The sequence below is a fragment of the Oryx dammah genome, unplaced genomic scaffold (assembly GCF_014754425.2).
Source record: "Oryx dammah isolate SB20612 unplaced genomic scaffold, SCBI_Odam_1.1 HiC_scaffold_11, whole genome shotgun sequence".
NCBI classification, from domain to species: Eukaryota; Metazoa; Chordata; class Mammalia; order Artiodactyla; family Bovidae; genus Oryx; species Oryx dammah.
The window spans coordinates 34029018-34305173 of NW_024070195.1; the positions used below are offsets into that span (position 1 = coordinate 34029018).

At 51.0% G+C, this 276156-nt stretch overlaps 15 protein-coding genes, 1 long non-coding RNA gene and 1 other non-coding gene across 50 annotated transcripts in view; 6 read left to right on the top strand and 11 right to left on the bottom strand.

Annotated features, from left to right (window-relative positions):
- Positions 1–28510, bottom strand: part of CUL9 (cullin 9) — a 41938-nt gene extending 13428 nt beyond the window's left edge. For 8 of the 11 annotated variants that reach the window (XR_005722715.1, XR_005722716.1, XR_005722712.1 and 5 more), the window contains exons 1-30: positions 28442–28488; positions 26105–26739; positions 25399–25553; positions 24553–25065; positions 23918–24053; positions 23574–23767; positions 20896–21301; positions 20280–20472; positions 16551–16758; positions 14571–14767; positions 13955–14172; positions 12738–12987; positions 12531–12636; positions 11778–12005; positions 11438–11528; positions 11144–11315; positions 9673–9778; positions 9301–9396; positions 8924–9099; positions 8563–8696; positions 8039–8218; positions 7746–7855; positions 7486–7668; positions 7200–7360; positions 6731–6959; positions 6446–6635; positions 1101–1246; positions 828–957; positions 477–676; positions 1–80 (exon numbers count right to left, since the gene is read on the bottom strand). The exon at positions 1–80 is cut by the window's left edge and continues 171 nt beyond it. Coding sequence is in view for 6 of the 11 variants with exons in the window: in XM_040249559.1 (XP_040105493.1) it covers positions 1–80; positions 477–676; positions 828–957; positions 1101–1246; positions 6446–6635; positions 6731–6959; positions 7200–7360; positions 7486–7668; positions 7746–7855; positions 8039–8218; positions 8563–8696; positions 8924–9099; positions 9301–9396; positions 9673–9778; positions 11144–11315; positions 11438–11528; positions 11778–12005; positions 12531–12636; positions 12738–12987; positions 13955–14172; positions 14571–14767; positions 16551–16758; positions 20280–20472; positions 20896–21301; positions 23574–23767; positions 23918–24053; positions 24553–25065; positions 25399–25553; positions 26105–26699 (5783 nt within the window). In the remaining 5 variants the exon portion in view is untranslated. Of the gene's footprint in view, positions 81–476; positions 677–827; positions 958–1100; positions 1247–6445; positions 6636–6730; positions 6960–7199; positions 7361–7485; positions 7669–7745; positions 7856–8038; positions 8219–8562; positions 8697–8923; positions 9100–9300; positions 9397–9672; positions 9779–11143; positions 11316–11437; positions 11529–11777; positions 12006–12530; positions 12637–12737; positions 12988–13954; positions 14173–14570; positions 14768–16550; positions 16759–20279; positions 20473–20895; positions 21302–23573; positions 23768–23917; positions 24054–24552; positions 25066–25398; positions 25554–26104; positions 26740–28441 lie in introns of all 11 variants that reach the window. The other 3 variants (XM_040249560.1, XM_040249558.1, XM_040249557.1) reach the window with 2 other exon arrangements.
- Positions 28511–29108: 598 nt separating this feature from the next.
- SRF (serum response factor) lies at positions 29109–38292 on the bottom strand. Its single transcript, XM_040249600.1, has 7 exons — positions 37399–38292; positions 35392–35658; positions 34088–34349; positions 33412–33531; positions 32182–32373; positions 31765–31841; positions 29109–31539 (listed from the first exon to the last, which is right to left on the bottom strand). Exons 1-7 carry the CDS (start codon positions 37912–37914, stop codon positions 31444–31446), a joined length of 1530 nt encoding a protein of 509 aa, XP_040105534.1. The 5' UTR covers positions 37915–38292; the 3' UTR covers positions 29109–31443.
- A 6705-nt stretch (positions 38293–44997) lies between these two features.
- On the bottom strand, positions 44998–108524 carry PTK7 (protein tyrosine kinase 7 (inactive)). Of its 2 annotated transcripts, none has more exons than XM_040249569.1 (20): positions 108240–108524; positions 68710–68997; positions 68216–68318; positions 67662–67852; positions 67420–67570; positions 66112–66260; positions 65594–65860; positions 63659–63792; positions 63374–63509; positions 63144–63263; positions 61707–61856; positions 61457–61607; positions 61232–61359; positions 59727–59930; positions 58500–58655; positions 57527–57759; positions 56281–56361; positions 47653–47804; positions 46688–46866; positions 44998–46009 (listed from the first exon to the last, which is right to left on the bottom strand). In XM_040249569.1, the coding sequence occupies exons 1-20, from the start codon at positions 108316–108318 to the stop codon at positions 45849–45851; spliced, it is 3213 nt and encodes a 1070-aa protein (XP_040105503.1). In that variant the 5' UTR covers positions 108319–108524; the 3' UTR covers positions 44998–45848. The 2 variants fall into 2 exon arrangements, with proteins under 2 accessions (XP_040105503.1, XP_040105502.1); XM_040249568.1 differs by lacking the exon at positions 108240–108524 and adding an exon at positions 78192–78367.
- Positions 108525–109738: 1214 nt separating this feature from the next.
- KLC4 (kinesin light chain 4) lies at positions 109739–124334 on the bottom strand. Of its 7 annotated transcripts, XM_040249581.1 has the most exons (17): positions 124245–124315; positions 123283–123361; positions 122387–122668; positions 121194–121424; positions 119577–119658; positions 118310–118520; positions 117786–117873; positions 114555–114656; positions 114133–114306; positions 113715–113814; positions 113457–113509; positions 113204–113274; positions 112918–113026; positions 112189–112329; positions 111809–111951; positions 111089–111152; positions 109739–110210 (listed from the first exon to the last, which is right to left on the bottom strand). In XM_040249581.1, exons 3-17 carry the CDS (start codon positions 122642–122644, stop codon positions 110160–110162), a joined length of 1878 nt encoding a protein of 625 aa, XP_040105515.1. In that variant the 5' UTR covers positions 122645–122668; positions 123283–123361; positions 124245–124315; the 3' UTR covers positions 109739–110159. The 7 variants fall into 7 exon arrangements, with proteins under 7 accessions (XP_040105515.1, XP_040105518.1, XP_040105513.1 ...); XM_040249584.1 differs by lacking the exon at positions 123283–123361 and having other exon boundaries at positions 111809–111924; positions 124245–124334; XM_040249579.1 differs by lacking the exon at positions 123283–123361 and having other exon boundaries at positions 124245–124334.
- On the top strand, positions 113024–116012 carry LOC120870100. The gene is made up of 3 exons (XR_005722724.1): positions 113024–113308; positions 113688–114756; positions 115974–116012. It is a non-coding gene; the product is annotated as an uncharacterized LOC120870100 (long non-coding RNA).
- MRPL2 (mitochondrial ribosomal protein L2) lies at positions 123818–129300 on the top strand. 3 transcript variants are annotated; one of them, XM_040249615.1, is made up of 7 exons: positions 123818–123836; positions 126859–127027; positions 127773–127914; positions 128024–128139; positions 128215–128325; positions 128618–128691; positions 129055–129300. In XM_040249615.1, the coding sequence occupies exons 2-7, from the start codon at positions 126898–126900 to the stop codon at positions 129265–129267; spliced, it is 786 nt and encodes a 261-aa protein (XP_040105549.1). In that variant the 5' UTR covers positions 123818–123836; positions 126859–126897; the 3' UTR covers positions 129268–129300. The 3 variants fall into 3 exon arrangements, with proteins under 3 accessions (XP_040105549.1, XP_040105550.1, XP_040105547.1); XM_040249616.1 differs by lacking the exon at positions 123818–123836 and adding an exon at positions 124114–124275; XM_040249613.1 differs by lacking the exon at positions 123818–123836 and adding an exon at positions 124480–124666.
- A 450-nt stretch (positions 129301–129750) lies between these two features.
- CUL7 (cullin 7) lies at positions 129751–145303 on the top strand. 2 transcript variants are annotated; one of them, XM_040249649.1, is made up of 26 exons: positions 129751–130018; positions 130857–131444; positions 131876–132027; positions 132161–132658; positions 133351–133492; positions 133586–133782; positions 134021–134249; positions 135037–135274; positions 135366–135471; positions 136990–137217; positions 137485–137575; positions 137680–137851; positions 138012–138117; positions 138422–138517; positions 138654–138829; positions 138938–139071; positions 139399–139581; positions 139803–139909; positions 139998–140180; positions 141354–141514; positions 141676–141892; positions 142004–142301; positions 143002–143147; positions 143270–143396; positions 143485–143790; positions 143866–145303. In XM_040249649.1, the coding sequence occupies exons 2-26, from the start codon at positions 130865–130867 to the stop codon at positions 143907–143909; spliced, it is 4917 nt and encodes a 1638-aa protein (XP_040105583.1). In that variant the 5' UTR covers positions 129751–130018; positions 130857–130864; the 3' UTR covers positions 143910–145303. The 2 variants fall into 2 exon arrangements, with proteins under 2 accessions (XP_040105583.1, XP_040105582.1); XM_040249648.1 differs by having other exon boundaries at positions 129753–130018; positions 143485–143690; positions 144016–145303.
- Positions 145304–146682: 1379 nt separating this feature from the next.
- Positions 146683–158066, bottom strand: KLHDC3 (kelch domain containing 3). 6 transcript variants are annotated; one of them, XM_040249657.1, is made up of 14 exons: positions 155400–155612; positions 155041–155217; positions 154775–154890; positions 154520–154591; positions 154198–154411; positions 154031–154117; positions 153774–153882; positions 153574–153647; positions 149243–149390; positions 149041–149107; positions 148859–148963; positions 148504–148578; positions 148302–148419; positions 146685–147856 (listed from the first exon to the last, which is right to left on the bottom strand). In XM_040249657.1, the coding sequence occupies exons 1-14, from the start codon at positions 155551–155553 to the stop codon at positions 147720–147722; spliced, it is 1653 nt and encodes a 550-aa protein (XP_040105591.1). In that variant the 5' UTR covers positions 155554–155612; the 3' UTR covers positions 146685–147719. The 6 variants fall into 6 exon arrangements, with proteins under 6 accessions (XP_040105590.1, XP_040105591.1, XP_040105585.1 ...); XM_040249651.1 differs by lacking the exons at positions 146685–147856; positions 148302–148419; positions 148504–148578; ... (1 more) ...; positions 149041–149107; positions 149243–149390 and adding exons at positions 151612–152245; positions 153372–153450; positions 157787–158066; XM_040249655.1 differs by lacking the exons at positions 146685–147856; positions 148302–148419; positions 148504–148578; ... (1 more) ...; positions 149041–149107; positions 149243–149390 and adding exons at positions 151612–152245; positions 153372–153450; positions 157549–157721.
- Positions 156071–159908, top strand: MEA1 (male-enhanced antigen 1). 5 transcript variants are annotated; one of them, XM_040249659.1, is made up of 5 exons: positions 156071–156324; positions 157972–158068; positions 158737–159016; positions 159100–159202; positions 159513–159908. In XM_040249659.1, the coding sequence occupies exons 1-5, from the start codon at positions 156261–156263 to the stop codon at positions 159662–159664; spliced, it is 696 nt and encodes a 231-aa protein (XP_040105593.1). In that variant the 5' UTR covers positions 156071–156260; the 3' UTR covers positions 159665–159908. The 5 variants fall into 5 exon arrangements, with proteins under 5 accessions (XP_040105593.1, XP_040105596.1, XP_040105594.1 ...); XM_040249662.1 differs by lacking the exon at positions 157972–158068 and having other exon boundaries at positions 156308–156324; XM_040249660.1 differs by lacking the exons at positions 156071–156324; positions 157972–158068 and adding an exon at positions 158179–158249.
- On the bottom strand, positions 159790–184463 carry PPP2R5D (protein phosphatase 2 regulatory subunit B'delta). The gene is made up of 16 exons (XM_040249650.1): positions 182836–184463; positions 177802–177879; positions 165024–165234; positions 164585–164784; positions 164385–164495; positions 164166–164258; positions 163630–163760; positions 163433–163492; positions 163211–163319; positions 162949–163002; positions 162490–162660; positions 162256–162383; positions 161507–161608; positions 161341–161413; positions 161108–161224; positions 159790–160971 (listed from the first exon to the last, which is right to left on the bottom strand). The coding sequence occupies exons 1-16, from the start codon at positions 182860–182862 to the stop codon at positions 160834–160836; spliced, it is 1803 nt and encodes a 600-aa protein (XP_040105584.1). The 5' UTR covers positions 182863–184463; the 3' UTR covers positions 159790–160833.
- Positions 184464–186841: 2378 nt separating this feature from the next.
- Positions 186842–200437, top strand: PEX6 (peroxisomal biogenesis factor 6). Its single transcript, XM_040249663.1, has 17 exons — positions 186842–187806; positions 189476–189639; positions 190099–190182; positions 194437–194539; positions 194807–194940; positions 195571–195682; positions 196464–196672; positions 197237–197432; positions 197621–197697; positions 197839–197971; positions 198053–198258; positions 198396–198457; positions 198663–198771; positions 199067–199183; positions 199286–199363; positions 199532–199671; positions 199839–200437. The coding sequence occupies exons 1-17, from the start codon at positions 186925–186927 to the stop codon at positions 199973–199975; spliced, it is 2943 nt and encodes a 980-aa protein (XP_040105597.1). The 5' UTR covers positions 186842–186924; the 3' UTR covers positions 199976–200437.
- A 104-nt stretch (positions 200438–200541) lies between these two features.
- GNMT (glycine N-methyltransferase) lies at positions 200542–204158 on the bottom strand. 2 transcript variants are annotated; one of them, XM_040249667.1, is made up of 7 exons: positions 203845–204092; positions 202260–202387; positions 201508–201624; positions 201235–201377; positions 201016–201137; positions 200777–200919; positions 200542–200745 (listed from the first exon to the last, which is right to left on the bottom strand). In XM_040249667.1, the coding sequence occupies exons 1-7, from the start codon at positions 204048–204050 to the stop codon at positions 200717–200719; spliced, it is 888 nt and encodes a 295-aa protein (XP_040105601.1). In that variant the 5' UTR covers positions 204051–204092; the 3' UTR covers positions 200542–200716. The 2 variants fall into 2 exon arrangements, with proteins under 2 accessions (XP_040105601.1, XP_040105600.1); XM_040249666.1 differs by having other exon boundaries at positions 200542–200919; positions 203845–204158.
- A 5633-nt stretch (positions 204159–209791) lies between these two features.
- On the bottom strand, positions 209792–222368 carry CNPY3 (canopy FGF signaling regulator 3). 2 transcript variants are annotated; one of them, XM_040249665.1, is made up of 6 exons: positions 219980–222368; positions 216397–216520; positions 215487–215583; positions 213161–213283; positions 212816–212933; positions 209792–212523 (listed from the first exon to the last, which is right to left on the bottom strand). In XM_040249665.1, the coding sequence occupies exons 1-6, from the start codon at positions 220146–220148 to the stop codon at positions 212306–212308; spliced, it is 849 nt and encodes a 282-aa protein (XP_040105599.1). In that variant the 5' UTR covers positions 220149–222368; the 3' UTR covers positions 209792–212305. The 2 variants fall into 2 exon arrangements, with proteins under 2 accessions (XP_040105599.1, XP_040105598.1); XM_040249664.1 differs by lacking the exon at positions 212816–212933.
- A 1060-nt stretch (positions 222369–223428) lies between these two features.
- PTCRA (pre T cell antigen receptor alpha) lies at positions 223429–228077 on the bottom strand. The gene is made up of 4 exons (XM_040249047.1): positions 228020–228077; positions 225306–225626; positions 224169–224213; positions 223429–223616 (listed from the first exon to the last, which is right to left on the bottom strand). The coding sequence occupies exons 1-4, from the start codon at positions 228075–228077 to the stop codon at positions 223429–223431; spliced, it is 612 nt and encodes a 203-aa protein (XP_040104981.1).
- A 30205-nt stretch (positions 228078–258282) lies between these two features.
- RPL7L1 (ribosomal protein L7 like 1) lies at positions 258283–264173 on the bottom strand. Of its 2 annotated transcripts, none has more exons than XM_040249670.1 (7): positions 263828–264173; positions 263120–263228; positions 261934–262097; positions 260244–260381; positions 259468–259577; positions 259123–259337; positions 258283–258715 (listed from the first exon to the last, which is right to left on the bottom strand). In XM_040249670.1, exons 1-6 carry the CDS (start codon positions 263866–263868, stop codon positions 259129–259131), a joined length of 771 nt encoding a protein of 256 aa, XP_040105604.1. In that variant the 5' UTR covers positions 263869–264173; the 3' UTR covers positions 258283–258715; positions 259123–259128. The 2 variants fall into 2 exon arrangements, with proteins under 2 accessions (XP_040105604.1, XP_040105603.1); XM_040249669.1 differs by having other exon boundaries at positions 264048–264170.
- TRNAR-CCU lies at positions 260888–260960 on the top strand. The gene has a single exon. It is a non-coding gene; the product is annotated as a tRNA-Arg (tRNA).
- Positions 264174–270181: 6008 nt separating the features above from the next.
- Positions 270182–276156, bottom strand: part of BICRAL (BRD4 interacting chromatin remodeling complex associated protein like) — a 78716-nt gene continuing 72741 nt past the window's right edge. For both annotated transcript variants that reach the window (XM_040249671.1, XM_040249672.1), the window contains exons 11-12: positions 274964–275066; positions 270182–274002 (exon numbers count right to left, since the gene is read on the bottom strand). In XM_040249671.1, coding sequence (XP_040105605.1) covers positions 273215–274002; positions 274964–275066 — 891 coding nt within the window. In that variant the 3' untranslated portion in view covers positions 270182–273214. The remainder of the gene's footprint in view (positions 274003–274963; positions 275067–276156) is intronic.

Genomic DNA, 276156 nt, shown 5'->3' on the forward strand with positions numbered 1-276156 from the left:
CTGGTACAGGCCACACCCCCGGCAATAGTGCGGCCCAGGCTTCCAGGGGGATTTGGACCCTTGTGCCAGGCCTCCAGAACCTGGATGGGAGGTGGGGAAACAGGTGGGCTGCGGTTACCCAGAGCAGCCAGCCTCCAGCTCTGCCACTTACTAGCTGCCTGACTATGGATCAGTTACTAACTCATGCCTCATTTTTCTTATCTGTTAAATGGGGATAATAATAATAGTAGAAATACCACCAACAACAATCTCATATTTCTGTGTAGATCAAATGACTTAATCGTGGAAACTCTTTAGAATAGAGCCTGGCACACAGTCGGCACTCATGTCTGGTCTCCACCTTCTAACTTCCCATCAGGAATAGAAAACCAGATGGGAATGTCACCCACCTTCCCTGTGATGACCCCTGCCTCCCACCCCACCCCCAAGCACGACTCCCTCCCCCTCCCCCCACCATCAGGGTCCCCTGTGCCTACCAGACAAACCAGCTGGTCAATGTGGAGGCCCTTCTCTCCGTGGGCTTTGAGAATACGGACAAGAAGACAGCTCAGGAGGTTCCTCTTCTGCTCTAGGGTCCGGCCTTCATCCTTCTCCACGTTCAGGTATGTCTGGGGAGGCAGCAGCCACAGGGCCTCCCCACGGGGCTGGAGCCCAGGCTCCCGGAGACGCAGCACACCTGGAACCCGCTCCCAGTCAGCACCCAAAGAGGGTAAGGGACAGACGAGTGAGGGCAAAGGGGACTCCATTCTCATCCCCTGTATCTCCCCCACCCAGAGAGCCCACCCCGGGAGCAGAGGCTCAGCCCAGCCCCACTACCTCAGACCTACCCCTAGGGGGGAAGTCTTGGCCCTCCTGCAGGGTCAAAGGGCCGCTGTCTGAGGTGAGGGGCAGGAGGGCCTGGAGCAGCAGCTCAGGGCTAAGGCCAGAGCTCTTCAGCAAAGCCTCTACTGACACCTCCTGGGCGGGAGAAACAGGGCCAGTCAGGAGCAGACAGTCAAGGCAAAGGAAAAGAAGGGACAGAAGGTGGGACAGACAGAGTTGAGGAAAACAGTGACAGACGAAGCGGAGGAGGAGACAGAGAGGCCGAGGGGCTGAGGCACCTCCGTCTGATTGAAATGCAGCAGCAGCCACATCTGCACGGTGGACACGTGCAGCGTCTGGTCCCCGAACTGCAGCTCCGCCCGGCCCAGCCACGTCCACTGCAGTCGCCGGTGTGGCCCCACGTCCAAGACCGGATGGTTCTGACCTGGGAGAGTGTCGAAGGAAGAAGTGGAGACAGCAGGGGAAGCGAGGGGTCAGGGCGGAGGCGAGCGGGTAGCATTCGCCAGGCTCCGCTAGTCTCTGTGGGGAGCAGGGCCCAGCACTCACACACAGACACACACATGCCTCATCTAGCGTCCCAAGCACAGCTCCCTCTGCGTCTGCCACAGGGGTCTGGGAGCCCACCCTGTGCCCAGCCCTGTGCTGGGTGAGCTCCACAGCGGAAACACCAGAGAGGAGAGCTGGGCTTTGCTCCCAGGGAACCTGACAGTTTTAGAGATCTGCTAGGCTGAGTCTCTGCTGCCCGCTGTGAGCCTGGGGTGTTTGCTCAGACTAGAAAGCAAGGATGCTGTCACAGGAGAGGGTATCAAAAGGAACCAGACTGGGAGGTGCTCTCTGCCCCAAGATGGGACAATGTGAACATCAAAAAAAACACACACCTGTGATGGACTGAAAAACATGAAATATTTTAAAAGCCATGAGTTCATAATGATATCTTTTATTTTTCAAAGACCTCATGGGTCATCTTTGGATGAAGCTAGAGAACCAATACATTATTTTGAAAAGTGGTTAAAAAGAGAGAGAGGAAAAGAGAATCAAGCCTTTCCTGTATAAATGGACCTTCAAGGTAACCAAAACGCTGATGAGAGAAAGGTTCCCTCTGTAGACAGAGCCTTCTGGCTAACACATGGAGAGAGGATGATGAGAGTAGAATGTCACTAGCTCCTAACCCTAATGGTAATGAGAATGAATGTCTAGCGAACAGCTGATGGGAAATTCTATATAATGTATAGATTGGACAGACAATGCTGAAATCCACTTTAACATCACACAGAAAGACAACCTCCTGAAGGAAGTACACGATACCACCTATGACATGTCCTTGCCTGAGAAAATCAACCCAGAATCTAAATAAGCTCCCACATCTGAACACCTGAATACCGGTCTTCAGGAAGGAGGCCACAGAGGACCGTGCTAGAGGACACTCGGCAGACACAGGCCAGCCTGTGGACAGCTCTGGACAACCAACCAGCCCTCCACAAACAACTCCAAGAAGGCAGGGAAACTGAGGCAGGGATCATACACCGAGGGAGACGAGAGACAGAACTCATCAAACGCAAAATGCGGGCTTCATTCGGATCCTCAATAGGCAAAAAAACCCCACAAAAAAAGCTAAAAAGCTCAAGATAATTAGGGAAACATGAATACTGACTGCATATCTGATAATATTAGGAACTACTACTAACTTCTATAAGTTTGATAATTATAGAATCCTAGCTTTTAAAAGGAGTCTTTATCTGAGGGGTGGGGAAAGTGGGTGGGGTACAGATGAAGCAAAATTGGCCATGAACTGATATGTGTTGATATACTGAAGTGTATTCTGCCTGCTTTTTGGTATGTCAAAATTTCTCACAATAAAAAGCTTTTCTAAATGAAGATGAAAATAAACCTTTCTAAAATAAAAACTGATAAAGTTTTCTAGAAATATTTCATCAATTAAGAAACTTCTAAATAATGTACTTTAGGAGGAAAACTGAATTCAGAAAGAAGGAGCAAGGCACAAAAGGAATGGTGACTTAAGCAACTGGTATGATGGTGAATCCAAACTGAATAGAACAATAACAATAATCACCAGCTGGGAGAGAAACAAAGGTACAAGATGGGGATCAGACTGGAATTAAGATTTTCTGTGGCCCTTCCATTTTTCAGGGAGATGGGAGGTGACATTAACAAGTTAAACTTACATTAAAAATATAAGCGCAATCAACTACAGAAACAGAATGCATAACTTCCAAAACTGATAGAGACAAAAAGGAATTTTAAAAAAATCCAAAATAACAGAATGCACAAAAACCCTGGGCAGAATCACATCTGTTAGTGTTCTACTGAACCTTCTTGCTTTAACTCTATGTTCTACATACTCCTGTATATATTAAATAACTAAAATTTAAAATTATAAGAAAAGTAAACCAAAAATAAAAGTCAAATGTCATTACTTATAATAACTAGACAAAAATTGATAATTCAAAAAGAGAGATTTTAGGTTGATTAGAAAACAGGTCCTAAGTATTAATATTTTAAATAAAGACACATGTCTTAAATATAAAAGGAAGTCAAAGTTAAAAGTACAATGAGGGAATTCCCTGGAGGTCCAGTGGTTAGGACTCACTGATTTCACTGCCAGGGCCCCGTTCAGTCCCTGGTTGGGGAACTGAGACCCTGCAAGCCGCAAGGGTGGCTAAAAAAAAAATCATAAAATGCTACTAGGGGAAATTCTGATGACAGTAGAATACTGGCATACTTTAAAGTACCCTGCCAACAGACTGCTTATTAACAGTAGCAAGGGAAAACATATTAATTGTACAGTGGAAAAATTAAACCACCTCTTGACCCGGCTATCAAAATTAACATTACAAACAAGGAGCAGATGGTAATCCTGTGCTTCCATGTATAATATCCTGGGAAGATATAACATCACTTAGTACCCTGGCCAGGAATGTGTAACCTGAATCCAGAAATACATAAGCTTAAAAGGAGGAATTAGGAAATTTTAAAGGATTATATCAAAATTGTGTCAATATCATAAAAGACAAAGAAAGCCTGTGGAACTGCTCCAGATTAAAGGAGACTAGACACACGACAACTAAACGCACAGGTGCTCCTGAACCAGATCCTCTCCAGGACTGAAAAAAAAAAAAAAAGACATTATGGAGTAATTGACAAAGCTGGAATATGGAAACTAGATTAAAAGTATTATATGAATGTTAAATATTTGAAAGTAATAAATGGAGTGCTGGTTTCATAAAAGAACTTTTTATTCTTAGGAAATGTATATTATTTACAGGCAAAGAGCCAACATATAACCGATGGTTCATGAAAAAAGTATACATACATATACATTTACAGACATGTATATGTACACAAAGAGCAAATTAAAAAAGCAAATGGAGCACAACGTTAACAACAGGTAAACTTGGATGAAGAGTTAATGAGGACTTCCCTGATGGTCCAGTGATTGAGAATCTGCCTGTCAATGCAGAGTACAAGGGTTCAATCCCTGGTCTGGGAAGATTCCATATGCCTTGGGGCAAACAAGCCGTAACTACTGAGCCCACGCGTGGCAACTCCTGAAGCCCTCGTGCCTAGAGCCTTTGCTTCACAATGAGAAAAGCTACCACAATGAGTAGCCTGCATACCGAAACTAGCAGCAGACCCTACTCACTGCAACTAGAGAAAGCCTGTGCACAGCAGCAAAGATCCAGTGCAGCCTAAAATAAATAAATTTAAAAAGAAGAGTTTACCAGTGTTCTTTATATTATTCTTACAATTTTTTCCATAAATTTAAAATTATTTCCAAACTAAACAATTTTCAAGTAAAAGGACAACTGAATTTTATACTTAAAATGGCTAAAATGGCCAAGTATGGTAGTCATATTTTACCACAATTAAAGAGACCTAAAATAATGATCAAGCCAAAAGAAAATAGTAAAAGGATAGAAATAGACATACTAGAAAGATACCAATCAAAGAAAGCTGGTATACCATTAATACCAGATAAAACCAGACCTTAAGAGAAAAAACTTCACTAGAAAGAAAGATGGTTATTTCATCACAATAAGGCTTAACTGACCATGAAGACTCTAAATCTACATAGTCCACTATGTGGTAGCCACTCACCACATGTGGCTATTTAACATTAAACTCTAAAGTACATAAAATTCAATACTGAGTTCCTCAGTCACACTAGTCCCATTTCAAGTGCTCAATAGATATGAATGGCTGTCATTTTTGACAGCACAGAAAAGAACTTTTCCATCATTGCAGAGAGTTCTATTATATTGCTATATAAAGTTCTATCTATTATTATCTACTGTTAAATGATTTTAACCTTGAATCTGATAACATAGTCAAAAAATATATAAAGTAAAACTGACATGACTAGAAGTTTAAAACTTCTCTATTGTAATGGTAAATTTTAGCATACTTCTCTTAAGTAGTAAATCAAGCAAACAAAAATGAGTAAGGATAGAGATTTCCACAACACAATTAACAAGGTCAATTTAGAGGAATAAATAGAATCCTATATCTATTGGTTGAAGAGTACACATTCTTCTTCATCACACACAGAACACTTATAAAATCTGATCACCTACTAGGCCATGAAATAAGTCTCACTAAATGCAAAGATTCAGAATCACAGAAATCACCTTCTTTGGCCACAGGGAATGAAGGTTAAAATCTAAACCAAAAGATGACTAGCAAAAAAAAAAAAAAAAAAAAGTTTGAAAACTTAAAAATATATAATATAATTCCAGAAAACTAATAAATCAAAGAAATAAAATGGAAATTAGAAAATTCTTAGAACTAAACAATAATCAAGTACTACATGATAAAAACTTATGTGACATCCCAAATATCCATAATTCATGCAGTGGAACGTGAATCAGCAATGCAAAAGAACAAAGTTAATGATGTAACTGGCAACCTGAAAAGCTCCCACAGACATTACGTCCAGTGAGAGAAATCAGACACTGCAGAATACATACTCTATGATTCCATCTGTATGATGTTTAAATTAAAGGCAGAAACCTATGATGACAAAAGGGAGAATAGCAATTTCTCCTGAAAGAAGATACTGACTAGAAAGGGGACATGAAGGAGGAAGCCTTCTGTTGTGCTGGAAATGTTCTATATCTTGATCGGGTAAGGGGACTGCTTACAGGAGGGCATACGGACATAAATTTTATTAAGCTATAATTAAGATTTGTGTACTTCATTGAATACTAACTCTACCTCAATTTAAAAAAAAAACAACTCTTCAAAACAAAACAAAAACCAAGAACTTACTGAATGCAGCTAAAGCAATGTCGATAGGAAATAAACAGCCTTAAATACTTTCATTTGAAAACCAGAAGTCTGAAAAGACTAAAAATTAAGCATACAACTTGACGTTAAAAAAGGAAAAACAGAGCAAGTTCATACAAAGTTGAAGAAAATCAGAGAGAAATTAATGAAGATCTAACCCACACTTCTCCACCCTTCCTTCCCTAGCGATGCTTCTATCTAGAGACCACTTTGCTTCCTATCTACGCATTCCTGTCCAAAGATCCTCTCTCCTCCTCCTCTCTGAGATGCCACCCCAAATCTCACCCCAATCTCCAACTGCCTGTCCCTATCTCCTCACTCTGGTTGTAGAAACTGGAGAAGCGGTCAAGGGCATCACAGAATTCTGTGGGAAGGCACTTTCTGGGATGGTACAGGTAGCAGAGAGGGGAGACCGGCCAGCAGCGTGGTGACAGGACCAGTACAGAAACTGTTGGACTTGGATCTTCGATAAAGAGCTCTTTCTCGGCCTCCTCTTCCTCCTCTTCCTCCTGAGAGATAGAAGGATTCCAAGGGCTCTTGGGCTCTCTTCTTTGGTCCACATTCTCCTGCTTGCCTATTCTCCCACTCTTTCCCTTGCTCTTACCTCCTCTTCTTCCAGGCCCTGTTCCTCCTCGTCCTCCTGCTCCAAGAACAGCTTGTCTAGCTGCTGGAGCTGGTATGCGTGGAACTGGCGCTGCAGCTCCTCGGAGGTGCTCAGGCTCCGCAACATCTGCTGGGGAAGGCGGTTGGGGAAACAAAGGCCGATCTGCTCCAGCACAGCCCCCTCCAGCCAGCTCGAGCCCAAGCTCAGGAGACGGTCCGCCATGTAGTGCCTGCAGCGTGCACAGCCCAGCCGAGCCTCAATGTGGGCGCTCGGCAGGGCATCCCACTCCAGAAGATAGGCCCCATGTTGCAGCCTGCCTCATCCTCCCCGTCCCCAGGGCCAGGGCCATCTCTGCATCTTAACCTCACCTCCCCACTGCACCTCCCTTGCCTTGCCTCTAAGACTCAGGTCTCCCCCCACCCTCAGACTCTAGGCCTCACACACCCTGCCTCTCCAGATTTGCACTCACTGGTAGAAGTGCTCAAAAGTCGTGGCGAGCTCCAGGCCAGAGAGGACCATGATGGGCTCCAGGTGCCACTGGAGCCGCCCCAGCACTTCCACTCCAGGGGTTCCACCCGTCAGGCCACTCTGGATCTGCTGGTCAATGTGCCGGGCAAACTGCTCACTCATCTAGGGGCAACGGAAAGGGCAGGAGCAAACCATGAAGAGGGAGCAGAGTTTCGGGGGTGGGGGGAGGAAGGAGATGAAAGGGCAGAGCAGAAGGGGCCAGGGAGGCTGCTGGGCCCAGCACTCACGTGGGCAGCAGTGAGGAAAGACTGCTGCAGCAAGGCGCCAGAGAAGCCGCTGCGCAGGGCCAGCGTGAAGGCCGCCCGGGGCCCGAAGAGCTCCAAGCCTGCCCTCTGCAGGCGCTCGTAGAGTTTACAGTAGCGGGGCACGAAGTCCGGGGCCCTCCAGGCTGCAGCCAGGAACGTGCTGACCTGCAGAGATGGGAAATCACAGCCCAGGGGCCGCCCAGCAGCCTCAGCCCTGCCCCGACCTCAGCCCCGCTGCCTACCTGCTCCTGTACCACACTCAGCCAGCACTGCGTTATGTTCCTCAGGCTGCTGCTTGGAAGAACGGGGGAAGGCCCAGGGCTCCGGTCCCGACCTTTACTGCTCTTGCTGGCTGTGGACACAGAGGGCAAAGGAACATGCTCATCTCAGTTGCTGGGTGAGTCCCAGTGTCCGGGGAACTCAGCCCCGGGAAGGCCCATGGTGAAGCAGAAAGGAAGAATAAAACCCAGGAGAGAGGAACCAGACAGCACCGCCACCCGGATTCTTCATTCAGCTGGCCACGGCTGGGACTCACGGGGCCGGGCGGGTGGCTCAGGAGAAGGTCCGGGAGGAGGCTCCACGTGCACCAGCAAGTGGCAAAGGCGACGCACACGGGAGGCAAAGGACGCGGCTCTACCCCGGGGGTTCCGGGAGCTCTCCCTCTGCTCCAAGTACTGATCCAGCAGCCACCCCAGGGAGCTCACACCTTCCGCATCTACAAGAAGACAGGTCAGGAACAGGCCTCCATGGGGGATGAAATGGAGAACCTGGGAGAAGCAAAGGGGAGAAGCAACTGCACGGAAAGGATTTGGGGGTGGCAGGGCCCTAGTCCTCCCCTCACCAAGGTCTGCTTCCGCTGGAGTCTGGGGACATGGGGTGGGGAGGATTCAAACACCAGAGTCCCAGGGAGCAGTCCCTGGGGCGGGGCAGAGAGGACACTGAGGTGACAGGCCTTCAGGGACAGAGACAGGAACCAAGAGAGCCAAGAGCATCAACTCCGATCAGCCCTGGGGAAGACTTCAAGGAGCAGGTTAGCGGGGCCGGGGTTGGGGCAGTTACCCGGGCAGGTGATGTTCTGCACCAGGGGGCTGACCAGGGCCTCCCAGCAGGTCTTGCCCAGCGCCTGGGCGGCCTCTTCATCAGGGAGGAAGCGATCTGCAAAATTCTGCTCGTGACGCAAAACCCTGTTCAGTCTGGGGACAAAGAACGTCTGGTCAAGGATTAAAGACATCCCCAGGCCTCCATCCACATGCGCTCCACTCTCAATTGCCCTGGATGAGCTGGTCCTTCACCTTGCCCCCTACCACACACTTCTGGCCTCTGCTCCGCTCCCTCCTCCGGTTGCTGCTTGATCCTTCAAACTCTGCTCCCCTTCTCCCCCTAATAACCGTATCTCCTTGGCTGCACCCTGCCCACCTACCTGGGACAGAGCTGGAGGAGGCGCTTGCGGTCCTCCGCGATGTCCTGGCTCCAGGCTTGGGCCCGAATGGTGTAGAAGAGACATGTACGGCGACACAGCTGCTCTCGGAACAGCGGCCAGAAAGTGGGCTTGGGGCCGAGGACCTCCACACCCCGAACCCGGGTGTCAATGCCGCCCTGCAAGGGACAGTTCTCACCCCCTCGGCTCCCTGGAGGCACTCCCGCCTCTCTGGAACTCAGCAGGCTCCTGGGCCACACACGGCAAGCAGACAGAGGACGACCCTTGACCTAAGCCTGGCCCCCAACACTGGAGAACCAGCCGCTAGGGAGAGCCTTTGCTTCCTCCTGGACCCCATGCCCTCATGTCCCCCAGCCCACCTGCTGGCAGCGCTTTATGCGGATCTGGATGACGGGCCAGACACGGCTCAGGTTCTCCAGGAGGACCACCCGGCTGGCGGAGGGCATCACGTTCACCTGGCGGGGTGGGGAGAAGAGGTAGAGACAGGAGTGGAGCCGGAAGACTGTTGACAGCAGCCGAGTTTGTGAGGGTGTGCGCCCCTCACCTCTCCCATCCCGCGCCTGTGGATCTATGCACCTCCACAGCCCTGACCCCACTCTCGCAGCTTATAGAGCAGTGCCTGCCTGGGAGGAAGGGATGTGGGAGCTCTGCGGGCACTGGGTCCACCTGATAAGGCCGCCGGGACCAACAGGAGGATGGCAAGGAAGGGGGCGCGGGCACGGGGTCCCCACCGTATTGAGCTCCGTGTTGATGCAGCTGGCGCTGTCACCCCCAAACACCACCACCCGGGCTGGCATGTAACTCGAGTCCTCACTGGCCACCAGAAGAGTCAGCTGCCTGGGAGAGGAGAAAGGACTGAGTCAGAACCAAGGGCCCTGATCTTGGTGCAAAACGACTTCTGCCCACTACATCCTCTTCAGAATCCTGTCCTCTGCTTAAGCGTGGGTCTTCCCTAGGCTCCCTGCTCTTCCCTTAACCTTCCCCCAAAGTGATTTCACTTAAACCCATAGTTTCAGCTGAAAGTTAACACCCGAAGCACTCCAAATCCACGTCTCTACCCTACACCGCTCTCCTGAGCTTGTATGCCGCGCATCCAACAGACAGGTCCGTGCCGCGCCCACAGGCACCTCCAGATCCACGTGCCCACACAGACTGGTCATCTGTCCGCAGAAACCTGCTCCTCTTCCCACTTTTCTCCTGCGAAAGAGAACTGGCACCCATCCAGCTATCCAACTAGGAAACGTGACGTCTCCCTCATGGTTCCCCTCATCCAGCCAGTGGGAGGTACCGCAGACCACCTCTCAAGCTCTCTTCCACCGCCTCCTCGCTGTCTATTCCCGTTCCCGCCGCCTCTCTGAACGTTCATCACTCAGTAAACCTTCCAACTCTGTCCCAGCCTGCCAGCCAAATTCACATAACTGCCAAAGTTCTCGAAATAAAAAAACCTACTTCTGTCTTTTCCCCTCTTAAAATCCTTCAGTGGCTCCTCAAATTTCAGAATAACTCAACTGATTATGCCTCCTTCTCCAGCTTCCTATCCTACCACTTCACTATACAGACCCTTCATCCCAGCCAAGCACAATTACTTCAAGTTCCCCCCAGTACATCATTGTTTCTTGCTTCCATTCTGCACAGATGCTGTCCCTGTATCTGTTGGCCTCTCTCTACCCGGTCAATTTCTACCACAAACTTAACCCATTCAGCCCCTCTGTCTGCAGCCTCCTCCAAGATCTCAGCTGGCATCAGGATCCTGTGCACCTGTCAACTATCACTTTTTTCTTACTCTCTCTTGCTGATTTTCCAGCCTGGCTCCCGAGTAAGACTGTCAGATCCCTGCAGACAGGCCCCGTATCTCACTGTTGGTGAGGCTCCAGGCCCTCGCAGGGTACCTGGCACAGAGCACACAACCAACCAGCGCCCACACGGGGAGTGGGTGAGCTGCTGCTCCACCTCCATCAGAACACAGGGCGGTGAGGTGTGTCTGGTGGAGGGAGCAGGCTCGGGGAGAGAGGGGAGGTCTACACCGTGCTCAGGGAGATCAGGCCGATGTGTGTGTTCACTTCACAAAATGGGTGTGAGGTCCCTCAGGCACAAGGCGTCTAAGTCGGGGTTGTGTGTATGTAGGTAATTCTTTCAGGACGTATGCTGGGGTGTATCAGAATATTTGTGTGCATGGACACGTGGACACGGGCGTGCTCACACCTCACAAGAACACCGCGATGCATGTGGAGGGTGATGAAGTGGGAGCCGGTGCTGCCGTTGGACTCCCAGTAGGTCTTGGGGTTGCGGTCCGTCAGCTTGCTGGCCCGGTGCGGGTTGGACGACACCTCCACCTTCTCCCAGCACTTGTCCTCCTTCACCTCCACGCTGGAGCCTGCGGGCACGCGGGAAGCCTGGTTAGTTGAGAGAGGAGGCAGGAAGGGGATGAGGGAGCAGGAAGGGAGGGGGAGGCAGAGGCTGGGGTGGCCGCAGGAGGAAGCAGATGGGGGCACGAACCCTGGCAGAGGTGCCTGAGGAACACGTCGAAGAAGGGGATGTTGATGGGGCGGTGGGTTCGTCTGTGGTCTTCGATCTGGCCCAGCACCATCTGCAGCCGGGACACGGAGTGAAAGGGTGTGGGGAGGGGTCAGGGACACGGAGATACACGTGGAGAAAGAGTCATGAGGCGACAGAGTGCTCAGCCCCTTTCTCCAGAATCCTGGCAGAACAGAACCACGTGGGGCAAGGGCTGGGGAACAAGGGCCCTAGATCCGCCACCACTTGTGCCAAAGGGGGACACCGTGAGGCCCCTTCCCTGCCTCCCGCCTCCCTCAGCCTGGACCCGCATGCTGCTCGCCTGAACGCAGCCCGCCAGGATGCTGGAGGTGAGGTTACTGTAGAGCTGGGCGTGCTTCTCACATTCCGTCACCAGGTCCCGCAGCTCACAGGCCAGCAGCAGCTGAGCCGAGTGCTTCTCCAGGACCTTGGTGAGGGCGTCTTTGGCTCCCAGGCAGCAGAGCACCACTGCGTAGTCCTTGTGTGTGGAGGCCAGGCGATACAGGAAGCACAGCAGCTCCTGAACAATCTGGCCCAGAGATGCCAAGATTAACACAGGGACGCAAAGGGCAGGCTGAGGGGTGGCCTTAGATGTGGGGGTGCGGTGGCTGAGATTTCAGAGAACTTGAGAGCAGAGTACCAAAGACAGGCTGGCACAGAAAGCTGGGGTGAGGACCCGAGGGTGAGGGGCAGAGCTTGGGCACAGCTCCCCAGGCTTCCTCCTGCCAGGACCAGCCTATCTTGGGCACCAGCTGGCAATGGCCAGCTGAGGTGCCTGAGCCTTGCCCCACGGGGCACACCCCCCTGCAAAGGTGGAGAGCAAGGACTGCACGAACTGGGGAATGTGGGCTCCTCCCAAACCCAGAATCTAAAATTCAGGCACAGAGAGGCCTCGGTTCTGGGGACCCTCAGATGACACTGGCCTCCTTCCTCCACTCCCTCCCAGTGTCCCGGCCCGTCCAGGCTGGCTGTGCTGTGCCCCTCCGGGGCCTTACCAGGCAGCTGGTGCCCCCGGGCTGCCTTGCCCTGCCCACCCTGGCCAGGGCTTGGGTACCTCAGAGTCACTGCCGGGGCCATTCAGACAGTTGAGGCAGGGCTCCAAGACCTCATGCCAGGGGAGGGCCATGGCCTCAGTGTGATCCAGCAGCTGGGTCATAACCCTGGCAAGGGGTGGCAACAAGTGAAGCCCCTACAGTTGGCCAGCTGCCCTTGCCCCTGACACACAAGTGGCCTCCCACCCCACCCCAGCCCAGCCTCTCACCTCAGCGCCGTCAGCAGCAGGGTTTTATTGGGCCCGGGGGCGTCCAGAGTCCACAGGAACAGGAGGAAGGGCTGGCTCTCCTGCTGGAGGCGCTTGAGGAGGGGCCTCACAGCGCCCCCCAGGCCGCCCTCTCGGCACAGCACGCGCTCCAAGTCCAGGAGGAGTTCTGCAGACGGGCCCCCCACCAGGGATCGGATCAGCAGCTCAGGGGACCCCTCCTGGCCCTGGGCGCTGGGGGTCTCTGGCGCTGCTGCCCAGACATGGGAGAGAAAAAAATGAGTATGAAGGAGAGTCACACGAGCTGGTCAGACTGAGATGCACAGATGCAGAAAACCACCCCCGAACTACCCCCAGCCCTGCTGTGAGGACATTTACTGTTTCTACTCGACAGTGGCGGACTTCTTTTTCTGGCCTCAAATATATGTTTGTTGTTGTTCAATCACTAAGTCATGTCCTACTCTTTGCGACCCCATGGACTGCAGTCTGCCAGGCTTCCCTGTCCTTCACCAACTCTCAGAGTTTGCTCAAACTCATGTCCATTGAGTTGGTGAACTAAATATATATCTGGCTATATCCGAAAAAAAAAAAAAATCGGTATGGCAAACGCTGTCAAGTTAAACAGCAGAGTTTTAATTCATATGGTCCCACTACTCTCTTTGATTACTAAATGAGAGCTGTGCTACTATACAAGCCAACAAATACTAGCTATTATAGTCAGGTCCCCTATACTACCGAGCACGGTGGCTTCAGAAGTACAGACTAAAAGACACAGTGCCTATTTCGATTTGCCCCCACACTTCTAGGTTTCACTTGTGCGTTGAATACAGAGTCTTTCTTCCCTACGGTATCGATATTTCACATTCTAAGTCACAAACTTCTGTACCATAAGTTACAATTCCTCTACAGAAGGCCTCTCTAGAAGTCATTTCAACCAACCCTGCAGTGACCAGGAAGAGTGGACTGCACTCAGCTCAGACAGATGGGAGCCCTTTTATGTTTATACAACGAAGACCAATCTCCCTGCACCTATTCTAAACGTCCCCTTTCCTCGTGGTCAGGAAGTCCTACTTGAGACCTAACTTGAGCACGAAAGCCCTCATTCATTTCCTGAAGGGTCATGATGTCTTTTTATCAAGGAACTAGGATGTAAACCTGAGCCCTCCTGGCCGCGGGTGGGGACCAGCTCCTCAGCACACCCACTACCTCCACGACGGTACCTGAGAGCTCGGGGCTGCCAGGCGGCTTCGAGTAGCGATTGAGAAGCATCATGAGGATGGTGCGGGTGGTGGGCATGGGTTCTGTCCCCGGTGCTATGCCCGAGTGTCTAAACAAGGTGTCTCTCAGCTCGCGGGTGATGATCTGGTCTCCCAGCGTGTGGTGGTTGCACAAAAGCAGGTTGAGCAGGAGGAGGCCGTTTCTCACCGCGGAGGAGCACCTGGGAGGAGGGAGGTGTCCCCGGAAGAAATTGAAAGAGAATGAATGTGATGGAAGCAGGGAGGTGGCACAGAGGGAGGAGCCCTGCAGCTGGGGACAGAGGGGTTCCAGGGGTCCCTCTGAGGCCAGACACCTGGCCTTTTGACCTCAGGTCACTCCTCCCAACCCCAGGAAAGAAGGACAGGGGTCTCTGATCTCTGGAACCTCCCTACCCTCAACCACTTGGCCTCTCTTCTAGCCACCTGGAGAGGGCCAGGACATTTCATCCAGAGATGGGTGGGAAGGGAGGGGACAGTGGGAAGGGAGCTTCTGCACAAGGGAGCACAAGAGCCCGGGGCAGGGGAGCGGCAGGGCATGGGGCTTAACAGGAGTCTGGCATTCGGGAGGGGAGGTCCTGACCCCTCAGTGTTCAGCATCAGGATCACAGCAGCAGGGAGAGTGAGGAGCAGGCTCTCGGAGTCCGGGCGGGTGGCTGAGTCAATGCTGGCAAAGATCTCCCTGGTCATCTGGGCGTCAAACAAAGGATGAACGGAATCTTGGCCGGTGGCAAATGTGGGGATCTCCGAGGAGCTGGCAATGGCCAGCATCTTCAGTGCCTGAGTAGGGGGTGTGGAGACAGAGTCAGGAGTGGGCACGGCCTCCGTGCAGAAGAGGAGAGAAAGCCGGGCTGCATTCTAGACCTCAAACTCTGGGGCAACTGAGCTGTTTGCAAATAGAAATGAAAGAGGCAGTGATGGGACATCAAAGGCTTAAAAAAAAAAAGGGAAGAAAAGAAAGCCAACCAGAAAACCCAAGGCTCCGGGGTAAGATGAGCCTGCAGCTTCTCTCTGCCAAGACCGAGGCTCAACGTGTGCAGGGGCGGGTGGCCACCCGTCTGCAGCGTCCCCTCTGGACAGAGCCCTTTCACAGCTTCAACGTGTATTCAAGACTTTGCTTGAAGCCGTCTTTCATCTCACTCGGCCGCTTCTCCCTTTGAAAAACCTCTCCCTCGAGTTGAGCTCTTGTCCTCCCAGTCGTCCTACCTCTCTGGAGTTCCTTTAATGCCTGATCCCAACCATGGAAGCTCTGAGTCGCCCTTCTCCTCAAACTCTGCACCCCACCCCACCCCACGCAACCTTGGCCTCTGCCCTGCTGCTGCTACCACCTCGATGCCAACACTCCCACCCCCGTCCCCGGGCTGCCAAAGCCAGTATCCAGCCTGCCTGGATGAGGCTACTTGGTTTGCCTCACAGGCAGAGTGAGGCTGGAATTACAGGAGAAAATACTTGGAATGTGGAAACATGTTGGCTGGTTCTCAGAGAACCTGAAATTAGGATGAACACTAAACCATCACAGTGGAGGTCTTGGGTGGTGAAAGGGCTGACTCTGGAGAGGAAACCTCGTCGGGATGGAGGAAAGAACTTACTCCTCAGGATGATCCCCTGGTGAGGGCTGGACCCATGAAGCAAATGCCACCTCGTAATGAGGTTTTCTCCCTTTGGCTACATTACCCTCCCCACTCCAAGCTGAACTCTGGACACCATAAGTTATAAACAAAATGATGCAATTCTGTTATAGGGCAAGAGTTTGAGTTTAGAAGCATTTGGTCTGAACAGACTGGCCTGGACTAGGAATGCTTGGCTGCTCTGGGGAGAAGCAGCAGCAGGCTGGCCCCATAAAGGAAGAGGCTGTCATACTCCCCCAGGCACAGCCTGCGTCAAGAGCACCTGCGCTCCAGTTCACTGGACTGCTGGCATCCACACTCAGAAATGCTGTGGACAAGGCCTGCCTGTCCCCTCAGGGAGCCTCAGGTTGCCTCAGGTTGAACGGAGCACACGCTGCCTGGACCTCCCCACCAGCCTGACCCTCTGTCTGTAGCGCTCAGGAAGCCGACTCTTCCTCCCAGAGCGAGGTCCGCCTCTCCCCGCTCCCTGGGCCTGGGGTTGGCAAGGCTGCAATGCAATGCTGGCTTGGCTTTACCCACATCTGGTGAGGAGGTATTTTCTGTGTTCCGAGACCACTCAGATAAAATGGCTAAAAATTACTCTGTCACATCTAAAAAATTTGCCTTTAATCAGATACTAGGTTGTTAATAAAAAGCCCTGGAAAAGTCAACATACCTAAAAATCCAACCTTTCTCTGTACATCTCTTCCTCTTTCAGAGTTCCCCACTCCATCCACCCCTGCTGCTCACCTTTAAACCTGGGAGTCATTCTCAGAAACACCTTTCTCCCTGCCTCCACAGAGGCGTTTTGTCTCCTGGACTCCCCAGCTGGATCTCCTCCATCCCAATGTCTTCTCCTTGTCCAAATGACCAGAGAACCTCCTCAAGACCAGCAGAGCCCACCCCTGAGCTGCCCACCCTGGCCATCAGTCGACTGCCGGGCCCAGCCCACTCACTGCCAGCCCCGCCTGCTGCACCAGGACGGAGGTCTTGTATTCTTGCATGCAGACCAGCACGGCGTAGATGCCACCTTCCCTGGCGAAGAGCGGGCGCCACTCGTGCTTGGTCATGAGCAGGTAAAGAAGCCGCAGAGCCAGCACCACCACCATCTTCTCTCCCACCTGGTTGGTCAGCAGCTCCACCAGCGTCTTCACCAGCTTCTCCCTGAGAGAGGAGAGACGTCAGGGTTTCCCATCCCAAGAGTCTCACCCGACTGCCTGTCCAAGCCTGTCCACGAAGATCCAGTCCATCCCCGCATCCCCTCCATCCTGCTGCCCGCTCCTCTACAGTCTGTCCGTCTCAGGCTCTTCTCCTTATCGAGCAGGCAACATAGCAAAAGGGTGATGAGCTCTGGCTCATCCTTTCAAATGAGTCTATAAATTCACCACAATGTTAAATCAAAATGCCCAAAAGGTACTATTATTTTTTTAAGGGCAGGGCTTCCCTGGTGGCTCAGTGGTAAAGAATCCCCCTGCCAACAGCAAGAGACCCAGGTTTGATCCCTGATCTGGGACGATCCCACAGGTCATGGAGCAACTAAGCCTGTGAGTCACAACTATTGAACCCATGTTCTAGAGCCTGGGAGCTGCAACTACGGAAGCCCGTGCAGCCCAAAATGTGTGCTCCACAAAGAGAAGCCTCTGCAACGAGAGTCCCACGCACAACTGGAGAGTAGTCCTGCTGGCCACAGACAAAAGTCTGCACGGCAACGAAGACCCAGCCAGCCAAAATAAACAAATAAAATGCCCTTACCAAGAGAAAAATGTTTCAACTGGTCTACAAAAGATCTTAAAGAAAAAAATGACAAGCCGACAAGTGCATAAGAGTATGGTAGCCTGCAGGATACTCTTGCCCTCAGCCTTATGCTGACAAAGACTCTGTACTGAAATATTTTTGTTTCTATTATGAATAAGCTATTTCATTATTGCTGCACGCCAGATGATGCATCCCGATGTAAAATATAACTGAAATCATGAGGAAAAAAAACTCAACAGATTTAGGCACAGAAAGAGAAAATAAAATAGGCAAGAACAGTCAAGGACTGGTTGGAAAGAAATAACTGTAGACTTCCCTACTACTTATCAAAATAAAAACTTATAATAATTAAAACTCTGGAAATACAGGGTAGCCAAACAGATGAACAGATGAGAAGAGCGATAAGGGCAGCATCTCAGACAGTAAGGACTGCAAGGACCATGCTAAACGTGAGGCAGAGACATGTGGCTATCCATCTGAAAAAAGGAAGGCTGAAGCTCTGCTTCACTCCACTTGCAAAAATAGACTGCAAACAGATTTTAAAATATATGTGAAAAGTAAAGTCACAGATATTTTTAGGAAGTATAGGAAATATTTTTATAGTCCCAGAATGGAATAGACCCTCTTTAAACCTAGGAACCATTAAAAAAATGTTGAGAAAGATAGCTGCATGAAAATCTAAAAGGTCAACATAATAAAAGATACTAACCACCAATTTAATACCCTGGGCATTTAAGCTACAGAAAGGGTCAGATGAAAACGCAGATCTGAAGGGAAGGAAGCAGTGCCTGCAGAATCCCTGGGTTACAGTGAGCGTCTCAAAAAGAAAAAAGCTGGACTAACATTTTTCTCCCTTGGACAGAGATGGTGAAGTTGGTCTGGGAACTGGGAAGGAATGGAGGACAAAAAGACAAATCCTGAGAAATAACACAAACAAAAGTACTGAGAAGGTTCTGTGTTTATTCCTGCCTTTTGTGGTGGACAACAGGGTTTGTTCTGGGGTTTCAAGGCCTGGAGGTGCAGGGATCCTGGGGCCCACAGAGCCATAACCCCACCAAGTTCTGACGGGGACCAGCGGCCAGAGCACTAATGGTCCCTCCCCATGTAGAGCTGCTTTCTGTCTTCTCCCATGGGCCTTACGATGACTACAATGTGAACCAAACGTATTTTAAATATATATCCCCCTCTCTGGAGCCCTGATTTACTGTAAACAAGTTAATGTACAGAGGTGATGCACATGGATAAGCAAAGAAATATGTAAGGATGTTGACTAAAATGTTACCAGTGACTATCTCTGCACAGAGGCTTTTCAGATGATCGTTATTCTCGTAACTTTCATTTTCTTATAGGGATCATATATATTATTTTATATTCAGAAAATAAAGTAAATATGATTATAGAAGAGACAATATTTGGAACAGCAATAATGAATTAATATCCAGAATGTCTGCAAATCAATAAAAAAAGACAAAGACCCAATAAGAAAATGGGCAAAGGATAAGAATATTTATAGCAGAATACAAGAAGCACGTGCAAATATGCCTATCTTCTCAAGAAATTAAAGACAAAAAGATACCAATCACTTTAAAATGTTGTCAATCTTATAAGATTTCTGAAAATGATAATAGCCAGTGCTGGCAGATGTGAAGAAAAATAGATCCCTTAGAACACTGTATGTGAGAGAATAGGCGTGTAGTTGCCAAATGGGGGAGGAGGGTGGGAGAGGGATGGACAGGGAGTTTGGGAGTAGCAGCTGCAAGCTATTATATATAGGATGGTTAAACAACAAAGTCCCTACTATACAGCACAGGGAACCATATTCAGTATCCTCAAATAAAAGATAATGGAAAAGAATATGAAAAAGAATATACAAACGAGTCACTATGCTGTACAGCAGAAATTCACATCACATTGTAAATCAACTATATGCTTCAAGAAAGTAAAATTTTACAAACTAAGGCTACATTTGATTTTGAGTATAATCATATTGCAGAGTCCAAGGCAGCAGTGAGAATGAGGCAGCACCACGTGGACGGACATACCGCACGCAGACACACTGCGTGCAGGCAGAAAGCTGCAGAAACAGAGTGTGAGCACATCTACTAAAACTCAAATGCACAAACACACTAACAAATATAAGCCTCTAGAAGGGCTGAAGGATACGTGCTTGGATGTGTGACCACAGCAGTAAAAAGGGACTTCGACTTTTCATTCTCCGGATCTTTTAAAAAAGGAACGCAATGGTGTACTATTTGTAACTAACAAGTATTTTTAAAAAATTTTAGGGGACTTCCCCGGTGGTCCAGTGGTTAAGAATTTGCCTTGCAATGCAGGGGACGTGGGTTCGATCCCTGGTCAGAGAACTAAGATCCCACACGCCAAGGGGCTTTAAGCCTGCAAACCACAACTAGACAGTCCATGCGCCGCACATGAAAGATCCTGCATGATGCAACGAAGACCCTGCGCGACACAACTGAGATCTGATGTGGCCAAATTAATTCATTAATTATTTCTTAATTTAATAGGAAGAAAGTAGAGAGGGAGGGAAAAAAAGTACTCAAAAGCCAAAAGGACCTCAATTTGAATCCCGATTCTATTACCTGTCATACTGGGCGAGTTACTTAAATCCTCTAAGCCTCAGTCCCTGGTCCACACAGTGGATAAGAATAGCATCAGGTTTTCCTCTGGAGATGGGAGGATTTAAAGGGAGAATGCTTATAAAACTTTAAGCACAAGGGCCTGGCACAGAACAAGTGCTCCAAGAATATTAACCATCATACAGTCCACCTTCCTGCTCAGTTACGCCTCAAGCTGGCCCTTCTTTCCCCCAGCCTTTCTAACTCTTGATCTCCTAGCTCCTTCCCTGCCTACCACTATCCTCCCTCAGCTGACAGCTTACACCGTAACCCCCACTTCCCTTCCCTTCTAACCTCAGGAATCTGTCGGGATGGACCAGAGGGTGGTCTCGCTCCGTGACCTCCTCCACGGCCTGGGAGAGAGCGCAGAGCGCTGAGAGCTGCAGGCTGGTGTCCACGCTGGAGATCTGCACAGTGGCCACGACCGCTGCCACGTACTGGTCCAGGGAGCTGCGTGGCCCAGGACCGCGCAAGGCTCTAATCATTTCTGAAAGTCGTGAGGGAAAGGCGGCGGCTTAAAAAAAAACAAACTGTGGCATCTACACCTCGGAACTCTCTAACGGTCAAGCCCAATTATCCTACTGACGTTTGAACACCCTGTTCACTGCTGTAGCTCGCATCCAGGACGTTCCCAACTGTGTGTGAGGGATTTAATAGTCAGGCGATGAAGACGATGATACTCTAGAAAACGGACTCTCCTTTTCCAGGGACGCTGAAGGAAGGCAGCAGTGACAGACTGTACATAATCAAGGTCCAAGGAAGGAAAATGGATGCAAGCTTCCAATGTACCTTCTCACGCAGAAGTGATCTCGCGCCACGGCGTGCCCTCCCCTCTGACGACCCACTTCTCTGGGGAGCACCCAGGACTTGCTTCCACCCCTCTGCCCTCCCCTCCCAGCACCTGACTCACCACTGGCTGCCTCCTTCATCCCGGCGGGGAGAGCCATCCCCTCAGTCACCAGAAGCTGGTTGAAGAGCTGCGAATCGCTCTGTGCCATGGGCGGCTCGGTTTTTCCCTTGACCGGCTCTGCCTCTGCCTTGGGGGGCTCAGCCTTCACTTTGGGGGACTCGGTCTCCTCCTCTGAGAAGGTGGCCTCTGACTTCGACTCCTCTTCAGGATCCGGGGTACTGGAGTGATTTTGTGAAGATGACGAGCCACTCAGAGCGTCGGGCTGCAGCCTGTACTTGGCGTAGATCTGGGAGTTGAGCAGGTCGCTGAGGGTGCTGCCCTCAAACCGATCCCTGAGAACCTGCAGCAGACTCTCTGCCATGGCCACGGGCACAGAGATTTCACCCAGGGCCTTCTTACCCGGGCTCTGCCAACAGAAAGGCATGTACTTCAGGAAGGAGCAGACACCAAGGGCCTGGGGACAGTAACAGGAGGTGGGCCACCTCCCACTGGGGCCTTGCACACTTCCTGCCTCCTAGACCCTCCCAGCTTCTGCCTTATCCCCAGGGAAGGATTCCTCAGCTCTCTAATCTCTAAGCTCTCTAACCTCACTCCACCCTCCCCTAGGCAGTTCAGTTCAGTTGCTTAGTTGCTCAGTTGTGTCCAGCTCTTTGCGACCCCATGAATCACAGCACGCCAGGCCTCCCTGTCCATCACCATCTCCCGGAGTTCACTCAGACTCACGTCCATCGAGTCCGTGATGCCGTCCAGCCATCTCATCCTCTGTTGTCCCCTTCTCCTCCTGCCCTCAATCCCTTCCAGCATCAGAGTCTTCTCCAATGAGTCAACTCTTCGCATGAGGTGGCCAAAGTACTGGAGTTTCAGCTTTAGCATCATTCCTTCCAAAGAAATCCCAGGGTTGATCTCCTTCAGAATGGATTGGTTGGCTCTCCTTGCAGTCCAAGGGACTTTCAAGAGTCTTCTCCAACACCACACTACAAAAGCATCAATTCTTTGGCGCTCAGCCTTCTTCACAGTCCAACTCTCACATCCATACATGACCACAGGAAAAATCATAGCCTTGACTAGACGGACCTTAGTCGGCAACGTAATGTCTCTGCTTTTGAATATACTATCTAGGTTGGTCATAACTTTTCTTCCAAAGAATAAGCATCTTTTAATTTCATGGCTGCAGTCACTATCTGCAGTGATTTTGGAGACCCAAAAAATAAAGTCTGACACTGTTTCTACTGTTTCCCCATCTATTTCCCATGAAGTGATGGGACCAGATGCCATGATCTTCGTTTTCTGAATGTTGAGCTTTAAGCCAACTTTTTCACTCTCCTCTTTCACTTTCATCAAGAGGCTTTTTAGCTCCTCTTCACTTTCTGCCATAAGGGTGGTGTCATCTGCATATCTGAGGTTATTGATATTTCTCCCGGCAATCTTGATTCCACCTTGTGTTTCTTCCAGTCCAGCATTTCTCATGATGTACTCTGCACAGAAGTTAAATAAGCAGGGTGACAATATACAGCCTTGACGTACTCCTTTTCCTATTTGGAACCAGTCTGTTGTTCCATGTCCAGTTCTAACTGTTGCTTCCTGGCCTGCATACAGATTTCTCAAGAGGCAGGTCGGTCTGGTATTCCCATCTCTTTCAGAATTTTCCACAGTTTATTGTGATCACACAGTCAAAGGCTTTGGCATAGTCAAGAAAGCAGAAATAGATGTTTTTCTGGAACTCTCTTGCTTTTTCGATGATCCAGCGGATGTTGGCAATTTAATCTCTGGTTCCTCTGCCTTTTCTAAAACCAGCTTGAACGTCAGGAAGTTCACGGTTCACGTATTGCTGAAGCCTGGCTTGGAGAATTTTGAGCATTACTTTACTAGCATGTGAGATGAGTGCAATTGTGCGGCAGTTTGAGCATTCTTTGGCATTGCCTTTCTTTGGGATTGGAATGAAAACTGACCTTTTCCAGTCCTGTGGCCACTGCTGAGTTTTCCAAGTTTGCCGGCATATTGAGTGCAGCACTTTCACAGCATCATCTTTCAGGATTTGAAATAGCTCAACTGGGATTCCATCACCTCCACTAGCTTTGTTCGTAGTGATGCTTCCTAAGGCCCACTTGACTTCACATTCCAGGATGTCTGGCTCTAGATGAGTGATCACACCATCGTGATTATCCAGGTCATGAAGATCTTTTTTGTACAGTTCTTCTGTGTATTCTTGCCACTTCTTCTTAATATCTTCTGCTTCTGTTAGGTCCATACCATTTCTGTCCTTTATCAAGCCCATCTTTGCATGAAATGTTCCCTTGGTATCTCTGATTTTCTTGTAGAGATCTCTAGTCTTTCCCATTCTGTTCTTTTCCTCTATTTCTTTGCATTGATCATTGAAGAAGGCTTTCTTATCTCTTCTTGCTATTCTTTGGAATTCTGTATTCAGATGCTTACATCTTTCCTTTTCTCCTTTGCTTTTCGCTCCTCTTCTTTTCACAGCTATTTGTAAGGCCTCCCTAGACAGCCATTTTGCTTTTTTGCATTTCTTTTCCACGGGGATGGTCTTGATCCCTGTCTCCTGTACAGTGTCACGAACCTCATTCCATAGTTCATGAGGCACTCTATCAGATCTAGGCCCTTTGAGAATCCCAACTCTAACCCCACCCCAAACCCCCCCAGGCATCTCCCGTCTGTAATACCTCATCCAGGTTCTCCCGAAGACTCTGGTAAATTGACTGCTGCTCACATACGTCCAACTTCCTGATGAAGAAGAGCAGCTCCCACCACTCAGCCTGGGTCAGGTAGCCCAGTCTCTCGTTCTTCTGAGGCTCGGGCTGGAGGTATGGCAAAGAGTAGAGCCCATCCACCGGCTTCCAGTCCCAGGAGGGGAGTGCTGGGGAGACAGGCACCGGGGGCCTCAGCCTCCGCCGGGGGACTGAATGGGTTTCTGAACGTCTGGGGCAGCTCGTGGTCCTGAGAGGGCTGCATGCTGCCTATTCCTCCTCTGTTCAGACACCGTGTCCTCGTCTCCTCCCTGGCTCACCTGTGCCTGGCACAGCAGCCCCCGCCCCCTCCTCTGTAGCCGCTGAAGCCGTGTCCTCGGCAGTCTCCTCGGGACCCAGGATCTCCAGCATGTGCCAGTGCACCCAGTATGTGCGGCCTGTCGACCTCCAGAAGACCTGGTGCGGAGGAAGGGAGGCAGAAGAGGAGAGAGGGCTCAGCCCTGAGAACCCCGAGCTGGGCAAGCTGGAGAGGACAGCCAGATCCAGACTTGGGGCATAGAGCCCTCAGGGGCACACCAGCTAGGCCTGGGAAACCTCTAGCACACAAGGGCCCCTTCCCCCACCAAGGCATGCCCGCTTCTCCTCTCCTCCTAACCTGGAAGGCCTCTGCTCCCACACTCCCTCTGTGCCCACACCACTGCTGCGGGTGGGGATATCTGGATATATCAGTTCTGCCTCCCGGTTAAGGGAGTTTCTCCTTGACCTCACAGCCTACCCACTCCTGCCAGATTCTCCCAGCCCTCCAACAGCCCCCTCTCCCTCACTGATCCTCTTGAAAACATTCCAGTTCTCTAGGGGTTTTCTCCCTGGGTGGCCTGCCAGAGCTCCCAGCATGAAGCATGAAGCCCCAGCGATGCCCCACGCAGACAGACCCCCCAGCGGTGGCCCTGCTCACCTGCACAGGGGGCACGCCATTGTTGCTCTGCCGGAACTCGCCCTCGTCACCCGCGCTGATCTCCTCGTAGTCATCCAGCATCCGCACTCGCATGCCCGGCTGCAGGGTCTGCTGCACGTACTCACCGTAGCCACTAAGGCTGGAGAATTCAGCGCGCTGGCGGAAGGCCTGCCCTTGCCTCCTTGGGGTCGCAACGATGGTGGGGAGTAAAAGGCTGGGGCCTGAAATGCTGGGCTGAAAGATGGACCGGGTCGGCCGGGGTGGCAACGTGCCCTGTTGGCTGAGGTTCTGGGCCCAGCCCATGCTCCGCACCAGCTCCGAGATAAGGTTGCCCACAGCCATACTGAACTCCAGCTCCCGCTGCCCCCGGCTCTTCTCCCGGCCCAAATCCTCCCTCGAGGTTGGGGAGCCTTGGTCTCCGGCCCCCTGCTCTGGACTGTTATTCAGCTGATCCAGCAGGGAAGTGACACACAGGTAGCGTTTCACCAGGGAGAAGAGCAGTTTTCCTGGGATCTGGAGGACACAGTTCATGGTGTAACTTCCTCTTCTCCCAGCTCCCGCCTCTCTCCTTTCCCTCGACATCAGCCTCTTCAGCAAAAGATAAAGGGCTCATCCCCACACCTGCAGTTCCCAAACTGTGACTGACATAAGAAACACCCAAGGAATGCCTTAAAACACAGACTCTTGGGTTCTCATCTCAGAGACGCTGAGTGGGGAGGATAATATGAACCTTCATTTTAGTAGGTTCCCCAGGCAGCCCTGGCGCTGGTGCAGTCCTGAACCACATTTTCAGAAATCATGCCCTGGCCCTTGTACACAGCCTTTCCCCCACAGCTGCAAGGGTACCTGAGGCAGGTGAATGCCCTCAAAGGCCATGCAATGCTCCTCGGAAGACGTGGTCTCTGCGAACAGTTCCAGCAAAGTATAGCGGCTATCAAAATCCATGTGCTGCTCTATGCCGTCTTGTTGGCTCAGTGACAGAAGGACGTGAGCCCGACTCCCTGTAATGCACACCGAATCCGGATCTTCTCCTCAATCCCCACTACGCCTCTCCACATTGCCTGTCCCCAAACTGTCTATCCGAGACCCCAGAGGCTTTCAAACTTGTGGCTGAGACTCCCAGGAAGAGATACATTTCACATAGTCACCTGACATGAAAGAACACTATGTGAAACTGAAACATACACTTCATACTACAAAACTTACACTAAGTGCTCTGAGCTGACGTTTAACATTTAAAAAAAATGTTGGCTATAACTCATGAAAGTGATTTCACAACCAACTAACAAATCTCCAACCAGAACATATAAACTTATTCCTGTTTCTTCTCTGCCTCCGCCCTGAGAACAGACAGCTAAACCAGGTGCTATCATTCTATCCTGTTTCTGCACCTGTGATGGCTTATTAATCTACATTTTCCCTTTGCAATGAAATTGATGTCTACCAAATACTAGGTGCTCTTCCAGAGCTGGGAAACCCCTCCTCTTCCTGTTCTTACTCCTGTGGCCCCATCCTCTCCAGGGGCTCCCTTCTTCCCATGGCTGTCTCTCACCAGCATCGTGGGCTGCCAAGGCCTGCAGCATCTTGCCGGCACTCCGACGGATCTGAGGCTCAGGGTTGCACAGCATGTGCATGAGTAGGTCCAGGGCGCCCGTCTCCCTGAAGACCCCGGTAAGGGGCCCGATGCTGGCATAGGCGCTGAGCACGTGGATGGTGTGGAGCACAGCGGCCGTGAGGCTCGAGGTCCCACCTTCTGCCAGCTGCCGGGCAGCCCTGCGCACCAGTGCTCGCACGTCTGCCTCCATCTCTCCCATGGCTACATCATCCAGACTGCCTGGGTCTCGGGGAAAGCTTGCTGAACCCCCAGCTGTCTCGTGCTGAGGTCCCTTAGATAACGCCCGCTCCCCTAAAAGCATGGGGCAGCTGGCATAGACCTCAGGGGCTGACAGCCACATGAGGATGTGCTCTGCCTTGCCCTCCTCCACACCCGCTCTGCCCACTTCCCCACACTTCAGGACACTCCATCGGATCAGGTATTCAGGATGCCCATCCTGTCCAGGCCGCTGTCGAAGAAGCTCTTCGGGATATGCCTGCAGCCGGGGCCCCAAGGGCACCATGAGGTCCCCAGTGCGCCGTTCTCCCACCATCCTGACTTCCTGGGACACACAGGAGAGAGACAGAGGCACTGTGGGAAAGAGAAAAACCTACGTGAAGGGGGTGGAACCTTGAGGTGCAGACAGGGTGAGGGGTGACTGGTAGGCTGCATGGAATTTGGAAGCCAAAGAGAAAAGGCCAAGGATAGGATGGAAAAAATAACCTAAACACACTTTGGGATTTGTAACAAGGAGAACGGAGTGAAAAACAGTGATAGAAGGAAATGAAAAGGTTTCCGAAATGGAAGAAATTACAAGAGAGGAAGAGAAGAATAGAAAGCAAGGTAAGAAAAAGAGCTGATGGTTAATCAGGACAATTTGGGCAGAACAGGAGGGTGGCTGAGGGGTACAGATCAGGACTTAGAAGGATGACGTGGGTGAGCAGGTAGGACAGCAGCCTGTGAGACAGTGGGGCCAGAACAAGTCAGGAAAGTCAGGATGGGGAAGGGGCAGGACAGGGAGCATAAATGACAGATTAAAGCGGGAATGTGGGTATAAAGGGGTGGGTCATGGCAGATATTAAGAAGAGAGACTAAAGGAGGCAGATGACTGGATGAGAAAAAGGTATGAGAACATTGGGAAAGGGAGAGGGGACTAGGGATCCAAATAAAATTATGGGAGGAAAAAAAGCAAGTCCCACCCTGCCCTTATGCTGTATGTATGGTAAGGGTCTAAGTTAAGTAGATCTAGATGGAGGTAATAACCATGGAGTTGAAGGGTAGGGAATGAGGTCAGGAGACAGTAGAAGTGTTAAGAGAGGCAATACAGTACAGATTCAGATAAATGGGACTCTGAATTCTGGCTCCTTCACTTCTTATATGCATACTTTTGGAAAAGTCAATCTCTAAGCCTCAGTTTTCTCCTCTGCAAGATACTAATATTTAAACCCAACTTACAAAATTGTCATAAACACTTACTAAGATCACATATATAAAGCATTCAGAACAGCCTCTAGCATACAGTGAGAGTGCTCAGTAAACAGAATCTAATACTACTATTCTTAGCGAGGGAGAAGGTAGGAGCCGTCCCCAGGTAAGTAGAACGCTAATGTGTCAGAATAAGATTATAAGCAGGTGCGCAGTGACGGCTATGTTAGTGATCAGGGAAAGATATGAAGGAGTGTGGGGTCAACAGGGAATGGTGAGGATAAGAACGGGACAGCAAACCCAGATGAAGAAATGGTGATCAGAGCAGGGGTCATGTTGGGGTCCAGGGATAGAGGATGAGAGTAGAAGAAAGGCGTGCAGGGGAGGGGAAAGACGGATGTGGCTCTCGAAGGGGGTAGGGGTCCAGATAGCATGCGGGGAGGGGTGGGGGGGAGCGCAAGACAGGGAGGTAACCAAGTGATGTGCGATGGACAACTGATGAGCGGGATGAAGTAACACAATCGGAAAGGACTAAATGGGGGGAGAGGAAGGGCTGGAGAACAGGAGCAAAAAACTGAGATGCGGAGGCGAGGTCTTGGTTGCGGGGATGAGACAGCAGGTAGGCGTCGGTGGCAAGTCAGGCCCGAGCTTGCAAGCCAGCAGGGGCGGCGCGCGAGGCCCGCACCCGCCGCGAGAACGGGCTTGGGGGGCGGAGGAGGTGGTGGGGGGGCGCGGTCGGAAGAGGCTGACCCGACCGACTGGATCACGCGAATCTCGGCAAGACCTCGCTCCTGTCGTCAGCGCCACGGAGAGTGGGCAAGGAACCGGGGAAGGGACGGAGCAGGGGCGCGGAGGGCGCGGAACTCTCCACTCACCTCCCACCTCCCGGCTCGGCCCTCGCTGGGGCCCGGCGCCGGTCCCGCAGTGCTGGCCCCGCCTCGTCCGCGGCTCCCTTCCGGGTCACGCCGCCAGTGTGCGCACGGCCGGGCGGCTACGGGTCCCACCGCGGCCCAGAGCCGAGCGCGGCGGCGGCACCGTGCGCCAGCGGAGCATGCGTAGTACCTGCGTCTGGGGGCGCGCTGCCTTGGGGTCGTGGTAGCGTGGCCCGTTTTTCCGCAGGCGTAGGCCGCCCTTTCCGTTCCAATATCGGCTTTGAAGCCCTCCTTGCCCTTTACTAGGTCTGCCTTCTTCGTCTCCCACCGAAACGCACACTCTCATCCTAGGGCTGTCCTCTTAGTTTGCTCTAGGTCACGTGGCCGTGAGTTTCCCATACCCGAGGCTTTGGATTGGTTGCGTTCTTTTCCCTAATAGTAAAATTGCTTCTCTCTGTGTTGACTAAGCACCTAGCACAGCTGGGGCTGAAGATAAAGGCCCTAACCATCACCCCTGATGTGTTCCTTAAGTCAAATCAGTAGAGTTCAACAGCCCAAAGCACCCCCTTTGCGTTTCATTAAACAAGAACGTGCTTGTTTCTCAGCACGTTTGTGTTCATACCTCCCACCCTCAATATGGTAAAACAAAGGCAAAGACCCCACAGTCTGTGCACAAAAATGATACATTTATTGAAAGAGTATTTTTTTCTTAATACAAAAGAAAGCTCTGTACATAGGACTGTGACCATGTCCACTATTCCTGGGTCAGCATCCCAGGGGAAGTAGAAACACTAACATACACACCCCGCATCCGCGCACACACATTCACTCGGGCACACGCGCGCGCGCGCACACACACACACACACACACACACACCCCAGAGCCACCGAGGAAGGGAAACATCAAGGGCCGCTGCATGTAAAAATGCCACCTCATCCTTGACGCACGCATGTTCTCCCAAGGCCACGCTCGCACGACACACATTATAAGCACTTTGCCTGATTCACTCACTGGGGCTGTCTTTTGTGGGAAGGTGAGGAGGAATTCATCAAGGTCTCCTCCCCAGCGTGAGGGAGAGGGGAGTGAGTGAGTGATGGTGGAGTGAAAACAAAGAGTAGAGAAAAGGGGCTGGGCAGTTGCAGACCTGAGTCCCAAGCTCCCCCACTCTCTGACCCCTGATTTGCCATGCCCCAATCCATAAGCCACCCATAAGTCCCCTGCTGTCTTCTGGAGAAAGCCGGAAAGATGGCTTCCATCTTGGCACCCCAAATTGGGGCAAGACAGCAAAGGGGGTTAGAGGTCCGGAGGTTCTCAAACATGTCGGCAAATCGTCCCCATGATAATTAGGCTGTATGTATAAACTTCCCCCACCCCTTCACCTAATCACAGAAGCGGGCTTGTTTCTACTCAAGGCAGACCTAAGGGGTTATAAAACTCCACCCACCCCCCACTGCCCTGTTCGGAAAAAGCTCCCTCTCTGATACAGGTGGTGAAGGTAGGCTCTGACACAGGGTAAAAGACCCTCCCCCTATGTTGGCCCACCCTCAAGATCTACCCCAAAGGGGGCAGAGGGGGTGGGGCACGGCCCCTGTACAAATTACATAAATACTGAGGTTACACTTAGAAAAATAAAGTCATTTTCTTCAAGGCTTTTTGTCTTAATTTTAAAAAGTTACAGTAGCTGCTCACTCCCTGGGAGAGCTGCCATTTCTGGCTCCCCTAACCCCACACTCAGCCCAAGAGCTGCTCCCATTTCTTCTGCCCCCCAATCCTGCCTCTTGCCCCCTCCCAGACCCCACCCTGCTCACTGCAACTTGGGCCCCAGGCAGCTGCAGGCCTGGGGGCGCACAAGGCTGCAATGTCCATGCATGTGGCACAAATGAAGTCAGTTGCCTCTGACACCCTCCCACCCCCCACCCACATTTGGTCTCCCTCTTCCCTCTCCCTAGCAACAGCTCTGAAGGGCAAAAAGAGGCCCAGAGCTGTGGGTCACCCTCCCCACCCCGTTGGGGCATGGCCTGAGGGCCCCTCCCCCGGTTTTCTCCTGGAAACAACCCAGGACCGGGCAATCTCCCCCCCACACTGGCGAGCCCCAAGCTCATGGGGTGGCTCTGTCCCCAGAGGCCCAGCCAGTTCCGGGGAGCCTCAGGGCTCCCCAGGGAAGGGGAGCTTGGGCAGGGAGGGGGACGAGAAAAACGCCATAAAAAAAAGTTAAATATTTTAAAAATATATATTTATAGATTTGTTTTCACTTCGTCTCCTCAAATAAAAAGTTCAAAATCAACTTTAAGTAAAGCAGCTGGGAGGAGAGGGGGGAAGACAGGGGAACACGGGTGGTTCCCTCCAAGCCAGCAGCCCCTGGAGTTCCGAAGGGAGCGGCAGGGCAGGGCAGGTCGCCCTGGGAATCTGCTGTGCTGGAGCACAGGCCCCGCTGCTCAGGAGCTGTAGGGGCCACAGGCCCGGCTTGAGGGAAGAAGCCCCATCTCCCCAGCTGGCTCCCTGAGGGGCAGGGGGCAGGCTCTTTTGACCCAGCCTGTGGCAGACACAGTGCTGATGTGGGGTCAGCAAGGAGACTGGGGAGAGGGCAACCCCCCCACCCCGCCCCCGCACCGGCTGCTTCCTCAGGGGGACACAGTGCCTAGTCCCACAGAGACCTGTGTGTGTGACGGTGGTGGGGGGCACGGTCCCATCGGGTAAGCTAATACTCATGGAAAACACGGAGCCAAGCTGGCAAGGGGAGTCTGAGGAGGGAGGGCAGCCCCACCGGCAACAGAAATGGGAGGTGGAGCTAGAGGAGGGGAGGGGGCGGGAGGCCGGGGTGGAGGGCAGGCTGGCCCATTTCTTTGGCTGGAGTGAGAGGGCTCAGTCCTGTGGCTGCCCACGCTCCTCCCTGCCTCCCTCCTGCGGCCCGTCAACATGTGTGTAAAGAAAACGTGAAAAGGCAACAATAAATAAGTGGTGCCGTCCCTTGGGCCATCTGTCCAGGGCGGCAGGGCGGATCAGTCACTCTTGGTGCTGTGGGCGGCATCCAGGTTCACCACCTGTAATTCGGTGAGGTTGCTGCTGCTCCCGGCCTGCTGCCCTATCACAGCCATCTGGAGGGAAGGGGGTATGTAAGGAGGGGTTCGGGGGCTGGAACTGACTGGCCAGCTCAGGCTGCCCCCTGCCTGCCTGCCCACCTGCCCACCACCCAGGCCTGACCAGGAAAACAGACAGGCCTCCCAGCTAAGGATCTGGGCTTGGACCACCCAGTAATGAAATCCCCCAAGTCAAGATAAAGAAGAGGCTGGCTGGCTGGAATGGAAGGTGCCCCCACCTACCTGGTGAAGCTGAACTGCAGAAACTGGGATCTGCACTGTCCCAGATGGTGCTGTGAGGAACACCTGGGGGACGCCACCTGCATGAGATAACCACAGGAGAGACTCAAATCACTTGCTCAAGAGAAACTTCCAGATTTTGGAGGTGTGATGATAAGTGCACAAGTTGACTGGGTGAGTCTCAGATGTAAGTGCCCAAGTGTGAGTGTCCAAATGTGTCAGGTGTGCATGTGAGTGTGGGTGTTCGAGTGCATGTGGAAGCATCTGTGTGTGTATACATAGAGGTATATGTGTGAGCATCTGGTTTGGGTATGTGTGTGTGCATGTACGTTGAGGGGAGGCATGTGAGTGTGTGTGTGCATGTCTGTGTGTGTGAGGGAGGAAATGGTCCTCCTTTCTGCAGCCCTGCCCCTGACTCACCTTGCTCCTGGACCTGGCTGTGGGACACCTGCATGGTGGATGGCGCCTGGGAGAAGGCATTGAGCACAGTGAGGCTGCCATCAGCCAGGCCCGAGGTGGGTGCATACATCACCGCATGGGGGCTGGGATACATCATGTGGCCGCCCACAGTTGTGGGCACAGATGACGTCATGATGGTGGCAGGCAACGTCACTGGCAAACACAGACACATGTCAGGGAGGTCGGCACTGGTGATGACTGAGAGCCCCCATCTCACCCCCAGGAACTCCCGGCTTCCAAAGTCCTCCTGCCATTTCCCAGGTTGAAACCTAGACAAAGCTCCTTCCTCTGTTCCCTGTCATCGACTGAGAAAAGCCTTATTTTTTTCTTGAACACAACCACACCAACCTTTCAGTGTATCCTATCACATCGTTCTATTCGATTATCTATCTGCTTTGTTCCAAGACCCCAAGGCCCTGGGAAAAACAAAGATTACAATGACTGACCCAAGCCAAGGAGACTCAGATACTCTTCTCTGAGAAAGAGCCTCCATCCCATTTCTCATCTGTTCTTACTCCTCCTCCCTCTTCCTCAACATGCGGCTAATAACCAGCTTTTAAACAAGCACTTCTCCAATGTTAATGTGCGTACAGTCACCGGGGAATCTTGTTAAAAGTGCAGACTCCGACTCAGTAGGTCTGGGGTGAGGCTTGAGGGTCTGCATTTCTATCAAGCTCCCAGATGATGCTGGTCCTCCTTCCACAGACCAAACTCTGTGTAACAGGGTTGTGATTAACAAGAACTTCAAAGTAATTTTATTTTGGAAGTGTCTCATCATTTCTAAAATGACTAGAGACATGGAGGGGACTTATGATTACTCAAAAGCTAGGATACCCTCCCACAAGGAGACAACTGCTCTGTAAATCCTTCCTGGCAATTGAGCAAATATGTGTCTCTGGGAAAGGAACTTCTTTCAGGGCCTCAGGCTTTACACCTGAGTGAGAAGGAGAGTGGCCTCAATGGTCCCCAATTTCTTCCTGAAATCCACAGCCCCACTGCAGGGCAGGATTCAAAACTAGCCATCCTCACCTGACTTTCTCATAAGGATTAGGGAAAGGGTTAACCCCAAAGCCTCAGTCTCCACATTAAGAAATTTGCTGACCTTAGTTACAGGATGGATAATCCTGGGCACCTGCTGCTAGGTCTCATGAATGAGGCAGGGCAGGGAGGTGACAGAGTTTCAAGCTATACCTGTCCCGCTGGAGGAGGTCTGCGTGAGGTCTGTGCTGCTGTCGCGAGAGGGAGACGCTTGCTGTGGGGCCTGGTGCACCTGAATGGCCTGCACTGGGACCTGCTGGGCCACTGCCCCACCTGGAAGACACAGAGATTTACTCGTGCTCTGTCCTACCCACCACCACCACCACCACCTTCACCAAGCTCCCTCAAACACCCCCAGGCCCAGGGGCTGCCATTCTATCCCCAATTCCCATCACTATCCTTCCTGAGAGCCAAAGAGGCCCTGAGGTCCAGAATCTTATCTCCAGGGGCTTCCATTCTTGCCCTTCCCGCTTTCCCCTGCCCCAGACCCTGCCTCTACACTCTTTGGTTGACACAGGAGCAGGCACCCATCCATCAAGGACACAATCTGCCTTCCAGTCAAGGCAGGGAAGTGGTAGAATGTCTCCTGTTCCTGTGGCAGTGGGGGCACAGGGCTGGGCTTGCTAGGCAAGGCCCGAGTGTATGGTGGAAATTTACTGACAAGGACAGTTCAAGTCCCAAGGGGGAGAGGCATGCCTACCAATGGGACATAAGAGGCTTCTCTCAGGCTCTGGCCCCTGTTCATCCTCCTTCTGAGTAAGAAAAGACATTCTCCTTGCACCAGCCCTAAACCCCTCTTAGAATGCTCAGTTTGCCCCTTGTGACTCACCAGGCATGAGGGTGAAGCTGGTAGGCAGCTGCATGAGGCCTCCGGAAGAAACGGGGCCACTGCCTGTACTCTTCAGCACAGTCCCGTTGGCACTGCTGACAGCGCTGGGGCTGACGCTAGCAGACACTGGTGCCAGGTAGTTGGTGATGGGAAAGGAGGGGCCACTGCTGACTTGCATGGTGGTAGAGGTGCTGGGTGCTGTCTGGATGGTGGAGGTGGTACCCGGCAGGTTGGTGACGGTAAACGCCGGCTTCAGTGTATCCTACACACCCAGAGTAAAGATGGAGTGGTGAGCCTCTCCCAGATCCTGCTTCTGAGATAGATTTCTCAGTTTTTCAGGGAACTTAGGGTTTGAGAGCAATCTTGAGGGGTCTGGCAATGAAGCACCAAAGACTTTATACATTCAGCCAAATGTCCTGGGAATAAACTAACCCTACCACTAAAATATTGGGGAGTTTAGAACGCGGACTCTCCCCTCAGGGAACCTTTGTTCTTAGAAGAAGGAGAAAGCCACGAGCTGAGAACCAAGCCCAGAGAACTGAGTGGGGCTCAGATCCTGGAGGTGGGTCAGCGCCGGACGTTGGCTAAGCAGTGGAGCTCGAAGCCTCTGATTGGCGGAGGCGTTGCTAAGGCAAACAGTGCCGCTTCCTCCGATTGGCCAGTTCGTGAAGGGCCACCCGGAAGGTGGAGCTCCAGAGAGCAGTAAGAGGAGGAAGCCCCGCCCCCTCTCCTTACCGGGAAAAGGAAGGGGGAGGCGTAACCAGGGCCGGCATCCCTAACAGCCGAGTGAATACACTCCCTAACGTGCGCAGGCCCGGACATCCTGAAGAGGCAGGCGGCTGGCTAGTAAGGTAGTCTCCAGCGTAGCCAATCAGCCGGCCTGCTGACAGTGCTGGCTTCCCAGGACCCTGGAACCCATAAGTGCTCCCTTCCTATTCCTGGGCGACCCAGTCAGCCAGGAGGGCAGGGCTAAACGACGCCCCCGCCCCCAGCAGGGAGACAGCTGGCGGGAGGAATGCAAGAGCCCTGCCAGGCAGGCGGGCTGCAGGCGGGAGGCCGGCGTGGAGCCGGAGCCGGCCTTATATGGGCACGGAGGCCGCCCGCTTATCTAGGGGGCCGGCCTTCTGTCAGGATAGCAAGGATGGACACCTGTACCCTAAGATGTGGGGCACTAACCCTGCTCCACTCCACATCAGTAGGCACCTATCCAGCTGTCCAGGCTAAGGGAGAAAGACCCCTTCTTCCCCTCTCTGCTGGTCAGGTCCCTCCCCTTCCTTCCCCTCAGACAGGAGACCCAAACACACCTTGGTCTCCCCACTGCTGTCGGACTCCGACACCTGGTAGGTGAGGTCTGTCTCTTCAAAGCCGGTGGCACTCATTCTCTGGTCTGTGGTGGGGTCTGAGCGGGGTGGAGAGTCTGGCGAGTTGAGGCAGGTCTGAATCAGTGCCTTGCCAGTCTCACTGGTGATCATGGGCTGCAGTTTGCGGGTGGCAAAGGTATACACATGGCCTGTCTCACTGGCCACCAGCAACAGCACCTGTGTCCCTGTCAGCGTGGACAGCTCATAGGCCTGGGGGTAGGGGGGAGGAGATGGGTAGAACAGCAAAATGTTTAATCGCTACCTTCCTTGGCTAGCAGGAAAGAGGGAAGTACACAGTGATCTCAAGCTCCCACTCCCATAATGACCTTCCTCTCCAGTGACTCTAAGGGGGTCCTGTCTGAAGGATATCTGAAGGTTAGCTGAAGAGTAGAAAACCCCCATGCCCCTCCTTTGAGGAACAGCCCCACTGACCAGCAGATACCCCAAGCAAATAGTCACAGCTCCCGGTGACAGAGCATATAACCTCAGCAGACACAGAGTGGCCCAGGGAGCTGCTCCTCACTACAGCTTGGTGCCAGAGCCTCAGATGGCTCCCACCACCTTCTCACCATCACAGGGACCAGGATGAAGTCGCTACTACACTGAGTGTCACATAGATGTCAGGGATAAGGAGCCACCTAAACTCTAAATGTCCCATATTTCTTTCCAGAAACTGCACAGGCACTAACCTGTTGCCATTTTGTCCTGCTCTATAGAACTCTGCTCCCCCTTTTCACTTTCTTTGTTTCGATGCAACAGTGTCTGGAGTGATGGGAGATGGCAGCTACATTAGCAACTACTACCCTACCATAATACCGACTCGATGGACATGAGTTTGAGCAAGCTCCGGGAGTTGGTGATGGACAGGGAAGCCTGGTGTGCTTCAGTCCATGGGGTCACAAAGAGTGGGACATTAACTGAGAGACTGAATTGACCCTCCCATAAAGCCAGGAAGGGGCCTTCAAGGATGGCCCCATAAGTGGCATCCTCACTCCCAATAAAGTTCCACAACCCACTGGAAGCAGCCTTGGTTTCTATATGGGATGGATATAAACACCGGCCAATGTTTCCAGAGTTCAAGCTTCTTGTTTCCCAGTTCCTCTGCTTCCATTCCTTCCCATATCTTCTATAGCCCAAAGATGACTCCTTGCCTCATTCTTTTCACTGGATAATCAGCTAGAAGAGGAGGCATTGCTAGGTACCTCTGCAAACCTTCTCCCCAAACTCCGTGCACCGATTTTTCCCTAGGGCTGGAAAGCCCACTTATCCCAAGGGCAAATGGTTCTGAGGCCTGTCCTGCAGGGAGTGTGCCAGCTTCCAGTAGATGCATGAAGACCCATGGCCATCGCAGGACTTGGTTTCTAATGCTCAGGGTAGCATCCGTTTTCCTGCCCTGCTCCCTTAACTGGGGCTCTTGAGCCCCATTTGGTCATCAGCCCTGCCTGTCCTTCCAACCAACACCACTCTAGCGATGCCCACCTTCCTCCCACACATGTTCGCTCATTGTTGTTACACAGATCTAGCCTCCTCGCCCCCATACCTTCTTATCTGTTCCCTGCTTTTCCGGCGCCTTCCCCGGAACACCAGAGAGCACTGGACCTACTGACCCCCCGGCCTCATTCACCACCTCCCCGGGAGCCCCGCAGCCTCCCATCACCACTGTTCACTCCTCCGCTCTGCAAGGGCCGGGTTCCTCTCTCGCGCCCGTCACTCCCACCTCGGCGCCTTTCCTCTCTTTTCCGGACATTCGCGGCATCTCCCCTCTCCCCACATTTCCCTGGCGGCCCCTCCCCTTTCACCCTCCCGGGGCAACAGTCAACCCCTCCCACACACCTCCTGCGGACTCGCCGCCTCTCACCTCCGCCTCGCCTCTGCCTTCCTCCCGGGTTCCCCTTACGCGTCCCCACCCTCCCGGGCTCCCGTTGGCCGGCCAGCCTCCCAGCCCGGTACCTTCTTCATGATGCCCGTCTTCCTCTTGCTGAAGGTCGTGTAGCGCCGCAGCTTGTTGTCGATGAACTCCATCTTGATCTTCACGCGGCCCCGAGTCTTCTTACCCGGCTTGGCCCCGCTCACCGCGCCGCTCACCGGCCCATAGCCCCCCGTGGCCGCCGCCGCCGCCTCTGGCCCACCGACCACCACACCGAGCTCCATCTCGCTCAGGCTCCGCTTCAGGCCGCGCCGCTCGGCGCCCAGCTCCTCCTCTTCGCCCGACTCCGAGTCACCCTCGCTGCCGCTGTAGAGGGCCCCCGCGGTGGGCGCCGGGGTGGTTGTCGCTGCTGCTGCAGCCTCCCGCTCAAGGCGGCCCGGCCCAAGCCCCGCGCCGTTCCCGGGGACCCGGCCCCCGTTAGCCCCTCGAGTCCCGCCGCCTCCACCGCCCGGCCGCCCCGTCGGCGTCCGGTTCAGGCTGCCCCCCAGGGCTGAGCCCCGGCCCAGCGCCGCCGCGGCCCCAGCTTGGCTCGGTAACATGGCGCTCAATGCAGGAGGGCGGACGGGCAGTCAGCGAGGAATCGGAGCCGCCGCCGCCGCCGCCATCGGCTTCCCGGCTCAACCCGGTGCTCCCGCTGCTGCTAATGTCGCTATCGCTGCCGCCGCTACCGCTGCGAACCCGGGGCCCCTGCACGCCCGGGCCGACCTGGGCCCTCACTTTCCTGCCCCTGTGGCCCGGGTTGCCCCAGGCCGCGCGGAGCGCCCCCTGTCCGTACGCTAGGGCGGCGCGCCCGGCGGCCGTCAGCGTCCCCCGGGGGGCAGGGGCTGCCGGCCGCGGCCGAGACGGCGGGTGGAGGGGGCCGGGACCACGCGCTGGCGGCGAGGGATCCCCCGACCCTTCCCCCCATATAAAGAGATACAATGTTTCCTTTTATGGCGAGGCCGCTCCTTATATGGTGAGCCCCTGCACCCCCGCCCCATTGGTCCGCGGTTCCGGCACCTCCGCTCCCCATTGGCCCACAGGGGGCGCTTATTTGCATAGACATACCGAACTCGCTGCTGTCATCCCGCGTCAGACGGCGACTCCAAAAGGGGAGGAGCCGACGCCTCTTAAAGGAACAGGAGAGGAGGTACGACTCCGCCCCCCTGGCCAGAGAATGGCAGAAAGAGTTGGGAGGAACCTGCAGAGAGAAAGCCTGAAGAGCACTGGAGCGCAGTCTTGCGGAGGATAGGGAGCCGCACTGGGAACTCGGCGCTGCAAGGGCTGGAAGCCAACTCTGGGATAGTCCCTGAGTGGATTGTGCGGACTGCAGTAAATTATATGCAGCCCAAATTCCCAGGGAGTACTGGGATTAGAGCACTTCCCCAAGCCTTCCTGAGGGAGTCAACGTTACTGGCCGAGCAGAGGAGGCTTGGGTCCCCGCTGTCCAGACTTGTTGCGCCGCGCGGCCTCTCGGCTCCACCAATTCCCCTCCCCCCAACCACTTCCTTTCCCTTTCCCTCTCTTTTCAAGGCGACGACACTTTCCCACCAGGACGGCTCCCCTGTCCTCATTCATCATTCTCTATACTGGTTGCGGGGGGCGGGGATCTGTGGCAGACGTACATCTGGAAAAGACCCGAGGAGACAGTCGGCCTCCCGGTCGCCAGTGGGGGCAGGGAGGAGAGATGAAGATCTGTGAAGACTTCCAGCTGCGGCTGGACTGGGGGAGGGGGTGGTCCCAGGGATAAAGCCCACCCCCAGTCAGTGCAGAGGCCTGGGAAAAAGGATAGCGGAGCAGAAAGTTTAAGCAAGCAAGTGCACACACGCGCGCCACACACACACAGACACACAGACACACACACACTCCCACCCTTCTCTTAAAAACCAAGTAAAGCCCATAGAAGGGGCGGGCGGGGGGGTGGCAGTTAGACTGGAGTACTGCAAAACCCAGGTTTACAGTCTGGGTCTGGTTCTTAGGTACAAGGCAGTGAAAGTAGCTTGAACTTCACTATTATGAAATTATTAAAATCTGAAACCTGCCTCTTCCTAGCCCTGCTCCTGGAAACAAGTGTTTGACCTCTCCAAACTCCACATGACTTCACTGTTGGTACCCATCCCTTGAAGTTCTTAATAAAGATTAGATGAGATACAGATTAAAGTGCAGTGGTGGTCCAAGTGGTGAGGTAATCACCTTATGTTTAAGGGGATGGGAGAGAGTGATGATTCCCACTTTAAATTACTGTAAAGATTAAATAAAGTAGTCGGTGGTGAATCAAGTGGTAGTGATAGGTATATTTAGTATACTGCAATTTAGTATACTACAGCAGGTAAATTATTATTAATTTAATGGGTCTCACAAAAAGAGTAAATATTATGGTGTAAAACTTCTCTTTGTATTATTTTTAGTTTGAACAATATAAAGTTGCCATTTTATAGGTCAAGGGTGGGATACTGTCAATTTCATACGGTTCAATGTGTGTGCACTAGATAACAATGTCAACTGCATATCTTACTGTGAATTGCAATCCAAGACTGAAAAATACTGAAATTAAGTATGTTCAAGATTTGTGAGATATCGTGTGTATATATACATATATACATGCACAAATATAACTAAAAACACGCTTTTCCATCAAACCCCTAAATACAGGAATTAAGAGCCCTCCTCATCCCCTTTCCTAATAGTTTTTTAAGGAGTTTTTTTCCTCCTCTTTTCCTAATTTACTCCACACAACAGGTAGTTAACCATATGGAATGTGTAAGCTCAAGAGGAAGAACAGGTCAAATAGATAAATAGGTTCCAGACGGGTTTCAAGGGCCACAGATGGTTGCTTGGGGTCTGTCTGAACCTCACAGTCTTACCACAGCCGTCGGGATCTAAATACTTTTCTCTTTGAGACGCCTAGTTTAGACACATAAAGGGTGGGCAGCCCACTCTGCAGAGAACCACAGCTGTCTGCCACATCCACAGGGAAGGGGGTCCACGATGAGCATACTCGGCTTCCCTTCACAGAGGTTTATGGTCTCCCATTTCACCCAACCCCCGCGTCAGTGGTACCACCAGTATTAGTGCCACAGCTCCTCTGCCAGCTTGCCATGGCTTCATTTTCATGACCCTTTGTAACCAGAGCTGGGGGGGACAAGGGGAAGGAGGAGGGTAGACCACCCATACCCCATTATTGCAGGTTCAGGAAACAAAACTGGTGATTGTTGGATAAAGTTAAAGTGAAAACTGGTTCAGGGACCTTCCTGGTGGTCCAGTGGCTAAGATGCCACGCTCCCCATACAGGGGGCCTGGGTTTGATCCCTGGTCAGGGAACTAGATATACCACCTGCTGCAAAGAAGATCGAATATCCTGCCTACTGCAACTGAAAACTGGTGCAGCCAAATTTAAAAAAGGCAAACACAATGATTAAAACAACAACAAAAAAAAGGTTCATAGGTGTGTATTATTTCGACCATAGAATATTTTCAAATCACGGTATTTTACATAAAAATCTGAATATACAGCCTTTCTCAAAAAATTGGAATTTTTAGCACCCCTGGACCTACGTGACCACAAGAACACAAAAGGCTGGAGGGCAGCTAAACGGTGGCCATAGAAGAAGCATTTGCTCTCAGGTTCCCCACAGACTCCGCACAGCCCACTGAACTCAGATAAGTCCCCTTCCTGGCCTCCCTGGAATGTGAGTTTGGTGCCTCTCCGATAAGGCCTCGACCGCAGTAGCCCCCTGTCCATCCAGACCACGAAGGACCTCCAGAAGGGCATCAAGATTCCAGCCAGCTCTCCTCATTCTATACCCTTCCCACCTGACCTTTCTCCCGATTTTTTATCACCCAAATAAAATCAGAACAAATTTAAGATTGCTTTTTAAAAATTGCTATCATAAAAAAAAAAAGAAAAATTGTTAACTCTCTGAAAATATTTTCACGGAACTTCCCTGGTGGCCCAGTAGCTAAGACTCCGAGCTCCCAACAGAGGGGCTCTGGCTCCATCCCTGGTCAGGGAAGTAGATTGTACAAGCCACAACTGAGCAACCAAGACCCAGCACAGCCAAATAAGTTGGGGGAAAAAAATTTTCAGACTTCCCTGGTAGTGTAGTAGATAAGAATCTGCCCGCCAATGCAGGGGACACAGGTTTGATCCCTGGTCTGGGAATATTCCATACACAGTGGAGCAAATAAGCCTGTGCACCGCAACTACTGAGCCTGCCCTCTAAAGCCTGCAAGCTGCAATGACTGAAGCCGGTGTGCTCTAGAACCTGTGCTCTGCAACAAGAGAAGCCACTACAATGAGAAAGACCGCACACTGGAAGAGCAGCCCTCACTGATGGCAATTAAAGCCTGCACAAAGCAACGAAGACCCAGTGCAGCCAATAAATAAAACTGTTTGCATGGGGGATTAACCTTTACACAGGGATTCTTAACTTCACATAGAAGAAAAGAGGTCTCAATGGCAGTGTTAGTGGGAATGAAAAGGTCATGAGTCAGTGTCCCCAGGAAAAGTCAGGACAGCCACGCTGCACACATTCATTGTGCTTACCACCAGAGAGTGGGCTCTGGGGACCAGAGGAATGTGTTTTTTGCTTTATACAAATCTGTACCACTTGACTTCTTCCATGATCATATTACTTTAAAAATTTTTTTATTTGGCTGTACCAGGTCTTAGTTGTGGCACTCGGGATCTTTTAGCTGCAGCATGTGGTATCTTTAGTTGCAGCATATGGGATCTAGTTCCCTGACCAGAGATGGAACCCAGGGCCCCTGCATTGGGAGCACAGAGTCTTAGCTACTGGACCACCAGGGAAGTCCCTGGTATTACTTTCATGCAAGAAAAAAAAAAAAACTTCCCTTAAAACTAAGCAAAGATAGAAACAGAGTAGAGGGAGAATAAATGAATCTTGGTGATGCGCTGCATGGAGAGCTCAAAGATGGCTCATGGTGGGTTGAGATTCTAAGTAAGGATGACTCCTCTATAAACCATGGTACCAACAATGGAAACACGGAACTTGGCTGGAGGAACAGGTTTGAGAGAGAGGTTAAGTTCAGTTTGGGCCCACGGAAACAGGTAGAGAGAAATGTCCTGTTAGAAAAAAGGGAGTGTGAGTCTAAAGCTTGAGGTAGAGGCTGGAATTGAAGCTAATGCTTTGGGAACTGTCCCCACTGGAGGGCAAGTTAAAGCCACATGAGCTAAGAGGAGATTCCTGAGGCTGAGAATGTAGAGAGAGGAAGGCCAAGGACAGAAACCAGGAGAACAGCCATCCCTGAAGCAGGCAGAAGAGGGAAGCCACGACCAGGGCTGTAGAAGGCCTGGTTAGAGAAAGTGTACATGGGGTACCATCACCAAGGGCAAGACAGCAGAGTTCAAAAAGACAGATGTGGGGGCTTCCTGGTGGTCCAGTGGTTAAGAATCCACCCTGCAATGCCAGGATGTGGGTTCAATCCCAGGTTGGGCAACTAAGATCCTACGTACCGTGGGGCAAATAAGCCCAAGGGTGCCATATCTCCTGAGCCCGCGCACCACAGCTAGAGAGCCCACACACCACACTGAAAGATCCTGCGTGATATGATGACCCCAAAAAGGCAGGCGTAACCAGCTGTGTTAGCGGCTGTAGAGCAGTCAAAGAAAACCAGGTGTTAGAAGAGGCTCAAATGATGAATGACCTTCTAGAGTACTGCCTTCCCAGAATTTCAACCACAGGAGATAATTTTTAACATTGCAAACTGGGGTGAATTAAATTATTGCACCCACTTTTCACACCTGTGTTGGAATGAGATATCTACATCCTTTCTGGTGCTGGTGTTGGGTTTTGACTTGTGACTTGCTTTAGCTGGTAAAATGTTAATATACTTACACATTTAAATGTGCTAGCATGGGACCTTTCCAGGGGTCCAGTGGTTGAGAATCTGCCTGCCAATGCAGGGGACCAAAGTTTGATCCCTGGTCCGGGAAGATTCCACATGTCTTGGAGCAACTAAGCCCAGGCACCACAACTATTGAGCCCACACTTAGAGCCCATGCTCTGCAACAAGAGAAGCCACCACCACGAGAGCAGTCCCCATTCGCCACAACTAGAGAAAGCCTGAGCACTGCTACGAAGACCCAGCACAGTCATAAGTAAGTAAATAATGTGCTGACATGACGTGATGGGACTTCTTGTGCCCCTGCTCCTGCATGAGAGCATGGCATGGGGCCAGGAGAGGACACCCAAGCCAGACCTACAAGCTGGTATGAAGCCTGCGTGAACGCAGCGAAGTCCAGTCAACATCAACCAAACCTCACCAACTTGCAGACTATAAGTGAGGAAAACAGACTGTTCGTGTGAGATGTGGGTTTTTTATGCAGAAGCATTACTGCAATAACTAAGACATAAGTTAACAGTCCTAAACACATACCAAATACAACACACAGAATTTGTAAAACAATACTTACCCATAAGGTATACAATGTACTCTGACAGTTTTTATTACATTTCTTTTTTTTTTTAATGCTAGGTGCAACCCACAGTTTGAAAAACACTGTTCTAGATAAATTGCCCTGGATTTTTTCACTACAACACATGAGGATGTACCACACTGTATATTCACAAGAGTGGCTCACTTATCAGTTGGGTGACCTCATGGAAACTACCTTGCCTCCCAAATGTGTGAACAGGGGACAATAATATCTGGCTAACAGAGTGGTCGAACAAATTCAATATGAGATCATGCATATTAAATGCTTAGCAAAGTGACTGGGACAAAACAAGTATTTAATAAATATTACCTATTCTCTTTAAAAATATTTTTTTATTTATTCTGATGTGCCAGGTCTTAGTTGTAGCATGTAGGATCTAATTCCCCGACCAGGGAGCGAACCTACATTGGGAGTGTGGAGTCTTAGCCACTGGACCACCAGGGAAGTCCCAGCTGTTCGTTACTGAAAAATCTGGTTAAGAGCAGCAGGAACCAGAATTCCAGAGGTCAGGGCTCATTTCTTGTGGATGGGAAACCATGCTGCAGTTCCAACCTGGGAGAGGGTGGCTGATGACGCGAGAGGTCTGGGCAATGAAGAGCCAGGAATCAAACCAGCTGAGGCTGAAAGCCCTGGAGCAGTGAGGCATTAAGTGCGTCCTTGCTCAGTCCTGTCTTGTTCACCACCTTCCTAGAGTCTTGAAGGGTCTCAGAGACCTGAAGGTATCATTAACTCCTCCTAACCCACCCTCACTAGTCCCTCCTCACACGTCTACACTCACCACCGGAATGTGAGTACGTGGCCAGCCAGCAGAGAATAATTCGTTGGCACCAGAGAGCAGCACAGGATCAGAGAAACGAGATGGCCTCGCCTCTTCTGAGCCCACATTCTCAACTGCTCCTTGAGAGAATTGGTGGTTGAGTGGTTAAGGACTCCACTTTTTCACTGCCATAGCCTGGGTTCAATTCTTTGACTCGGTAATTAAGATCCAAAAGCTGAGCAGCACGACCAAGAAAAAAAAAAGTTTCCAACTGTTCCACAAACCAGAGACCAGAGCCAGTGTCTTCCAGGTGTCCCTGCCCTGGCACTCCCACGCCAGGCTCCGAGAAGGCACACGGCTCCTTCTGATGTGCAAGGGAAGGAGGTACATCATTTATGGACAACGGGAGGGAGTGAGCATCAGAAGCAGGTTGTAAAAAAGGCTTCTTTATTGAGAGCAGCGAGTGTAAAAAAAAACAAAAACAAAAACAAACAAACAACAACATAAAGGTGTGAGGCAGGGGTGGGGGGCCACCGTCCTGTCTCCTCCAGGACCAACCCCCACCGTCCACGCCCTCCCACCCCGCGCTGCAATTACATACAAAAACCGCCCACGGTGCATACAAAAAAGGGCGGGTTATATAGTGTCAAAAGCTCCTGAAAACTCCTTCATCTGCCAGGCACTTAGGATGAGGAAAGGAGAGAAGGGTGGGAGGAGACTCAGGGCTGGGTTGGGACTGGGTCAGAGTCTATGCGTCCATGGGGGAGGACTTGCTGGCCGTGTCCTCCACAATCCAAATGCAGACCCCAAAGTGGGCCCTGGGGGGCCAGAACCACCCAGGACTTGAGTATATTAAGGAAGTCCCTTGAAGCCAGCTCACCCACAGCCCAGCACCACACACCCCCACCCCGCCAGCATGAAGTTGGCAGGTGGGTGGCAGAACTGGACCTGGACAAGGGAAGGAGACCTAGGCCAGAAATTGGGGTTACCTGAGGCACCCACACTGTCCCTGACGGGGGTAGGGGTGGCAGAGAAAGCTGCCCAGACCAAGGCCCCAGCTACCCAGTCTGGGTCCGAATCAGCCTCTCCAAAGGGCTGAAGGTGGGGAAGAGAAAGAAAGCCCAGGCCCTGCCAGTCCTCAGCAGTGCCTATGGTGCCAGGGCGGGGCCCCTGGGGCCCAGGAGGACTGGGATCTAGCCCCTCATGCTGTGGGCACCTCCCAGGAAGTCCTCCCCTGCCCACGCCATCCTGAGGCACAGCCTGCCTGGGCTCCCTCCTCACGGCTTGCTGTCCGTGGGGCTGTCTCCCAGGGTGTTAGCGATCTCGCTGAAGGAGGGCCGATCCTTGGGGCTGAAGGCCCAGCACCGCTGCATCAGCCGGTAGAGCTTGGAAGGGCAGCCCTCAGGCTGCGGGAGTCTGGCCTTCCCAGCCTGCAAGTCTGCAGAAAGAAGGGAAGAAGGGTAGTCAAAATATTTAACCACCTGTCCAATACTTGGTGGGCTTTCCAGGTGGCTCAAGAATCCACCTGCCAATGTAGGGAGACATGGGTTTGATCCCTGGGTTGGGAAGATCCCCTGGAGTAGGAAATGGCAACCCACTCCAGCATTCTTGCCTAGGAAAATTCCATGGACAGAGAAGCCTGGTGGGCTGCAGTCCACGGGGTCCCAAAGAGTTGGACGTGACTGAGCATGCATGCCAACTCTCCGGAGCCTGCAGTTCCCAAAGGCAGCCACGAGAGGGAGACTCTCGGGAGCACTGGACAGTGCCCGTGAGAAAAAGATTCAAGCAGTTCTTGGCAAGTATCTTGCAACTGAAGGAAAGGGCCTTCCCTGGTGACAGTTCCCACTGGCGGGAGGGGGCAGGGTCCACGCTGCACAAGAAGCAGCCAGTGCTCGGGGGCTAAAGTGGGGTCAATGGGCAGGGATCAGAGTGACTACAGTGACCACGCCAGGGACAAGGGTTATTTACCAAGTGGTATGAACGTGTGTCGGGAATCTCACAAGTGGAATAGCCATATCCATATACCTGCGGACACCAGCCCTGAGGGGAGGCAGGCTGAACTGGCCCCAGGACCCCAAGTAAGCTCTCCACCGAGAGAACATGGTGAACTGCCTACCTGCCAGCACCTCGTCGTCTGCCTGTCCACCATGGGGCATCTCCCCGTGGGTGAACACCTCCCACATCAGCACGCCGAAAGCCCAGACGTCAGACTTGGTGGAGAAGTCACCTTCCAGGATGGCCTCGGGGGGCATCCAGCGCAGGGGCACCCAGGCCTGGCGGAAGTGGTAGTACTCACTGTGGGACAGAAGGACACAGAGGCAGTGGGGTGGGGAGAAGGGCACGGGCTGGGACCCCAGCCTCACCCAAGAGTCTAGTCTCATACCCCGGCTGGAGCCCAGGTTTCCTGTATCAAGGCATCCTGGGGAAATTGAAACGTTTTAGCAAGGTGGGGGGGGGCATACATACACCAGATGAAATCTAGAGGCATCCGTGTGGGGTCTGATGGTTAAAAAATTCCCTTAAGAATCAGACTTTGCCGAAATATCAGTATTTTTTAAAAGCTTCTAGTCATACATACTTTATTAGTTTAAGAGTGTGAAAAATGCTTATGTTAAGTGGAAAGAAATTTGAAAGAACCTTACTGGTGATAAACCAACCATGACTAAAGCAACAGCCAGACGAACCATGGTGAGTCAGAGCTGGGATGACTCGGGGTGTTGGGGGGGGTTCCTGGAGGCACTATGTAGCGTGTATTCCAGAGTGATCTCTGGCCGTGGGTGCTGAGCTTTAAGTCTTAGGCTTAAAAAGAATAATGACTGAATTCAGGAAGTAACAGAGGAACCCCTATGGGGTTATATAGAAATTAGTTCTTCTTTTTAAAGATTTATAATTTTTTACCACTAGAGAAAAGTGTAAGGTCAGGGAGCTGAGGTCGACTGGCTGGGGTGCCTCTGCACCCTTGGGAGAGGGTGGGAGGGGTCTAGGCCCCTTCCCCCAGGCCCTTCAGCTTTGGACTAGGCCCCTCCGCCAGCCCAGCTGTGTCTGCCCTCCGCCCCTTGCCATCCCACCCACACCCCCTACCTGTTGTACACGTCCTTGCTGAGCCCCAGGGCCGACACCTTCACCTGTCTCTGAGCACTGACCAGGCAGTTGCGAGCAGCTAGGTCTTTGTGCACGAAGCGGTTGTTGGACAGGTGCTCCATGCCCAGGGCCACCTGGGTGCACAGGCCCACCTGGAACGAGGAAGGGGCTTGTCAGAGCAGCCCAGGACCTCGGGTTTCGGGGACTGCCCTTGACACAGCCCTTGGTGGGGCTCTCGGGCATTAACGCGATGCTTAGGAAGCCCCAGAGCAGAGGCCCAGTAGCCTGTTTCCTTCTCATAAAAGGACCTGCCTCCTGGGTCCTTGGAAGAACTGAATTTAATGAAATGAAGTGCTCCCCCCACGCACAGCAGGTGCTAGACTGAGTGAGTGGCAGATGGGGTGGGAAGAACACACGGTAACCAGCTGCTGAATGAAAAAAAAAAAAGTATAATATTAAAAAACAATCATGTATGTGTATAAAATTTGTGTATAAGTGAAAGTAGATACCCACATACATAAACAAACTGGTTGCCTCTGAGAAGGGGGACGGAAGGCCGGAGAGAGAAAGTAGGGAAACTCGGTTTCTATTTTTTGTTGCAAACTACATATAGAAAAGTTCACTAAATATATGTCTACTTTCATGAATAATTATAACGCCCACACTCAGGTAACAGACATCAAGTTTAAAAAAATAAAAATCAACAATGTTAAGCACCCCCCGAAAATCCCCATTGACTCCTTCCCCATCACGAATGCTCCCCTTTTCTCAAGAGGTAATCACCATCCTTCTGGGATAATAATTTCTTGGCTGTTCTTTATAGTTTTACCACTTACGCATATGTTCCTCAGCAATACAATTCAGTTTTGCCTGTTTTAGAACCAGATAAAGCTGGAAGCACACAAAACGTGTATCTCTTTTGTGCCTTGATTCTTTCACTTAACATTGGGAGAGTCACCCTTTTTTGGGATATCACTGTATGGAGTTGTTTTTCATCATAAAGATATAACTTATTCTTTTTTTAAATGTCTATTTTTAAAATATATATTTATTTTGCTGCACTGGGTCTTAGTTGCCGCACATGGGACCTTTAGTTGCAGCATACAAACTCTCAGCTGCAGCATGTGGGATCTTGCTCCCCCACCAGGGATCAAACCCTGGCCCCCTACATTATTAGGAGCTCGGAGTCTCAGCCACTGGAGCACCAGGGAAGTCCCATAATTTATTCTTTCTAGGGCCAGAGGACATTTGTGTTTCCACCCCCACCCCCACACAAATTTTGGCTATTGAGAACAGTGCTGCTACAAATGTTCTTATGAGTGTATACACGCATTTCTCTAAAATATCTCACATAGGGTCAGCAACTGTGAGTAGCTTCAGCATTAGAAAATAATGTAAACTTATCTTCCAAAGTATAGAAATAAATAAAATGTAAGAGAGTTGGGGAGATTTTTTGCTGCTACCTTTTTAAAATGTTTGAGCCATGTCCATGTAGTATATATAATACATTACGTGCTGTGTTTAGTCACTGGGTTGTATCCAACTCTTTGCGACCCTTTGGACTGTAGCCTACCAGGCTCCTCTGTCCATTCTAGGCAAGAATACTAGAGTAGGTTGCCGTTCTCCAGGGGAATCTTCCAAATCCGGGGGATCAAACCCACATTTCCTGTGTCTCCTGCATTGCAGGCAGATTCTTTACCCACTGAGCCACTGGGGAAGCCCATAATATAGTATATTAAATGTAATTATAATTAAGATACATTAACATTTTTAAAATATACATCAATGCATTGAATGCATATTAATTGAGCATCTACTGAATACCATACAACTGAGTGCTGATGGAATACAACAGGGATGGCAAGACTGGGCTCCCGGTGAGAAGGCAGTCTAGGAGGTAAGACCTGTACCTGCAGAAGGGTGCCATCACCTAGGGGGAAGGTGAGCCATGCCAAACACAGGTAAAATCAGAGCGCCAGGGAGTGCTTGTAAAGCCCAATGGCCCCTTCACCTCTGTCGCCTCATCTACACCTCGGGAGGACACCGAGGGACACAGAACACGCAGCATTTCCCTGCGTATAAAAACAAGGCAAATGGAAATGCAAAGAGGCCCCTGTGGAAGGTAACTTACTGGCCAGCTGTGTCTCTTCCAGCACAGACACACTCTGGGCATCCACAAGGGAGCAGCCATCCATCACATATGTGATCACAAAATGATGAGAAGAACGTGGCCTGGGAATTCCCTGGCAGTCCAGAGGTTATAATTCCACACTTCTACTGCAGCGGGGCACGGGTTCGATCCCTGGTAGGGGAACTAAGATCCTACATGCCGCGCAATCCGGCCAAAAGAGAAACAGAGAACATGGCCAATGACCAGCATCATCAGTGATCAAGAAAGTACTAATTAAGACTCAACAAGGTATCATTTGCCACATATCTGATTGTAAAAGGTCAAAAGTCAGCCTTCAGCTTATCTCCAATGGTTCAGAAAAATGCATAAAAATAATAATATACATAGATAGAGAAGAATAAAGCAAACTAGGCAAAATAAACAATCTGGATAAAGAGTCTACAGGAATTCCTTGAACCTTATTATTAGTCTTTAAGTTTGAAATATCAAAATGAAGTTTAATCAAACACACACACACACACACAGAGGCCAACACATAAAAAATAATACAGAAACAAAAGCAGCCTGCGTGTGGACCGAGAGTGTGTCACAGATTAACCTGGACTGTCTATGACCATACCAGGGCTTCTCCGCGGCTCACTGGTAAAGAATCTGCGATACAGGGGCAGCAGGAGGTATGGGTTTGATCTCTGGGTCAGGAAGATGCCCTGAAAGAGGAAATGGCAGCGCACTCCAGTATTCTTGCCTGGAAAATCGCATGCACAGAGGATTTTCTGTCCACCAGGCTACATGGACAGTCCATGGGGCTACAGTCCATGGGGGGGGGCTACAGTCCATGAGGTCTCAAAAGTCAGAAATGGCTAGAGCGACTGAATAGGCACGCATACACAGCCATACCCCTCTGGACACACCTGATATTGTCTGATCATGTTTAGTGTGATTCTTGGTCCCTGAAGTTCAAAAGGGAGCAAAAGTGAACGTGAGTGGTCGAGGGGCTGCTCCCACCTTACCCCAGGGCAGGAAGGAGTCAGAGAGGAGGAGTGAGGGCACTTGCTGAGCCAGGCTGGCTGCTCCCCTGCCGGCTCCCTGTGAGGTGGACTCCTCAGCTTTGCCCATCAGCTTTGCTGATGCCAAAGCCTGGCTCTTCCCTCAGCACCACAGCTGGCCCTCCCGGGCCACCTCACCAGGCAGGGGCCCCAGGAACAGTGATCTGCCATCAGTGAGGCAAACGGTGGGCTGCTGCCTGTGGACTGGCCCCTCCGCATCCCAGGCTGACCCCGAGCAGCTTCACTGGCCTGGCTCCCAGGGTCACTGTGGGGCAGACAGAGGATCTGAGTCTGAACACACTGGCAGCAGGGTCACTGTAAAATCAGACCTCAGTCTGCGTGCTCTGGCCCATGAGATCCCTGCAGGCTTCACTGCCCCCACTAGAGGTTTGCTAACTGTGGTCACAACCTATTAGAATGTCACAAAACCCACTTACTGAATTTTCATCAGCATTTTTTTGGGGGGGATTGAAAATACCAGAGAGCATCATACTCGGTAAGGGTCAGTATCATTCATGGAACCTTCATCATATATATACACGTCTATGTTGCATTGTGATGTAAAAAAAGCACTTTTTTTTTTTTGCTACTGTGGGTCTCAGTCAAGATAAGTTTAAAAAAACAATATGGACATCCCTGGTGGTGCAGTGGCTAAGACTCTGTGCTCCCAATGCAGGGGACTCAGGTTTGATCCCTGGTCAGGGAACTAAATCCCACATGCTGGAACAAAGAGTGCACGTGTCACAACTAGCAACTAAAAATCCCACATGCCACACCTGAAGATCACATGTGCTGCAGCTAGGATCCGGTCCAGTCAAATAAATAAACATTTTGACAAACAAACAAAAACGATCTATACCTCAACTGTCCAGAACAGTAGCTCCCAGCTACTTAAGTTAATAAAAACTTAGTAACATAAAAATTCAGTTCCTCAGTCTCTCTAGCCACATCCTAAGTGCTTAATAACCCCACAGGGCTGGAACATTTCTACCACCAAGAAAAGTTCCATTAAGCAGACGCGAACCACCACCAGCCCGGACACGCTAAAGATCCAATATATTGACTGACACGGCACGTGCAGACGGGCTGAACTTGGGCCACAAGCAAAAGCTCATCTTCCTGGTGCATTTTCTTTATCAAAAGGGAAGCCACAGGACTTCACTGGTGGTGCAGTGGCTAGGACTCCATACTCCCAAGGCAGGGGGCCTGAGTTCAATCCCTAGTCAGGGAACTAGATCCCACATGCCATAACTAAGAGTCTGCAGGTCACAAGTAGAGATTCCACAAGCTGTGTGCCACTAACAGCAGGTGCAGACAAATGAAAATAATCATAATTTTTGTTTAAGGTGAAGCCACAAAATCTCTGGAGAGCTTCCAAATGACTGTGCGGGCCAGTGAGGAGAGGTCAGGTCAACGGGTCCACGAGAATGACTGAGCCCTCCCTGGGTGCAGGGCCCGACAGTTTATCTCCAAGGAAAAGCAGAGACTGCTCCCCCAAGAGCTCCGCCTCCCAGGCTGTCATCCTCAGAAAGCCTCAAGTACCACTGATGGTAAAAAGGCCTCAGAAATGGACACTCCACTTCAGGTGTCAGAGCTCCAGGGCACTGTCCAGTCTTGTCTGGTTGTCGCCAAGCAGCAGACAAAGGCTTTTGTCACGAGCTCGCCTTCCTCCTCAGCCTGCCCTCTATGCTCTGGCTCACAAGCTCCTCAATCTGCTGCGAGTCATGGGAGCAGAAGAGAGAGGACTTGGCTCGGTGACTAACTTGCCATCTTTCCAGAGAGGCAGTGCTTCTGGAAATACTGGCTGAGCGAGGACAGTAAAAGGGAATGCTGTTAACCCCAGCCAATTAAGTGTTTTCTTATTGCTGGGCGAGCCGCCATCGGATGGCCACGGGATTAATCTTCAAACACTGTTACAAAGACTTGCACTTTGGTAAAGACCAGACCCACCCTTCCTTCCAACTGTTATACCCTGGGGGCTCGCCTGAGTTCTGGCCAAGCCCCTGTGACACTTCCTGGGTCTTCTCAGACAGCCGACTTCCTGGGTCTTCTCAGACAGCCGGCGCTTCCTGTCCAGCTTCTGACTGCTTAAAGCAAAAGTGGGCACCAGGTGTATTAGCCTGCTCCTGCCTGTCATTAGTCTGCAGGTGATCCATGAAGAAGTCACAGGTTACAGGGCTCAGACTTCAAAACCCTTCACCTTATCAACCACTCTAACAAGCATCACCTACAACCATGCCAATACCTAGGGCCCTCATATTTTCTTTTTAAAAATATTTTATGTATTTATTTAGGGTCTCAGTTGCAGTATGCAGGAAATTTAGTTGCAGCATATGAACTCTTAGCTTGGTTTCAGTATGTGGGATCTAGCTCCCTGACCAGGGATCAAACCTGGGCTCCCCGCACTGGGAGTGCAGAGTACTTAGCCACTGGACCACCAGGGACGTTCCCGCACATCTTTGATCTCCTCCACTGTGGACCAGGAATCCTCCTGGGACTCCCAGCAGCTCACCCACACCAAGCACGGCACTCTCATTCCAGCTCTAGCTGACCAAGGAGCAGCCTGCCTATCACTCCGCCTCCCTTTAAAATCTGATCGTGTTCTCCTTCCGTCCCCCCAGGAAGGACCCTAGAAACATAAAGTGGCACAGCGGCTCACTACATTATTAGCACAAGAAAGCATCTAACAAGGTTTGATGTGTCTTTCTTAAGGATTTTCATTTTCACGGAATCCCCCAAAGGAAGTTTTTCAAACTACCCGTCAAAACCCACATGGGAACTTCCCTGCTAGTGCTGGGCTGTGCTTAGTCGCTCAGTTGTGTCTGACTTTTAGCGACTCCACGGACCGTAGCCCCCGCCAGGCTCCTCTGTCCACGAGGATTCTCCAGGCAAGAATACCGGAGTGGGTTGCCATGCCCTCCTCCATGGGATCTTTCCAACCCAGGGATCAAACCCAGGTCTTCCACATTGCAGGTGGATCGTTTACCATCAGATGGTAAAGCCACCAGAGAAGCCCAGGAATACTGGAGTGGGTAGCCTGTCCCTTCTCCAGGGGATCTTCCCAACCCAGGAATCGAACTGGGGTCTCCTGCATTGCAGGAGGATTCTTTACCAGCTCAGCCACCCGGGAAGTGCTGCTAGGGCAGTAGATAGGAATCTGCTTGCCAATGCAGGGGACCCAGGTTCGATCCCTGCTCCGGGAAGATTCCACATGCGGTGGAGCAGTTAAGCCCATGCACTACAGCTATTGAGCCCTGGTGTCACAGTTACTGAAGCCTGCACACCTGAGAGTCAGGAAGTCTCAACTACTGAGCTCGAGTCCTACAGCTACTGAAACTGAAGAGCCCAGAGCCTGTGTTCCAGGACAAGAGAAGCCACCAGAAGGAGAAGCCACTAGATCAAGAGGCCTGTGCACCGCAAGTAGAGAGTCGTCCCCACTCTCTGCAACTAAAGAAAGCCCACGTGCAGCAACAAAGACCCAGCTTAGCCAAAAATAAATAATTTCTTTAAAAAAAGACCCGTATAGTTCTCAAAATCAATTTAGTGGGTTAAAAATAGATATAGGATAAGAAATATTAAGAGCATCAAATACAGTGTTGTGAAAGCTTAATTTTAGCTTTACGTGAGTATGTGTGTGTGGGGGGGGGATGTGCTGGGCCATGATATAAAATGCATTTCTTACAGGAGACTCTAAGCAAAACCATTTCAAGCCACTGTCCTATCCCAAAGCTCCCTAAACCTTAATTAGCTTAAGAATCAGCTGGAGAGCTTATTTGAAAACTTTCGGTCTTCAGATCCCACTCTCAAAGATTCTGCCATAAGTCTGAGGTATGGTCCAGAAATTTACAGTGTTTCATCCTTCCCCCACCATCCAATGCAGAATACTGTCCTCGGAGAGTGTGGAAACCAACTTATTGAAGTTTCCCCATCAAGTTCAAGATGCTTGGGCAACAAAGTGTGCAAGAGATCTTCAGCGAAGGTGGTGATGATTTCAGCCAGAGTCCCTCAGGTCACGTGAAGGAAATAACTGACTTCCTGTTCCTTGCCTACACCCCTGTCCCAGCCACAACATACCTAGGCTCCCCTTCTCCCACCATTCACCTACTTCTTATCCTGAAGACTTGAATTTGAGTGGCTTTCTTTGTTCAGATTGTCTGTCCACCTTAAGGACACGGACACCTTCAAGGTCTCCTGCGTCTTCTATGGCATTCTTTACGTCTCTTGTTGACTTCTCGTACCTTATCTGAAGTCTGTAAAGCATGTGCTCCACTCGCTTATCCAAGCTCTCCCCCCAGACCCTTAGTGCCCAAGGACACCCTGCAGCCTCAAGTTTGGATTCCCAAGGGCCCTGGGCACCATGACTGGCCCAATGACGATTCACTGGTTCCCTGCGTGCTCTCGTTTGTGAGCTCCGGGGTCCTGACATCCCACCCAGCTGGCAAGAGCTATCCTGTCCTGTGGTATCCCACCTCCAGCCACTGCAAACTGTCCTGTGGCTTCTCAGAGACGGAGGCAGGGGCACCACACCAGGAGGCCAGCTCACTGGCCTTGTCCAGGCCTCAGCAAATTCACCTGTGATGGGAAGAGGTCGGCCTGAAGGTCACAGAGCTGCTCCTGGAGAGAGATCGAGGGCAGCCAGGGTTCCCCCCACCCCCGTGCCTGATCAACCAGCCACACCTTGCTGTGACCCGGGTCAGCCTCCAGGCCGGGAACAGTTACCCGGAAAGGAGGCCCAGCAGTCTGCCTCCTGCCCTGAGCTTTGCTTGCTTATGTGGTGACATCACTGTCACCGTGGACACAGAGTACCTGGTCACATGGAAGCAGGGAGGGGGGAGGGGAGGGGAGGAGGCGGTGGGCAGGGAGAACTGGGCCCAGAAGGCAAGGTCCGAGGTGGACAGGGGGTCGTAGGAAGCATTCCCTTCTTCACTGTTTCAGCCCAGGTCTGTATCTCCACAGGGCCCCGGCCAGGGCTCTGTGCCAGAGGCAGGAGCAGAACCGGAAGGAAAGGCTGGGCAGCCCACAGCCTAAGTGAGAGCAAAAGCGTGAAAACCACAGGCGGTGAAACCCTGGCAGCCCATCCACACCCTCGGGGGATGAGGGAACACGCTCAGGGCCGCGCCCAGCCCCGCCGGCCTCCAGACGCCAGGGCTGCCGGCTGCCCCTTCAGCTCAGCGCCCTCCGCAGCCGTCGTGCTCCAACAGCCCGGGCCAAGGGCGGCACTTCTCCACGAAAGCAGTGGGGCCATACAGGGCGGCTCACAGGCTGCGACCGGCCACTTAGCCCGTCTCAGCCTCAGTGTCTCTACCCACCGCAGGGAAGTGACACCATCCCAGAGGATCACCGTGCTCCCCGAGTGCTCACCTCGGGGCCTGGCCCGCGGGCAGCGCTCCACCAGGGCACCTGCTAGGGGACCGCCTAGGCTCCCGATCCCCAACCCCCCACCATCCTCACCTTCTGCTTCGTGCTGAGGGGCTGCGACTTCAGCTTCTCATCCTTGCTCTTGGAAATCCTCAGGAACTGTTTAAGGTCTCCCTGAGGAAAAACCCAGCATCTCTGTCGGGTCACAGCCAAGCCGGTGTCCGCCCCCACCCCAAACCCAACCCCAGTGGGTGCTCACAGGGCGCCTGCCCCAGTGGGAGGGGTGAGGACCCCTGACCTGACTGCCCAACCCTCAGCCCAGACCCCCTCCCATGGGGAGAGTCCAGTGGCAACTAAAACTTACAGGAAGCATCTCCTAGAACAGCGGTCCCCAGGCTTTTTGGCACTAGGGACCAGTTTCGTGGAAGACAAGTTTTTCCACAGTCTGGGAGGGGATGGTTTCAGACCGATTCAAGCGCATTACATTTATCATGCACAGTTTATTTCTACCACGATTACATCAGCTCCACCTCAGGTCATCAGGCATCAGACTCCGGAGGTTGGGGACCCTGTCCTAGAGGCTCCCGGTCAGAAAGGGAGGAGGACAGTCACTGCTGCCCTCGGGGGAGCCCCCAGACAGGCAGGAGAGGAAGCCCCTGCCCCGAGAGCGCCAAGAGGAAAACACGGCCCCCGACCCTCAGTCTTCAGAGACCCCAGACAGGAAAGCCTCATCCTCTAGACCTAACACAGATGGGACCCTAGCGGCAGAAACATGCACCAAGTGCTCGGAAGCCCTTGTTCATGGAAAGACGAGGGTCACTCCTTGCCCTTCCTGCACCCGAGCTGCAGCGTCTGCCATGCAGCCATTTTCGAGGACCAAGGGGACTAGACCCATTGGGCCCGAGACTGCAGGGTGAGGGGCAGGGTCGGGCAGCACCAGCGGGGAGAGAGAAGGCCGGTGGCTAAGCAAACGCTGTCCCTCCAGTGGTACCGGCTGCAGGGAAAGGAAAGCCAGGTTCTCGTTATGTTTATTCTCAAGGGCTGACAGGCCCTGGGGAGAGTGAGAAATGACAAACCAAAGAAAACCAGAGTCAGGGAAAAGGGCCTGGAAGGCATCCCTGCCGTTGGGCTGAGGAAGAAGCTGGAAGAAAACTGGGACCAAACCCCAGACAGGGGGCCAGCAGATGGGAAAGGGGCTGAGGGTAAGGAAAGGCGGGGTCGGAGCTGGGGGGAGAAGGGCTGAACACCCCACGGTGGCAACGCAGGCTCCCAGCGGTGCCCTCCCCCCAGGTCAGGGCGCCGCCCCCGCCCGACCCCCAGCGTGCCCCCAGCAGCCTACCAAGTCCACATATTCCAGCACCATGTAGTGCGGCTCCGCCTCGCGGCACAGCCCCAGCAGCCGCACCACATTGGCATGGTTCAGCTTCCCAAACATCTCGAACTCCCTCCGGAAGTCCAGCTGCTGCTGCTCGTCCCGGCTCTGCAGGCTCTTCACGAGCACCAGGGTCTCAGGCAACCCTTCTTCCAAGCCCTGTGCCTTCGCCAGGAACACCTCCCCAAACTCGCTCTTGCCTGTGGGCATAGGACTGAGTCAGCCAGCCGAGGATGCCCCTGACTTAGGAGGCACCTGGCCGGGGTCACAGGCGGGGCGTCTCTCTGCTCCCGCCCAGCTAGACCAGGAGTGGCACCGGCTTGTGTGTGTAACTCTGAGCGAACCCCTTCCCCTTCGGCCCTGGGACTGGCAGTCTCTAACAGTGAAATAAAGGGGTCAGATTAACAGCACTTTCTAGAAGGTGGTCTGTATGAGAATTTTAGGTGATTCACTGTTAACACGTCTTCTATACTTTAACCTATACTCATAAAACACAGATCCGTAACTTCTCAGTTTTTCCTACAACAAAGCTTGTTGTTTTTGTTCAGGCACTCAGTCACGTCTGACTCTTTGCGACCCCATAGACTGCAGCATGCCAGGCTTCCCTGTCCTTCACTATCTCCCGGAGTTTGCTCAGACTCATGTCCGTCGAGTCGACAGAGCTCAATTTTTTTGAAAGGTGAGAGAAAGCCAATCTAAAGAAAACATCAAGTAAATAATACACAGGAATGACAAAAGTCTCGGGGGTGGGATGGGGACAACGGGCACTCGGGGACCCACTGGGCCCGGCCACCCTGATGCTCCGTTTCCGAGGTTCTGGGCTTCAGGGCCTCCAGAAGCACCAGCCCCTGGTGCAACTGAAGACAGACCTGGAGCCTGGAGTTAAGTAGGTGGGGGGGAGGGGGGGGCGCCGCGGGTGATGGCGGCCATGGCCACACACCCAGCGTGGTGATGGGCTGCAGGCTGGCTCGTGGGAAGTGCATCTTGTCGCTCGTGCTGTGGCGCTTGCTGGTGGCGGCGGAACCAGAGCCCAAGCTTGTCAAGGCCACCTCCTCCTGGATCTCGGCCGAGGGCTGTCCGTTCTGCAGAGGCCCGCCTGGGAAGAAGGGCCGAGGGGGAGTGAGGATGAGACTGGCCACCATGGGGACTGTAATTCTTTCCCACAATCTCCCACTCCCACCAAAGGGATCCAGTCCTAGTGATCTACACAATGTCCACACACAATCCAGTCAACGAACAGAAGGGGCTGGGGCGAGGGAGCCCAGCACCCCTTAGGGTCTGACCACTTATTGACATAGCCGATTACAATCTTTGAAAAGAGACAGCACAAGTCTCAGCTGAGTCACTGGTCCCTGGACAGCCTGGTGACATAAAGGGTTTGCTTTCATAGGGTTTCCTAGGTGCAAAGCTCTAAACAGGCACAAAGGCTCTAAAAATCACAAGGGAAACTCTAGTCCTGCTCCTGAACCCCTAAAGTGAGAGGGAAGACCCAGCCGTGTCCCTAGGGGGCTCCCAGTGGAGGAGAGGAAGGGTAGGAGGAGGGAAACAGGCAGACCGAGCCCCCCACCCCACCTCGGGAAACTCAAAGACTAGCGGAGGGAGAGACAAGATGTGCAAGGAAACGCTAATGCATGTGAGCCAGGCTGCTCAGAAGCGGAGGCCCTGGGAATCAGCCAGCTCCGGGGGCGGGTGGAGGGGTGGGGGCTGGAAGTGAAAGTCGCTCAGTCGTGTCCGACTCTTGGTGACCCCACGGACTATACAGTCTATGGAATTCTCCAGGCCAGAATACTAGTGGGTAGCCGTTCCCTTCTCCAAGGAATCTTCCCAACCCAGGGATCAAACCCAGGTCTCCCGCATTACAAGCAGATTTTTTACCAGCTGAGCCACCAGGGAAGCCCTATATTGAAATTATGCCTGTGGTTTAGAACTGCAGGGAAAAGGCAGGGAAAAACAGGAGGCTAGCCTGAGACTCCAATGAGGAAGACTTGAGCCAGGCTGCTCAGAAGCGGAGGCCCTGGCAATCAGCCAACATGGGGGCGGGGGTTGAGCGGGGAAGGGGGTGGGTGCGGCTCTCCTTTGGCTCCAACTGCTGCACTTTCCTCCATGGCCACGGGAGGGCGCTCAGCACCTGCGCGCGGCACCGCCTCCCTCTTCCAGGGCCCCTCACCGTTGAGGCACTCCATCTCTGGCTCCTCGCCCTCCGGCTGCTTCTGAAGCCGCTTGGCCTTGCAGCGCTTCTTGCAGTAGAACATGAGGCCCAGCACGGCGATGATGTAGGCCACAGCGGCGCCCACCGACAGCCCGATGGTCTGGATCATCTTGTAGGGGGGAGGGCTGCCCGGGCCCTCCGATTCCTCCAGCACCGGCTTGTCTGAGAGACACACAGACAGGTGTGGGCAGGGGCGACTAGGGCAAATGCAGCCCTACTGCTCTGCTGGCTCTCTCCACTGCACACATTCAACAGCCTCCCGGACTACTTGATGCCCTGACCAAGCCGGAGCAACCTGGGAGGGTCACCCCCATCACTGGCTTCAACAAGATCCAGTTCCTGGGGGCCCACTGAGGCCAGAGAGAGCTCTGCAGGATTTGAGTGATTTCCAGGCTGTTTCTGAACCCAGACACAAGCCCAGGACACACATCAGAAGCACACCACAGCCGGCCCCATCACAAACCCACACCATTGTTAACAAGCGTCCTTAGTGACTTGAAATCTTGAGTCAGGCCCTACAGAGCATGTGGGAACTTCTGATTTATAACCCCAACCATAGCCCAGCACAGAGCAGGTTAAAGAAACACTTTTGCAGAAGGATCTTCTAGTCTACAGGCTTTCAGTGGCCTTGGGTCCCATGGAGAAAGAGGTGCCAGGTGGGAGAAAGGCCTAAGGGGGAAGGCCGTCCAGGAGCCCCCAGTTAACACACACACCCAGTGGCTTCAACCAGAGGCCACCACGTCACTTTATCCATTTAAAGTTCCACAGAAAACCCTATCTAAAAAACCAATTCTGGGACTTCCCTGCTGGTTTAGGGGCTAAGACTCTGCACTCTCAAATGCAGGAGGCCCAGGTTCCCATCCTGGTCAGGGAACTCGGTCCCACATGCTGCAACTAAGACTCGGAACAGCCAGTGTAAATTACACATTAAAAATAAATAAATATTCAGAAAACCAGTCCTGCTGCTGAACCAAAAAAGTTTGAAAGCCTCTTGCTCAAACCACTCCCATCTTAACAGAGAGAAAAAAAGAGGAGCACAGAGCAGAGGATCAGCAGAAGTCAGGCCCAAATCCCCAGTCCCAGGCCCTACTCAGGGCCTTACACCTTTCACCCTCTGCTTATCCAGGGCAAAGGAACCACATGCTGCTGCAGCCTGGCCTCATCCTCTCCCCACCCACCCAGGACCACGAGGACAGAGCTGGGAGGAAGCAACTCAGGACAAGAGCACCCCCCACCGCCACAGGCTCACACACCCCAGCTGTGGAAGGTGTCAACGACAGCCCAGGTCAGGGCAAGGAACCTGAGACTGCCTGTGTGCTGGCCCCGAGGAGGGGACCCAGAATCCCCGCCCCCATTGCAAAAAACGGTTTCAGTGCCTTTTGTGTACAGGGCTGATGAGAACAAGGATGAGAAAGAAGTCGGGCCCCCCACTTCCGTGCAGGACAGCCCTGCGGGCCCCATACCCACGACGTAGAGGGGGGCCTCCGTGTGCTTGATGTTGCAGCTATTGCCCGCGATGCAGGTGTAGCGGCCCGAGTCCTCGGGGGCCACGTCGTGGATCACCAGGGAGCCGTTCTGGAAAATGTGCATCCTGCCGGGAGAGAAGCCCCAGCGTTGCCCACCTCGCTGGCCCCTGGGAGCCTGAGCTGCAGGGGAGGCAGCGGGGTGGGGAGGAAGAGACAGCCTACCTGGGTCCCAGCTTGGTGGGGTCCAGGATGCGATCCTTGCCCTTCCACTGAATGAGCGGCTTGGGGTCCCCCTGGGCCTCGCACCGCAGCAGGGCCGTATGGCCCTGGTACACCGTTGTGCGCTCCGGCTCCACCTTGAAGGTGATGAACACTGGATGGGAAGAGCCCAGCGAGGGGCAGGGAGCAGTGAGCAATGGGGCTGGCGGGGTGCAGGCCGCGGCCCCGGCCCCCACGCCCGGCACGGTCGCACCTGCCACAGTGAGCTGGACGTGGGCGCGGATCTGGCCCTGCAGCCCGTTGGAGGCGATGCAGGTGTAGTTGCCAGCATCGTCACGGGTCACCCGGGAGAAGTGCAAGGTCCCGGCGTTGTCTGTCACCCACTCTGGGAGGCTGCTCCCATCTGCAGGGGAAATATGGGGGAATGATGGGCTGGACCAGAGTCCCGTCACGGTCGGCAATGCCTTCAGTCACTCACCTCCACTTGAAAACGTGCCATTGCTCCAGCCTACCCACAGACAAGGTCCAAACTCCTGAACCAGGGGTCGGGTCCCTGTTACTCACTCTTTTTCTAATTTTCCAGCCTCGCCGCCTTCTATAGCCCTGTATAACTCTCCACTTCCACCAAACCGGACTTCTGGCTGGGCGTGGAACTTGCCCTGTTCTCACCATCACTGCCTGTCATTCCCTACTCCTAGCACCTAGTCCTGCTCTTTGCCACTGTCCTGCCCATTTTGAGCCTCATCCCCCACAGAACGCTCCCCCAGACACCTGAGCAGAGAGGGCCCACTTGCTTCTCACAATCGACAACCTCACTCTCTTAATGGGAACGGAAAAGCCCTTAAAAAAACTATTTGGCCATTCACATCAAGGGTTGTAAAAATGTGCCTACCCTTTTATACAAAATTATTCCATTTCTGGGAATCTTTCCCAAAGGAAATAAACCCAAATCCAGAAAAAACTTCGCCGTAAAGATGTTTACTGCGGCAATAAAAAAAAGACAAGAGAGTGAGAGAAACAGCGAGAGGTAGGGAGAAAAGAAGGGAGGATGGCTAGCAACCCACATATCAGACATTTAGGGAATGTTTAAGTAAATTACAGTGAACCCAACTATTGGAATATTATTGTAATCATCAAAAACAATGGTCCAATGTTTGTGTATAATAACATGGGGAAATGCTTGATGTTAAGTTAAAAAAAAAAGATAAAATTACATACAGTTATCTGCATCGTCCATTTCTATAGTAAGCATGACTTACTCATGGACGTATAGTAAGTGAAAATTAGATGTACAATAAAACTGCTATGTAAAAACAAAAAGATGTACATAGAAAACGGTACACACCCAGAGACAGTTGATGGTGGGATTATGCATTATTTTCTCCCACAGTTTTCTAAAGGATTACTTTTATGTTGGAAAGGATGACTGTTTTGGAAAGGGTGGACTTTAACAGCCCTGTCTGGACCAATCCAATCACTTGGTGCCTTGAACCATCCTATACATTGTGTAACACTGTAACCTGATCTCTTTTATGTCTGGCTTCCTTCTTCTAACTGGAGTATAAATCGGCCCCTACATTTCTTGTGTGTCCCGCAGTAACAGGCACTCAGCTGGTCCTGAGACAGGCACACGTCTGATCAGTGGACTGCCTGTTACCAACCCCCCACCCCACGCCCACAGGGTACTCACCTGCCCGGACCCACTTAATAGTGGGCTTCTCCCGGCCCGTGGCTGAGCAGGGCACCGTGGCCTCCTTGTCAAACTCCATGCACTGCTGTGGCCGGGGTGGTGGTGTGAACTTGAGCTTTTCTGTTTCAGGAGCAGGAAAGGGAGGGCTTGAGGCGGCAGGCCTGAAGATCCTGGGCCCTGCGGTTCCCTCCCCGGTCCTCTCCTGCCCGCCGAGCCAGGCGCCAGCTCACCCAGCACTTGGACGCGGGCCTGGGCCTCGATGCTGCCGGCGGGCGTACTGCTCACGCAGCGGTACCATGTTCCATCGTACACCTCCACGCTGTTGATGCGCAGGGTCCCGTTCTTGAAGACCTCGAACCTCGAGTCCTGCAGCACAGGAGACGTGCCCACGAGCGGGTCTCCGCCTGCCCCCCACCAGCCTCTCCCTGGGGCTGCCTCGGGGGAAAGCGCACGGGGGAGATGAGCACAGAGGACCCCGTGGCCCCCAGCCCCCCAGCAGCAACCCTCGTCCTCACCTCGGAGATGAGCATCTGGTTTCTGTACCAGACGACTGTGGGTTTGGGTGTGGCCTGGGTCAGGCAATGCAAATAGCCCGGCTTGCCCTCCTCCAGCTGGCTGTCCTGGGGCTTCTCCAGCCATGTGGGCACCGCTTAGAAGGACAAAGAGGAAACAGAAAGTTGATCAACACAACCCCCAAACCCATGGATCCAATCCTAGGAAATTCTAATTACCCACCTCCCCCAGGCTCTGAGTTTAGAAACCCTGTCTGCTTCAGTGATAACTGCGTGATAACTGCATGAAGGCCCAGGTACCAGAACCTTCCTAACATTATCTTAGTTCAGGGCCACAATAAACCCCTGAGGTATGCATTTCTATATCCATTTTACAGATAAGACAGCGGTTCAAAGAAATAATGATTTCTAATGCACAATAGAGGATTGAAAACTCTGGTCTGCATGACTCCAGAATCCTTGCTTTCTTATACCAGAACCCTCCAAGGCTCTGTCCTAGAATTTCTGTTTTGGCTAAATACTCCCTGGAACAATGGCCAGTTGATGGCCTTCAATACTATCCAAGTAGATGAGTCCCAAACCTAGAGCCTGGCTCCTGACCTCCCCCATGAACTTCAGACCTGCAAATCCTATTGGCATCTTCAGCTGGATATCTAACAGGCACTTCAGGCTTTTATATGTGCAAAAGAGAATGCTTGATTTCTCCCCAAACCTGCTCATCCTAGTTTCCTCTCAGTAAACAGCACCGCTATCCAGCCAATTGTATAGGCCAAAAACTTAGCTGACTTCTCTCTCTATGGCTTTCCCTACAACCTCACCCAATCACATTCATTCTACACAAAACCCCATCTACCTCAGCTCTAAAATGTATCCCAGGACTTCCCTGGTGGTCCAGTGGCTAAGACTCTGTGGTCCCAATGCAGGGGGCCCAGGTTCAATCCCTGATCAGGGAACTAGACCCTACATGCCACAACAAAGACTGAATATCTAGCGTGTCCCAACTACAAGCCGGTGCAGCCAAATAAATAATTTTTTTAAGAAATAAAATGTATCTGAACTTCACCACCTCTTACCTCCACCGCTGTCACCTCTGTTCAAGTCCCTTCAACATCTCCAAGATAATTACGGTCATCTATTAACTGCTTTCCTGTTTAGAGTCTTGACCCTAACAATCTAGTCTTCTCGGAACAGCCAGAGTCATCTTTTGAAAATGTTGCACTCAGGCTCAGTTCCTGGAAGGACTTCTCATCCTCTGACTTGGTGGGGCAGCCTGTGTGCCAAGATGCCTGTACACAGTCCTCCCGTCCCTTGCATCTCTTTATAATGTGATGTTGCAGGTTTCAAAGTGGAATCTGGCTGAGATTCTAGATTTCCCAGCTCCCAGGATCGCTCCATGGCACAACACTACACCTTCTCCAGGTCACAGTGTCACGCTAGTTATTTCTTTGTAGAAATTTGGCGAGTAGAACAGATACAGTAATTACTACCTATAACTTTGTCCATATCACCTTCCTAATAAGGAAAAAAAAGTCTTTTTTACCTGCTTCGCTGATCTTTCTGACCATCTTGTAGGGGAGGTCATGGGTTATCAGCTCTATTTTAATAGATGAGGAAACTGAGCCCTAGCAAAGCAGGTAACTCTCTATCGTGGTCACTTTGTGCACTGGGGACAGAGTGTGACTGGGTCTCTAGTGCCCTGTCCGCTACAGCCAGAGGACCACTTTCAGGGAGGGCTGTCACCCCAACCTCTGTGTCTGGTTCACCACCCTCCACTCCAATATCACCGTCCAGCAGAGGAATGGTTCCCATGCCAGCAGGGCTCAGAGCTGAGGGGGGACCTCAGGAGAGCTCCAGGGGTGACTCTGAGCATCATCACAGCCAGAGCCTAAGACTCCCTGGGCTCCTCCCACCCTCACCCTTCAGGGAACAGGTGCTTACTGGCCACAGTGATGTTGACATCCTGTTGCCGCTGACCGGCCAGGTTGGCCGCGTGGCAGGTGTAGACACCAGCATCGCTCTCAGCAGTGCTGGCAAACACCAGCTCGTGGCCCTGCTGGTAGACCCTGCCGTGGGCGGGCAGCCGGGCTCCTGCGTGCTCCCACCACACACTGGGCTCTGGCAGACCCTGGGGGGGCGGGCAGGCCACACGCTCCTCACTGCCGGCTGTGAACACCCGTGGCTCGAATGGTGGCATGTCTTCAATCTCTGTAGCAACGGGAGCAGACAGCTGGCTTACCACGGGGTCCGGGACACCTGCTATTCTCCGCAGCCCACTTCCCCGCTCCCAGCATGAGCCCTCCCCGGGACCCCCAGCACCTCCTCTTCTGACCCCAGGCACCTTCTTCCGCCCTCCGCCCTCCAAGCTGCTCTGAGTAGGAAACAGGAAGCTAAATCTCTACATGGCCAACAACGCTGAAGGCAGCCCCTACCTCGGCACCCCAGACCCTCAGACTTACCCGCCAGGTGGAGCGTGGCCTCCAGGATGACGGGAGGGCCCCTCTGGCCCTGGCCTATGCAGCGGTAGACCCCTGCGTTGCGCGGCCGGACCTGGGTCAACTGCAGGGACCCGTTGGCAAACACCGTGGCTCTGCGGAGGTGCGGGGGGCTGCGGAGGGGAGAGACTGATGTTGGCAAGGAGTGGCCCAGGAGCCTTGCTCCAGAAGGGAGCCAGTGGAACCCCGACCTGTGCAGGCCAGGTACGCAGGAAAGGATCGGCCAGGAACAGGGCAGAGAGAAGGAAGCCAACACGCCGTGCTGGTGCGCGCATGTGTGTGCATGTGCGTGCGTGCATTTGTTCACATGTGTGGGAGTGTGTATTTTAACTACAAGAGACGCAGCTTTGGGGCAGCCAGGCCAGCAGCAGTGTGAGTGGGAGGAATCAAGGAGTTGACGTGCACCTGTGGAGACGGGGGCCACCTTCCCAAGGAGTCGAGATAAGCCTGCTGGTAGAGCAGAAGCTCCAGCATCAGAAGCCCCACAGCTGTACCAGACAGACCACAGGTGACGTCCTCAGGGCTGCAGCTGAGTGGGATCCCCGCCCCCAGCCTGGGGAGCCACACCTCCAAGGACCACAGCTACACCTGGCACCACCAAGGTGCTCTCTGCTCTCTAGGGCCTGGATGAGGACAGAAGTGTCCCTATGGGGGGCCTGACACCTCCTAGCAATTTCTGGAAATGTTTGCTTCTTCCCAAAAAGTGTGTGTGTGTGTGTAAGGTGTCTTTACCATCTGGGACCTTCTTGTCTACAATGTGATCACCCAGGTTCCCCGTGTCCCTCCACCCCTGAGTTGCTGACCCCCAGAAGACCCATATGGGCAGAAGTGGGGGAGGACCGAGTCACCGAAGGCTCACACAGTGTGCCTGCGGGAAGTGGGAAGTGGGAAAAGATGCCCTTCATGGAGATGTGTCCCTTTGTTGGGCTCACTTTGTAACAGGAAGACATTCTACTGCCATCTGCTGGAAAGCTGAGGTAATTCCATGCATAGAGCTAGGATACCGGTGGTAAGAACCTCATTCCCTTTAAGAGGTTCTCTAACATCCTTTAAAGAACAACCTATAAAGAATCCACCTGCCAGTGCAGGAGACATAAGAGATGCAGGTTCAAACTCTGGGTTGGGAAGATCCCCTGGAGGGGAGTTCGGCAACCCACTCCAGTATTCTTGCCTGGATAGAGGAGCCTGGCGGGCTACAGTCCACCGTGTCGCAGAGTCAGACATGACTGAAGCGACTGAGCATGCGTGCACACACAACTTTTAAGACCTTACCGGCTGCGGTTAGTGATGGCGGTCTCATCTTCAAAGACCCACTGCAGGCTCGGGGGTGGCTGGGCTGAGAACTGACAGTGGAACATGGCCTCCTCATTCCTTGCCACTACCACATCCTGGGGTGCCAGGACCACCCTGGCAAAGCTCTCATCTGGGGTGGGGGAGGCACGGATACGTGAGCAGGCAAGGCGGGCAGACCCCTCCCCCGTCCCCAGCTCCCCACGCCCACCTCCCGGGCTCACCAGCAATGCTCAAGGTGAAGTTCTGGCTGCTGCAGGCCTGGCCAAAGGCATTATGGGCACAGCAGGAATAGACGCCGCTGTGCTCAGGGCCGGCTGGCCGGAGGGTCAGGTTTCGCTCCTTGCTGCTGACCGTGTGGTTGCTCTGACCGTCAGAGAGGGTGCTCCCATCTCGGTACCACTGGTAGCTGGGTCTGTGGGGGCCCAAGAGGATCAGCAGCAGGGGGGTGGGGGAGGGAGTGTTCTCAGGTGGCCGGTAGGAAGGGTGCAAAACTGGAGAGTCAGGGCTAGACCCCTCAGTTTACACACATGGGGAAACTGAGGCCTGGAGAGGGACCATGACTTGCACAGAGGCACAGCATCCCGGGGGCAGAATCTGGCAGAGATTCTAGATTTCCCAGGATCACTCCACAGCACAAGGCTGCCCCTTCTCCAGTGTCCAGAGCCCAGGGTGGAGCAGCATGCGGGCGGGTAGCGGCAGAGGCCACAGTTGGGGAAGACAGGTCTGCCGGTCAAGAACAACCACCCTTTCCCTCCTCTCCCCAAAGTCTCCTTACCGAGGGTGCCCATCAATGTGACAACGCAGTGTGACCTGGGTCAGGGGCTGTATTGCAGCTTCCGAGGCTGGATGCTTCAGGAGCACGGGACCGGTCTCGAGCCCTGGAGCGGAGGCCAAGGTTGCAGAGTGAGGGGCGCGGGGCAGAGCAAGGGAGGGAGAGCAGAGGGGAAGGAGGACAAGCAGGAAAGGCCAGAACCTAGAGGCTCGGAGGCCAAGCGACACAGGGCCACCCTGCCTCACGGCTCCTGCCATTTGCAAAACTATCCTGCAGATCATCGGGTCCAAGACTTGAAGGGGGAAAAAAATAACCCTTGGAAAAATAAAAACTGTTAACTTCCTCCTGTCCATACAAGCAGAGAGCTGACCTCAGTTGCATTCTCCCTGCCCCATTCAACTGGAGATGGGAGGAGCTGAGGCAAAGGAGGGGGTGCCCTTTGCAGGGTTCAGGAACTGAGGGTCTCATGGGGGCAGACACAGCCCCCTGGCTCTCACATTTGATGTTGAAGGAGGCATTGGCGCTGCGGGCCTCTTCTCCGGTGACTTCATCCCGAGCCACGCACTGGAAGGCTCCCGAGTCCTGCAGCCGGTCCACAGCCGCGAAGCTCAGGCTGCTGCCCTGGGTGAAGCGCCGCTCAGTGTCCTGGACGGGAGCCCCGTCCAGCAGCCAGAATACATGCACTGGGCGCGGGGCCTCAACCTCACAGCGGAGCAGCGCCCGGCGCCCCTGCAGCGCATCCTGGGAAGATGGCTCCTTGATGAAGACAATGGCCGCCTGGGCACCTGCAGGCGGGGAACACAGGAAAGACAGGGTCACGGGGAGCTAGAGCCACCGTCCTAACACGACTGCCCATCGGCCTGTACATGGGAGGTGTCCAACAAGTGCAAGTGAGAAGGATCACGACACCCCAACTGTCTACTGAGGAACGTTAACACTGTGCTGGGTACTCTGCGGGAAACAAAGGCGCAGTACCCTCCAGGAGGCTGGTCTGGAGGCGGGACAAAGGCAAAACTCGAGCTAAATGAATGATGTGGGCAGTCGGTGTCTCTAGAATGCTGAAGCGGAGAGAGTCCCAAGGGCTGGAGGAGGGAGGGGGTTAATGCCGCACAGGACTCTCCTTAGAGGAAAAAGAGTTCGCAGCTATGGGATCAGATCACAGGAGATGCTGGACCGAGGAGTGGGGAACATTAACAAGCAAGCCTCACTGCCATCTTCAGAACCCAGGTCACAGAGCAGAGCTAAAGCATGATCCAAAGAGCTTCTCGGAAGGATTACTGGCTCTCACACATCCGCTGAGGGTCCAGCATCAGAGGTAGGGGGCTCTGAATCCCACCCACAGACGCTCCGTGGTCCAGCATTCCCAGGGGCGTCTCTGGGAGAACCCGTCCCATCACAGGAGAAGCCAGTATTCTCTGGATCTGCCGTTATTCCGCACGACATGCCGAGGCCACCCCACCTCCTACTCTCCAATCCTAGGGATCCATCTGTGTCCAAGGCTGGCTCTTCCAGGCTGAGAGATGAGCTAAGTGGGCCCAGGTCTCCCCCTCCTGCATGGCTACAGTTCAGCTCTGGCCGGGGCCAGGGGGGCACCCTCATAGAAAGGGGCCCTGCAACCAAAGGTGGACCAAACAAAGTGGCGGGTGAAGGGCCTGGGAGAGCAGCAGATGGGCGGGGGAGGCAGAGGGCAGGGCCGGGCAGGTGGCACGATTGCCGCACAGGAATAACACACTGGGCTTTGTTCCTGGCCTGCGTGGGCGCCCAGCTGGGGCCCGGAGCTTCAGGGCCCGGAACACCCGCTGCGGGGGGCAGGGAAGGGTAGGTGATGGCACAGAGGGGGTTGTGCTGCCCCTCCAGGGAGGGTAAACAGACCACCTGGGGCTGCTACGTGAAGAAGCAGGCTCTGCCTCTGGCCAAACCGGGCCCACAAGGGCAGGAAGGGAGAGACTAATGGGGTCCTGCCTGCCCCTTCCCAAACCACTGGAGCCCTTTCCAAGTTCCTGGGCATGGAAGGGGGAGTGGTTCTTTAGGCCACAAGAACCAGTCTCCTCATAAAGTCAGTGTCAAGGAGACTTCCCTGGTGGTCCTTGGGACTCTGCCCTCCCAATCTGGAAGGCCTGGGGAAATGGATCCCGCCTGCCTCAGCTAAGAGCCAGAACAGCCAAATAAAAAGAAAAAAAAATTTTTTTTAATGTGAGCATCTAGGCAAGTCCAGGATCCCCCAGGGCTAGGTCCAGAGGAGGGGCTGCCCCTGATGTTGGTCCATCTCACAACATTCTAAAGGGACCAGCGTGCAAGACACACGGTGCTGAAAGGAGCCGGCCACTCCCCCATTACTTCTCAGCAGGTTCCTGCTGGCTCCCTGGATGGGGTAATTCTCCACCACGCTGGGCTATCCCATCCTGTGCCAATCAGCAAAGCTGCCCCCAGTCACCCTCACAACCCAAACACCCCCACTAGCTTCCAAACACTGCACTGGAGTGCAGTCCCTGCCCTCCCTGAGTAAGTTGGATGAGTCAACTGAGGTCCAGAGAGATGAAGGGATTTGCTCAAGTTCAAACAGCTCATTTGTGGCAGAGCCGGGACCATGACCCAAGGAGCCCGACTCCATACCCACACTACACTCTTCCCAGCCCTGCCCAAGAACTCCAAACCAGTCCTGGAAATATCTGAGCCCAGAACAGGTCTCACTCCCTGCAGCCAGGTACAGAGAGAGACACACCTCCCACAGATAACACCAAGCTCACAAAGGTGCTCAGTGAATACCGGCTGAATGGAGGTAACCTCAAAGGAGTGCGGGGCGAGAGCTGGCAGGCACAGAAGCATCCGTAACACTTCCTGACACCTACTCCTGACACAGATAGGCAGCCTCGGGCGGAGGCCCCAGCGGGCCTCTGTGCACGTGACTCATTCAAATCTGGGGACCTGCAACCCAGAACTACAGCTGCTCATCAAAGACGGAGAGAGTTTATCTGTCTCCAAGTGTAGAAGACCCCCACTTTCCCGCTCAGCCTCTCCAGACACAGTGGGGACCAGGAGGCTCGCCCACCCACAGGAGGTTAGTTGTAAGGGTTTGCTGTCAGATCCGACTCAATCCTGACAGCCACATTCGGTGCGCCTGACCTTGTGCAAGGAACACAGTGGGAACCCCAGCTTTCTCTCACCCTCTCGTGACTCGCAAGTGCAGTAATTTCTTGTGCAATGCCTTGGATGAGCCCACTCAGCAGGCAGCTATCGTCATCCTAACCATCATCACGCTTCCTGCCCAAAGATGCAAGTTCTAGGGATATTATAAAGCTCCCCCCATGCAAGGCCCAATGCCCTCCCAGACCCCAGATGGGAAGCAGCTGCCACTGCGGGCAAGTTCTGAACAGATCATCAGGTCGGGGGGTGAGGTGGAGGGAAAAGGGCTGCGAGGGTGCAGGAAGCACAGACCCCTTGCCACAGAAACCCGAGTTGGGAGAGGAGATGGCATGACTCAGAGGGACCCCAGCTCAGCCTCCATCCAGCATCCCGTCCCCCCCTTGCACTGGCGGAGCTGTGGTGAGATACTGCATTCCCAGACTGCCACTCAGAGCCCCCCGCGCCCCCTCGACAGGGCCTGGGGAACATCAAAGCTGGCCCCGAGGGGCCCTGTGTCCTGACGTCAGCTCACAGCAGGTCCTGGTTACTGCTTGGCGGGGGCAGGCTTCAGATGTTACAGAAGGCAGGGAGGGCAGCCACCAGGCCTCCTCTAAGACCCTGGCCCCTGCTCTGAGCTCACATCCTGGCCACTGGGCTCCCCACACCAGAGACCGGCCTGGAGCCTCAACACCCACTTCACTGAAAAGACATTGCGAGGGGCGCCCAGTCCGGCCATCTCACCGTCTGCAGGACAGGCTGGTCTGATCTTTTGTCGGGGGAAACGGGCAGACCGAGAAGGGTTCTGGGAAGTAGGAGCTCTTTGAAAGCTTCAGCTGAACAATGGAAGAGGAGGGGGAAGGCTTTGGGGGGATCGAGGTGGTACAGTCCCCAGCACAACTCTGACTTTAAGATGTTCCAGCGCTGCGGTCTGGAGAAAGTCTGTGAGGACAGTGCACCAGTCCTGGGCCTCTCAAAGCTGCCCCCCTTTCACAGCCTGGCCCTCCGTGCACCCCACCTTCTACACTGGCCCATGTGACCCTTGAGGTGGCCGCTGAGCAGAGCAGCTTCGACTCCCTAGCAACGCCACCTCCACTGGCCTCCCTGGACCTTCTCCCTTGCCATGAAACAAGAACCCCGCTCCTAGCACTCAGGATGCATGAGACTAAGTGGGTTCATAAATGAAAAGCCCACAGCATGGCCCAGAGGGCACAGGGCGGGCTCAAGAACACCGCCCACCACCAAAACCGGCAGACAGAGCCATCTGCCCACACCAGGCACGACCCCAACGAAGCTGGAGCTGCAAATACCCAATAAGGACATTTTCCAAGCCATTTCCTTGGCTCCCCAACAGCCATCTATATGCAGACACTCACTCTGCCTGGGCCCTGGCCCCAGCCCCTCGAGAAAGGGCTGGGTGGGCAGTGGCCCAACTCCTGCTCCCCACCCCCCAGCAAGCGTCTGGTTTGGTGCCTGCCCTCCTCACTGCTCTCTGGGCCCCAGGCCCAGTCAACCCATGTGTGTATACGTGTGCATGAGTGCGCACACATATATGTAAACATGATTTTATGGAGAGCAGAGAGCAGCAGGAAGTTTTTCTGCTCTGAAGTAATTTCAGCTACTTCGGTCCAAGGATCCATCTGGACCACTCAATGACCCATCTCCCAGGGGCTAGTCTTCCTGGTCTCGAAAAGACAGCCCTGGGCTCTAGAGGTCCTGTGAGTGCGTGCGTGCTCAGTTGCTTCAGTCATGTCCAACTCTGTGCGACCCTAAGGACTGCAGCCTGCCAGGCTCCTCTCTCCATGGGATTCTCCAGGCAAGAATACTGGAGTGGGTTGCCGTGCCCTCCCCCAGGGGATCTTCCTGACCCAGGGATCCAACCTGGGTCTTCTGCACTGCAGGCAAATTCTGTACTGTCTGAGCCACTAGGGAAACCCTAGAACCCACCAAACCTGACGCCAGGGGATTCCATCTACCTTCTCTCCCTCCTAGTAAGAAGTGCCATCCTTCACACAGCTGTCTTGGGGCCAGGCAGAGGCACCAACATGACCCTGGCTGGCCCCGGGCCAGGCATCTTGCATGGGGGGTACGTGTGATCATGACTGTGACCTCTCTCACACACGAGGCTGACCCTTCCACACCTAAGACTCAGTCCCTGGCTCCAGGCCCCACATCCCTGTGGGACACCCTCCCAGGGGGGCCTAGACAGCCCTAACCAAGGAAGCTCATATTGTGCCATATGGACCCAAGGGAGATGTCTGCCAACTTCCTGTGCCCCACCTGGGGCGACAGCATCAGGACACAGGCCAGGAGAGGGAGCCCTCAACCCAAGGGGCACAAGGGCTCCGTGCCGGGAAAGATAGCAGCCCCCAGGCCCCCTCACCCACAGGAGGACAGCCCTGTTCACAGGTCCCCTCCGTCCAGAAACCCTAAGGGCACCAAGGGAGAGGCCCCAGGGGTACCAAGGTCTCTACCCAAGGGGCCAATGCACCCAGACCCTTGGATTTGAGGGGTCTCACTGATGCACTTTCAGCTGCTCCAGGCTACCCTCAGGGCCCATGGTTCATAGGCATGAGTCATTGGGGGGTGGGGGGAGGGGCGCAGAGGGGGTTTACAAATCAGTCTCTGCAGGCAACAGTTATTTGCAGCTGCCCACTCGTCTTCCCAGCTCCCCCGGGGCCTGCAGGAACACACAACACCGCAGTGGGGTTTGTGAATCTGGGGGGTCTGGAGTGTCCCCCTCCACCACCACCAATACCCACACATGGTTTTAGCACCAGCAACCCCGTTTAAGGACACGCCCTAGAACCTCAGAGTTCAGAGGGTCGCTGAGGATCCACCTCGGCTGACTCCAAGACCCAGAGGCAGAGCACAGGGCTCCAGCCCCGTCCCATCTCCCCAGAGTCTACAAAAGGCCCGAGGTTCGCCAGCAGCCCCGCAGCCCTCCACAGGCCATCACAGCCCTAGCTCGGAGCCATGAGGGAGGGAGGAGAGCCAGGGAACCAGCTGAGTTTTCCTGTCCTGGGATTTAACTGTAAATATCTGGAGAGGCTCCCACATCCGGATTAGAGAAATGGAGCAAAATCACCAGGGATTAGGGCAGAAACAACCCAGCGGGCCAGCGCTTCTACCTTAGATGAAAACCACACCTCAGTCCTCCCCTGCCTGTTCCTCTGAGGCCCTGGAGCGGAAAGATGAATCTCTAACAGCACAAGTAGGTCTCCGTGTCCAGTATCCCGTGCATCTGAACCGAGAGGGGCAGATACAGCAGTTGGGAGATGTGGTTTGAGAAGCTTCCCAGGGACTTCCCTGGTGGTTCAGGGACTAAGACTCCAGACTCCCAGTGCAGGGGCCCCTGATTTGATCCTTGGTCAGGGAATCAGATCCCACATATCAAAACTAAGATCTGGCGTGGCTAAATTTATCTTGAAAAGGAAAAAGCAGCAGCAGTCCCCCAGCCGAAAGCCACACCAAGCGACCCTGGCACCAAACTCCTCTTCTGCTGGGGCCGAGGGGACCATATCTAGGATGTATCTCTCACCCTTAGGAACCCTTCAATGGCTATGTGTCTCCAAGGAAGCAGCAATGAATTAAAAACCCAGCCAGAGTGAGGCAGTGTGATCAGGCAGAAGGAACATAGGCTGGAGAGACCTGGGTTCTAGTCTCAATACAACCCCTGACAAGTAGAATGACACTGGCTAGTGGCCACCCCCACACCAGGTAGTTCTATTACCTGTAAATATTAGAGAACTGCGAGGATGTGACTGGACAGTCTCCAAGACCTAGCCCTGGATTCGCTGAGCCCGAGAGAGGCAGTCACAGGAACAAAGCGCTGGCTGGCCAGAGTCCCCTTCCTGCCCCCTCCCTGGCCTCCAGCTGCATAGCCAGCCCCCAAAGCCCACGCACCACATGTAGGGCCAGCCCCGGGAGGGTTAAGAGTGATGCTATAAATGGCAGGTGTTAGGTCAGAGGCAGCTGGGAGCTGCAAACCTGGGACCAGCATCACTGCTAACAAGCTGCTGCCATTCCCGGGGCTCGGCTTGCAATCTGCCTCCCCAGGAGATCTGGCCTCTGCCTCGGCCATGCCCTTGCACTGAGAGCTCACTGCCTGTGATACCCCTGAGACACCCGCCTGTGCTGTGACCGAGAGCTGTATTTCCCAAGCTAGATTGCAAGCTTGCGGAGTCAGGGGGAGACATCCGTGCCCAATACGGTACCCTGTGCCCCTCCAGAGAGCCTGGGCCACACAGCAAATACCATACACGCATTTACGGGGGATGAAGACACTTAAGAGTCTATCTATCTGGGGACTTCCTTGGGTCCAGTGGCTAAGACTTTGTGTTTCCAATACAGAGCACCCGGATTCAATCCCCAGTCAGGGAACTAGATCCCACATGCCACAACGAAAAGTTCACAGGGGACAACCAAAGATCCCAATGCAGACTAAGAAATAAATAATGAAATTTTTATAATAAATAAAAATAAACTAGAAAAAAAAGAGTTACCTGACCTGAAATCTTGCTCTGCATCTACCGTGATCCACTCCTGGCCAAGTTAATTATCCTTTCTGGGCCTCAGTTTCCTCATCCAGTTTTCGTGATTCTTTCTGACCCCAAGGATATTCAAATGAAAACCGTATTAGGTACAGACCCACAAAAGGCTGCATATTCCTCAGAGAAGTAAGAAATCTCAGAGGTTCTAGGGAACTATGGAATCCAGATTAAACTCCCTTGGGCAAGGTGATCTCTGGAGAGTCCAAAGGCCTGGTGAGCAATGGGGGCTTGAGATGGGGACAGAACCGCCAGGGGGAACCAGGGGTCCTCTGCACCCTCCATGTTTATCCTCAGCCTCAAGAAGAGACTGCAGCCAGCCATCTCCTGAAGACACCAGAGAGGGGACTGTGGAAATGATAGACACTGCAGGCAGGCAAGGGAGCTGCTGGACCAAGAGCCTGGGAGAGGAGGCAGGAAGACCTCAGGGATGCTCAGCCGGTGTGCTCAGGAACCCCGAAGGGGACAAAGGGTCCAGTGCTCATCCTCCAGAGAAGATGGAAAAGGACTCAGTGCAGGCTTGACAGCCATTCATTAGGGTGGGGGGTGGGGTTCAGACCCAGGCCCCAAGCAGGTCTACCTCCCAGGTGTAGCGGGGAGGGGCCCAGGGACACCACAGTGAGAACAGTGCCAGGGTGGGACTGGGCGTGAGCTTCCCAGAGCCTTTCCTGTCGAAGCAGAGGGCAAAGCAGAGGACAGCCTGGGAACCACTACTATGGGACCAGCTGGACCTGACTTCATCTATTTATTTTCAAGACAATTTCGGAAAATGCTGGGAGATTCAGTTTTCTGAGCTCTTTTTACCCATCTCTAAGTCGCATACACCCCAAATTCCCCATCATGAGTCCTTGTCCTTTAGGTGGAGTGATCTCAACTCCACTAATGAGGGAAAATCTTCCCTGGCTCTCTTGTTTTTTTTGTTTTGTATTGTTTTGTTTTTTATTTGTTTAATTTGGCTGTGCCAGGTCTTAGTTATGGCATGTGGGATCTAGTTCCCCAACCAGGACTCAAACCTGGGCCCCCCTGCATTGGGAGCTCGCAGTCTTAGCCACCGGACCACCAGGGAAGTCCCTTCCCTACCTCTTAAAGAAATTAAAACATCCCTTTGACCTGTTCTAGCCAATATGGCCAGAGAAGGCAATGGCACCCCACTCCAGTACTCTTGCTGGAAAATCCCATGGATGGAGGAGCCTGGAAGGCTGCAGTCCATGGGGTCGCTGAGGGTCGGACACGACTGAGTGACTTCACTTTCATGCACTGGAGAAGGAAATGGCAACCCACTCCAGTGTTCTTGCCTGGAGAATCCCAGGACGGGGGAGCCTGGTTGACTGCCGTCTATGGGGTCGCACAGAGTCGGACACGACTGAAGTGACTTAGCAGCAGCAGCAGCAGCCGCCAATATGGCAGCCACTAGCCACATGCAGCTATTCAAATGTAACTTAATTAAAATGAAATGAAACTGAGAGCTCATTTCCTCCACCACACCAGTCACACTCTAAGTGCTCAGGAGCTGCGTGTGGCTAGCGGCCACTGTACTGATCAGCACAGACGTCAGACTTCTGTCTCTCCAAAACGTTCCATTGGTCAGTGCAGCCTTAGCTACTCTGTCTGCTCTGGTCGGCCCTTATTTCACAGACACATTATTTCTCATCCAAAGAACCCTCCACTGAGACCAGCCTCATTTCACAGAGGCGGACGCCGGGGTCAAGGCTATCCCAGTGACCGTGGGGCGGGGGGCGGGGGAACCGTCCCTAGATCTGACTCCCACATCTGTGTGCTTTTTTTTTTTTGGATGTGGACCATTTTTTTAAAGTCTCAATTGAATTTATTACACTATCGTCTCTGTTGTTTTATGTTCCAGCTTTCTGGCCAGGAGACACGTGGGATCTTAGCTCCCCAACCACACCTTGTGCGCTGGAAGGTGACGTCTTCACCACTGGACCACCAGGAACGACCCTGTGTTTTTTCCACGTTGCCACTCTGGCTGCTCTTCATTTCTCTCACTTTATTCCCTTTTACCCAAGGCCACCTCCAACAACTGCTCTGTCCTGTTTAATGTAAATCCTCTCTTTGCAGGAGCTCTGGTCAGAGGCGATTGTTGTTTTGCCTGTGGCTATTTTTAACCTATATAAATGCATTATCTCCCTCTGCTTCTCACTTTATCCCCTTCAGCACTATGTTCTGAAGTGCTTTCCCTGTGGCCATTGCCTATATCCGGCTGTTTTTTCCCAGGAGAGTAACATACTGTTGGGTATAGGGAAGGAAGAGGAAAATGAAAAATTTTAAAACAAGTAAGTGGCTGAACCTACCTGCCCACAGTTTCAAAGTCAGTCCTTGAGCCTCCACCCTCCTCTCCGTGTGCCCCTCCAGCACCGCAACCAGGCCCATGCAGCTCCCCCCACGCATCTGGGGACCAGCAAAGCCCGGGAAGACACGCATGCAGGCACACACACTCCCCCAGCTTCTCCCTTCCCCTCCATCCTCCTCCCCCCAAACCCAAAATGTGACTAAAGAGGTTGGCCTTCAGCTGGTTTCAAAGGGATAAGAGAGGGAGGCAGTCTCATACTTTTATATTTAGAAGTGCTCTGCAAACCACTTCCCGGAGCAGACAAGAGTGGGGAATGTGAGGAAATCACTCTGCTATGTGTGATGTGGAAAGCACGAGCCGCGCAGGGCCTGCGGCGACGGGCTGCACTTGCCACACAGCCGCTGACGCGCGGCGATGCCAAACACATGTGCCGGGGACCAAGGCGGCCCGATACCGTCCTCTAAGTGCCCTTCCCCCAGCCTTCCTTTCTTTCCTTCTCCACCTGTCTGGCCAACAGCTGCTTCTGGAAACCCACCCAGAAAAAGAGATGCTCCAGGCTTTAAGCCTCAACCTGAAACACAAAGAGAAGAACCCAGAAAAACAGAGGTGGCTTGCGAGAGCCACTGGCTTCAAGGGGCAACGGTGCAGACTTCCCTGGTGGTCCAGTGGTTAAAAACATCCGCCTGCCAATGCAGAAGACATGGGTTCGATCTCCGGTCCGGAAAGATCCCACACAAGGAGCAATTAAGCCCGTGCCCCATAGCTATTGAGCCTGTGCTCTAGAGTCCAAGAACCGCAACTACTGAGGCCTGCGTGCCTAGAGCCTGTGCTCCACAACGAGAGAAGGTACCACAATGAGAAGGCCTTGCACTGCAGCTAGAGAGCAGCCCCTGCTCACCACAACGAGAAAAAGCCCTTGAGCAGCAACGAAGGCCCAGCGCAGCCAGATATAAAAATAAGTTAAAAAAAATTTTTTTTAAGTTCAGGAAAATTTTAAAAAAGAGGTGAGGGTGCCCTCCAGGCCTCTAGGCTGCCTTGGAGGGTATAGGGGTGGGATTTCACAGAGGCCCCTGCTGCCTTCTGCGGACAGATTTGCTGCGGCCATCCAAAGCTCTTCCTTCAACCCCTCAGCTACCACGTGTGGCCGAGGAAATGTCGGCGGGGAAAGCTATCTTATGGCGAGGATCAACTACTGCAGCTGGGGTCACAGCTCCAGCATCACTCAGTTGAGTCTTGCCCAGCTGGGGGAGGGTGGAGATCAAGGGACAGAGCGGGAGGGGGAAGGCAGGCCAGCTACTTAATTAGAATCAAAGCAACAGACACTTCCTTGACTCTTTATAAACTTCACTTTATGGCTTAAAATCTAAACTCTCTAATAAGGTAAAACCCAATTTTATTCTTTTCTTTCTTAACTGTATCACTGATGATTTGCTTCTTTTTTTTTTTAATGACAATAACCAAAAAAAACGTCGTTTTTGAAAAATCAGCTGTTTGAAAAAAGCATTCTGGCTAAAGATGGCAGAAGATTTTTTTTTTCTACGAAGATGTATTTTAATCTCCAAATCAGTAACAACAGATGAGGAAAATATAATCTGAAGAATAAGGGACAGAAACCATTCCTTGTAAGTTATTTTTAAAAGCACCAAAAACTTGCAACTCATTACCAGATGCTTAAAGCCTGGGGATAACTGACTTTCAGGGGCGGGGATGTTATAAAGCATAAAGTATACACAAATAGCTAGAAGAAGGGGAAAAAAAAGCCCCTAAGAGTGGCTGATGCAATAACTGGATAGCCAAAAAAATGACAAAGACCTAAAGTTTATTTTATGCCTACTCTGTCGATCTTTAAGTCAGGGTCTGGAAGGCACCAAGATCTGGCTTCACTTAAGTCTGGAACTGGCTGTCCCTCCATCCCAGGAGGTGCCTCTCCCAGGCCTCTACAGTCACGCAAAGAGAGAGGGAGAGAAGCAGACACTGATGGAGAAAAGAGGAAGACAGGAAGAAGAGGAAAAGAGGGGCTGGAGGTAGACAGAGCAAGGGAGGAAGGGAGAGCTGGTAGAGGGGGGAAGAGAGTGGGGAGGGAGGGCAGCAGGGAAGAGAGAGACACACAGAGAGACCCAGACCAACAGGCAGAGACAAACGGAGAACAGAGTAACACAGTCCTAGAGAGACCCAGAGAGAGAGACAAGAAAAAGATACGGAGCATGTATATATGCACGCACGCATGTAAGCACACAAAGGATTCTCCACGCCTGCAGAGCAGCCTCCAGCCCCACCGACCCCAGCCTCCTCCGGCCAAGGGAAACCCCTCACAGGGCATCTCTAGTAGGGACGTCTTCCCCAGCCCCTCCTGCCAGCCAACCCAGAAGCCACGGGGACTCCACACTCGAAGTCTCTGGCGACAGGTCACAGGACTGCCTAGTATAACACTAGACACGGAAGGTTACAGCTAACCTGTACTTGGAAGGGGTGGGGGAGTGGGATTCTAGATACTCCCAATCCAGACCACTTAAAATGCAGAGCCTCAAATTAGAGGCTCCTGGTAAATAATTCACCAGGAAAAGTACAGTACCTTCCCTGGGCTCTTCCATTATTCATCAAGATAAATGTACCATATTGTTATACTTCCTGACATCTAAAAATGGTCCGAGCCATTAGGCCAGGAGCAAGAAGAAAGAGGGGCACTTCCCACCTGACTTTTCCAGAACTCCTGACCCAGCTGTCCTGCTCCTCTTGGAACTCAGCTGGCTGCTCCTCACGCAAGGGCAAAGAAGTCAACTTCCAGAAATGGCCAGCCCAGGCTCAGACCATGAGACCTCAAGAGCAGCACCCACCGTGGTCCTCAAGAGCCCAGGAAAGTCCTGAATAAGACTCCCCTGTTCACCAAACCCAGAGATGTGGGCCCTCTCAAAGGGAAGAGACAGCCGCTCTTTGTACAATACCTGTCTAAGGGCAATTCTTTTCCCAGGAGGTTCAAGAAGTTTGACTTGGATGCCAAATGAGTGAGCCTACAGAAGCCCTGCATCTGACTTGCACAGGCAGCTCTGAGCAAGTCACTCTGTTCTTCAGGCCTCAGTTTCCCCATCTGTAAAGCCAGCTGTTCCTTATCCTGCAGGGACAAAATGCCCTCTGGGAAGTCTGAAGAGCTGCAAGACTTTAAGACCCCTGGCCCACTGAGTACAGGCAGGATGGAGATGCGACAAGAGCTCAGAGTCTGGAGTCAGACTGTCTGACTTGAGTTCTCCTCCCCCACTTACTGAGTGTATGACCTTGGGCAAGCTGTTTATCCTCTCGGTGTTTCCATTTCTGCAGCTATAAAATGGTGCTAATAACAGTATCTACCTCCTAGGCTTGTGAAAAGTAAATTCACATGTTAACCAATGTAGCGTGTTTGGAACAGTGCCTGGCACATATTAACTTAAGTATCATGTGAGTTTGGGCTCTTAGCCATTATTGCTTGCGATTATTATGCTCAAGATCTTTGAGGGACTGCATTCCATGACAACCGTCTCTTACCCAGGGTAAGCCTTGGTTGGCATCTCTCTCATGCAGACCATGTGGAGCTGCTAAGTGCTACCCACTCAGTCTCTGCCATCTGGGTAAGAGGTTTCTGAACAGACTCTGAGGTCTGAAGCTTTGTCCCACAGCTGCCCGAAGGAGCCGGTCATTTGAGCGGGGCTCCACGGGGCGGGCAGCAGTCAAGTGCTGGGACCACACTATGGCCAGCTGCCCCGGGAACCTCCAGGTAGTGCTCGAATTAGCAGCTGCTCATCATTTCAGTCACTTCCACCTTCACAGGAAGGACAGTCAGAACATGTCTGTCGCAGTGAAAATGGATCCAGACCGTGCTGGAATGAGGCAGGCCTCTGGCCTCATGGGACCCGACTGAAGTTAGGTGAGGATAGCACAGTGAATGTTTAGACGCCAACGAATGCCTGGAGGTAAACTCTTAGGGTTCAGCTTTCTGATCCCATTAGGCCCCAGTGAGGGGGGACTGGAAAATTCTTTGCTTTATGAAGGAAAATATCTGACTCCATAAAATAGAGGTTGTAAACAACTTTCAATGGCAAACGACCAATTAGGAAAACGGTTTCTAGCAATGGACAGAAGCGGGGTTGCTAGCCTTGATGTGCAGTTACAAATCAATTGCAACAACCACTAAAATTCTAATAGTGACGTGGTCAAAATAGCATGTTTTCTCAAAACAGATATAAATGATTAATAAATATAAGACGTTCTAATGCACCAGTAACCTAATGAATGCAAATTAGAAACATAAATGCAAATAAATGCTAATCATACTGCTAGTAAAGTAACGCTCAAAATTCTCCAAGCTAGGCTTCAGCAATACGTGAACCGTGAACTTCCAGATGTTCAAGCTGGTTTAGAAAAGGCAAAGGAACCAGAGATCAAATTGCCAACATCCGCTGGATCATCGAAAAAGCAAGAGAGTTCCAGAAAAACATCCATTTCTGCTTTCTTGACTATGCCAAAGCCTTTGACTGTGTGATCACAATAAACTGTGGAAAATTCTGAAAGAGATGGGAATACCAGACCACCTGACCTGCCTCTTGAGAAACCTATATGCAGGTCAGGAAGCAACAGTTAGAACTGGACATGGAACAACAGACTGGTTCCAAATAGGAAAAGGAGTACGTCAAGGCTATATATTGTCACCCTACTTATTTAACTTATATGCAGAGTACATCATGAGAAACGCTGGGCTGGAAGAAGCACAAGCTGCAATCAAGATTGCCGGGAGAAATATCAATAACCTCAGATATGCAGATGATACCTCCCTTATGGCAGAAAGTGTAGAGGAACTAAAAAGCCTCTTGATGAAAGTGAAAGAGGAGAGCGAAAAAGTTGGCTTAAAGCTCAACATTCAGAAAACGAAGATCACGGCATCTGGTCCCATCACTTCATGGGAAATAGATGGGGAAACAGTGGAAACAGTGTCAGACTTTATTTTGGGGGGCTCCAAAATCACAGCAGATGGTGATTGCAGCCATGAAATTAAAAGACGATTACTCCTTGGAAGGAAAGTTATGACCAACCTAGACAGCATATTCAAAAGCAGAGACGTTACTTTGCCAACAAAGGTCCGTCTGGTCAAGGCTATGGTTTTTCCAGTGGTCATGTATGGATGTGAGAGTTGGACTGTGAAGAAAGCTGAGCGCTGAAGAATTGATGCTTTTGCACTGTGAGGAGAAGACTCTTGAGAGTCCCTTGGACTGCAAGGAGATCCAACCAGTCCATTCTAAAGGAGATCAGTCCTGGGTGTTCTTTGGAAGGACTGATGCTAAAGCTGAAACTCCAATACTTTGGCCACCTCATGCGAAGAGTTGACTCATTGGGAAAGACTCTGATGCTGGGAGGGATTGGGGGCAGGAGGAGAAGGGGACAGAGGATGAGATGGCTGGATGGCATCACCAACTCGATGGAGGTGAGTTTGAGTGAACTCCGGGAGTTGGTGATGGACAGGGAAGCCTGGCGTGCTGCAATTCATGGGGTCGCAAAGAGTCGGACACGACTGAGTGACTGAACTGAACTGAAGGGTTAAAAACCACACGGCCTTAACACATTGTGGGTGATGTGTGTGTTAGTCAGTCGTGTCCAAGTTTTGGGGGTCTCATGGACTATAGCCCGCCAGGTTCCTCTGTCCGTGAAATTCTCCAGGCAAGAATGTTGGAGTGGGTTGCCATTCCCTTCTCCAGGGGATCTTCCAGACCCAGGGATTGAACCTGAGTCTCCTGCATTGCAGGCAGATTCTTTACTGTCTGAGTCACCAGGGAAATCCCTTAACACATCGGATGAGTTTAAAATCTATGAATTCATAATGATGTTAAAAAAAAAAAAAGAGCCCAAGGGGAGAGAGAAACTGGGAAACTGTGACTGACATATACACACTGCTGCTGCTGCTGCTAAGTCGCTTCAGTCGTGTCTGACTCTGTGCAACCCCAAGGACGGCAGCCCACTAGGTTCCCCCGTCCCTGGGATTCTCCAGGCAAGAACACTAGAGTGGGTTGCCATCTCCTTCTCCAATGCATGAAAGTGAAAAGTGAAAGTGAAGCCGCTCAGTTGTGTCTGACTCTTAGCGACCCATGGACTGCAGCCTACCAGGCTCCTCCATCCATGGGATTTTCCAGGCAAGAGTACTGGAGTGGGGTGCCATTGCCTTCTCCGCATATATACACTACTATATATAAAATAGATAATTAAGAACTTCCTGTATAGCCCAGGGAAATCTACTCAATACTCTGTAATGACCTATATGGGAAAAGAATCTTAAAAAGAGGGGATATATGTATAACTCACTTTGCTGTACTTCTGAAACACAACATTGTAAATCAACTATACTCCAATAAAAAAGTTTTAAAAACCCCAGTAAGGCCAAATCGTAAAATAAAAAAAAATTTTTTTTCTTCAGAGCCCAAAATGACACCTTTGAAGGATGCTAGAAAATCAACTTGTTATTTTAAAAACTGGTCAAGAAGCATTTACTTTCCCTTTCTTGAACAGCTATGTCTCTCAGTAACCAAACAGTTAATGAGGGGCAACTGATCTTCAAAAAAGTCTCCAACTGATAAATAGGATATCACTATTTTATAGCCCCCCCCCCCAATGAAATAATGGATCTGGCAGTGATTACTGATAGCGGCTAATTCCAGAGAGACAACCAAATGTTATGTGCTTACTGAGGAAAGGATAACTGGAAAAAAAAAAAAATCTAAATCTGATGAAGCCTCCAGGTCTACATTTCACTATTAAAAAGAAACTCTACAAGGAATCTGGACAACAAGGACTGACACAGTGAAGTCTGAATCCACATTCTTCTGTTGCGCCCACAAATGGTTATTAAGACCTAAAGCTGTTAACATTTCATAAGCTTCACCTGCTTTCCCACTAGGCTGTCAGCTCCCTGAGGTCAGGAACTAATCGTCCACTCTTCCACCACCTCCACATGATTGCCTTGCCCACTGGAGACGCTCAGGAAACACCCGCTGATCCGAGGAGGGTTCACTAGCCCCTGCGTAATGTGGAACCAGCAGAGTGGAGGTCAAAGCCCAACCTGGGATCCCGGTCGGCAATTACATTAATTACCATTATTAATTCAACAAACACTTATTTAGCACCTATCATGTGCCAAGTACTCTGCAAAACACTGGGGACAGAGAGAGAAAAACACAATTACTGCCTTTAAATCTCTCTGCTTAGTGGGGGAGTCAGACAAGTAAACGTATAATTACAATAATAGCGAGGGCTCACTGACCACTTGCGACGTGCCAGGCACTGTTCCAAGAGCTTTAACCAGTGTTAATGCTTACGACCACCCAGTGAGGTAGGTACTATGATCCCCATTCTGCAGATGAGGCAACCAAGGCACAGAAAGGTAAAGTCAACATCCTCAAGGTCACACAGCACATTGATGACAAACACAAGATTCAAATCTCTTGTTGCCTGGCTCAAAGGAAAAACCCATCCTAACCACTAGGCTTAACCATGCTATCACACAGTGTGATGGGCAGGTGCACAAGGCAAGCTTTTAACTCAGAGTGAGAGTAAAAGGGGGATGCAGAGGAGCATCTTGGAAGAAGGCGCCTCCAAACAAGATTTTAAGGGATTTCCCTGGTGGTCCAGTGGTTAAGACTCTGAGCTTCCATCCCAGGGGCCGAAGGTTCAGTCCCTGGTCAGGGAACCAAGATCCCACATGGCTCTGTACAATAACAACAAGGTTTTAAGAAGGAAGGGGGCCTTGGCAAATAGAAAAAGACAGAGGCACAAAGACAAAGCATGAACTTGAGGCAACTGAGGATGCTCAGAGTTTAAGGGATGATGGGGTCAGAGGGGCATAGCTAAAGGCCGCTAGGACACTGGTTTGTGAGGGGTGGAGCAGACAAAGGAGATGAAATACAAATTTATCTGGCTCAGGCTGTCCCCGGACAGAAAAAAAACAAAAAAAAAATCACCAACACAGTGAGTCCCTCCCTGTTTCCGAGGAGGTGGTTGTTAGGGTAGAAAACGGACTGAAGAAGCTCTTTGTCACAGAGAGAGCAGCAGGCACGGTCACAGGAGGCGTTACGGGATAATGCCATACCTGTTCTGTTAGCTTCCCAGGACTGCTATAACAAATTACCACAGCTGGGTGGCTTAAAACAATGGAAGCTTATTCTCCCTCAGTTCTGGAGGCCAGAAGTGTGAAATCAAGGTGTTGGCAAGCTTGGTTCCTTCTGGAGGTTCTCGGAAGAGTCTGTTCCATGCCTCTCTCCCAGCTTCTGGTGGGTACAGGCAATCCTTGGAATTGCTTGGCTTAGTGATCTCTCTCCGCTCACTCAGTCATGTCCAACTCTTTGCGACCCCATGGACTGTATCTCGCCAGGCACCTCTGTCCACGGGATTTTTCAGGCAAGAATACTGGAGTGAGTTGTCATTTCCTCCTCCCAGGGATCTTCCCAACCCAGGGATCGAACCTATGTCTCCGGCATGGCAGGCAGATTCTTAACCCGCTGAGCCATCAGGGAAGCCCGGGTGTGGAGCCGCACCACTCCACTTCCTGCCTCCACCATTAGGCAGCCATCTGCCCTCTGTGCATGTCTGCATCACTTCCCTTCTTGTAAGAATGTCACCAGTGACTCAGGATCAGAGCCCACCTGAATGACATCTCTTAACTTAAGCACATCTGCAAAGACCCTATTTCCAAATAAGGCCACGATCACAGGGGCCAGGGGGTAGGACTTGAACATATCCTTTGAGGACACACCATTCAACCCACAACACCTGCTATTCTGCAAACTGCTTTTTTTGCTCTACAATTAACCACAGGTATCTTTCCATGTCTGTTCACATGATTCTAGTCCATTCATTTCAACCATGTGTATCATTATTCAGCCAGTGACCCATAATCTCTTTGTCTAACACCCTAATCTAATCGTGGACATTCAGATAGCTATAATTTTTTGCCATTATAAACAACACCCCCACCGAACCTCCCTGCACAGGTACCTGTGCAGTTTGGTAATGAGAATGTTTCTAGAAACAGAACTGCCCCTGGACCACAGAGAACACAATGTCAGGTTTTTGATAAATGACAAATTGCTCTTTAAAAAGGTTGTGCCCATCTGTGCTTCCTTACCAACACTGATACTTTATTCTTTGCCAATTTGAGAGTACTAAAATAATACCTTGCTTTATTTTGCAAGTCACTTAAGACATTTAGTCCATCCTTAACAACACAAAACAATCTTGTTTACTGGTTAGCCGAATTTTCTACTGTGCTTCCTTGTCTACCTTTTTCCTTATTTATTTTTATTGCTATCTTCTTCTTATTAATTGAAATCAATAAAATCATTAATATGAGGCCTTTTCTGCATTACCTGTCACACTTTCCCCCTCTGAGAATGGTCATTAGGTTACTGAGTACCTACTAAGCGCCAGACATTGTTCCAAGTGTTAGAGAATACTACAGTGGACAGAGCAGTGAAGGTTCTTGTTCTTTAACTTTTCAGAAGGAGATGCATTTGTGCGTGATTTGGGCTGGAAAATAGATAGCAAGTGAATTTTCTTAGGTGCAGAGGCTGCCTTGGAATTCATTTAAATACTGTCCTGTTTTAATTCATTTGAGAGCCTTTGGGGAAAACCCACTCTGTTCTCCAGGTGTTCTGGGAGCATCCCTGAAGCAGCAGCGTGGTTAGTGAAGGTAGAAGCAGGAAGAGCTGACAGCTGTGCCTTTCCCTCAGAAGGAAGAGCCACATTCCAGGCACCCACACTCCCAGGTGACCAGGGGCTTCAAAAGTTAAACCCGGGTGAGTTCAGAGAGCAAAGGGAGTTTTGAGGAGGAATAACCCCTCCCCATTTCAGTGGAGGGGGTACCACCGCAGCCTCATCCCACCTTCTCTCACAGGTCCCAGGGAGGGGTGATGTCTCAGCGTGTTTGGCTGAGATCCTCTCTCTCCCATCCCCTTAGGGTGGGGCGTGGGGAACAGACCCGCCACAGACAGGACACATTTTATACATGTAGCCTACACACACACACACCACCCACCAACCCACCACCCCCCTAATTCAGGCATGAACCAGACAATTCTCTTCAGATTAAAACCTTGTTCCTCAAGCTCACTGTTATCTGTAATAAAGGTGATGCACGGACTACACACACACACACACACACACACACACACCCCCACACCCACACCCAATTCAGGGATGAACCAGACAATCCTCTTCAGGTTAAAACCTTGTTCCTCAAGCTCACTTTTATCTGTAATAAAGGTGATGCACGGACTTCCCTCTCTCCAGTTCCTCTCTGTCTTTTCTTCCTCCCTGCATCCACTGGTTTCCAATTCAGAGAAGGGTGATATTTACTGACTCCTTCAACATACAGTTTCCATTCTATTGGTTTAGGCCTGTTTATTTTTTCTTCTTGAAAAAGCCGCACAGCTTGTAAGCTCTTAGGTCCCTCACCAAGGATCAAACCCGTGCCCCCTGCAGCAGAAGCACAGAGTCCTAACCACTGGACCGCCAGGGAAGTCCCTATGCCTGAGTCTCTTAGGGGTTTTCTTGTTGCTGATTTTGTGAATGGGGTAAATGTTTTCATTGTATTTTGTAAAAGGTTACTCGCTGATAAGCAGTGAAACTTCTGAGTTTTGCCAAATGACTCAATTCTCTTACTATTCTGATGGTTTTCAGTTGATAATTGGGTTTCACATGTAAGAAACTGGCACCATCAGCAAAAGACATGAACTTTATTCTGCCTTCTGTTTTATTTATTTATGGCTACATCGGGTCTTCCTTACTGCACAAGAGCTTCTCTAGTTATGGCGAGCAGGGGCTGCACCCTAGCCCCGGCATGTGGAATCTTCCCTGAGCAGGGATCGAACCTGTGTCCCCTGCATTGGCAGGTGGATTCTTAACCACTGGACCACCAGAGAAGTCCAACTTTTGTTTTCTTACAGCATTATTTCAGCTACAGTTTCCAGAATAATGTTAAATGGTAGAGACTTTACCATTTTAACTCAGTGACTTTAAAAGAGAACAGGATTATAATCTCATTTTTAAATATGCTATCTATGGCTTGAAATTTTAAAAAACAAGAACAGATGTTAATTTATATCTAATGTTATTTTTGCATCTAGCTCTCCATACAGCCAAAGATGGAAATAAGTGTGTGAGTCTTCTGACTTCTTATTTTGATGAATTACATGAGATTAAACCAGCCATGAATTTTGGGAGTAAAGCCTAATTGTTTATGACACATTATTTTTAAAAGAGTGTTAGATTTAATTTGCCAGTATTTTTTTTTTTTAGACTTTTGCAGCAATATTTCTAAGTAGTGCATTTTCCTCTTCTGTGCTGTTAGCCAGCATTTAGGAGCAAGGTCATAGCAACTTTGTGACATGCATGGAATGGCTCTCCATCTGTTCCTTGGCTCTGTGACAGCCTACAAAGCACTATAAGGCTCTATTTTCCTCTGTGTTTTTTGAAATTTCCCCTCAAGACTGTCTGATACACTTGGTGGAAGGTTTTTGTTTTCTATTTTTCGATTATTTTTTAAAATTCTTATTGGAGTATAATTGATTTACAATGTTGTTAGTTTCTGCTATACAGCAAAGTGAATCACTTACACATAGATCCACTCGTTTTTTTAGATTCTTCTCCCATATAGGCCATTAAGGTCCTTATTAGTTATCTATTTTATAAATAGTAGTATCAGTTGTTTTTCATAGTTACTGTCTAGTCAATCATCCTAATGACTCTAGAATACATTTCAATAACTTTTATTTTCCCAGCATCGATTCCTCAGCATAGCACTGAACTCGACAACTTAAAAAAAATCTTTTACATGGCAATTATCCCAACTGCAATTATTAGTACACGTTTTAGCGAGTCCTCCCCACTGAACAGTAAGCTCCATCTCATTATCTGCTCTAAGTCTCCAAAATCTACCAAGTACCTGGTATGTACTCAAGAAATTATTTGAGGTTAAGGCTTCTTTTTCTTTTCTTGCTTTGCTTATTGACCTTTCCTTTTCTTGACTGGATTTGCCTAAGTTTGTTTCTTTGCTTTTTTTCTAAAGCAATGGAACTTACCAATTCTATATTTTTTTCTTTCAAATTTATTCATTTCAAAGCTGTACTCAGAAGAAATAGCCTTAAATTATTTCCTAAATAATAAATGAAATAAATTAAGCTACTGGCCTCAAGTTAAAATAAAATGAACTCTGTCCACATTTTAGGTTTGTCTCATGTAAAGAACATGAAACCTTCCTAACTCAATCTTGTCTTATCTCTGTAGGAGACATATTTCACTGAAATTTATCATACTAACTGATATATTTGTCTTTGCTTCAATCTGGCTTATGTTTTAATACTAGAATTCTTCCTTTGTTGTATGTATCGTGTCTTATTTACCTCTTAGGATATACTTTTTAATTCTACTTGTATCTCTTTTGTTTTGGGCTTCCCAGGTGACTCAGTGGTAAAGAATCCACCTGTCAATGCAGGAGACACAGGTTTGATCCCTGGATCAGGAAGATCCCCTGGCAACCCACTCTGATACTCTTGCCTGGGAAGTCACATGGACAGAGGAGCCTGCTGGGCTGTAGGCCATGGGGTCACAAAGAGTCAGATGCAACTGAGTAGAACTTTTATCCTTTATTACTTTTTGAAATCTTGACTCTATTTACCTAGTTATCACATTTTTTTCATCACTTTCATCTCACTGTCCATTTTCCTCTGATTCTGAGAGCATCTCAACGGCATGACACTGATTAGATTAACTACTGCTGATTCAGCTCCTTAAAGTGTATAATGGAAACTGCACTGTGCCATTGCATTTTTTTTTTCTCAGTGACCTGAGGGGTTTTTTTAATTCGTTTTTTAATTACTGGAATATAACTGCCTTACAATGTTGTGTTAGTTTCTTCTGTACCACAATGTGACTCAGTTTATGGATACATATATTCCCTCCCTCATGAGCCTCCCCCCACCCCATCCCACCCAGAGGTCATCACAGAGCACTGAGCTGAGCTCCCTGTGCTATTTAGCAGTTTCCTCCTCGCTATGTATTTTACACACGGTCGTGTAAATGCTATTGCGTGTTTTGTCTCCTCTTACTCCTTCCTTATCTCAGCCAGTCTTCTTTTTACTTCTTCACCCTTCTCATTCAGCTTCCTTTTTATCTCAGTCTGGTGCGTCTCATCGGATGTTTCCATCTCAAGGTTCACAGAGTGCATGTCTTTTTGCTATTTTTGAGGAGGAAAAAAAAAAAGATCCTGCCATCGAAAATTCACTTTGCCAGCAGTATTCCAAGGAAGGAATGGCAAGACCTTAATAACGAAGTCATGGACAATGTGATATAAGGGGAGGGAACAGATACAAGGGCAATTAAAGGGATGGTGATAACTGGAGAAATGGGGAAAAAAAAAACAAATCTAGACAGCTGGCAGTGTTCAATACATCAATAAAGTATACGTCAATAAAGAGGGACAACATGTGTCAACGTGCCTGCCCCTGAAGCTTGCCTCCCAGGGATAAAGGCTACATCTCAATGTCTCTACTAAACAAACTTTCCTTCGTTAACCCCTTGTCATAGCTTCCCAGGTGATGCTAGTGGTAAAGAACCCACCTGCCAATGCAGGGGACAGAAGAGAGATGGGTTCAATCCCTGAATCGGGAAGATCCCCTGGAGGAGGGCAAGGCAACCCACTCCAATGTTCTTGTCTTGAGAAACCCATGGACAGAAGAGCCTGACGGGCTACGATCCATGGGGTTGCAAAGAGCTGGACATGACTGAAGCAACTTAGCACGCACGGCTCTATGAGGTGGATATTATCACTTTCATCCTGTAGATTAGGAACACTGCTTCCAGGGCTCAAATTGTGGTTTTGGGGAATCCAAGAATAACTTGAACAACCACTGAGCATCTGGGAAAACAAAGGAACTGGATCTATCTTACCAAGCTCAGCATTTTGTTTGGGAGAAACAAAAGCTGATAGAATGGAAAATAAAAAGGAGCAGGTCATTCAGAGCGCCACGGTGTAGAGGAGAGGACATCCCAGGGATCAGGGAAAAAGATCCTGGGGGGCGCTGGGCTACGATCCTCCCAAGTTACCTGGAACAACCCTGGCTTCTGAGGGCTGTCTGGGCATAATCATGAATAATGTCCCAGGTTGGATGATAAAGTCTTCAGTCACCCTAGCAATGCCTCACTTTTGAATCACATTTGCCAGTTTTCACATGTTAACCTGTGTGATTTTCCCCAGCCAGTGATTCAGAAGTTTGATGAGAACTATAAACTTCCTCCCCAGAAAAATAACATACATGCAGAATGGTGTACCCAACTTTGATATAGTTCTAATCCTTTGACAGAGCAGCTCCACTTCTGGGAATTTATCCTTCAGGTATATAAATGTAAGGGCATAGATACAAGGATATTTATGGTAGCCTGGTTTACCAGAGCAAACCCTCAGAGACAGCCTATAGTCCATTAGGAGGGGACAGGGGCGGGTGGGGTAAATGCAGACAGCACTTGCTTTAGGCCAGGCTTCCCCTGAAAATCTATAGGAGCATTCCCGGCCCCGCTTGTGCCCCCAGCTAAGCCAGGTCCCAGGGGAGGAAGAGACACGAGCAAACTCGAAGGAGGCTAAATAATGAATTGTAACTGTGTGTTGTCTTTGGCCGGGGCAGTCTGGCCAGGCTCTGGGGGCTTCTGGGCAAACATTTTTCATATTTTAGCAGCTGGCCTCTGCCCAGGCAGTCAGAAGTTAAGTAAGCTTTGAATGAGCAGCGCCCATCCTCCCCCTGGCCCCAAGAATTCTTAACGAGGCTCGAAGGCAGCAGCCTCCAGCAAACCCATCGCCCGTTGCCTTAAATATCACTCACCCTTCACTACATTTAATGAATGCAAATGATTCAGCAACAAAACACTTAGCCTGAAGTGAAATCCACCTTTGGGTGGCTGGTTTCTCCAACTTAGAGCCCAGCTCAGGCAGGGCCCTACCAGGGCAGGCGGCCGGTCCTGCAGACCCCGAGGTGCCCAGGCTAGCCCAGGCAGACCCCTGAACATGCCAGGCCTGGGAGCAGGATCCAGGAAGTGTTCAGCAGAAGGGAAGACCGCCCCTCCCCACCACCTGCCCCGCCTCCCCACTGCCGCCTCCCCCCTGCCCCCCCCACCCCCCATCCCCGACCCCGCACCTCACCCACCATCCCAACCACCAGATGCAGACCCTCACAACTCCGCCTCTTTACGACTCTGGCTCCAGGGCAGAGGAAAGTGTGAGCGGAAAAACAAAAGGTATTTCTTTGATCTAACGAAAGGGGCTGGTCGCAGGCACCTCAAAGGCCTGTCCGGTCACCACACTTCCTGCATTCAAGGGCACTTCACCCCCCCCCTCCACGCCCACCCCCTTTTCACCTGATGCCAGGTACCAGAAGAACCTGGAAAGCTCCCTTGGACCAGCGCCCTCCTCCGCGGACTTCATGGAAGCAACAAAAACAGAGACAGTGTAAATAACCCAATTTACACCCTGTTTTCAGAGTTCTCTTTTGGCAGCAAAAACTGAAAGCAATTTGTCCGGAGCCTAAGAGCAACGTTTAACTAATTTACTTCCAACCTGGGGCTCAGGGGGATTTGCTGCCCCGTCAGCCTGATCAACACCTCTCTCCATGGCTGAGGCAGTGGCCTGGCCCAGAACAGGCAGCTGTTAATTCAGCTGCCACAGCCATCACTCCCAAGGCCAGCAGCTGGCAGGAGCCCCATGGAGGTCCACGCAAGCCCTCTTGAGGCTTCTCAAACTGGACAACTGGTTACACTCAGGACAATACCTGAAGGTATTGGTCTGGGTGACTCAGATGCAAAAAGGGCTTCAAAGAATCTGTTGACCTGGTTTGAAAAGAACCACTGCCTCCCCTGAAGAAAACTCACGTTGACTCAGAGTTTTATAAAAATGTTTTTTTATCATCAAAAATGCCCTGAAAGAGAGCACTGTAATTGTCTTAACCTCAATGCCCTTTTGACTATTCAAGGCACAGATGATGTGCTCAGACAGACTTCCCAGGTGGTGCAGTGGTTAAGAATTTGCCTGCCAATGCAGGGGACTGGATCCCTAGTCTGGGAAGATCCCACAGGCCGACGAGCAACTAAGCCCGTGCACCACAACTACTGAGGCCCACGTGCCTAGCTCCCGTGCTCCGCAACAAGAGAAGCCACAGCAGTGAGAAGCCCGCCCACCACAACTAGAGTAGCCCCCGCTCGCAGCAACTAGGACCCAGGACAGCCGATAAATAAATAACATTTCCAAAAGAAGAAGAGCCCTCACTCCATGGAGAGGCTGGGTCTCTAGACCCTGGAACTTTTTGAGTTCTCCTCTTCCAGGCAAGTCTTTCATCAGCGCCTTTCCCAACTGGGCACACCCACCAAGGGTTACATTTCTGAGCGACCACACAGAAAGAACACGTTCTGAAACCCCTATAAGGTGGAGTACCTAAAACACATATCTATGCAGCAATCTATTTTTAAAAAAAAAGGAAAAAAGCTTTGCTCTAGACATCCACTAACACATACAAAAGGGACCTATCTTATTCTTTTCCTGTGCCATCCAAACCCCAACTCGACAGCCAATCCATCCCACCACCAGATGAACCAGAATCCAGCAAAGAAAGAACTCCCAGCCTTCAGGCCACTTGTGTCCTGAGCGGGAATGGCACACACACCCCTCCCCCCATGCTTGGGTAGCACAAAGCAGAATGATGAGCGCCAGCTGTCTCCACAAAGCTTCGATCAACGCAGTGCAGCTGTGCTGCTGGGTGGGGAAGCCCACGCTACCACCCCCTGTGGGTCCCTCGCCTGCCCCACTCAGGTCCCCATCCTCTGTGCTAGCGGTTTAGTCGTGTCTGACCTTGTGTATCCCTAGGGACCGTGGCCCACCCAGCTCCTCTGTCCATGAGGATTCTCCAGGCCAGAATACTGGACTGGGGTTGCCGTGCCCTCCTCCAGGGGATCTTCCCCACCCAGAGACTGAACCCGGGTCTCCCACGTTGCAGGCAGATTCTTTACCATCTGAGCCACCAGGGAAGCCCTCCCCATCCTCCGAGCACCTGGTATTTACTGGGTCCCCCCTCTCTGGTGCTTCTCCATGTCCTTGGCTTGTTCATTACCCTCTTCTCATTCTATCTTAGTTTGCCTACCAGACAATCCATTCCTGGAGTGAGTCTCCACCCAGGAATAGCTCAGCATTTTCATGCCTTTTTTTTTTTTTTTTTTAATACCACTCAACTTGTGGGATCTTAGTTCCCGGACCAGGGATCGAACCCAGGCTCTAGCTGTGAGAGCGCAGAGTCCCAACCACTGGACAGCTAGGGAATTCCCGATTCAGTCTTTTTCAATGGAGATTCTAAGAAAATTACCTGGTGGTCCAGGGGTTGCGACTCCGTGCTTTCACTTCCCTGGGGCTGGGCTTGATCCCTGGTTTGGGAACTGGGATCTCTGTTTGCCATGTCATGCGGCTAAATAAGTAAATGGAAACTCAACCATCAGAGAGGTATTTTCTTTCCACAATAGACTGTCTGTCCTCTTAGGGATGGCTACCTCCTCTTCTGGATCTCTTTTGCTTTTTAAAGGATTTAGAAGTCCCCCAACCACTCCCTCCCACATTACCTAGCATGCGGCCTTCTGCCTTAAGCAGTCCTAGTTATTTATGAGCCAGGCTAAAAAGAAAACAGTTTCTATTTAAAGTTACTAATAGAGAGGAAGCAAAAGCAGGTCTATAACTAAATCACCCCTATCCCATTCTAACTACCTTTTATCAAGTATCTACTATGGGACAAAGTCCTTCCCATACACGGAACTTCAAAGATGTCACTGATTTTGAGATGCACCATTATTTATGTTCCGCCAAAAGGGAACATTACATAATAATTATCTTACCACCCAATCTGAAAGAAGCAAAACTGGGGAGAGTGAGGGAGAGCATCTCAAAGTTCATGAAATTCAATACTATCTCACTTAACTCTCACGAGAACTCGAATGGGATCAGTATTACCATCCCCATCTTCCAAAAGAAGAACCTGAGGGCTCAGAGAGGTGATGTGAACTCTCTAAGGTCTCTCAGGGAGCAAGCTATGAAGCCAGAACTCAATGCCTGAACACATTTCTGAATTTCCCTGGGAGTTGGGGTGTGCAGGGGTGTGGGGGAGACAGCCAGGCTTCAGACAGATCAGCCTTGGTCAAGCTGCCCATCAAAGGCAAACAACACTTGCTTGGCTGACTCCTAAAAATCAGGGTTTTTTGCAATTGCATCTTCGCAGATTCTACTTCCAGAAACAACAAAAGGAAAACAGGTTTCCCTAGCTCCTTCCTCACAAAACTGGCTGGAAATGGAGGGGGGGCGGCGGGGGAGCCCTCAGCCAACTTGTTATACATAAAGCACATTTAATGAGCCTTTCAAGCTCTGGGAGTAGGAGAAGGAGAGGTTCATTGGAAATCTGATACTTTGGCAGCCAAGTGAGAGGGGCAAGGCCCTGCGCATCAGCCCTGGGGGATAAACACTATCCCCAGCCCCTTTGTCTGTCAGAGGAGATACTTCCTGGGGGGCAGGAGGCAGCAATGCTTTTTATGGTGAAGCCCACCTAACAACAACCCTCCACCGGAGACCTGGTTGGGGCCTCTGGACGACCCACCTAACCATAAACCCTCTGTCCTCTCCCAAACCTGCTGGGGTCCCTCTTCCCACAAATACCTGTGACCGTCATAAACGCCCTTCAACAACCCCCGTTTACTGCCCAGCCTGCCTGCTGCTAAATGAGGGCATTTGTTTCAAATTTGCAAATACCCAGAGCGCTGGAAACCTAAGTCCACTCCTAAAATGAAATGTTCTGCATTCCTCCCAGCCCGAAGCCCCGCGCTTCAAAAGCTGCAAGAGGCCCTGGCTGTTTACTCACTGGTGGGGCTATTGGGAGAGGCATTTCCCTGCTCCCCGAGGAGGCGGCTTTGATCCCGGCTGGGTGGGAAGGGGACGGAGGGAGGTGCCATCCTAGCCTGGGCCAGGCCCAGGCTCTCCTGCTGCCTTTCTAGGTCGCCCCTGGCAGACTGGGGGGTGGGGTGGGGTGGGGTGGGGGTGGCGGGGGAGGTGCGGGTGGGAAAGTGAGTCTCAGGGGGAGGCTCAAGTGGAGGCTCGAAGGAGACAGAGCAGGCTGGCTCAGCAGGACCTCGGAACCCATTTTCAAAAGGTCCTCGAAACAAAGGTAAAGAGTACAGAGGCTGAGAAGCACCCCAGCCTCTCACACAGAAATAAAGGGGCGAACTCCCCATCCAGGACACCAAGCCACTCAGGACACTACATCAGGGGCTGGGTGCGGTGTGCGTGTTTACTAAATAAAGGCCTTTTGTTTTAAGGAGTTTTCAGAAAGTGGGTGGCGGTAAAGAGAAGACAAGAGATCCTCCTCCAGCCCCCCAGGGCTGTTCCAGGGCACAGCATTCCCCCCTCCTCCCCAAGCTCCTCCTGCACCAGGCCTGAACCCCGAGGGTGGAGGAGGAGCCCGGATTGCAGAAGGCAAAGCTGCGGGCAAGTTGGGCATTTTTTAAATTGGTCACTTCAACAATCGGTTTAATCCGCTAAATTAACAGATAGAATGATTTTGCTCTTTGTAGCTGGAGCTCTGAGACCAACAGCAAGCATTTCCTGACCGCCCCCCCCACCCCACCTCCGACCCCCAAGACTGTAAGACAATCATTTTCTTTGTCCGTGATGTGTTTTGTTATTCAGGTGGCTGGAAGTGAACTTGGGATCACAAATGCCATCCAGGCTCATCACCTTTCTATGGAACCGCCGGCTTGAAGGAGACTCTCTCTTCTCCCAGCCAGGAGACAGCTCAGCCTTGTGGGTTTTTTGCTTTTTTTAAATAGATGAGCTGTAACAGAATCAGAACACCGAAGTGTCCTTTGCACCCTCCATGATAGCACGTAAGCTGAGGACTTCAGAAGCAGAAGAACAAACTCAGCAAGATGGCTGAGCACGGTCAACAGTTCAGACAAAGCAAGATACACCTGGCTCCAAAGGACTTATGTCTCCCAGGGTATCAGAGGTCATTGTCCAACCTCTTCTGAAACCTCTCAAGAATTCAAAGACTTGCCTCCAACGTCAGAAACGGAGGGGAAATCTACATCAATCATTTCCCTACCATGTGCAGGGCACAGGCACATCTTTCCATATAAAAGACATTAGAGGCGGTAAACTCAGAGCAGAGATGATTGTTACCACCTACGTGGCCTCCGCCGCAGCATAACCCAGTGTGCAACTCTCAGCAGGCATACCAGTCTGGAATGTGGCAGCACAGCTGCAAGCCAGGGCCTGTAACTGCCTGTGACCTTCCAGAAGCACCAGGCGGAAGCGACTCAGGACTCCTGGGTTCATGAGAAAAGCTTGAATCCTGGGGATGCAGGCACACCGTTCTGGACTTCCAGAATACATACAGTCTGATCATGACTCTAAAAACTTTAAGGGGTATACAAATCTCTGAATGGGCCACTGAAAACTTTAACCTGGGGCTTTCCCTGGTGGTCCAGTGGTTAAGAATCCGCCTTGCAATGCAGGGGACACAGGTTTGATCCCTGGTCCAGGAAAATCCCACACGCCATGGGGCAACTAAGCCCCTGCACCATGACTACTGAGCCTGTGCTCTGGAGTCTTACAGCCACAGCTACTGAGCCCACACACTGCAACTATTGAAGCCTACGCTCCCCAGAGCCCAGGCTCCACCACAAGAGAAGTCACTGCGATGAGAAGCCTGTGCACTGAAACTAGAGAGTAGTCCCGGATCTCTGTAACTAGAGAAAACCTGCATGCAGCATCAGAGACCTAGCGCAGCCAAAACTAAATAATTTTTTTTTTAAAAGAACACTTTAACCTGGCTGTTTTGTAATCAAAAAGGGGGCGGGGTGGGGGGCGGGGAGACTAGCAATCCTGAATGCTGTGGCCCAACAGCTCTCACTGTTCAGCAAGGGCTTCTCAAGTTGAGGCCAGAGAGGTAGGTGGGATGAGCCCAAGGTCACACGAGCAATCTGGGGCAAATGTGGAGCAGGATCCACACCTCCCAGGTGCCACCCTGGGGCTCCTAACAAGTGTCTCAGCCTAGGCGGTGGGGGGGAACACCCCCAGGCACGCAGAACTAGGTTTACGTTATCGACACACTCCCTCTGATTCTAGCAGGACTGTCTCCAAACCCACCCAAAGAGTTATCCTGGCTGCAAAATCCACTCCCCAACATTTACCTGGTTCCAAGGCACATGCGCAGCGTTTCATAGCCTCCAGTGACGAGGTTCACACGAGGACATACAAGAGCCTGGGAACAGCTCTATTACTTATCAGCTCTGCAGTCCTGAACAGATTACATTTTGTGCCTCAGTTTCTTTACTTGTCAAATGCCTCTCACCTCCATGCTTTCAGAAACAAACAAAAACCCAATCACCCTCATCCTGGCTCTGAGCCTTCTTGATAGGAGGGACTGTCAGTACGGGTGAAAGCATTCTGTAAACCGCAGAACTGGGTCAGCCGTTGGTTATTATACACGGGGGCTCTCCCAAAGCACACCCTACCCCTCTTCCCAGCTCGAAGCCTCCCTCCAGGAGCCACCCCTTCTGTGCTAAAGGAAAGAGGCTCCTCACCCGGACACTTGTTCCTCAAATACTGAGACAACCAGGTAAGGACTGCTGCCTTCCCATACTCAGATTAAAAACTCTCACTTTTTTTTTTCTCTCATAAGAACTCCCTCCCCAAACCTCTCATTCCCTTTGGCACCCAGGCAATTACACCCTAATTCCAGTCGATCGAGTCTAGACACATCGGTGCCCACGCACTAGACACTCCTGAATAAAACGCAACCCTCGGATGAAAGCGCCCTCCCAATACCAAGGGCGAGGAGAACAATTCTACACTGTGCAGCAGAAGCACAAGGAGTGGTGGATGGCAAGGCTGTGCTGGCCTCAAAGGTCACCACGGCAAGGTCCAGCAAGGGCTTGTCAAGTGGAGGCCAGAGAGGTAGGTGGGATGTGCCCAAGGTCACACGAGCAATCCGGGGCAAATGTGGAGCAAGGTCCATACCTCCTAGCTGCCACCCTGGTGTTCCTAACAAGTGTCGCAGCCTAGGAGAGGGGAACACCCCCAGGGAACCAGAACTAAAGCCCAGCAAGACCTAGGGTCCATCTTTGCAAATAAAGTGATATCACTTCTACTGCAGGAATTCCTCTCAATCAGGAATGCCCACACACTTTACCTGGGGCTGTGGGAGGCCCCGGGGTTCCCCAGGACAGAGGACAGGAAAAGAAAGGTAAGCATGGAGCTCCTTAATGAAACGAGAAATCAACTCAGCAGCGTTTCTTCCCCGAAGACAACCAGCCTTCTACATCAACTACCACATCAGACTAGAAGCCTGCAAGGCAGCAAAATCCTCCAGTGGGGAAAGGAGCCCAGAAACAGGCTGAGACCTCAGCAACCACAAACATATACTGCAGAGTGGGCACCCCACTGCAGGCTCAGCCTCCCAGGCTTCTCCTACTGTATGTTCTGAGCAGCAGTGCCCCACCCCATCACCACAGGAGGTGGGAGAACAGCGATGAAAAGGGCTCATCTGAAACATATTGTTAGAATAGAGGTCACCAAAATCATCTTGGCCCACCAACTGGGAAGCAAAGAAGGACTTGTGGCGAGGCTCTTTCTTCACTGGGACAGTCATGTTACAGGTTGCACACTGCTCAAATGCCTACTCAAGGGCGTTAATACTGAAATACTGCCTGTACTCCACATGCCAAAGCCCTGCATCCTGGGGATCCTTGGAGGAGGGCGTCTATTTCTAATCTGCACAAAGGCACCTTATGAGCTAGCTGCTAGGTCACCCCAGCAGTCCCAAGAGCAGACAAGCATTCTCTTCACTGCCCCCCTAAACCACCACCAACCCAAGGAGGGGACAAAAGAGAGCTAGTGTGTCTCCAGAAGCAGAGGCTGTGCCCACTGTAACCTCCCCACACAGGGAGACCACACCACACCTCAGGAACCGCCCGCATGGTTCTCACAGAAGTTCCCACAAGTTAGACAGAGTAACTGCCTGGGGAAACCCCAACACCATCCTGCGATGATAAAAGCCCTCCCCTGGGTATTGTAAAAGTCTGGCTCGTCCACAGCAGCACAGTTTACTCCCTGGAAGGAATTCAGCAGGCCAAGGGAGATGGTGTAGTCTAAAGTAGACCAGCACTGGCCACCCTGGAGAGAATTCCACTACCGGAATACGGGGAGGAAGAATTCCCACCAGGAAACACAAAGGGGCTGTGCCCACATTTCTGACCTGTTGCTGGAATATGGAGACCCACAGACCAAATCTGCTCAAGAATGAGAAAACTATTTCTAGGGCTGTCATTCAAGAGTGACTAGGTTGAGCCCTCGCAGGCTGCTCTAGAGACAGGGACTGGAAGGAAAGACTGACACCTTAAAGGCAGACAAAAGGTTAGGACCGTCTCTGGGAAGAGACAGCAGGGATGACCAGAGGAGCTGCTTCCCCGAGTCAACCACCTTCACAGCCGGGAGCGCTTCCCCCTAACTTCCAGGCAGGCAAGGCAGGTGTCAGCATCACTTGCACTTTGCACCTGAGTTAACTAAAGCTTGGGAAGGTTAAATAACCAGCTCACGGTCATGTGTGTGCTATGCTCAGTTGCTCAGCTGTTTCTGACTCTGTGAGACCCCACAGACTGTAGCCCGCCAGGCTCCACTGTCCATGGGATTCTCCAGGCAAGAATACTGGAGTGGGTTGCCATTTCCTTCTCCAGGGGATCTTTCCAACCCAGGGATTGCACCTGAGTCTCTTATGTCTCCTGCATTGGCAGGCAGCAATGAGCCATGGATGTCACTTCTCTTCCTTTACCATGTGTGATATTAGCAGAGAAGCACCCACGTTTTCAGACGCCTGATCCAATCAATGTCTCCCCATCACTCTGATCAGTCACAGCAGACTACGGCTACCAGCAAAGTCAATCCTCTCTCCTCTCTGAAGCCCTCCCACTCCCCCATTTGCTTCTGCATGGTGAACGCACCTTCCTACACACTCTGCAACGTTCTTCCGTCTATTGAGCACTTGACCAAGTGTTGTCTCTCATACTTCATCTGATTTTCATCATCTTGTCTCCTTCCTGCCTCCTACCCCACCTGAGACAGCGCCATAGAAGACACCCTGAAACTGAATTGAGCCCATCCTAAGCCCCTCAGCATTAATACCAACCTCTTTTTTATCACCACACCACTTTATTTTGTTTTTAATGTTTATTTATTTGAATGCGCCAGGTCTTAGCTGCGTGATCTTTAGTTGTGGCATTCAAACTCTAGGTTGCAGCATGTGGGATCTAGTTCCCTAACCAGGGTCCCCAGCATCAGGAGTGCAGAGTCTTAGCCACTGGACCACCACCAGGGAAGTCCCCCCACCTCCACTGTAGACTGACAAATTCTCCTCGTGGCTATGCACTGGTTCTCAAACTTGAGTTTAGGTAAAAATCTCCTGGAAAGCTCTTTTAAAACGCAATTTCCTTTTGAGACTTGAGCTATGTGTCTGGACTGGTCATTCAAAAAATACAATATAGGGGACATCCCTGTTCCCTGAAGGTCCAGTGGCTAAGACCCTGCAGTTCCAATGCAGGGGGGGCATGGGTTCGATCCCTGGTCAGGGAACTAGGATCCCATATGTTGCTAAGTGTGGCCAGAAGATTTTTTTTAATGTAATCTAACAAATGAGAAAATAAACTACACGTTCTGGCTCCCCCACCACAACGATTCTGATGGGCAAACCTGCAGTAAGGCTCAGGCAACTCAAATTTTAACCAGTACCTCTGGTTACCTGCCCTCCCACTATATTCCCCGATGGTCTCTGGACTGCATCTTTGAGAAACACACACAAACGCCCATCTTCTTAACATGTGATTCCCAATCACTACCCCCATGACTCAGGACCCAGTTATCAGAAGTTACGTGCACACCTAAGCCAGCAGGTGCATGTCCGGTGCATTGGGGTCTAAGCTTCTGGCAGGAGACCTGGAGCCTGCAAGTTGCAGACCTGGGACCTGGCGGACTGCGTCCCACTCACCTGTGCATTCACTCAGACTTAACGCACACCGGGACACAAGAGCTCAGGGACTCCAAACCAAGCTGCAGAGGGGAGAAGGCGCCCGCATAGGTCAGCCCTTTGGACGCGGCTTCCTCCCTGCCCCACAGCTGCCCCACAGTGTAGCATTACTGGGAGGGAAATGGCCTGAACTCCAAGAAGAAAAGAGGATGGAAAAAGTGACATACTACAGAGGGCTTCCTCAAACCACTGATTAGCTGGAGCAGCTCCTGCGCCAGCCAGCTCCACCAAAGTGCCAGGGGGCTCAGCGGGGCTGACTGTGCATTGAGCAGTGAACTCAAGAGAACCCCAAGGCAGGACCTGCCCCCAGCCACCATGGCAGAAGCCCCACACCCTCGGGACAAAGGACCAGACAGCTGGGGGGCGGGGGCATGGCACAGGACTCAAGGAGGGAGAGAGACAAACAGGCAGCTTGTGGGCAAGGCCAGCGCCCGCGCCCGCGGCCCCACCACGTGGCTCCACCAGGGCCACAGAGCAGCGAGGTATGTACTGAGGTTAGGGAGAGCCGAGGGAGGCTCAGGGACGCAGGCCAAGGATACCCAACCCGGTTTAATGACCCTTTCTTCCATCAGGGACTCACCAAAGACTGAAGCCCTGGTCCCACACTCCTCTTGGCTCAAATATTAGAGTCTGAACTGGCCACTCTCCTTCACAGAAGCTGCCACTGGCTTAAACACACACACACAACCCACCCAAACCCGCCTCACTCCAAAATATGAAATCCTCCAAAACTTTTAACAACTACAACTGTCATAGCCTAGCAGAGACACTGCCTCCCTTTGTGAACCAAACATGTTCCTGAAAAGTCCTCTACGGGCCAAACTCCTGACGAACAAATCCGATTTCTCCACCGGCTCTCACTGTAAAATGTTACACAGGCTCCTCTAGGAAAAGTTGAGGCTCCCCGAGGAACTGAACTTCACACTTAGTGTTGCAAACCCTCTGGAGTCACACCTTTAATGGACAAATGTCCTGGCAAAACCTAATTCAAACTCAACCCAAAGGGAGGTCATTCTTAAGTGTACACACCGTGCTGGAGAGTGTTCACATGAACTAAAAGTTACTTAAGGTCAGTCTTTAAATACTGTGCAAGATCTGGGGCCCGTGCTTTGTACTGTTGCAACAGGAAGGCTCTGTCCCTTGAGTTTCTATGCAAGGAGGGATGCTGAGGGTAGACTCCTAGAACCCTTGGTGCGGTCACCCGGGAGCTTGTTAAAATGCAGACTGAGGGGCTTCCCTGTGGTCCAGTGGCTAAGACTCCGTGCTCCCAATGCAGGGGGCCCGGGTTCCATCCCTGGGCAGGGAATGAGATCCCACATGCTGCAACTAAGGGTTGGCTTGCTGCAAATGAAAGGCCCCACATATCACAATGAAAGTCGAAGAGTAGCCACAACTGACAGCTTGTGAATATAAAATAAATTTTTTAAAAAATGCACCTTGGGACTCCAATTCACGCCCCCAGAGAACGCTAATGCCACTTCTCTGTGGACCTTGTTTCAAGTGGCAAAGGTGTAGATAACCCAAGCCCCCACCGAGCTCACAGTGGTTGAGTTGTGGCCTTTCTAAGGCAGGTCAGTTTCCTACGTAGAGGTGGATGCCCAAACCCAGAACTCCTGGAGGAAAATCCTGCCATCAAAACTCATAAAACTGCCACAAAGAACAGACAGCTCAGGGACAGGGAAAGAAGATCTATCAGGTGTCTTAGCTGGGTCACAGTAGAGCAGGCAACTCCTCTCCAGGGAAGCGGGGAAAGGGTACAAAGACTGCCCCCCAACACACAGCCTAGCAGGAAAAGGGGCTGCTTACCTCTGCCAATGGTCACTCTGCCCTGTACCCAAAAGCTTCATTCACTTTTTAATAAACCTAGATAAGGATCTATTATAAATAAGATACAGTAATGAATTCTACAGTAAGGAAATCCCTTCAGTAAGTTAAAAACCCAAGGGGGGCAAAAATATGGAAGATGGCTTATGGGTCCAGAGGTTCTCCAAGCATCCACCTTCTAGCAGGAGAGATGGGGGGGACAGCTTCGGGGAGGAAGTGGAGGTGGGGATGGGCACATACCAGATGGGCCAGAGAGGAGAGCAAGGTCTGAGAAGCCCCGGGTGTTTTTAGGGATGGCAAAGAGACTAGCTGGGTTGGAACGGAGAGCTCCGGTAAGTGGAAAATGCTTATTGTTGGGGGTGACTGTAAAGCTGGAAAGGTATGCTGGCAGCACACCACAGGAGAGGGAAGCACAAGAAAGGGGCCCTTTATATACTTCATTACATTTAATCCTCAGCACAACTCCAGGAAGTAAGTCCCTTCAGAGAGGAGGCAAACTGTGAGGTCAAGAAGCCTGCCAGGGCCACAGGGCCTGTTAAAGGATCCGAGCTGCCGTACTGCCAAACACTTCATCCCCACGGCCTGGGCCCTCTCCACCACTCAACCCTGCTCTAAATGCCAGGAGCCTGACTAGATCCTTTGGCAAGTGATGGGCAGAGATTACCCGTGCCCGCCCGCCATACATCCCAACATCTAAGAAAAGCCTGTCACTGATAAATGGCCTGAATTACAGGCTGCATATTCTCAGGACAGAACAACTCAATCTCTCCAAAGAAACAAGAGCCTGGAGGAAAGAACCCAGAGACCAGGGTGGGAACAGAGATGGGTAATGACCGCAACCGACCATTCCAATGGTGGGGAGAAGCCCAGGTTTCAAACATCAAGCCCTTTCCTCCTCCTCCTCCACCATATTTATCACAATGGGGACCTCAGAGTTCAGAAAGTTCCTCAGCCCTTTACAGCATAATTACCCAAACTTCAAAATGGCCTAATCCACAAACCTAGCCAACCTAGGTCCCTTACTCTTACTTTATTAACAGTGGGGTCTCACTACCTCTCCAGCTAATTACACAATTTAACAATGAGATGGAAAAACCTACTGGAATCTTTTTTTTTTTAATTGTTGCCCCCTGAAGTCATGCTGTCCAGGGGTAGGTTGAGCCCCCTGGGTTTCACCAGAAGACAGACAACAGGCGCCTCAGCCTCGGCCGAAACTGTTTACAGCACACGGGCAGGTTCCACACCAAGACACATTTGGTGGAACTGATTTAAGGCTCTCATTAAAATGTTCCTTTGTTGAGCACAAGACATCTCCCCACCCCCAGAGGAGATTCCAGACCTCCAGTCCCCAGCCCGCAGCCTGCCCTAACTACCCCCAGACCAGGACCCCTCCCTCCGCTAAACACCCGTCACCGGATTAACATTGATTAAATCAGGGTTGTCTTCTCACGGAAGGAATTTAGCATTCGTTGAACGTGAGCCCTGTCTCCACCAGAATCTCCCCCAGAACTCTAGAAACTTCAGCAGTGGAGGCAGCCCTATCCGGCACCACACACACCAAAACCCCAACAGCCTAGAAGACCTAGGAAGCCTGTGAGCTCCGGCTGCCAGCCCATATGGCTGGGCAGCCCCCCTCCCATCCTGGCTGTGCAAAAACTTCCCTACTTCCTCTGGGAGCAGATGTGGGTTCTGTCATGAGCAAGACCACCCCACACCGCAGAAGGAACACAGCGCAGCAGAAGGAACACAGGGCGGCTCAGGGAACACCTCCTACTAACTCAGGGGACTTGTTCTTACCTCTCCTTTTACAACCCGGGGTAGGGGAGATGTTAAGTCCATCAACACTAAACCTCCTCAACAGCTGGCAGGCCAGGGAGACCTCAGAAAAGGCAATTCTTTACCCACCCACCCCCCAGCTCCAGCCTCCCAGTGGCCACTCTTCAAAGGAGGAGGAAAGTGATAACCTAGGACCAAGTCTCCTGGGCACAGTCTCCCCAGAGAGGGCTGCTGGGAGGATCATCGCCAAGGATTGGGGGTTTTGTAAGGGGGGACGGGACGGGGCGGGGAGGCATACTTCCCGTCCAGAGTGTTTGGGGGTGTGCGGGTAGCTTGGCGCTTTGCTCCGAAGCACTTCAACACCTCAGTGACGACTCTCAGGTGTGACCAAGTCAGGAAATAAAGGCGGGGGTGGGGACGAGGGAGAAGCGGGTCGGGTCCAGTCGGCCCTAGAGATAGGGGCCACACCCTCATCAAAGCCTGAGGCCCTACAAGAAGCCAGAATGAACTCTTTTTTGCCTTTCTGTCTGTAGAAAGAAAGTTTCCTTCCTTGCTGGGTAGAGAGAATGAGAATTCAGGGAGACAGAACCAACCCCGTCCGCACCTTTGCAGGCCGGCCATGCCCGATTTTGGCAGCGGCCTTCACACATTAGTCACCGCGACAGCCCGGGACTCTCAGCTCCTGGATCCGACTCCAGTCGGGAGTGGGCTCAGGGTTCAGGCCCGGGAGCCGGAGATGGGACGGCCCCTCACTCTTCCCTTCTTCCGCCCTCACCATCGGGGCGGTCCGGGATCCAGCCTCGCCCAGGAACTTGGAGGAGGGAAGCCGGGCCGGCGTAGGTAACAAAGCTCCGTGAGCCCCGTGCACCGCAGGTCGGTCCCGCATCCGACCCCGGGCCGGCCTCCCTCACCTAGGCTCAGCCTGCCGGGGAGACCCCGCCTCCCCCACCGCCAGCCACCGCGCTGCACCCCCTAACTTGGAGGTAGTCGTTTCTCTCCCGCAGAGAAACGCGACACTGGAGCCCGGGAGTCGGCAACTCCCGGCAGTTCCCGAGCAAACTCTCGGCTCAGGCCGGGAAAACTCTGGGGAGGCTAGAGACGCGTCCTCGCGGGCGCGGGGCAAGAGGGGCCCCGGCCGAGTGCGCGGGGGCTTCGCCACCTCCCGGCGGCCAGGACCTCGCCCCCCTACCCCAGCGAGACCCTGACCCACGCACGGTGTCTGCCCCGCCCCAGCCCACCTCCCCGGTGCCCTCTCGGCCCTCGGGGCTCCCGCGCTCCCCCAGCTCGCCGGGACTCACCGCCCAGCAGCGGCAGCAGCAAGACGCTGAGCAGAGGCAGCCGGCAGGGGTTGCTCGGGGCTCCGCGCGCGGTTCCCATCGCGGTGGGCTCGGAGAAGGGAGCGCGCGGGAGCACGGCGGGCTCGCGGTCAGCGATCCCCGGCGGGCCCAGGAGGCCGAGCGCACCGGAGCGCGGGCGCCGCTGCAGCAGCCGCAGCTGGAGCCCGAGCCCGAGCCCGAGGCGTCCTGAGCTAGAGCCGCGCGCGCCCCGTACCTCCGAGTCCTAGCGCGCCGCCGCCGCCGCCAAGCCCCGCCCCACGACGCCCCCTCCCCGCCTGGGCGCCGCGCGGCGCCCCGCCCCCTCGACGCCCCCTCGACGCCCCCTCCCCGCCGTGGTGGGGAGGAGCTCGTAGTTGGGGGAGGGGTCTGGAGATGGAGAATGGATGGAGACGAGGAGCCCCGGGGAGTGTGGGGACCTGAACGAGGTCTGGGAGCGGATGCTGCGCCTACCACCTCGTGTGCAGGGACTCAGGGGACCTAAAGGGACTTTTGTGATTCTGTGGCTCCTGGGGAAGATGGTTGGTTCTAGGCTTTCCTGAGGGCTGTGGCCAATAGTTCCCCCAAATTCTCTGGTGGGAGGGGAAAGGGTAGGCTCTGGCTCACTTTGCAGCAACCTGATATCTGGAGGAAGCTCTAGAACAGAATGGTGTCCTTGGTGTCCCCAAGCAAGGTAGCCTGGAGCTACCGTGGAGCCCAGGAGAGAGGTAGCCTGGGGTCCAGTGCCTGGCGAGGGTCTGGTTTGGCTCTGGACCAGTCGGAACCCAAAGGTAGAGAGAGACTGGGCTCTCTGAACGGCGGACTGAAGGCTGTTAAACTGACAAATTCATCCCAAGTCCATCTCCAGCGGTCTGGGCCGTGTCAGGGCATGGCCAAGTCTCCAGCTGTGGGGAGGCCCAGTACCGCCCTTGTTCCAGGCACCCCCCACCCCCCAGCGCCACCACCCCCACATTCTTTCTTTGTTGTGAAAGCAGCAAGGGGTGTAGGAGGCGGGTCAGGAGGAGTCAAGCTTTAGAAGATGGGCCCCAGCTGCTGCTGGGCCTCCAGGATCTGCTGAGAGGGGATGGATAGTAAGTGCCTCATCCCCCTCTGGCTCCGGAGGGCCCCCCAGGCCTTCTTAGACCTCCCTTCCCCCAAGCAGCTGGGAGGAGGAGGGGCCGCCACAGAGGGCCTCACAGGCCGGGAGCAGTGGCGCCAGGACTCCAGGGTCCTGCCACATGGCCGCCACATGTCCCTGACAAGCCAGTCCACAGCACCTTCTCCTTGGGTTGTGGGCCTCCCCCTTCCCCCAGATGCCTTCCTGCAGGCCCTGCTGGAGAGGATACAAACAGGGGAAGGAAGAGAGGAGAGACCCAAGAAGCAACATTCCTCCTGCTGCCCCATCCATCACTACCCTGCGCCCTTCTGTAAAGGGCCCCGACGCAACCCTTGCTTCCTGCCCTCTCCATCAGGACTCAAGTGGCTCAGTGGTTACCTGATTCTTTTATTTAAGAAAAGTGAAATACATGGACCTGAAGTGAGGCAGCAGAGGGAACAAGAGAGGCCAGGGCAAGGCAGGTGGGCTGGCCAGCCCCAAGCCCTCTGACAGAAAAGCCAGCAGTAGGCTGCATCTCTGAGGTGCGTACCTGCTTCTTACCCACTTTGGGGGCCCCCAGTAGTAGAGCTAGCTACTCTAGAGGACCACAGGATTGGGGGAGGATGTCCTGAGGGTCCTTCCTGAAGGGGATTCCTGAGGAGGGGGCTGAGACCCTAAGGGCAGCAGCAATCTTCTGGTTAACTGCTCCCCCTTCACTGTCCCACTTTGGGGCTGGAAGAGCCAGGAGCAACAGGGAATGCTGTGAGGGCTGTGGGGGGACCCAGCAGACGTGGGGCGTGAGTTGAATGTCAGCTGCTTGAAGAGAGGTCCATACTGCTCGCACTGAGGCCCCGGGAGACCTGAAACAGACACCACCAAGCCATCAGCCCACAGACCCCAGGTTCCCAAAGACTGTCCCCTGGAGTCTGTCCATCTCACAGCTACGGTCTCTCTCAGGACCTAGGGTGGAATCTGGAACCTCAACCTCAAGCTCTAGGGCTTGTGCTGCCTTTGCTAGGACTTCCCAGAAGGCCAAGATTTGGTGGAGAATATACCTAGAAGAACCACATGAATACAGGGATATACTTTGAATGTGCTGATACAGGTGGTCATCTCCCATTAAAATATCATTGCTGTGTTTTCTCAAATGGAGATGAGGTAATACTTCTTTTCCCCCCTTTTCCCTTCTCATCTACTGCTGACTCTGCAAGATGAGGAGTATGGTGGCTATAGGGGTAGAGCTGTTAGTATTCCCGAATCATTCCGTGTGTGTGCTTGCTCAGTCGTTCAGTTGTGTCTGACTCTTTGCAACCCCCTGGACTGTAGCCTACCAGGGCTCCTCTGTCCATGGAATTTTCCAGGCAAGAATACTGGAGTGGGTTGCCATTTCCTCCTCCAGGGGATCTTCCTGACCCAGGGATCGAACCCACATTTCCTGTGGCTCCAGAATTGCAGGTGGATTCTTTACCACTGAAGCCCCAAATCATTCATTAATTATTCATAATTCTAAAGTACCTGTTAAGAGAACAGCAATTCCTGTTCCCCTCCTGATTAATTTATTTCTATCTGTGGCCCAAAAGTGTCCCTTGGGGGTCACCACCCCCAAGTTGTCTGCCTGATTCCTCTCTGCCCACCTCCAATTCCCTGACAGCGTCTTCATCCCAGGTGACTCTCCCCTCTTCCCACTGGGGTTGTCCTTTTTCTCACCCACAATGCACTGAATGAGCACTGCTCTCACCTGGAGGGGCGCTGCATTGGGTTGGTTCAGATAGTTCAAGGAGGCTGCCCGCTTCATGTTGCTGCTACAAAGGAAAAGAAAAAACTGAGGCCTCTTCTCTTCCCATGGGTGGCCCTGAAGCTTGGGACACTTGGCCACCACCACACATACTCATGTCACTGTCTCCTCACCATCTGACCTACACACACACTTACACACACACACACACCTCCTCACCATCTGACCTACACACACACTCACACACACCTCCTCACCATCTGACCTACACACACACACACATATACACACACCTCCTCACCATCTGACCTACACACACACACACACACCTCCTCACCATCTGACCTACACACACACTCACACACACACACACACCTCCTCACCATCTGACCTACACACACACACATACACACACCTCCTCACCATCTGACCTACACACACACTCACACACACACACACACCTCCTCACCATCTGACCTACACACACACACACACACACACACACACCTCCTCACCATCTGACCTACACACACACACACACACACAGTCTTCCTCAATCACTAGCACACACACACACGTCTTCCTCAGTCACCAGCATCTGCTTAGGTATTATTTTTCCCACCCTCTCTCCATGGCCATCCTACTGACCTCCTCCCTGTTTCTCTCCCGAGACACTTCTCCAGAGCCCTGCGTACTGTGCCGTATCTCACTCTCAGTGCGTACCTGGAAGGCCGGGGCTCGGACCCCTGGAGCTTCCTCACCAGGAGTTCGCTGCTTCTACGAAGCACATCTCGGATCTTGCCCAGAGAGCCGCTCCTCTGCAGCGCCCCACTGCCGTCCTGGCAGAGAGGGATGGGGAACAGAGGCTAAGGGATCCCAGGGAGATTGAGCTCTGAGTCTATTCCTGCCTTTGATTCCGGACACCTGCCCCTTCCCCAGAAGCCCAGCCTGGTCAACAGCTGGCTTGCAGAGAGTCCCCCGAGAGAGACAGGCTAACTGGACTGGAATGAGGACAAGGTGCCCTCCTAGCCGGTGGGCTCAGAGCCTCTCGTCACCACCAGAAGGAGAAGCGGGAGAGTTCAAGGTGCGATGATCAGACTTACCCCTGACCACTCCACTGCCACCGAGGCATCTTCACCTCCCTCAAATTTCACGCTGCCCCCCAGGCCCTCCTGGGAGGTCCTTCCACTATCACCCTCCCCAAGCAGCTCGGCCACCTTGGTCTGGCTGATTGGGTCAGTGCCCTGGAAGGAAAAGAAGGAACAGGGACTTCCCACTTCTGAACTCTTCAGGGTGGGACTTTAAACTTTTTCTCACTACCAGCCACAACAAAGGAAAGAGTGTCCCTTGTGACTTTGGACTACACACATACTGGAAAGGAGACACTCACCTTTTCTATTTGCAATGTGTTAGAGATCCACATCTATCTTTAGCCAAGGCCCACCATGAATTGATTTCAGGACCCAGTGAGTCAAGACTCATGATTTGAGAAACTCTTGACTCAGAGCTTCCCTCACCTGCAGCCTGTTCACCCACAGCGCCCATGCCCCTCCTCACAAGATTCTTCACATTGTCGAAAGGCGGTCTTTCCCTGTTAATAGTGCCATTTAGTGAAGTGAACCTTGAACTTGGAGTCCTAACTGCAAAGGGCAGGTGAGGGGTAAGAACATACTTAAAAACAACCACAACCACAAGACTGTCTCACCAGCCTCTCCCTTCTTCCTCCTCAGCCTCTCCTCTTACTCTTCAGAGACTCACAAGCAGCCTCAGTGGGCCCCGCTCCTGTCTCCAGGGCCCTACCTCTGGACCTCCTTCCCCTCCTGGTCCCTGACCTGTTTCCGGGAGCGCAGGGCACATTCCTCCAGGGTCTCAGCTGCCTCCAGCTTTCCCTGGCGCCTGTACAGAGCTCCGAGGTTTCTCAAGGTCGTGTTCACTGTAGGGCTGCGGCAGAGGGATACCAGGGAAGGAAGAGAAAATGGACTCAGGAAACAAGCAGGAGAGAGAGGAAGCAGAGCCAAGGCTAAGGGAAAGTCCCCGGGAAGCAGGGGAAGGGCCAGGAGGGGGGATCTGGGGTTGATGGAGGGCGTCTGAGCCCACACGCCCATGCCAGCTTCTCACCTGCTCACTTTGCAGGCCTTGTACCAGCCTCCATACTCAGCATAGGGTGTGCTGCCCTCTCGGTGCCGGCTCTGCAGGAGGACAGAGCAGGAAGGAAAGCCAGAGGTGAATGTACAGAGATTCTGCGGTACAAGCTGGCACAGGGCTGGGGTGCAGGCTGGGTCTGGGAAGGCGCCATGCAGCTAGGGCTGGTGCAGGAATAAGTCAGAGGCCCCAAAAGTCCCTGGCTCCCCAGGCTGGGCCCCTAACTCACTTTGCTCATTTCCTCCCGCTCCTCTGCATGCATCCAGATGGGCTTGTGGTCATCTGGGGGTGATACACGGGATGGGGTGGAGAGGTTAGAGAACAGAGCTGGACACTAAGTGGGGAGCCAGGACCCAGAGGCCAATAGCGCTGGACTACAGGGGTCTGGCTCCCCATGGAACCACTGTGATCAACCCTCCCCCCACCAACCTTTGGTCTGCATTTCGCTTCCTCCCTGCAGCGCCCCACCCAGGCCCTCACCACTCACCATCCACAGAGCCAAACTCCTGCACGTGGGCACGCGTCAGGATCTCCTTGTAGAGAGTCTCAGCTTCAGCATACTTGCCTTGTTTCAGGTAACAGGAAGCCTGGGGGCGGGAAGGCAAAAACATGGGAACAAAAGGTGGAGACGAAGTCTCAGCCAGGCCTGGCATTTCCACTTCTTGGTCTCTTTATGACTTTCCGCAGAGATCTTCCTCACCCCCTCCTTGTCCAGCTGCAGGATCCAGGGTGTTCCCACTCCACTCCTGAGAGGCCACGGAACTTCTGCCTTCCCACAGGAAGGGACCAGACCCCTCAATACCCAGAGGCAGCCCTCGAGCTGGGCACAAAGGCGATGAGGCCATGTACCAGACTACGGTGCACCCCCTCCCCTCCTCCCACTGTGTCTGCCCTCCCTCCCTTACCAGGTTGTTCTTGGTCCGGGCCACGTTAGGGTTGTCCGGCCCCAGCTGCCCCTCATAGATGGCCAGTGCCCGCCGGTAATAGCGTTCCACAGCCTCATACTTGCCCTGGTTTTGGCACAACAGGGCCAGGTTGTTTAGCTGCTTTGCCACATCTGGGTGGTTGGTACCCAGGACCTGGAGTGGTGCAAAGGAGACACAGATGGCTGTGACTATGCGTGTGTGTGTGTGTGTGTGTGTGTGTGTGTATACGCACACGCACGCGCACGTGCCCACACAGGGAGCAGCGGGTAGGGAATGAAGGAACAGGGAATAGGGAGAGACGGAGGGTGAGTCAAAAAGTGAAGGGAAAAGGGTAGATCAGAAGAGAGACGGGGGAGAAGGGGTCACCGCAACAGGGAAGAACAGGCGAAGGGCACGGGCACCTTTTCTCGAATCTCCAGTGCCCGCTGGCACAGCGGCTCTGCCTCCTTGTATTTGCCCCTCTTCCCATAGAGCACAGCCAGGTTGTTGAGTGTGGCCGCCACCTAGGAAGACAGGCCTGTCCCCATCAGACAAAGGACCTGGAACAGCAAGGCCCCATGCTGCCCAACTCCCAGACAAATGGATCTCCCACCCGAGCCACAGGTGAGTTGGGGAAGGGGAAAGTGCTGACCCCCCAAGGCTCTGAGATTCCCCACGGGGGTGGTCTCACCCTCTAAGGAGATTTTTAGACATTTCTGAAGGCGGGGTTTCCTTTGGTTGCCATAAAGACTGTGGGCACTAATACCTTTGGGGGAGCAAGTGTGCTACAGATGTGGTACCTGTATGGGACAGCTCAGGCAACTTTTGATTGCCCTGCCAGACACTCAAACACTAAATATAAGCTTTGATACTTGGTGGGATATCAAGACAGGAGTTATGCTTCCTGAGACACATCATCCTTCCCTATCACATGTCATAACACAGGGAATTCTTTTCCAGCCAGCTCATTTTGAAAAATACCTTATTTCTCATCTTCTTCCCTTTGACACACCTAGCATTTGTTTTATATGCTGACCCTATTTAAAGTTATTTCTCTTTCTCTTATCACAAAGAAACCTGATCTATTACTACTTAATCTAACACTAGATTTTAATCTTATATATGCCAACATTTCTGCTCTGTCATTTTTAACTTTAAAAATTTATTTACTATTGTTGATACTACTATTATTACTACTTTGGCTGCACCATGCAGCTTGTGTGATCTTAGTTCCCTGAACAAGGATTGAACCCAGGCCCTTGGCAGTGAAAGCATGGAGTCCTAACCACTGGACTACCAGGGAACTCCTGCTCTGTCCTTTTCCTAGTACATCAGCTCAGTTCAGTTCAGTTGCTCAGTCATGTCCGATTCTTTGTGACCCCATAGACTGCAACACGCCTGACTTCCTTGTCCATCACCAACTCCCAGAGCTTGCTCAAACTCACATCCATCGAGGTGGTGATGCCATCCAACCATCTCATCCTCTGTCATTCCCTTCTCCTCCTGCCTTCAATCTTTCCCAGCATCAGGGTCTTTTCCAATGAGTCAGTTCTTCTCATCACGTGGCCAAAGTATTAGAGTTTCAGCTTCAGCATCAGTCCTTCCAATTAATATTCAGGACTGATTTCCTTTAGGATTGACTGGTTGGATCTCCTTGCAGTCCATAGGACTCTCAAGAGTCTCCTCCAACTCCACAGTTCAAAAGCATCAATTCCTCAGCACTCAGTTTTCTTTATATTCCAACTCTCACATCCATACATGACCACTGGAAAAACCATAGCTTTGACTAGATGGACCTTTGTTGGCAAAGTAATATCTCTATTTTTTAACGTGCTGTCTAGGTTGGTCATAGCTTTTCTTCCAAGGAGCAAGCATCTTTTAATGTCACGGCTGCAGTCACCATCTTCAGTGATTTTGCAGTCCAAGGAAATAAAGTCTCTCACTGTTTCCATTGTTTCCCTATCTATTTGCCATGAAGTGATGGGACCAGATGCCATGATCATCGTTTTTTGAATGTTGAATTTTAAGCCAGCTTTTTCACTCTCCTTTTTCACTTTCAAGAGGCTCTTTAGTTCTTCTTTGCTTTCTGCCATAAGGGTGGTGTCATCTGATATCTGAGGTTATTGATATTTCTCCCGGCAATCTTTTGATTTCAACTTGTGCTTCATCCAGCCCAGCATTTTGCATGATGTACTCTGCATAGAAGTTAAATAAGCAGGGTGACAATATACAGCCTTGATGTACTCCTTCCCAATTTGGAACCAGTCCGTTGTTCCATGTCTGGTTCTAACTGTTGTTTCTTGACCTCCATAAAGATTTCTCAGGAGGCAGGTAAGGTGGTCTGGTTTTCCCATCTCTTGAAGAATTTTCCACAGTTTGTTGTGATCCACACAGTCAAAAGCTTTGGCATAGTTAATAAAGCAGAAGTAGATGTTTTTCTGGAACTCTCTTGCTTTTTCTATGATCCAGCGGATGTTGGTAATTTGATTTCTGGTTCCTCTACCTTTTCTAAATCCAGCTTGAACATCGGGAATTTCTCAGTTCAGGTACTGTTGAAGCCTGGCTTGGAGAATTTTGAGCATTACTTTGCTACTGTGTGAGATGAGAGCAATTATGCAGTACTCTGAACATTCTTTGACATTGCTTTTCTTTGGGATTGGAATGAAAACTGACCTTTTCCAGTCCTGCGGCCACTGCTGAGTTTTCCAAATTTGCTGGCATATTGAGTGCAGCACTTTAACAGCATCTTCTTTTAGAATTTGAAACAGCTCAACTGGAATTCCATCACCTCCACTAGCTTTGTTCACAGTGATGCTTCCTAAGGCCCACTTGACTTTGCATTCCTAGTACATACTTTTACATGAAAGATTTACTAGTTTTACTTCTTCTACATCTAAAGGGCTTCCCCTGTGGCTCTGCTGGTAAAGAATCACCCTGCAATGCGGGAGAACTGGGTTCGATCTCTGGGTTGGGAAGATCGCCTGGAGAAGGGAAAGGCTACCCACTCCAGCATTCTGGCCTGGAGAATCCCATGGACTGCATAGGCCATGGGGTCACAAAGAGTCAGATACTACTGAGCGACTTTCACATCTAAAGTTTTTCATTCATTGTATATCAGACTACTATGTCTTCTAACATTGCTGTACTCAACACAACTGTTACTGTATTTTCGCTTTACTGTAAAGTATTATATCTCTTATTATAAATTACTTTCCTTGTTTCTCTCTTACATTAATAGAGTATCATTCAACTTTTGAGGAAATTATATAGGTAGGTATACACTATATGAGTTAAATTTCAGGAAAATATTCATTATAAGAGGGAGTCATCACAGGGAACTCAGCTGTATATTCTGTGATGACCTAAAGGGGTGGGAAGGAGGCTCAAGAGGGAGGGGGATATATGTATACACATGGCTGATTCATGCCTTTGTACAGCAGAAACTAACAACACTGGAAAGCAGTTATTTTGCTATTAAAAAATTTTTTTAAAAGAAGATATTGGGTCTGAGAGAGCTGAGAACCACTGCGATGAGTGCACAGTAGGAAAAAGGAGTCCCCACGCCTCACTCCTGAGACCCCTGGGGAGTGGGCTGAGAGCAGCAGACGGACAAGCGGAGGAAGCACAGGGCAAGGAGGACAAGGAGTACTGACAGCAGGGTGGTCCCGGCCCAGGGTGCTCTCCCGGATGCTGAGGGCATCATTGAGCAGGAGCGCAGCTTCCTTGTACTTATTCTGGTCCCTGTAAGAGGACAAAAGCGACAAGGGGTTAGCCCAAACTCTGCCGCTGAGCATCTCCTTACTTCCTTCCCTTCTGGACAGCTAAGGTACATTTAGGGGCTGCGCCCCGCCATGAGGAGACAGGAAGCCTGGTGGGAGCAGTGAGAGGGGTTCACCGCCACCCCCAGAGCGTGGCCATGCCCGGAGGAGGCCAAAGGCACAGGATGCAAGAGACAGGAACAGAGAAAAAGACCCTCCCCAGAGGAGAGACAGGAGAAGCCAAAAGCCTGATGGCTGAGGATTCTGAGGTCAAGGGCTCAGGTGTAAAAGCATGAGACAAGGAAGCCCCCTGGTGGGGGGGAGAAGAGGTGCCCTGTGGAGAGGAGGAATGAGAGCCAGAGGTGGGTCAAGGTGGGACCACGCCTGGAGGCAGGCTCCTGAGAGGACACAGCACTCACCGATACACCAGAGCCAGGATGTTGAGCATGGTGGCCACGTCGGGGTGGCCGCGGCCGGATGTGCGCTCCAGGTCCTCCAGCGCCTGCTTGCAGAGTGGCACGGCCACCTCATAGCGACCCTGGGCTGCGTACTGGATCACCAGATTGTGCAGTGTGCGCAACCTCGCCGGGATCTCATAGCCGCTGTGCTGGGCGCCCTGGCCACGGGACACTACCCCGACGCAGAAGACAACAGAGACTCCCTCAGATGACACCAGCTCTCCCTCCGCTGTCCGCCCACCCCTCCCCACTCAGGTCTTTTTCCCTGCCTGTGACCAACCCCCACGAGGCTCCCTGCCTGCCGAGAGACCTGCCTCAACTTGCTACTCTTATTTTCTTAAAATTGTATTGGCTGCACCACAGCTTGCAGGATCTTAGTTCCCCAGCCAGGGATCAAACCTGGGCCCACAGCAGTGAAAGCTCGGAGTCCTAGCCACTGGACCACTAGGGAAGTCCCTCAACTGCTACTCCTCTGCTCACCTCTTTGCCTCTGTGCCCATCACAATCCCATTTGTTCACTCGGTCATTCATTCATTCAACAAACTACTCGATGGACTTCCCTGGTGGTACAGTGTATGAGAATCTGGCTGCCACTGCAGGGGACACGTGTTCAGTCCCTGGTTGGGGGAGATTCCACATGCCACAGGGAAACTAAGTCCACGCCCCACAACAACTGGGCCCTCCCTCTAAAGCCTGAGTGCTGCAACCACTGAAGACCATGTGCCTAAAGCCTGTGCTCCGCAGCAAGAGCAGCCACTGCAATGAGAAGTCCAAGCACCGCAACGAAGAGCAGCCCCGACTGGCCACAACTAGGGAAAGCCGGCGCACAATGACAAAGACCCAGTGCAACTGAAAAAAAAACAACTACTCAGAAATCCTGAGCAAGGGCCTGCACCAGGGATACAAAGATAAGAAAGACCTGGTCCTTTCCCTTGAGGAGCTCATGCTCTTCACTCCAGGGGCACTCTCCCAGTCTCGAGTGAGCTCCTTACCGGCAAGAATCACAACCTTCTCATCTTGGAATCCCTGGTGCCCGGCACAGTGCCTGGCATGGGGTATGTGTTTAATAAATGTTGATGAATAAGGGGGAAGCTGAGGGACTCAAAGTACTGGTCCCTAGCACATCTCCAGAGGCAGTGGAGAACCCATTCCTGGACGGTGAGCATCCTGTGTTCACCAGCCCCCTTGCTGCCCCCACTTCACCCTCCAACTCCAGAGGCAGACTCACAGCCATTGCTGGGGTCCTCTTCCTCCTCGTTGGGGAAGAGGTCATCCAGGGAATCCTTGGAGGCATCACCTTCCTTCTCCTCCTGGAAGGGAAGCAGCAGCATGTCTTAGATGAGATAGCCCTGGCAGCCTCTTCAAGCCCCCTCTAAACCGTGACATCATTGACAGGTGGGGTATAGGACAAATTCCCTGTCGCTGTCCTTGCCCCTGGGAAGGCCAGCATCTGTCCTGCCAAGCCTAGGCCTCTCTTGTTCGTAGAAAAACAAAGATGGGCGTTTCTCTAATAGTCCAGTGGTTAAGACTCTGAGTTTCCGCTGGAGGGGGCGCAGGTTGATCCCCGGTTGGGGAACTAAAATCCTCCAAGCCATGCAGTGCAACCAAGAACAAAACAACAACAAAAAAACACCCCAAACAAACAAGAGATGCTTCAGCCAAAATCTCATGACTTTCCGTTCCTTCATATCCAGAGTTTCCTTCCTAAGTACCCTTACCCGCCATCTCTCTCTCCCTCGACTCTGGTAATTATAGTCCCGCGTTGATCCCATGTGTTTACACTGATTACATGTCTGTCCGGTCTCCCCTGAAGGCAGGGGTGTGTCCTATCTTATTAACATGCACCCAGAGTGTCTAGCTCTGCCTGGTGTCCATCATCTGCCCCCGCTTGTTCTGGACGTAATGCCCAGTTCTGTCAACCTACTTTCATACCAGGCAAAAATGCTTCACCCCAACAAGCACTGTAGCCTTGTACAAACACTTCCAATTCTCCTGCCCAACTTCACCAGGGTGACCCACTGTCAAATCATCCCACTGTCCCTGGGTCAGGCCACCTTTCCAGCCCTGGTGCCTTATCACACACAGACACACACACATCTGGTCTAGAGAGCTCCCCCTTCTCCCTCATAGACCATCAAAATCCACCTCAATTCCTAATCCAGTTAAATAAAATAATCCAACCTAAATCTTACCCATCCCTGTACCCTGCCCTCCTCTGTGAATCTTTCAGTCCATCCCAGCCCCTACGAACCTATCTCCTTGGGACTCCTCCCACACTGCCTGAACCTCTCCTTCAGCACGGGGCACTGGCTGCTTTGTGTTGTCGCATACATGTTCTCACACGTAAGCCTTGTTCCTACAGCTACATTATAAGCTCGAGAAGGCAGGAACTCTTGTTTTGTAGCTTCTCAGATCTACCTGACACACATCTTGCCTTGCCTAAGGCACAGAGAAATATAAATGACTGTTGCATTAAGGTTAAATTCCACACATTTCGAAAGCAAATTTTAGAAGGACTTGCCCGACTGGGCTGTTTTCCCTACCTACAGCGCTTAGGATTCTGAATTGGAACAGTCCAAATGCCAAAAATCTATTATTATGGGAGCAGGAACTCTGTCTGTTCACTGTTGCAACCCCAGCAGAGTGCGCCTGACACACAGCAGTCATGTAATCAAATGCTGACTGAACGAGTGACTGGCTTCTCCCTTGCTGTCCTCTGGAGCTGGTGTCAGGACATGAATTCTGCCAGGTCAGGGCAGGTTGGGCAGGGTTGCTGGTCCTCGAGAGGATGACGCAGCCACGCCCTGTGCGTGTGGTGACGCCCAGCTGTCCTGCGCATGCTCACCGCAGCGTGCCCGTCCTCGTCGTACTGCCGCAGCTGCCCCAGGAACTCCAGGTGCTTCTTCTCCTCCTCCAGCTGAGCCACGGCCTGTTCGCTGCGCTGGAGCCGCTGCTGGGTGCCGGCCAGCTCGTCCCGGAGCCACTGGTTCTCCTGGCAGAGCCGCCGGACCTGTGCCCGCAGCTTCTGTTTCTCCGACTCCACTGTGCTCAGGTGGTTGGCCAAAGCCAGCATCACCTAGGTGGGCACATCCTGTGAGCGCTGGGCTCCGGCTAGGAGAGTTGAGGGGTAGGCGGGAGGGGAGCCAGCAAGACTCGGAGGTAGGGTGGGGTAGTGATGAGTCTACCTTCCAAATATACCCTGAATCAAATTTCTCACCACTTCCAGGGCCAGCCTGGGCCAAGCCACTATCAATTCCCACCTGGATTACGGTAATTGCCTCCTCACTGGTCTCCTTGTTTCTTCCCCTGTCCCCCTAGAGTCTGTTCTCAACCCTGCAGCCAGATGACAGTCTTTTCAAAATGTTAGACCACATCACTCCTCCGGTCAACACATTCCAATAGCTTCCATCTCACTCACAGTAAAAGCCGAGTCCTTATGATGGCCTACAGTTCCACGTGATCTGCCCCCACCCCAACTGCCTCTTCATTTTCTATTTTGCTTCCCCATATTCACAGTCCAGCAGCCACGCGGGCCTTTCACTGAACTCACCAGAAAGGCTCCAGATCGGGGCCTTTGCACGGTGCTTCAGATGTTCTTCCCCCATTTATTGTATGACTTTTTCCTTCGTCTTCAACTCTTTGCTCAAATGACACCTTTCCAGTGAGGCTTCTATTGGCCACCCTATCTAAAATTGCATCCTCTCCCCGTACACCCTAACCCCCTTCCTTGCTTGATTTTTATCCTTTTGTCCTTAACGATTATCACTCTGGCATACTGAGTCATTTATTTATTTGTCTAAAGCCTGCCTCTCCCAGCTAGAATATAAGCTCCAAGATGGCCAAGATTTATGGTTGTTCTTGTTCAGTGATGTGTCTGGAGAGTAGTGTCTGGCATGTGGTAGAGACTTAATACATATTTATTGGGTGAATGAATCCAAGCTGCTAGGACAAGAGGATCCCAAATGACCCCCAAGCTCCAATCAGACAACTGCTCCTCCATCTACCCGGGGCCACTTGGCACCACCTCCTCCTGCTCACCTGGGCCTCACTCAGCCCCAGCTCTATGTTTTCCATGGAACGGCGCAGCTGCCGAGCCTTCTCATGAACCAGGCCTTCTTCATGGCCACCCTGCTGCAGACACTCGATGGTCTGGGAGAGGCTTTGCAGCACAGCCTGGTGTTCACTGTGGAGAGCTTCTAGCCCCTGGCTCACCAGACGGGTGCTCCCCAGGATCTCCTCTTGGCTGAGCCGGTGCCCTGCAGGCTCATCCCGCTGTCCCAACACCAGGCCTGACATCCTGGCCAGGGGACCTTGCCTGGGCTACAGAGAAACAACAGAGCTCAGCTGGGGTAAAGATTAGGAAAGAGTGGCTGTGCGCCTTGATTAGAGGGCGGTAGGGATCCAAGTGAAGGGACAAGAGACCATAGCAGGGGTGGGGGTAGGGGGACCCTAAAGTTTAATTGAAGGGAGAGTGGCCAGTGAGCAGACTGCCTATAACAACACTAGACACAAAGCTAAGGCTGTGGGAAAGACAGAGAGAAAGGAATTGACTTGAAAGAAGAAAAACTGTAGAAAGAACAAAGGTGCAGAGAAGTAGCAGGGATTTAGAATTAACACAATTTTTTAAAAAAGGACCTGGAGAAGAGAGTTTGGGTTAGGAAAAGGAATCAGGAAAGGAGAGACAGCACCATAGAGAACACAGCAGGTGTCTGATAGAGCTGCAAAGGGAATGGAGTTAAACCAGGCAGAAAGTATACAGAAAATACTGCAGTGTTTTCCAAAAAGGGGAAGGAATAAGTTTCAAAGTTAAATCAAGACAGAGAGGGAGACGAAAAAGAGAGGGGCTTTCATCGCAGCACCCAGATGAGAGGGGCCTAGAGGCTCAAGGTGTTCAGGCTGAGTCACCCGCGGGGCTAAGCCCAGCATCTCCATGCCTGGTCAGCTCTGTTTCTTCCAGGCTGTCTTCCTACTTCCTCAAAAGGGCCTTGCTTCTCATCTTTGAAGTCTTCTTACCTGTATAGAGCCCTTGGTTGTGGCGTTCAGGCAGGAGCCCGGAAGAAACTCTGTTCAAGCAGCCAGGGACTCAGAAGGATCTGCCCTGCCCAAAGTCCAGAAGTCCAGCGTTCCCACCCCTTCCCTCACCACTTCACAGCCACCCAGAGGACCTGGCATGGAGCCCCACCCAGGACAAACGCCCTCCCTCCCTTGCCTACAGGTCTTCAAAGACGACCAACGGCCCTCCTCCTTCCCCAAGCCAACCTCCCACTCCAAGCCTGGGGAGCTATTTTCTCCCAAGAAGGGAGTGAGATTTAATCTGAGACCTGCGGCAAGGGGCGTGTCTGGGAACGGGTGAGAAGGAAGACCTGGTCATTCCTAGCCCAGTCACTTCTATGGCTTTGTGTCTATTATGACCACATACTAACAGAGTCTGAGAGGAGTCACCTTAGGGTGCCTCCCAGAAGCCCGATGATGCAGGGAAAAATGGCAGGTCCGTGAGCGGCTGCGGGATCGCGCTGGGAGTCGATCTCCCGGGCCTGGGACTGCGGTGGAGAAGTGTCCCAAGCTGTCGACCTGCCCTGAGGCCCAGGGTGGGGATAGAGAGAAATGGGCCGGCAGAAGATGCGGGTGGGCGACCGAGGTCCACGCCGCGGGCAAAGACCTGGGGCCTGACAATCCCGAGGTTACTGAGTCAGTCGGTAGCACAGGGGGCGGGGCAGGCCGTCTGTCCGTCTGTCTGGATGCCGAGGGGCGGGAAGAATCGTGGGGGGGCGGAGTTTTTGAGTCTGGAGTTCTGTGAGTTCAGTCGGAGGGGTTCATTTGTTCATCTCTCCGGGAGTGCAGCAAAGAGGTAGCGGGACCTCAACTCTCAGCCCCAGAGGTACCCTCAAAGACTCACCCGCAGTCTGGTCTGGCTGCCGCTCCTGCCGGTACTGCCCCTTTAAATCTATCATGGCTGCCGCTCGAGGCAATTGTTTTGACGGCTCCGAGGGGCGGGACCTGTTCCCTAGTCACGCGACCCAAGAGTTGCTCCGGGATTGGCTATACTATGCTCAGGAAGGAAAGAAGATGTGTGTCTAGCTTTGGGTCGGGTTCTCGGCCCGCCTCTTTTTACGTCATGTTGGAGCGACGGCACGGGAACCTGTTACCGTCATCCGGCAGCGCCAGGCGGCCAGGCTAAAGGTGATGGTGGAGTCCTGAGCACGCCCGAGTCTGGCCAAACTCATGGCCCTGCGGGCAGTGACCCGCGCTCTTGGCTCACTGAGCCTGACCCCCCGGATTGCCGCCGTCCCCGGCCCACGCCTGCTCCCTGCCGCCCAGGTAATCCATCTTACCCGGGAATGTAGTTGTTTCCACTCCGGCTGCTGGAGAGGGGCCTCCAGGAGAGTCGAGGTGGGAGATGAGAGTCTGATTTGGAGTCACATAGGCCCGTGACCTTTAATAAGTCACGCTCAGCCTCAGCTTTCTCCTTTCTAAGTGTTTCTATCTCACAGGGTCACTGGAGTCCTCAAACGAGATACTGGAGGTGAAGTGATTTGTAGACAAAAGTACAAGTTTCAGTAACACCTTTATTGTCTTCTTATAAGCCAAGCATAATAAACGTTTTAAATAAGTGAATTCCTTTTAACCATTTGCAGTTATTATCAGTTCCAGTTTACATACGAGAATACATCAGTAGTCAAGGTCATACACCAACCATTGGAGCTAGGCAGTCTGGCTTCAAAGCCCGGACTCTTAACCATTAAGGCTGAGTTACTACTGAGATTATGGAATTAAGGTCAAGATAACCGAGAATTGGAAACTAACATGAAGATATCACGAAGTTCCTAAGGGTGTCGACTTTAAAAAAGCATGGCATGAGAGTTTTTATTTGGGGACATGTGAGGACTGCAGCCCAGGAGATAGCACCTCAGATAGCTCTGAGAAACTGCTCCAGAGAGGTAGAAGGGAAGGACAGTATGTATGTGATTTTGGTAAAGGGGGAGTGGGCTGCAATCAAGCACAGTTTTTTAAAAAATGTTTCTGCTGGTTTCATGAAGCTTCTGCTAGTCACGAGAAACAGTTGTCACCATGAAGAATTTTAGTGTTTTTCTTGATAAGAAGAGATAAAAGAATTGGGCTCATAAAAATCAGCTCCTGAGAATATCTATCTGAAGATCTGTCATGCCAGGTTTTTGGGAACACAGGTGCCTCATTTCTGCTCTCCATCCTGAGCTCCATCAGAGGGTGTTGGAGGTCAGCAACTGCTGCAGCACATGATTTAATCCTTGTAGAGGTAGATGGCAGGCACCCATGGCAAGTGCCAATTTGTTGACATGGGTAACTAGTGATACAGAAAAGTTAGTCTTACCATCTCTGGACCTTTCAGACTGATGGTAGAGTTTGGCAGATGTGTACTTCAAATTCAAAACCAAACCAACCTACTGTGTAAATGCTAAGAAAACAGTAGGGAACAAGACATAAATGATCTCTCCCCTCCATTCATATTTGGAAAATTCTCAGAAACATGCAGCAAAATGGGCAGAAGGCATTGGTGCTGATGGTGGTACATAGATATATAGGAATTAACCAGCGCTGGTCCAAAATCACTGCAGATGGTGATTGCAGCCATGAAATTAAAATACGCTTACTCCTTGGAAGAAAAGTTATGACCAACCTAGATAGCATATTCAAAGGCAGAGACATTACTTTGCCGACTAAGGTCCGTCTAGTCGAGGCTATGGTTTTTCCTGTGGTCATGTATGGATGTGAGAGTTGGACTGTGAAGAAGGCTGAGCACCAAAGAATTGATGCTTTTGAAGTGTGGTGTTGGAGAAAACTCTTGAGAGTCCCTTGGACTGCAAGGAGATCCAACCAGTCCATTCTGAAGGAGATCAGCCCTGGGATTTCTTTGGAAGGAATGATGCTAAAGCTGAAACTCCAGTACTTTGGTCACCTCATGCGAAGAGGTGACTCATTGGAAAAGACTGATGCTGGGAGGGATTGGGGGCAGGAGGAGAAGGGGACGACAGAGGATGAGATGGCGGGGTGGCATCACCGACTCGATGGATGTGAATTTGATTGAACTCTGGGAATTGGTGATGGACAAGGAGGCCTGGCATGCTGCGATTCATGGGGTCGCAAAGAGTCGGACACAACTGAGCAACTGAACTGAACTGGAGAAGGTAGTTGTTTAAGGAAGGAAAAGTTTCTTAGAGGAGAGTTTTGAGGCAAATTTGGAAGAAGATGCACCAAGGGGAGAATATTCCATTAAAGAATATCTGTGTACCACCATCAGCACTTCAGAGGTGAGAGGATCAGATGAAGAGAGGTGATCAACACACATGCACCTAGATAAGCATTCTGAACTGGTATTTGTGCAGGCTATGAAGGGTAGAGTTTTGGGGTAGCTGGTCTGGGACGCTTCCAGGAGGAAGGAAGCCACAAGCTAAACTTTGTGCCCTCTCCCTTGGCTCTCTGAGGCTTCTCCTTCAATTAGCTTTCAAGTGAAAAAGATTTCTGTTTATTTCTAGGTGACAAACAATGTCCTCCTTCAGCTGCCCTCTGCGTCGATGTTGCTTCCCTGCCGCCCAGTCCTTACCTCTGTGGCCCTTAGTGCTAAGTTTGTGTCCTGGAAGAGTCGTACGAAGTATACCACTATGCCAGTAAAGATGAGGAAGTCTGGGGGCCGAAACCACACAGGTAATAACGAGGGCAAGAAGATTTCAGCAGTAAAGAGCAAAAACATGGTAGGACCCTTGGCCTGTATTTTGATATAGGCACAGGAATCTAATTAAAAAGCATTTATTGGACGACTCCTGCATGTAGTATGTAAGAGTGAGAGAACAGAATATAAAACAACATAAATAGGCTGTGCTTCTAAAGATAGGTAATGGAAGAAAACTGGACATACTCAGGAAGTTCCATGATATTTTCCTGCACACCCTTCAAAAATTATTTTTGGCTGTACTGGATCTTTGTTGCTGCTCAGGATTTTTCTCTACTTGTGGCAAGCTGGGGCTACGTGGCTTTTCTTGTGGAGCACGGGCTCTAGGGCGCTCATGCTTCAGTAGTTGAAGCATGTGGGCTCAGTAGTTGCAGTTCCCAGACACTAGAGCACAGTCTCAATAGTGTGGCCCACGGGCTTAGTTGCCCCATAGCATGTGGCATCTTCCCAGACCAGGGATCAAACCTCTGTCTCCTGCATTGTCAGGCAGCTTCTTTACCACTGAGCCAGCAGGGAAGCACCCCCTGTTAATTGTGTTTTTACCAAGTTCCACATGGGTGTTCACTCCCATTTACCTCATTGTGCTATGCAAATTTTAATCATTTTCTGCTTGTGTCATAATGTTGGGAAAGCACAGCCCTCTGCCTAGGATGTGTCTGTTCCCAGTGCTGGGAACTGACTCATCTGACCTGGTCATGATCCTTGCTATCCTGACCACAGGCCGTATCCAGGTGCATGGTATTGGTGGGGGCCACAAGCAGCGTTATCGAATGATTGACTTTCTGCGGTTCCGGCCCGAGCAGGAATCCAAGCCAGGACCCTTTGAGGAGAAGGTCATATTTGTCCGCTATGATCCCTGTAGGCAAGTTTGGGATGTGAAGTGGTTGTGTGGCTGGATGACTGCTCTGTGGCTTTTCAGGAGATGCGAGGCTACCTAGGTGGTTTGCTTACCTGTCCCTCACTCTGCACAGGTCAGCAGACATAGCTCTGGTTGCTGGGGGCAACCGGAAACGCTGGATCATTGCCACAGAAAACATGAAGGCTGGAGATACAATCCTGAACTCTGACCACATAGGCCGAATGGCAGGTGAGTGATGGCCACCAGATGTGTGTGGGCTGAGAGGCTCAAGGGTGCTGGTGCTGACGAAATTCTGTCTTTTAGTTGCTGCTCGGGAAGGGGACGCCCATCCTCTTGGGGCCTTGCCAGTGGGGACCCTCATCAACAATGTGGAGAGTGAGCCAGGCCGCGGGGCCCAGTATATCCGAGCCGCAGGTATGAAGAAAGGAACTTGTTGGGATCTTACAGTTTGAAAGGCCAGGGAGTACTTGAGGTTGCAGCTCTCTGAACCCATGGGCCCACATCTTGTCCACTGGCAGAGAAAAAGAGGGAAGAACAAGGCTGAAGAGGTGGTTGTGTTTTTGATCGAAAACCACACATGCCTCCTGCTTCACTGTCTCTACTCCTCAAAGGGAAAGCAAGGGCAGTGTGTGGGGTGGTGGCCCTGGAAAATCTGCTCCCACCTCCTGCTCTGTGGAGGGTCGCAGCTGTTTCTTCCCTTCCCCAGGGACCTGTGGCGTGCTGCTGCGGAAGGTGAACGGGACAGCCATTATCCAGCTGCCCTCTAAGCGACAGATGCAGGTTCGAGGTGGGGGTGGGTGGGTGGGGAGTGCAGGTGAGGGGGGGGTCAGTACAGGAGGAATTTTTGGAATGTACCTTACTTGTCCAGGATAGCTCCCAGGTGTTTTATGTTGGGAAGTGCCTGGAGCTAGATCTGTCCTTTTCTGCCATGTGACCAGGTGTGTCTTGTCAGGCTGGCAGTAAGGAGCAGTGCCTTTCATTCTCAACTACTGTAGGACCTGCATTCGGGTTCCCTTATGTTGTATTTTCCCCGTATTTTCTCTTTCTCTCCTGAGTTTGAGAAGTTCCCCAGAGTCCCTGCCCTCAACGTGTCAGGCTCTTTCCTCGCATGGTGCATTCCCCTCCATTTGCTCTCTCCATCAGCTTCTGGAGACGTGCATAGCCACAGTGGGCCGAGTCTCCAACGTTGACCACAACAAACGGGTCATCGGCAAGGCTGGGCGGAATCGCTGGCTGGGAAAGAGGCCGAACAGTGGGCGATGGCACCGCAAGGGGGGCTGGGCAGGCCGAAAGATCCGGCCGCTGCCCCCCATGAAGAGTTACGTGAAGCTGCCCTCAGCTGCTGCCCAAAGCTGATATTCCTGGACTCTAATAAAATGGCCCCCATTTAAAAAAAAATCTGTTTCTGGTTTTTCTGGGGAGGATGGTACATTACTGGACAGGTGTTGGAGGGGACGGAAGTAAACAACCGTTGGGGGAGGAGAAAGGAAAATATAGGGCGACGACTGGGGCCCGCATGCCGTCTCACTTCTAGCCGCCGCCTGGCCTCGATCCCTCTATACGTCACGGAGAGGGAGTAAGTGACCTCCAAAGTCGTCTGCAGGTCTGACTTTGGTTAGAGGGGCAGGTACTTCCGGTGGCAGGAGGAGGGGGACCAAAAGGAAGAGGAAAGGGCGGCGCCGGAAAGGAGGCGCCGTGCGTCGCCGAGGTGGCACCCGCGGCTCCGCCCCGGCGCTCCCCCAGGGCCCCCAGTGTTCCGCCCAGCTAGGCGGAAATGAGCGGCGGCTCGGGGCAGGCGGGCGGCGGGGCTCCCAGAGGCGGGCGGGTGGGGGGCGGGCCCCGCCCTTTCGGGCCCGGGAGGCCGCGGACCTGCGCGCGGGCGGGGCGCTGACGGCCGCCAGGCGCCCCGGGCGCTGGGGCCCGCGCGCCACGCCCCCTGCGGCCTCCAGGCCTGCGGAGACACGCCCCCTCCCGCCTCTCCGCCTCGACCCCTTCGGGGGGCCCAGGCGGAGCCCAAATCTCCGCCAGCGCCGCCGCCATCGTCTGTGCCGCGTTCCTAGCTCGGCGAAGGACAGGCCTCGCTCTGGGACCCCCATCGGCTTCTGAGGTGGCCCGAGCCCCGCCGCGGCCCCCCGCCCCGAGCCCGGGTTTTCTTCCGCCCACTCACCCCAGCCCCCCACCCCTGGTCTTCGAGTCCCCTATCCCGCTGCGCCTTGGGATTCTGGTTTCTTTGGCCTAGCCCCCTCCCCAGCCCCGTACCTTGCCGCGCGCCCTTGGCTTCTTCAGCCTTCCATCCTGGTCTCCCCAAACCGCGCGCCCCTCACCCACCAGGTCTCCTGTGCACACTGTTCGGCTCCTCACGTCGCCCCCACCGACCCTGATGCTCCAGTGGCTCCAGCCTTGGGTGCCTTCAGCCCACCAGCCCCTCCTCCCAGCCCGTCAGGCCCTGTGCCCTCGCTCCATCACCAGAGCTCTTGTTCCTGCAGACTCTCCGTGCTTCAGCCATTAGAGCTACTACCACGCTTTGCATACACACTCTGTTCTCGATCCTCAACACCCCAAAACACACATCCCTCTGGGCATCACATACCCCCTTCCCAGGTCCGCTGCCGCCTGTCCAGGGCCCTGGGATTCATTTTAATTCCAAGGCTTCCCTGCCTCCACTGTCCCCTCCCCACTGCTCCAGAGGAGCTCCCTCCATACTGCACGCCGGGCCTTGGACTCGCCTTTTAGCCCGCCAATTTTGAGTTCTTTCAGAACAAACTCCCCGGTATTCCTCTGCTTAGGCCTGGCCCCACCCAGCCTAGAGCAGGCAACTCCTGGACCCTGCTTCACCCCACCCAGCCTGACAGCTGTTGCCACATTTGCTGTCCCAACTCCTGGATGTCTTTGATTTTCTGACTTCTCACTCTGGCTTGCCTGTTCTCTTTCCCTTGTGTTGCCAGGTGCCAAGATGGTGGGGGAACTCCGTTACAGGGAATTCAGAGTGCCCCTGGGGCCTGGCTTGCACGCTTATCCGGACGAGCTGATCCGCCAGCGAGTGGGCCATGATGGACATCCTGAGTACCAGATCCGGTGGCTCATCCTCTGGCGTGGGGATGACGGGGAAGGGGGCTCCAACCACGTGGATTGCAAGGCTGAGCACATCCTGCTATGGATGTCCAATGACGAAATCTATGCCAACTGCCACAAGATGCTGGGCGAAGATGGCCAGGTCATCGGGCCCTCCCAGGAGACAGCAGGGGAGGCTGGAGCACTGGACAAATCTGTGCTGGGGGAGATGGAAACCGACGTGAAGTCTCTGATTCAGAGGGCGCTTCGGCAGCTGGAGGAATGTGTGGGCACCATTCCTCCCGCTCCTCTGCTCCACACTGTCCACGTGCTGAGTGCCTACGCCAGCATTGAGCCCCTCACTGGGGTCTTCAAAGACCCAAGGGTCCTGGACCTGCTCATGCACATGCTTAGCAGTCCCGATTATCAGATTCGCTGGAGTGCGGGCCGGATGATTCAAGCCCTGGCCTCCCATGATGCTGGTGAGGGGCAGCGTGGGGAGGAAAGGGGAGCTGGAGAGGGGCTGGGTCAGCTTAACATCTCACAGGGCCCTATGATAGGCACCTCTGATCTCAGGAGCATGTAAATGATTCTGTGACCCTTCTCTTCGCATTGGAGAGAGGGAGGTGGGAAGGTGAGTGTGGGCATCTCTGCAGAAAGGGAAGACTGAATCTTCAGGAACCTCCTATTAACTGTTTTCCTAGGCAGAGGAAGAGTTTAGACTTAAATTTTTGCAGATGAGGCAATAATAAGGTAGAATAATATAGTAACTAGCTTTGGCTTTTGGAGCAAATCAGCAAATTATGTTATTCTGTGTGTCAGCAAAAGGCGTGAACTAAGAGTAGAGGGTCCACAAGAGGGGTCTGGGAAGGATGAGGTTAGGAGCTGTTACTGATTGGAATGTGGGTTCCAGGGACCCGGACCCAGATCCTTTTCTCACTAAGCCAGCAAGAGGCCATTGAGAAACACCTGGATTTTGACAGCCGCTGTGCTCTGCTGGCACTGTTTGCACAGGCCACGCTCTCTGAACACCCGATGTCTTTTGAGGGCATTCAGCTGCCACAGGTATTCTGTGGGGAGTGTTGGGAGGGAGCTGTGGACAAAACCTGAGGGCCAGGCCTTTGCACCTGCCCTCAGAGAACAGTGTGGAGAGAAAGCTGGAACAAGGTAAGTGTAGACCAAAGTTTGTGTCCTGCAGGTCCCAGGAAGGCTGCTCTTCTCCCTGGTGAAGCGCTATTTGCATGTCACCTTTCTCCTGGATCAGTTGAATGACACTGCTGCAGAAGCAGGAGCCCCGAACTCCACTGCTGAGGAGCTGAGTGGGGAGAGGGGTCGCCTGGAGCTGGAGTTCAGCATGGCTATGGGCACACTGATCTCAGAGCTGGTGCAGGCCATGCGCTGGGACCAGGCCTGGAGCAGACAGGGGCCCTCGGGACAGCCCTCCGGTTCCATCTTCCAGCCCCAGCTGGTGGATGAGGGCCCAGGGCTCCCACCTGCCCAGGCCTTGCCTTCCCGCAGGAGGTCAAGGAGGTTTCGACCTCGCTCTGAGTTTGCAAGTGGCAATACCTATGCCTTGTACGTGCGGGATGCGCTGCAGCCGGGCATGCGAGTGCGGATGCTGGATGACTACGAGGAGATCAGCGCGGGTGATGAGGGCGAGTTCCGGCAGAGCAACAATGGCGTGCCCCCTGTGCAGGTGAGCAGGGCCACCGCTGGGGGTCTGTCTGCGTGGGGTATCGCTGGGGCTTCATGCTTCATGCTGGTGCTACTCTAAGCTTGGGAGGGTAAAGTGGGGGTTAGTGATTGAGAGAGGAACCATTTGGAGGGCTGAGAAAATTTGTCTGTAGAAGACTCTGAGGTCAGGGAGGCTCACTCCCACGAAGAACCTGGTAACAATGAGACCATTCCAAAGGTCAAATTTAGCAAGACAGTATGGTTAAGGCCAGGAGGAAGTATAAGGGCATAAGCCACCAAGAATAGGGACTTCCCTGGTGGTCCAGTGATTAAGACTCCACGTTCCCAATGCAGGGGGCCCCAATTCGATCCCTGGTCTGGGAATTAGATCCCATACTCTGCAACTAAGATCCCACATGCTCCAGTGAAGATCGAAGATCTCACGTACCGAAACTAAGACCCGGGGCAGCCAAATAAATAAATACTAAAGAAAAAAAGCCACCAAGGATAGGAGACAGGAAAGATGTTCCTGTTTAGAGAAGGCATCCTTTACGTGCTCATGTGGCTTCCATGTGTTCTGCTTTTTGGAGGTTTCTCCAAACCTGGCCAGGTGGTCACCCTGAGGGCTGTGTGTCCACATCCATCATCAGGTCATAGCCAGTTACTAAGTAAGCTCTTGGCCCCTCCCCTCTCTATTTTTCCCATTTCCCCCAGGTGCTGTGGGAGTCAACAGGCCGCACCTATTGGGTGCACTGGCACATGCTGGAGATTCTGGGCTTTGAGGAAGACATTGAGAACATGGTTGAGGCTGCTGATGAGTACCAGGGGGCAGCGGTCAGTGCAGCCGTGGGTACAGGTGAGCCCAGAGAGGAAGCCGGGATCAGCTCAGAGCAGTGGTCCGGCGGAGGCGGGCAGTGACATCTCTGCACCCTGTGGCCCATTTCCACAGCCCTGCCGTCCTGGCGCTGGAAGCCTATGACCGAGCTCTATGCTGTGCCCTACGTGTTGCCTGAGGACGAGGACACTGAGGAGAGTGAACATCTGACCCAGGCCGAGTGGTGGGAGCTCCTCTTCTTCATCAAGAGGCTGGGTGGCCCTGACCATCAGGAGGTTCTCCAGATCCTTCAGGAGAACCTGGACGGGGAGGTAGAGCAGGACTGTGTTCGGGGGTGTGGAAGGCTCGGGATGGGAAGCAGAGGCCGACAGCATAAGAGGCTACAGGGGAGGGGTCTAGGATGTTTGGGGTTGGCTACCTGTTTAGGGGGAGCCGCCTGCCATGAGAGGTTCGGGGTGGAGAAGGCGCACGCAGAGAACCCTTCCCCTGGCAAGCGCCTCTGCAGGCGGGTAGAGCCACCTGCAGCAAGAGCGTCTCCCCCGATGGCAGGTTCTGGATGACGAGCTCCTGGCTGAACTGGCTGTGCCCACGGAGTTGGCCCAGGACCTGCTGCTGGCTCTGCCACAGCGACTCGACGACAGCGCCCTCAGGGACCTGCTCAACTGCCGCGTCTACAGGAAGTACGGGCCCGAGGCCCTGGCAGGGCAGCCGGCCCACCTGTCCCTGTTGGAAGCCCAGGCCCAGCCTCAGGATTCAGCTGATGCACCCAGAGTGGAAGGTGGGGTGCCACACAGACAGCAGCTCTGCGTAGTGGCCTCTCCAAGGGTGTTAGGCCAGGAGAGACGTCTGTGCTGGGTTTGTGCAATCCTGTCTTGAGACCATGGCACTTTAGGAAGAGTCTGAAACGTTGAGATTAGCAGTGAATGGAGAAGGAGATGGGCTCCCTCCAAAGAATGAAGGAGGATGTAAGGTTAAAACGTTGGGGCAGTTCCCTGGCGGTCCAGTGGTTAAGACTTGGCACTTCCACTACAGTGGCCTGGATTTAACCCCTGGTCGGGGAACTAAGATCCTGCAAGGTGAGAGGCACAGCTAAACAGAACAAACATCGCAAGAGATTTGACACCCTGAAAGCCCTCACGTTTAATTTTTTCTGCTGGAGGGAAAAACAGATTATTGCATGCTTCTGGAAAATGCTCTTCTGCTTGTGGATGGGAAGTTCTTCTGCTCTATTTTGGAGGGGGGCCCTCACCTCGCAACCTTTGAGATCTTAGCTCCCCATCCAGAGACCGAACCCAGCCCTCTACAGTGGAAGCACAGAGCTAGACTGCCAGGGAAGTCCCTCACTTGCTATTTTAAGAAAACAAAATAAAAAGTTTGTCATGAAGCTGTCTTACAAGTACAGTAAGAGCTCTGAGACCCCCCAGAACCTAACTTTTAGGGGGAAAAAAAAATCAAAAACATTTTTAGGAGAAGAGAGGAAACAAGAGTTACGAATGTGTCTCTCCTTTTCCGACCCTTCCTGTCACTAACAGTGGCCAATTCTTGTGACTTCCCCTCTCCTATAGCAAAAGAAGCTCCGACTCAGGGCTCCAACACGCCGCTGCAGCATCTGGCAGAGGGTTTCGGTCCGGCTGGGAAAATCTTCCTGGATCTGGAGGGAGCGTTCCGCTCAGAGGGGCCCCAGCAGGGAGAGGCCAAGCCCCTCCTTCTGCAGCTGCAGCGGCAGCCCCAGCCCTTCCTCATGCTCATGCGGAGCCTTGACACTCCTGCCGCCAACAAGCCCCTGCACCTGGCCGTTCTGAGGTGAGGGGGTGTGGTGGGGCGGGCGGGGCAGAGGGGTCTCTGAGCCTGATTGCGCATCTCTCTCCTCCCGCCTCGCTCCCACGCTCCACAGAATCCTGATGCAGCTGGTGGATTTCCCTGAGGCACTGCTGCTCCCCTGGCATGAAGCCATGGACGCCTGCATGGCCTGCCTGCGGTCCCCAAACACTGACCGAGAGGTACCCCTACCCCGCCCTGGGGAGATGCTGAGGGGGGAGGAAGCCAGGCAGCTTCTGGCAAGGCAGACCGCCCCCCCAACCCTGGGTGGGGCTTAGAAGGGCACCATGGAGCCTTTGTGCTCTTGCTTTGGGTTTTGTGTTTGAAACTGAATTATATATGCATTTTAAAAAGGTCATACTGTTCACAGAGTTCACAAATAAGAGCAGTGTAACAAGGTATAAACTGCAAATTCTCATTCCCACCTGAGTCCCCTGTTTTCCCAATGCCCCCCACTGTGCCTCTTTTGGGTAACCACTTGTATTCATTTATGTATTTTTCCTGTGTTTCCTTAGATAAACAAGCCCATGAAGTGATCTTACTTGCCATCTTTTTTTGTTACATAAAAGGTTATATTTATGTTACATTAAGAGCCTCAGTGGAGACTTCCTCAGGTGGTGCTTCCCCTACAAGGGGCACTGGTTGGATCTCTGGTTAGGGAACTAAGATCCCCTATGCTGGGGCATGGCCAAAAAAAAAAAAAAAAGATAAAAATGAGTGCCCCCAAAACTCCAACAACAAAGAAGAGCCTCAGAGGCTCCTGTTTGGCTGAGCCTGTGGAGGACAGGGGAGTGAACGAGGCAGGGGGGGGGACCATCACAGCCATCTGCTCTGGAGCGCTCCTGGGTACTGAAGGCTTGGGAAGAGGTCAGATAACTAGAGTCATGGCGGCAGTGCATGTTTGCAACACACACCTTTGGCTGCTCCCCAGGTTTTAGCGCTATGGTGGGCTTACTTACACACATCTGCTCCCTCTTGGCTCCCTCCTTGCCCTCAGGTCTCTCTCCTTGGGGCCTGAGCATCTCAAAACCCAGCCCCACAGCTGGTCCTTGGGACAGCTGGGCCTGAGAAGAAACAACCAGAGATGCCCCCGGCACCTGTTGCCAGCGTAGTCAGTGGTCCACAACCCCAGGTCCAGGGCACCTCTTGGCTTTCCCACTGCAGTTTGTTTGGTTCTCCAACTTCACCAAGCCCTCACACCTCCCCATCCCTGTCTCTCTCTTTTTTTTAATGCTGAGTTTTCAAGCTGCTTATTTTCTTCTTATTAATTTGTGTATTACTTATGACCACACTGGGTCTTTGTTGCTGCACATGGGCTCTCTCTAGTTGTGCCAAGCGAGAGCTGCTCTTCGTTGTGGTGCATGGGGTTCTCATTGCAGTGACTTCTCTTGTTGTGCAACACAAGCTCTAGGTGCGTGCACTTCGGTAGTTGCAGCTCACGGGTTCTAGAGCTTGGCCTCAGTAGTTGTGGCGCGTGGGCTTAGCTGTCCCGAGGCATGGGGGATCTTCCCGGACCAGGGGTTGAACTTGTGTCCCCTGAGTTGGCGGGCGGATTCTTTGGGAAGCCCCATCCCTGTCTCTTCACTTCCTCACTCTGTGTTCACTGCAGTAGCCCCGGCACATAGTAGGTGTGTGGTCAGCACTGCTGAAGACACCTTGTGGTCCATCCCCTTTATTCATCGCCCAAATGCCCATCCCAGGTGCTCCAGGAGCTGATCCTCTTCCTGCACCGCCTGGCCTCTGTGAGCAGGGACTATGCCGTGGTGCTCAATCAGCTGGGAGCCCGGGATGCCATCTCCAAGGCCCTAGAAAAGCACCTGGGAAAGCTGGAGCTGGCTCAGGAGCTGCGGGACATGGTGTTCAAGTGCGAGAAGCACGCCCACCTCTACCGGAAGCTCACCACCAACATCCTGGGAGGCTGTATCCAGGTCAGGGGGAAGGTCGGGGTGGGTTCACAGCTGGGTGAGAGTGTGAAACCCTAGTGGTGGCAGAGGAAAGGGTGTGTGTTTCTGAAGTTGGAAGGCAGGTGAGTCTAGTGAACCTGAGGGTCACTGGTTCTCGGCCTCTCTTGGCTCACTGACCCTGCTCTGCCAGTGGCGTGGAAGTGGTCCCACAGCTGCTGGGTTTTTCCTCCGCCTGTGTCTCCATGTCCCTGCCCCCTCCCCACACCCTTTCTCTCCATGTCCTGGCTGCAGATGGTGCTGGGCCAGATCGAAGACCACAGACGAACCCACCGCCCCATCAACATCCCCTTCTTCGATGTGTTCCTCAGATACCTGTGCCAGGGTTCGTGCGTGTACCCTCACCACCCCGAGTCTCCACACCTCTGAGTGTTTTCCCCCCCCGCATCTGCCAGGCTGTGACCACCACCCCTTCCCGTGTGCCCGCAGGCTCCAGCATGGAGGTGAAGGAGGACAAGTGCTGGGAGAAGGTGGAGGTGTCATCGAACCCCCACCGGGCCAGCAAGCTGACGGACCGCAACCCCAAGACCTACTGGGAGTCCAACGGCAGCGCCGGCTCCCACCGTATCACCCTGCACATGCAGCAGGGCATCCTCATCAGGTAGCCCGCCCCGGGCCTGCGCCTGGCACACACCCTCGCCTTCTCGCGACTTCCCTGCTGTTGTTCCCCCTGAACATGACCAGAAGGTCCCCTTGGCCGTGTCTGCGGGGACCCAACTGGATCTGGCGCTGACTGGTCCCTCTGCCCTCGCCCCTCCCAGGCAGCTGGCTCTGCTGGTGGCTAGCGAGGACTTGAGCTACATGCCGGCCAGGGTGGTGGTGTTCGGGGGCGACAGTGCCACCTCCCTTAACACGGAACTCAACTCGGTAGGGCCCCTTGTACCGTTTGGCCACCCCTCATGGGATCCGCCCTCCTGCCCAGATCCCTAAAGGCCCATGTTCCTCCATCTTGAGCCCCATAGAAGGTGAAGTCCGTCCCTGTGCCCCTGTGATGGCATCAGGCCCCGAGCAGTGAGGATGGCATTGGGACCCCCTCCTTCAGGACCCCATGCACCCCAGGGCTGGGGGAAGGAGGGACAGCAGGGGACAGAAGCAGACGAGGGTGCCTTCAGCACTCCCATCCACACACCGGGCAGTGACCGTGCTCTCTGCTTGCCCCCCACCCCTCCAGGTGAATGTGATGCCCTCTGCCAGCCGGGTGGTCCTCCTGGAGAACCTGAGCCGCGTCTGGCCCGTCATCCAGATCCGCATAAAGCGCTGCCAGCAGGTGGGGCTAGGGGACATGGGGTGGGGGGCGTGGGCCCCACACTCTGCACCCTGTGACTTGCAGTTCTTGGACCAGCACTCCAGCCCATCCTGAGGAGTGTGTGGGGCCGGTGGAAACAGGCCTGTGTGCGTTGCAGGGCGGCATTGACACGCGCATTCGGGGGTTGGAGGTCCTGGGCCCCAAGCCCACGTTCTGGCCGGTGTTCCGGGAGCAGCTGTGCCGCCACACGCGCCTCTTCTACATGGTCCGGGCACAGGCTTGGAGCCAGGACATCGCGGAGGACCGCAGGGGCCTCCTGCACCTGAGCTCCAGGTGTGCGAGCACGTACGCGTCTGTGTGCCTGAGGGGTAGCCTGCAGTTTCAGGCTGGTGGACTTGGGCTTGCAGCCCCCAACACCTTCCCACCCCCTCCCCTCCCCAGACTCAACGGGGCCCTACGCCACGAGCAGAACTTTGCCAGTCACTTCCTCCCTGACGAAGAGGCCGCCCAGGCGCTGGGCAAGACCTGCTGGGAGGCCTTGGTCAGCCCCCTGGTGCAGAACATCACCTGCCCTGGTAACCGCGCCTGCCCCGGCCCATTCACCATCCCAGTGCTCAGTACCACTCTCCAGTCCCTGCTTGCTCTTCCCTGGGTGATGCCTCTGGCCCATTTGGCACCTGCACTCATTCAGCCTCCCCAAGCCCCCGGCTTCTCACAGCCCAGGGGCGCCTCCTTTGCATGTGTCCCAGGGTGTCAGCTGACCCCACGCAGTCAGGAGGGGCCTTGCTCCCTCCTCTCCTATGGCAGTCCACTGCTCTTCCTCTGCACGCCCATCCAGGCCAGCCTCCTCGGCAGCCTCTGCACACTCACCCTGCCTTAGCTTGTTCTTCCCCCGCCTCCAGATGAAGAAGGCGTCAGCCCCCTGGGCTGGCTGTTGGACCAGTACCTGGAGTGTCGAGAGGCTGCCCACAACCCGCAGAGCCGCGCAGCAGCGTTCTCCTCCCGGGTGCGCCGCCTCACCCACCTGCTGGTGCACGTGGAGCCCTGTGAAGCGCCCCCCGCGGTGGCGGCCTCGCCTCGGCCCAGTGAGTGCCGGGAGCTGGCTGGGGGGCATCTCCTTCCTCACTGTCCCCTCCCTGCACGCTCAGCCTGCTGCTCGCCTCCTGGTTTGTGTCACCCCCCTTGGGGAGCATCATTTCGGTGGGCAGCACGTCCAGAATTACCCCCTGGGCTCAGCCCTGGATGGGGGACCCAGGCGCTGAGGGCTGCCCCTGCCCTTCCGCTGCCCCTCCCGCTGTGTCCACAGAGGGCAGAAACAGAAGCCACGACTGGAGCTCCCTGGCCACCCGGGGGCTTCCCAGCAGCATCATGAGAAACCTGACCCGCTGCTGGCGGGCGGTAGTGGAGCAACAGGTGGGCCGGGCAGCCGGGCGGCCGGGCGGGCAGGGCTGTGCCCCCGGCGAGCTGGGTTGCCTTCATGCTGCCAACTTCCACCCTCCAGGTGCACAGCTTTCTGACCTCACGCTGGCGGGACGGTGACTTTGTGCCCCGCTACTGCGAACACTTCAGTAATCTGCAGAAGGCGAGCTCCGAGCTGTTTGGGCCACGGGCAGCCTTTTTGCTGGCGCTGCAGAATGGCTGTGCCGGTGCCCTGCTGAAGCTGCCTTTCCTCAGAGCTGCCCACGTAAGCCTCCTGTGTCCCCTGCCCTGGGACCTCTCTCCTCAAACTCTCTCTTCCCCTCCTCAGAGTTGCCCACCCCCTACATTCCCACTCAGTAAGAAACATGTATTGGTATAGACCATGTTATCAAAAACCTAAAAGAAAAAAAGGGAATTCCCTGGTGGCCCAGTGGTTAGGACCCTGTACTTTCACTGCTGTGGGCCCAAATTTGATCCCTGGGCAAGGAACTAAGATCTCACACACACACACACAAAGATAAAAGTAAAAAATGACTTGCCTTGTGCTATTCTAATATATCTCTGCATACCTTCTTCTACTTGCATGCTTGATTTCACTTAGTTTTACCCACAAGTAGCTAAATGCTTTATCCTGTTTTCTTTTGACCCTTACATTAAAAGTCATTTTCATGTTGCTATTTGTCCTCCCATTTTTGCATAGAGCCCATCAAATGGATGTACTATAATTTCCTCCACCATTCCTATTATTCCAAAAATATTTAACAAGTGCTTAACCCACTCCAGTATTACTGCCTGCTGAATCCCATGGACAGGGGAACCTAGTGGGCTACAGTCCATGGGGTAACAAAGACTTGGGACATGACTGACCAACTAACATTTTTAACACTTAATACGTGTCAGGCACTATGATAAGAGCTGAAGATAGATGAAGACCTTTCCCTCCAAGTTCACAAATCAGAAAATTTATGTGACTCACCTTATCTCAGTGGCCTTGTGTGCTTGTCTCCTTGTGTTATCATTGTTGGATTTTAGACATGCTAAATGTGAAAATCATGTTTATCATTGTTAGTATTTTTTTAATGTTATTTTACTGAATTTATTTGGGGGTGTCATGTCTTAGTTGTGGCACGCGGGACAAACTCGGGCCCGCAGCATCATAGCATAGAGTCTTAACCATTGCACCATCAGGGAAGTCCCAGTATTGTTAATGTACACAGTTGTTAATGATTTTTGGAATTTTATAAAGTGTTGTTTATAATTGTTGACCAGTTGATAAAGCTGCTGGCCATTCATACTTCCTTCCTCAGACCCTCCTCCTCCCTGTGCTCCCACTCACAAGCTTCATTCTCTCCTTCAGTTTCTGACTACGATCATACCACCCTGAACACACCCGATCTTGCCTCCTTCACAGTTTTCCTGTGCTCTCCCCACTGCCCAGGTGAGCGAGCAGTTTGCCCGACACATCGACCAGCGGATCCAGGGCAGCCGGATCGGTGGGGCCCGGGGAATGGAGATGCTGGCCCAACTGCAACGATGCCTGGAAACCGTCCTCATCTTCTCTGGCCTGGAGATAGCCACCACTTTCGAGCATTACTACCAGTGAGTGTGGACCGAGGAAGTGGGAGGTGGGAGGAGGCAGGATGATGGGCAAGGCAAGCCCTCAGGGTCTGGGGGGCTGGGGTCTGGGTAGGCTGGAGTCTTGGAGTGGGAGGCCCTGCCAGGCAGCCTCACCAAGACAGCCTGGGCTGTGCACGCTGCAGGCACTACATGGCGGACCGTCTCCTGGGCGTGGGCTCGAGTTGGCTGGAGGGGGCTGTGCTGGAGCAGATCGGCCCCTGCTTCCCCAACCGCCTCCCCCAGGAGATGTTGCGGAGCCTGAGCACCTCCGAGGAGCTGCAGCGCCAGTTCCACGTATACCAGCTCCAGCGGCTTGATCAGGAGCTCCTGAAGCTGGAGGACACAGAGAAGAAGATACAGGTGGGAGCGGGGGCGGGAACTAAACTAGCAAGAAGAGAGGAAGGCAGAGAGAGGCTTGGGACAGACCCGAGGAGCCGGCTGGCTTAGGGGCACCCTGTGTTCCATCTTCAGGTGAGCCGTGACGCCAGCGCCAGTGGCAGGGGCCATGAGAGAGGGACCGGGGAGGAAGCTGAGCTGGAAGCTGGGGCTGTGGCGGCAGCAGCAGCTGCCGACGTGGCAGGGGAGGAGGAGGAGGAGGACGAGAGCGAGGATCTCTACTATGAAGGGGCGATGCCAGAAGTGTCTGTGCTCGTCCTGTCACCACGCTGCTGGCCCACCGCCTCCATCTGCCACACGCTCAACCCCAGAACCTGCCTGCCTGCCTACCTGAGGGGCACGCTGAACCGATACTCCAACTTCTACAACAGGCGTGAGCAGCTGGGCTGAGGGGACTGGGGACCTGGGAAGAGGATGGGATGCTGGGAAAGAACCTGGGCTTGGCGGTGGCCCCTGGGCCTGGCAGCCTGTAGATTTGAGAAAAAAAGACTGGAACTTAGGTTTGGAGTAGGGGTGGGGTGAAAGGGCACCAGATCCCGGGACTGTTGCTGTTTCTATTCTTCAAATAATGACCTGGGACTCCCTTTATGGTGGGGAGGGTGGAGGCAGGAAGCACCTGAGGTCCACAGAAGGTGGTGGGTGTCTGGCTCCTGGTCAGTCACCGTAACCTCAGCTCCCCACTGGAGGCTGATCCTAGGCTAGGCAGTGAAAAGGAGGTGGGTGATACTGAGACCTTGCCCTCAGGGAGCTTCTCCACCAGCTTCAAGACACTGTTTCCAGTTTGATGAGAGCCCCAGTCCTTTCTCACTTCGTGACTTTGTCTCCCTTGAAAAAATGGAGAACCCCTCGGAGGCACTGATCACGGGCTGCCTGGCACAGGGTGGGCTCCCAGATACCTGAGGCTGACCCAGGAGGCAGACTCAAGGAAGGCTAAGCTCTGGAAGCTCAGACCAAGAGCCAGTGTCCAGACACACTGGACCCCAGGCTCTGCAGAGGTTAGTGAGGACAAAACTCCAGCAATGGCATGTCCTCGCCAGCCCCCCGACTCCTGCCACCTCCCTGACCCTCCTCAGGTCAGAGCTACCCTGCCCTGGAGCGGGCCCCGCAAAGGCGACTGCAGTGGACGTGGCTGGGCCGGGCGGAGCTGCAGTTCGGGGACCAGACACTGCACGTGTCCACCGTGCAGATGTGGCTGCTGCTGCATTTCAACGAGCTGAAGGTGGCCCAGCTCCCCCGTGCCTCCCTGCTCTCGCGACCTGTCCATCCTCTTTCTTCTCTCCACCCTCTCTCTTCCCTGCCCCCCACCCTGGGAGGCCCTGATGCTTCCCTCTTCTTCCCCAGGCGGTCTCTGTGGAGAGTCTGCTGGCACTCTCGGGGCTCCCTCCAGATGTGCTGAATCAGGCAATTGGGCCTCTGACTTCCTCAAGGGGCCCCCTGGACCTTGATGAGACAAAGGACACCCCAGCAGGTCTGTACTTAGGGCACTGGGGCCTGTGTCCTCAGCCAGGGCCAGTGTCCTCGGGGGACCCCTGCCAAGTGACCAGCACTTATTTCAGGGTTGCTCAAGATTCGAGACAGCAGCGAGGAACCCAGGCCTCGGAGGGGCAACGTGTGGCTCATCCCAGCTCAGACATACCTGAAAGCTGAGGATGAAGAGGGCCGGAACTTGGAGAAGAGACGGAACCTTCTCAACTGCCTCATCGTCCGAATCCTCAAAGCCCATGGGGATGAGGGGCTGCACATTGACCAGCTTGTCTGCCTGGTAGGCGGCGGTCGGTGGTGGTTGAGGGGGCTTTGCCAGTTGGAGGGCAGTCTCCAGGAGGTGGGGGCCCTGTGGGGTGGGGGGCAGTCTCCAGGAGGAGGTGGGGGCCCTGTGGGGTGGGGGCAGTCTCCAGGAGGTGGGGGCCCTGTGGGGTGGGGGCAGTCTCCAGGAGGAGGTGGATCCCCATGCGAAGTCTTGGGTTCACTGTGGACCCTGTAGGTGAGTGAGAAGTGAGGTTGGGGCTCGCTGTCCTTGGACTGGGGGCTAGAGGTGAGGTAAGCTGGGCATCCCTAACCTCTGTTTCCCCTTCGGCCCACCACACCAGGTGCTGGAGGCTTGGCAGAAGGGCCCGTGTCCTCCCAGGGGCCTGGTCAGCAGCCTTGGCAGGGGGTCCACCTGCGGCAGTGCTGACGTTCTCTCCTGCATCCTGCACCTGCTGGGCAAGGGCACTGTGAGACGCCAGGACGACCGGCCCCAGATGCTGTCTTATGCGGTTCCCATGACTGTCATGGAGCCTCACACTGAGTCCCTGAACCCAGGCTCCTTGGGCCCCAACCCACCCCTCACCTTCCACACCCTGCAGATCCGCTCCCGGGGCGTGCCCTACGCCTCCTGCACAAGCACCCAGAGCTTCTCTACCTTCCGGTAGCCCTGGAGACAAGGTCAGGGTTAGGTAGGGCCGGGGCTTTCCACAGAATAAAATGCAGGAGTTTGATTACTTGGCCTGTGTCGTAACTGCCAAGGATCTGCCAAGGGTGGGGACTTTCCTGGCTGAAAGGAGACAGGAGCCCTCAGCTCCGAGGCTGAATCACGTCATGCCAGGGTCCTTTGGGTGAGGATGGCAGGCTGTGTGTGACTGAGCACCCTCCTCTCAGCTAGGGGAATTAAGGGGACTCTAGGGGTGGGCCTTCTTGGAGGGTATGTGGTTAGAAGAGCTTTCACCTGGCAGGCTGGAGAGTCAAGCCCATCTCGCCACGAGCTGGATGGCTTGCAACTTCAGCAGATCATCAAGCAGGGATCTATTTTCCTTGTTTGTGGAACTGATTGGACACTGTGCCTTCTGGAGCTAAGGCTGACAGGGAAGGTGAGAAAGGACCCTTGTGGCCACTGCAGGCCCCCAGGACCATGTTCCACCTGGAAGCTCTAGGATCTGGGTTAGAAGGAACTGCAGCTCCCATGGCTCTTCCTTGCCCCTGTGCACTCCCGCACACCAGTAGCCTTCCCTGCCCATGGACTGTCTCTGCAGGGCAAACATTCCCAGGCTGTGACTTTTGCTTCCCTGATCTTTATAACCCTAGAGCTGGTGTGCACACCAAGGACCACATAATGATCCCATTTATAGTCGTGTCCCCCAGTCAGCCAGTCCAGAGACAGAATGTGGTTTAGTGGTTGCTTGCCTATAGTTGGGGGGATTGGGAAAAACTGAGGAGTAACTGCCACAAGGTATGGCATTTCTTTTGGGGGTGTTGAAAATGTTAAAAAATTGTGGTGATGGTTAATTCTGTCAGTGTATTAAAAATCACTGAACTGTTAACACTTTAAATGGGTAAAGTATATGCTACGTGAATTGTATCTCAACAAAGCTGTTAATAAAAACCAAAACCAACCAAACCAACCCAAACTGGAGCTCAGAGCTTTCCTACATCTCCTCTGCCTCCTCCTTAAGGGGGAAAGTAGCAGTTTGAAAGTTTGGGGGCCAATACAGCCTTGTGGTGGACATGTATCAGTTTTCAACCAGTCTTCACCTGAACCCGCTTCTCATGCTTAGAAACACTCTACCACAAACCTAGGAAGAAGGTAGAGCTCACCTCCCACCACGTGGAAGACCAGACACTTGCTTTCCCAGCATCCCCCTTGCAGGCTGGTGACTAGAGGCCTCAGCTGGGAACATCTCAATCTAGAGCAGAGGGAAGTGGAGTGAACCTTTGGTGGTGGTCCTGACATCTTCAGTGACTCTGGCTCTGAAGTAGGACCTGGAGTGCTTCTCACTGCTTTGACTTTATCCCTCACTCCTTTTTGGAGCTTCTCTCCAGCCTTCTTAGTGTTTCTGTGAGCCAAGTAGTTCAGTAGTCTTTTTCTGCCTTTATCAGCCATAATCACTGTTTTGGCATTAAACTAGGACTGATTCACATGACAGCTGGGACTCTACAGTGCTCCCTCACTCTCTCTGGGCCAGGCCAACCATCCTGGTAGCTACAGCCTCCATCTACCAACCACTGGAGAAGCACGTTTTATGCATTTCTTCCCTCAGAACTGCATCATCTCCCCCCAACCAGGAAGCATCAAGCAATGACAGTCTTAGTCTCTAACTCCACCTCTTCCTTCCAGGCTGCTTTTTGCTATTTTTTTTGCCCGCCCAGCAGCACAGGGGATCCTAGTTCCCAGTCCAGGGATGGAACTCATGCCCCCCCGAGTTGGAGTCGCTGTGTCCCTAAACACTGGACCATCAGAAAGTTCCTACAGCTGCTGCTTAGATGTCAGTCCTTCCCATGTCCTGTAGTTTGTGTGATTTATCTAGGTTCCCAACCGCCACTGTCTGTGATTAACTGATCTTCCTGATTCTTAGGATTTATAGATTATCAACTATAGAAAATTACCCACTCTTCTTCTGGAACTCTCGATTTGTGTCACATCTCCTCACTCTATCCTCCAACTTCTTTGATGTCTTTTCCCTAGTTTCCATTTCTCTGTCCCTGGGCTCCATCTGTGTAGCTTCTTCACATCTACTTCCATTTCATCTTCCTTTCTAGGTGTGCCTAATCTGCTGCTAAACCATGAAGTTTCTAATGTCAAGTGTATTTTTCATTAAAAAATTTTAATCAAACCAATTTTGTCCTTTTTGATACATTTTTTTCATCAGTCATAGCTCTTCTTTAAACATAAATAAGACATTTTATATTTCTGTATTTTACATTTCCAACATCTCAGACTTTGCTGGTCTGATTCTGTTGCCTGTTGTTCCTAATGACTCCTGCTTATGCGTCCCCCCCGCCCTTTGTGCTTGTTTTCACTATAAGCTCATATGCCTTGAAATTTTATCTGAAGGAATTCCTTGAAGCCTGGGTTTAAAGTACAATCCTCAAGAGAGAAATGCATTTTGGGAATTCCCTGGTAATCCAGGGGCTAAGACTCCACTCTCCCAAGTTCAACCTGACCGGGAAACGATTCTGCATATTGCAACTAAGAATCTGCACGCTGAAACAAAGATCCTGTGAACCGCAACTAAGACCCAGCACAACCAAAATAGGTATTTTTTAAAAAGAGAGGAATGCATTTGCTTCTGCCAGGTATACCTGGAGGTACTCCCAACCAGAGACCACTTTAAACTGAATTGTAGCATGAAGATACTCCAGTCCACAGGCAGTACGAATTCTCCACCCAAACACTACTGAGAATCAGCTGCGCTTACCTATCACCAGGGACACTTTCTGTCCCCACCTCCTACCTCCCCTTGCATCTAAAACCAAAGCTAAGAAGATGAGTTGTGGGATTGGGTCCCTCTTTGAATGATGGTGTCATCTGTTGGGCTGAAGGAGGAAGGGGCTCTGATCTGACTTCCCACTTTGTAGGAGGCTTAGGTTTACTGTCTACCCACATATGGCCCCTGAAACAGTAGTTCTAGGCCACCTACAAAAGCAGCAGGATAAAAAGATGAGAGACGGGAGTGTTTATGAACTGGCTCCGGCATGAAGTCGCAGTCCTGGGAGCCACTCAGACTTGGCCTTCAACCAGCCTCAAGGTTCTTTTCCTTCTATATGAGAATCATTAAGGCAAGGATGGGAGGAGGACACGAGGACAATGACCCAGATCCAAGCAGACAAAGTGCGGCATGGCAGAAGGCTCAGCTGCTCTTCCTTTTCAGCCCTTAGGCAGTCCAAGAGGCTTCGAGTCTTCTCTGGGCCAGGCGTGTTCCAAGGCAGCTGTGACCTTACCATTGAATGGGAAAGAACCAGAACAGGCCAAGCCGAAAGGTGTCCCCACAGATGCACTTCTCACTGGGGCAGCAGCAGAGCTGAGCACGGATCCTTACTACTCTTTGCTCAAAGGGAGATGTCGTCTGTCCTTGCCTGCATTTCGGCGCCTCTTTCGACTCAAGAAGCTCTCTAGCTTCTTGCTTCGTTTCAGCTCCTTAAACTTCTCAGCCAGGACCAACTGGCGCTGCTCAGCTAGAGGACAAGGAGAAAGAAAATCAGTAAGCAAAGGATGAAGTCTCCCTGCGTCCCCTTGCCCCAGGTCAGTAACTCTTAACCACTACGCAGGGATATGTGACTCATCAGGGGTTCACTGGTGTGTAAAAGCAAACTGACTTCCACAACTCCACTCTTTCTCAATTCAACCAACCATGAGCTCCTTCTCTGTGCCCAACCCAACACATGAGGGGGCGTGACAAAGATAAGTGACACTCCCTGCCCACAGTCTCATTAGGGATATAAGAATGGTTACAAACAACGACTCCCTACTACTACTATTTCTACTTTCCTCTAAGTTACCATGGGATCCAGCCTTCATGCCTCCCTTAGGCAGCTCCAGAACCCCCAACACAGCATCCAGTCACTATGGCTACCCAATCTCTGTCCCTGAGTCTCTGGGTCGTAGCTGTGCCCCACTCACATTTCTTCAGGAAGTACGGCCGATGGCCCTGCTGGGCCTGAGCCCGCTGCTCCTGCTTCAGGGCCAGGCGCAGCTCCTGCTGCCTCTTTCGTTCCTTCTGGGCCATTTCTTGCTGCTCCTGAAGAGCCGAGATGAGAGAAGTGAGACAGGTGAACGGCAGGGACTATGAATCACCTCCCGCCCCATACTCTGACCTTCTCACCATTCGCTGAAGCAGGTGCTGTAGTTTCTCATGCTCCTCCCCTGAACGGCGCTTCTTCAGCTGCTTTTTCACCAGCTCCATATTGGAAAATGAGTATGATGGTTAATGTTCTGTAAATGTTAGCTGAAACTTTGTGCCAAGCATCATTCTAAGAGGTTCACATACATTAACTCACAGTAACACTATGAAATAGAACTATAGCTTTTTGTGATAAGGAAACTGAATTGAAAAGAGGTTAGGTATCTTGCCAATGATCACACAACTAGCAATCTGATTCACCCTGTTCCCCTCTGCCTCTCTAACCTGTGCTCTAGTCCCTCCTGGAATCCCCACAAACCAGCCTCATGCTACTCACCTCTTTCTCTCTGGCTCGGATGTCATCTAGGAATTGATATGTTTTATCAAACACCTCAGGATTATACTCCCCTGACAGATCATCAAAGCGGGGGTCCCGGGCTACCTTTGGAGAGAACAGGGAATATAAGAGAACCGTTCTGTCTCCTTTCCCTGAGAAAATGCTCACTGCCTCCGCCTCACCTTCTTACTGATGGGGACAACCTGACGCAAAAATGGCACCCGGACCTTGGCTGACATTTCCAGAGGCCTATGCAAAAAGCGAAGCACAGGTCAAGGGAACGCCAGTCTCGTTAAAAGCCTCCCACCTGCCACCCAAGAAAGCAGACACCTACTCAAGTAGGTGTCTTTCCCTCCAACTCCCGGAAAAGGCCTTGCTCCTCACCTGTGCTTATCTGCAACACACGCTTTTTGGACAGGTGGTCTACAACTCTGCTTCTTAGTGCTGCTTCCTGTTACCAGTTGTTTGTAGGCTTTAGTCCCCACTTGGCTCTGCAATTCCAACAGCTCCTCGAATGACATGTGAGATGTGTCTGTAAAAGGGCGGGGGGGGACTGCAACTCAGCTCAGCATCTGCTCAGGATCGCCCCATCCTCTTTCCTTAGGTAAGTGACCCTTTAGACCGATCGCTGCAGGCTCCAGGCAACACAGATTGTAATGGTGCTCCACTGACACCTAACGTCCCAACTATTCCAGCTATCTGGGGCCTCACCTTGCTAAGGAAGCTATACATGTAAGGCTGGAGATGGACTAACCCACAGTCTCTTCGTTTTCCCCTTCTCTTTTAAATTTCTCTTTCACAGGTTTTCCCACCAAGACCTCTGTCTCCGTTCGTTGCTCAGCTACCCTTATTCTGGTTCAGTTTACGCTCAGCATCTCACCTCACTTAGTGCTCTAGCCTCCTTACTGCTTGCCCAACCACCAGTCTCACTGCTTTCAAAGCTCTCTCTCAACTTCAGCCTCCAGTTGTTGGTGTTCAGCCGCCAAGTTGTGTCTGACTCTTTACAACCCCATGGGTTGCAGCATGCCAGGCCTCCCTGTCTCTGTTTCTCAGAGTTTGCCCAAGTTCATGTTCACTGAATGTGGGAGAGATGCCTAAAAGGCAAATCTGGAATTAGGGGGTAAATTGGCAGACTGGGATTGACATATACACACTATTATATAGAAAAGAGATAACGAATAAGGACCAATTGTATAGCACAGGGGAACTCTTGTCAATACTCTGTAATGACCCATACAGAAAAGAATCCAAAAAAGTGGATATACGTGTAACTGATTCACTTTGCCTTACCCCTAAAACTAACAGAGTATTGTAAATCAACTATACTCCAATAAAAACTGTTTTTTAAAAAAGGAAGGAAACTACTAGAGACATGAAGTTTTCACTTTAACTTCTTTAAAGTCGCTTTCTCTTTCCAAAAAAAGAGGCAAATTGATCTTCACTCCCACCTCATTTCCACATATATATTTTTTAGATCACTTACTCCAGACTCCGTACTCCCCAATGGCTTCCATCTTACTCAAGAGTAAAAGCTTTGGGTTTGTAATAGCCTGAAGATCCCATGTGACCTATTCCATTTTGTCTCTGATCTCTTCTTCTACTATCTCTTTCCTATTCCTCTCCAGTCAACTGGCCTCCAAGCAGTTTCTAAGCAGGCAGGTATATTCCCATCTCAGTTCCTCTGCACCTGACTTGGCCTCTGCCTGTAACACTTTCACCAGCTGTATTGCTTGCTCCCTTACCTCCTTCGCAGGGTTTCTCAAATGCCACCACCTATTCAGTGAGGCCTTCTGTGATTACTTAACACCATAACCCCTCCCGTTTTCTCTTCAAAGCTCTTATCACCTTTCTCAAAACTGTAGTATAATTCACATACCATAAAACTTATCCTTTAAAAATATGCAATTCCTTAGGTCTCCGTGCCTTTTTTTTAAACCCCCAAAAAGTAAGCTTCATGAGAGCAGTTTTGAGCTGCTTTATTCACTGCTGTATCTTCAGCATCTGTACTTGCGTACAACAGATATTCAATAATGGCGAAATTTGTTGAATCTTCACCTAAGCCTTCCCCAATAATCAATGCCCTTCTGACTCTGCTTTGGAACGTGTTTTCTACCTGCGAAAAACCCTTTGCCCTTTAAAAAACTGCTCAGGGTGTCCTAACTCAGTAAGTATCCTCTCACTCCCCACTTTCTAGGGCGTTGGGGGGCGCTCCCGGTGTCTGCGTCTTTCAGACAACTTGGCAGTCTCGGGGTGAGCCCGCACCAGACGCGGAGCCCCTCTCCCGGCCCTCAGCGCTTCCCCTCGTCCCGGCACCGTGCCCTCACCATTCTGCAGGCTCCCGTCATCCTGAGCCCTGCTGGGAGGCCCTGCAACCGCCCCGCCACGGGAGCTTGCTCTCGGCATGGCTTCAGCGGCGTATCGAAGACTAATGGCGTTACTTCCGCCATGCAGGTTTCCGCCCCGCCCCTTCCGGAAGGCTTGGCGTCAGCAGCGCAGATCCCGCCCACCCCTGGGCGGGGCCGAGCGGGTTGCTGGTGGGCGGCCGGGGTACCTGGGCGGAAAGCTGCCGCCCGTCGACAGAACGTCGCCACGTTTTTGTCGCAAGGCGCTACACTCCACACCGGAGAAACTCCGGCCAGGTCGTGATGGTACTTGGTTTCCTAATGCTTTTGCCTGAGAAGCCAGAGCCTCAGCACCCTGCCCCCACTGTAAACTCCTGCCATCTCTGTCGTATTCCACAAAAAAAGAGACCACACGTTTGGAGATTTTTAATTCATTTGTATAAAATTTGAGCTGGCTGAGAGTGTCAGGGTACAGCAACAGCTCAAGGAAGGATGGGATTATCTGCTGGTCCTCGCCTCCCCAGGTCAGGGAGAAGGAGATTTCATGCCAACAGCTGCAACTCCTCTCAGCTCGCAATCAATGCCCATGGCTCAAGCAGAGGGGAACAGGTGGAAAAGGGAGTGGGGAGGGGAAGCTCCTGAGGCTCACACACTGCTTGCTTCGCCCTCCTTCCCATTCCCGTCACTTCCCAGAAGCCTGTGGCTGACCTGGGGCAGAGCAGAACCCAGGAGCAGTTGGAGGGAGGTGAATGGGACAGAGCACCAAGGGGAAGGGGCCCTCGGCCCAAGGAGGAAGGGACCTAACCCTTCCTGCTACAGCTCCCCACTAAGTTCACAGCACAGAAAACACCTCTAGTCCAACAACTCCACGCGGAGGTATACCAAGTCCAAGGTCCAAAGGGGCAGGCGGGGGAAGAGATAGGCAGGGGCAGTGAAGACAACAGCAGGCTCAGGAAGGAAGGTGGCAGAGACATCCTCCTACCCATGGGAGGAGACGATGGGGCGACTGATATTGCTGTTGGTGGTCATGGCATTCAGCTCCCACCTGGAAGGCCAAAATTGACAGGCAGAAAGGAGAGAAGGGGGAGCCTCCGCCCCCAAATCCAGAATTGCTCAAACAGAGCAATGAACACACCAGTCCCTTCAGCTCTCTAAAGCTCAGCCACCCACAGCCACCTCTTCCTTACAGCCCTGTTAGGTTGAACAATCAGGTCCCATGCACCACCAAATCCACCACCACCCACTCATCCACCTGCAAGCTCCTGTGGACTTCCTGTTTTTGTTTATATATCAATAATCTTATGCCCAACACCTGGAGAAAACCATCTGTGTATACATCTCGATGAAACTTCCCAACCTACCTTTCCTCCTCTACTCAGATCCAACCAGGAAGCCCCTCCTCCCACCAGGAATGCCGGGTTTTGTTCTCAACTCCCATCCTCTTAAAGCCCCCACCCACCCACCCCACCATATTAAAATTCAGTTCCTCTCTTTTTGACAATGGTCATTCTACAAAATTTCATGAAGTACCTCCTTATACCAAGGCTGCAGTCTACTTGGTATTAAGCACTTGAGACATGTGTCACTCCTGGGTCAACCTGGGACCCACCTGTTCAGCCTGTATCCTCTATCACCTGAGTATCAATACTGAATACTGAACACACAGAACCTCAGCAAGAGGAATTAAGCTGAACTGATACAAGGAGAGCAAAGTGTCACAGAATGATCCAGAAGAGTGCAATTATATACAAAGTAGCTTCTGGCGCTTAATTTTAGACCTAAGAATTCAGACCTAGGAATTCAAAGGGAAGTGGCTAGAAAAAACCGCCCTTATTTCTGGAATTAATGTGATCCAGAAACTCCTAACTTGTCTTTTTTCTTCGGTTCTAAGATTTAATCAAACTTTCTCAGCACATTAACAGAAATAATTGTATAAGCTCAGGTCTTAGGAAGTGCTGTTTCTGAGCTTGGTTTGAAGAGTGGATTTTTTTTTCCCGCTATCATGTATCCAGCTGACAGTTTTTATTATATTTCCTTCCAGCACCCTCTCCACAAGTAGACTACGGAACAAAATCTTCTCTCTCCTCCACACTTAGACTGAGTCAATCAGGTCATGTCTGTGCTGCCCACTCATCCTCAACTAATCCCTCCCTTCCAACCATTCACTGTACCTGATGTCATGGGGCAAACAGGACTGGTCCAAGTTGTACTGAATCACAGCCAGTTTGCACAGAGTCTTCAGACTAGGGCCTTTAAAGGAGGAGTTATGGGAGAGGGAGATGGTCAAAGCCAAGGAAAGGGTCCCGTCCTGGATATCACCATCCAAAGACAGGGACCCTGATGGCAGAAGCACTTTGGGAATAGTGTACTTACTAAAGTCCAAAATGTGTAAGTCAGAATGATCTATGAGGTCGAATTCATCTCCTAGGCCTTCCTCTGGAGACGGACTGTAGGATGAAACAGAGAAATGATGGGCGGAGCAAAGGCTGCCCACGAAACTCTCTTGCTCAAATGTCTCCCGTGGGAGTCATTTGACTCCCAAGGGCTCCAGCCCTCCCTTCTCTCCTCCTGACCTGGTGCCCCCAAAGAGGACAATCTTGTCACCAACAATACAGCAGCACTGGCGCCGGCGGGGACATGGCCCCTTCCCCTTCGGTTCAATCTTCTTCCAAGTAAACGACACTGAAGAGAAGTTTAAATGGAGGTTCAGTACCTGCTCGTCCAGATATCCTCTCCACTGCACCCCTCACCTACTCAGAATTATGCTTTTCTTTTACATCCCACCTCCATGGCACCCTGTTCCTTCCCCCTTAAAGGCAGTGCTCTTTACCAGGGTTAAACTTCCAGAGGTCATGGAAGTGCCGGTTCAGCCTTGCGTTATAGCCACCAAAAATGTACAGCTCCCCGTTGTAGCCAACTGGAAGGAGAGAGGTATGTCCATAGTGTGGGAATGATGCGGGGGAACAGGGACTCAGCAGGGACCTAACAGACACTCACAGGCTGAGTGGCTCCGGCGCCCCTCGGGTAGCACTGGGGTGGGTGGACAGTCCAGCCAGGCCTCAGTCCTCGTGTCAAAGACACGGATGCGGTTGCAGTAAATCTCATTGTTGGAATGGAATGGCCCAAAACGGTCGGCCCGGCCCCCAAAGACATACATGTGACTGCCCAGCATTGTGGCCGAGTGGAAGTCCCTCCAGCGTGCAGGGTTGCCCTGGGCAGGAGCAAAGATGGCACGGAGAGAGGGTCAGCTTTCAGTCTGAGCTCCCTATGGTTTCTTAAATTGAGGATGGGTGTCTAGAAGAGAGGAAAATGGGCAGACCTTTGTACAGATCAGGGTCCATGTCATGGTGCTGGTATCCAGTTTGTGGATGTCATTGGAAAAGCAGTCGGCCTGACAGGGACGAAAAAGGAAGTGAAGGAAAGAATAAAAGAGAGGGGCAGGGGTCACTCCCCAACCCTCCAAGCCCCTCACCTCAGAACCTGCAAGCAAACCAAAGCCTCCCATTCCACCACCTTCAATTCCCCTTCTTCCTCCTCATTCCCACCCTAAACCTCTGGTTGCTTCCAGACCTACCAGCTGCTCGTAGCCCCCAAAAATGTACATGGTCTTGCCCAGGACACAAGCCGAATGTCCATCCCGGGCCCCAGGAACCGTTCCTGACACTCGGGGTGTTGACCACTTGTGAGTATCTGAAGAGGGCAGAGGGCGGGCCCGGTAAGCAAGCTGACACTCCCTCCTAGACTCCGGGGCACCTTACTCCCAGCCCCCTCAGTACACACCCTTCCCAGGCCCCCCAAGGCACCATCTGGCAGAACACAGCCACCGAGACCCATACTCACTGACGTCAAAGGCATAGAGCACATTGCAGGCCCCTTCGGTGTCATTCCGCCCGCCCCAAAGGAAGACTGTGTCATCGATGAGGACGGTTGAGTGTCCATACCGCATGTAGGGTACCACGGGAGCCTGCCCGCGGGCGGCGGGCCTCACCGGGGGCAGCTTTGTCCAACGTAAGGACACTGTGGGCACAGCTCTGCTCAGCCCTGGGCACCTCCCTTCAGGCTGTCCACCTTTTCCCCAACCACGTGGTTTCCCCCACCCTCTTTGGCCGTGGGGACCACCATCAAACCTCACTCAGCCACCCACTGCCCACTGCCCTCCCTGATGCGGGTACCCAGGGACAGTCCCCGAATTCGCTTACCTGCGTTGAAAATGTGCACATCAATCTGACGCAGCGTCTCATAGTCTTCGCCTGAGCAGTAACCCCCGAAGGAGTACACCCGGTGCCCCACGGCCACTGCAGCATGGTTCACCCTGCGGGGCCCGCCCTCCAGGTGCACTGTCCACCGTAACATCCCCTGGGCCTCTGGTTACAGCAACATGCCCCCCCGGCACGGCCTGCTGCCTCTGCTACCTGCACACAAGTTGGAGCCACGGGCTCCTCAGGTGGGGCCTTTGCCTGGCTCACCGTGACTCTGTCCTGGACTAGCCCCTGCCTGTAAGTGTCACCCTGGTGGCCCTCCCACACCACCCCTCTGCAGCTCAGGTGGCTGGCTCTGCCCCAGGGGAGCTGCCGAGGTCAGGGAGCTAGCCCTGGCCCTGTGTTCTCCAAGAGCAAAGGGTGGGGCCACTCTGACCTGCCTACCAGTTCAGACTGCTGAACTAGGGCTCAGTATGGTCACCCCTCCCCACAGAGGCTGTACCCTGTCCCTGGCCTGGCCCAAGCTCCAAGCCCCCTTCCCAGGTCAGTGAGTTCTCTTGTCTCTCTGGCCCTGCTCTGCTTACTGCCACCTCTCTAAGAATCTCTGTGCTCTCTGAGGTGGGGAGAGAGATCTCAAAATACTCAGAGTTATTAATAGCCCAGCCAGCCCCAGACTGTCCATTGAAAGCTGGCACGAGTGCCTCCACGCAGAAAAGCTTTTAGGCTTTTAGAGTGGAACGGTACCTCGATCCAGGATGGGGTGGGATCGATCCAGGACAGGGACCTCCATGGCTGGCTAGCCCCTCTTTGGAGGCGCTTGTCAAGCTAAGCAGTTGTCATCGGGGTCACCCGGGGCCCCTCATGGGCACGAGGAGTCCCTTTGACAGCTGTACCTGGTATCCTGCCAAGAACTTAAGCCAGAAAGGTATGTGTCTGCTGGGGACTGAGGCGTGGGGGTGGGGAGGAGGCATTTTCTCCTCTTGCCATTTGCCCAACCTGCCCACTGTGATAGAGAACAAGCTGTTTTCCAGCAGTTCTTCTCCTACCCGGGTCCCTGAAAGGGGAGAGGGGTAGGGGTGTGCAATGGAAAGGGAAAGGAAAGCAAAAATGCCCTTGGCCAGGACAAGAAAAAGACCCAGGCATGAGAGGTCATGGTCTCTTAAAGACAACCCGCCAACCTAGTGATAATGGGTATATTTGAAGGCTCTATCAGGCAGGTCTCCTATAGCCAATACTGCCTTCACTGCAGGCACCTAATAGGTTTGGGTGGACCATCTCTCCCTGTTCAAGAAGCCCTGGCAGAGGGAAGTGCCAGGCAGAACCTCAGGCACACAAAAAGCTCAAGTATGGCGGCCCCTCGTAAGAAAGACATATGGGCTTCAGCTGGCTTGCCAGTCCTCCACCCTTACCCAACCTCCCTCAAACCTCAACCCCATGCTTTAAATAGCTACTCTGCCAAACCTGAAATAGCCCCAGCAGGAAACCACGGTCACTTCATTACTCCTGTCCTCAATCCAAAAGCTCTTGGATCTGAGCTTACAGGGACAGATCGGAAGGAGGTTGACGGGCTTAAGAATGGAAGACCTTCATCTTCCCTCACACACTCCACCTTCCCCTTCAGCTAGATCAAGGTAGAGCATTCAAAGGGCAAGAGAGAAGCAATTCTGTGCAAAGGTGGAGGTTTTTTCCCATGGCTTCTCCTCCAAAAAAACAACTCAAGCTCAGGGAGAACAAGCCCCCAGGGTCTCAGAGGCTCCTCTTCCTCTTATTCCCGGTCTCTCCCATCCTCCATCACTGCCGCATTCTCAAGCATCTTCAATCGCCTCATGAACCTGCCCCCTTCCTATTCTCGTGCAATTTTCATTCCCAGTTTCTGGCCCTTCTTGATCGCCTGAGAGCTCTGCATGTTTCCCCTTCTTCCTTCCCCCACAACTACAAGCTCCACCGTGACAGCCCTTCATTTTTGCTCTTCCACTAAGGGGGGTAAAAAAGCTAATATTCACTGACCCCTTTCCGCCTGAGATATTCCTCCCTGTATATGACGCTATCCCTGTCGCCTTCCAGTCATCCCAACCTCCCCTCCCCCACAACGCCAGACACCCCCGCCCTTTTCTTCCATTATCCTCAGCCTCCCTGTTCCCTTCATAACCCGATCTTCTTCCCAATTTCCTTCAGGGCCTCTTCCAGCTACCAGGTATCCCCCTCCGGTTCCTCACCACCCTCCCCGAGCCCTTCTCTCCCCATTAACACTTTACTTTCCCGTCATCCCCCAGCTCGCTCCCAGCCCCCACCGCAGCACTCAGGCCCCTCCCCCAAGACCCCAGGGCTAGACAGGGGCGTCTCCAGCCCCTACAAATTTCTTTGTCCCTCAGCCCACCCCGGGCTACCTGCCAGGCCGGGCCGGGGCGGGGCCGCGGGTCCTCGCGCTGCCTGCAGCCTAGAACCCGTTGCGCGCCAACCGACGACTCCGTCCCCAACGAGATAAACACAGCCAGGCTGTGTCCTTCCGGCGGGCAGCTGGATGCGCACGTGCAGTCCGAGCTCAGTGCTCGAAGCGTACCGGGACTTGTAGTCCACGGGATTCCTGTGGGCCTGGAGCTGCCGAAGAGTGGGCAGGGGCCGGAGGCGATGGTGCGCAGATACGTGTCAAAGATCCCGGGCTTTACTGGGTAATGTAGTCCTGGGTCTGGGAGAAGGTGGTGGAGGCGGGGCAAGGGGCGGGCTCTTCGTCCAAGCTCCCGTCAATCACGAGCGTGGGGCGGGGCTGGAGGTATGGGCACCCGCCCCCCCCCCCGCACGTCCTGCCCCGCCGGAAGTGAAGGTGCGGGTTGGGTCGCGGGCTCTGAGCGGGTAAGGCGCGCGGAAACACCACTGCGGAGAATCGGTGGGGCGGGTGGGGAACTCCGCAACTCGGGCCATTTGAAGGGAGCCCCAGGGGCCCGAAGGGCGTTTGTCAGGCGGTACAGGGGGGAAGCCCTTGGAGGGGAGAGAAGGGGGCGGGTATCCCTAGTCCGAGGTATCTTGTTTGGCGACCCGGAGTTCCTAAGTGGATTGGGGGGAGGGAGCGTTCTCGAAGGGCTGTCTTTTGAGAGGTGGCATGGCCTCCGGTTGGGCTGCTGTTTAAGAATTGGCAGAGAAAGGCAGGTGGGCCTCGATTAGGAATGAGTGGTTTTAAGAGGTGAGGGGCCAGGACAGGTTGGGTGGTATGGAGTGCAGGAAACTCGAGGCGTTTAAATGTTTGTGGACTTTAGCAGGAGACCACCAGGAGCTGGTTGAGAGGCTGAAGGTGGATTTAATTTCATCCGATCCGTGTTCTCCTGCCTCCCTGTTCTTGCAGCCCCTGCCCGATGGCAGCAGTAGTTCTAGGGGGCGACACCATGGGTCCTGAACGTATCTTCCCCAATCAGACTGAGGAACTCGGGCCACATCAGGGCCCCACGGAAGGCACTGGAGATTGGAGCAGTGAGGAACCGGAGGAAGAACAAGAGGAAACAGGCGCAGGACCAGCTGGCTACTCCTACCAGCCTCTGAACCAAGATCCTGAACAAGAGGAGGTGGAACTGGCACCAGTGGGGGATGGAGAAGATGTAGTTGCTGATATCCAGGATCGGATCCAGGTATGTGGAGGAGGCAGTTTCTGAGCAGGTGGAGCAGGAGTCCCTGAAGAACTGACCCTGAACTGTCTTCTCGGATTCTACAGGCCCTGGGGCTTCATTTGCCGGACCCGCCACTAGAAAGTGAGGACGAAGATGAGCAGGGAGCTACAGCATTGAACAACCACAGCTCTATTCCCATGGACCCAGGTAAGAGAGATCATTCTATTACTCTGGCATAATTATGGAAGAAGGGGACTGGTTAATGCCAATAGAGGGAAGCCCCAGAGGAACATCCTGTTCCTAAAAGAATAGTTTGTAATCTAAGATTTTGCAGACTGCAGAATCCAGGTGAAATGCTATTCTTTTTAGACTGGCAGGATGGGCAGGCTTCCTTAGGAATAACTGGACAGATTCAGTGACCTTACTAGTCCAGAATCTCTGAGTTAATTCAACGAATGGGGAGGGGAGCTGGTCCCATCGTTCCTACCCACTAACGGGTCTCTACCTGTGATTTCAGAACATGTAGAGCTGGTGAAAAGGACGATGGCTGGCATAAGCCTGCCTGCGCCAGGGGTTCCTGCCTGGGCTCACGAGATATCAGATGCCCAGTGGGAAGACGTGGTACAGAAGGCCCTCCAAGCCCGGCAGGCCGCCCCTGCCTGGAAGTGACCACCCTGAGAGCTACTGTAACTCCCTGCATTCCAGGCCAGAACCAGCACAAGACTGAACATATCCTGGTTGTCACATCCATCTCCATCCTCCCCAGCCCTCCTCCACATCAAGGCAAATCAGACTTCTTCTCAGAGACCCACTTTATTCAGTTCTGTACATATGGGGACATTGGCCCAAGCCCAACCCACCTTAGCATGTATCATTCTGTGGAGAATAAAGCACCCTATGTACACAGCCAAAAGCTGCACTGCCTGTGCCCTCGGAACCTGGGTCTGGCCCTCCCCAGCCCCTCACCCCTCCAAGGTACCTGAAAGGGACAGATGAGGACCTGCCCAGCATCAACATAAACAAGGAAATAAATAGGTGCTGGGGGGAGCCATGCTTGGAGCACTGCTCCCTGCTTCCTTCTTCTTGGCTTTGGGGACCAACAGCACAGGAAAGCAGTCAGCCCCGGGGTGGTCCCTTCCATGTCAGTGATCCCAGGGTTGCTGCTCACCAGAGAGGGGGCATAGGGTTGGGCGTCTGTTCATCCCCTTCTCTCGGTCCCTTTGGGCCCTCTATTCATCAGCTGTGGTCCAGAGCCTATGCTTTTCTCCTTTTGCCCTCCCATGTTGTCTTGGTCAGGCAAGGGGTAAGAGGAAATAATGCAGCCCCATCAGCCTGCACACCTCTGGGACTGGGGGCCTATTTGGGCCGTTGGGGGTTGGCTCCCCTCTGGCTAATTCACTCCAGGGGCCAGTGGGACTTGACAGAACTTTGGTGAGAATGGTCTCCTGCTGCCCCCTACAGGCTTGCAGGGGAGGGAGACGAGGAGGGGGCACCTGGGGCTGAAGAGGAGCGTATTGTTTCTGTGTATTTCTCAGAGCAGCCTCAGGGAGCTGTGGGGTGAGGAGCAGGAGGGGGCCAGGCATCCCCACGTCACTGTCAGACGAGCACCGCCGTGCCCGGCCTGTCTGTACTAGGCGCGGGGAAGCATGGACACCTTTGGGGGAGAAGAGGGGCCACTCTCTGGGTGCCCCTGCTTATAGGGCCGCACCCCCCCCTCCCCAGAGCAGAGAGGCCCTGCCTTGCCCCAAGTCAGCCAGTGGCGAGCAGAGGGTGGAGGAGGGCTGGGGCAGTGTCCCAGGGCTGAGTGGGCCATTGCCCTGCAGCGGGAGGCGAGGAGGTCAGAGGGCCTCCTGGCTGGCAGTTAGGAACTCTTCCGCCCGCTTGTGTGCCTCCAGCGCCTTGATGGTGTACACATCCTGGGGCAGCTCGGACTTCCGCCGGAGCAGCACTTTCTCCTTCTTGATGTCCTTCAGCATCTGTGTGTGCATGTGCAGAGGGCAGGGGGTGACGACCGAGTCCCCCCCCCGTCTTCCTCCCCTTAGTCCCCAGCTCTGCAGCTCCGGCCTCCTCTCCCTCCCAGGGCTGTCTTGTCCTTGTGCTCCCCACTGCTACCTGCACGGCCTCTGTCTCCACCGTCCTCTTCAGAAGCTGGATGTCCTCTGCCGTGGGGGTCTCGGTCTCCATCGAGTACACGGGAGGCAGAGGGGGAGGTGCTCGGAACATGGGATACTGGGAGGAAAGGAGGTGGACAAGTGGCCAGAGCCACCCGGGTGGTGTGTGGCCCTGTCCCTCCCCCACCCCCAGCGGGGACCTCTCGGTGCAGGGCGATGGCAGAACCAGCTCACCTGGGGATTAAGTCGGGCCAGCTCCTCAATCTTTTGCCACATCTCTTCTCTCTCCTTCATGCGAAACCTGCCCCTAGGGAGGGAGCAAAGACAGGATTTGGATGGGCTTGAGAGAGAAGCACGGGGGCTGATGTGGAAGATGAATACCCCCCAAGGAGAGACTCACTTCTGCTTCTCAGCCTTGTACTGTTGTGTACAGTCATCAAACAGCTTCTGATTCATCTCCATAAACAGCTTCAGGGCATTGTAGATCAGCCCGTGGATTGTCCTGCGGCCAGGAAGAAAGATGAGGTAGATTAGAGAAGGCACTACCATTACCGTGCCAGGGCCTCAGTTCATTCTCGCACGAGGCATCTCTGCTGGGAGCTTTCCAGCAGACTCCTCCCATCCCATCAGCCTCTGCAGCTATAAGCTCACTGCTCTGGACAGATCATGTGACTTGAGAGTGGCATTCAGGCCCTTTACAAATATGGGTCTGCCTGTCCATCCTTGCCGGAACCCTGCACTCCAAGAGCCCACTCTTTCCCATTACTTCTCATTCTTCCACCCAGCACTAATGGCCTCCCAGCACACTTGGTTTTAGCAGGAAAGCTTTTTTACGATGCTGGGATTTAATACATTCTAAGAGGATCACATCAGCTTCTCACAACATGGAATTAACTCTCCAAAGCTGCAGAATATCTGACCTCAAGAACAGATGTGATAGGGGCCACTAATGTGGTGCTGGGTGGCACAGATCTCCCATGTGGGCATCTTTTCTCCCCAGTCAGTCCCTCAAGGCCCTGTTAACATACAGTGGGCGCCAGCCCCGGCTTGCTGAGGGACCAGGTGAGACCACTGGCTCTTGAGTCCATCCCCACCCTCCCATATTCCAAAACCAGATCCTCACTGCCCAGCACCACCCCAGTTCCCTACTTGTTCCAGTGGCTCTTGGAGTTCCTGTAGAGTGCAGGGAACATGATGGGGAGGACTCGGGCGGCGTTGTCACTTATGAGGCTCATGATGTATTCATTGTTCCAGTAATAGAGGGCACGCTCCGCCACCTGGTGGGGACCGGTGGGACTCAGTGGGGACATGGCTCACTAGGCTGAAGCCCTGCCTCCGTTTTCTGGGAGGCCGGGGCTGGGATTTTCTGGGCCTGGGTCTCACCTGGAAATGGGGGCTGGAGACACATTTGGCAAGCTGGCGGAAGAGAGGCTCCATCACTTTGCTGAACTCTGAAGGCTCAATGACGTCCAGGATCTCCTCTAGCTCATTCAGAAACATCACTTCCTTGGGGCTGTGGGTCTTGGGCCAGAACTTGAGGAGGCCTACAATCACCTGCGAGGAGAGGAGGACCTGGAATAAAACTCTCCCTCAACCCCTGCCTGCTTCTCCAGGAAGCCTTCCTGCCCTCTCCCCGCCAACCCTGGTGGGCGCAGCTTAGGTGGCCTTGGCTGAGTGCTGGCATTTCTCCAGCTTGGATCTGGGTGCTCCTTCAGAGAGGAAACCATGTCACCTGTTGGGTTACACCCCTCCTGGGAACCTGCTTCTGGTGCTGCTCAAAAGGTACCCACTGGCAAGGACTGATGACGGGGAGAGGAAGACCCTGGGCTTGGGGGTAGTTACCGGCTCAGTGAGGCTGCTTTCCTTCTCTAGGAACTGCACCACGCAGTATGCCAGCTGTGGGAGGTTGAGGGAGAAAGGAGGTGACGTCAGGGCTCAGGAGGTCACAGAGGTTGGTAACAGAGACCAGACCTCAGGACAGAAGGGGAGGCAGAGAGGAATCCTGCCCTCATTTCCTCTGCTGCTGCATCGCAGCCAGAATGCTTCCCCCTCCCTCTTTTCTCTGCCCCCAGGGCCAGCAAACCCCAGGAGGAAGGCAGCTTACCTGAGGGTGGTAGACACTCAGGGACTTGACCTTGTGAAGGGGAAGAAGGACCCGGATCAGGAACATTTTGTGCTCTTCCTTCAGGGGCAAGGCAAAGCCATTGATGATGCTGGGAGGGAAAGGAGGGTTGTTAGGACCAAAGGGCCATGTCCAAGCTCAAGGCACCTGTTACCCCTGCCCGACCTTGTCCAGACCTGTGTGTGCCCCCGCCCCACCTCTCACCTGCCCAGAATCTCCAGGAGCTCGGCAATCCCATTGTGATGCTCCGTCTCGTAGATGAACCTGAGGGAGGAACAGAGGCTCTCTTGATAACCCCCGATACCCCTCCGCCCTTCTGCAAGTCCCGCCTACCGCCCTTCTCCCACTTCCACTTTAGTGAGGGGCTTGCTTTGCTCCTGAGCCCCGGCTCCTGGCCTCACCTGTAGAAGATGTGGTTGATCTGCCTACGGATATAAGCCCGGAGCCCCAAAAACTTGCCATAGATGCGATGCAAGATGGTCTTGAGGAAGTCCCGCTCTCGAGGGTCCTCACTGTCAAACAGGTCCAGGAGCTGCGAGCAGGCAGGAGAGACGACAGTGAGGCCGGAGTTAGGGGACGGCTGGGGCTGGGGTGACCTGGGTCCTGGCCAGGGGAAGCCCAGAGGTTCTCTGAGGTCAAAGAGGGCACATGGGGCCAAGCTCCCCCCGTGATGTCTGGGTATGCACCCTGCATACCCCATTGGGGGATGGGGGAGGGGGGCGGTGAACAGTAACTCTGCTGCTTTTGTATTTTCTTCCATTATGCTGGAAGCTTCTATGAACACAGGTTTGTTTAGACCCCCGAGTCAGTTTGCAGTAGACACAGCTGAACCCCAATACAGTACCGATATTCAGCAGGAGCAGCTGGGATGAGTCGGGATGAGGGGCTAGAGTTCATGGACTGGAGGGAGGGGAAGGCAGGAACCTCAAGGACTCACAGCAAGGACAAACTTTTGGTCAATGTATTTCTTGGCTATGTTTGGCTGGAAGTCAGGAGACTCGAGGAAACGTAAGAAAAACTCATAGACGAGCTGCGGGGGTGGGAAAGGAATATCACTTAGGGGCATTCCCCCAGGACTGGGAGCGCCCCCTTGCTGTGGGGCTCAGAGCACCCCACTGCCCACAGGTAGGCCCTGGCCCCCTCCTTGCCCTGGTACCTGGAGATGCGGCCAGGCGGCCTCCAGGGTGGGCTCATCTTCCTCAGGGTCAAACTCGGCCCCAGTGGGATTCGATGAAGGTGGCAGCGTCCGAAAGAGGTTCACTGAAAACTGAGGGGTAGGGAGGGCCCAGGTGAGAGCTCCGTCTGCGCTCCTCCGGGGCCCCTGCCCCGCCCGCCTTCCTCTTCCCCAGCGCCCACCATGGTGACGGCCTCAGGGTAAATGGCCTCAGTGACGACATCGCGGCTGTGGGTGATGTACTCCACCATTTCGTTCAGTCCCGCCCGCTTCACCTCCTTGAATTTGAGGTCACTGAGTGGGTCTGACACGAAGTCGAAGAGGACACAGCATTGGCGCAGCTTCTGGATAAACAGCTCCTCCCGCTCCTGGGTGGGCGAGTCTGCGGCGGGGAGGGGGGCCACGGTCAGGTCTCCTCCGTGGTCCTTCACTGCCCTGCCCTGCTCGCCTCGCAGGGCCTTCCCCTCCCTCTTCCTGCTGCCACCCTGCTCCCCTGGCACCCCAGCGCAACCCCCCTCACATTCTCTAGAATGTCCACCCCCAGATACCCACAAACTGCCATTCTGCCGACGCCCATGTCCCCTGGGCCTGATCCCCAGCCCCCCGGCCTTCCCTGAGCACCTTTCAGGGCAGGAAGCTTCTGCAGCTCCCGGTTCTTGCTGAGGTTGAAGCGGGAGGAGCTCTGCCGTCGCTCCTTCTTGACAATCTGGGGGCCCCCTGAGTACTTGATCTTGCTGAGCTGCGTCGGGGGTGGCGTGCTGTTGCTGGGACGCTTGTTGGATGATGGCGGCTGGGGTTGTGGCTGGGGCTGGGGCTGCGGCTGCGGCTGGGCCTGGACAAACAAGCATTTCACTGAAGTCCACTCGCCAAGCTCTGCTTCCCGCCCCTGGCCTGGTCCATTGCTCCACCTCCACCCACCTCTACAATAAACCCCCCGGCCCCAGGTCCATTTATGCCTCTACAGGCCTGAGCAACAAACAGCTGCCTGCTGCCCCAAAGGAGCCAAGGCCAGAGCCACAGGTAACTTTGGATTGTGGCCCTGGAAGGGAGTGAGGGGCCCAGAAGCCATGTCACCCAAAGTAATGCCCACTGCCTGTGCACGAAGAGCCTTCAGAACACTCATTCGTGTTCTTCAAGAGCCAGAGCTAACTGACGGACTGATGGTGACAGAAGTGAGACCCGTGGCTCTCCTGCCAGGGCGGAGATGCCAGTGGTGTGTGTGCACCGGAGAGGGGAGGGAGACGCAGGAAGTGACTGAGAAGGTGCATGAGGAACCTTTTGACTAATGGAAACATTCTGTATCTTGACTGGATCAGGGAGGTGGTTCATAGCACAAACATAGGTAAAAATTCATCAAGCAGTATGCTGGAAATTACTGTATTTTATCATTTACCAAATGTGTGATATTCTCTAGTTAAAAGTTAAAAGAAAGAAATTCCTTCTCATGTCTCAGCAGTTTAACTTCTAGAAATGCAGTTTAAGAAAAATTCTAAATAGAGACTTCCCTGGTGGTCCAGTGGCTAAGACTACACACTCCTAATGCAGGGGGCCCAGGTTCTATCCCTGGTCAGGGAACTAGATCCCACAAGGCACAACTAAGCGCAGCCACATAAATAAAAAAAATTTTTTTTAAGGGCATGGAAATTTTAAAAAGTGAAAAATCCTAAATATAAAAAAAGGTTTAGTGTGAAAATACTTTTTATGGTCATATAATGGCAAATACATAAATGAATACTTGGAAATCATAGAGTTAAAATTATGTTTATGAAAACTATGTACTCAGTGTAAGCATACGTGATTCAGCTGTGAAAAATATTTACACAGTCATAGTAATTTACCCAAAATGGATGGTAAGTATTTTGAGAGGAGGGGAAAATTGGGCACAGAGGTATTAGACCCTTGGGCCTTAATTTTCCACATTAGGAAGTCAAGAGATATCTGAACCTTGAAAACTTTTTTTAAAAAGCAGTAAAAAAGTTATTTGGAGTAGAAAAGTCAACCTCCAAGGAAAGAGTGAGGAGTTGAATGTGGCTGTCACAACAGGATAAGAAGGACCAGGGACAGGGCTGCCCTGCTCATTATAAGCCCAAGAGCGCTATCTGGGACTTCTTGGCAGTCCAGTGGTTAAGACACTGGGCTTCCAATGCAGGGGGTGCAAGTTCAAACCCTGGTCAGGGAACTAAGATCCCACATGCCACGCAACGTGGCCAGAAAAACTTTTTTAATTAAAAATATACATACATATATAAAGAGTACACTATCTGGCTTTCTGAACTATTACCATATTGATAAAAATTAAAAATAAAACAAAAAGCCTAAAACTATAGAATGAGAGAAAACTGCTCCCTACTGCTCCCTATGCTAAATAAGCAGAATGCAAATCTGTATATACAAAATGAGCTCACCTACTTTAGAACACATGTACAGAACCCAAAACCCAGTTAAGAAAAAGAACAAGTGCACTGTGTTCATGACTATCTCCTGTGATGGCAGAATTAGAGATGACTTTTTCCTACTCTTTTTTTTTTTTTTTTACAGGCTGACACTGCTTTTATAAGACAGCTAATTTCCTAAAGCTATTTCTTTACTTCCTCCTGGACACGGGAATCAGAGCCCCATGAAGCCCATTTTCAGAAGCACACACCCAGGTGGTCTACGGGGCTGTTCACCCACAGGTGAACCCCCTGCTGGGAGAGGGGAGACTCAGCCACAGGACAGCCCCTGCCCCCACCCGAGAAGAGACTGTGGGGGGACCATGGGAGTGAGGTCACGCCCGGTTGGGGACCCACTCCACAGGAAAGCTGTGCTCCTGTCCCACACCTGCCATCCCTGCCTCCTCTGCAGCCCCCTCCACAAATTCGCACTTCATTAAATAAGAATGGGGGGAATTCCCTGGTGGTCCGGTGGTCAGGACTCCAAGCTTCCTGCCCTTCCACTGCAGGGGCCACGGGTTCGATCCCTGGTTGGGGAACTAAGATCCCACATGTAGCACAGCCAAAAAACAAATGAACAAAAAAAATTTGTTTTGAATTATACTTAAAAAAAAAAAAACAGGAGAATATGAAATTCTCTGCAATAAGGGGCAAGGAGGAAGACACACGCTATGCTTTGTGTGCTCTTGAATTTTTTATAAAAACAATTATCTCAAGCTTGTGATCTATCTCAGGATCAGAGGCAGAAGATGAGCGCTGGGTCCAGCCTGGGGCAGGCAGTTAGTCCAGTGTAGCTCACAACCACTTCAGCCATCTGGCCCTCTCCTCCACCTGAAATGAACCCCAGGCACCAATCTGACCAGGGGAACCCAAAGAAGTGGGGCAAGAGTGGCCACCAAATACCTCGCTTGCCAGGACTACACCGAGCCAGCATGATTTTGGTTAGAGAGTGCAAGGCACCCTGAAGTCTGAGGTCTCTCTTCCTGTGCGTGGAGGACAGATCACACCTCGGTGGAGGATGAGGGAGAGAGGCAGAAGGTCAGTGGGGCCAGAGCCTGGTATGCCTCGGACTTTCCCCGCTTTAGGCCTCCGTTTCTCTGTTGCAGGAACATCCAAATCCTTATCTGCGGAGCTTGACGGTCAAGAGCACAGACTTGGGTCTGACCCCTGACTGTACTGTTTATTAGCTGGGTAATTTTCAGGACCATCACAGACGGTCAATACTGAAATCAGACTGATTATATTCTTTGTAGCTGAAGGTGGAGAAGCTCTGCTGCTGCTACTGCTAAGTCGCTTCAGTTGTGTCCGACTCTGTGCGACCCCATAGACGGCAGCCCACCAGGCTCCCCCGTCTCTGGGATTCTCCAGGCAAGAACACTGGAGTAGGTTGCCATTTCCTGGAGAAGCTCTATACAGTCAGCAAAAACAAGACCTGCAGCTGACTGTGGCTCAGATCATGAACTCCGAATTGCAAAATTCAGGCTTAAATTGAAGAAAGTAAGGGAAACAAGTAGACCATTCAGATATGACCTAAATCAAATCCCTTACAATTATACAGTGGAGGTGAGGAATAGACTCAGTGGATGATATCTGGTAGACAGAGTGCCTGAAAAACTATGGATGGAGGTTTGTAACACGGTACAGGAGGTGGTGACCAAACCATCTCAAGAAAAAGAAATGCAAGCAGGCAAAGTGGCTGTCTGAGGAGGCCTTAAAAATAGCTGAGAAAAGAAGAGAAGCCAAAGGCAAAGGAGAAAGGGAAAGATACACCCAACTGAGTGCAGAGTTCCAGAGAACAGCGAGGAGAAATAAGAAAACCTTCTTAAGTGAATAATGCAAAGAAATAGAGGTTTTAACAAGAGGATGGGAAAGACTAGAGATATCGTCAGGAAAACTGGAGATACCAAGGGAACATTTCATGCAAAGATGAGCACAATAAAGGACAGAACTGTAAGGACTGAACAGAAGCAGAAGAGATTGAGAAGAAGTGGCAAGAATACATAGAAGAACTATATGAAAAAGGTCTTAATGACCCAGATAACCAAGATGGTGTGGCCACTCACTTAGAGCTGGACATCCTGGAGTGTGAAGTCAAGTGGGCCTTAGGAAGCGTTAGTACAAACAAAGCAAGTGGAGGTGACGGAATTCCAGCTGATGTATTGCAAATCCTAAAAGATGATGCTGTGAAAGTACTGCAGTCAATATGCCAGTAAATTTGGAAAACTCAGCAGTGGCCACAGGACTGGAAAAGGTCAGTTTTCATTCCAAGCTCAAAGAAAGGCAATGTAAAGAATGCTCAAACTACTGCACAATTACACTCATTTCACATGCTAGGAAGGTTAATGCTCAAAATACTTCAAGCTGGGATTCAACAGTACATGAACCGAGAACTTCCAGATGTTCAAGCTGGATTTAGAAAAGGCAGGGGAACCAGGGATCAAATTGCCAACATTTATTGGATCATATAAAAAGCAAGGGAATTCAAAACACAATATCTACTTCTGCTTCATTGACTACACTAAAGCCTTTGACTGTGTGCATGCATACACGCTCAGTCACGTCTGACTCTTTAAGACCCTATGGATTGTAGCCCACCAGCCTCCTCAGTCCACAGGATTCTCCAGGCAAGAATACTAGTTTGGGTTGCCATGCCCTTTTCCAGGGGATCTTTCTGACCAGGGATAGAACCCATGTCTCAGTACTGCAGGTGGATTCTTTACCGACTGAAGCACCAAGGAAGCCCTTGACTGTGTGGATCACAACAAACTGTGGAAAATTCTTAAAGAGATGGGAGGGACTTTCCTGGCAGTCCAGTGGCTAAAGACTCCATGTTCCCAGCACAGGGGGCCTGGGTTCAATCCCTGGTCAGGGAACTTGATCCCACATGCCGCAACTAAGAGTTCAAATGTCAAAACTTGCAGGGCAGCCAAATAAATAAATACACTTTAAAAAAATAATAATAATAAAATAAAGAGATGGGAATACCAGATCACCTTACTTGCCTCCTGAGACACCTGTATGGAGGTCAAGAAGCAACAGTTAGAACTGGACATGGAACAACGGACTGGTTCCAAATTGGGAAAGGAGTACATCAGGGCTCTATATTGTCACCTTGCTTATTTAACTTATATGCAGAGTACACCATGTGAAATGCCTGGCTAGATGACTCACAAGCTGGAATCAAGACTGCCAGGAGAAATATCAACAATCTCAGACATGCAGACGATACCACTCTAATGACAGAAAGCAAGGAGGAACTCAAGAACCTCTCGATGTTGGTGAAAGATGAAAGTAAAAAAGCTGGTTTAAAACTCAGCATTCAAAAAACTAATTTCATGGCATCTGGTCCCACCACTTCATGGCAAATAGATGAGGAAACAGTGGAAACAGTGACAGATTTTATTTTCTTGGGCTCCAAAATCACTGCGGATGGATTGCAGCCATGAAATTAAAAGACGTTTACTCCTTGGAAGAAAAGCTATGACAAACCTAGACAGCCCATTAAAAAGCAGAGACATCATTTTGCTGACAAAGGTCCATCTAGCCCGAGCTATGGTTTTCCCAGTAGTCATGTATGGATGTGAGAGTTGGATCATAAAGAAGGCTGAACACCGACGAACTCATGCTTTCAAACTGTTGTCCTGGAGAAGACTCTTGAGAGTCCCCTGGACTGCAAGGAGATCAAACCAGTCAATCCTAAAGGAAATCAGCCCTGAATATTCATTGGAAGGACTGATGTTGAAGCTGAAGCTCTAATACTTTGGCCACCTGATGCAAAGAGCTGACTCACTGGAAAAGATCCTGATGCTGGGAAAGATTGAGGGCAGGAGGAGAAGGGGATGACAGAGAATGAGATGGTTGGATGGCATCACTGACACAATGGACATGAATTTGGGCAAACTCTGGGAGGTGGTGAAGGACAGGGAAGCCTAGCGTGCTGCAGGGGCTCTCAGAGAGTTGAACATGACTTAATAACTGCACAATAATACCACCTCCAAGAGCTCACAGCCTCTCTGTGCCTCATTTGTAAAGCGGGGATAGTGACAGGACTGACCTCACAGGGCTGTAATGAATAGTACAAGGCACATGGAAGTGTCCTATAAGTAGTATCTTCTCTGTTAATACTCTTATCATTTCCCATCCTTGGAAATCTCTGAGACGAGCACCTCAAATGTTCCTTAGAGGGACTTCCCTGTTGGTCCAGTGGCTAAGACTCCATGTTCTCAATGCAGGGGGCCACGGTTCAATCCTTGGCCAAGGGACTAGATTCCACATGCCACAACTAAAGATCCCGAGAGCTGCAACTAAGACCTGGCGCAGCCAAATAAATATCTGAAAAGACCCACCTTCTTCCAAAAAGCCTTCCCCAATCACTCCAGGCCTTGCTTGTCCCCGCTCCGCCCCCGACCTCCTGACACTGCTTGCCTGTTCCACTGGCTCTGTGATCATCCCCAGTGACACCCCTTGCTCACTCTGTATATATGTCATCCCCTCACTAGAAAGCAAGCCCCTTTAAAGCCAGGACCCTGGTTTGTACGCCTCTGGATCTCCTCAGCACTGGCACCTAGCAGGCATTCAGCAGATGACTGGTTGTTTGATAGGTGGAGGGGCCAAGCCCAGGCCCATCTCCACAGGCCCCTCTTGTGTCCACTGGGGACTCTCCAAACAAAGCCCTGCACAGTGGTCGGGGCACAGCAGGAGGGAGAAACACTGAGGAGATGACAGTGATGGGCTCGGCGGCAGCTGAGGAGTGAGACTCAGGAATAAGACGTCTCTCTCCGTCCGCCCAGGTAAGATGCAGAAACCCGCATCTGCATGAACTTCTGACTCAGGGGACATCCAGAGAAAGGAGGCATTCTTCCCAAAAAGGGAAAAGCAAGACCTCAATTTTCTGTGCTAACGAGCAGGGGGTTGGACTAGATCAGTAGTTTGCCAAACATTCTCCAAGTAAGGTTTTAAGAAAACAGACATTGCATGACTGAAAATCATAGTTTTAAAAAACCACCCAATGAGTTGATGCCTAAGGTCCCTTCCCCAGCAGGGACTGAAGGCTGGGGTGGCCAGAGAGCCGCTGAGCCAGCTTGGCCTGCCCTGCCCTGTCCCCACCCCACTGGGCCACCCTGGTTTTATAAGGACCATTGGCTCCCAGGCCCCAGATACAAGAAGCAGCTGAGAGACAGCTGGTCTGGCCAGCAAAGTCCTGGTCTAGGAAACATACTTGTCAGAGGGAGTATGGGTGTGTGCCAGGAATTCATTAATGTTCAACCTTTTCTCCTTAAGGCTCTATCTAGCATCCAATGTCTCTTTCACTGACCTGGGCTGGAGATGAGAGGCAGGGGCGTCTCCAGGAGAGCCTTCTGCAGACATCAAAGTATGGGTGGACACTGCCCAAGGGCAAGCTGGTGACCTGCCCACTACCCTCTCCTGTGTCCTGCCTGCTCCCACTTCTGAGGCTCCGTAGTGACTGTCACCTCTGCCTGACGAGCCTTCCTTTCCATTTCTTTTCTTTTCTTTTTAATATTTATTTATTTCACAGCATCGGATCTTGTTGCAGGTCACGGACTCTTGTCGTGGCACATGGGCGGGGAGCAGGCTTAACTGTCCCACGGCATGTGGGATCTTAGTTCCCCTACCAGGGTCCAACCCGTGGCCCCTCCATCACAAGGCGGATTCATAACCAGTAGATCACCTGGTGGCTTAGACAGTAAAGCCTCTGCCTATAATGCAGGAGACCCGGGTTGATCCCTGGGTTGGGAAGATCCCCTGGAAAAGGCAATGGCAACCCACTCCAGTACTCTTGTCTGGAAAATTCCATGGATGGAAGAGCCTGGTAGGCTACAGTCCATGGGGTTGTAAAGAATCGGACACAACTGAGCAACTTCACTGGTCTGTAGCCCACCAGGGAAGTCCCCTCCTCTCACTTCTAAACTCACAACAGGATTCAAGCTCCAAGAAGCCTTCCTGGATGCAAGCCTCCAGCAATCCAGTGGGGAACGTGAATTGACGCATCATACCCACACTCAGGAGAGACTACAACCATACTTGCCCACTCTGAACCAATCTCACTTCAAGCTGATCCTAACGCAGGCACCAGTAATCATTAAACCCATATATTTAAACATAAACTGGCACACAGAGATATAATTTAAGCACTATAGAAGGTATTACAGGAAAAAGAGGAAAGATAAAATTATCAGTGAAAAATGAAAGATTAATGTTATAACTTTTGCAGATGAATTAACTGGCTGAATGAAGATCATTGTAGTTTAAAACTCTGGAAATCAGGAAGGCATTCTCTCCTGTACTGACACCAACAGCTAGCTCTACCCACCTATGCTTAACGCAGTCCTTCCTTCATTCATTCACAAATCACACTACGCATTAGAGATGAAAAGGTGAATAAAGTAGGGCCCTTGCCCTCAAAGTGCTCACAGTTCAGTTGGCAAGACAGACATGAAAGCAATCATTAGTACATGGGCAATACAAAACCAGAGAGTGGCAAAAGATTTGGGAACACAGAGGGCTGAGTGACAAACACTGCCTAAAGAACTAGGGAAGCCATCCCTGAAGAGGTGACTTTTGCTTTGGCTCTTAACGGATAAACACAGGTTTAGGCAGAGAATGAAAGGAAAGGGGACTTTCCTGGTGGTCCAGTGGCTAAGGCTCTGCACTCCCAATGAGGGTGTCTGGGTTTGATCCCTGGTCAGGGTACTAGATCCTGCAAGCCACAATTAAGACCCAGCGCAGTCAAATAAATAAATAAAATAAAAAAATTTTAAATAAAAAGAATGAAAGGAGAGGGAAAGAAAAAAAAGAAAACAGTCCAGGCTAATGTGCATGTTAGTTGCTCGGTCGTGTCCAACTCTTGGCAACCCCATGGACTGTAGCCCACCAGGCTCCTCTGTCCATGGAATTCTCTAGGTAAGAATACTGGCGTGGACAGCCATGCCCTCCTCCAGGGGATCTTCCCCACCCAGGGACTGAACCCAGGTCTCCAGCATTGCATTGCGGGCAGATTCCTTACCATCTGAGCCACCAGGGAAGCCCCCAGACTAACGGGATGGCATCAAAAAGAGCCACGAGCCATTAAAGGCTCATAGGATTGAAAGGTGGGAGGTCTAGTGGGGTTGGAAGACAGGGCAGGGCCAGCCCACGAGGGCTGAGGGTGGGAATTTGAATTTGTGAGCAATGAGATGACAGCAGGAGTTTTTCAGTAAAAGGCCTGATAGGACCAAAAATGTTTTTAGGGTAACAACTCTGTCTACAGGGGTGTCAGGCTGAAGTGGAGGAGACTCAGATTACTTCCTCCTCCCTTTGTCTCTGCTCCCAGAACTCAAGACAGGGCACAGCGCGTAGAAGAGTCCACAGCAACGAACTACTCTCTCCAAAGACAGACAAGGAAAGACCCCTGGCTTGCAGCAGGTCTGACCTGATCTCTCAAGACTCCTTTCCATTCTAAGATTCTTCACCAGCCTATCAGGTCATTAAGAACACGGGAGGCCTGGCTCCCAAGCCACACAGGCCTGGGTTGCATTCCAGCTCTGCTGTTTTATTGCAGAGTACAAGCTACTTAATATCACTCAGCCTCAGTTTTGTCTGTAAAATGGAGCTTAGGATGATAGCAGATGCCCTAAGGGGAGTGCTGTAAAGATTAAATGAGAAGATTATAAGATCAAGAGCATGCAAAGTAATTAGCACCCTGCCTGGGTCAGAGTGTGCTGGGTCCCCCCAAAATTCACATCAACATCTGTGAATGTGACCTTATTTGGCAACAGGATCTTTGCAGATGTAATCAAGTTAAAATGAGGTCACACTGGATTACGGTGGGCCCTAAATCCAACATGACTGGTGTCCTATTAAAAGGGAAATTTGGACACAGACAGAAGCACAAGGAGCTTCCCTGGTGGTTCAGTGGTAACAACCTGCCTGCCAATGCAGGAGACGCGGGCTCAATCCCTGGGTCGGGAAGATCCACTGGAGAAGGAAATGGCAATCCACTCCAATATTCTTGCCCGGGAAATCCCATGGACAGAGGAGCCCGGTAGGCTACAGTCCATGGGGTCAAAAAGAGTCAGACGTGACTTAGTGACTCAACAGAGGCACAGGGGAGAACGCTGAGTGAAGGCCGAGTCAGAGAGTGATGCACCTGCAAGCCAAGGGCTTCCCAGGTGCCTCAGTGGTAATGAATCTGCCTCCAATGCAGGAGATGCAAGAGCTGCAGGTTCGATCCCCGGGTCGGGAAGATCCCCTGGAGGAGGACATGGCAACCCACCCCAGGATTCTTGTCTGGGAAATCCCATGGACAGAGGAGCCTGATGGGCTACAGCTCCTGGGAGAGAGCAAAGAGTCAGACACGACTGAGTACATGAGCTGAGGAACACCACGGACGGAAGGAAGCCACCAAAAGCTAGGAGAGAAGCACGCAAGAGAGTCTTCCCTAGACCCTCAGAGGAGCGTGGCCTGCTGACACCTTGATTCCAGACTTCGGCCTCCAGAGCTGTGAGACGGTAAACGTCTGTTCGTTTAAGCCACCCAGTTGGTGGTAACTAGTTATGGCTGCCCTAGGAAGCTAACAAGTACCTGCTCAACACAATACACATTGGCCGCTAGAACTATTATTAGGGTTAACTTGGAAAGACTGGCAAATGTTGGACACAGGGTAAGTTTGACTGTAAGAGCCCAAAGTTCAGGATTAGAAAAAGGGCAAGAGGAGGACTGTGCCTGGCAACTCCCATGGTGGTCCAGTGGTTAGGATTCTGCTCTCTCACTGCTGAGGGCCTGGGTTCAATCCCTGGTTGGTGAACTAAAATCTCATAAGCTGGGCAGCACAGCCAGAAAAAAAAAGAGAGAGAGAAGGACTATGTCAAACAGCTTCTGATGTCCTGGGCCTCATGGCCTGGTCCCCAACCATTCCACTATCCCTTCCCCTAGGGCTACCCTTGTGCATTTCTGCAAATTCACAAAGCAGAATTCCTGCAGCTGCCTCAGACACGTGAGGCTCCGTTTCACAAAATAGTGGCGGAGGTAAGGCAACACTCTCCTTTTCCAGAGGGCGGCAGAGGAATCACAGCAGCTAGTCTCAGCTCTTTTCTTAACTTCCTTGGACCTTCATTTGCCTACCTATGAAAGAAGACGGTTAGCCTCTCAGGCTCCTTCCAGGTCTAACTTGAATCTGGTTTGCTTGCTCACTCACCCATGAATGTGTTCAAATGCTGGTGCCCCTCGTGTGCCAGGCCCTTCAGCATGAACAAGAGCCTCTCGGAGCTCACAGGCTAACACAGGAGACAACTGATACACAATGAATTCCCAGGAACTGTTTCAAGCGCTGCCATGGGGTGATATAGAAGCCCTGATGCCCTGGGCATGGGGATGGGGACGGGTGGTCCAGGAGGGCTGCTTCCAGAAAATGATGGCCAATCTGTCCAGTAACTGAACGAGCAGGAGTGGGTCAGGCAGAAGGTGGGAGCTGCCCCTGAGCTACTCCATTCTGTCCCTTTAAATCCTGTTTCTGGGACTTCCCTGTAGTCCAGTGACTAAGACTCCTTGCTCTCAAAGCAGGGGGCCTGGGTTCCATCCCTAGTCAGGGAATTAGATCCTGCATGCTGCAACTAAGAGTTCACATGTTGCCACTAAAGATTCTGCATGCTGCAACTAAGACCCAGTGCAGCCAAATAAACATGTATTTTAATCCTGTTTCTAAGTCTCTCATGCCGTTTTGGAACCAGTTGCTGGCTCTGACCACCTTCCCTGCAGGTCCCACAGGTCATGGCTCCTGAAGGGGAGACTGAGCCTGGAGAGGGCGCCCCCCCGCAGAAGCATCTTCAGGTGACCTCCTGTGAACCGAGGGCACCAGCACACAGAGGAGGAAGCCAGCTGCTTTCATAGTGTGGTGGGGGAAACATATCTGGGGACAAGCCACTGCTTGTCCAGCACTGGCTGACAGGGAAAAGCCGAGACACGTGTCCAGACGCCAGGGTAAGTGCAGAGGAAGGAGAATTCCTCCTCTGTGGTCCTCAACTCCCACCTCTGTAAGGTGGGGCAAACCTCCCCAGCTGCTTCCCGCCACTCTAGTGAAGCGAAAAATGATGGTCGCAGGTGTAAAAATTGCTTGGCCCTCTGGAAATGACAGGGACCAGGAGTATCCAGAAGAATCAAGGGCCACAGTTAACCCCAACCAAACACTTTTTAGTCCATCTCCTCTCCACCCGCCACCCCAGCCCCTAAGACCTGCCTGGAATTAGGGAGTTTCATTTCCTTTTCATCTCCATCCTCTGAACAGCTTAGCACAGGAGGTGGGAAGCATAGTAACAAGGATCGGTAGCTTCTGGGTAACACAGACACCTGCTGAGGATGCTCCCAGGACCGTTCAACATCTGAGCATCCCACTGAGCACACTTCCCAAACTTCCATGGACACACTCCAGACTTCCTTAAGTCCCTCCCCCGTTCTGTGCACGCACAGCTTGCCATTTATTACTTTATGGCCCTAGATTACCAGGCTGCGCTGACCTCTGCTCATGACTGTCCTTCAGCAGCTCCCATCTGATCTGCATCAAGGGCAGCAGGCCCAGCCCTGCCCAACTCAGGGACACTAGCCACTCCCCACCCCGGTCCCACCCAGGGCCACACTGAAGTCACTTGCCACCCCACTGAGCACCTGTGCACTTTCCCCTCCTCCCCAGGACCCAAGATCCTCCCAGCTTTTTGCCCTAAAAGAAAAGGAATTCTCAACCCTTTGGTAGACAGAGAACTGACTTTCACAGGAATGGCTGGGGAGTCAGGAAAACTGGAGGGCGTCTTTGGTCCATAGCAGCCAAACGAAATGCTGCCTGAAGACGGTCTGGCCAGCCCCTCCTTCCCTTCTGCCCAATAACCTCCATCCCCTCCAGGGACCCCTCATCCCACTGGCCATCACACAGCTGGAGCTGCTGCCTGCAGCATAACTAGGGCAGTGCCCACGTTCATTACCTCCTCCGTGCTCTCGCCTCCACCATCCTTGCTCGAGCTGCTGGGCTTGGCCGTGCCTTTGGCAAGCTTGGGGGGTTCCTGAGAGGAGGATATGGAGAGTTAGCAGTTGATGAGGCAGGGGGAGGCCCTATCCACATCCCTTCGGTCTTATCCAATTACCCAACTGAATCAATCAGTCAGGACCCCTGAGCACATACCTTAAACCTGGGGAAGTAGGGGGGGGTTTGGGGTACACCAAGGGAGATCGGTCCCTCAAGGGCACCAATGAGTTTAGAATCTGGTTAGAAAGACAACTCCAGCACACAATAATACAGCATGGTCATGCTTCTCCACCTCACAGGACTGGCGTATGAGTCAGGGCCTCTGTCAAGCAAGAACCAGGGCGAGGAGGCTCAAGGGAAACGCATCCTGGATTAAGCTGCTCAGGCTGGCTTCTGGCTAAAGTGGGCAGAGCAGGCCTAAGGCTCTCAGGCTAGAGGGAAGGGTCATCACTCTACTCCCGAGGCTATCTGGGAAGACCGGGAAGCATTTTCTGGATATCACAAATAGCACCCAGACTAGTAACTGCTACTGGCATAATCAGTGGGGCCCAAGGATGCTGACAGGTATAGGGATTGTCCCAAGAAGGCCTTGGTGGACAAGCACAAGGACAGGGATTGGGGTAAGGCCCTGAAGGGCTACGAAGAGCGAGCACTAGTCTGAAGTCTCCCTGGGGAACCTAGCTGTGGGCTCAGAGCCCTGGCCTGCCCAGCATCTCTTCCTACGCTTCAGGCCAAAAAAACCAACTGCCCAGGGAACAGGATGGGAAAAATGGGAAAAAGACCTGAGGATTTCGGTCCGACTGCAAGCTCAGCACAAATCATCCATGTGCTGTGGCTGCCACGGCAGCGCATGTGACCTGCCGTCTGATTAGCAGACCTGTGCGGCGTGCCTATCCTTGGCACTGATGGAGGCTCTAGTTCAATCGGGAGCCTCAGACTTTGGGAGGGACAAAGACAAATGCTAGGTTTTGTTCAGGAGGGAAATACAACCCATACTGGGAGTATATTCAAAAGCATGTCCTGAGAGCAACAGCTGCAGGAACTGGGATAGTTAACAATGGGAGGGAGGAGCCCTGGCGGGTGGGGGAGCTAGAGGGATCCTTACAAATAAATGAAGGGCTGCCATGTGGACTAAAGATGCAACTTGTTCTACGTGGATCCAGAAGCCCTATGAGCCACGGGCTAAAGTGGCAGGAAGACAGGCTGAGACTACAAACGAGGAAGACTTTTCTCCTGGAGCAGCTGCACAGAAACCTGCTGCCTAGGGAGGCGGCAGCTCCCCACCGGACAGCACTCGGGCGGAGGTGCACTGAGGCCTCTCCCAGGCACGACGCAAAAGGGGCCCGAGCCTTAAAGGCAGGTGGGTTTGGGGGACCTTGGAAATCACTTCCAGCTCTGAGATCCTGCGACTCCTGAGCACCTGAGCCCCTTCAGGGAGAAGTGTTAAACCCAGTGATTATGCTGATGGGGGCTAAAGGATTTCAGGGAGAAGCGAGTGCTGCGTGGGCTGGAGCAGGGGGAAGGCTTCCTGGGGGCGGGGAGGCAGGGAGCTGTTTCTAGGCGTGGAGCAGCTCCAGTCATGAAGGAGCCATGCGTGTGCTCTAGCCAGCTGAACGCCTTCCCCGTGGCCCCTGACCAGGCTGGGCACCCTCACCCCTTGCCAAGGGGCCAGGAAGGGGCACAGAGCATGGGGCGGAGAGGAAAAGGATCAGGGGCATGCCTGCAGGATGCAACACTGGGGTGACCATCTGCACACACCCCAGTCGTGGGCTTCTGGGACACAGCTGGCCCATGTGCACACACGTCTCACTTCTCTCCTTGACCATGGGCTCCTCGTTCCTTTCTGTACCCCTCCACCCACCCTGCAGCGCTCAGACATCTTTCTCAGGGAATGTGCCAAAGAGAGACCCCAGCTGCTTGTGGGGGTGTGTGCTGAAGGGTGGTGGGCAGTGGGAACCAGACCTCCACCCTTGCTCCCTAGCTCTTGCAGGACAACAGGCGAAGTGCCCATGCTTCAGCCCAGCCCAGCCGTCCAGGGCCACATGGCACTGTGGTTTATAGCCAACCGTGTGTTCCAGCCCAGCTCTTTCTAGCTACACAATCATGGGCTAGTTAACTAACCTCGCTGAGCCTGTTTCCTCATCTATTCAGTGCCGACAATCAAAGTACCTGATTCCTTCTGCTTATTTAATGTTTTTAACTCTTTAATTTTTTGGCTGCACCACACGGCATGCAGGATCTTAGTTCCCGGACCAGGGATTGAACCCACACCCCCTGCAGTGGAAGCCTGCAGTCTTAACCACCGGTCCACCAGGAAGTCCCCCTAGTTCCCTTTAGCCCAGTGTCTGGCACATGAAAAACGAAATGTTAGTCAATGTTATTACTATTATTATGAACAAGAAAGTGGGAGGGAGCGGGGACACCTCCACCCAGCAACCAAAAAGACAGAAGTCCTAGATCAGAATGTGAGGGAAGAGGAGGGATGCAAACTCCCCAAGGGTTGACTCACCGCTCATACATTGAGCGCCTAAGGTATACAAGGGAGACACCAAACCAAAATGGAGCTTAGTTATTTTCTCAGGGGGAAGAAAAGACATGTCCACAGTTCCAGTCCAAGGGAACACAAAAAAGCCCTAAGTAACCTACCAAGTGTTCTGCAAATCTAGGGGAGGAGGGCTCACCCCCAACTAAGGGTTTGCAATGGGCTTTAGGAAAGAGGCCATGAGGTTTGGCCAAGAACGGGACCAGCAGAGATAAAGGAGAAAGGGGAGAAACCACAGATGAGCAATAGAGATCCTCCATCCCCCCCACTCCTCTCCATCCCACCCCACTTCGGCAAACCCCAGTCACACTGTCAGGACTTGTCAACCATAGAAGGAGGCCAAATGCAACTGGAAATCAAAAGTAGAAAGTGCCTACTTTCAGAGGTGCCTGGCCCCATGCACCCCAATCCTTCTCATACTCTTTCCCAACCAAACACTTAGACCTGTGGTCCTAGAAAGTCTTAAGAAATTTTCTTCTCAGTCCTCTAGTAGATAAAGGCTTTCTGTGGATGAGACAGTATCTCTTCCATCAGACTAAAAACTACAAATCAGGGATGTCTCTGGCAGGCCAGTGGTTAACACTCCATGCTTTCAGTGCAAAAGGCTCAGGTTTGATCCCTGATAGAATAACTAAGATCCCACAGGCTGGGCAGTATGACTAAAAAGTAAAAATTAAAAAAACAAAAGAACAAACTACAGATCGGCAAGGAACTCATCAGCTTCCTCTGAATTTCATCCCTCTCCACACTCCTCATAGAAGCCCTTCAGCCACTGGTGTGGCTGACTTGTGTGTGTATCACCTACAGCTAAGCTGCCCAAACCACCTCAGCATGCCCGCTTCCCAAGGGCACGGGGCCTGGGTGGGGCACCCAAACCTGCTCAGCTCAGCTCCCAAGGAGGTACAGTGCCTTCTATACCATTACTAACCCAACGTTCAGAATCTCAGGCCCTGAGAGGTTACGGGGACAATCCAGAATCAGAGCCGCCTGGCAAATCTCCATCAGCCCCAGAATAAGGAGTCTAATTGATAAGGTCAGAGATGGCACAAGCAGCAACCCAGCCAATCAGAGGACAAAGGAAAACAAGACACCTCTGGGGTCATAAAGTGGGTAAAGAGAACACCAGGCCAGAGCTGGCACCCACCGCGAGGGGCCAGCCCCGGGGAATAGAAGAAGCTGGGGGAGGCTGTAACTGGTATCCTAGCATCCTCTGTGTGAGTCTGTACCTCAAAGGAACCACACCTCTGAGTCAGACCTCAGCAACAGCAGGAAATAGAGGGTACAAAAAGACAGGAATGAAGATGGGAAGGCAGTTCGGAGGTAGAGGAGGAAGGTGAAAGAAGGTAACATCAAGAAATGGCCTGTCAGGACACCAGACAAAAAGCAAGGGTGTCCAGGGGTGGCTCGCCTGTGGGTTAAGAAGAAAAGCTATATCTATCTGTGAGGGCAGATTCCCAGTTTGAGGATAGTATGGCCCTGGAAACACAGAAACCCAACACTGGTACGAAAAGGAAAAATGCAAAGGTTATTCTCAATTAGGAATAAGGGGAGGGGCCTGCCCAGATGATGAAAGGTGACTGTTTTAGGACGAACCTGGGAGTGGGGTGATGCCTGTTAGCAAGGCTTTGGTACAGAGGAGGCCTTTAAGTCAGGAGACCTGATATTACAGATGGGCCTCCAGGAGGCCATGTGACCTTGGCCCAGTCCCTTCCCCTGCCCCCCGGATCGAGGCCTCAGTCTCCTCATCTATATCATGGGGGATTGCACTGAATGCGCTCAGACACCTTGACTTCCAAGGTTCCATCAGCAGAAGGAAGGGTTCGGTCCTGGTTTACAAGTTTGTGTGTGAAGGAAGAACTAGAGGGAGGGGCCTAGGCCAGATTCGGTGGAGGAGAGAGAAAAGCAGAGAGAGCTGTTCTAGGTCAAGGAGCTTGGCGGGGAGGGAGAAGGTTGCTGTAAGGGACGGTGGAGAAGGCAGGCCCAGGCCCAGGCCCAGGCCCAGACGGGTGAGAAGAGGAGGGTAGAGAAGGGGCTGCGCGGGGCTGAAGAGGGGGGGCTAGTTCTGGAGGGAGGTGCTGTCTCAAATAAGCGCCTGTCCCAAACGGCAAACGGGTGGGGGATGGGGAGGTGATGGGGGTAGAAAAAGCAGGAGAGTGACCTGGGAGCGAAGCAGGATCTGGAGGGAGGAGGTTACCCTGGGCCGGGGGTCGGTGGAGAGGAAGGGAGGTGCATGCGGGGCCGACTCTATCCCGGACAAGGGTGGGAGCTTTCTCAGCTGCGGCAAAGGCTGGGGGTGCGACGAGCAGCGGGGATGGAGGGCTGGCCCCGGGGAGTCCTGCGGGGGCCGGACGGGAGGGTCTGTCTGGGGCTGTCCCGGGCCTGGCTCGGGCCCCTCCCAGAGTTCCGCGCAGGCCCCCGAGGCGAAGGTGCGGGGAAAAGGACCACGCTCACCTTCTCCTTCTTCAGTTTATAGGGCATCTCGGCCCTTCCGGACCCTGCCCGGCTCCTGCGGCCCCGCTCCGACTCCGGCTTTGCTCGGCCGCACTCGGCCCGCTCGGCGTCTCTTCGCCACCGCCTGCGCGCTGCGCCCGGGTCGAGCGATGTCTGTGTTCCAATTGGCCCGAACTCTTACAAACCTGCCTGACAACCAGGCGCCGCCTCCTCCGATTGGTCGCTGGAAGCAAGCGGCTTCTTTTTTTTTCTCATTGGAAAGGAAGAGTACAAACCGCCAGGGTTCGACTCTCAGAATTGGCTGAAGTGGGAGGTCCCGCCCTAAAGGGGGTCGAGCTTAGCGTGAGAGGCGGGGGTCAAGGGAAGCCCGGGCTTTGCACCGAGTGCCGCACTTCGGCGTCTGGTGTGCGTTGTCTTCGGCCATTCTTCGCAGCTCGTTCCGCTCTAAAGTGGCTCTCACTCTTTCCCCACTGCGACTCCGCCCAGTCCGAATTGGAGGAAAGAAGCCTTAATATGAAGGGTACCTTTCTTCATCAGGGTAACGTGACACTGATTGCCTACGTAAAATTGTAGAGAGCTCCCAGGAGTCCTCGAGGGCCTGTTTCCTAGAGGAGGCTTGAGGAGGATCAAAGGGGAAGCCTGGCAGGAAGGGACCGGGGTGAAATGAGATGAGAATCCAGGATTTGTTCCAGCTTTGGGGATAGGATCCCCATTCCTACTGCAGCTGTCCTAGGGTTGGGGAACCAGCTAGACACGAGCATTTGGGAACGCAGTGGACATGCTACCTCATTCTTGAGCGTCTCGGGAAATATATCCCTTACTCCGGTTAAGCCAGTGTCCTAAAGGATAAGATCAGTTCCTGCCCCCAAGGAGTTCACAGTATGATGAAGTTCACATAAACCTATGATTAAGATACAATGTAATAAATTACACCAAACTAGAAGTGGCTAGAGGAACGTTTCAGAAAGTCAACTTCCAGCAGCAAGTTGACTACATGAAGACACTGAGGAAGGCTCAAGAATAAGCCTGTGGTCCTTGCCCAGGAGAGCAGTGTTATAAGGCAGTATAGGCATGGAGAAGAAATGACAACATTGGGAAACATGTAGAACTAACAGGATTTGGTGAGTAATCCGATTGCAAACAGAGTGGTAAAGGAAAAGGAAGAGCTCAGGATGACTTCTGAAAGCCATCGAAGATGTGAGAAGAAACTGTGTGTCATAGTGACAAAGGAAGTATAAGAGGATTGGTCAGTAATGTCAAATTCTAGAGAAAAGTTGCTCAAGATCGAACAGCATAAAAAAAAAAAAGATCGAATAGCATCAGGGCTTCTCTGTGGTTAACAATCCACCTGCCAATGTAGGGGACACAAGTGCAATCCCTGGTCTGAGAAGATTCGACATGCCACGGGGCAACTAAGCCCACAACTACTGAGCCCACACTCTTAACGCCGGTGAGCTGCAACTACTGAAACCCACACCCTAGACCCCATGCTCCACAGCTCACAGCAAGAGAAGCCACCTCAATAAGCCTGCACACTCTCAACCAGCGAGTAGCCCCTACTTGCCTCAACTAGAGAAGACACACACAGCAACAACCAGCACAGCCAAAGATAAATAAAATTATTTTTAAAAAGGTTACAGATTATCTTTGCAGGAAAGTTTCAGAAGAATGGAAGGAAGGTTATAGTGGGTTAATGAGTGAGCAAGAGGTATAGAAGTAAAGGCAACAAATCTAGGCTGCTCACTGTGTTACAGAAGTAATTATTTGACTTTCATTGACTAATGATGATTTCAAGATAATGCAGAGTGGACGACATGTTAACCATTATTTGCTCAAGGAAAAACCTACGAGAAAAGCACGTTTATCTGTGAATAGATATTTACATATATATGGATGCCAACCCAGGCAGGGTACCAGATATATTTACCCATTTGCAAGACCTCAAGGATCACCATAGCTTGCCTTATTCTGTGTAAAGGAGGCATATTCTCTTTGGAATCACTCCACCATCCTCTCAGTCCTTGGATCTCTGTCTTGGGGACAGAGCCACGTAACAGTTTCAAAGTGAAGTCGCTCAATTGTGTCTGACTCTTTGCGACCCCATGGACTGTAGCCTGCCAGGCTCCACCAGTCCATGGGATTTTCCAGGCAAGAATACTGGAGTGGGTTGCCATTTCCTTTCTCCAGGGAATCTTCCTGATCCAGGGATCAAACCTGGGTCTCCCGCATTACAGGGAATCTTTACTGTCTGAGCTACCAGGAAAACCGCTAAGAAAGTGTGAAAGTGTTAGTCACTCAGTCATGTCTGACTATGCAACCCCATGAACTGTAGACTGCCAGGCTCCTCTGTCCGTGAAATGGGAACGTTCATCCTTGTGAATTCAGGTACCTAGTACATTCTTGAAAGTGAAAGTGAAAGTCGCTTAGTTTAGTCCGAATATTTGCGGCCCCATACTCTAAACAGTCCATGGAATTCTCCAGACCAGAATACTGGAGTGGGCAGCCTTTCCCTTCTCCAGGGGATTTCCCCAACTCAGGGATCGAACCCAGGTCTCCCACATTGCAGGTGGATTCTTTACCAGCTGAGCCACAAGGGAAGCCCAAGAATACTGAGTGAGTAGCCTGTCCCTTCTCCAGCGGATCTTCCCGACCCAGGAATCAAACTGGGGTCTTCTGCATTGCAGGTGGATTCTTTACCAACTGAGCTATCAGGGAAGCATGCTGTTACAACTTAGCAATTTCAGGTTTAGGACTAGAGGTACCTCTAGTCCTATATCAAACATTAAATTTTTTTTCTTGTCTTTCTAGGAATAGAAATACCTTACAATATGTAAATCTTATAGTAACCTCCCAGATTTTCAGGAAATTTTCAGGAATGCAAAATGTACAAAGTAGAGGACTGCCTCAAGATGAAGGAAAGGAGAAAGTTGGGCAGAGAAGGCAAGAAAGAATGCAAGGTCCAGAAAGAGGATATTGCCACCAACCAATCCATTGATTCTTTTTAGTTTTCGGTCACACTGAGCAGCATGTGTGATCTTAGTTTCCTGGCCAGGGATCAAACCTGTGACCCCTGCAATGGAAGCACTCAGTCCTAACCCCTGGACTGCCAGGGAATCCCCCAAGCCATTGATTCTAAATGCAAGTATACTGTTAGTAACTGGGAGTGTGGCCAGCTAGTGTTCAGGTGTCTATACAGAGCAGTGGAGGTGGGGACAAGGAAGGACTGTTAAGTAACAGCCCAGATGAGAAACAAGCTGTTGGTCTGATACTCAATGACTGAAGCCTTGAATCTCTCTCTCCTGCCTGATCTGCTGTTCATTCCTCTCTACGGTGGAAATGGGAATGGATCTCCAGTCTACAAGGAATGGGGAGAGGGAACATCTAGTTTTGGAGAGATGAGAAAGGGAAGCTGCTTTGTCTTTGTTTCAAGTTTGGTGGGAATAGAATGAACAGGACAATAAGCAGGACAAGAAACACTGGAACGTGGGTTTTGTGTAGAATGTGTTGGAACAGGTGTGGCAGCACCAAGCACTACAGGGCTACATGAATCATTTGCAGTAATTCAGCCAGCAGCCGCTCCACATCCAAATGCCTGTCTGAGACATAACCCTACCACTCCCTCCTGCAACCTTCCCACAAACCTCCAAACCTCAATGCCTATAGTTCCACGAGTGGACACCTTCCTAAACACTATACCCACAGCTCCCAGCAGTCGGCCAAGTTTGGTCCAGGGCACAATGATCGTTCACTGATCATTCAATAAATTGTTGAGGACATGCCCGTGGGGAGGTTAGTTGACAGACGTTACTCCCCAGGCAGGCGCGGAAGGTAAATCCCTGTACACACGTCTCACAGGCGGTGTGCATGGACTACCCGACCACAGTGACTGTGACTGCCACCGAGGCACCTTTCGGATCGATCCAAGGCGCAGCTCACCCTCCTGGAGCACGCCTTTGCACCCGCCGCCCCGCCCACTTCCCTAGGGCCGCCCCTGCCGGAAGCGGAAGCGGCGTGTGAGCCTCCTGGAAGTCTAGCTCTCAGGCTCAGGAAGGCGCCCTTCTTCGCTGTGCTCTTTGGTCTCCTGTCACCATGGCGTTGGCAGTCTTGCGAGTCCTGGAGCCCTTCCCGACCGAGACACCCCCTTTGGCGGTGCTGCTGCCGCCCGGGGGCCCGTGGCCTGCGGCAGGGCTGGGCCTAGTGCTGGCGCTGAGGCCTGCAGCGGAGAGCCCGGCAGGGCCGGCGCTGCTGGTGGCCGCCCTGGAGGGACCTGGCACGGACACCGAAGAGCAGGGCCCGGGGCCCCCGCAGCTGCTGGTTAGCCGCGCGCTGCTGCAGCTCCTGGCTCTGGGCTCCGGGGCGTGGGTGCGGGCGCGGCCGGTGCGGCGGCCCCCGTCGCTGGGTTGGGCGCTGCTTGGCACTTCATCTGGGTCCGGACTCGGACCGAGAGTCGGGCCGTTGCTGGTGAGGCGCGGAGAGACCCTGCCCGTGCCCGGACCGCGGGTGCTGGAGACGCGGCCGGCGTTGCAAGGGTTGCTGGGTCCAGGGACGCGGCTAGCTGTGACTGAGCTCCGTGGGCGGGCCAAACTGGGTCCAGAGGCTGAGAACAGCAGCCGGCTCCCTCTCCCGCCGGTGGTGTCCTCCTTCGCGGCCTCTGGCACAGTCCGGCGACTAAGGGGCGTTCTGGGAGGGACTGGAGATGCACTAGGGGTGAGCCGGAGCTGTCTCCGCAGCCTCGGCCTCTTCCAGGGCGAATGGGTGTGGGTTACCCGGGCTGGAGAGTCATCGAACACTTCTCAGCCACATCTGGCCACAGTCCAAGTCCTAGAGCCTCGCTGGAACCTCTCTGAAAGACTGGGACCCGGCTCTGGGCAGCCGGGAGAGCCTCTCGCTGACGGACTGGCCCTTGTGCCTGCCACTCTGGCTTTTAATCTCGGCTGTGATCCCCTGGACGTGGGAGAGCTCAAAATCCAGGTAGGATACAGGACTGAGATCAGGAATGCTTCCTCCTCTTTTTCTCTTCTTTGCCTTAACTGAATTGGAAGATGAGAGCTGTAAAATTTAGATCCTTTACTCCTTAGAGCTTGGACTTTTCTCTTAACACCTCTTAGCCTTATTTATCCATTCTCTACAATTAAAACATGTTGGTTCATGGGAAGGGCTTTCACTATTCAGGTGAAAGGTAAGAATTACAGCCAAATTACTGTATGTCTTAATCTACTAAATCTAGTCAGTTATTTGTTAAATAGTTGCAATGTATCCAGTATTGTGGGCTTCCCAAGTAGGCGGAAATCCACCTGCCAATGCAGGAGGCGTGAGTTTGATCCCTGGGTCAGGAAGATCCCTTGGAGGAGGAAATGTCTACCCACTCCAGTATTCTTGCTTGTAAAATCCAATGGACAGAGGAGCCTGGTGGAAGTTGGACATGACTGAGAAGGCGCACACACACATCCAGTATTGTATTGGGTAGTATGGAAAATCATACCCCCATCTTTTGCTCATGCTGTCCTTGACTTCAAGTTCCTTTCTATTCTGCTAACCTCCTCCTCCTTCAAGGCCCTTCTACAGATGCCACCTGCTTCTTAAAGCCTTGCAAAATCTCACACCACAAATTTAACATTACTTTTTCCTATAGCATTTCGTACCTTTCCAAGAGCTTTTATTTTATATTTTTGTTATGATCACATACTCTAATTCTCAATTGTATATTTGTCCTTGAAGGGATGGGCTTTTTATTATCCTTAGTGCTTGGTGTTTAATTTTAATATAGATTAAATACATCCAAGAGGAGTTTTTGCTTTCTACCTTTAAGGAACTTACTTCCAGAAGATAATTGTGTTCAAGGGGACAAATATAGTCTACTGTTTAATTAAGCACCTGGATGTATGATTTAGGCCTACACTGACCAGTACAAAAGCTGCTAGCCCCTGGGTGGTTCTTTAAATCAACTGAAAGTAAGTAAAGTAAAAAATTCAGTTATTTGATTGCTTTAGTCACGTGTTGAGTGTTCAGTAGCCACATGTAAATATAGAATTTTTCTATCACTGTAGAAAGTTATATTAGGTAATGCTGGCATAGCCAGTTAGTGCTGTGGAATGTCAAGAAGAGATAAAAGATGTGCATGAATGGGAGTCAGGTGTGGCTTTCCTTCTAAATGGAGGAAAAATACTGGAGCACTCAGACAGGAGCTCGTTCACCTGACCCCACCCTTTCGGCTTCAGTGTGATCATGTCCTTTACCTGGAGCCTGAATTCAGTGTCCTCACTAATGTCCAATTAATGTTCCCAGTGGCTGCCTGGTGTCACTCAAATGACTTGTGGGAGTTAAATGTCTTTACCATTTCACTGGCTCTGGGCCAGTATAAAGGTATCACAGAATGGTTATCATCACTGGTGAACTCTTTGGAGCTAGAGTCAGGAAAATCAGAGTCAGAAGTCTCTTCCGGGTGCCCATTAGAAGGAGAGTTTCTGTTTTCTAAGGAAGATATAGGTCTTCAGCTCTACTCTCTTAGGTCTCCCGTCTCACAACCCTTGTGGTTATGGGAAGGATAAAGGATGAAAGTAGAAGTGTTGGTTGCTAAGAGACTGGGCAGAGCCTGAGTCCTTGGGAGAAGGTTCTAAGGTGGTGGTTATTTCTCTCATAGAGGTATTTGGAGGGCTCCAGCACCCCTGAAGACAAAGGAAGCTGCTCAGTGCTGCCTGGGCCTCCGTTTGCCAAAGAGTTACACATCGAAATTGTGTCGTCTCCTCACTACAGCACTAATGGAAACTATGACCATGTCCTTTACCGGCACTTTCAGACACCCAGGTTAGCCACTTCCCCCTTGCAGGAGGGTAGCACACCACCCTCAATGAACTCCTCCTATCCCAGACCTGAGATTCAGATACCAGAAAGCCTCTGATTTTAAAAAGCCACAGTTTAAGGCAATACGTGGCTAGAAGCCTCCTGGTGTGTCAGATAGACAAGAGAAATCTGGGCCAGGAGGGTAAATCCAGACATTCTAGATTGAGAAACCACTTTGATTTGAGGAGGCCCCCCAAAAAGCCAGGATCCTGCTTTGCCCCTCTCTCTGCTCTCTGATCCCCTCTCTGCCGTATCCCAAAGCTCTTTCTAGGTCAGGCTTGTTCTCTGGACAACTGCTTGGGATCTCTGGGTGGGCAGTAGGCCCCCAAGAAGCAGTCTGCAGGTTGAGGGCATGTGGGGATATGTCAGGCGCCTGCTATTAACTCCCATTGTGAGCTGACCAGGGCTACCGCTGTGTTACAGGGCAGTCCAGGAAGGGGATGTCCTGTGTGTGCCAACAGTTGGGCAAGTAGAGATCCTGGAAGGAAGCCCAGAGAAACTGCCCAGGTATGGAGCTGCCTCCTCTCCTGCAGCTGGGATTCTTAACCTGCGAGCAGGAGTCCTCAAGTCGAATGGAATAATTCTGTGCATAAGAACATTTTGTTGTTGTCATGCATGATTTTGGGGAGAGAAGGTACCTACTCTCATGTTCTCAAATAGGCATGTGACTGAAAAGAGAATTAAGAGCCACTGCCTGCTGGCTTTGGGAGGTGTTTATCCTCAAGTTGATTGGTGGTCCTACGTATAGTAAAGCACTAAGAATGGTTCAGTGGCCTAGTCCAAGGTGGGATTCCTCACTTTCTTTTTTTGTTTTTTGGCTACACCTCGTGGCATGAGGAACTCCCCCAACCAGGAATTGAACTCACAGCCCCTGCAGTGGAAGCTCAGTTTTAACCACTGAATCTCCGGGGAAGTCCCCCCTGCTTTCCATTCTTTTTAAAATAATTTTTTGTTTGTGTATTTATTTTTTGGCTGTGCTAGGTCTTCATTACTGTGTGGACTTTTCTCGAGTTGCAGAAAGCGGGGGCCACTCTCAAGTGGTGCACTAACTTCTCATTACAGTGGCCTCTCTTGTTGGAGAGTACACGCTCTGGGGCATGTAGACTTCAGTAGTTGTGGCTCCCCAGCTCTGGAGCACGGGCTCAATAGTTGTGGCACACGGGCTTAGTTGCTCCACGGCATATGGGATCTTCCCTCACCAGGGATCAGATGTGTGTCTCCTGCATTGGCAGGTGGATTGTTTACTGCTGAGCCATCAGGGAAGCCCTGCTTTCCATTCTCAACCAGTGCTGTTTGGGTCACACCTCTCGTACACTGAGCCAGAGGAGCCCCAGTACCATCATGATTTCTGCTCTAATGGATGGAATGTGGACATGCTGCTTTGCAGTGTTGTCTCCCAAGACAGGAGAGGAAGGGATTTGCCCTTGAGAAACCTGCTGTCTTTCCTTATCCTCAACAGAGAGTGAGAAAGAGAGCGTAACTGAGCCAGGGACCTAAAACAAGGAGGCCAACCTTTCTCCTCCTCCTGTTGATTCTTACTGCAGAGACTGCATATGAAATGGTAAGGCAAGGACTTCCCGTGGTTAAGACTGCACTCCCGATGCAGGGGGAGAAGGTTCAATCCCTGATGGGGGAACTAAGATCCCACATACCACATGGCGCAGCCAAAAAAAATTCAGAATTCAGAGACTGCTTGGCTTTATGTGAAGGGGGAAAATGTATAGCTTCCTACCCCCTGATGGATTTCCTATAAGGATTTATTAGAAGAAGAAGACACTAACCCAACTTTCCAGGAAATCCCAGTGAAGTGGTGGGACCACCCTGCAGAAACTTGGGCACAAGAGCCATCATGCCCAGGGTCTCAGGCCGAGCCAGCCTGGGTCCTCTACTAAGAGAGCAGTGGCTTGTTTGGAGTACCTAATTCAGCTTTGGTCAACATTCAGAGCTTGGTTCTGGCCAGTGCTCAATCTCTCCAGTTTCAGGGCTGTGGTACCCAGAGGAGGGGCCTGTGATGCCATGTGTAATTCCATTTGGTGCTCCAGGGTGCTTCTTTGAGCTTTCCCATCAGATTTACAACTGGAGCCTGGTGGAGAATGCCCAGCTGCTCTCCATCACTTCCAACTTCTGTTGTCCATCTTGTGTGTGTGTGTGCTCAGTCGTGTCTGGCTCTTGGTGACCCGTGGACTGTAGCCCACCAGGCTCCTTTGTCCATGGAATTTTCCAGGCAAGAATACTGGAGTAGGTTGCCATTTCCTGCTCCAGTGGATTTCCTGACCCAAAGATTGAACCCGTGTCCCTTGTATCTCCTGCATTGGCAGGCGAATTCTTTACCACTCTGCCACCTGGGAAGTCCATCTTAAATAGAGCAACTGTCTGTGAGCTAGCTCTCTGCAGGAAAGCTGCAGAATGCCCACTTTTTGTACTTTGAAAGGAAAACAGGCACTCGACCCTCCTGAGACAGACCAGTAAGCCAGTCCTGTTCCTGGACCTCCACCATACCAGCACCTTGGAGGCCTGCCTCCCTCCTCTGGGTGCTGAGCATGTAGTTCTGAAACCTCTGGGTGGGTTTGGAAAAGTAGAGCCAGGTGGGCAGACGGGTCCAAGGACAGAGATGAGTGCTGTACCCCCTACTCCTTGGACTTGGTAAGAGGCTCCCTGGATGGAGGTTCGCCTGATCCCTGGCACGGAAGTCCACTGGCGGTGGTGCAGCTGGTCCACCTCCCACACCAGGCCAGGAGCAGGGATCGAGCTCCACTGTCTGCTGTCTGGCTCTCAGGAACGCAACCCCGTGTTCCCCAGCAGTGTCCAGATATGTTCCAGAGGTCTGGCCAACCTCAAAGAGGTGGCCCCATCCACTTTCCGTGGATGAAGAGTCGGGGCGGAGAGGAGCAGGGATTGTGAGGGGGAGAGGTGGGCGTGTCTCCCTGCCCCCTCCCTGCCCCAGGGCTCTTCCTCCTTGGATTCCCTTGGCTGCTAGATGCATCTGACTGAGGTGGTTCAGCTTGATCCAGAGTCTAGGTTGTAGACTCACCCATCACTTATTTATGGGCTTCCGTGGTGGCTCAAACAGTAAAGAATCTGCCTGCAATGTGGGAAAACTGGGTTCGATTCCTGGGTTGGGAAGATCCCTTGGAGATGGGAATGGCAACCCACTGCAGTATTGCTGCCTGGAGAATCCCATGGACAGAGGAGCCTGGCAAGATACAGTCCATGGGGTCCCAATGAGTCGGACATGCCTGAGCAACTAACACAACACTTATTTATAATGAATAGCAGTAGGACAGGGAATTACCTGGCAGTCCAGTGGTACAGACTCAGTGTTTTCATTGCCAGGGCTGGGTTCAATCCTTGGTTGGGGAACTAAAACGCCACCAACCGCACAGTGCAGCCGACCAAACAAACAGAAAAACCAGTGGGACAGCTTTCCTTATGTTCCAGCTCTTTCACAGCCTCTGGTGGTAGTCCCTAACCTAGTATGCCTCCCCTTCCACCTGAAGGCGTTCCCACCCCCACCCCTCTCTGCTGCCAGAGGGAGCAGCTGTGTGACTGTGGGATACTAAGCAAAGGAATTTGTACCCCAATTAGACCTGAAAGAGGTCCGGGCTCTGCCATTGCCGTGCTGCCTGAGGATTAAAGAGTAGTTCGTCTCTGTATCTGGAAAACTGGGCTAGTAATTGCTGTCTGCTACCCTCACCCCGCTGGTAGGCTGAGTAAGCCTAACTCACTCTTAGACTAGCCAGTGACTGCACAGCCCTGGTTATGGCTGGGAGCTTTTGAAAAATAAAAATGCCTGAGCCCCACCCCAGACCTATTAGAGCAGAATCAGGGTTAGGCTAGAGCCTCTGCAGTCTTTTTATTTTTTTCGCAAAGGAAGGAAAATGTTAATTGTAAAATTCAGATATGGAGAAGGCAGTGGCACCCCACTCCAGTACTTTTGCCTGGAAAATCCCATGGATGGAGGATATAATTCACATACCATAAAATTCACACTTTTAGAGTATATTAGTCAGTGGCTTTTAGTATATTCACAACGTTGTGCCATCAACATCACTAATTCCAAAACATTTTCCTCAGCCCAGAAAGAAACCCCCACCCACCAGCAGTCACTCCCGTTCCCTCCCTCCCTCAGCTTCTGGCAACCACTCCTCTACTGAATGGAATCACAGAATGTGAGAGATGGGTTTTTTTTGTATTTTTTTTTTTTTAAGTTTCACAGATAATTCTAATGTACAGCCAAAATAGAGAAACATTAATCACTAAATGTCATTATGAAGGAATCTGCTTGCAGTTAGATCTTGTGGGTGACTGAGGAAGAGCTGAAGGACTCTCTTTTGAGGTTTTAGGTGGCCTTGGCGGGTACATTTTTTTTCTGGTGGGTGCGTATTTGAGGGAGAGTCTGTGTTCTCAAGCTAATGAAGACGGTCCTGGTCACTGCTTGGTGCAGCAGTGGCTTCTCCCATCGGAGTGAGTAGGCAGGAGAAACACACCCCCAGGTGATGGTATGAGGGGTGCCAAGGACAGGCACAGCTCCTGGTCTTAAAACGTGTATGATCCTGTCAGAGAGAGAAGGAAAACCACCTGCTCTCCTTTACCGCCACGTCCCCCGCTTCCTCCGCACCTCTGCCACATCTGGGGGCATTTCTTTTCGCTGCTCTTCCGTTTGTCCCTGCATCGGACCTCTAATTGAGACAGCGCCTTGCCCTGAAGGAGGAGTGGATGTGAGCTCTGGATCTGGGGTTCATTGGGCCTCTTTCCCTGCAGGTGGCAAGAGATGTTTTTCAAAGTGAAGAAAACAGTTGGGGAGGCTCCAGACGGGCAAGCCAGAGCCTACTTAGCCGACACCGCCCATACCTCCTTGTACTTGGTGAGGCCCTGGCGGTGGGGGTTGACCTGGGGAAAGGAGCAGAAAGAACTTCTATAGAACAGACTGGTGGCTGCCAAGGGGGAAGGAGTTGGGGAAGGCATGGAGTGGGAGTTCCGGATTAGTAGATTGCAGACTTTTATATCCGTGTTTAACTGAATCACTATGCCTTATGGTGGAAAATAACACCACATTGTAAATCAACCATACTTCAATAAAGTAAATTAAAAAGAACTTCTAGAAACTAAAGCTTCCTCCCACCTTTCACAGGTGGGTTCTACCCTGAGCCTGGTTCCAAGGCTTCCTTCAGGGGACTCCACTCCGTGGAGCAGCTTGTCTCCTCCAGGCCTGGAGGCCTTGGTGACCGAGCTCTGTGCCGTCCTGAAGCCTCACCTCCAGCCAGGGTGAGTGAGGAGGCTGCAGCCTTGGTGTGAGAGAAGGCTGCCTGGAGCATCCCTGGAGGAGCAGCAGGCCAGACAAGCAGTGCCTGATGCCCTGGCCGTGGTGGGATTGGGTGGGCCTTCCTCCAACCATCGGGCCCAGGCCCCTAGCCCATGTCCCATCCGTAAGCAAATTCCCAGACTTCTTTTCGGGAGTAACCTCTGCCCTCCAAGGTCAGCTGTGAAGGGAGACTCTCCTCCGGGGTCATTTGTCTCTGAGGCTGCCCTTCCCTTGGGGAGCCCGCTAGTCATTCCAACCTTCACCACCTGGGCCCTTAGAGACAAGGTCCTCGTACCACTGGCCCGTGTGTAGCCACAGACCCCTCCCTAATTCCCTCCAAACAATCCAAACCAGACAGAACACCCAAGGTTTCACTGATGACAAAAAGAAGTTAATCCCCTGGATATGCCCCAGGGCCCTGCCAGAATTCCACTGATAGTATGGGAAATACGGCCTCACTGTGTGGTGGTGACCCTGGCAGGGAGGGGTGCCTCAAGGAGAGTGTCTGCTTTCTGGATCTGAGGGGGCCTGTGTCACTGGGAACTCCCTTCTGGGCAAGATAGAGAAAGCAAATGTCTGTTCTCTGGTTGCAGGGGTGCCCTGCTGACAGGGACTGGCAGTGTCCTTCTACGGGGCCCCCCGGGTAGTGGGAAGACCACCGCAGTTGCCGCCGCCTGCAGCCGCCTTGGGCTCCACTTATTGAAGGTGAGGGTCCCTGGAGAGCAGACCCCCAACTCCATCTCCTCCGCGGCCCAGATTCTCCCTCTCCGCTCTGACCACCGGGCCCACTGGGCCAGTGGATCAGGCATAGTCCCGTGATGCTGAGCTACCGAGAGATGTTCTCAAGAAGGAAGACACTCCAGGACTTCCTTGGTGGTCCAGTGGTTAAGAATCTGTCTGCCAGTGAAGGGGACACAGGTTTGATCCCCGATCCAGGAAGATCCCACGTGCTGCAGAGCAACTAAGCCCATGCACCACACTACCTAAACCCACATACCCTAGAGCCCATGCTCTGCAACAGAAGAAGCCACCACAATGAGTAGCCCCCACTCAGTGCAAAGAAAGCCCATACACAGCAAGGAAGATCCAGTGCAGCCAAAAATAAAATTAATTATTTTAAAAAGAGGATACTGGGACTTCCCTGGTGGTCCAGTGGCTAAGACTCAGCTCCCAATGCAGAGGGGCCTGGGTTCAATCCCTGGTCAGGAAACTAGATCCCACATGCTGTGACTAAAACCTGGCACAGTCAAATAAATAAATTTATAAATAAATAAAAAGAGGATACTGCCAAGGTTTTGGTGGGCAGTCCAGGGAATGTGGTTAGGGAAAAGAAGAGTTAGGGCTTGGCCAGTGTTCCCTTCCTCTCCCATCCCCACCCTCCAAAAAGACGGCTTGCCCCTTCTGAGCCCTCCCCTGCCCCGCTCTCCTGCCCTGGTTGTGCCTGCCCCTTCCCTTACTCACAGGCCCGTCGGGACCCCCTCGCCAGGTGCCCTGCTCCAGCCTCTGTGCAGACAGTAGCGCCGCTGTGGAGACAAAGCTGCAGGCCGCTTTCTCCCGGGCCCAGCGCTGCCGGCCTGTGGTTCTTTTGCTGACGGCCGTGGACCTGCTGGGCCGGGACCGTGATGGACTGGGCGAGGACTCCCGGGTGGTGGCCACGCTGCGGCACCTCCTCCTGGATGAAGACCCGCTCGCCAGGTAGCATCCAGTGCTGAGCGGGGAAAGTAGTGGGGCCAGCCCTCTCTCCCCCACCCCCTCAGTGGCTTTCAGACATCCCACCTGGCTACTCTCCAGGCAGCCCTGAGCTGAGGGGGTGGGGGTGCCCACAGGGAGGAGGGTGCGGGCCCTATTTCTTGTATGTGCTTAGTCGCTCAATCGTGTCCAACTCCGCGACCCCATAGACTGTAGCCCACCAGGCTCCTCTGTCTGTGGGATTTGCCAGGCAAGAATACTGGAGTGGGTTGCCATTCCCTTCTCCAGGGGATCTTCCCAACCCAGGGACTGCACCTGGGTCTCTTGCATTGTAGGCAGATTCTTTACTGACTGAGCCATGGGCCGTTTCTTGGGGAATGCTAAAGCACAGCCTCTGCCCTCACTGAGCTCCCTGTGTATGGAGGGATGCCCCATCTGGGAAGCTTTGGGGCTCCTATCTCCCTCTCCCATCCCGGCCCCGCAGCTACCCTCCTGCACCAGCCTCAGGACGAGCCTGCACTCGGGCTGCTTGCCACCTTCCCACCCTCAGTACCCCCGCCCCGTCCACAGCTGCCCTCCCCTGATGGTCGTGGCCACCACCAGCCGGGCCCAGGACCTGCCCACGGACGTGCAGACGGCATTTCCTCACGAGCTGGAGGTGCCCGTGCTGGCGGAGGCGCAGCGGCTCAGCGTCCTCCGGGCTCTCACTGCCCACCTCCCCCTGGGCCAAGAGGTGAACTTGGCGCAGCTGGCACGGCGGTGTGCGGTGAGTGCCCAGCAGGGCGCCAGCCTCCTCGCATGCTCTGGTGGGGGGCAGTCTTGCTGCACAGTGAGGGTGGAGAACCCGAGGCCTCAGTGCTGGGCCTGTGCACCAGCCAGGGGACTGCCCCTCCCTCCCCGCACAGGGGCCTGCCTGCTGTGCCTGCTCACGTGTCCTCTCCTGTGCTTCCCCAGGGCTTTGTGGTGGGGGATCTCTACGCCCTTTTGACCCACAGCAGCCGGGCAGCCTGCACCAGGATCAAGAACTCAGGGTAAGGAAGCTGGGCGTGGGAGGGGCAAGAGGCAGTCTGGGCGGGCAGGGGGTGGAGAGGAAGGGAGGAAGGTGAGGGCCCCAGTGGGAGGGAGGCCTCAGGGCTGGTCCTCCACAGGCCTCCCTGGGTTTCTCTTTGCAGCTGGGCCGGCGGCTTGAGTGAGGAGGATGAGGGGGAGCTGTGTGCGGCGGGCTTCCCTCTCCTGGCTGAGGACTTCGGGCAGGCCCTGGAGCAGCTGCAGGCTGCTCACTCCCAAGCCATCGGAGCCCCCAGGGTAGACACTCGAGGCCCATGGGGGTGGGACTGGAGCGCCCTGCACCAGCCGGTGTCCACTCACACCCTTCCCGTCTCGTAGATCCCCTCAGTGTCCTGGCACGACGTGGGCGGGCTGCAGGAGGTGAAGAAGGAGATTCTGGAGACGATTCAGCTTCCTCTGGAGCACCCTGAGCTGCTCAGCCTAGGCCTGAGGCGCTCCGGCCTTCTGCTTCACGGGCCCCCTGGCACGGGCAAGACCCTCCTGGCCAAGGCGGTGGCCACGGAGTGCAGCCTCACCTTCCTCAGGTCGTGACCGGGCCTGGCCGGGAGGGCAGGTGGACTGGAGGCTGCGGCTGGCTGGGGAGCAGGAGGGGGTGGCCAGGAGGTCAGCTGTGTGTTTCTGTGTCTTGAGGAGTCTGACCCTCTCCTATCACCTCCCTCAGCGTGAAAGGGCCCGAGCTCATCAACATGTACGTGGGCCAAAGCGAGGAGAATGTACGAGAAGGTGAGTGAGTGGAGGCGGAGGGAGAGCCCTCAGGCTGCTGGCCGTCACCGCTAGTCTTCCTCTCCCCAGGTCAGGTTCCTGCCTGGAGGGGCCTTTACCTGAAGTGCTAGTGATCAGCTGTCAACCTGGGTTGCCCTCCCCATCTCCTGACATCTAACCCCCACCCTGCCGGGCTTCCCCGTCCTACGGGCCCCTCTCTCCTCAGTGTTTGCCCGGGCCAGGGCAGCAGCCCCCTGCATCATCTTCTTTGATGAACTGGACTCCTTGGCCCCAAATCGGGGGCGAAGTGGAGACTCTGGAGGTGTGATGGACAGGTGAGGGTCTGAGCCAAGATTCTGGGGTCCAAGACGGAGGGGTGTGAGACGGGTTGTACTAGTCTTTGCTGCCCAAAGGGTTCCTGCCCTTCTGGTTCTGTGATCATGTAGCAGAAGCTAAAAGGGGCCATGGAATTGGGTGTGGGGCTTTGAAGAGACGGGAGCCATGGTGGGAGGGTCCACAGGGCATGACCAGCCAGGGGGCCCTGCGGAGACAGCACGCAGAGGGGCACCCCGTGGAGGCGAGAGAGTGAGGATGCACCGCGCACTCTCATTTTCATTCCCTCCTTCGCAGGGTGGTGTCTCAGCTCCTGGCTGAGCTAGACGGGCTTCACAGCACCCAGGATGTGTTTGTGATCGGAGCCACCAACAGACCAGACCTGCTGGACCCTGCCCTCCTGCGGCCCGGCAGGTGTACACCCCGTCCCTCTCACCTCCACCACGCCCCTCAACTCTTATCTGTGCCTCTCCACCCTCATGCTGAGCTCCCTGACACCCACCTATCTCCCTAAAGGTTTGACAAGCTGGTGTTTGTGGGGGTGAATGAGGACCGTGCCTCCCAGCTCCGTGTTCTGAGTGCCATCACACGCAAGTACGCCCCATTAGAGGGAGGACCCCCCCCGCACCGCCCTCGCCCCAGGGGCTTGGGCCTTGGGATGGCTAGGAGATGAGTGCAAAGTCCACAATAAGCTGGTCAGGAATGCCTTCCAATGGAGTCGGGGAAGCTAGTAAGACTCTCTTTCCTGTGCCCCTACAACAGGTTCAGGCTGGAGCCCTCTGTGAGCCTGGTGGACGTCCTAGACCACTGCCCACCCCAGCTGACGGGCGCAGACCTCTACTCCCTGTGCTCCGATGCCATGACGGCTGCCCTCAAACGCCGAGTTCGGGACCTGGAGGAAGGTGAGCCGCTCCCCTGGCCCAGAGGTCCACCAGAAACTAGTGGGCACCAGGCCTGGTTCTGGACTTCAGAGGAGGGTCTGTTGACCCCCTGGGGGCCTCCAGGCAAGAAGGTGCCTACCCGGGGCGCTGCTCAGGCAGACACCACAGCCTCCTCTTGTCACCCCTAGGCCTGGAGCCCGGGAGCTCGGCCCTGCTGCTCACCATGGAGGACCTGCTGCAGGCCGCGGCCCGGCTGCAGCCTTCGGTCAGCGAGCATGAGCTGCTCCGGTACAAGCGCATCCAACGCAAGTTTGCTGCCTGCTAGGAGCCCCCTGCTGTCTGGGACCTGCCCACAGGGGCTCACGGAGACCTGAGAGACCAAAAGCCACTGTCCGCCCACCTCCGGGCAACCCCCTGGGTGCTAAGTGCCATCAGGAGCCCCAGGAGAGCTCAGGACACACCCTCTTTGGACCTGTCCGCCTTCCAGGCCAGCTCCAGCCCTCAGGCCCCTCTGCTCAGGAGGAGGGGTCTGGTCCGGTGGGAAGCATGGAAGTCACTCAGTTGTGTCTGACTCTGCGACCCCATGGACTGTAGCCTGCTGGGCTCCTCTGTGCATTTAATTCTCCAGGCAAGAATACTGGAGTGGGTAGCCGTTCCCTCCTCCAGGGGATCTTCCCAACCCAGGGATCAAAACCCAAATCTCCCGCATTGTAGGCGGATTCTTCACCATCTGAGCCATCAGGGAAGCCCCGTCTGGGGCTGAAAATAAAGTGTATGCTGCCCCCTGCTGGAGTTGCGGTCTGAAAGGTTGGTGTAGGGACGAGCAGGGCTGCGGAGGCGCAAACCCCCAGAGCCTCATCCTTCTGACATGAATACAAGGGAAACAGGACCTGAAAAGGCACAGACTGTATTTTCAGCCTTCCGTCCTCCTGAGCGCAGCGGAAGGCTGCCCCTCCCCACACTCCCAGGATCCGCACTGAGGGGCCGCACTGTGGAGCCACCGGTCCCCTCCTCCCCAGGCGGAGCCTGGCAGCGCTGGGGCAGAGGGTGGGAGCCAAGGCCTCGCTCAGGCCATCTTCTTGAGCACGTGGATGAGCTCAGGCTGTCTTCTTGAGCACGTGGATGAAATAGCAAGGAACGTAGGCCTGGCCCGGCTTGTAAGGTTTGAAGTCGCCCAGGACGCTGTGCTGGCACTTGCCCCCGAAGGCTGTTTGAAGCAACTCCGTAAAGGATGCCAGGCAGTGAGGGTAGTAGGAGAGCCGGAACTTACTGCAGCAGAGCCCCGGACCCGCCGTGAGGACTAGTGGTCTTGGCACCCTCCCCCACGCCCAGCCCAGCCCAGCCCCCGCCTCGCCAAGTCAGTACCTCAAGCCAGGAGAGCCGCTCTGGCCAGCCCCCGGCACCTGCACCGTGTAATCCAGAGTCACCATGTGGGCCTTGTTGTTCACGGTCAGCACGGACGTGGTGATGTCCTTGGTCAGGTCACTCTGCAGGCAGGGTGTGTCAACCTCTGCAACTACCATGAGGCCAGGACCCCAGGACCACTGCTCCCGCCCTGGGCCTGCCCTCCCCAGAGGGACCCACCTTGTAGTAGATGTTTTTTCCTGGGGGAGCGCACCCCGTGTGGAGGATGTGGTCGTAGTTGCGATGATCAATGACCAGCACACCCCCCGACCGCACCATGCTTGCGATGTTCCTCAGGGCCAGCCGGTGCTCACTCTGGTCTCCTGAACCAGGCCGGGACAGAGAGGCTGCGTCTGCTCAGGGCCCCCAGCGCCAGTCTCCGTCCCGTCTTTCTCCTCTGGAAAGGGTATAGTTCAAGGCAGGTTCCACTCCCCAGGCCACACCCTCTCTCACCTTTGCAGTCTGGCAAGTGGGCAAAACTGTTTCCAAGGCAGATGACAGCATCAAAGCCACCCCCTGGTGGTTGGGGCACGTCTTTGTCCAGAGTCATCCAGTTAGCTTCTTCAATGACTGGGGGCCAGGGAGGGGAAGAGGGATCAGGGTGGCACCCACCTCCATCAAGGGCAGTCCTGCCTCAGTTTCCCCTTCAAGACACACATAGGGACTCCCCATCCAGTCAGGGGAGGGCATCATTATGGACATGGAGGGTGAAGGGGACCAGGGGCCCGGGGAGGAGGAAACCATGGTTGGGAAGGAGGGCTCTGTGTTTATGGGTTTTTATTTGGGGGCACAGGACACTGCCCACCGACCAGGACAAGCCCCCTGTCTAAGATGGGCTTCCCTGGTGGCTCAGTCAGTAAAAAAATCTGCCAGCAATGTGGGAGCCCTGGGTCCGATCCCAGGGTTGGCAAGATCCCCTGGAGAAGGGAACGGCTACCCACTCCAGTATTCCGGCCTGGAGAATTCCATGAACTGTATAGTCCGTGGGGTCGCAAACAGTCAAACACGACTGAGTGACTTTCACAGGACAGTGTAAACATAATTAAAACCAGCTCCTCATTCTCAGTCCCTCATTCTGGGGTGGAAGCCTCCCTTTTCAGGGAAATGACAGTGATCTCCTCCTTTGAGGAAAACAGCTCCCCACCACAACTGATAAAGGAGCCCAGGGTAGAGAGAACTGAGGGCACCTGGCCAGACCCACGCACCCCACTTGTCAAAGGCAGGGTCGTGCCTCCGGTTCCAGCGCTCCTTGAGAGCATACTTCAGCATCTTGTCACTGGCATCCACGCTTGTCACGTTGAAACCCTCTTCCACCAGCATGATGGAGTCCACCCTGGCAGGACCAGGAATGACAGTCAGAGAGGGGCAGTCAGGGAGGCCTGGAGAGGCAAAGAGGAGGCCCTGTGCTTGAACACTCCTGTCTCCTCCACTCTTCAGAGTCCATCCCTCTGGTTCCTGTCCCCAGGCTCTCTCCGATGACCTCAAGTGACCTGGCAAATCTGTTTCTTATCACCCGGTGGTAATTTTTCTATTTTGTTTCTCAGCACCAAGTCAGGTATTGTACAAATGGGCGTTAATCCTTATGGCAAGCCAGGGACTTCCCTGGTGCTTCAGTGGCTAAGACTCTGCACTCCCAATGCAGGGGGCCCAGGTTGGATCCCTGGTAGGGAAACTAAGATCCCACATACTGCAGCAAAAGAAGTCTGTGCCCCACAATAAAGACTCGGTACAGCAAAAATAAGTAATTAAAACTCACGGCAATCCAGTAAGGTAGGTGGTGGTATCCCTATTTGAGAGGTGGGGCAAACTGAAGCTCCTGCAAGTCAAGTAACTTGAGCACAGGAGGTAGTGTGGCATAGTGGGTTTTTTTCTTTTTGTTTTTGGCAGTCCCATGAGGCTTGCAGGATCTCAGTTCTCCCACCAGGTATTGAACCTGGGGCCGTGGGCAGTGAAACCTCAGAATCCTAACCACTAGACCACCAGGGAACTGCCAGATGGTGGTTCAGAGCACAAGCCAGACCTTAACCAACCTGGGTCCACATCTCTGTTCCACCTTTACCTCTCTAAGGCCAAATTTCTGCAACCATAAATAGCCATCACTACTCTTGCAGCTCAGTCGGTAAAGAATCTGCCTGCAGTGCAGGAGACCTGGGTTCATTCCCTGAGCTGGGAAGATTCCCTGGAGAAGGAAATGGCAACCCACTTCAGCATCCTTGGCCTGGAAAATCTCATGGACAGAGGAGCCTGGTGGGCTGCAGTCCATGGGGTCGCAAAGAGTCGGGCACGACTGAGCGACTAACACACACACACACTTACCTCATGAGGTTTTGTAAGGATTTTAAAACCTGGTGTGTCAGAAACACCTGGCACAATGCTTTGGCAGAGGCACATCACGCTGAACAAGTGTTAAGTGTGAACGCTGCCGCTGGAGCGGGATTCGATCTTATGTGAGGCTAGCCCCAAAACCCGGGCCTTGGGCCGCCGCCCTGGCGAACCCGCCCTCCCCATCCGCTGTGCCCACACCCTCGCTCTCATCCTGGGTCTCCTCGGCCCCGTCCTGCCCGTTCTGCCTGGGCAAACACACATTCCCCGCCCTGGCGTCGCGCCCCAGCCCCGGCTCCCGGGTCGGCGGAGGAGGCTGCCCCGACGTGCCCGCCCGTGGTCCACAGCCCGGCTGCCCGGGCCAAGCCGACCCCATCCGCTCGGTGCCCTGGTCTCCGGCTCACCCGGGTCCCCTGCTCGCCCCCAGCTCGTGCTCACTGCTTTCCCCGGGCCCCCTCCCGCGCTCACCCGGTGCCGCAGGCCACGTCGAGCACCCGCTGGCAGCCGTGCTGGCGCAGCAGCCCCAGCAGCCAGGCCTTGTACTCCGCGGTGCGGCTGCTGGTGTCCCCGATGTAGAGCTGCCACACGCGCGCCGCCTCTCCGTCCGCGTACTGGTCCGGGAGCCCTTCAGCCGCCACCCCCAGGGAGCGGGTCCGGTACACGTTATCCACCATCCTACGACGCGCCTGGCCCCGCCGCCGCGGCCCCCCGGCTCCGGCTCCGCATTTATAATGCAGCCCCTGCCAGAGCGCCGGCCGCCCTACCTGCCCAATGGCAGGTGAGCGCGCGGGCACGCCCCTGCCGGCTCCCGGCCCGGGGCCGCCGGGAGGGCGCGGCCTGGCAATCCTGGACTGGCCCTACCTGCCTGCCAGAAGATCCGGCCCTCCGGACCATCCCTCGGCGGGAAAGGACCCTCCCAAGGCCCCGGCCCACTCAACCCAAGTCGCTGGAGGGCCAGGGAAGCGGGGCAGGAGAAGGGCAGCAGTGAGAATGCCCGCTCCACCCCCGCCCCAGGCTGGAAAGAAATTTGAGTCCGCAGAGATGAGCGCCCAGGGCTGAACCGTTCGTAGCAGGGCGGGAGAAAGGTATTAGCATATCTAAAGAAGGACTGTCCAGCTGAATGAGGGCCTAGTCAGCTAGGGAAGGAAGGAAGGGGGATAATGCTGGCTCGGCCATTCCAGTCCAGGAGCGGTTCTGGCTCAGTTCCACCCAGCTGGGGGCAGGTGCTCCTCTATCCTGTAGCTGAGGCATCAAGCCTTTTTAAAGGCCTCAGATGCAGTTTGGTTCAAATTCCGCTCCAACCACGCGCCCTTCTAAAGACCAACTACTTTCCACAGAGGTGCCCACAGAGTGGGAAGTCCAGGGTCAAGGCTGGGAGTGTCCAGTGCTCTTGCTATCACATTGTTCACTGTCATTTCATAAATTGGTCTTTTGCCTTGATTAGTGTACATCCACCCTTCCTTCCCAAAGCAGGTCTCTTCCAGACCCTGCACTGAGATGGATGGTGCCCAGAAAAATGATGCTACCCAGGGAACCCAAGACAGCAAGAACAGCCTTCCCTACCCGTCTTTGTTCTTCTGGCTTCAGAAAGAGCCAGGGTGGGGCTTCTAACTCTAGTGATTAAGAATCTACTTTGCAATGCAAGGGACACTGGTTCAATCTCTGATCTGGGAAGACCCCACATGCCTCAGGGCAAATAAGCCCCTGGGCCATATTGTAGCCATCTGTTCTGCATTCCCGGAAACAAACTCACTCAGAAGGACAACGCAGAGAGTGGAGTGCAGTTTATTACACCAGCGGGGCCAAGGCAGAGTCTCCTCTTAGTCAAGGACCCCGACTAGTTTTTGTGAAAACCTTATATACCCTAAGTGTACCATGCCCAAACCCACCTCCCCAAAATTCCCTGAAACTAGTCTAAACAAAGGAAAAAGAAAGAATCAAAGTTAACCTGCGATTCATAAGCCTTGAGCCTAGGTAGTTAACAATGGACAATTATCAATAGGCTTGTGGTCATACCCCAATAAGCATAATAGAATATATGATTCTATTCTGTTACACAGATAATTAGGGTATTCTTTTAGGCTATGGAGAGCCCTGGGACTTTTCCTTCTGGGGGCCTGGTTTTCCAGTTGGTATGTCGTTTCCATAGATACTGGGCATATAGCTCAAAGTCCACAGTCTGGCCCAAGATGGAGTCCTGCTTTCAAGATGGAGCCTGTTCTGTTTCCTCCTTCAGCCATAACTACTGAGCCCACTTACCTAGAGCCTGTGCTCTGCAGTAAGGGAAGCTGCCACAATGAGAAGCTCGCACACCGCAACTAGAGAGCAGCCAACACACAGCAAGGAAATAAAGAGCCAAGATAAAGAATTTAGAACAGAGGATCCTCCACTCCCCTCTCACTTTTACCATCTATAGAATCCTGGAGCTGGAGGAACCCCAAAGATTTGTAATCATTCTTACCTTTCAATAGAATGTATTAGCTCACAAAGGACCTCAAATGGGCCTGCCCACTCGCAGGCAGTGGACTCTTGTGTTCACACCGCTACAGATGGATCTTTGGCCACATGCTTAGAAAGACATTGTACTGGAGAGTTTATAATAGGATTTAAAAAAAAATAATATGAATGCTGATAGTAAATTTGGATTTTAAAAAAATATAGTTTCTTTTTTTATTAAAAATTATAGTTTCTAAATATACTTTTCATTTCAAAGACAAGATTTTTGTTCTGAAGTTAGTAATTATTTGATTTCTTTCTCATTCAGAGGCAGTAAAAAAAAAGTCAAGATCAGAGTACATATAAAATTTCATGGACCTTTTTTCTTTCTTTTTACTTTTAACTATCAAAACATACTTTCTTCTCTTGACCATAAATTACTTGGCCTTGAGCATCATTTCTGGCTACACTGAGAGGATATGCTGTGACTTGTTCAATCACTCCCCATGTTCTGAACATTTAAAATGCGCCCATAATTTTTCAAAAGAGTGAACATGTAGATGGTTATGATGGAATCATTTTCCAAATGGAATTTTTCTATTAATTGATACTGTCACCCAAAACAAATGTTTGTTTCAATGCTTCTCTACATGAAGATATTATTCATGGATATCTCACTGGGTAGAAAATTATATCTAATTGTTGTAATCTTCTTTAATTACCACCAAAATGTACCAAGTAACTGCAGTCCTTCATTGCTAAATTATTTGTCCATGTCCTCTGCCCACCGAAATATATCAAAACTGCCTTTTATTTTACTTGGTTAGTCGCTGTGAGTTTTAGATAACCCAAATCTGAGGCCCTGGGCCGAGGAAGGGAAAGTCATGGAATATAAATCAATTTATAGTTTGACTCAGCTGAAAATAAGAATGGGATTCTCCAGGCAAGAATACTAGAGTGGGTTGCCATTTCCTCCTCCAGAGATCTTCCCGACCCAGGGATCAAACCTGCGCCTCTTGAGGCTCCTGCGTTGACAGGTGAATTCTTTACCATTGAGCCACCTGGGAATCCCCCCAAAATGTATAATATGTTTAAAAAGAGATTCTAGGTTGGGAATATGGCTGCAACGGAATAAACTCTAAGACTATACCTATTTAAGGACACATTAAAATCTTAGAATTGGAATTATACACAGTAACTACGAATGGAAGACATTCTGGATGTCTTTGTTTTGATTCAGAATAGGTAGAAATTCATTGTTCAGAGGAGGGATACCAATTTCCAAACTCTAGTTCAAGCTGCTGAAAAAAAATCTCTGCTGACTACTTGAAGAGCCAGGGTGGGGCTTCAAATCTCTTGACCACTGTGATGCCCACATGAAATCTAATGGATTTTTATCACAGTGGATCCTTTCTTAGCCTTTTCGATATATGATGTAAGACTCAATCTGCTTTAATAAAGTCCCATCAAGTAAGTGTAAAATTGGTCCCTATATCAGTGGGTGTTAATGCTAATTGATGGCGGCTACATTACTATTAAGCTTAGTGCATCTATGAGTATTTCATCAATGTGCTAACCTCCAGTAAAATCTCTTGTGAATATATTGACCTCACTGATCTGGGTTTTTTTTTTTTTTAATTATTATTATTTCTTTATTTGTTTATTTCATTGTTTAGTTTTTTGCAGCTTGGGACCTTAGTTCCCCAACCAGGGATTGAACCCGGGCCCTAGGCAGTGACAGCTCAGAGTCCTAACTATGGACCACCAGGGAATTCACTGAGCTGTTCTCTCGTGTAAAAATGACACAGCGTTTGAGCCCTGGTAACATACTGCTCACTGAAACAGGTGACTTGGCACATGCTGTCACATGTTGATGAAAGGAATAATAAAACACCAAGACCAACTTTGGCGAGCAATTCTAACAAAATAACACCTGGCGACTTCTCTGGGGGCCCAGTGGTTGAGAATCTGCCTGCCAATTCATGGGATATGGGTTCGATCCCTGGTCCAGGAATAGTCCACATGCTGCTGGGCAGTTAAGCCAGTGCACCACAACTACTGAAGCCTACACACCTTAGAGCCCATGCTCTGAAACGAGAAACCACCACAGTGTTCTAGAAGCCTGAGCACTGCACCTAGAGAAGGCCCGCATGCAGCAACGAAGACCCAGTGCAGCCAGAAACAAATAAATAAGTTTAAAAACTAACACCTGGCTTTTGAGTGTCTTGCTTTGCTTTTTTCGGACAGAGAACCTTTTCTACTTTAGAAAAGTGATGATGTTAGGAGATGTTACCACCCTTGGAGCTGGTGATACAGTTGGTCAACTTCTCCCATCTCCAGGTGTACCTACACCTCCCAGTAGAGAATCACAACCATTTTAGTGGAAGTTTAATAGGTGGAAAATATACTTTTAAAGAAAGAATGAGTAAAATTGGATTCCTTTTAAAGAAATTGTAAGAAGCCAGCCCTTAAGGGCAGCGATAAGTGTCAAGCTGCCTTTTAAAAAAAACAATATTTACTTTTGGCTGCACTGGCTCTTTGTTGCTGGCTTTTCTCCAGTTGCAGTGCAGGGGGTTCTCACTGCAGTGGTTTCTCTTGTTCTGGAGCACTGACTCTAGGGGACTCAGGCTTCAGCAGTTGCATTATGAGGGCTCAGTAGTTGCAGCTCCTGAGCTCTAGAGCACAGGCTCAATAGCTGTGGTGCACAGGCTTAGCTGCTCCACAGCATGTGGGATCTTCCCGGATCAGAAATCAACCTGTCTCCCCAGCATATGCAGGGGGATTCTTTACCACTGAGCCACCAGAGAAGCCCCCAAGCTGTCTTTAAGCTATACACACAACTAAATTTTGAACAGGGAGAAAGACTTGAAGGTTAATTCAAGTCTTTTAACTGCATGTCCAGCCTTAAACTCTGAAGACGTAAATAGACTACTGGACAGCAACTGGTCTACCTTCTGGAGAACCAGGTAAGGGGAGGAGGGTGGACAAGCCAACCAGCTGTGGCTGCAAAGCTCTATGTCAGAGGCTGTGCCACAGGACACTGAAGCCATTCTTTCTGGGTTCATAACCTGGTTGGCTCACTTCCTAAATGTGTGGTCTTGGCAAGTTATTCGACCTTTCTGTGCTCCACCTTTCAACAGATATTTATTAAGTAGCTACTCTGGGAATTCCCCAGTGGTCCAGTGGTTAGGACTCTGAGCTTTCACTGCTGTAGGGCTTGGGTTCGATCCCTGGTGGAGGAACTAAGATCCCATGAGCCCTGCAGTGCGGCAGGGAGCTGGGGGCAAGCAGCTACTCTGTGCCAGCAGCTGTATTAATCACTGGGGATCGAGCAGTGAACAAAGTAGACCAAATCCCTGTTCTTTTTGTAGAATGTGTGGAGTGGGGGTAGTGGTAATAGTGTTTTGTGATCTTCATGCTGGTTGATTTTGGTATTCAGTTCATAAAAATTCATTGAACTGTACATTTATGACACATGTACTTTGTGTATTTTATTACTCAATAATGTGTTTAAAACTTCATGTCCTTGCGTAGATCACAGCTGTATTAAATGAGTTAATTATGTAAAAGCATGTAGAGCAGTGCTTGCCACAATAACATGCATTCAAAAACCAGTGGCTACTATATTATTGTTCCAGTGAAATTCCTTAATAGCACAAACTAGGCCATCGGGGGATGGTCAAGAGGGATTCTGCTGGCTCTGCCGCTAGGATTAGTACACAGAGTCCTTCTTTAAACCAGTTAGGCATGGACTGTGCATCTGTCAGGAAAAAAAAGATGTGCTTTTCTTTCAGGATCAAAGCATAAGAAGAGGAATTTTGTTTGTACTTGTGAACTAAAGTGATTTAGGGCTGCTCTGACATGTGGACAAGCTGTGAACTGCACAAAGTTTCCACATTTAAGGGGTTTCCAGTCAAACTCCAAGCCTCAGGCGCTTGTCTATTTATCATTTTCTGGCAGGAATTCTGGCGGTCAAGTGTCTAACAAAACTTTTTATTAAAACAACTGTCTAACAGAGGGGAGTCAAAGGTGTGAAAAGCACCACTAAGTTGCAAAAAGATGTTGCAGGGAACCACCACCCAGGAACTTGGAAATAAAGAGAGGAGCCTGCCTCCTAGTAGCTGTGCCTTCAAACAAATACACAGAGGCCCTGATGCAGCCACTTCTGAGCCTACAGAGCCCCAACCCCTGAGACCTGACTGTCGCTGAACTTCAACAAACTGGACTTATGGCTAGTCCATTAGCCTTTGAGGTTCTGGATGACGAAAGTCTTCAACAGAGACACATCCTCTCTGAGGTGCTGACAATTCACGTTTCTGAGGACAAGACTTCCTTCCAGTGTGGCTTCATTGAGGTCCCAGCCCCTCGTAACACAACATCCAAATTTCTCCCGGTGAAGTGGGTTCCAGCCGACCTCCTCCTAAGAGCCAGGCCGACTCCTAGATCCCCAGACTGGCAAGTCTGAGCGGCACCCAGACATCTGTCTGGCTGACAAGCATCCAAGTGACTCGGGTCCACGTGAGGGTGGAAGACACCATTCTGATTGGGTTTCTACTGAGGGGACCGAGATCAGGTTCACTTGAGCTCAGCCAGACCCCTCACCTAGGAGAGAAGGGGTGTGGGAAAGCGGGAGGATATAATCAAGCTCAGAAAGGCTGGTATGCGCAGTGGGGAGAGGGGAAGGAAAAGCTGGGAAGTGGATCCTGCTCTTTCCTAGGCCAGGCCAGGGAGAAGCTGCCTGCCAGGGTGGGTGGGTGGAGAGCTAGAGTGTGCAACATGCCTGGCCTTGTGGGGACCGGGGGGGTGGGGTGCGGGGTGTGGGGTGCGGGTGAGGGCGCTCATCCTCCAGCAGCCACAGGTCAAAGAGCAGAGCAGAGCAGTCACCGCGCTGCCCTCCCTCCGGTGCACGCCTAGGCCTGGGATTGGGCTCCTGGTTTTTGTCTCATCCTATTCACAGGACAACGAAGCTCTGGGGACAGAATTAAGCCAAGCACTGAAGAGCTGTGGAACAGTGACAGGAAGAGAGAGTCAGAGACTGGCCACCAAACTGTAGACAGTCCAGGGGGCTGCAAATGGTTCCCTAGCCCTGAGTTCCAATGCCTGACCCCTCCCCAGTCATCTCCTACGCTCAGAACAGAGTCCAGGCTGGGACCAGAGTCGAGAATGGCTTCTCCGCCCACAGACCCTCCAACATGCAGACAGTCTCTGCACTGCAGTCAGTGAGCGGGGCAGTAGACCACAAAGAATCACCCTCTCAGGGCCTGCTCCAAGCCTCCTGACTCACGGCGGCAGCAGCTTCTAGTCTGCTCCACTCTCTGTGGCCTCTGTCCCCAGCCCTGGGGAGGGGACCCCAAGAGCATTTTTGCCAGAAGCTGTGGAGTCTGGGGCACCTGTAGGGTTAAAGCATGGACTACCCACAGCCGTCACCACTATTGCTTCTGACGCCACCACCGATCTCTGCCCTCAGGACGGCCCGGGAGGTGCCTCCCACCCCTTCTCCTCAGAGGGCAGCCTTGTTGTTCGTCCCCTGCTCCCAGAGAACACGGTGTAACCAGTGTTGTTGGGGGCTTGGCTGTCCTCCCCTGTGGGTTCCTGGCACAAGAGCTAGGGAGCAGAGAGTGGTCAGGTGTGGTCATCAGGGAACAAGGGTCAAGACCAAGAGGCCAGAAGCCAAGAGACAGGACGTGGAGAGGAGGGGCTGGGGCTGGTGGGGTCACCGTGCACACTTTACACAACCAACGGGAAGGACTTGGTGGGGAGTGGGGAGGCGGGAGGCCGGGAAGGAGTGAGGATGGCTCTCCCGGCCTGAGCAGCTCAGGGAGACCACAGGCAGCTGAGGAGCAGGGCCGGAGCTCTATGCCCACCCCATACCCAAGGCCCAGCCCTCACCCCAAAGCCCCAGGGCCCTCCCGGCGCCTGCTTTCCCCACAGCGGGCAGGTTTACAGGAACAGCCTCCCATCCTCAGCCCCCAAGGCGGGAACAGTGGGGCAGGAAAGAGTGGCAGGGGGCTCCGGCCCCTCTAAGGAGCTGAAGGGGACTCAGAAATCTGAATGAAAAAGGCGGAAAGGTTTTACTCTGTGAGCCCCAGGGGAGGGCCGGGCAGAGCACAAGGTGTCCACAGGAAGAGGGGGTACGGAGAGGAGGAGCTGGTGCTGGAGGAGCGAGGGGGTGGGGGGCTCTGGAGCCCCAGTCCTGGGTCCAGCTCAACACCTGCCCACTGGAGTTCACACTGGAGTCCTGGGCAGTCCTGAGATCACGGGGCCCGCCTGAAGTCTGGGTCGGGAGAGGAATGCTGGGAAGAGGGAAGAGGCCAGCCTGGGCTGCCCGCAGCTGATTTGAGTTCTCCCGGGGCTGGAGTTTCCGCGGCAGGAGGCGGCACCGGTCAGGCAGGCACCACTGAGGCCCTGCGCTGCTCCATCTGCGGGAGTCAGGAGCCCAGACCCTTGGGCTCCCAGCTCAGGCTCTCGGTCAGCAGGAGCTGCTGGGTTAGGCTCAGAGCTCGTCAGGGGGGCTGTGTGTGAGTGGGGAAGCCTTCTGGATGCCCTCGTCCTCCTCGGGGCTGGGGTCTCCGTCGAGGTCGCCCAGCTCCTTCCTCTGTTTGCTGCCACTGCTGCCCAAGGCCTTGGCCCGGCCACTCTTCTTCTTGGATTTCTTGCCTCCCAGGGCGGCTGTGTCCCCCTTCTTGCCAGACCACTGCTCTGCCAGGCAGCCTGCAGGGAGGAGAGACACCCTCAACAGGCTGTCTGGCTGGGTGAGGAGCTCAGGCTGCAGAGCCACCGGGGGTGGTGACGGGATCTGGCCCCAGCTCTGCTTTGCTGGGGCCCTCCCGGCCCATCTGGGGGGCATCTGAGGCACCAGGCCCTGACCCTGCCCTGTAACATCCAGCTCCTTGAGGATGGAGGCTCCAACGCCACCATTTCTTCTTTCTTTTGCATCCTCTCCTCACCCACCTCCCCTGAGTGGGGAGCATGCAGGGCCCACCCCTGCTGCCCTGGGACTCACTGGCGTCCTTGCCCTTCAGCACGTGGTTGGCGCAGAGGAACTGAGTCAGGTCCTCCTCCTGGTGGTTCCTGTACCAGTCCTCGATCACCTCCTCGAACTCCTCCACCAGGACGTCGCACTGTTAACCACAAGGCCTCACGTTGGCAATGCCCAGGCCTGACCTCTCCCAGAGGAGCCGGGCGAGCCTGAGCCTCGTCTCGCCACCCACCGGGCTGGTGGCTGTGAATCCCCCAAGGAGGCCACAGCCAGAGGCGGGGTGAGATGGCTTGACCACAGTCCCCCGGCTCCCGGTGGCCCTCGTCAACTGAGGACCTGCCCTCACTGAGCCTGGAGCGGGGCCCCTACCTGCTTCTTGAGGTCAGCCACCTCTGCCGAGGTCTCGTTCCACAGCTCGTACGGGATGTCCATCACCACCTTGACCCCTTTGTGCACCAGGTTGTGCAGCGTCTCAAAGGTCTCTGACATGCCCTGGAAGACGCGACGGGATGTGAGAGGCAGAGACCCTTCCCCTCCCTGCCCTGCTCCCCTCCCGGTGTGGCTGGAGATCCAGGGACCCTGCCAAGGTCAAGACCCTCTCCGGCTTCTCATGCTCATCCTCACCTTCTCCTCCCCTCTTTGAGGCCTGTGTCCCACAGCCCCTCCCCACACCTCCTCCTTTCGGAAAGGTTGCTCTCGGGACCCTTTGAGCAAATACTCCTTTCCGGGATAATAAACTGGTCCTGTCTCTTTCCCCTCACTGTGGCCTCCCCCATGGCCAGCCTACTCCCTGCTTCTGGTTCTTCCTACAACTTGTATCTTTCCTTGCTGGGAAGCAGCACAGGCAAGGCAGGGAAGACTCTTGGTTCTGTAGGAAATTATTTCTGCCAGCCACCTAGGTCTTCTCCAGAGACAACACACTACCTGTTTCTTCTGCCTCCCAGAGACCATGCATGCGGCTACAACCCACTACACACACAAAAATAGCCTCTCCTCCACCCCCGCTTCACCTCCGTACAAGCAGCTGTATGTATGTATCATACACAACATTCTGCACCATGCATTTTTTTACTTAATAATATCCTTTAGAGAGGGCTTCCTGGGTGGCTCAGTGGTAAAGAATCTGCCTGCCAATGTAGGAAACTCAGGTTCCATCCCTGGGTCAGGAAGATCCCCTGGAGAAGGAAATGGCTACCCACTCCACTATTCTTGCCTGGGAAATCTCATGGACAGAGGAGGAGCCTGGAGGGCTATAGTCCATAGGGTGGCACAAGAGTTGGACAGAACTTAGTGACTAAACAACTATACTCTGGAGGTGATTTTAGTTCAACTCATAAAGAACTACCTCATTCTTCATTGTACAGTTTGTCTAAGAGTCCAATGAATGGCCAATTTACTTAACCACTCCCCTACTAGTGAATGGTCAGGCTGCTTCTAGTTTTTTCACTATAGAAAATAAAATTAAACATTGTTACATTAAACATGGGTTTATTACCAAGCACAATGTTAATACAAATTATAAAGATAAAACCTAGGACTTCTGTGGCTTAGAAGTATTCCTCTAAGTTTCCCAAGGGTTTCTGAAGGATCTCCTTTGCTAGAAGGGTACTTTGGAGGAGAAATGTGGGAGAAAGCTCTTCTACCAGGCATAGAAGATGCAGAGATAAAGAGGCACATGAGCCTCCAGACCCCGCCCCCAACCCCCTCTGGATCCTTTTGGAAAGACACATGGCAACAGGTATATGGGGAGGGGTATGGAGATAGCTGGGTAGGATGACATCTTATCAATGTCCAGGAGCCCTGGCATCATTCAGCCACAGAAGAGTTTATTGTCAGTTTATTGTCAAGCCACTCCCTGGAATTGTGTGGCTGGTAGATTCTGTGTATGAGAGTGGTGAGCTCACAAACATGTACTGACTTCTGAGCCACTGCATCCGTGTGACACAGTCTTCAAGCAGAATGTGTGAGATGAGGCAAGAGCAAAAGAAGAGGAAAGGGCAGACATCCAGTTTTTGATGGGACTTTAAAACCCTGGGCCAGAGCAAGATTGCTGTTGTACAGATCTGTTTTCCCATCACACATCTCATTCTGGATCAGAACTTAAACTGATTCACTTTATTTATTTTTTCACACACTCATACACCTTTCTTTTGTGGATAGAAAAATAAATAGCACAAGGGAAAATTTTAAAAAAAGGAGACATGGGCCTTGCTGCAAGGAAGCTCATTCTCCAGTGAAAGAAGCATTCATGTACATGGTGAGTGCAATAAATGTCATAAAGGCATCATGAGCAAGATCCAGGTAGGGCCCCATGGGCCCAGAGAAGGGACATGGCAGTCATCACGCCCTCCCCAAGAGTTTTCTGACATCTCTAAACTCCCACAGTTCTGCGCATACTGAGTTCTCCCCGCACAAAGTACTCTGGCCCCCAGGGAGCTGCCACCTAGGAGCATTTCTGTCCTAGGCTGAGGCAGGACCCCAGGGGGCAGGCCCAGACATCAGGAATGTGCCCACCTGCACTGAAAAGTCAGGCCGCTCAGGACGGGAGGAATGCAAATGGCAATGGATAAAGAACAGGAAGCTGCTGAGGAGGGAAGCTCCCAGGGCATGATCTTCTGATGGCACCCAGACCAGGCGACACACTGAGACCCGAAGCCCGGCCCCAGTGGGGAGGAAGGGCATATACAAAGCCAACCTTAGCAAATCGGTTGCTGCCGGTCCTCTCCTTGTGCAGGCTGTAGTCCAGGAGCCGCTTGCAAATGGTCTCCGTGACTTCAATTAACCTTAAGTCCCTGCCGAGACAGCAGCACAAGACAGTCCCTGCCTGAGCTCCCCTCCTCGACCCTGCGGGTTAGGGGTCCAGCCCTCCAGCCCTGCTACCCCAGCACCTGCACGGCTCACCAACGGGAAGGCAGAGCTGGGAGGGAGATAGGTCATCGGGGGGGCTCTGAAATGCTGGAACACAGACCAAAGAGACACAATTTTAACAGTTCTATGGGAAGAAAGTTGTTGCTGTTGTCTTAAATATAAAGTTAAATGATTAGCTAGATTTAAAAAAAATAAAGCAAAATGTATGGATATTTGATGTCGAGATAGTGTTTCATTTGGAAAGGATGATCATATTTGATGGAAATGCTTTTTGGTTTGTTTTCAATATTTATACCTGGCAAGATTAAAAGCTGGTGAGCCTGTTTTTTCTGGCTGCACTGAGCAGCTTGCAGGATCTTAGTTCCCTGACCAGGGATTGAACCTGGGCCATGGCAGTGAAAAATGTCCAGTCCTAACCACTGGACCACCAGGGAATTTCCCAACAACCCTATATTTTTAAAGATTGGTCCATAAATTCCAATCACTGGGAGTCACTGGTGAGGTCCAATAGTCTTGCTTTTACAGATGAAGGATGTGAAGCCCAGAGGCACTTGGGGATTTAGGAAGGCCATACAATCAGTTCAGGGTAGAATCAGTGGGCAAACCTGGGTCTCAGTTAGAGCTGCCTCCTTTTGGTGGGTCTGCCTAGCGGGAAGGGAGAAGAGAACTTCAAGATGCTGATGCCTCAAGGAACAAAGCAGGGCAGGCTGGTGCCCCTCTCCCTCCCCTCTACTTACGACTTGGTATATTTGACCCCTGAGGCCTTCCGGTCCAGGATGCCATAGCCTGTGTCGATCACCTCCTTGGTCTTGCCAGTTTCCTCAAAGGCTGACTTCAGCTCCACAGCGACATATTTACACACTGGGGAAAGAAGACACAGCACCACCTACTGAGTTCATATGAGTCTCTGCTGGGAGCCGGCTGCCAGCAAAATAGACCCAAGCCGACACCTCTCCGGGACTGGGTTGAGTTGATGCTTGGGCCAGAGAAAGGAGTCAGCACCAGACCAGCAGTACAGTTCAGTGGGCAGACCAGCAATAGAGTTCAGTGGGTGAAAGTAGGCTCCAAGATCCACTGGCCCCTGTCCTCTCTGGGCCCTTATCCTACTGCCTCCATTTCTCCCAGCTCCTTCCTGTCCCCTACCCCCACAATCATTTATGTCACTGAAAAGAATTTCAAACATACAGAAAAGCTGAAAGAGTACAATGAATAACCATATACCTTATACTCACAGTCAAGAATTGTTAGTAAAAAATAAAATAAATTAAAAAAGAAAGAAAAAAGAACAAAAAGAGCTGTAAGTGAAAAAAAAAAAAACCACAACAGTGATTTACCACTATTTCCGATTTATAATATAAAGCAATGTGATAATAATAGATGTCAAAATATATGCAGTTTTTGCTAAACCATTTTGAAAATAAGCTGCAAGGCATCATGATCTTTGCTCCTAAACAAGTCATTGAGCACTTCCTGAGAACAAGGACCTTCCCCTACTAATCATAAAACAACCACCATGCTTGCAAGATTTAACAACAATTCCTATCTCATCTAATACTCAGTCCATGTTCAAATTCCCCAATTGTTCCCAAGATGTCTTTTATGGCTGTTTTATTTCTTGATTTCATGTTATTTCAACACCACTTCTCTACTCCTACCAAGTTAATTTGCTCCTTTTCCCCCACAGGCCTGTTTCTACTGTTTTTGTACATTTATTTTCTCATTTCCTCTTATTCTTCTTCAAATAGTTATTAAGCAACTCCTATGTGTCAGGCACTGCCTGGGGATACAGAGAGGAAAACAAGGTCTCTCCCTCCCAGATACTCAGTCTAATGGAGCAGAAAGAAGTGTAAACAAATAATTACCTTTGCATAAACGACTGAAAGTGTGCAGTGCTTGGGGCCTTAGGGAAGTGCGTGATGCCCTCTAGGGCTTCAGGGCTTGTCTGTCCTTTCTCTCCACCTCATCTTAAAAGCCTGCTCCCCCAGGAAGCCCTTCTGGATGAGTCCCACCTGCTCTTGATTTCATCCTGAGATGCTGTAGGACCCATGCTCTCACCAAGGGCCTTGATCATCTCATGTGACTCTCCAATTAGACTACAAGGGCACTCGAAGTGAGGCTCATGGGCTGGATTTCTTCCTTATTCCTCTATTTTGGGACTTGGTATGTGCTGGATACTTGATAAATACTGCCTGGAGAGACTGTGCTCCTGATCAAGCAGCTTCTGATGTCTCTGAATGGAATATGATCTGCAGGCTAAATGTCAACAGCATTGTTTTAACAACATCAGCAGAGTTGGATAAAAAACCAATTTACCACCGAAACAAACAAATCCCCTGTGGGCCTGCTTGGTGAAATTTTATAACATATGCATTAATAGATGGCTTGGAGAACTTGGAACACATGAAGATTGCAAAACGTCAGCCACTGGTCTGAGAGTCCAGGATGAACTGAGGGTGTCTCACCTCCCTGGCTCTCCATCCAGGGCCACCGAGGCTCCCGCCCTCTTCTGTCCTGTACTCTGCGTGAGCTTATCATTTTTCTGACTCCTGTGCTCCCCCCTCCCAGGTGCTCAATATGTAGTATGCCAGGCCCGGGGGTTGGAACCCATCAATCCATTTCTCTTATATCCATCAAGTACAACCTTGCCTCTCAACTCTCCCAAACCTTATCTCTTCAAGACCCCCTCTGGGGATCCCATCCAGAACCAGACTTGGAGGAGACTCATGGCATAGACCCTACGTCCCCGTGAACATCCACCCACTTCTTTCTGGGCAGGTTCTCTTTCCTCTGTGCCAAGGCCTCTTCTACTCAGGCTACTAAGCCAGAGGCAGGCTTTGTGGGCCAGACAGTCAGCACTTAATAACTAAGGTGTCACAGTGATAAATAAAAGTAAATATACACTTAGGTTAAGCCATCCTATGACTGAAAATCCCTTTTATTCTTTACCAATTACCTACAAAATCAGGTTGGATTAGAATGATCTAAAGATTTTTCCCAGCGCTATGCTTTTATGAGTCTCCTATGGAAAAGAAGTGTGAGCTTCTTAGGCTGCGAGAACAATAAGAGAAACCCATAAGGGCTCTTTGGCATCAGAATAAGATAGAAAATGAGAAGGGGAAGTGAAATCCCCAAAGGATCTTAGCTGTGGCCAAAAGAGTGAAAGGAAGGCATTATAACCCTGTGACTGTCTGTTCACAAGAGTGAGGGAGAAAGTACAGGCTAGAACCCATACTGGAAGGCTGACCAGTGAGGTCAGCTCATCTCTGAAGCAACTCACCTTTAATCTCTCAAATGAAAGGATTATGCCTCCCAAACCACCCACACTTCCCAGTGCTCAGGAAATATCTGGCTGGCTACAGGCTTTGAATTAGGATGCAACCGGTTTGTAGCCAGCTTTCAGGGGTGAGGGACTGGGGTTAGAGAGGTGAGAGCGTAGGAGTGTGTGTAAAAGTCTGAGGACAAAACTGAGAAATGGAGAGGAGGGGAAAAAAGGTAGGCCTTTGGCTGCTGTGTGTGCTGGCAGGCTTCTCTCTCTCCCTCTCTCTCTCCCTCCCTATCTCTGTTTCTCTCTCACACACACAAGTGCCACACTTCCACCTCTCTGTCTTTGGGATTCACTCTCTTCCCATATCCCTAAAATCTCCCTCTCTCACCAAGTTCCCTCAGGTTCTATTTTTCTCCTAAAGTGACCCCTTAGGTCTCAGACCCTCTTCCTTTCTCCACACACACCCACAGCACCCCAGCTTCACCCACGTTCACTCATGCCTGTATGTGAACACCTAGACAAGGGCCCTTGCCCTGGAGGAGCTCTCGGCTAGTGGAGGAGACGGCCGGTGACACACAGCCGGTTGTGGTCAGGGCACAAGGGGAGCGTCTCAAGTTCTTCCCCCAAGACCGGTCATGTGAATCTTTTCAGTTCCTCAAATTTGCCCTTTGCCTGTAGGCCTCTCCATCTGTGACTTCGCTTCTCTTCACTCGACTAACTCCTAACCGCTCAGGGCTTCCAGGAGGAAGCCTTTCCCCGCATTTGCGGTCTAGATTTAGATGCTCCTCACCCAGCCCCCAAAGCCTGGCGCCTCCTCTCTCGTGGCATCTACCACCCCCATTGTAACTGCTTGTTTTCACCGATTTCTGAGCTCCAGGTGCACCGAGACCCGACCTCTTGGCCGCCCCTGCGTTCCCAGCGTCTGGCACAGTGCCAGGCACAGAGTAGGTTCCAGGAACGGAGACCCGCTCAGAGCCCGGGACGGTCCCTCCCCCAACCCTCTCCGCAAGCCCCGCCCCCCAGCAGGATACTCCCCACGGGCCCCGCCCCCTCACCTTCGCATTTGCTGGGCAGTCGAACCCAGTCGGTGTCCTCGGCTCGGGCCTGCCTGGGGCCCAGCTCCGGGGCCGGCAGTAGCAGCAGCAGCAGCAATAGCAGGGAAAGAAGCATAAGACGGTGGGGCCTGGGTCGGGGCCCGGACGCGGGCTCGGGTAACGGCTCCATGGCCCAGCCGGACCCGACCCGAGCGGACCGGGGCTGTGCTTCCTCCGGCTGCGCGCGCTGGGCAGCTTCCCGGAGCCGCTTCCGGGACTGCACACGTGCCTCGGCGTAACCAGGGCAACGGCGAGCCCCCCCCCACCCGCAACACACCCGCTCCCCCTCCAGCTACCTCGGCCCGCCCCCAGAACGACGGAGGCCCGCGGACTCGGCAGCCAATGGGCTTTTCGGGGTTTGCCTTCTAGCGAATGGGAGGACGTTCTTTTTTAGGCTTCGGCCAATGAGAGAACGGATGGTGTCCTCAGTGACCTATGGCAACATCTTTTCCCACCTCCTAACGGAGGCCCTGGGAGGGACTCGAGGACCAGAATTAGGGGAGAGGGAGCAACGCTCCGGTCCTGAAAGGTATGGGAAAGACAGTTTTCACTGCCTTCTCCGCCTTCTTGCACGCCACTTACCCGTGGGATCATAGGGCAGCCAGCCCTATGTCTTTTTATTATTATTATTGCTTTTGTTGTTACTGTCACTCGAGTAGGCGCTGTGGATGAGATTTGGACGATTCAGAGTCCCCTGCCTTCAAGCAGCTTTCTTTGTGCCCAGTAACCCTAGGCTTCCCCGACAGCTCAAACGGTGAAGAATCCGCCTGCAATGCAGGAGGCACAGGAGACACAGATTCGATCCCTGGGTGGGGAAGATACCCTTGAGGAGGAAATAGCAACCCACTCCACTACTCTTTCCTGCAGAGTCCCTTGAACAGAGGGGACCTGGCAGGCTAAACCCTATAGGGTCACTGACACAGCTGAGTACGCACACGCCTGTCGCATAAAGCCCTAAGCTTATCCCGCTGGTAACTAGAATAAATCGTTTCCTCTCTGAGCCTCAGTTTTTATCTGATGACAAAGTGATCCTCCTAGCTGCTGTTCAAGGCTTACCTGTTCCTGGGAAGTTCAAATGGGTTAATAGAATTAAAAGTTATCGAGAGGATTGTAAAAAGTTAATGCATTAACTTTCATATTAGTGTGTGAACTCAGATCCTTTTCTGGCCTATTGTTTGTATCTTTGGATTCTGAGCTCCCACAGGCAGGGACTTGACTAATGAACGATTGATTTCCCATCCACATCCCCGGCATCAGGGCGCTTGGCCCAAGGAGGTACTCAGTGAAACCTCCTTATGCTGTGTCATCGGGAAGAGGACTCTCTGGGTTTTGGGGGATGGCTTCATTCTGCCCCTGAGCTCAGTGGTCTATGGACACACAGAGTAAGGCTGCTTCTCTGGGAGATTGCCTGCAAATTCCATTTTTTGCCCATAAATCCCTGTTTCCAGTGCCTCCTGTTTCCTTCCTGGAGGTTGGATATTTATGGTATTTTATAAAGACTTTAAAGGACTGACGCTCAAGTCTATTGAGTTGTCATTTCCTGATCTTAGCTTCTTGCTCCCAACAATTCCGTGGCTGACAAGGCACCCTTGGATAGGCAGGAGCTGTGGTGTGTAGAATTCCACAGTGTAGAGGATCAGATCACTGTCCTGAGGTCCTCCATGCTCTCTAGGCTTCAGAAGACTTGGGGAGGCTCAAAGTCTGGCCAGGAGCCCTCCTGGGAAATGATGTGAAGCCAGCCACAGTGGGGATTCAGAGTCTGGGGCAGGGCAGGATTGGGGGAAGGCGGGCAAGACGGAGAGAAGCACTGAAGCTCAGGGAGGTTTGCTTCCAGAATAAACAAAAGGGCCTCTGAGAGCACACTTACTGAGACATAAATTAGTTTGGTGGGAGCTCTGGGTTCAACGTGTGGGCTGAGAGCTGGGAAGGGACAGTGACTGTAGAAAGTCTGCGTTCGCCCCTGCCCCCACCCAGCCGCCCCTCCCTCAGGCTGTGTGGTCGGGAAGGAGAAGGCCCTGTGGGGGCTGGTGGACAGATTGACCCCCAGAAGCTGTGTCCTCTGCCTCAGAGACTCCAAAACAGAGGTGGGAGAACCTCCTGACAGGCTAGTGAGAGAGGACCTGTGAGGAGAGGTGAGGGTTTTCATGGAACAGCAGCTCAGAGGGCTTAGAGGCTCTGGGAAGCTGGGAGTGTCATTGACACCTTGTGTGTGGGCGGGCGGGGAGTGTTAGAACAGAGTGCGCCACTGCCTCTTTGGGAGAAGGAAAACTACAGTAGGGCCCGTGATCCAGGGAACTGTCCTGTGCTGCCCTGGGGGGACATCTGGATTCACATGTAAGCATCCAGATTCTTGGGGTGATGACTGGAGAGAAAACCCTGGGTTTCCTGCCAGCGCTGGATAAACAGGGGGCACACAGGTCACACTCCATTGTGGGAACCTCATTCTATCAGTGCAAGAGCGCTGCTGAGGAAACAAAACAAAAACCTCGCTAGTGCCTGGCTCAGAGTTGATGCTCAGTGACCATTTGTGAAGTGAATAATGATCTTATTTGATTAATGACGTATACTTTGGAGTTATGTCTGTGCTCTTGCCCTTGGATATGATCCTATTACTCTGGAATCCTGGCCCTGTCCTTTTCCCTCCGGTCTAAACTAGCCTTCACGGCAGGTCCAGCACGCTCTCTTCCTGGGTTCCCAGGCCCCTGCCCCTGACCTCTCAGAAAGTTTGGGCAAGTGTGAGGAGACAGAGAGGGGGCCTACCCAGTGCCTGATGATGGGGAAAGGAGACAGAGTTGGGCCTGTATCCTCCCCAGCCCCACTCCCCAGGCTGTCACCCTCCGGAAGCCTTCCCAGATTTCTGCCTCCTCCAAATGTGCCAAATACCCTTCTCCCAGAGCAGACATGAATTAAAATACTTTTTGTTTGCTTATGTTACGTATAAGTTCTCCTTTAATTGTTGTCAACTATCTGCACCTCAGATGTCCTGGTGCCTGGGTGGATCACCACCCTCAAGGGGCTTCCAATCTAATGGGAGAGACAAAGCTTTTTTTTTTTTTAGCTCAGAAAGAACCTCAGTCTGAGGGGGAGACCGAGCCTAGCCCCCGGGGAAGCTCGGGTCAGCTGGAGGAGGCAGATTACAGAGAAATGCTCCAAGGCTTGAAGTGGGAAGCCTGAAGGAGGGTCCCGAGCTCCAGGCCCTGAGCACCGGCGGTCCCTCCTCCCAGACTGGGTTTCTGGGATCCCGACACGGACCGCGGGTGTGAACCCTGCGGCGGCGGTCCCGGGGCTGCAGCGGCGGCGAGGCGGGCACGCTGAGACCTCGTCCTGTGGTGCCCCTGTGATTGCGGCGAATCCGGTCGGCGGGGCCTGCGGACGATCCTCGGGGCGGCGCGGGCAGCGGGAGGAGGTGGCTATCCGCCCGGAGGACCTCGGGGGGGCGCGGGGAGACCGGCGGCCCCAGAGCCAGGCGCCCCGGCCGGATGCCCCTGCGCGGCAGGCAGGAAGCGGAGGCGGCTGCAGGTCAGCAGCACGTCCAAGAGCAGCAGCTTGAAAAGCAGCAGCCGGAGCGCCCCGAGCCGCAGCACCAGGGCCCGCGTCCCTGCGGGAGAGGAGGCGCCGGTGAGCGGCCTGGAGGCTGGCGCGGCTCCACCCGCGACGGAACGTTCCCCAGAGGAGGGGAACCAGGGGACGGCCTTCCTGGTGTCTAACCTCAGCTCTGACTGCTGGGAATAACAGACACCTTCCTAGCCTTCATGTTATTTCACCCCCCAACAACCAAGGAGATGTAGGCCAGGCAGGAAGCAGAGCCTGGCTGTGAACACCACTCTATGTACAGCAGATGCCCGGTCTCCTGAGGCTCCCTAGACTCCCAAGAGTCTCCCAAGACCCTCATGCTGGGGCCAACCTTCTGGGCTGCCCAAGGACCCTTCTGCTAGCTCTCACCTGCGCTTCTCAACCTGGTGTCCAGAAAGGATGCTGGGGTCAGAGGATCTACCTCCTTATGACCCAGGAGTAGACAGAAGCCCAGGCTAGCCAGTGCCCCAACCCAGGGAGGCAACCTCTTCAGGGGATACCCACCAACTTGCACTGCCCAGGGAGTACATTAGCCCAGAGTCAGGTGGGGGCTGAGGTCCTGGGTCCCAGTACTCACCCCGGAGAGGCTCCCAGAGGCAGGTCCTGGCCGAGGAAGCGGCTCCTGGCAGCCAAGGAAAAGGGAGTGAGTCCTTGGGATGGGCTGTGCTCTCCACCCCAGTGCTATGCCCCAGCCCTGCTCAGGGCAGCTCTTCATGGTGTGTTGGATAAATGGACAAATGAACCAGCAGTGGGAACCCTGAGCCCATCTGTGGCAAGTCCTGTCAGGGGCCCAGATCTCCTTGTCTCCTGACTGTTCCCTGTTGTCTGCCCCTAGAGATGCTTCAGCACGTTTAGACAAGGAATCAGTTTTCTTAGCAGTCTTCTTTGGAAGGCAGGACATTTATTCAACAAATGTTCCCATTCGGAGGATGAGAAAACTAACATAATCCAAAAAAAAAAAACCGAAGTAAGTCATCTGGTCAGTAATAATAATAGCTGGCTTTGGACATGTTACTTGACCTCTCTGTGCCTATAAAATAAGAAGACTAGCATGACCTACTTATAATACAGTAATATGACCTAAATGTAAAGCATTTACAACAGTCCCTGGCACAGAGCAAATAATAAGTAAGTGATAGCAATTTACTATTTAACTATTGTTTGGTTCTAATAGGTAGGGTGTCACAGTTAGGGTGATATAGATATTAACCCTGGGTTTACATAGAGAGGGGCTTTCCTGGTGGCTCAGGAAAGTAAAGAAAAGTCCGCCTGCAATGTGGGAGACCTGGGTTCGATCCCTGGGTTGAGAAGATCCCCTAGAGGAGGGCATGGCAACCTACTCCAGTATTCTTGCCTGGAGAATCCCATGGACAGAGGAGCGTGGCAGGCTGCAGTCCATGGGGTTGCAAAGAGTCGGACACAACTGAGCGACTAAGCACAGCACAGCACAGCATACATAGAAAGGTATTGACCTCAGGATGGAGGAGCCATTATTACCTCTCAGAAGTCACATATCAGAGCTTGGATCTGAATGAGATATCACAGTTGCAAATCCCAGGACCCAGGGGCCCTGAGGCCACCCTGCTCTGAGCCCAGGCATCACCTCACCTAGATGTTTGGTCTGTAGCATGCACTCCCTCCCACCACATCCTGATTCCAGAGTATGTGAAAGGGGGCAGGGAGCAACCCCCGGGGGCCCAGGCCCTGTCCCCACCTGACAGCTGTAGGGGCTGTGTGCTCTGGCTGTGGTCCCCAGCCCCAGGCCCGGTGTGGCAGACCAAGGTGTCCCAGGCTGCCAGCTCCTCGGAGTGCAGGGAGAGCTGAGCCAAGCGAGTCCAGGTGCCATCCTCCGCTGGGGAAGGGCCATAGGTGAAGGCATCCAGTGAGCTGCCATTGCCAGCTGAGAACCAGATGGGACTCTCAAAGCCAGGGGGTGCAACGTCAAGGACCAGGCAGACCACCAGCGTCTGCTGCTTCCCGTCCACCAGCAGTGTGATTGGTGGGGCCAGAGAGGGGAAGGGTGTCCTGCCCACACCTGCAAGAGAGCACACACTTGTAGGGGGCCTAGAACCGTCCATGCCCTCCCAGGTCTGCGTCTCATATCCTTCCATCTGGGTTTCTCTTCCATCAGTCCTTCCACCAACCATCAATCTATCCTACCCAGGCATCCATCCTTCTCTCCTTGCATTTACCTACCTAACCACCTTCCTTCCCTCCATCCTTTTTACTATCATCTGTCTTCTCTACATCTCTTCTTTCTACTTTCAATCTCTATATATCCATCCATCCATTTATCCATCTTCCCTTCCTTCATTCATCCATCCATCCATCCTTCTGTCACCTATCTGTCACATCTGAATCTCTCTGTGCCAGGCACTGGGGATACAACATCAATTAAAATATTGTCCCTGCTCTCAGTGATTTCAATCCCATGAGAAAGGCCACAGATGCAAACAAATACTTATAGTACCTTGTTGTGCCGGGCTCAGGAGAGTGGTTACCTCTGGGGAGGAAAGGAAGAAGGTAGGATATGGAATGAGATCAAAGAGACCTCAAAGGCTCTGCACCTTTTTGTTTCTTTTTAAAAAATATTAGATTCAAATGTGGCAACATTTTAACCATTTGCTAATCTGAGTAGCCTATGCTTGGGTGCTTGTTGTATTAGTCTCAGGGTTTTGTTTTGTTTGTTTGTTTTCTGTTAAGTCTGTAGCATTTTTAACAGCTTTGTTTAGATTTAATTTACATACCACACAATTTACCTGTTTAAAGTGTATGTCTGTATTATTTTATAATTTTTAAAAAGCAAAAATAAGTCATGTAAGTACTGCAAATATTTGTCCTGTATTTTTCAGAATAGTCTTGATTTTCCACAAACTTATTCTTTGCAATAAAGATGACTCATTTAATATATAACAAAATGCTATTTTTGAATGTCTTTTCATATAAACAGAATCTCAAAAGTTAAAACCTACAAATAAATTCACACCATGAGTTAAGCGCAGCCAAGCTAAAGAAATGCCCCAGGATTCAGGGAAGGCACTAGAGAATCTTGTGGGGACCTAGGGGGTGCTCACAAAAGTTTTTTTTTTGGCTGTACCATGTAGCATGTGGGATCTTAGTTCTCTGGCCAAGGATCGAAACTGTGCCCCCTGGGGGTGTGCATTCTCAACCACTGGACCGCCAGGAAAGTCCACAAAAGATTTCTTGAAGGTCAAATAACTGACCTAGAAGCAGGCAGATGGTAAGTAGTCACTCAGGATTTGGATTCAGACCTCTGTGACTCCCAGTTTCACAGGCCAACCCACTTGGAAAGATGACCAAGATTTTCCTACATATCACAGAGGACCAAGCCTGGGACATGGCCTCAGACAGAGTTTGTTTGACTTTTGACTCATCCACTGAATTTACTGAGTCTTAATTGTCCCATCAATACAATGGGGTTAATAACACCAACCCAGGGAAACTGTAGTGGATAATAAAGATCATGAACACAGAACACCTGGCAGATGAGGATTCGTATCATCAATACTGCTATTAATAAGGCATCAGGAACAAAGGGAGGAGAAAAGGCTGAGAATGGGTTCCAGGAGCCTCAGCCTCCTGAGCCTTTCCAGCTGTACATAGAGAAACACTCCTCAAGTTGAGTTCAGCATCTGCCTCCTCCACGAAGCCTCCCAGAATTGCTCCTTCTCACCCTGGCTGCTTCCTTCTCAGAGCTCAGGTCTCTTACCACGGGTCTTCCTGCTCCACGTGGGTGTGATTTATCTCCCTAGCAAGGGAGTGCTGGTGACATACTGGGGGGCAGCTTTAGAACAAGGAGATGTCCTGATTCAAAGGTCAAGGAACTTTCCCCACCACAAACATACGAACATGCACGTGCTACTAGATGAACCTGGAATTCTCAAAAGTTCAGTACTATATCTCCAGCCCCCATCTTTGTAGGGGCAGGGGCAGGGGTCAATACACCTGGAAAGTCACTGAGGCCTTGAGACTTCTACACACCTATTGGTAGGGGGAGTTGGGAGCGAACATGAGATACCCTGAGCCCTGAGGGCAGGAGACTGGACAGGAAGGAGCAGGGGACTCACCATGTTGCCCGTATCCTGTGGCCCTGTATAGCCCACCACAGCCAGGCTACCCCACCCCCACCCATCACACCTGTCCAGCTCACTCCACGAGGTGAGCACCCTCCCTCCCAACATGGTGGACTCCAGGGGAGCAGGACTTGGGGGCCCCAGAGCAAGGTAGCTGGGAGGTGGAGTACAATGGGGAAGGGGATGATGGGCTTCTGGCAAGACCCTCCTCAGGGGACCCCAAATATCTCTGTCCTGCCTCCCTGCATCCCTCCCACACCAGGGATGCCCAGAGTGAGGGTGTGGGCGTGGGCCCACTAGAGGGGCACAGAGAAGGGTGCAGGGGTTTGCTCACCTGTGGGCAGGGCTGGACATCCGAGGGCCAGGAGAAGCAGCAACCAAGACTCAGCCATGGCCCACCTGAGAGGAGGCAGGACCCAGCTGCAGACCTGCGTGTGGGCTGGGGGAGGAGGCAGCCACAAGACGGCCTCGCAGGCCACAGGCACAGCTGCATCTCAGCTGCTCCACCACGGAGCCGTTTCCCCCGGTGAGGAGCCTCCCACCCCCACCCTGGCCCCCAAACCCAGCCTTCTCTCACCGGTCCAGGGAACTCAGAGCACCACACCCCCTCCCATCTGAAGAGCACTCCACAGCGTGCAAGGCCTTTTCCCAGCCACTGCCCCTGTCACTTACAAGATCTAGAGCGCTTGACGGTACATCAGGGGCTTAACATCCAACACTTCATTCCATCACCCTACTGCTGTGAGTTCCATTTCACAGGCGAGGCAACTGAGGCTCAGAGAGATTGAGTGACCTGCCCAAGGCCACCCAGCTGGCCAGTCAGTGGCAGAGCCAGGGTTTGAACTGTTTTCTGATGGCTAGCCTTACTATAGCCCAAAAGCCCAATAAGCTTATTTGCATGTAGTTAAATATAGTCCTTTTAAATAGAATTTGTTTTCTAGATCAGTTTCAGGTTAATAGCAAAAGTGATTTCCCATATACTCCCTGCCCCATTGCATCAAGCTACCTCCCCAGCTTTTAAAAAAATTATCTTTGGCTGTGCTGGGTCTATGTTGCTGTGGGGGGAGCTGTGGCAAGCGGGGGCTACTCTTGGTTGGTGCTTGGGCTTCTCACTGCAGTGTCTTACTGTTGTGGAGCACAGGCTCTAGAGCGAGTAGTCTTCAGTATTTGTAGCGTATAGGCTCAGTAGTTTTGGCTCATGGCCTCAGTAGTTGCAATGCACGGGCTTAGTTGCTCTGTAGCTTGTGGAGTCATCCCTGACCAGAGATGGAACCCACGTCTCCTGCATTAGCAGGCAGATTCTTATCCACGGTACCACTAGGAAAGTCCTCAAGCCCCCTTTTAAAAGTAGACTTTTAAAAATGCCATTTTCAGTGACTCCCCTAAATTTTAGCTGTAACTACCAATTTGACCCTGATACTTCACATCCAGATATATATCCTGATGGAATAAGAGATTCAATCATTGTAAGACAAAGATTTGTGCACAAAAATGTTCTTTCAAGTATTAGAAACCAAGAGAGGGAATTCCCTGGTGGCCCCATGGTTAGGACTTCGTACTATCCCTGGTGGGGGAATTAAGATCCTGCAAGCCGCAATGTGCAGCCAAAAAACCCCCCCAAACAACAACAAAATCAAACCAAGAGAAATAACTACCTATGTTCAATGCTTGGAGAAGAGTTGAATGAACTAATGCTTGGTGTATTTATGTTAGTAAATGTTATGCAGCAGCTTTCTTTTTCTTTTCTTTTTTTTTTTTTTTGGCCATGCCTGGCCACTTGGGGGAATCTTAGTTCCTGATCAGGGATGGCAGTGATGAGTGATGAGAAAGTGATGAGTCCCAACCACTGGACCACCAGGGAATTCTTGTATGCAGTACCTTTTAAAATCATGTTTTAAAAGAATATTTAATGACTTGGGATATAGACTAGAGTTTGGTTCAGTGTGTGGGCTGTGAAGCCAGAACACCTGACTTTCAATCCTGACTATATCATTCAGAAGTTGTGTGATTTCACCAAATTACTTACTTCCCTAAATCTCAATTTCCTCATCTGTACAATGGGAATGATTATACCTCAGCTTAAACAGATCACCCATGAAGTGGGTCTAGCATTATTCTTTCTATATAGTAAGAAGTCAATAAATGTTCTCTTTCTGTATATATGTGTATACTAAATTACATACACAGAAAACTGAAACAAACAGGATTCAAATTTAAAAGGAAAATATACACCCAATTTTGCATAAGAAATATACGATTATTCCTAGAAGGAAGCAGACCAAATGTTAACAGTGGCTATCTCTGCATGTGAGGATATTAATAGTTTTTCTTTTCATGTTTATAATTGTTTATTTCTTCAATTTTCTATGATAAACCTGTAAAAATCAGGATAATAAACATTATTAAAACATAAAACTACAGACATACTAGAGCTTATTTAGCCATTCCTTTACTTGTAGATATTTGGGTTTTCCAGTTTGGGGCAACAGTTATCTTTATTCATAAAGTATTTTCCAAATTCATACTTACTTCCTTAAGATTAGTTTAAAGGCCTCAATGATTTTGAGGGCTTCTGTTTAAGTTAAAAGTTTTTTAAATTGTAGTAAAGTGGTGGTGGTGGTGGTTTAGTCGTTAAGTGGTCTCTGACTCTTGCGATCCCCTGGACTGTAGCCCACCAGACTCCTCTGTCCATGGGATTCTCCAGGCAAGAATACTGAAATGAGTTGCCATGTCATTCTCTAGGGATCTTCCCAACCCAGGGATCGAACCCAGGTCTCCTGCACTGACGGTGGATTCTTTACCACACAGTAAAGTACACATAACATAAAATCTACCATTTTAAGATCAGTGATATTAAGTACATTCACATTATTGTACATCTCTCACTGGATATCCCTCAATGTTTGCTTCTCTGTTATAACTATCATAAACATGGGTGTACAAACCTCTCTTCAAGACCTTACTTTTAGTTCTTTTGTGTGTATACCAGAAGTGGAATTGCTGTATCATACAGTAATTTAATTCTAACTTTAATTTTGATAGTGGCCATTGGAATGGGTGTGAAGTGTTATCTTATGGTGGTTTCAATTTGCATTTCCCTAATGACTAGTGAAATTAAAAGACGCTTACTCCTTGGAAGAAAAGTTATGACCAACCTAGATAGCATATTCAAAAGCAGAGACATTACTTTGCCGACTAAGGTCCGTCTAGTCGAGGCTATGGTTTTTCCAGTGGTCATGTATGGATGCGAGAGTTGGACTGTGAAGAAGGCTGAGCGCCGAAGAATTGATGCTTTTGAACTGTGGTGTTGGAGAAGACTCTTGAGAGTCCTTTGGACTGCAAGGAGATCCAACCAGTCCATTCAGAAGGAGATCAGCCCTGGGATTTCTTTGGAAGGAATGATGCTAAAGCTGAAACTCCAGTACTTTGGCCACCTCATGTGAAGAGTTGACTCATTGGAAAAGACTCTGATGCTGGGAGGGATTGGGGGCAGGAGGAGAAGGGGACGACAGAGGATGAGATGGCTGGATGGCATCACTGACTCGATGGACGTGAGTTTGAGTGAACTCTGGGATTTGGTGATGGACAGGGAGGCCTAGTGTGCTGCGATTCATGGGGTCTCAAAGAGTCGGACACGACTGAGTGACTGAACTGAACTGAATGATTAGTGATGTTGCGCATCTGAGGCCTCTGTGTTTTAAGTCTCCCTGATACACCTGTTAGACTAATTTTGTGCTTGTGGTCAGTCACTCAGTCATGCCCCACTCTTTTTGATCCCATTAACTGTAGCCCTCCAGGCTCCTCTGTCCATGGGATTTTCCAGGCAAGAATAATGGAGCAGGTTGCCATTTCCTTTTCCAGGGGATCTTCCCAACCAAGGGATCAAACTCATGTCTCTGTGTCTCCTGCATTGGCAGGCAAATTCTTTACCGCTGCACCACCTGGGAAGCCCTTTATGATTTGTGTTGGTATAAAACCACCACAATGTATGAAAGGCCCACATCATTCCTACCAGAGCTTTGTTGCTGTTGTTCAGTTGCTCGGTTGTGTCCAACTCTTTGCAACCCCGTGGACGACAGCACTCCAGGCTTCTGTGCCCTTCGCCATCTCCCAGAGCTTGGTCAAACTCATGTCCATTGAGTCAGTGATGCCATCCAACCATCTCGTCTCTTGTCATCCCCTTCTCCTCCTGCCTTCAATCTTTGGCATTTCATTAAAAAATAAAGTAAAAAATTAAAAAAATCCTACTTTAATCAGTTAATGGCATCTCATTTCTCTGATGACATTATTTTCCCATTTTAGTTGTTTTCTTTACTGTGCTGTCTATAGTCCTCTTTTAGTCCTAGTGTCTAATTAATTTTGTAAGGGCTTTAACATATTAAAGATATCAACTCTTTGTATAACGCACTTTCGTCATTGTTGTTTCAGTCGATAAGTTGTGTCTGACTCTTTGTGACCCCATGGACTACGACCAGCCAGGCTCCTTTGTCCATGTTTTTCCCAGACAAGAATACTGGAGAAGGTTGCCATTTCCTTCTCCAGGGCATCTTCCTGAGCCAGAGATGAAATCTGAGTCTCCTCATTGCAGGCGGACTCTTTAGCACTTAGCCACCTGGGAAGGTCTATAATGCACTTGGCTGGAGCCTTTTCCCAATTCACTGACTACTTCTAATTTCACTTTTTTAAAAAAACCTGCAGTTGTTTGTTTTGTATGAACCAACATATCCATCTTCCCTATTGGGATTTATCTCATACCTTTAAAGCCTAGAAAATCCTCTCCCCTCTAAAGGATGGATACATTCCCACTTGTCTTTTTGTGCAAGTGTTGTTTAATCCCCCACCTCCAATTTAACGCCATCGGGAACTAAATTAATTTCGGTATGTTGTAGAAGATGTGCCTCTAAATTTCATTTTTTACCCCCAAAGAACAAATCAATTATCCCAGGATTATTCATAGATAATCCTTCCTGTCCTCACTATTTGCGAAATGTTCTTTATTACATGTTAATATCTTTTACATTGGCGGGTTTATTTCTTCCTGGCTCCCTGATTTCTTTATCCTGGTACCATCTTCACTCATTTCCGCCTGGATGGTTATTTTAATAATCTCATCAATGGCACTCTCCAGTGACCTGAGGGACCCCCCCCGAAGCCCAGGTTGAGTTCCCACCCCTTTCCCATGGGGCCGCCTGGCGGCTTCGGGTGCCACGTGTTCCCAGGCGCCACCCTGGCCCAGGTGCTCGCAGTCTTGCAGTCTCAGTGGGTTCCCGCCGGGAGGGGGAGGGAGAGAGGCAGGTGTCCTTAACGACTCTCCTGCCTTCCAGCCGGTGGAGGTGCTGGCTTGGGCTCAGTTACCACAATACAGATGGGGAAGAGCCCTTTGGCTTGCTTTGTTTTTGAGTTTCAAGATCTTCCCAGAATAAGAAGGCTGAAGACCTCCACCCCCATCCGTGCCATCAGCAGCCTGCTTCACCTGCTGTCTGGTTGGGCCACTTCGAGTTGGGACAGCTATCCTTCTACTGGTCCATTCCCAGCTCCCTGACACAGGTTGGCCTGGAAGATTTCTTTGCCTGCTCTTACATTGGTTCCCTCCTTCCACCAGTCCCAGGAATCTCCCCCAACCCCGACTTCACAGCCTGGCAGTTTCTAAAGATGCCCTCCCCCAGGATGGTGAGGATGCTGGTTTTAGATCCCAGAACTGAATCCCTGCTCTGAGCTCCTCACTTGGGACAGAACCTGCCATTTGCAGATCCACAGCTTAGAGCCAGAGTGTGTTAACAGACATCTCATTTAATCCTCAGTTCAACCTCTCAGATCACGTGATATCCCAATTTTGCAGTCGAGGAAACTGAGGCTCTGAAAAACGCAGTTACATAGCAGAGGATTCTCTGGTAGGCACGTGAAGTTGGCCATTCATTCCAGGTATGTGTTCATAGGTCTGTCTCTCTCCAAAGCTTTTTTCACAAGGTTGTGGGGAGAATTCAACTTAATACGAGGACCCACCTGACTGCTGGGTGCACAGCGGATTATCCTTCTCCCCTCTGTTTTCACAGGTAGATAACCCAGGGCTGTTGTTTAACTGAGATGAGCCACATAGAATGTGAAAAAGAAAGTTTAGGAAAAGTAGCAATGCTTATTAGAGAAGATTGCTGATGCTACCAATAATTACGGAGTGTGAATCTGACCTACCTGATTCAACCGTAACCAGAGGGGCAAACAGGGAGTCAGCGTGTGTGTGTCTACTGAAATATTGAGTAGAAGTTTCTTTCAGTAATACCGATGGGAGACTTCCCTGATGGTCCAGTGGCTAAGACTCTGAGCTCCCAATGCAGGGGGCCCTAGTCCCATCCCTGGTCAGGAAACTAGATCCCACATTCTGCAAACTAAGACCCAGTGCAGCCTTAAAAAAGTACTGACAGGGATACCTGTTCCATTGATCAACTTAAAATCCTACAGTAATTTTTATTTATTTATTTATTTTTGGCCACACCCAGCAACATTCAGGATCTTTGTTCCCCAACCAGGGATCAAACCTGCACACCCACAGTAGAAGGGTGGAGTCTTAACCACTGGGCCACCAAGGATATCCCCCCTACAATAATATTTAAAATGAAAAATTAAAATCACCTCAATGTTCAATATTAAGGTAATAACTGAATAAACTAGGATAATCTACATGATGAAATATTATGCAGGCCTTAAAATGTCCTTTCATTCAGACCCATTTATTGGTCTGTTTTATGCCAAAGATTGGGGCTGGACATAACAAGACAAAAAGAGAAACTCCTTGTGGTCATGGAAGGAGACGGGCTCATAAACAGATCAGGGACTTGGAGTATGACATGTCTGTGTATGTGTGTATGTTTAGGGGTAGAGAATGGGGCACTAGAAGAGGGAAATTATTCTTCTAGAGCTGGAGTGAGAATCAGGAAAATTCTTTAGAAGATGATGCTTGGGCCAAGTCTTGATTCTTTCTAAAAAGCTTGTAATGCCATGGATGTGAACTTGGGCAAACTTCAGGAGATAGTAAGGGACAGAGTGGACTAGCAGGCTGCAGCCCATGGGGTTGCCAAGAGTCGGACGTGACTGGGCGACTGAACAATGACAAATGTCATGGAAAACTTTTATTGTGATGTTCAAGGATTAAAAAAAAGAATATGTAGTATGGTCTGATGTTCATGGAGACACCACACCAGCGTGGGTTGCTTAACACCAAGTTTAATTTACATAAGAAAGACGTAAATTTTAGTCTGTGTACACTATTGTTATTTTAGGGTTTCTGTTGCTCATTGCCAAACTAATCCTAATTAAAATACATGTTGTATGTGCCAGGGTCCTAGCAGAAACACTGATGGGTAATTTGAAGAGAGTTTAATGAAGGGATTGTTTGTAAAGGTGTGGGCAGGGTATAAGGAAATCGCTAAGGCTGTTGCAGCACCCCATGACTAGTAATAGTGGGGTGTCAGCCCCTGAGGCCAGAAGAGGGGAAGGGAGCCGTTACAGGAACCCAGAGCCAGAGACAGCTATGTGGAGAGGGTCCTTGACAACAGCTGTGACCTCCCAATAATGGAGGTGCTGCTGATCTGGCAGGGAGGGAAGCAGGAGAATAAAGGACCTGACTTTGCCATCTTCCCACCCTTAGACCTCTGGCTGGTCCCCCACTGACAAGTAGCAGGTATAGGAGTCCTCTGAGACTTTCCAGGGCACAGGGCTGGTGGGATGGGAAGTGGGAGGAAGAATCTGGAAGGTCACAGAGAAGCTCCTCTTAATCTTTGTGCAGATGAAAAATCCATGTCCCCAGCACAGAAAACACGCAGGGACCCATCAACTACTGTATCATCAGGAAGTGATGTCGTATGTCAACTGAAACCTAAAATATTGGCTCCCATCAGTGTTGTTCACATAAGGTAGCAGCGGACAATGGGGTTAGGAGAACTAAGTTCATATTCACAGCTGCCTCCTTTGCCCTTCAATGATGTATTCTTTTTATCCTTTGCCAGCACCTTCGTTGGACTGTGTTCTTTACCTGGTGGTGACTCAGACCTTTATTCCTATGGGGTCTGAGTCCTTGAGAATCTTGACATAGTGGGTTGCTGAAATTTTCTGTTAACCAGGACAACTGAGCAGAGAATTCTTTTTTAGGGAACTGATTCTTTTTTAAAAAAAACATTTATTTATTTGACTGCACTGGGTCTTAGTTGCGGCATTGAGCAGTGAATTAAGAGGCACTTAGTAAATCCCCAGGGTTCCAGATCTAGCGCCTACCTCTAGAGTGTGGTAGCAAGCAAAATTTTCTCTGGTAATTGAGATTAGTCAACCCAGATATTACACTAACCTCTTTCTCTGCTTGCTGGTTCAGTAGCATGAGAAACCAAAATGGCCAGGGGTCATCTCAGCTTTTCTAAATAATCAGTACTAGGATCATTCCACAGTGCAAGTGTTTCTCCCTTGAATGTTGGGAATGCCACACTCCCTGAGGTCAAGGTTATGGGGATGGGTAGCAAAAGCTTTTCCAGTAGATCCTAAACTTTACCTATAATAGGGAAAAGCCTGCAGCTACCCCACCTCTTGGCTGTATATATGTGTGCAGGCTCAGTTGCTTTGGTTGTGTCCAACTCTTTGCGACCCTATGGACTATAGCCTGCAGACTCCGCTGTCCATGGGGAGTCTCCAGGCAAGAATGGAGTGGGTTGCCATTTCCTCCTCCAGGGGATCTTCCCAACCCAGGAATCAAACTCACGTCTCCAGCATCTCCTGCATTATAGGCAGATTCTTTACTCACTGAGCCACCAGGGAAGTCCCAGTATATTGGGACACACAATTCTCTTTTGGGCTTAAAGAATACACTGTATCCTACAGGATAGAACGTCCACCTTGTAGGCTGTAGTTTCTCTGCTCTAACTGAGCCTAGAGCTGGCCCGTCCTCCATTCTATCAAGCCAGCTGCCCCTGGGTCATGGGGCACCTGTTAAGACCAGTGAATGCCTTGGGTATGAGCTCATCTCTATGCATTCTTGGCGATAATACATGCGCCCATGTTGCAGGCGATGTTATGCGGCATGCCATGGTGATGGATAAGGTATTCTTTAAGTCCATAAATAGTGGTGACGGCACACGCACTGGAGGCAACAGTGAATTCATACCTGGAACACGTGTCCTCTTGAAGACAAAGCACAGCCCATCCTCTCTAGGGGGGCCAAATCAAGTCAAAATGAGAATGGTGCTCTGTCAGGCCATAAGTAGGGTGGTCACTCCACACTGGCCACAGCCAGACTAGCCTCAGGGACCATGGAAAGTCCTCAGGGAAGACCATGTTATTAAGCCAAAGCTATAGCTTCCATGCCTGCTACCATGGGTCCACCGAACAAGCCCTGGAGTGCCTGGGGAAAAGGCTGACCGTGGTCCACAGCCTGTCATTTTTGCCCACTTGCTGACCATTCTTTCCCATGCTTTATTCTGGGTCATTCTTTGGTTGTTAAGCATCACCACCTGATGTTTACCCCACTAGGATATCATTATTCTCATCAAGATCAGGGAATTAAGTTTCACTATCTGGTATCCCTCATTAGCATCTCCAGCCTACAGAGGATGGCCATCAGAGCTAGTCTAGGAGCTGGTGGCCCTCACCCAGGCATTTTTTTAATTTTTAGATTTTATTTATTTACTTATTTTTGGCTATGCTGGGTCTTTGTTGCTGAGTGTGGGCTTTCTCTAGTTGTGGCAAGCGGTGGCTACTCTCTAGTTGTGGTGTGGGGGCGTCTCATTGTTGCAAATCACAGGCTCTAGAGCTTGCAGGCTTCAGTATTGTGGCACACGGGCTCTAGAGTGAGCTCACAGCTCAATGACTCCAAAGCGCCAGCTCAGCAGTTTTGCTGCACGGGCTGCCCTGTTGCATGTAGAATCTTCCCAGACCATGGATCAAACCCATGTCCCCTACACCGACAGGGGATTCTTAACCACTAGACCACGAGGAAAGTCCACCAATGCATTTCTTAATCCTTTGGTGAAAGACAGTGTTTTCCAGACTGCCTTAAAATACATGGCTAGGAATAGTTAAGCAGATTGCACATAATAAATCCAATCCAGCATTCCCATCTCTCTGAGATTTTGGATTCCTTTCTCTATAGCATGCCAGGGAAATTCTGGCATTTCAAGTTTATTAACTCTAGGCTACCATTAAGTCCAGGCTTTAATTAAGCATCTTAGCAGACTATTAATTCCTCTCCCAGGTGCTTGAGCCAACACATAAAATCCCAAATCCTGTATGAGCATCCATGGCCATGAGTTTGGCCAAACTGTATCTTATCTTGGCCAAACTGTATTCACCCTCCCAGGTGTATTTCCCTTAGAACTTCTCCCACACATGCTCCCATGGCTCCTGCCAAGGCAGTCTGGCAAGGGCCTGTGGCTCTGTCTGGGCATCCTTTTCTCAGCGTGGGCCTGTGTTCCTCCACCCAGGCTGTGCTGAGATCTAACTCATGAAGGGCCTGGGGTCAGAAGGGATGGAGGGGGAGGGGTTCTGAGACTGGCCTCCTAGGAGACAGAATCAGGACAAGAGGAGGTTGTCTCTACAGACAAGACACTTCAAGAGAATCTGGGAATTCAAATTCTTAGTCTTGTCCATGTCTGCCCAAATGTCCCCATCTCAAGGTCCACCCTTTCCCATCAATGCCCTCATCTTAGCATAAGAGACTTAGAGGGGTGAGGTTTTTTTTTTTTTTTGGCTACGGCTTGCTGGATCTTAGTTTCCAAATTGTCAGTTAAAGCTCAGAGTTACAACCACTGAATGGCCAGGGAATTCCCTAGAGGGCATTTAATAAGCCACATAAGCCCTCTCTAGGAGATGCGGGTTCAATCCCTGGGTCAGGAAGATCACCTGGAGAAGGAAATGGCAACCCACTCCAATATTCTTGGCTAGAGAAGTCCATGGACAGAGGAGGCTGGCAGGCTACAGTCCATGGGGTCACAAAGAGTTGGACAGGACTTAGCGATTAAACAACAATGAACTCTCTATCTGTAGAAGGTGAGGGACTCCTTCAAGGTCCCATCAAGGAGTCCACATTGCTCACTCACTTTCCTCATCAGGCCCTGGTAACTCCCAGATCTCCTTTCCCCTGTAAGTGTTCCCCGAGGCCACCAGAAGGTCACCCTTGATGACTGAAACTGATATAGGCCACAGAGAGAAGGTGAGTTCTCCCTTCATCCAGTTCAGTTCAGTTCAGTCGCTCAGTCGTGTCCGACTCTTTGTGACCCCATGAATCGCAGCACGCCAGGCCTCCCTGTCCATCACCATCTCCTGGAGTCCACTCAGACTCACGTCCATCAAGTCTCTTCATCCAGTGTTCGGTTAAATACCCCAACTGGATTACCATGTAGTCTAGTGCTAAGTGCCTGTATTTAGCAGAGATCCATCAAGTTCAAGAGCACAGTCCCCAACAAGACTGCGCTTAGTTCAGATGCCAACTGCAAATTCAGAGTCTTGGGCCACAGGCCCTTTTGACTCATTGGGTACAAATTTGGGAGATGCCGCAACCCCTCGAGTTCAATAATTCTCTAGACAACTCACAGAACTCAGGAAAGTTCTATTCTTGGGATTACCGTTTTGTTAGTATGTGTGAGTGTGTGTGTGTGCATGTGCACACACCCTCTCAGTAGTGTCCCACTCTTTGCGGCCCCATGGACTATAGTCCGCCAGGCTCCTCTGTCCATGTGATTCTCCAGGCAAGAATACTGGAATGGGTTGCCATTTCCATCTCCTAGGAATCTTCCCAACCAAGGGATCGAACCCACATCTCTTGTATCTCCTGCATTCGCAAGTGGTTCTTTACCAGCTGAGCCACCTTTTGTTAGAGAGGATATCAACCAGTGAAAGTGTGTGTATTAGTCACTCTTGTGTCCAATTCTTTGTGACCCCAGGGACAGTAGCCAGCCAGCAGCCTGCCAGGCTCCTCTGTCCTTGGAATTCTCCAGGCAAGAATACTGGAGTGGGTTGCAATTTCTGCCTCCAGGGGATCTTCCCAGACCAGAGATCAAACCCAGGTCTCCTGCATTGCTGGTGGATTTTTTACAGTCTGAGCCACAGGGAATCAGAAGGACCAGTTAGATGAAGAGGCGCCTAGGGCAAGGTCTGAAGATGGCCTGCATTCAGGGCTTCTGTGTCATCTCGTGGAGCCAGGGTATGCCACCCTCCCAACACACTGATGAGTTCATCAATCAGGAAGCTCCACTGAGCTTTGTGTCCAGAGTTATTATAGAGGGTTCATTCTATAGGCACTGCTGATTAAATCATCGACTGGAGGCTGAACTCAGTCCCAATTCCTGGACCCCCCATGGCTCAAAGCCCCAACCCTCTAATCATATGACTGGTCATTCCCAGTCCTGAAACCCCTAAATGGGGCCACCACGAATCACTTTCTTGGCATAAACGATCAGGGCCCACCATGAATATCACTTGTAATATTTGGAACTTCCCAGGATTTAGTCTCCTTGTGAGGAACCAGGGACAAAGGCCAAATTCTTTATTATAGGACACTAGTGTGGTCCGTTTCCTCCAGACTGATTTCTATAGCTCACCCTTTCCAACTTTTTGACAAATTTCAAACTGTTTAGATTCACCAGTTCTTAGTTTTGCCACATAAACCTTTTCTCTCTCATCATGACATTCACCCATAAGTACCTCAGCATGTATCTCCTATTCCCCAATAAGGAAAACACAGTTACTGCGCTTAATTTAACACTGATATAATATTGTCATCTAATACATAGAGCATATTCAAGTTTTCCCAAGGGTAAAATGTCCTGTGTAACTGATTTCCCCCTCATCTTCCTCCAATCCAGGATGAACACTTTGCATGTTCCACACCCCCTTTAGTCTGACACAGACCTTCAGTCTTGTCCTTTTCTTTCTTTGTGTTTTATGACCTCAATATCTATAAAGCGTCCAAGTCAGTCATTTTTCAGAATGTCTGCTACTGTGTCTATTCATTCCTCCAGTTTAGATTCAGAGCGAACGTTCTTGGCAGGAACGCTGCAGAGATGTAGTGTTTCTAAACCTGTAGTGTGCTTCCATCACTTCAGGAGACAGATGAAGCTAGTTTGTCCAATTAGTAGTAATTAAGTTTTGCTCTCTTGATTAAGGCGGTGTACGCCAGATCAGGCTAGCTTTCGATAAACACAGAAACCTGGGTTTTATTGGCATTGATTTCCCAAGCAGCCCTCCTGGCCTGCCTTCATCTTCACTCCTCCACTCTGTGAAAGCCAGGAACAGTCTCCACCGCAGGACCTGGGGGGAGAGTGGCGAGGCTCTGCAGGGGCGTCGCTTGTTCCCAGCTCTCCTGAGGCCAGCGGAGACATCGCCTCCGTTATTTTCTGTCTGGCACTGTTGGGCCGGGGATGGAGGTTATCCCCGTACCCCACCACGCGCCACATGTCTACGCAGTAGTCTCAGCCCGTGCGTGAAAGCAGGTGAGTTGCCATGGCCCGGGCATCTGTGCAAACTCGAGTCTTTTTGCTTGTATCGGCGTGTGCGCATGTAGTTCCGTTCTGTGCAAGCCTTCCCGGCTTCTAAAGCATTCTATGTCAGGGGCTCTGGGTCCAGCTAAGGGCTCTCTGTGTGGTAAAGCGTTTCGGCGCGGAGCTGGCCCCCCGCTCTCTGGGCCGCTTGGTACGGTCTGCGTCCCCCTTCACTTCCTCCGGCCGTGGTTGCGCCCATCCAACCGGGAAGCGCCCAGGCTCCGCGCCCGCCATGGAGTCTCTTGGCTGTCGGAGCGAGTCCCGCCCGGCTCCCTCGCCCGCCGAGTCAACCCCGGCCTCGGTGACACTTGCGCAGCTCCTGCAGCTGGTCCAGCAGGGCCAGGAGCTCCCCGGCCTGGAGAGGCGCCAGGTCGCAGCGACCCTTGACGAACCCACGGCGTCCCGACTCCCGCGGAGACCCAAGCCCTGGGAGGCCGCGCGCTCCGCGGAGCACCCAGCGCCACAGTTCCAGACTGGGGATCGCAGGCTCGCCGACCCTCCGAGTGGGCAGAGGAGCCGCCTGGAGGAGCCTGGCTCGGCCGTTTCTGAGGCTCGATGTCCTTTGCAGCTGTGAATGAAAAATTTTGCTGCCCTGTCGGCAAAGGACACTGCAGCCCCAAGGGACACCCCCAGAATGGAGGAAGGCCTGACTACTACGGAGCCCTCAGCCACTGCAGACAGTCCCAACCGTGCACCCTGAGGTGCCTCCAGATGGGATAGAATAAGATACTGGCCTTGGATAGCTAAGGTTCATAGCAAAGGAATGATTTTAGTGAGCCCGGACTCTTATATGACTTCCTATGCATGAGAAAAGCTAAATTCTTTAACGTGAGCTGTCTGGTTTTCTTTAACAGTAATCTTTTGATGGTCTGACTACCCGGTTTTGTTGCAAAACTCTTGTATATCCTACGCAGCAGTCCCTCAGAGCTATGTGAGGCTGCCTCCTGGGCTTGAGTTCTCAGTCTGCCAAATAAAACTATTCTCCACTTTTAGGTTTTGCTTTTTTTCCCCCCCTAGTCCACAGTTTTGATGACCACTGAGGGAACCGAGAGCAGACTTCTTTCCTTCGCTTGAACTCTACGGGGAAATGGAGCCTTGGTACTAGCAGAGTCCTCTTGTGCCCGTCCACCTCGTAGAGTTCAGACGAATTTGGGTGAGTCTCCTTGTTTTCGGATCTCCTGATTTTTGATGGAGTATTCTAAGCTTTGCTTGGCAGTGTCTAACAGGTACCTGGCTTCGCAATTGAAAGATATTGGGAAGGGACCTTCCTAGTTGACAAGATACTAGAGGAGCTCTGTTGAAAGACACCGGAAGAAAGTACCCTCTAGCTGAAAGATACAGAGGGAGCCTGGTTGAAGGACACTGGGATTTGCCCAGTAGAAAAGATAAGGAGAAGTCTGGGCTGCCTGTTTCAGTAAGAGGCTCACCTGAGGCCTTCCTCAGATTGGATACCTTAAAAAGAATTCATCGGGATAAAAGATTTAAAAGTAACCCTTATCCCCAAGAAATTCATCTTTAAAATGGGAAGTAGATTCTCTCAAACAAAAATGAGGGACATCAGAAAACCCACCTCAGACTAACAACACTCCAGCCAGATTTGTGAATGTATAGAGTTCATACTTGCAAGTACCTACTTAATTGGGAATTAAAGGAAATCCCACCCTGAAAATGACTTAAGTTGGGGCTCTCTTATTGACTATGCGGTTAAGTTAGAAAAAGCCAGCTTGATAAAAAACATCTGAATTCTGACCTTAAACAAAAACAAAAGCCCTTGTAGGGGGAGCTTGCATTTTTTCTGTGTGTTTGCGATGTAAATATCCTACCTCATCTTTTTCAGGCCTTTTGCGTTAGGCCTTTTTGAGAACTTGGTCTCTGCCATCCGGAAGGGGCACATATGATGTACACTTGGCAGACAGTCATATAGGCTGGGATTCTGAGCAGCCTTTTGTCTGAATACCAATTCTGATGGGCTTTTTGCCACACATGTGTACTTTTTAATTGGGGAGTAGAGGAGCTGCCTTGCAGTACTGTGTTGGTCTCTGCCATACATCAACATGAGTCGGCCACGGGTATGCGTATGTCCACGCCCTCTGGAGCCTCCCTCCCATCTCCCGCCCTTGCAGGTTGTCACAGAGCACTGGGTTGAACTCCCTGTATCACACAAGAAAGTCTCACTTGGTGTCTAGTTTACATACGGTACTGTGTATGTTCCATACTATTCTCTCAATTCATCCCACCCTCTCCTCTACTGTGTCCACATGTCTGCGCGCTCTCTCTGCTGCTCCATTAGTGAAAGAGAAAGTGAAGTCCCTCAGTCATGTCCGCCTCTTCGAGACCCCATGGACTGCAGCCCACCAGGCTCCTCCGTCCATGTGATTTTCCAGGCAGGAGTACTGGAGTGGGGTGCCATCTCCTCCGCTGCTGCTCCATTGCTGCCCTGTAAATAGGTTTATCAGTACCATCTTTCTGGATTCCATATGCATGTGTTAATATACAATATTTCTCTTTCTCTTTCTGACTTCACTCTGTATAATATGCTCTAGGTTCACCCACCTCATTAGGACTGACTCGATTGTGTTCCTTTTTATAGCTAACTAATATTCCACTGTGTATATGTGCCACAATTTCTGTATCCATTCATGTGTTGATGGACATTAGTTTGCTTCCATGTCCTAGCTATTGTAAAAAGTGCTACCATGAATATTGGGGTATAGGTGTTTCAATAATGGTTTTCTCAGAATAGTATATGCCCAGTGGTGGGGTTGTTGAGTCATATGGTAGTTCTATTTCCAGTTTTTTTAAGAAATCTTCATACTGTTGTCTGTAGTGGCTGTGTCAATTTCCATTCCCAAAAACAGTGCAAGAGGGTTCCCTTTTCTCTACATCCTCTCCAGCATTTGCTGTTTGTAGATTTTTTTAACGATGGCCATTCTTACCGGTGTGAGGCGACTGTAGCTTTGACTTGTGTTTCTCTAATAATGAGCAATGTTGAGCATCTTTTCGTGTGTTTGTTAGCCATCTTTATGTGTTCTTTGGGGAAATGTCTCTTTAGGTTTTGCGTCCATTTTTTTTTTGGTTTTCTGGTATTGAGCTGCATGAGCTGCTTGTATATTTTGGAAACTGACCCTTTGTCAGTTGTTTTGTTTGCAATTTTTTCTCCCATTCTGAGGGTTGTCTTTTAATCTTGTTTATTGTTTCCTTTGCTGTGCAGAAACTTTTTAAGTCGAATTTGTTTACTTTTGTTTTTATTTCCACTACTCTAGGAGGTGAGTCAAAGAGGATCTTGCTGTGATGTATGTCGATGTATGTCAAAGAGTGTATCTCCCATGTTTTCCTCTGAGGCTTTTTGCCATCTTAACTTTGGTGGTGGCAGCCTGTACCACAAAGGCCTTTTTTCTTAAGACTATTTTTGGGGAATAAACTTTCTGGGTCTTGTTTAGGTGGCATCTTCACACACTCTTGTGGGGAATGCCTCTTGCATCTTACTGGTTTGAGTCACTATTAAGATACCTCTCATTAATGGCCAGATGATGGATCCTTTAAATTGGAGAAACTCTAAATTGGTAAAATTTTAGAGAGCTCTCATTATAAACAGCTGTTTTATCGGTATCTGTGAGGAGAAAGGAAGGTGGGAAAAAAATACGATGGTTAACTTAAGAACTCCCTTAGTTTAAAACAAACAAGGTTTGGGAAGCCTTATTGTGGTCTCTTCTTCCCCTCAGTGGGTCTTATAGATGATAATAAAAACATTGGAATAATTAATTAGGCTAACAGGAAAACAAAAAACTGAAGGGAAAGTCTACAGACTTCCCCCCAACAAGGTGGAGATTTTAAGGTGACTGGTCTCAAATGGATAAAGAAATCCTTAGATGGTTACTTGAAAGTGGGATAAATAAAACACAGGTTAATAGGATTAAATCAAAGGTTTGATAAAACACTACCTAAGGTTGGATGGGCCAAAGGGACCCCCTAGTGGTCTCCAACTTTAAAGGGTACCAAACAAATCCACTCTACCCCAGTTAAAACATATATTTAAAGGGCTGAAAAAAAAAGTACACCGAGATACTTGACCAACAATTATTTGGGGCAACAGGCTAATTAATCAAGTTAAAAGATTGACAAAAGGGCCTGAATCCCTTAGCTCGACTGCGGACTCCAGAGCCCCAGTATAAAAATACAAAGTTGGTAAAATGGTTGGGGGAAATAAAGAGTTCTAGAATTCCTTGTAAGACCAAAACTTGTTCATTGGGTCCTAATGAAAACTAAAGTTAAAGGTATAAAAGTTGATACCTTTCATGAGATAAAAGTTAATAAAAATTATTTATTTAAATAGGCCTTATATTCAATAGTTACATCTCTTGCTTAATTATATTGTGGAATAGACATGTTTTGCTGGGGAATGCTTCTCTTGCTTGATATTATAAGAATGGGCATATATATCTACCCCTCAGGAAATATTAAACATACTAAAGGAAATCTTGGGATTATCTGAGCCCATACCATATAAAGTAAGAACCTGAGAATTCATATTCAGGAGCTAATAAGAGATTTTGCTCTGGGCCTAACCTGTGCACTCAAAAAGAGAGCCTTTTTTAAATGCCTTCTGCAAGTTTTTGTTATTTTACTTGCTATGTTAAGTCCAACTCTTTGCAACCCCATGGGCTGTAGCCCACTAGGCTCCTCTGTCCATGGGATTTACCAGGCAGTGGGTTGCTGTTTTCTTCTCCAGGGGATCTTCCCCACCCAGGGATGGAAACCTTCCTTCTCCAGGGGATCTTCCCCAGCCAGGGATGGAACCCATGTCTCTTGTATTTGCAGGTGGATTCTCTGAGCCACCAGAGAAGTTTCTGAAGGCATGATAAATTAAACCCTAAACTTTTAGAACACAGGACTCTGACATTTAGAAATCTTTTCAAATCAACCTTTTAATATAATTTAGGTGACTAAAAAGTTCTTGGAAATTTAAAAGTTTTTGTCTCACAAGTCTTGATAAACCAAAAATGTAAATACAACCCACAAGAACCTGAAACAGCCTAATTGACTCAGAACCTGAAACCAAGGAAGAAAAAAGGAAAAGGCGGCCTTTTAAAACTTAAACAGGTGGAAAGGCACCCTCCACCAAAATCTAATTCATAGCCTCCTTAAGGGTTTATTAAGATCAAATACAAATCTTAAGTCTTTTCCACAAGTAATAAAGCCTTCGTCATCTTAGCAAGCAAATTTATTCCAACTTACTTATGAACTAGTAAGCTTATATTGTAATAACTGATTCATAACTAAGTTTTAAAGTGAAGCTATGAGATCTCTAGTTTTGTCTATTTGTATCCATGTGTACATTAATAAGAGACATTATTATGAGATGTCTACCTCTAGGAAATATTAAAATTAAATTTTAAAAAGAGCTCTATATAATTGACTTAAAAGTAAGATGTTACAAACTAAATATTTCTAAATAGGAAAGAAACTGGCCAGAATGAATCTCAGGTTTACATGATCTAAGAAATATTCAATATTAATGTCTCATTAAAAAATGTTTTTATTGACATATCATTACTTATACTGTTAGTTTCAGGTGTTAGTGCAGCACAGCAGTTCAGCTTATATACATATATATACACACATACAAATATATATATATCTTTTCTTTCTCAGACTTTTCCTATAAGGGAAAAGAAAATATTGAGTATAGTTCTCTGTGCTATACAGTAGGTCCTTGTTGGTTATCTATTTTATATATAGTATAAAATCTGGTATTAAAAGTAGCTTAAGCTTGCTAGCTTAATCAATACAGACATGTCTTTATTGTACCTAGGTTTACTGAAGGTCAGTAGATTCATGCTGTTTCTGTTACGGTTTGCCATCAGCACATTTATTTGGTATGGCAGAATTTTTATAAGTTGTAAAACAAAGGTAACTATGATGAGAGTTTCAGGTGAACTCTTAGAAGTAATTATATCTTGGGTATGTCTATCTAAAAGTTTCTCCAGAGTTTCGGTAACTTGAGTTTTGCTGAGTTAAGTTAAATGAGGAGAGTGTACTGAATGTCTACATTATTTCAAATAAGAAAATGCTGATACATTAATTGCTAAACAGGTCTACATTTAACCACTTTTCTTAGGAGAAGAAAACTAAGTGTTTATTAGAAACATATCTTGTAGCACATTGAGGAAAGAAATCATGGTATATGTTTCTAGAGGTTTTGGAATAATTCCAGTCATGGAAGGCTGATGTGACAGTTTATAATTACTTGTTGCTTGTTGGTTTTTGCTAGAGATTAAGAGTGGGTTTTTAAAAATATTTATTTATTATTTATTTGGATCCCCCAGGTCTTTGTTGGGATGTGTGGGATCTAGTTCCCTGACCAGGGATCAAACTCTGGTGGGTGAGTCTTAGCCACTGGACCACCAGGGAAATCCCGAGATTAAGGTTTATAATGGTTAAAATTGTATGTAATTAGAACTACTAAAGATAATAAAGGAACTATTTCAGTATGCAAGGGAAGTAGGATGTGTGTTTTCAGCAAAAGAAGGTGTGCAGAATGGAAATACATTTTATTAAGGGGAAAGAATGATTCCCTAGAGCTGGTTATTTCTGGATTTAAAAAATGGACAAATAATATGGATACAAAAAGTTGCAGAAGATCTGTTAAAAAAAAAAAAAGCCATGAAAAACTTTTGTACATGGCCAGGCTCAGATTCAGTTCAGTTCAGTCGCTCAGTCGTGTCCGACTCTTTGCGACCCCATGAATCGCAGCACACCAGGCCTCCTTGTCCATCACCATCTCCCGGAGTTCACTCAGACTCACGTCCATCGAGTCAGTGATGTCATCCAGCCATCTCATCCTCGGTCGTCCCCTTCTCCTCCTGCCCCCAATCCCTCCAGCATCAGAGTCTTTTCCAATGAGTCAACTCTTCGAATGAGGTGGCCAAAGTACTGGAGTTTCAGCTTTAGCATCATTCCTTCCAAAGAAATCCCAGGGTTGATTTCCTTCAGAATGGACTGGTTGGGTCTCCTTGCAGTCCAAAGGACTCTCAAGAGTCTTCTCCAACACCACAGTTCAAAAACATCAATTCTTTGGCGCTCAGCCTTCATAGTCCAACTCTCACATCCATACATGACCACAGGAAAAACCATAGCCTTGACTAGATGGACCTTAGTCGGCAACGTAATGTCTCTGCTTTTGAATATACTATCTAGGTTGGTCATAACTTTTCTTCCAAGGAGTAAGCGTCTTTTAATTTCATGGCTGCAGTCACCATCTGCAGTGATTTTGGAGCCCCCAAAAATAAAGTCTGACACTGTTTCTACTGTTTTCCCATCTATTTCCCATGAAGTGATGGGACCAGATGCCATGATCTTCGTTTTCTGAATGTTGAGCTTTAAGCCAACTTTTTCGCTCTCCTCTTTCACTTTCATCAAGAGGCTTTTTAGCTCCTCTTCACTCTCTGCCATAAGGGTGGTGTCATCTGCATATCTGAGGTTATTGATATTTCTCCTGGCAATCTTGATTCCAGCTTGTGTTTCTTCCAGTCCAGCGTTTCTCATGATGTACTCTGCACAGAAGTTAAATAAGCAGGGTGACAATATACAGCCTTGACGTACTCCTTTTCCTATTTGGAACCAGTCTGTTGTTCCAAGTCCAGTTCTAACTGTTGCTTCCTGACCTGCATACAGATTTCTCAAGAGGCAGGTCAGGTGGTCTGGTATTCCCGGCTCTTTCAGAATTTTCCACAGTTTATTGTGATCCACACAGTCAAAGGCTTTGGCATAGTCAATAAAGCAGAAATAGATGTTTTTCTGGAACTCTCTTGCTTTTTCCATGATCCAGTGGATGTTGGCAATTTGATCTCTGGTTCCTCTGCCTTTTCTAAAACCAGCTTGAACATCAGGGAGTTCACGGTTCACATATTGTTGAAGCCTGGCTTGGAGAATTTTGAGCATTACTTTACTAGCATGTGAGATGAGTGCAATTGTGCAGCAGTTTGAGCATTCTTTGGCATTGCCTTTCTTTGGGATTGGAATGAAAACTGACCTTTTCCAGTCCTGTGGTCACTGCTGAGTTTTCCAAATTTGCTGGCATATTGAGTGCAGCACTTTCACAGCCTCATCTTTCAGGATTTGAAACAGCTCAACTGGAATTCCATCACCTCCACTAGCTTTGTTCGTAGTGATGCTTTCTAAGGCCCACTTGACTTCACATTCCAAGATGTCTGGCTCTACATTAGTGATCACATAATCATGATTATCTGGGTCGTGAAGATCTTTTTTGTACAGTTCTTTCGTGTATTCTTCTGCTTCTGTTAGGTCCATACCATTTCTGTCCTTTTTCAAGCCCATCTTTGCATGAAATGTTCCCTTGGTATCTCTAATTTTCTTGAAGAGATCTCTAGTCTTTCCCATTCTGTTGTTTTCCTCTCTTTCTTTGCATTGATCATTGAAGGCTTTCTTATCTCTTCTTGCTATTCTTTGGAACTCTGCATTCAGATGCTTATATCTTTCCTTTTCTCCTTTGCTTTTCACCTCTCTTCTTTTCACAGCTATTTGTAAGGCTTCCCCAGACAGCCATTTTGCTTTTTCGCATTTCTTTTCCATGGGGACGGTCTTGATCCCTGTCTCCTCAGATTAGATAAATTTAATTAAGTAAATGGATAATGTTATTAAAAGTAGGCTGGTGCAAGCTTGGATTTGATTTAGTCTGTTAAGAGAATGAAATTTTCTCGATATACTGCTTTTGGTAACAGATTGTGTGAAGTTTTTTTAAGTGATCTGTTTTTTGTTGCTTTTTAAAAATTTTGTCACTTTGGTTAAGCGAGTATTGTTTTACAGTGACCTGTGATCCTATTTGAAATGGTTAGTTGCTCAGTCGTGTTTGATTCTTTGCAACCCTGTGGACGGTAGCCCTCCAGGCTCCTCTGTCCATGGGATTCTCCAGGCCAGAATACTGGAGGGGTAGACATTCCCTTCTCCAGGGGATTCTTAATCCAGGGATCGAACCTGGGTCTCCTGCATTGGCAGGCAGATTCTTTACTGTCTGAGGCACCAGGGAAGGCTGTAATCGTATTTGACCAAGTGTTAATATTTTTGACAAATTTCTCAGATATCAAACTTTAAGTTTCATTTGACCTGCAGTTAAGTCTGGGATATTTCAGATGACCTGTAAGGCATCTTAATTAGCCTATTAGGCTAATTAGGCTTATTTGATATGTTCAATTACTTGAGAAACATTGTCAAATGATTGGAGATGAACCCTAGGTTATATTATAAGATAAATGTTATAGATATTCTAAATTTTATATGAAATTTCTAAAATTCTGATATGCTTTGGTATAATGTTATTAGTCATAATTCTAGTTATTATCTTAAAATGTTATATGTCACAGAAATATCCAGATTTCTTGCCAGCTGCATTGCAATCAGATCTGTAACCATGCCATTTAAGTCTTATCATTTGTTGACAGTCAGTTTTACTCTGATGCTTCTATAAAATGAAAATCTTTAAAAATTCATAAAAAGGAATTTTGACAAATGTTAAGTTCTGATAACTTTTAGATCATACCACTGAACTGGGTAAGAAATTATAAAACTCTAATGGAAAACCTGAGTACTTCATCCAGATCATCAGAAATTAGTTACATAGGGCTGAATGAACTGGTAAATAAATGTTATTTATAATTTTATGACTTTTTCTGCAAAATACTGGCTTTAAATCTTTATTTTCCAGAAAAACCTTTCCTCCGATGTTGATAAAATATACCTTTATAAAAATTAAACATTTATCTTTTTCTCTGTACCTAATGCTCTCAGAATTTGGCTTCTCCAGCTAGGTCTCCTATGGACTTGATGGCTTATTACAACCAAATTACAAGCAGTTATAGGCTTCCCTGGTGGCTCAGATGGTAAAGAATCTGCTTGCAACGCAGGAGACCTAGGTTCAGGCTCTGGGTCAGGAAGATCCCCTGGAGAAAGGAATGGCTACCCACTCCAGTATTCTTGCCTGGACAGTTCCATGGACAAAGGAGCCTGGTGGACAACACTTCATGGGTCACAATAGGTCGGACATGACTGAGTGACTAACATGTTCACTTTCATACTAATCATTGTTTTAATTTGTTCTTTGTTTTCAGTTTGTTTATGGTTTGTGTCTCTCTATGTTGTACTATGATCTTATTAATGTTACTAGCTCTATTACTTATCCCAGCTAGTTTATAAGATTCTCTCTTGCATTGCTCAATGTGTAACCAGGTCTCTAACAAAATTAATGATGGCTAAACATCTGGATGAGATGGCTGGATGGCATCAATGATTCGATGGACGTGAGTCTGAGTGAACTCCGGGAGTTGGTGATGGACAGGGAGGCCTGGCGTGCTGCGATTCATGGGGTCGCAAAGAGTTGGACACGACTGAGCGACTAAAGTGAACTGAAACATCTCAGGGAAATAGATCAATGATTGTAATAGTATGATTCTAGATATGGGAAGAAGCAACAATGAAAAACCTTTCCTCGATCATAATAGACTAGTAAGACAAGGATCCAGAGAATTTTAGATTATCAACAGGCCCTGCTCCAAGAAAACTTCTCAATACATTGAGTAGCTTATCAACAGAACCTTTGCCTGAGATAGGAATGAGCCTTCCTAGCACCATGGGACCATATTGGTCGTGAAACATCTCCCAAATGTTGGTCTAATTTTATTACTAAGTGGAAGCACTGTGGATGAAAAATGTTGCCTGCCATATCAACAAACAAAAGGAGCTGTGCCATCAAACCATCAGCTGCTACAACTGCCCCTGATGGTGAGCCCTGAGGGAACTCAGGAGAGACAGGCGGGCTGCCTGCTGCCAGGCCCTCACCTGGGTAGCCACCTGGGTGCACCCTGAGGGAACTCAGGATGGGAAAGAACAGGATGCTGGTCCTGGATAGGTCAAGTGCATATCAAAGGAATGGTTTCAGTAAGCCCAGACTCTTGCATCTTCCCATACATAGGAAAGTATTAAATTCGTTAAATTGAGATGTTTGGATTTTCTAACTAATCTTTTGATGTTCTGACTACCTGATTTTTATTGACAAACTCCTGAATATCCTGGCTCCTTCCTTTCCTCTTTGGAGCAGTCCCTTGGAGCTGTCTGAAAAGCTGCTTCCCAGGCTTGATTGCTCAAAACGTTCACCAAATAAAACATAATTCTCCAATTTAAAGTTGTGTGTTTTTCTGAGATCTGGAGGGAATGACCATGTCCCACATGGACTCAGACCTTGGACACTGGCCACTCTGCTCTTCCTTGTGCTTTCACCTCTGCCTATCAGCTGGACTTAAGCCTCCTGGGAGCATCACTGCAGTGGTTTTGCAGTTGTATCTCTGGACTGGGAGCCTCAGTTTAAAAGATTATCTTTTTAGATTCTGTTTTAGTCCTTATATAAATTGAAACAAATCTCATAACTTTACTACTTGCAGTGCATAGATATGTTTTCATTTTTAAATGCTACTTAGGAAACACTAAATGGTTCTGACCCACTGGGAATGATTTCTTAGGAGTTTAGACATCAGTGTTTATCTCCCAGTTTAGTTTATACTGGTGGTTGTGGAAGTGAACTTGGGATCCAAGTGGCATTTTGATTTCAGATAACCATTCTCCAGATAGGCAGTGAAAAAAAAAGTCTGATGAGAAAACTTGGCCCTGGAATGACAATGAAATCTCAAAGCATAAAAAGAGCCAGTCAATAACAACCCCTAGAATCCTAGGCTCTGAGAACCAGCTGGGTCAGGCAAGGGGCTAGAGGGTCTAGAGCTGAGGAAAAGCTTTAACTACCTTTTAAAGTCAGTCTCTTTAAATCAGCTACTTAGCTCACTGTACCTACTCTTGCTTCCTGAAAGTAGGTTTTTTTGTTCTGCCTACACCTAGAACATATTCGGTTCATGATTCACGAACCCATATTAGCACACATTAAAAGGACTAGCTTTTCCCAGAAATAAGTATAGTCCCACAATTTGTTCAGGGAATGGTATATATTATGGTATACAATACAGAAGAGCATACATTTTTATACCTCCTTTATAATAATACTCAACTATGAGAGGCAGACAGGCAAGACTATATTAGTTCCATTTTACAGGCAAAAGTAGGAACATTCCTGTATTTAGTATAAGATCTGGGCTATAAACCCTGGGCTTCCACACTCACAACTGCTCTTTTCTCATGACTTTGATACATCATTTTAAATAAATCTGACTTCACGGTGCTTTACGGTATGAGTAACATCTATTCCTGGCAGGTTAACTCTTGAGCCAATTAACTATGAAATAAAATTCATATTTTATGGCTAAGAGAAGAAAAATTTTAACAAAAAATCTCTGCCCTTTCACCTCCTCTCTCCCTCACTGGGCACTGTGTACCGGCATTTTGCATCAGTTGAAACCTTCCCCATCAGTCAAAACTGCCACTCAACAGTAAAGAGCAACATTCTCCTAAAACAACTCCTTAAAGGTAATATTCCTTCCTAAGAGGTTACATGGTGCTCAGATCTGCATTATGCAAATTGGCAACAATATGTCATTTAATGTACAGCCCTGTGTCTCAAAAAACTTATATAACTTGACTTCTTATGGGCATGATAGTTCTCAGAGCTTTCTGAGATGCTCTTCCTGGATTATAATTCTCAAATTTGGCTCAAATAAAAGCTTAAGTTTCTTTTTTAGATTTATTTTTCATTTCATTAATATATGCTTGCTGTAGGCTATTAGAGATTCCTGCCAGAGGCTACCTGGGGTCTACTCAGAACCAGTGCTTGGTACTGGCATGGGCCCATTGAGCCCCACCAGCTTCTCAACACTCCTCAGTTCTTGGTTAAGTTCTCCTGATACTTAGATCTCATTGTTTGGGTGTTGATCCTAAAACTTTTATTTGAGCTGGTTTTAAGACTTGCTGTCTTTAGGGCACTGGTGCATTTCCTAGACACCTAGGGGGTCTGGACAAGAGGACCAGGGAAACGTGTGGCTGGGTTTTTGTCAAATTTGGCTTAAATTGAAAAAAAAAAAAAAAGAGTTGATATATGGTCTGAACAAAATATTACTAGTGAAATCAGAGACTGAATTTTTCATCTCCAAAGAATAAAGGGACATTTTGCTCCTTCCAGTTACAAGATACTCTTAGATGACAGAGGATCTCCCAGAAGTGTCATAGGATCAGTTTTCATGACCTGTAGCAGTCCCATAAGGAAACCCCACTGTGGTCATTAAGTACTGCTTATCTGGGGGCATGACGGAGGCTGATTGCCTAGTGCTTCAAGCACTCATGATGGTGTCATGGAGAGAAACTGAGCCACCTAAAAGAACTCAAACCAGGGAATTCCCTGATGGTCCAGTGGTTAGGACTTGGCACTTTCACTAAGCTCCAGCAAACTGTGTGGTGAGGCAAAAAAATAAAATAGTATCTCCAGATCTTAGTAACTAGAAATTAAACCAAATTATGAGAATTCATTTGCTATCCAGGTCATTTCAAATAGGATGAAATACCAGAACATTAATTGTTGGGGAGGTCTGTTCTTAAGAGAGGAAAACTAACACCTAAGTTTGTCAGTCAGGAAATGCTGATATCACAGCAGTTTACAATTACTGTTTGGTTTTCACTAGAGATTGTGTGTGTGTGTGTGTGTGGCCATCACATGCATGTCAGGTGGATCTTAGTTCTCTGACTAGTAATCAAACCTGAGCCTCCTGCAGTGGAAGCTCAGAGTCAACCACTGGACCACCAGGGAAATCCCGAAATTTTAAGGTTTTTAGGTTAAGAATTATAAAGGAGACATTTCAGAATGCAAGGAAGGTAGGAAGTGTGTTTTCAACAAAGAAAAGTATAAGGAATGAAAATGCATTTTGTTAAAAGGAAAAAAAAGGTGGTGTCCTAGAGCTGGTTGTTTCTTTACAGATAGAGAAATTTATCGAGGTTTGTGAAAAAGGACACTGTAAGAGTTTTGTGCATGGTCAAGACTGGCTAAGACTGAACTTAAGAAAAAGTTTTAAAGTGGTACAAAACCTGAATTTGGCCTTCTAAGAAGACAAATTTTTCTTAAAATATTGAGCTGCTTTTGTTAATAGATTATGAGTTCGTGTTTCCGTGACCTGACTCTGCCATTGAGATCTTTCACTGGCACTTTGGTTAGGTGAATGGGAATTGTTTCAGTGACCTGTGATTCTATTTGACCAAGTGTTTTAAAACTTTTTGATACTTCTGACAATCTTTCCAATGATCAAATTCTAAGTGAAGTTTATTTGATCTGTCTAGCTAACTCTGAGGTTTTCCTAATTGCCCCGGAACACCTCACAATACTTGTTTTCTTCCCATCTCAGAGGAATATTAAACTGATTAGACTTATTTGGTATGTTAAATGAGAAGCATTGTTAAGTGGTGATAAAACTTCTTAGGTTGTGTCATATGGGTAAACATTTTAAATAGATATATACTAGAAATTATAAGGAACTCCTAAAATTCTGGTATGACCTGGTGATATCAGTCATAGGTTTAGTGTATGTCACAGCAGTCAGTAATCAAATTGCTTTTCAATTGCAATGTAATCAAAGTCTTTAACCTTGACTTTGAAAGTTTTTGTCATATATAGCTAACAATATGGTCAGTTAACCACTTATTTGGTAGAAATGAGGGTAATTTTAGAAAGAAAAAGATTGTTTCAGTGAACATTCTAGTTTTGTTAATTGAAGTATGTTTACTGATTAAGACTCACTTCCCAGATAGCTCCTTGTAAGTTATTAAAGGACACTGTTTCTAAAGTCTATCACAATAATCTAACTTTGGGGTTTTTTGTGTTTGTGTGTTTATTTGGGGCATAGTTGCTTTACAACAGTAATCCAACCTTGGATGAAGATTGGATTCACCATCACCTGCAACCAGGATATTATTCATACTGGAAAAGACATGGGATAAAGAATTCCTTAAAGCCATGTTAGAAGGCCTTTCCTGAATGAACTGAAACTTGTTTTGACACCTGATTTTAAGACCAGCACTACCAGACCATGGTAAGACACCTGAAATAAGACAGCTGACCCAAGATTCTGGACCAGGCTTGTATACTATTTTGACAATTGCTCTTAGTTTTGCTTAGGAACCAAATGTATTTCTTGGGCTCAAACACATGCAAGTTTCAAAAAGCAATTATTTTAAGACAGTCTAGCACTGTGCAAGCTGTTACACTGCCAGTATCACTGAGACCCTTTCACCAGCCAATCAATGATGCCTCTTCTGCCACGCCGTTTAGTCACTAAGTTGTGTCCACCTCTGCGACCACGTGGACTGTAGCTCGCCAGGCTCCTCTGTCCAGGCGATTTTTCAGGCAAGAATACTGGAGTGGGTTGCCATTTCCTTCTCCAGGGAGGATGCGTTGGCAGGCAGACTCTTTACTGCTGAGCCACCAGGGAAGCCCGAACATTGTGGCATATAGGCTTAGCTGCTCCATGGCATGTGGGATCTTCCCAGACCAGGGATTGAATCCACGTCTCCTGCAATGGCAGGTGGGTTCTTTCTGCAATATCTAATCCTTTATATTAGTGGCTGGTACTACCTACTAGGACCCAGTAAGTTTTTGGTACACTTTGTGACCTCAGCTCTCCCCAGGTTGGTTAGGGGGATGCACAATCACGTTTCCCCTGGGCTGAAGGATACTCACAGGAAGCCCGAGGACAGTCCCTGGCAAGCTGTCAGTCTGCCTTCAGTGCAGGACACTGGTTTCTGTTTTCCAGTGATAGGACCATTTGGCCATAGTATTTGTTTCCTCATCTTAAGACCCATGAAAAGGCAAATTTCTGAAGTTCAGATGTTTGAATAACTTAAAACTAGATCACATCTATAGTTTTCTATAAAATAATGTACATACACAATGTACATGCAAGGAAAATTAGCTCAAGTCCCTTATTGGACAATCTAGAATTGACTGTCAGTCCCTGACAAACATTCTGCTAGCATAACCCCCAAAGAGAGAACCGGGCTATCAGGACCTGGCATCTAGCAGCCTGATGGCCCTGAAGCAGGCAAGCACCCATCCCTGCTTTGAGGGACCAAACACTTGGTTACCTAACACTTTCTGTCAAAAGATTAAAGATCAACAGGGGGAAACGGTGAAGTACGTACCTTATGGCAAGACTCTTAAGTGTCTTATTTGGTTGAGCCAGGTCTTCTACATGAGATCTTCCATCTTTGCAGCATGCAAGCAAACTTAAGACATTTGGGATCTAGTTCCCTGACTAGGGATTGAACCCTGGCCCCCTGCATTGACAGCAGAGTTTCAGCCACTGGACTAAGGAAATCTCCAAAACAAGAAATCATCTCTTTGGCCTTCTCTCTCCTGCCACTGTGCATTGTGTATCTAGCTGCATTATGCATTGACCAAACTTTCCTCATTGGCAGAAATTTCCCCTCAACCATAGAGAGCAATATTCTCCTAAGACAAGCCCTTAGAGGTAACATTCCATTTGATAAGGGGTCCCATGGCACTCAGGTCTGGACTGTATCAGCTGTCAATGTTATTTGACGTACAGCCCTCCTCTCTCAAAAAATTTATGTAACTGTGTCTTCACTTCTAACGGGCAGAACAGTTCTTAGAGCTTTCTGAGATATGATTCTTAAATTTGGCTTGGATAAAGTTTTCCACTTCCTTTTTAGATCGACAGATTAATGGCACAGGGGCTCAGCATTCTACCATATTGTAGGAAACATCCACTTGGCTTGAAAGGGAAAAAAAAAACTCTGGTAAGCTTTGGTCTTCCAACAGGGCACAGAACCAGAGGAGGCTGCAAGATCAGAGCCTGTGTGACCAATCCTGATAGCACAGGACTTCTTCACATAAGGTCCCTGGGTCCCTGAGAAGGATCTACAAATACCCTAAACTTCCAAGAAAAAACTGGAGTGTATGTTTTTCTGGGAAAGGGCCCTTCTCACAGATCCAGGAGTAGGTTAAAGTCCTGAGCTAGAGAAAAGCACTAAGCCAGCTGCAATGATAAGACACTGGATATACCTAGAGCCAGCCTGAGAGCTTGCCAAGCTGTCGCTGAAGTTAGAACATGAACTCACGGGAGAGACAACCAAGTACTGTTTTTGTGTGCTTTCAATTTTAATTTCAAGTTCTAACTTAATTCTAACTTCAAGTTCTTCCAAAAACAAGGCCCCAGGAAACCCCAGGTTCAACATGCTCCTGGGCTTGGTCCGCTGCTATCTTGTACTCATAGGTAAGTGTTCAGTCACCAACAGTACAGCCCAGGAGAGATGTGATAGAAGAGGACTTCCTCCTCCGTGGCATGAGCCTTTGCTGGTTTCAGAGGTGGACGGTGGTCATCACAGGAACTCTTCCTTGGAACTGAGGTGGGATGCAGTGCCTGCTGGGAACATCACCGTGTTTCCCCTGGCCCTTTCCTCCAGTTTCTGAAGATATATTCTAGCAGAAAACAATCTTCCCTGAAGATACTGAGCGGCAAGTCCATAACACAAAAACACACGCTTCCAGTGCACTGTTTTCAGGTACACTGAGGAAGAAAAAACAACTCCATTAATACAGATGTACCGTAACCCTAACCTAAGCGTAACAATGAAAGCTTTCCAGAATTAAGATTCCTTCAACAGAGGAGGGAAGGAATATCCTTTTTGAAATTAGTTTTTTATTCTCTCTCCATCTCCAGCTAAAATGAACACAGCAACAGAGACGGTTTTTGGTCACTCAAGTGTTTTCTATCCTGTAACTCTTGAGATACACACAGCCCCATGTCCTAACCAGGCATTCACTGTTTCAAGTATCTCCATCCACTAAATTTGTGAGTACCAGCCACCTCCCACCCAAAGTTATTCTCATACACTTAAATACAAGATGACCTTTTAGGGGGCGAGGCCTGGCCCATTGAGAGTCCACCAAAGGGCAGTTTCAGCCCCACCTCACCTGGGTTTAGTTCAGCTGTCGGATGAGCTGATTGATGCGTTCACCCCGATAGCCTGGTGAGCCCACTTCCTTGAGGAAGCCCACTCTATTCTTGGTAGCATGACGGGCCACTGAGAGTTGGAAAGGGCGTAGGAACCTTGAGATTGCCAGGAAATTCTTCCCCGGGAAGGCAATTTCATGAATGAGGTCTTCCAAGCAAATGACATCAAACTTTCCTAAGAAACATAAGGTTCAGATTTCTGTATTTAGCACTTTCCCAGCACATACTGCGAGACTCTGATATGCCAGCGCTCAGCACTCTGGCAAGTTCTGGGGGCCCTTTCTGCTGACTCCTCAGACACTCACCCAGGTGCTCCTCAATAACTGTGTTGTCTGTCAGAGGGATGACCTTGTTCTTGACCTTCGCTTGTCCACGTTTCAAGATGAGTTCCCGAACAGACTTCAGATTTGGAAATCTATGTGAGGCAGAACGAAGCTCAATCACAGCGCCGCCCCCCGGTGGCAGCGCAGTCCTGTAGCCTGGCTAAGGAGTCTCCCAACCCCCTTCCCCACGAGTGTCAACACACTGCAGCTGGGACACTTGGGAAGCATACAACCAAAGGAGGTGGAAAAACCCCACACAGCCCCAACTATGTAATTAGAAATGCAATTACAGATGCAAATGCTCACCAGGTAAAGATGTTTACTTCCCAGCAAAAATAAAGTCATGGGTTATAATCTAGGACTTTGGCCTTATGTGACCCTATTCAAGAGTTTGAAAAAGTTTGAAATGAAATCCAAGTCTTTTTTGGGGTTTTAATGTTTGAAGGAATACCACCCTAGCTCTGCTTCAAGATTCCAACAATTAATCTCTTATCTTACTCAGCCTTAACCCACAGCTGACCAAGCCCTACCACAGCCCTGTTCAAACTGTTATGAGCTGTACCAATAACCCCTGCTCTACCCGCTCCATGTTCCAAGATTCTTAAGGCTAGCAGTTGACCCCTGATGACTGTGGACGTGGCAGAATGTTCCCCCGACTCAGCAACAAAAGTGCTGGAGAACAGTACCCTGTGCATGCCAATGTTCTCAACATTCTGCAGTATCATGTAATGTGAATTCACACAAAAAACCATACTCACCCCCAGGTCACATAAGGTTCTACGATACGAAGCGTCTTTATGGTTTCAGGGGTCACTTTCACAAAGACACCACTGAAAATCTTATTCAGGCGAAGTCTGGCAATGGTCCTTTGCACCAGTGAACTCACCCCATTAATCCTAAAATGAACAGCAAAGTCAGGCTCTGCCCAGCAAGCACCATAAAGTGTGTGCCACTAATGCGCACCCAGAGGGCAGGTTCAACTGAGTGGGAAGCAGCCATGTAAACAGATCACTTGCCACGCTATGTGGAGCAAAGCCCGAGGTGCTACAGGGATAGGAATGGTCCCTGGACTTGTAATGGGGAGGGCTGTATGTGTCAAGCTAAGGACAATGGACTTGTGTCTGTGGGTGTTAAAAGCTAGAGAAGATTTTAAGTAAAGGAGACGTAACCAGATTTGACAATCACCAAAGAGAGCATATAAAAGAGAAACAAGAAAAGTGACACCCAAGTCTGGGAAGTTTAGCTAGACAGCTGATATGATAGGCCAGGAAAGAGATCATGGGCAATGAAAGCCAACTACACTCTAATTTAAAAAATACAAATAAAAGGTAAAAAAGAGATTATGGGCAAGGGCAAGGATAGGAGGCTCACACATACTTAAAACCCACAGGTTTCTGGGACTTCCCTGGTGGTCCAGTGGCTAAGACTCTGTGCTCCTGATGCTAGAGGCCCAGGTTCAATCCCTGGTCAGGGAACTAGATCTCACATGCCACTTAAAATAGTGAAGATCGAAGATCCTGTGTGCTGAAACTGAGACCTGTTGCAGCCAAATAAAAACAAAACCCCACGTTTCTGACTTGGATGACTGGGTATGAAAGGGAGAGCTAATGCTGTATGTGCCGGTAGGAATGGGTAAGGTTATCGCTGAATGTGAAAAAGCTCTCCCCAGCACTGACTATGCACCATCTGCTGAACCCTGGTTCCGTTCCTAAGAAACCACCCTGATCCTACACTTGAACTTCCTGCATCTCTGCCTGGAAAGCTGCCCTCCAAACTTTTCTTGTGGGCAGGCCACAGCTTCCTGCTTCAAGTGTCCTAAACCACTACAGATCACACTGTGGCCCCCGTGTCCTAACATCCAGCACTTTTTGTCTTCACAGCAATTAGTGTATCGTCATGTTTGTTTGCTTAATGTCAGTCTCCCTAATATATTAATATATTTTTTGGCTGCACCTTGTGGCACGTGGGATTCTTGGTTCCCTCACCAGGGATCAAACCTATCCTCCTGGAATGGAAATGCAGAGTCATAACCACTGGACCACCAGGAAAGTCCCAATCTCCCGAATCTTCTTTTTTTCATGTGGCTAACTTTAGTAGACGTCTTTATTGAATTTGTTACAGTATTGCTTGTTTTGTTTTTTTTTTTTTTTTGGCTACAAAGTCAGGTGGGATCTTAGTTCCACTGATCAAACCCACACCCCCTGCATTGGAAGGTTAAGTGTTTTTTTTTTTTTTTTTTTTTAAACTTATTTTTGGAAGGTTAAGTCTTAACCACTGGACCTCCAGGGAAGTCCTCCAGTCTCCCTAATTTTGAAGACAAAATCTGTTTTGCTTAGCCCAGAATTCCTAGCACAACTTGCCTTTAGGGCTTAAATCTCATCTCCCTAAAAAGGGTCTAAAGCGAACCAACAGTTTCCCTAGCCTCATGGAATCCACCAAGTTCCCTACCTTTCAATGCGTACAACAAAGGCCAAGGAATGTTTGTCTGGCACTTCCAAGCCATGCGGTTTCACTTCTAGCCGTCTGAGTCGCACTCTGTCCCGTAGTTGCCGCCAGGAATCATGTACAAACCATTCTAGTCGCTTAAACTTGACTTGTTTTCCTTTCCTCTGCTACAGAGAAGGCAGACCATCATCACCATTTTTTTTTGCCTCTGTAAGCATCTTTTTCTTTCACAAGAGTAATTCACTAGTCACTATTCATAGAGCTTATTTCCCCTATGGTCTGGAAAGGGGCACAAACAAACATCCTCTATTTTTACTTTTTTAAATTTATTTTTACTTATTTTCACCTCATTTCAGCATGCAGGATCTTAGTTCCCTGACCAAGGATTGAACCCATGCCCCCTGGGATAGAAGCAAGGATTCTTAGCCACTGGGATGCTAGGGACGGCCCCTCTATTCTTATATAATAAAAAAACAAGATCGACAAGAAAGAAGTGAAGCTGAGAAAACTTGGGAACTATTGGGAAAAGTCCCTGATAAACAAACGAAAAAACCAATGTACATGCTGTCAGTCCATGAACGGAGAAGCCTGGTAGGCTGCAGTCCTTGGGGTAGCTAAGAGTCGGACACGACTGAGCGACTTCACTTTCACTTTTCACTTTCAAGCACTGGAGAAGGAAATGGCAACCCACTCCAGTGTTCTTGCCTGGAGAATACCAGGGACCGTGGAGCCTGGTGGGCTGCCATCTATGGGGTCGCACAGAGTCGAACAGGACTGAAGGGACTTAGCAGCAGCAGCAACGTTTACCATCAAGTAATACATCAAGTGTTTAGGGATCCTAACACTGTGTTAGGCATCATAAACTGCCTCCAAAATCATGTAGCAAATAGCAAAAACTGTACAAAACTGGTACATTAAAAATTTTCCTCCAGGTACAAATTCTGGTCTCTCAAATCATTTGGTATGAATCCGGAACTCTGCAATTACTTTCTTCCTTAACAACTCAAATCCAGTACTTTGCCCGTGGAAAGTGTTTGATACATTTTTTGCTAAACAAAGACAAGAAATCAATATCGAGGATAACGTAACCGATGGGGGAAGTGGCCATCGGTACCAAGTCTAGTTCAACACGTGCTGGATACAACTCAAACACAAACTCTAATTCCCTCCACCTGGTTCCCACCATTACCTCCTTCCTTTGCAAAAGCGCTTGTTTTGCCTGGGTGGCTTTGAGGGCCTGATAAGCCTTCCTCTTTTTCAAGAGATTCTCTGGAACCAAAGGGATCTTTCTTCTTGGTCTGATAGAGAAAATGGAGACCAGCGACAGTACTTAAGAAACAAATATGCACCAAATTTCCAAAAGATATCCTAGGGAAACACTATCTTCAAATTCCTAAGGGCTGTGGCCCTTCCGAAATCTGTGGTTTCTAACACTAGCCCTCAAAATGGACCCCTCACATTTCCTAGGACCCAAAGACTTAATAAGTCACGAACCCCACAGCCACTGGTCCTCATACACGTCAACGGAGCTTCTACTGCCACAGCTTTATAGACTCTACCAGCAAGGAGATTCCGCCCCGTGGAGTTGGGTCGCGTGCAGACCCAGCTACAGGGGTAACACTTAAGCGCAGCTGGGGGAACCCCGCCTGCTCTCAGCCCGCTGCCCGAAAGTCAATCCTCGCCCCCTGGAGATGACCCGAGCTCCGCGGCGGCCCCCTTCGCCCACCCACACCAACCCGTACGGCGCCTCACTCCTCTTTCTGTAATCTGGAGCCTTTCCTATTCTCTTCTTTCAGTCCACAAGTACCCTTATTTTCCGCCAGCGAGAAATAAACACTGTGGATGGCACCGGATGCTCAAGAAGCCACACCAGAGATACACATGCCCAAACACTTACTCTTCCTCCGCCATTTTTCCAACGCTGCAGCTACTACTCATGCGCAGTTCCACCCCCCAGGGCCGAGAGACGCCTCTCTATGTTTACTCGACCATAGAGACGTCTACTCTAGCTCAAGGCGGGGCGGACGGGGCGGCCCGGGCCGTCTTAGCAGTAGTAAACTGCTGAGGTTTTGCTAGCCTTGATTCCCGCCAAAAGTTACACAAAGCTTCCTTCGCACTTCTTGGAAGCTTTTCGGAGCCGTGTCATCTTCAGAATCCAGTCCTTTCCATTCCAAGTGTACTCGCTTTAGCGCTGGAGGCGGGGATGTAAATAAACATCGAGACGCTTCCCACAATGCACTGACTTCCGGTGGAGTGTGGGCGCTGGGCCTCCGGCTTCCGCTCGTTGCGCTACGCGTCTGCGTGGCTGGGTGGGGAGAGTTGGCACTACGGCTTTGGCGCTCTCTTGTGGGTAAAGGTGAATAAGAACCACTTAGGATGGTGGGAAAACGCAGCTGTGATTCCATCGGCCTGGCTCGTCAGTGGATCCCTGAGCAAATTCTTTGACCCCTGTGTCCCTGAGTTTCTTTTTCCCCATAGATAGACATAATGGATCTTGCCTTATTACTAGCCTCAGGCGAGTTATATGAACTATTCCATCTAAAGCTCTTAGCACAAAGTCTGGCGCTAAGCGAACTTTAACACTATGTTAATTGTTACTGGTGCTGAACCGAAAACTAGAAGTTCCAACTTACTATCTCAGGACCTTCCCTCATACAGCTCTCACCGTCTGGAACATGCTTCCTTCTTTCCTGGTCTTCATAAAATAATGAAAACTCAAGTCTTGTCTTTTCCGGAAAACTTAGGAGCAGCGTGTCTCAGGCATTAATGTGCATAGGAGTTACCTGAGGATGTTGTTAAAATGCATGCTTTTTATTCAGGAAGGGGTAGGGATCAATACATTTTAAATATGCTTCAAAGTGATACGGATGCTTCAGGTCTGAAAACTACACTTTGACAAGCAAGGTTCTTGAGTAGTCTCTATCTTGAATTCTATCAAGAAAGGTTCTTGAGTAGTCTCTGTCTTGAATTCTGTCAGGAAGCTATTATATTTTTAACATCTCTTCCTCATGATACTAGGAGAGCAGAAATCATACCTGGTTTGCTCATCACTGATCTAAGGGTCGTAAGCACAGGTTTTTCAGTCTCAGCACTACTGGCATTTGGGGCCAGAAAATTCTTTGACAGGACAGGGACGGCTGTCCTGTGCATTACAGGATGTCTAGCATCCTCAGTTGTGACAAAAAAGAAAAAAAAAATGCTCCAGGCATTGCCACATGTCTAGCATAGTACATATATTTATCTTTCAAATATATATTATTTAAGTTGTGGCAAGAAAAAATAATGCTCCAGGCACTGCCACGTGTCTAGCGCATAGTACATATATTTATCTTTTAAATATACATATTTATATATTTATCTTAAGGTCTAAAACAATGTCATTATTTGACAGTTAGTACTTACAGGAATGGGGCTTCCCAGGGAGCACTGGTGGTAGAGAACCGCCTGCCAATGCAGGAGACATAAAAGACACGGGTTTGATCCCTGGTTGGGAAAGATCCCCCGGAGGAAGGCATAGCAACCCATTTCAGTATTCTTGCCTGGAGAACCCCTATGGACAGAGGAGCCTGGGGGGCTGAAGTCCGTAGGGTTGTACAGAGCCAGATAGGACTAAAGCGAGTTAGCAGGCCTGCATGAACACGCTTGCAGGCACATCCACAGATACTATCCTGTATTGCTTGGCTTATTGTTTCCCTGACTAGACTGGGTTCTCTGAAGGCTGAGAACTTGTCACATACTTCTCTGAATCTTCTACAGCACCTCTCGAAACAATGGACACCTGCAGGGACTTATTAACCATCTAAGCTCAAAACATCCTTTTGGTTAAGTGCTATGTAACTATTAATAGTTCAACCATGAAGTACCATGCACAGAGCTCAGTACCTGAGGAATAAATGTCGAAACAACAGTCTTCAGAATCACAGACTGTGGTGTGAGGCTCATTTTCACTCGCTCTTTCAGCACCTCACCATGTGTCTTACTTTGTGGAAAGGCAAAAACAGAAAGGCCAGCAAACTATGAAACATCCATTACATAGTAAACAAGAAACAAAGTAAATGTTTGGTAAGTTCCCCTCTACACATACAAGATAGGTTCTGTGGTACTAGAAGTTCTTTCAGAGGTGTTAGTAATATGTAACGCTCCTGGCTGAGACTTGGAGGCCAGCAGTCAGGAGAGGCTCTCCAGGGCCAGCAGGTGGCGCTAGCAGAACACGTATTCTCAGGCCCAAAGCCGTCATTCCACCAGACTGATCCAGAGAGAGAGAGAGAGATGGAGTACTTCTCAAGGCCCAGATGATCACTAACTACATGTTTATACTGAAGTGAATATATGCCCTGAGCTCTGGGCAAGATAGATTTTTTACTTGAAACAGGTTCCTGAATGAGAATGGCGCATGGCCATATACGGCCTCTAGAATCTGATTCTTTATAGCCAGACCGCATAGGCCTCAGTTCTCTTTTTTCTTGACCATTTCAGTTATCCATCATTAGGGAATGGTTAGAACAATTTATGGAAGACTATGCAATTATTGATATATGCAGTGAGGTAGGTCTTTATGTCCTGAAATCTCAGTGGTATTTTTTCTGTTTTGGCCTACTGACCTCCGTCCCCTTTTCTCTTGTGGGCTGAGTGAGCTCTCCTTCATTGTGTACAGTCTTTGGAGGGTGGGGCGTCAAATCAAAACACACTTGACCTCCCAATACATCCGTTGAAGGGGTCTCTGGAACATCTTTTCAACTCTCACCTGCCCATAAGACCCTAAACCTTCTCTCCTCCAGATTTTGAATCTTCAACGGAGTGACAGTGGAAGAAACAGAATTAGTCCAGGGCAAGACTTCTAAGGATTTCTACCTCCTAAGGCCTCCTGGAGTTTTCTTATTCCTGTCTTTCTCAAGTCTTCAAGTTCTTTGTTTTCGGAATTTGATCCCCCAATACTTTAATTTTTTGCTGATTAAGTTTAGAATTTTAATTTTTATTTATTTATTGGCCATGCTGTTTGGTTTGAGATATTTTAGTTCCCTGACCAGGGATCAAACCCATGGCCCCTGCAATGGAAGCACAGGGAACTAACTACTGGATTAGCAGAAAATTCCCTTAAGTCTTCAAGCTCTTCAATCTTCCCTTTCATCTTTATCCTTCCTCTAAAACTTCTTTATGGCGTTAACTGACCAGATGGGTTTCTGTTATGTAAAACCAAAGAATCCTAACTATAAAACACCCAGACATTTGGCTACATTTGAAAAATCAAGATACAGAATAGAGTCCAAAGGATATATAGCAAAGTGTGAGCTGCCCTGGTGGCTCAGACAGTAAAGAATCTGCCTACAATGCGGGAGACCTGGGTTGGGAAGATGCCCTGGAGGGGGCACGTGGCAACCTTGCTCCAGTATTCTGGCCTGGAGAATCCCCTGGACAGAGGAGCCTGGCGGGCTACAGTTCATGGGGTCGCAGCGTTGGACACGACTGAGCACCTAACACACAACTAACACACACATGGGAAAGTGCCGACGGAGGATATCCTGGGGAAATGGGAGTAGGGCCTGGGGTAGGAGAAAGACTTACACTTTGTGGTGTGCCCTTTATCACTTAAGAAAGCACTCTCTTCAGTTCTTGTGATTTGCCTGTTTTAGAAACCACTTGACTATGTTTGTTTGTTTTTTAGGACTCCTTTCAAGGGACTTCCTTGGTGGTCCCGTGGTTAAGACGCCAATGCAGGGGCACTGATTAGATCCCCGATGGGGGAACTAGGATCCATGATAAAAAAAAATTCAGAGCCAACGTTCTGTGGTTCTCTGAATTGGCTCCGGGATTCCTTTCCTAACATATATCTGCATTTTGGAATTATTTGGAATCCATGCCTTCTCAGTAAGGCAAAAGCATCACACCCCACATACCCAAAAGTGGGCCCAACTTGCAATTTCCCGTCCGCCCCAAACCTCTTTCTTGAATTAGGACCCTCCTTGCAGTCGACTTTGTTTCAGGATTTCCTGGTTGCCTCCTCAGAGAGTGCCATGGGGCCTCCAGGTGGCTGGTGGGAGAGAGTAACCAGGTGAGCCTCGAGTTGGGAAAGACAACATGGACAGCAGCTTTAGGTCCTGATAAACGAGCAAAGGGAGCAAAAGTGAAAGGGGAAAAGGAGAGAGCTGGTGGAGGGCGGCAGCCTCCTGAGGGTCGAGGGCAGACACAGGAGAGCTGAGGGGGTGGGCAGAGAGCATGCTGTAGGCAAGACCAAATGCAAAACAGAACCACCCATACCTCTGGTGAATTATTTAGGGGATAATGGAACTTTAGCTTTTCCTACCTTCCACATTCCTTTAAGACTTCATTTTACACCTTAAAAAGTGGAGAATCAGGACAAGTCTTCCCAGTTGATAGGCAAGGAAGCAAAGGATGAGAGTAACTTGCACGAAGCTGTCTGATGAGAGTTTAGGTGAAGTCCTGGGGCCTGTTCCCAGGTTCTGCTGCTAAAGACACTTTCCGTGCCCACCCGCTCCCACCTCCCATTGTACCGCTTTCCTTGACCTTCACACGTGATTTGCTCCAGCACATGCCTACAATGAATATAGATCAGGGACTCATGAAGGCCTTTTAACCTGCAGTAGTGTAGATACATAGAGGCTATTCACTTCAGCCTGTATGTATCCTTCAGAATCCACTTGATACTGCAAAGGCGCTCCTGCAGTTTGTGTGTCTGCTGCACCAGATTTCTCCATATAGTTAACACTATAAAACTCCTCTATCTTCATTCATGCAAAAAGTATCATACTTATTTTTTTTCAAACGTACCTCAGGAAATTGCACTAAGAACCATGGAAATAAGAGGGGCATGGGAATATAGATCGTGGCTCTCTACCAAGTGGAGATCTGGAAAAATTTTAGCCCCAAGTTTCTTTTCTCTTGGAATGTAGCTATTTATGGACTTGTTTCCTCTCTAGACTGAGCTCCTTGAGCATAGACATCACACCCGAGTGACCTGTAGATGCCCAGGGTTTAGCACACTGCCTGTAAACTGCTCTATAGTTTGATACTTAATGCCAGATGCCTGGGAGTCCGCCCTCTGTCTCTGAAGCAGAGCCAGAGCTCAGATCCAGTGCCACAGATATCCTGCCTGAGCGATGCTGCTGCTGTGCCCCAAGATGGTAGTTTCTTTCCTTTCCCTTCCCTTTTCCCCTAGTAACTCCCTGGCTACTCTCCCTACATCAGGTAGTGCTAGGACCCCTCTCCTGGGACAGGGCCTCTCGTACACAGGGCTCAGGGCTCTAACCATCCTAAGACGTTTTTCCTCTGTGCATGCTCCCGCGCAACACACAGACTTCACTCCTAACCAAGTAGCCAGATGATCCTTCTCTTTATTCACGGGGCACACCCACTGTAAATGAGCAGAGGGGCAAGAGTGTCATGTTGGACACATATCTGTCCTTAGCAAGGGGAGAAGCTCGACAGCAGGACACCACTGCAAAAGACATTAAGGGATCCGTCCACTGATGTCATTATTCTAACTTCTGTTAAGATATAGGAGAATGACTTCCTCTTTATATATTGATTACTGAAGAATCTTGATATCCCAACTGCTTCCACCTAATGGTGGGGGTGGGGAAGGGAGCCATTAAACCATAAAATAAGGAAGCTAAGTATAAATTCTAGGCCCCAAAGGAAAAGGTAAGGAGTCTTAGACCTTTACTCCACGAAGTTTCCAATCTGGAAGTTTTCCTGACCATTTTGGTAAAGTTACACTTGGGAGGGAATATAGAAATTCAGAAGTGCCCCTGGGGCTGACTTTATAGACATAACAGGGGTTATTTCTCAATATAATTTGGTCAAATGTGTGAATCCAAAGGGAAATGTGTTCATTCTGGAACAAGCCTCATGTCAGACAGTTCTTAATCTTTTTCATTTTTAACCTATCCCTTAGCCTTCTTGTCCCTGCAGAAACAAAATAAATATAATGACTAAAGGAAATTTCTTGCAGATTGAGACCTTTAAATGACCTCATTTTTCCTTCCTTAGTTAAGGGCCCATGTGGCAGGAGTCCCGGGAGGGAAGCCTGACATGTACATGACTAAACTTTCTCACTGACCAACTTTAATTGGCAACTGTTTGGAAAGGCTGATCAATTAAAATCCTACCCCTTCACCGGCAGAGCTAGTTTTGGGTAACAGGATTTAATAACAGAAAGCCCTCTGGACACTTACTTACCCTTTTCTTCTGGGAAAAACAGCCATTCTTCTTTGCAAAATCAAGACAATCACAGTTGCACATTTTCCCAAATCTTTGGCTGTATTGCAATGGTTGTTTCATTTTGTAATCTCCAACTAAACATTTCCTAACCATGGATTAACAATATAGTTACTGACTGGTTTCTTTTAACAGTATTTATCCAACATAACAAAATAAACTGCAATTTGTTATACTTTTTTTTACAAAACATTTTATAAATATTTTTACAAAATGTATACAAAGCAATTTCAAGTGAGACATACTATACAAATGAAGGTATTTAAGCAAATAAAGCCCACACCACACTGACAGTGAGTGACGCGTCCTCTTTAAGTCAAGTCAGTCTGTAAGGCCTCCCTAATCTAACAAAGTCTACTAAATTCTTCAGCGCTAAAATAGTTCTTTTTCGTAATTGCCAGTTTAAAATTTGCTTTATCTTTAGGCAGTACTTAAGGACACAGAAAATCAAATGCTTAATAACAAATTCACACTCTTCCACAACAACAACAGGAAAAAAAAAAAAGAAAGAAAAGAAAATGATTTTTGTTACTGAGCACGAGTAGCTCTAAAACTTAACTTTGACTAATGAACCTTAACAACTGGATGCTGGCCATCCGAGGCTGAGCTCTCGCCCTCCACCAGAGGGGCCTCGACATGCGAGTTATGACCTAATCACAGGAGTAAAATGTATTTCGTAATCGTCATTTGTCATTATCTAGAATCTTTCCTCCGTTAAAAGTGAACTTACATACAAGGACACAAAAATTTACAAGTTTCATTTTGGTAAATTAGGCTCTCTGTTTTCAAGACAAGTGTCAAGTCTTTACAGAACCCTTTACGATGGTAGATTGAAAAGCTGGGACTGGGGTAGCGGGGCAGGGTAGGGAAGGAGAGCGGTGACAAATGTACATGAATCTACCTTGTCTCTTAAGAATTCCACTGATTCGGTAATTAACGTAACTCATCAGTAGCCTCCATGAAGGCTTCCAGGTATAAATTTCCACAATGAGAAGAATTTGATCAGGAGGAACCACCTTAAAGTCTTGCTAGTAATGAGGGAAGCATGAGCTCTAAGAGAAGAAGAGCCTGTGACATCATGGGGTTCAGAGCAGGGTGTTATCCCAGGGCTGCCCAAACAGAAAGTTCCAACTGGCAACACCAACTTATCTTTCTAATATGCTACAATACGGGAGAAAAGGGGAAATCTGCAACCTGGACATTGGCACACATAAGGAAAACATGGCAACTGTGAAATGGCCCAGACTTCCCGGGTTTCTATTGGCTCAGGGGTGGGAGTGGGGACTGGCAGTCTCCCAGGATTTCTCTGTCTGTGTGTGGGGGGAGGGCACTAAGGGGCAGGCAGAGTCTAGGTCTTCTCTTGTAGTTTCTAGGAATCAGAAGCCCTCCTTTCCACTGCAGGCCAATCTGGAAAAGAAATGCCCAACATGATGACAGGGGGTTGTCCTCATGTTGGGGAAGGCCAGAAGTAGATCTTGGCAACGTGGTCGAGTGAAGACCAGCGGGAATTCCTCTAAAGCCAGAAGATGGACAGAAGAGATGAGAGCCTGTCCACATAAGAGGGAGGGTGACTGTACACTCTGTAGCCAAAATAGCCTCTGTGCCTGAACAGCCCAGACACACGCACACATGTCAGACAGTATGCACGGAATGCCACGTGTAGCGTTCCCAGTGCTAGGGGACACTGATGGTTGCAGGGACCTTGAGAATGAAAGTGACAACAGAAATGGGAGGACCTGGGGCAGGCATACAGAAAGGAAAACGGGGAAAGCTCCCCGAAAAGAAGTATCAATAAATAAAGCAGTAAGTCACACCCATGAATATGAACATGGGCCAAACACGAACCATGACAGGGCGTGTCCTTTGGCTCTCAAGTGGGCATCCGGGTCTCAGATCTTTCCTTTCAGTGGTAGGCTGGCTGGTTACCTTTGGTTTGTCTGTGTTTTGGTAATGATTGCTGCCGGGGGGTGTGACTACTGTTCTCAGACAACAAGAAGCAGAAACAAGGCCAAAGTCCCCTTAACATTTAAACTGAAAAATTATAACACAGTTTTCAAATGAAAGTGCTTTTGACGCTTGGCTATTTGTTGTGGGAGGGGGTGCGAAGAGAGGTTGAATGAAATAAAACCCAGCAACCAACAAAAACATACATTGTATGTTGACTAGATCCAATTGTAGAATGCAAAACACTTGTTTTTTTCTCAACAGTGAACATAATATATATGCTTTTACATATATACATATTATATTCCTCAAGGCTCGATCCTGGCCTCCCCTGTACACTGTGCCACTTAACTGGTTTCCATTTTTCCTTTATTTTGCCTGGTGAGATTAACTCAAGTCATGCTGTTGCAACTCAAAACAAAGTTTTCCCTACATGAAATTCAACATGGATATGCTGAAGAGGTGAGGTTTTGCTCAGGGAGCATCAGAAAAGCACTTGAATGAACAGGAAGCCCTGCTTGTGCGCTATAGGTGCTCAGGCCGGGGTTGTGGGTCCCAGCAGAGCAGCCAGGACCAACTGCTCACAGACGGCTGAGGGGAGAGCCATGCGGTCTCCTGGCCCATGACAGCCCCAAGACCCACCCCCACCCCCGAAGCCCAAATTTGGAGATGCAGTGGGGATTTCTTTAAAAAGTATCTTCTAACAGTCCTGTTTGATTTTCTTTAATAAAGTCTGTTCTTTTCAAATGACTTATGATTGTCAGAATTTTACCTAGGGCCAAGTGTACTGTGATCTCATTGAATTACAGTGTTTGGGAAAAAAAAAATAAACAACAAAAATGACGATAAGCACTTTTAAAACACTTGAAATGTATAGGGCCTATCAGACTGCTTTCTAATAAAGATCAGCTTTACTGAAGGATCTCCCTGTAACCACGACGAATATTGCTCTTAAACAAAGAATGGGATTGAAATTAGAAAGAATAACCTGTGATGAAAGATCAAGCAGGCTGGAGACAGGAGACCGTTTCCATTGCTTTTGCCAGGAAAGAATGTAACTTGTCCGGGGCAGGGTCTCGGGGTGGGTGAGGGGAGGACTGCGCTATTAACACTCTAGGATACTATTTACAGCTGCTTCTAAAATAGAGTCAGTTTCTACGACGCCTTCACTGTGGTCCGGGATAAACTTTTCCAGGCAGTTTTCCTGCGAAGCCATTGGAGAAAAGTTGGGGAAATCTAACTCGACAGAGCCGCTAACCGTGGGGTCACTCTGGGACTGCCGCCCAGCCTTTTTGAGTTCCAAGATGTTCTTAAATGTCGTTTCTAAACTCTTAGTGAGCTGGAGATCGGGCTGGGGCTCGCCTGACCCTTTCATGATGTCTGTGTGTAAAACTTCATTCTTTGGAGAATTCCGCAGCGTCTTGTCCTGGAAGGAGCTATTACAGGTCATCTCCAGGTGCGAATCTACTAGGAGGCTTGAGAGGTTGCTGTCGGGACCGTGATCTGGTCTGGACGAGTTTTTCCGGTGGCCTTCAGGCCCGGGGGAGCACTCGCTGCCTCTTGCGGAGTCTCTCCTGCTGGTTTTCTCTTCAGATGCACTCCGGTACTGAGCGGAGCCCACTCTGTCAACTTTCAGTGCTCTGCCGAGGCAGTCGGTTTTTTTAGAAACGTTTCCTTCTGCGGAGACCACGATGTGATTAGGCACTAGATGAAACTGGTCATGATCCGTTGGTTCTGCCAGGACTGCTTTGGCTCGGTCTCTGCTCTGGGCCTTGGCCGTCAGATGCACGGAACTTGCTGTTTTACCACCATGCTGGTCACTCCGGCCAAACTGCATCTCATGGGCAGCTTTATCGAGTTTGAAGGAACAACAGAAATCAGCCTGAAAACCCTCTGCAATTGGGAACGAAAAGGATGTTAATGAGAGAAGGAGACAGTGAGACTAGACAGCCGCCCCTCAGTGGGTCAGGTGCAGACTGCCCCTCCCCGCCCTCTCAATCAGTCGTTCACGTCCAGGAACGTGCAGAAGCACAGCTGGAGGGTGTCCTATAAAAGCAACCTGTAAATGATATATGCACGTGGGAACCAGAACTGGAAGAAAGCTTGTAGAAATAAAAACATTTATAGGATGGTGAAAAGACGGGTGAAAATCCATACTCCACAAATTGTTATAATGTTATTGGATTTAAAAATTTCAGAGGCTAGAAAATAGTATGGAGAATACTTTTTTTTCTTTTCTATTTTTCGGTCATACTGTGTGGCATGCAGGATTTTAGTTTCCCAATCAGGGATGGGACCCATGCTGCCTCCATTGGCAAGCAGATTCGTAACGACTGGACCACCAGGGCAGTCCTGAGAATCCATTTCTAAAAGGCAGACTGTGGGTTGACTCTAGCATGATGCAAACGGCAGGAAGCTGATGGGGTGTTCAGAGTACCCACAAGGAGCACTACCATCCAATAGCTTAAGGGCAGGGACCGTGCCTCACTGATTCCGCCCAACAAGGTCTGGCACACAGTAAGACAACTCAATAACTGGCTGAGGTTTACTTGCTTCTGGGAAGGCTTCTGACTTACTTTAGTTCTCAAAAACTAGAGAAAGATTGAGAAGTGTGAGTTTACAGGAGAGAAGAAAATTCAGTTAACCAAATGCCAAATTCCGGTTTGGATTTTGCAGAACATAGACCTTCTCAGAGGATTCATATTGTGCTCTCAACTCCGGACTTTTTCTCCCTGGAATCCAGGATCTACCTTCAGGTCTCATCCCACAAAGTCAGTTCAGACGGTCTCCCCAAAGCCATGGCCCCGGAACCCTGGCAGGAGCTCTCCTCGGCTTTCACTCTGACATTTCTTACCGGGGTCTACGAGTGCCAAACGCTTGTCCCGGGACAGAGAAGCTCTTTCCTCCTGGTTGAACATTCTGTCAATCATCACCATCTCAGCGGAGGGGTTGATCCGCTAAAAATGAGAGAGTCTAGTCATTTCAGATGCCTTTTAACAACTGCGAACATCTTGCTGCATTTGGGGGACAGAGGAAGCAATCAGAGAAGAAATGTGTTTATCATTGACATATTTTTAAAAATTGTATTTTTTGGGAAAAGGTCATTTACAACATTGGTACAAACTTCAAAAGGTACTAAAAGGGGAGGTGGAAAGTGAGCCTTCCTTCTTCGCCTAACCTGTGCAATGCCTTCCCACCCACCCAGGGCCCTCTCTGTAGGCACCCGCTGCCGTGACAAACTCTTCCAGAGATACTTTATGCACACGCACACATTTACATTATTCATTCTCTATTTTTTGCACACAAATGACAAGCAACTATATGCACTATTCTCTGCTTATTCCCTCCTCTGCTTAATGATATGTTGGAAATCTTTTTGTTCAGACACTCTTTTACTTTATATTTTGCTATGCTATAATTGTGTTTTGGCCTTGCAGCACAGCCTGTGGGATCTTAGACCCCTGATCAGGGACTGAACCTGGGCCATGGTAGTGAAAGTGCAGAGTCCTAACCACTGGACCACCAGGGAATTCCCTATGATTGTGTTTTGTATTAAGGCTTTCCTTAGAATTATTTCTTGCTGTACAGAATCAAATCTTATTTACTCTTATTTTACATAAAATAATTTCTGTTTTATTTATTCAACATAAAATAATTTAATTCATGGCAGACATAATTTGTCCAAATAATTAGTTCATTTGTCCAAATCTGTCCAAATGATCCTTTTCTCATGAATGACAGTTAGTCTTCTTGATAGCTCAGTTTTATTACAGAAATGACTGTCAAAGTAAGAACAACTGTTTGACTTTGGTGGCACAATTTAAAATAAATATATATAAGTTACAGGCATATCTCATTTCATTGTGCTTTGTAGATATTGCATTTTTTTAAAAACAAATGAAAGGTTTGTGGCACCCCTGCATTAAGAAAGTCTATTGGCACCATTTTCCCAGCAAACGTTGAACAATATTTGCTTATTTCATGTCTCTGTGTCATGTTTGGGTAATTCTCCCAATATTTCAAACCCTCTGCCAGCAAAAAAGATTA

Bases quoted from the DNA above. Each gene is read 5' to 3' on its own strand.
- MRPL2 (XM_040249613.1), top strand. From the start codon at position 124,571: ATGGCCCTGCGGGCAGTGACCCGCGCTCTTGGCTCACTGAGCCTGACC. The intron at 124,667-126,858 runs GTAATCCATCTT...GTTTATTTCTAG, and splicing joins GCCTGCTCCCTGCCGCCCAG to GTGACAAACAATGTCCTCCT. The intron at 127,028-127,772 runs GTAATAACGAGG...TCCTGACCACAG, and splicing joins TGGGGGCCGAAACCACACAG to GCCGTATCCAGGTGCATGGT.
- MEA1 (XM_040249659.1), top strand. From the start codon at position 156,261: ATGGGCACGAGGAGTCCCTTTGACAGCTGTACCTGGTATCCTGCCAAG. The intron at 156,325-157,971 runs GTATGTGTCTGC...CGGGACTTGTAG, and splicing joins CAAGAACTTAAGCCAGAAAG to TCCACGGGATTCCTGTGGGC. The intron at 158,069-158,736 runs GTAATGTAGTCC...CTGTTCTTGCAG, and splicing joins AAGATCCCGGGCTTTACTGG to CCCCTGCCCGATGGCAGCAG.
- KLC4 (XM_040249579.1), bottom strand. From the start codon at position 122,644: ATGTCAGGCCTGGTGTTGGGACAGCGGGATGAGCCTGCAGGGCACCGG. The intron at 114,307-114,554 runs GTGCCCGTGCCC...GCACCACTCCAG, and splicing joins CACTGGAGATTCGAGAAAAG to GTCCTGGGTACCAACCACCC. The intron at 113,027-113,203 runs GTGAGAAGCTGG...CCTCTGCCGCAG, and splicing joins AAGGCCTGCAAAGTGAGCAG to CCCTACAGTGAACACGACCT.
- PTK7 (XM_040249568.1), bottom strand. From the start codon at position 78,321: ATGCGTGTCTTCCCGGGCTTTGCTGGTCCCCAGATGCGTGGGGGGAGC. The intron at 61,360-61,456 runs GTAGGCTGTCTC...CTCTCCCGGCAG, and splicing joins CCCACCAAGCTGGGACCCAG to GATGCACATTTTCCAGAACG. The intron at 56,362-57,526 runs GTAGGCTGCTGG...GTTTTTCCTCAG, and splicing joins TGCTGGAATATGTGGACTTG to GGAGACCTTAAACAGTTCCT.
- CNPY3 (XM_040249664.1), bottom strand. From the start codon at position 220,148: ATGGAGCCGTTACCCGAGCCCGCGTCCGGGCCCCGACCCAGGCCCCAC. The intron at 215,584-216,396 runs GTAAGTAGAGGG...CTGTCTCGGCAG, and splicing joins GGGGTCAAATATACCAAGTC to GGACTTAAGGTTAATTGAAG. The intron at 212,524-213,160 runs GTAGGGGCCCCG...TCCTCCCTGCAG, and splicing joins TGGCTGACCTCAAGAAGCAG to GCTGCCTGGCAGAGCAGTGG.
- CUL7 (XM_040249648.1), top strand. From the start codon at position 130,865: ATGGTGGGGGAACTCCGTTACAGGGAATTCAGAGTGCCCCTGGGGCCT. The intron at 140,181-141,353 runs GTAAGCCTCCTG...CCCACTGCCCAG, and splicing joins CTTTCCTCAGAGCTGCCCAC to GTGAGCGAGCAGTTTGCCCG. The intron at 141,893-142,003 runs GTGGGAGCGGGG...TTCCATCTTCAG, and splicing joins ACACAGAGAAGAAGATACAG to GTGAGCCGTGACGCCAGCGC.
- PTCRA (XM_040249047.1), bottom strand. From the start codon at position 228,077: ATGGCTGAGTCTTGGTTGCTGCTTCTCCTGGCCCTCGGATGTCCAGCC. The intron at 225,627-228,019 runs GTGAGCAAACCC...GCTCTCTTGCAG, and splicing joins ATGTCCAGCCCTGCCCACAG to GTGTGGGCAGGACACCCTTC. The intron at 224,214-225,305 runs GTGGGGACAGGG...CTTGGCTGCCAG, and splicing joins ACAGCCCCTACAGCTGTCAG to GAGCCGCTTCCTCGGCCAGG.
- KLHDC3 (XM_040249657.1), bottom strand. From the start codon at position 155,553: ATGTTACGGTGGACAGTGCACCTGGAGGGCGGGCCCCGCAGGGTGAAC. The intron at 154,592-154,774 runs GTAGGTCTGGAA...CGTCCCTGTCAG, and splicing joins TTGGGGGCTACGAGCAGCTG to GCCGACTGCTTTTCCAATGA. The intron at 149,391-153,573 runs GTAAGTACACTA...GCCCTTTTACAG, and splicing joins CTTACACATTTTGGACTTTA to ACACATCTCACATGTCATTC.
- GNMT (XM_040249666.1), bottom strand. From the start codon at position 204,050: ATGGTGGATAACGTGTACCGGACCCGCTCCCTGGGGGTGGCGGCTGAA. The intron at 201,625-202,259 runs GTGCGTGGGTCT...CCTGGCCCCCAG, and splicing joins CCCTGCCTTTGACAAGTGGG to TCATTGAAGAAGCTAACTGG. The intron at 200,920-201,015 runs GTACTGACTTGG...GCTCTGCTGCAG, and splicing joins AGCGGCTCTCCTGGCTTGAG to TAAGTTCCGGCTCTCCTACT.
- PPP2R5D (XM_040249650.1), bottom strand. From the start codon at position 182,862: ATGCCCTATAAACTGAAGAAGGAGAAG. The intron at 164,496-164,584 runs GTGGGCGCTGGG...CCTACCCCTCAG, and splicing joins ACCCTGAGGCCGTCACCATG to TTTTCAGTGAACCTCTTTCG. The intron at 163,320-163,432 runs GTGAGAGGTGGG...TTTCCCTCCCAG, and splicing joins CTCCTGGAGATTCTGGGCAG to CATCATCAATGGCTTTGCCT.
- RPL7L1 (XM_040249670.1), bottom strand. From the start codon at position 263,868: ATGAGTAGTAGCTGCAGCGTTGGAAAAATGGCGGAGGAAGA. The intron at 262,098-263,119 runs GTAATGGTGGGA...CCTTCTCTGTAG, and splicing joins CGCTTTTGCAAAGGAAGGAG to CAGAGGAAAGGAAAACAAGT. The intron at 259,338-259,467 runs GTGAGTGTCTGA...TATGTTTCTTAG, and splicing joins AGTTATTGAGGAGCACCTGG to GAAAGTTTGATGTCATTTGC.
- SRF (XM_040249600.1), bottom strand. From the start codon at position 37,914: ATGTTACCGAGCCAAGCTGGGGCCGCGGCGGCGCTGGGCCGGGGCTCA. The intron at 33,532-34,087 runs GTGAGTCACAAG...TGTGTCTTCCAG, and splicing joins CAGCTTCACCCTCATGCCTG to GTGGGGCAGTGGCCCAGCAG. The intron at 31,540-31,764 runs GTAGGTGGGGGC...CCTTCCCTCCAG, and splicing joins CTGCAGTTCAGCTTCACCAG to ATGGCTGTGATAGGGCAGCA.
- PEX6 (XM_040249663.1), top strand. From the start codon at position 186,925: ATGGCGTTGGCAGTCTTGCGAGTCCTGGAGCCCTTCCCGACCGAGACA. The intron at 195,683-196,463 runs GTGAGGGTCCCT...CCCCCTCGCCAG, and splicing joins TTGGGCTCCACTTATTGAAG to GTGCCCTGCTCCAGCCTCTG. The intron at 197,698-197,838 runs GTAAGGAAGCTG...TTCTCTTTGCAG, and splicing joins ACCAGGATCAAGAACTCAGG to CTGGGCCGGCGGCTTGAGTG.